The sequence below is a fragment of the Primulina tabacum genome, chromosome 4 (assembly GCF_025594145.1).
Source record: "Primulina tabacum isolate GXHZ01 chromosome 4, ASM2559414v2, whole genome shotgun sequence".
Taxonomy (NCBI): domain Eukaryota; kingdom Viridiplantae; phylum Streptophyta; class Magnoliopsida; order Lamiales; family Gesneriaceae; genus Primulina; species Primulina tabacum.
In genome coordinates, this window is record NC_134553.1 from 49,346,174 (window position 1) to 49,634,531 (window position 288,358).

Here is a 288,358-nt window from a genome sequence, read left to right on the forward strand (position 1 = left end):
TAAAAATGTATTAATAATAATTATTAAATTAATAGATGAAAAACAATTATTAAATGAATATATAAAAAACAAACAAAAAATAAACATGCATTAATGATTATTATTGAATGAAGATAAGGGCATTTATATAAATTCACAATTCAAATCCATATATTTATATTTAAAGATATATTTTTTTAAAAAAAATAGATTGTAAATTTCATTACAAAAAATGATGACTAAATTATATTTTCTTCAATTTATTTTATAATACATTAATCGCTGATAACAAACAAACAAAAAACATGTATATTTTAATAAACTCCAATTTTTAGTAAGTTTTAAATTTTATTAATTAATAGATGAAAACCAGTATGTTTTAAATTCTATAGATTAATAGATGAAAAGCAAACAAAAAATAAACATGTATATTTTAAATTCCATTAATTAATAGATGAAAAGCAAACAAAAAATTAAAAATGTATTAATGATTATTATTAAATGAATAGATGAAAAACAATTATTAAATGAATAGATGAAAAACAAACAAAAAATAAACATGTATTAATGATTATTATTGAATGAAAATAAGGACATTTATATAAATTCACAATTCAAATCCATATATTTATATTAGTATTGATTGATATAGATAGATTTAGATAGATAGATAAAAAGTCATAATTAATAAAGATGTCAAAGTAAATTCACAATTAAAGTGACATATTTATTGAAGTGACATAGTGACATATTTATATATAATAAAGTCATAATTAATAAGGGTGTCAAAGTAAATTCACAATTGGAAAGGTGACATATTTATATAGATAATAAATTTAATTAAAGATATATATTTTTTTAGAAAAATAATAGAGTGTAAATTTCATTCCAAAAAATGGTGACTAAATTATATTTTTTTCAATTTATTTTATAATACATTAATCGCTGATAACAAAAAAACAAAATACATGTATATTTTATCAAACTCTAATTTTTAGTAGGTTTTAAAATCTATAAATTAATAGATGAAAAACAAACAGCAGGTTTCAAATTCTAGATTAATAGATGAAAAGCAAACAAAAAAATAAACATGTATATTTTAAATTCTATTAATTAATAGATGAAAAGTAAACAAAAAATAAAAATATATTAATGATTATTATAAAATGAATAGATGAAAAACAAACAAAAAATAAACATGTATTAATGAATATTATTGAATGAAGATAATGACATTTATATAAATTCACAATTCAAATCCATATATTTATATTAGTATATAGAGTAGATAGATAGATAAAAAGTCATAATTAATAATGTTGTCGAAGTAAATTCACAATTGAAATGACATATTTATTGAAGTGACATAGTGATATATTTATATATAATAAAGTCATAATTAATAAGGGTGTCAAAGTAAATTCACAATTGAAATGACATATTTATATTTCAATTTTTTTAAAATATATTAAATAATAGATGGAAAAAACAAACAAGCGAAGAGAAATATATTAATTATTATTATTTACGTTATTCATATATGTTAATTTATTTAAGTTTAAAATAAAATTGACACAGAAACTCCTATGAGATTGTTTCACGAGTGAATTTTGTGAAACATGTCTCATATCCAACTTGAATCATTAAAAAAATTATTTTTCACTCCGGAAATGACTGGATCAGCCCCTCTCAAGACTATATAACAATGAAACTGTTTTACATAAAACCTACTAAAAATTGGAGAACTATAAAATTTTGAACAATAGTGTAAACTTCATTTTTATTCGATATAATTTTTTTAAAAAAATGATATGTAAATTTCATTCTAAAAAATGAAGGCTTAATTTAAATTTCATTCTAAAAACTGGTGGTTAAATTTTATTTTTCTTCAATTTATTTTAAAATATATTAAATAATAGATGGAAAAAAACAAACAAGCTAAGAGAAATATAGTAATTATTATTATTTACGTTATTCATATATTTTAATTTATTTAAGTTAAAAATAAAATTGACACAGAAACTCTTATGAAATTGATTCATTCACTCCAAAAATGACTGGGTCAGTCCTTCTCAGGACTATATAACAAAAAAATGATGTGTAAATTTCATTCTAAAAAATAAATGCTTAATTTAAATTTCTGGTGGTTAAATTTTATTTTTCTTCAATTTATTTTAAAATATATTAAATAATAGATGGAAAAAAACAAACAAGCTAAGAGAAATATATTAATTATTATTATTTACGTTATTCATATATTTTAATTTATTTAAGTTAAAAATAAAATTGACACAGAAACTCTTATGAAATTGATTCATTCACTCCAAAAATGACTGGGTCAGTCCTTCTCAGGACTATATAACAGAAAAATGATGTGTAAATTCATTCTAAAAAATAAATGCTTAATTTAAATTTCATTCTAAAAACTGGTGGTTAAATTTTATTTTTCTTTAATTTATTTTAAAATATATTAAATAATAGATGGAAAAAAACAAACAAGCCAAGAGAAATATATTAATTATTATTATTTACGTTATTCATATATTTTAATTTATTTAAGTTAAAAATAAAATTGACACAGAAACTCTTATGAAATTGATTCATTCACTCCGAAAATGACTGGGTCAGCCCTTCTCAGGACTATATAACAATGAAACTGTTTCACATAAAACCTACTAAAATTGGAGAACTATAAAATTTTGAACAATAGTATAAACTTCATTTTTATTCGATATATTTTAAAATTCATTAATTAATAAAAAAATAGAAATCAAACAAAAATTCAAATTTCATTATTCTTTTATTTAATTTAAATTTCATTAAAAATGTATATATATATATATATATTTAAAAAATAGAGTATAAATTTTATTACAAAAAATGATGACTAAATTATATTTTCTTCAATTTATTTTATAATACATTAATCGATGATAGCTAAACAAACAAAAAACATGTATATTCTAACACACTCCAATTTTTAGTAGGTTTTAAATTATATAGATTAATAGATGAAAAGCAAACAGTAGGTTTTAAATTCTATAGATTAATAGCTGAAAAGCAAACAAAAAATAAAATGTATATTTTAAATTTCATTAATTAATAGATGAAAAGCAAACAAAAAAATAAAAATGTATTAATGATTATTATTAAATGAATAGATGAAAAACAATTATTAAATGAATAGATGAAAGACAAACAAAAAATAAACATGTATTAATGATTATTATTGAATGAAAATAATGACATTTATATAAATTCACAATTCAAATCCATATATTTATATTAGTATAGAGTTGATAGTTAGATAGATAAAAAATCATAATTAATAAAGGTGTCAAAGTAAATTCACAATTGAAGTGACATATTTATTGAGGTGACATATTTATATATAATAAACTCATAATTAATAAGGGTGTCCAAGTATTTACAATTCAAATCCATATATTTATATTAGTATTGAGTTGATAGTTAGATAGATAAAAAATCATATAATTAATAAAAGTGTCAAATAAATTCACAATTGAAGTGACATATTTATTGAGGTAATATATTTATATATAATAAAGTCATAATTAATAAGGGTGTCCAAGTAAATTGAAGTGACATATTTATTGAGGTGACATATTTATATATAATAAAGTCATAATTAATAAGGATGTTCAAGTAAATTCACAATTAAAGTGACATATTTATATATATAATAGATATATATAGTTGTTTGATATGTTGTCTACCTATCTTGCTCACAGTGTTGAGGATAGTCGTCGAATTTGGGGCTTTATAATTGGTATCAGAGCTGACCTCTCCGAGTACGGTGCGGTATGAGGACGAACCAAGCGGAAGCTGATGGGCATGTGAGGCCCGGGGCCGAAGAGGGCGGGAGATGATCGCCAGTGCCATGAGGTTGCACGGACAATGAGCGGCTCCTGGCAGGCTTCTAGGCGGAGGAACATCAATGAACCGATCTTACACAGGAAAGGAGAGGGATTCTGAAACTGTTCAGATATGAGACTAAGCAGTTGACTAAAAGACTGAATTGGAAATGTTTGGGACTAAATTAGCTTATTAAATTTATTCGAGACTGAACTAGGAGTGACCTCAACAAATGAGATCGAATCAGGAATTTTCCTCCAAACACGGTCCGAAATTTATGAAACTATTGCATCATTGTTGCAATAGCCATTTAATCTCTTACATTCAAGATCATATTATTTATCTAAAATACTTTTTTGAAATTATTATAAAATTTTAAATATAATTGTATAGTAGTTAATATGCAAAAGAATTTTATGGTATCTTATACAAGAAAATTTACGAAAGGTTTAATCCATTATATTAACAAAATAATGTGTCAAGACATTTATATTGGATGTTAATACTATTGAAATAATTTACATAATCAACTTTGATATCAACCAATCAAGCTGAATGTGTAAAACCACACACAACACAAGATGGTATTATTAAATTCAGAAGGAAAGTTTAATGCAAGAACTGGACAATGAAGGAAATCGACAACGTTAGACCGATTCTCTGTGTTGCTCAGCAGCAGCAGCACCAGCACCATTCAAAGCCGGCAGTTGCTTAATCAAACATAAAAAATGTGTGGTCTGCAAGAACATTTCAAACTTATTTTCCTATGCTATCGTAATGCTTTCTTCAAACCAAGCTAAGCTCACTTATGTTTCATATTTATTATCCCCAAATAATCATCATTTACTCAACTACATCTCTTCTTGTTGTGATGGCCATCTCTTTTCATATCATTCCCAGCTTCTCCATAACACTTTCCATTTTCTCCATCTTTTCTGTACTTCCCCTTTCTCTTTCTCAACCTGCAGTGTGCAACGGCGTCTTGGTTACTTACCGTTACGAAACCGGGAGTGAAATCTCTCCCATCCTATACCCATCTGACCCCACCCACCAGCCGTATCGCTTCATATCCACCTTGTTTGTCCGCAACAACGGGCCCAACAAACTCAAGAACTGGCGAGTTTTTGTGGGCTTCCAGCACAATGAAATCTTGGTATCTGCTAATGGTGGGGTGCTTGCTGATGGCACAGCCCTGCCGGCCAACGTTGGCAATGGTACCATTTTGTCGGGTTCTTCCGTGACTGATCTCAATTCAGCCATTCAAACTGCAGGAGATGTTACACAAATGGAAGTGCGGATCGATTTGGTCGGCACTCAGTTTGGAGTGAGGGCTCCAGCTGTTCCCATGCCCCATAGTATTAGTCTTGCTAATGATGGCTATTCTTGCTTAAATCCTTCTACTCGAGGTTTCAACTTATTAATACGATCTTTTTCTTATTAATGGTGAAAGTGTTCAATCTGATTAAGCTGCAGTATGTTGTTTTGCAGGCAACGAGACTGATATTTGCTGTATCCCCTACTTGAACTCAAACCAAAACAGCACATTCGACCAAGATTTCTCGCAACTGCAAAATGGTGATCTCTCAATCATGTACGATGTGACGAGTACTTATGAATCATACTACTGGGTACAAGTCACAATATCAAACCAAAACCCCTTTGGTCGGCTCGACAACTGGAACCTGAAGTGGGATTGGATGGAAGGGGAATTCATCAATTCCATGAGGGGGGCTTATCCTAAAGTTATTGATGCTGGTGACTGTATATTTGGTGATCAGGGCAACTTTTACAAGAATTTCGATTTCTCCAAGGTTTTGAGCTGTGACCGAACCCCTACAATCATGGATCTCCCTCTTTCTAGGACTAACGACACGAATTTTGGATTGATTCCTTTCTGTTGTCGAGACGGGACCATTCTTTCGCCTTTTATGGACTTGAGAAGATCCAAATCGGCCTTTCAGATGCAAGTCTACAAGATGCCACCAAATCTCAATAGCACTCACCTCACACCTCCACGGAACTGGAAAATCAACAGCACGGTCGGGCCTGATTACCAGTGCGGGCAGCCAATCCGGGTCATCCCCAACCATTTCCCCGACCCGAGTGGATTACCCTCCACAACATCAACCGTCGCCAGCTGGCAAGTCACCTGCAACATCACCAGGCTAAATTCAAAGAAGCCGAAGTGTTGCGTGTCATTCTCTTCCTTTTTCAACGATTCCATCATTCCATGCAACACTTGCGCCTGTGGCTGCGGAAACAACAATGCTAGCAACTCCAACAACGTCTGCAGCGCCACTGAGCCGCCACTCCTCCTCCCATCAGAAGCCCTTTTAGTCCCATTTGATAACAGAACTAGGATGGCCAAAGAATTTGCGAGTTTGAAAAGCCGGGACGTCCCAAATCCATTGCCTTGTGGAGATAATTGTGGAGTCAGCATAAACTGGCACTTGCTCAGCGATTTCAGAGATGGATGGACTTCTAGAATCACGCTTTTTAACTGGGGGGAAAGCGATATCGCAGATTGGTATGCCGCAGCTGAACTGGATAAAGCCATGCCTGGATTTGAAAAGGTTTACTCCATAGATGGAAAAGCCCTTCCTAATGCCAACACCACGCTGTTTCTACAGGGGCTCCCGGGAAAAAACTACTTGATTGCCGAGAGAAACGGATCGAACCCGAGAAAAGATCCGCCTGTTCCGGGCACTCAACAATCGGTGATATCTTTTACCAAGAAACAGACACAGGGTATTGAAGTAAGCCAAGGAGATGGCTTCCCCACAAAAGTTTACTTCAATGGGGAGGAATGCTCGCTGCCAACAATGCTTCCCAGCGATTCTTATAAAATTGATTCATCCTCGTTTATACTCATCGCCATTTTTTCAATGTTATTTTGTTTGTAGTTATCAGTGATTAGGTTCGATTCTTTATCATTGTATTATACATATTTTGTTGCCACATATATCACTTAGATATACAAAATTCATAATGAAGCACCTCAGTCACTTTATTGTGCTTTTGTTGCCCAGGGATTGCTATTATGTTTTAGTTTGAAGTATTTTTTGGGAGCAAATTAATTCAAAACCCGAGTTAGATCATATTTATTTTACCAGCAATCCTCCAAATAATGTTCCAGATATTATCTAAAAAAGTAAAATCATTTTATATTTGTTAATACAAGTAAAGATTCACTGTTAAATGGTTTTTGTGATGCTCGATCCTTTGAAGAGATTATTGCAGTGTAGGAACCGAAGTTTTAGTCAAATGATTATTGTTTTATCTTATAATTTGTATCGGAATCAATATTACATGTTTAATTGTCATTAATTGTGAAATTATTATGTTATATACGCTAATTGTATTTATTTTACTATAATACATTAATATACGATTGGAATGTCCAAAATGATAGAATAAATTGATGCACATAAGTTCGATTCTCTGAACAATTTCTTCTTGGAACCCAATACGGTTGCAGTGAGCTTGGGATTTAGAGTAGGTTTCATGTGAAACGGTCTCACGAATTTTTATCCGTGAGACATGTTAACTCTACAGATATTCACAATAAAAAGTAATACTCTAGCATAAAAACTAATATTTTTCATGGATGACCCAAATAAGATATCCGTCTCACAAAATACGACTCGTGAGATCGTCTCACACAAGTTTTTACCCGAGATTTACTCGATACTCACCCAGTTCGGGTTCCGTTTTATTTTTTTATTTTTATTAAAAAAAACATTAATATTTGTGTTGCTTTCGTGGGCGGTGAAGAAAAAAAAGTAGTGGTAGTTGACTATAACTACGCGGCAGTCCACGGGTATTCGGATCCACCCGAACATAGATCGGGTCCCTTCTATCGCAATATCACCTGCGTGGACTTGCCTTGCATATAAACACAGGAGAAATCCAAAACCCTACCTTACATGTTCAACTCCCTCTTGTTGTTTCCCTACTAGCGTTACATTTTATACCTGAATTAAAATACCAAATGGGTGATCGATTTTATGATGATTTACTGACTGCGCTTTCGTCTTGTGCCAGACATGATTTTGGTCTGTTTGCTCTCACTCGTGTATGCTGGTTCTGATGCATCCCCTTAGTTTTCTGATTTTTTTTTAATTCTGTGATCGTCTTGATAGATAACCATAGTGATGGGCAAGAGACGGAAGGAGATTACGAGGATGAGGAAGTCAACGAAGGAAAATCAGATGAATTGGCTTGCCCATTTTGCACCGACGATTTTGATGTTCTTGGTTTGTGCTGCCATATTGACGCCGACCACCGATTGGAGGTTAAACCCGGGGTATTTTCCTTTTCCAGCTTTATTGTTTTTTTCAATATATATGCGCTACGGTTTTGATGAATCGGAGCAAAAATCCCTTTAGAAAACGATAGCAGACGCCTGATAATTAAGAAGCTAGTGAAGTAAGTTTAAATGGTGGGAGTGAGAATTAGTGTATATTTGAGGTTTTGAGCTGAACTTTTCTTAGCGTGGCTCTCTCCCATTGATCAATCGTATTATTGTTGCATTTGATTGGCGACAGAACCGGAAAGGATAGTCGAGTGAAACTGTTTAGTGAGGATATTGCTCATATGAATGTCTGGTTACATGGAAACTATTTTGTATTTTAATCATAGTTACATCTGATGCAGATCTGTCCTGTATGTGCTTCGAAGGTGACCATAAACATGGCCTCACATGTAATCGTGCAGCATGAGAATGTTTTAAAGATATCCTTTGTAAAATCCTTACATTAAAGAGCTATTTTCTGTTTTGATTAAGGTCGCCAGTCGCCACAGTTATATTTATGTTGTTTATGAAGCAAACATCATATTAGTGGTATGCAGTTTGTGAAACTTTAAACAAAACATTTTAAATATAAGATTTGTAGTGATCATGGTAGTACATATGTTGTCTATTAGTACATAAACTATCGATATAGACATATAGTTATCATGAACGTGACGTGTGCTTACTGTTTTCCTTGACCTATTTGTACGCTCTCTGTAATAAGAAACATGGCAGTGGCCGCTCTCGTACAGCAGTTTTCTTGTTGAGGAAAGAATTACAAGAGAAACATTTGTGTTTTATTAAGGAGTCCCCTTGTGTCGTTCCATCCTCTGAGGCGGCAGCTGATTCTATGCTATTGTCATTTGTCAATAATTCACACACTGATTATCGACCTCAAACAGCTCATGCCAGTTCTTCGACTGAGACGAGCTTATTAGCGAAGGAAAGCTCTGATAATGATTCTTCAGAAAGGTACTTAGCCATGGCTTTTAATCAGATTTTCATTGTATGCTCTCAGTTCAAATTGGAGTACTGTGGAGACTATCCTTTTCTTTAGTCGAATCAAGATTTTATGTGAGCAATTATTTTACTAAATTTGTTTATAGTGATGCGTCAAATTCCATTTAGCTATATATCATGGTTGCTTCAAATTTTCTTGACACCCTTCCCATCCATCTTTGTTGCAGAATTCAGCCATCAGACAGGAAGGATGGGAGGGTGAGTTGTGATTTCATACAAGGATTAGTATTGTCCACCATTCTTGATGACTTATGAATAGTTCATTATTGACATAAAAAACCGACCGGGCAAGTTATATACAAACAACATTAGCTTATGTTTTAGACACACGTGTATAAAATATTGATGATGTGAATGACTATGTAGTTAATGTAAGCTTAGATAGGTAACTGTTTATTTCTATGTGTGTAAACCTTTTGTTATCCTCTCTGAGTTTTTTAGTGTAGTCATTAATCTTTGAGTTTTTGTTTCATGAATGTGAGGTGACGGTTGATTGTATTTTTCGAAAAATATGTTCTAGAAATGTATTTTTACAAGCCGAATTGGAAAATGTCATGGACGTTGATTGTATTTTTGGGTAAGTCATCTTATCTTGTAGATGACACGTAATGTTAGAGCTTGAACAGTTATTATTATTTTTGTTTTAAATAATTTTTTGTTTAAAATGATAAAAGTTGAATAAATTATAATGGTCATATAGGTAGAGGTGAATATGTAATGGGAAGTGTTCATATAAAAATAATGTGGTCGTGTGTTGACTTGTTTATACCGTTTGTTTGTTTGCTTTAAAGAAGTCCAAGTTCCAAAATATAACATCGATAAGTAATATATGTGTTATATCATTGATTGATTGATAAAATCATTAAATTAGATATTAATTAATTTTCTTGCAAATAAATGCTTAGCAAATGATGTTAGAATTGTTGTTTTTATTTAATCTAATCTAGTGAATGATGTAATCATGTTGGGGCACCTTTTGAATGATATTTATTATATAAGTGTTTGAGCTAAAATTGCGCAAGTCCAATTAATTGTTCAAGCTCGGGAATTTAAATTAATATCTAGAGACAAAGAAACATGTCACTTTGAATAAGTCGGCCAAGTAGGAGAAGATCGTGGAGAGATTGTGGCAAGATCATGGTTAGTGAGGGGAGTGGGAAGAACCGCTCAAGATCAGAAGAAAAGAGGAAGATCAGCAGAAATCAAGGGGACAACTTAACTCAATAGCACAAAAATATGCAGAAATAAAGGGAACAACTCAACAATCTGCAGATTATCTCAGCAAAATTTCAATCTTCATTTATATGCTTTCCTAGAATTTTATTATGATTTCCAGTTTTCACAATCGTTTTATTTTTAAAAGTTAGATATTTATTGTTTCACACACACAAATAGGTGCTTTTAGCATCTGACATGTACGAAACATCGAAAAAATTTGCAAACAAAATTGACACGTCTGGTGGGACACAAAATATGCTGCCAAAGATCAGAAGAAATGCTGACGAGGGAGTTGAGGAGTCTCAAATCAAGTAAGAGCAACCTCATATTTGAGGAAGTTGCACAAGAGATTTATGTTCAACTCATAGTTGAACAAATTGAAGGTTAACAACATAACCATATTGCGTTTAAAAAAACTCAAGAGCCTCAAAGGCATGCACTAGAAAATAATGCCGTAGATGTGTAAAAAGCCTCAAAGCTTTTGGTTGATAATATCTTGACTTATGTGAAGGCAGTGGTCAGTCAAACGATCAAACATGTGAACGCAAGTAAGAGGAGTAACCAACCCAAGCAGGTATAACAAAGTCAGGGAGTTCCAAGGCAGGTGACATTCAAAGCCCAATCTCAATACTCCCTAGTTGTCATAAGAGTACACATCGTCACAGAGAATATAATGAGGTTGGCCAGATGAATCAATCAAGGGTACGTGCAAATGAAAATGAAGAACAACCAGTAAATCACGTTGTTATGACTGGTTATATCCATGAACCTGGATCATACAAGGGTGTGGCTGATAGTGGCTTTCACATAGTGTATATTGAAATAAACTCTCGAGGGGCACAACCATATGAGGAGTTGAAAGACGGAGATCACTGTAAACATCATAGTTCATGTAATCATGCCACTATATATTGTTGTGCTTTCAAATATTTTGTATGATATCAAGTACCCCCCCTCCCCCTCCACCAAAAGAAAGCAATGGTCATCTATGAAAGTCCATATCTCACAATGGTCTTTGTGGTTGTGGATGTGAATGCCACAAATTTGAGGGCTTTGTTGGATAAAAAAGAAAAAAAGAAAAGGGAATCAGGTTACTCCAAAGAAAAAAAAAAGTTATTGGATTCCTAGAGGAGAAATATTTGAGATGAAAAGAAGAGTTGATCATGCTTATGGTGTCAAGGAAGATAAATATGAATCATAACAAAGAGAGTCAATTCAGAGATGTGGGAGAGTCAACGGCTTTTGGGCCAAGAAACCAACACATCTCAAGATAATGATTTCAAAGCCAAGGGGACAAGATGTTTTTGTAAGATTTTCTTACCAGACCAAGGGGAGTCAACACTACCAAGGAAGCAATTCAAGAAGAGTACATAACAATAAACTCCACGAAGATGGTTCAGGTGTAGTAATCGAAGAAGAACACCTAAATATGCTTAAAAAGAGTGATTATTGAAAAGTTTCCCATCAGAAATGACAAAACACATTGATGCCCCATAATGTCCCGGGTTATGGATGACCCGGGAGATGGATATAGAATGGTGCCCGAATCAGGGGGGATGGGTTACTCCCGGGTCGTACGGATAACCCGGGAGTTGGGATAAACGGATTATCAAGTCCCACAAAGGAGCCTAGGGAAAGCCGGGATATTCGATGCCCGGGCTGTGGGACAGACAGGTCGTCAAGGAAAATCTGCAGGGAGGATTCGTCAGGAGCAGGGAAGGCGAATATCTGAGGCGTCCGATCGTCAGGCTGTTAGGGGTCCGGTTTCCTATGATATTTCTCGGGAAGCATTCCACCCGGGCCACCTCGATATGAGGAAAGCATTTAATACCGCCGATAAACAGAATGTACGTAGCCGACCTATCTCTGACATCAGTGCAAGTGGTTGGTAAAATCAAGAAAGCTGGATGTGACTACTATGCGATTTGACATGTCAGAAAAATAGGGTATAATCAGCCGCCCTATAATAATTAATGCTCAAACACAAAAAACGAGGTCATCATTGCATCCTCTACTATAAATACCAGGTTCTTTACTTGCATTTACTCTCGATTCAGATATTGAATACACACATTAAGTACTCTCATTTATTGCTCATTTACCCCCACTCTCCATATCAATCTCACAGCCATCACTTGGCTACATTGGTATTATTGTTTGAGTACCCTGCTGACTTAAGCATCAGGAGTGGTCACGTCGGACACCCCTCCGGCGCCCATTCACGTGGTTACTTTCTTGTTCGCAGATATCTCAAATCTCAGGAAGGAAAGAAGTTCAGTCCAGACGCTCGACTCATATTTCCTTTAATTTGATAGCAAATCCGGCAGAGTATCTGACCCGACTCATCTATTTCGCCCGGGTTGCATCATTAGTGCCGTCTGTGGGAAAAGTGAGTTCTAAGGCGTTGATATGGCACATACTAGAAGAGCCAATCAGGACACTTCCCGAGTTCAGGAAGACAACAACACCCGTCTCTCTGGTGCAGGTGGCCCCCCACCTAATGGCCCTTAGCCTACCATCCATTTAACACCCGAGGAGTTGAATAAGATTATAACTGATGTTGTTAAGACAGCCATGGCAAAGAAGGCCACCACTCATCATTCCAGTCATCCCGAGAAGCAACGTGAGCAGCCGCAGGAAGAAGAGAGAAGGAGGAGGAGAGGGAGTCAAGTGCAAGTTCTAAATCTCCCACTGTTGCGGAAGAATTAGAGGAGTTGAGGAAGAAAGTGAAGGTATTGGAGGGACATGTTGGTTCTAAGGACAATGTTCAAGTTGTAAAGGGTTGCCCGTTCTCAGATATCATTGTCCGGGAACCATTACCCGGGCATTTCAAGTCAGCCAAAATCAAGGACTATGACGGGAGTTCTGATCCCGAGGAGCACCTTGCTCATTTCGAAAACATGGCCATGTTGCATTGCTATGGGGACCAAATTAAGTGCAAAGTGTTCCTAACCACCTTGGTCGACTCTGCACAAAGATGGTTTGAAGGGTTGGCACCACAAAGCATTCATTGCTTTGAAGATTTCCAAAAAAGTATTCTTGCATCAATATAGCAGCGGTAAGAAGTACAAGAAGACTGCTTTCAGCTTGTTTGAGGTAAAGCAGGGACAAGATGAAACCCTAAGGGCATATATCAAAAGGTTCAACCGAGTGGCCCTGGATGTGCCGGCCTGTGCACCCGAGACGAAGACTACTGCGTTCATGCAAGGACTGTGGGAAGGGGATTTTTTCCGATCCTTAACTAAGAAACTGCCCGGGAACTTCGAAGATCTCTTATCCCGGCAGAGAAATACATTAATATGGAAGAAGCGCAAAACCAGAAGAGAGAGGCTTTGAAGAGGTCAAGAGGAGACCGGGCTGTCAGGCCTGAAGAAAGAGCTCCCAAGAAAAATGGCCCGGGACATTTCTCTCATGTACCTTTGAGAATTGCCCGGGACCGAGAGATTCAAGAATGCAGCTCGGATGTAGCCCCGCTTCCCAGTTCAGTGGCGAGGACATCAAGGCCAGAGCAGAGAGGGTACTGCGCCCTTCATAAAGAGTGTTCTCACAACACTAATGAATGCCGGACCCTGAGGAAGGAATCCAATAAGCATCCTATGCCAGCATCCCATCCCCCTCGAGACAAGTCTAGACAACCACCTTGGTTGTCTAGACGTCCCCGACCGAATATTCCTCCAAAGTTAACAGACATCCCGAGCGGAAGCAGAAGAGGAGAAGCGAGTCCTCGGGAAGAAAGGGGCAGACCAGCAGAGAGGAAAGACCCTTCCCCAAGCCGAGGATTAATCAAAATGATTTCGGGGGGGGGGGTCCACCGATGGTGATTCCAACCGGGCTCGGAAAGCAAGAATCAGGAGGGAGTGCTTGGAGGTGGACGAGAGGAGGAGAGACGAGCCAGTCATAAGCTTTGGACCAGAGGACCTTAGAGGAGTTAGTCTATCCCACAATGACGCTCTTGTCATTCAGGCCCGAGTGGCTAACTATGATGTGTTAAGAGTATTCGTTGACAATGGCAGCTCTGTCAATGTCATCTTTAAGGAAGCCCTGGTCCAAATGGATTTACATGAGTATCAATTAGAGGCGGTTGAGACTGCCTTGTTTGGTTTTGCTGGACATGCTGTGTATCCTGAGGGGGAAATCACCCTGTCCCTGACCTTGGGAACTGGAAACTTGAGGAAGACCGTGATGACTGTTTTTACAGTGGTGAATGCCCCGTCCTCGTACAATATCATATTGGGGAGGCCAGCTATGAATGAGATGAGAGCTGTGGCCTCCACTTATAATCAGAAAATCAAATTTCCAGTTCGAGGACGAGTCGGAGAAGTCAAGGGAGACCAACCCTCATCTCGGAGATGTTATGGAGAGACTGTTCGGGTAGACCAGAAGAAGGAAATGAGGGAAAGGAAGAAGAAGGAATGTCAGGAAGAAGGGGCCAAGGAGAGAAGTGCATTTTGTTGCTGAAGAAGAGCAAGAAGTGGTGGAAATTGAGCCAGGAAAGCACGTCCGGGTGGCCCGAGACATCAGCACGTCCACCCGGGTAAATCTCTTACAATGTTTAAAAACTAACCTAAGTGTTTTCGCCTGGTCTCAACAGGAGCTAACCGGGATCTCGCCCCAAGTAGCCGAGCATAAATTGAATATCCTCCCGGGATCCCGGCCCGTGAAGCAAAAGAAGAGGCATTTTGGCCCTGAAAAAGATAAAGTAATTGAAGAGCAAGTGGGAGAGTTGCTGAGGGCCGGGCATATCAGGGAAGTCCAATTTCCTATCTGGCTATCAAATGTGGTCCTCGTCCCAAAATCCACTGGGAAGTGGAGAATGTGTGTTGATTTCAGGGACCTGAATAAAGCCTGCCCCAAGGACTGCTATCCACTCCCCCGGATTGATCAGCTGGTAGCTTCCACTTCTGGATGCGAGTTATTAAGGCTTCCTGGATGCATATCAGGGGTATCACCAAATCCCCTTAGCACTGGAAGATCAAGATACAGCCAGTTTTATCACCTCCGGGGGCATCTTCTGCTATGTTGTTATGCCTTTTGGATTAAAGAATGCAGGGGCTACATACCAACGCCTGATGAATCTTGTCTTCCAAAAGCAAATAGGTCGGAATATTGAGGTGTATGTGGACGACATTTTAATCAAGACCCGGGAAATCTCCCACTTTGTTGATGATCTAGCTGAAACATTCACCACTTTGAAGCAATACGGAATAAAGCTCAACCCGGGCAAATGTGTGTTCGGGGTCAGAAGTGGTAAATTCTTGGGTTTCTTGGTAACTGACGGGGGAATCGAAGTCAACCCTGAAAAAATCAAAGCAATAATGGACATGCCTTCTCCTCAATCTGTCCGAGATGTGCAAAAGTTAACCGGGAGGATTGCTGCCCTGTCACGCTTCATCTCCCGATATGCCCATCGGGGTTATCCTGTTTTTCCAAGTCCTGAGAAAAGCGCAAAAATTCGGTTGAGACGACAAATGCGATACAGGCTTTTCAAGACTTGAAGAAACATCTGGCTGAATTGCCTGTTCTGGCCAAGCCCGAGCCCGGGGAAAAATTATGGGTCCACCTCTCCGCCACTGAATTTGCTGTTAGTTCTGTGCTTGTCCGGGAAGAAGAAGCCGATCAGAAACCGATATATTATGTCAGTCACGCCCTTCGAGGAGCATAATTAAAATACAGTGAGTTGGAAAAAATAGAATTGGCCCTAGTAATGACTGCTCGGAAGTTGAGGCCTTATTTTCTCTCACATCCCATTGTGGTCCTCACTAATTCCCCACTCTAGAGGATCATGACCCATGCCGAGGTCTCCGGAAGAATGGTTAAATGGACTGTGGAACTCGGGGAATATGACATTGAATACAAACCCCGAGCTGCTATAAAAGCCCAAGCATTGACAGATTTTTTAATAGAAATGACTCAACCAGTAGAAGAAGAGGTCTGGAGGGTGTTTGTTGATGGTGCATCAAATTTAGCAGGATGTGGAGTGGGGGTGGTCCTGGTTTCCCCATCAGAAGAGAAAATCAAGCTGGATTTGAGGATCGATTCCAGGGTCACAAATAACGAAGCGGAGTATGAGGCTGTTTTAGCTGGGTTGCAGGCTGCTCGGGAAGTCGGTGCTTCCCGGGTCATTATTTATTCTGACTCTTAGCTGGTCACGCAACAAATCAAAGGAGTGTATGAGGCCAGGAACGAAAAAATTCTCAAATATTCGAGGCTCATCACTGCCCAGGCAGCGTCTCTGACTGACTGGAGTATCGAGCAAATTCCTAGGGAGGAAAATGCGGAAGCTGACACCTTAGCCAAATTGGCTGCTTCCATGACAGATATAAGCACCCAGGAAAATTCTCTGTTTCACCCGGCTAGTGCTGTCTATTGATGAAGAAGTACCCCCATTCCAAAAAAGCTCGTGGATGACTCATATCGTTGAATATATAGTCCATGGCAAGCTCCCGAGAAGAACGGGCCCGGGCAACAAGAATTAAAAAAAAAGCGCCCAGGTTCGTCTTTTTGAATGATGTTTTATACAGACGATCATATCAAGGCCTATTACTCAAATGCTTACAGAAGATGAGGTGGAGTATGTCCTCCGGGAAATACACGAAGGATGCTGTCGTGAACACCTCGGTGGGACTTCTCTGTCTCGAAAAGCTATCTTGGCCGGATTCTGGTGGCCCCAAATGAATCAGGATGCTGCCCGATTTGTTCAAAAATGCCAGGGTTGTCAACACTATTCCAATTTTCATCATCGCCCAGCTGCTAGTATGCAACCAATCTCCGTATCATGCCCTTTTGACCAATGGGGTTTGGATATTGTGGGTCCCTTCCCCATAGCCCGGGCACAGAAAAAGTTCCTTCTTGTGGCTGTGGATTATTTCTCCAAGTGGATAGAGGCTGAGCCCTTAGCCAAGATTACTGAGGATGAAGTCATGAAATTTCTTTGGAAGAATATCGTTTGCAGATTTGGCATCCCGAGAAAATTGATTTCAGACAATGGGAGACAATTCCAGGGAAAGAAAATCACTTCATGGTGTCAAGAAATGAAGATTATTCAATCTTTCACCTCAGTAGCATACCCTCAAGCTAATGGCCAAACTGAAGTAATTAATAGAATCATTGTGCAAGCATTAAAAGCCCGGCTCCATGGGAAGGGTAAAGATTGGGTGGAAGAACTGCCGAGTATATTATGGGGGTATCGAACTACACCACGAACAACTACTCGGGAAACTCCCTACAGTCTGGTTTATGGTTCAGAAGCAGTCCTACCTGTGGAGATTGGGCAATCTTCTACTCGGGTGGAATCTTACCCGAGCAACAATGATCAATCCCGGGCCATTGAACTTGATCTGTTTGAAGAAAAGAGAGATAGAACAGCCATTCGAATGGAAGCTTATCGTAGCCGGGTAATAAAATCTTACAACAAGCATGTTCGATCACGAGATTTTCAAGTAGGGGACCTGGTCATGAAGAAGGTCAAACCAGTGGGTGATGTAGGGAAATTGGAAGCAAGGTGGGAAGGACCCTTCAAAATAATTCGAAGAGTCAGCTCGGGGGCAGCTTATTATCTCGAAGATTCTCAGGGACAAACTTTTAAAAGGCCATGGAATGCTTTTCATTTGAAGAAATATTATGTTTAAAAAAACTTGTATCCACTGTTTCCACATCAAATAAAGAAATTGTTCAAGGAAATGTCTACTAAGTCCAGGGACCCGCACCCTGGTTATTTACTAAGTCCAGGGACCCGTGTGTGGGACCCTTAGCTCCTAATCGTTATTACAACACAATCTGATTATGGTTAATTAATTACAGCGGAAAACGAGTTTAAATTTTCTTTACAATGAGCCCAAAATATTTCTTCTATAATTTGAATACTAAAAATAGTATTTTATCTCATATCATAAAACTCGCCCACACATAATCAAAACCAATCATATACAAACAACTCATATCCTCGGGACATGCCCCGGTATATAGATACATATATATACTAGGAACAAAACATAAAACCTCAGCCCAAACTGTGACTCCCTCCAGAAGTACCCTCTCCGGCCTCCTGATATCATGGAGTACCTACCATTGTCCGCACACAAAGACAACAACAGCCCCCCTTGGGGGTGAGCAAAGCTCCGTATGGAACAACTATCATATATACCACAAGTATCTAAACAATGATATATGGTATGCAATGCATGTATGTCGTGGAGGTATCAGGTCAAATGCCCATCCACTGAGCACATGTCAGAATTAAACGAATCGCTATCAAATCAATGCTCGAGCTGGCACACCGGCCTCAATAAGGAATACTCGTATGATAGCGTCGACAAAGCGCCATCAAATCCCAAATCTCAATCAATCATCGGGGCCACTAATGTCTATGCTTTAAGGGTCATGTAATACCAAACATAGCATTGTGTTCACAAACCCCAGAATCAATCAAATCATATCAGGGTATCCAAGGATCATAGCTCAACGTGCATGTCATGTATCGATGTATGCATCAAACGATGTGTGTTAACAAAACATTTATTTTATACATCGATATTCAAATCACAATGTCATGTATGCCACATAAACTCAACAAATAAGGCATGTAGACATGTATTCTCATTCCAATCAATCAAACCAATCCAACATATATCATATAATACAGATACCTGTCTTATGTTATCCGGTCGCAATATACCTCAATTCTTCGTTCCAGTTGATGTAGCTTGAAGATATCAGTATAATAATCTATCTACATCAATAATATATTCATTTCAATCAATAACATGATCCAAAATCAATAATATAAGTTCCAAATATCTTTTGAAACTTTAAAAATTCATATCAAATCGATATCATAACATAATTCAATTCCGACTTCGAATATGAGTTTCTTGTCGGTTATTCTACTACATATAAGAATCTCAATTTCAAATACATGCTATTCCATCACTTTGGTATTTAGAGCTGCTGGAACTGGAAGAAACTTACCTCAATAGGAAGCTCTCGACGCGAAGATTCCGAAAATATAATTTGTTCCAAGTTTGGGCAACGTTTCGAGGTGATTTCGGACGATATAAATCAGTTTTCTTTTCTCTTTCTCGAAGGTTACTGAATGGAAAATGAAATATCTGAAGAGAGAAATTCATTCTTATCACAACCGCACTCTCGCTCGGGCGGTAGAATTCTTGCGCCCGAGCGCGAAACATTCTGTCCCCGAGTGACTTACACCGCGCTCGGGCAGTAAAATTCTCGCGCCCGAGCGCGAGATGTTCTGCCCCTGAGTGCACTTGCACCGGGCTCGGGCGGTCAAAAACTACCGCTCGGGCGCGAAGAGTTCTGTCCGAGCACATTCTTATTCTACACTGGCGCTTGGGCGGTCATTTTCTACCGCTCGAGCGCCGCACGTTCTGTACAGAATGTTAGTTTTGTATTGTGTCGGCGTCCGACTTTTCCACTCGAGCTCTTACAACTTCAATTTCGTTAATTAATCAATATCTAATACAATATTTCATTAACAACGCTTATATTCTCATTTTTCATTGTCATGATATACCTCATATACATAATCACATGACAATTTCAGAAATTATCGATAATCAACATAGGATTTACGATAATACGATACACGATCCTTACATTTCTCCCCCTACTTAAAAGATTTCGTTCTCGAAATCTCAAACATCTCTATATACATAACATTGGCAAACATATATATGTCACCAGTTATAGTACATATCAAAACTAAAATCAGTAAACGGATTAGTATACATTGAATACAATGGAACAGATGGAAGAGAATCAAACAAATGCGGATATGAATCTCGCATCTTTCTCTCCAATTCCCACGTCGACTCTTCCACACCATGCCGTGTCCATTGTACTCGAACTAGCGGAATCGATTTATTTCGCAATATCTTTTCCTTTCGATCCATAATGCGAACAGGTTGTTCAACATAGGAAAGAGAAGCATCAAGTTCAACCTCATCATGGTGCAAGTACATGTGATGGATCTGGTTCATATTTCCTCAGCATAGAAACATGAAATACATCGTGAATGGCATATAGAGCTGGTGGCAATGCCAATCGATAAGCAAGATCACCAACACGATCAAGGATCTCATATGGACCAACATATCGAGGAGATAATTTCCCTCGTATGCCGAATTTAACAGTACCTCTAAAGGGAGATATTTTCAAAAACACTTTGTCACCTTTCTGGAATTCCAAGGGTCGTCTTCGTTTGTTCGCATAACTCGTTTGACGATCCTGAGCAGCTTTCATTCGCTGTCGAATCAACTGAACCTTATCATTCATTTCTTGTATCATTTCAGGTCCAATCAATTGTCTCTCACCAATTTCATCTCAGAATAACGGTGATCTACATCGTCTCCCATATAGAGCTTCAAACGGTGCCATACCAATACTCGTTTGAATAAATATTATTATAAGCATCTTGTCCATCCCATTCTGAAATCCATCACAATAACACGTAACATATCTTCCAACGTTTGAATTGTACGCTCAGTCTGGCCATCGGTTTGAGGATGATAAGCAGTACTCGTAGCCAAACGCGCCATCGCTTCCTGGAAACTACCCCAGAATTTAGAAGCAAATCTGGGATCACGATCAGATATAATCAAGACTGGCACACCGTGCAGTCTCACAATACTCTCGATGTATAAACGGGCCATTCTCTTATAAGGATAAGTCCGCTCATACGGAATGAAATGTGCAGATCTTGAAAGCCGATCAATAATAACCCAAATAGCATCACAGTCCTTGGGCGAACGAGGTAAATGAGTCACAAAATCCATAGCAATAAGTTCCCAATTCCATTTCGGGATTTCAAGACTATGGAGCAATCCTCCAGGTTTCATTCTCTCGGCTTTCACTTGCTGGCAGACAAGACATTTCGAAATAAACTCAGCAATGTCGTTCTTCATACGTTTCCACCAGAATTGAGGTCTCAATGTCAAATACATTTTTCGACCTCCAGAGTGAATACTGTATTTGCTACAACGTGCTTCTCGAAGAAGGGCAGATTTCAAATCAGAATCATTAGGGACTACCAGGCGACCATTAAGTCGTAAAGAACTATCAGAAAAAATCTGGAATCCAGACTGATGTCCTGCAGATACAAGTTTTTTCGACTTTTGGATCTGAGCATCGCTTTGTTGGGCCTTTCGTATTTTCGATATCAAGTTCGGCTCAATTTGCAATGCTGAGACAGTGACAGAATTCCAATTCGAGTGAAAAGTCCAACCAGAAGTACATATATCTTCATGTACCTTGGCGACAAACAGATGCTTAAAACAGAATCATAAACTTTCCGACTAAGGGCATCCACAGTAACATTCACCGATCCAGGGTGATATTAAATCTCACAATCAAAATCCTTCAGGAGATCCATCCACCTGCGTTGCCTCATATTCAAATCAGATTGACAAAAGAGATATTTCAGACTCTTATGATCTGAATATATAACAAACTTTTCTCCGTACAAATAATGGCGGCAGATCTTCCAAGCAAACACAATGGCAACCAATTCAATGTCATGAACAGGATAACGTGTTTCATGAGATTTCAATTGACGAGACGCATAAGCAACCACTTTGCCGTGTTGCATCACAACACAGCCCAAATCTTTACCAGATGCATCTGTGCACACAACAAATCCTCCGGTACCTGAGGGAATAGTAAGCACAGGTGCTGTGGTCAATCTCGTCTTCAATTCAAGAAAACTATCTTCACATTCATCTGACCAAATGAATCGCTGATTCTTCTGTGTCAGTTGAGTAATAGGTTTAGCTATCTTCGAAAACCCTTCAATAAAACGACGATAATATCCAGCTAAACCCATGAAGCTACGGATCTCAGGAACATTCGTAGGTCTTGGCCAATTCAATACAGCTTCGACCTTCGCAGGATCAACATATATGCCATGTCTCGAAATGACGTGGCCCAAAAATATCACTTTGTCCATCCTAGAATTCACATTTGGACAATTTAGCATATTAATGAATAGTACGAAGAGTTTGAAGTACCAGTCTCAGATGTTCAGTATGCTCCTTTTTCGATTTCGAATATACAAGAATATCATCAATAAATACAATAACGAATCGATCAAGATAATCTCGCAAGACGCGATTCATTAGATCCATAAAAACAGCAGGAGCATTCGTGAGACCAAAATGCATAACCAAAAACTCATAGTGGCCATACCTCAGTACGAAAAGCAGTTTTGGGCACATCTTCATCTCGAACTCGTACTTGATGATATCCAGAACGAAGATCAATCTTAGAGTAAACAGAAGTACCCTGAAGCTGATCAAATAAATCATCAATACGAGGAAGTGGGTACTTGTTTTTCACAGTAGCCCGATTCAATTGCCTATAATCGATACACATTCGCATAGTACCATCTTTCTTTCGAACAAATAAAACTGGAGCTCCCCAAGGTGATACACTCGGTCGAATATATCCCTTATCGAGAAGATCCTGTAATTGTTCTTTCAATTCCAATGGTGCCATGCGATAAAGAGCTTTAGATATGGGAGCAGTCCCCGGCAAAAGATCAATACTAAACTCAACTTCTCGATGAGGAGGAAAATCAGGAATCTCATCGGGAAATATATCTGGAAACTCTTTCGCAACTAGGAATCTCAGATAAAGAAGGTTCCTTCTTAGAGACATCAATAGCGTAGATAAGATAACCCTCATCTCCGCTAGTCAAAAGTCGAGACATTTCCAAAGAGGATACTAATGAATTTTGGCTTGGGATCCTTTGCCATAAAAATTCCACTTGAGTCTATCAACAGGTCGAAATCGAACCACTCCATGAAAACAATTAAGAGTAGCTCGATTTGTCGTCAAGATATCCATGCCAACAATACAATCAAAGTCGTACATTGGAAGGACAATCAAATTCAGAAATATCACATTGTCCTCATATATCAATACACAATTATGCACAACTTGCTCAGACAAAATAATCTTTCCTGCTGGCGTGACTATCGATAATGTATCATACAATGGGGTACACTCAATACCGTGAGATGCAACAAATGCATGAGATATGAATGAATGAGATACTCATGTATCAAATAAAATACGTGCAGGATAATCGCAAAGCATGCAAATACCTGCAATCACACCACCAGGAGCTTCTTTCGCCTGATCCTCAGTCATAGCATACACTCGAACTTGAGGAGGAACCTGGGCAGTCTGATCACCTGGTCCTCGATATCGTGGAACAGTTGACTGCTGAAAAGAGAGAACAGGAACAGCAGGTCTCATCATACTGAGGCCACCTCTAATCCTGGCTGGGGTTGAGACGAAGACGTACCACTGTTCGGACATACTCGAGAGAAATGGCCTTCCTGCCCACACTGACAACAAATGCCAAACATACCTCGACACTGCTCGATAGTATGTTTACCCCCACAATGACTACAATAAGGAGCAATCACAGGACTCCCTCTCTGGGATCCACTCGAACTCGAAGAAGACGAAGAAACAGTACCAGTCTTCTTGAACTTTTTACCTCTCGGGCGCAATGTAGGCTGCTGAGCTGACACTGGTGGTGGAGGAGTATACTGTGGACCTCTTCGCCTGAGTCCAGCCTCGGCTGCCTTGGCTCGTTCAACCGCCTCTGCGTAGCTGATAGGCAATCCAGAAACAACAAAAGTATATAAAGCAGGTTGCAATCCATTCACAAATCTGTTATATTTCGCTTTTGCATTCCCAGCTACGTGAGGTGCATACTTCAACAGAGTAGAAAACTTCGAAGCAGACTCAGCAACAGTCATCGTTCCCTGCTGCAGACTATTAAATTCATTCTCCTGAGCAGTATAATAGGTGAAAGGGATCGATTTTAAGTGCCCGAATGCGAAACGGAAGGTACAAAATTTTCGGTTTTTGCAAGAGAAAAATCGAGCACCTTTGTACTAGTGTGTAACATATACTAAACACCTTTGTCATACATAGGGTGTTGAGAAATCGTTACCTATCAATCACAAGGATTGATTATGGCTCCAACTTAGTTGTCAAACAACTAAGCTCTTCAAAGGATGACAATCTACAAGCTTCCCCTTGTTCTTGAATCTTTCTTTCAAAATTAGGTCCACCACCAACAAGCTAGAACCACTCTAATTTTGCACTAGAAAAATTAGAGTATTTTTCATTGAGAAGTGTATGCTTTCCTCAACAATTGAAGAAGCAAAAAAAATGGGAGAGAAAATGCCACGAAAATTTCGGCCATCTTGTGGAGAGGAGAGAGGGATGTGAGTTTTCTTGGTTGTGGAAAAAGTAGAATCAAGCATGTTAGACACAAGCCTTGTTATTTGAAAAAGTTGCCTCCCAACTCTTCACCTCCATTGCATGCTTTTTTGAGTGGGCTTGTAACATTTACAAAGCCCATGGACTTTATTTAAATGTCTCAAACACATTTGAGTCCATTTAAAACTTTACTTGATTTTACTCAAGCCCACTAGTTTAATAATTATTTCTAATTGGGCTCTACAAGGCCCAATGTTAATTAATTCAACACTTGAATTAATTCAATTATTTGGACTCTACTAGGCCCACTAGTGTTTAATTAATTCAACACTTGAATTAATTTAATTTAGTCCATAATAATGTTTATGAAAATCACAATTTTCAAATACATTATTTACTTGGCCAACTTTTAATTTAGGAACACATTCATAAATTAAAAGTTACATTTCTCTCATAGAAGTCATACTTCTATTTTTCTTTATGCGTATAAACTCATTTATAAGCCGTTCAACACTTTGAACTATTTTACTTCTCAACGGGATCTAGAAAGTTAGTACTTGTGTGACCCTCAATGGTTCATTGATACAACTAGCCGTGGGTTCACATCTCCATGTGATTCGACTAAACATGTCCTTATACGAGCATACCCCAATTGCTCCATTCTTACTTATCAACTCCTTGATAACAAGAACGTCAGAACTCAATTCTGATAGTACCCAACCAATCATGTTAAACGCCTAGCAGCATCGCTTACATGATTCCCTAGGTATCAAATGATAGTGCCTGCAAGAACTATTCAATTATGATTAGCGTACAGTACGGTCCCTTCAACTCATATATCCCGACCGATTCGACAACCATTGGTTTATCGAGAGTTGTCAATGAATCGATACTATGTGTCATGTCGTAGTTGCATCGATGGTGTAATCTATGAAAAACACCTTTCATAATTACCACCATACTCTGATCAGAGATTTCAACCTACATACACATGAGAACACATAGGATATCCATACCCGAAGGTAAGCGGTGAATCCCCGACTACAATGCATCGACTCCTATATGTTTCGACAGAACACCCAACCTTGCCACCTGATGACCCCATGAGAGTCGGTAAACAAGTCAAAGTGTAATTTTAGCACATAGAGTCTCAATGTTGTCCCGGGTCATAAGGACTAATGGTGTACAACCATAAACTAGGACGTTTCCACTCGATAAGTGAGAACCACTTGGAAAGTCCTTTATGGAGGGTTGTTCAGTGCACTCTACCAGGAGCACCTATCTGCATGCTCGGACATCACGATGTCCCCTACCAATGAAACATGGTACTCACATCGCAGATACTAGTCTCGAACTCGAGCAGCCTATATCCTTTTTAGCGACGGCTGAATCGACTAGGAACTGTTTAGAATATACAGTATTCCAAATATGAGTTTCATGATACTCATCATATGAGCATCTCATATTCTTTCTACTATTTGTATATTCAAGAGCTTTATCTATGCAACTAGCATGGGTATTCAGATAAAGATGTGCCAAGAATAATTTCAAATATTATTAAAATAAAGATTGTTTATACATAGAGTTTCATTGTGAACACTCGGCCAACACTTGGCTCGACGGGCACCTACTCTAACAATCTCCCACTAGCACTAGAGCCAACTACCCATATGCTTCAAACCCATCAATTCGCGATGCTACTCGAATAATGGTCCAGGTAAAGGCTTAGTTAGTGGATCAACGGCATTATCTGCGGAGCCGACTTTGTCAATCGAGACATCTCCTCTTTCCACGATCTCTCGGAGGATGTGGTACTTTCTCAATACATGTTTGGACTTCTGATGTGACCTTGGCTCCTTTGCTTGAGCTAAAGCTCCCGTGTTGTCACACAACACCGGGACAGGAGCAACTCCATTAGGAATGACATCCAACTCTTGGACGAAATTCCTTATCCAAACAGCCTCCTTTGCTGCATCTGATACAGCAATGTATTCGGCCTCAGTGGTGGAATCCGTAGTACTGTCTTGCATGGAACCCTTCCAAGAGACAGCAGCACCATTGAGCATGAATACAAAACCAGATGTTGACTTCAAGTCATCGATATCGCTTTGGAAGCTAGAGTCGGTATAGTCTTCCAATTTTAGTTCTCCACCCCCATAGACCAAGAACAACTTATTGGTCCTTCTCAAATACTTGAGGATGTCTTTCACAGCTTTCCAGTGTGGAAGACCAGGGTTCGATTGATATCTACTCACTACACTTAGTGCAAAAACCACGTCAGGACGTGTAGATATCATCCCATACATGATGCTACCAATCGCAGATGCATAAGGAATGCTTGTCATTGCCGCTATCTCTGCATCAGTCTTGGGAGACATAGACTTGGATAGGGACACGCCATGACACATTGATAGATGTACTCTCTTGGACTCATCCATCGAGAACCGCTTCACGATGGTATCAATGTATGTGGACTGGGTGAGACCAAGCAATCTTCTTGATCTATCTCTATAGATCTGTATTCCCAATACAAAAGATGCTTCACCCAAGTCCTGCATCGAGAACTTACTCGCTAACCATATCTTAGTTGATTGCAACATCCCTACATCATTCTCAATGAGTAGAATGTCATCAACATAAAGCACAAGGAATGTCACAGCACTCTCACTGACCTTCTTATACACACAGGGTTCCTCAGGATTCTTAGTAAAACCAAACTCTTTGATTGTACTGTCGTATCTAAGGTTCCAACTCCTAGATGCCTGCTTTAGACCATAAATAGATCTTTGAAGTTTGCATACCATATGCTCACTTCCGATAGATGTAAACCCTTCAGGTTGAGACATGTAAATTTCTTACTTAATATCCCCATTAAGAAAGGCTGTCTTGACATCCATCTGCCATATCTCATAGTCATACCATGCAGCTATGGCTAGCAATATCCTTATCGACTTGAACAATTGCAATTGGAGAAAATGTTTCCTCAAAGTCAACTCCTTGTCTTTGAGTATATCCTTTTGCCACCAATCGCGCCTTGAAGGTCAATACCTTCCCATCCGCCCCAAGTTTCCTCTTGTAAATCCATTTACACCCTATGGGAACAATTCCCTCAGGTGGATCCACGAGATTTCACACTTGGTTCGAATGCATGGAATTCATCTCAGATCCCATTGCTTCAAGTCACTTGGATGAATCGGCATCAGATAACGCTTTCTTGAAGGTCCTTGGATCACATCCATGGTTAGGCTCATCATGGCCCTCTTCAAGAAGCAGACCATACCTCATAGGTGGTCTCGAGACTCTCTCGGATCTTCTAGGAGCTTGTATCTCCTCTCTTGGCTCTTCGGGTGTGGGTTCTATAATTGTGGGTGTCTCTCGAACCTCTTCGAGTTCTATCATCTCCCCTTTTCTATCCAATAGAAACTTTTTTTTCCAAAAAGGTTGCATTCCTAGAAACAAACACCTTTGTTTCTTGGGGATGATAGAAATTATATCCAACTGAATTCCTTAGATATCCCACAAAGTAGCATAAAATGGATCGACTTTCCAATTTATCTTCCACTGCCTGCTTCATATAAGTAGGGCACCCCCATATTCTAAGATAAGAATACTTGGGAGGCTTACTCATCCATATCTCATATGGTGTCTGCCTTTGAATGGACATTTAGTGGAATATCTTTCAATTTTAAGTTATAGAGATCGTTTTCAAGTTCACCAGTACCAATCAAACATTCATTCTTGTAAATATTGCAAACACATTTGCTAAATAAACAAGAATATCCATTTTTATCAGCATAGAAATGGAAACAATGTTTTTCACAAAATTAGGTACAAACAAAACATCTCATAAAATTAACTTAAAACTATTGTTCAACAATAAGTAAACATCTTCAACAGCCTTGGCAGCAACTCTTGCTCCATTGCCCATTCTCAAGAAGGTCACACCTTCCCTAAGCTTCCTACTTCTTCCCATCACCTGTAACTCATTACAGAGATGTGAGCCACAACCGGTATCTAATACCCAAGAAGTAGAGTTAATTGAAATGTTTACTTCAATTTAGAACATACCGTTTCCAGAACTCTTCTGGGCAAGATATTCCCTGCAGTTACGCCTCCAATGTCCAGGCTTCTTGTAGTGATTACATACATCAGCAATCTTGTCAGCCTTAACTGGTGTGGCTGCCTCAAAGGGATTCGGAGATTGCCTCATCAAGGGCACATTCTTCTTGGGATGTTGGAAAGAACGCTTCTTTCCCTTCCCATGTGGATCAATCTTCGTACCAGAGATGAAGAACCCACATAAAGAACCAACTTCTCTTTCTTGATGGTTGATTCAAACGTAACAAGCATATTCACCAACTCCTCAAGGGTCGGCTCCATCTTGTTCATGTTGAAGTTCACCATAAAAGGATCAAATGAGCTAGGCAATGATAACAGCAACACGTCGGTGGTCAACTCCGAAGGCAAGATCAGATCCATGCCAACGAGCTTGTCCACGAGCCCAATCAACTTCAGGCCATGCTCATGGACCGAGGCCCCATCTCGCATGCGCAAAGTGATCAGCTCCTTGACGGTAGCATGCCTAAGAGGCCGAGTCTGCTCACCAAAGAGCTCCTTGAGGTTCAAATGAATGTCAGCAGCATTCTTTGCATCCTCAAAACGCCTCTGCAGCTCATCATTCATAGAAGCTTGCATATAACACCTGGCTTTCAAGTCATGGTCACACCATTTCTTGTAAGTCTGCAATTCCTCAGGAGTGCAGTCAGTCGGAGCCTCAACAGGGGGCGACTCAGTCAGTGTATATGCTATCCTTTCCGAATTTTAAGACAATTTTTAGGTCTCTTAGCCAAGTGAGGTAATTAGGTCCAGTTAACACGTGTTTTTCGAGTATTGCGGATAGCGGATTGCGAATCGAAGACATTGTCAAATTTTGCACTGAAAAGTATAACAGATAAATGTTAATCACTATTTTAAAATATTTAGTAAGATATAAAGTATGGACTTTTACTTAATAAATGTTTACTCTCACTGTTTTGACATCTTTCACTACCCTCTAGTGAAAACTGGGAAACTCCTTTCCTCAGTAGGTACGTAAGGTCCAATTAGCAAATTATGATCCCGAATAATATCAGTCAATCACAATTCCTAAAAGGTAGTTTTCAATTGCATCTTCATGCAACCCTCTACGTAAACTTTTGTCTCACGTTTGATTAGGACCCAATAATATGACGTCGTTCATCTATACGTGTCAAGCCTTACCCATTGATGTTGAACCTTAATGGACGGTCGCCATGAGTTCCCTCAATAATATGAGCCGAAATCATGGGAGTTCCACGTAGTTCACATCACCATGTCAATGGATGTCACAGCTTTCCGGCACCCAGGGCCCCTCCAATAATATGAGCCGAGCCCCGAGCACAGGTAGCGTTCATCATGCACCCATTGTAGATGGAAGACATGGAAATTATAAACAAATTTATAATTCCCCTTTTCGGGCTTGATATTAATTTTGAATCTTATTCAAAATGAGGGTTTTTTTTTATTTTGAAAGGTCTCATCATTAATTTTATTTAAAAGCTCGCCATGTTTGATCGTATGTTTGCCGGATTCATGCAACTTTGTTATTATCATAATAATAACGCACATACTCATTATTTATAACATATCATGCATATATTATAAACAGTAAACAAACAAGGATGATCAAACGCCCCAATACTAATGGCCCGTGTGAGCTAAACACGGGCCTAGGTCCAATCCTAGGGTAATGCAAGGGATGCAAATTCAACTATTACATTAGCTTCCATTATTTACATCTTCATAATCATCATTGCCACCATCTTCCAATCTTGATCATCCACTATACTAATATTTACAAATAAATATCCATGGCAAATAGGGATACATCTCATGGGGATGGGAACGGGCCATAAACCAAGCCCACTTTAAATTTGATAATTATTACAATCATTCAACACAAAATATCCTAGTATACACCTAGCAAATTGGGCTTGGGCTTTTGATCATCTTTCATGCATAATATCACATATCATACACCATCAATTAATTATCACTATAATTAAATGATCCAATATTATATATCTTGATCCAATCACTAACCGCCATGATTATAAACTAAATTAACAAAGTATACAAACTCTTTTGTCTACTTTCTAATTAATTTATTTATAACCGAATTTTTTGTAAATCACAATTTACTATAAATAATTAAAGTCCAACTTCAATTATTTATTTTATGAGAAAAATTTGCAACTTTTGTACTTTTAAACTTAAAGGCTCAAAAACTCATTTTTCACCAAAAACATGTTGGCTCATTTAAAATTCACAAATATATTAGCCATCCAATGACCCAACAACTCAAGGCCCATGACACTTTGATATTTCAAAACACCTTTTGAAAACCCTAGTCGTCATTACCGTCGTTGGAGCTCCGTCGCCGGATTCCGGCCAACATGCCAAAAATATTTTTTTTTATTTTTAAAAGGGGGGGATTCGGGCTGCCCGAGCTACCCGAAATGGGCAGCAAGTTGCTGCCCGAAAAATCCCTTGCATTGCCTTGATTTTTGTTGCAAATTTTCATCTCAATCGGTTAGAAATTGCCCTCAATATAATATTATGTATATGCTACACAAAAACTAGTACCCTTAGCTCTGATACCATTTGAAAGGGATCGATTTTAAGTGCCCGAATGCGCAACGGAAGGTACAAAATTATCGGTTTTTGTAAGAGAAAAATCGAGCACATTTGTACTAGTGTGTAACATATACTAAACACCTTTGTCATACATAGGGTGTTGAGAAATCGTTACCTATCAATCACAAGGATTGATTATGGCTCCAACTTAGTTGTCAAACAACTAAGCTCTTCAAAGGATGACAATCTACAAGCTTCCCCTTGTTCTTGAATCTTTCCTTCAAAATTAGGTCCACCACCAACAAGCTAGAACCACTCTAATTTTGCACTAGAAAAATTAGAGCATTTTTCATTGAGAAGTGTATGCTTTCCTCAACAATTGAAGAAGCAAAAAAAATTGGAGAGAAAATGCCATGAAAATTTCGGCCATCTTGTGGAGAGGAGAGAGGGATGTGAGTTTTCTTGGTTGTGGAAAAAGTAGAATCAATCATGTTAGACACAAGCCTTGTTATTTGAAAAAGTTGCCTCCCAACTCTTCACCTCCACTGCATGCTTTTTTGAGTGGGCTTGTAACATTTACAAAGCACATTGACTTTATTTAAATGTCTCAAACACATTTGAGTCCATTTAAAACTTTACTTGATTTTACTCAAGCCCACTAGTTTAATAATTATTTCTAATTGGGCTCTACAAGGCCCAATGTTAATTAATTCAACACTTGAATTAATTCAATTATTTGGACTCTACTAGGCCCACTAGTGTTTAATTAATTCAATACTTGAATTAATTTAATTTAGTCCATAATAATGTTTATGAAAATCACAATTTTCAAATACATTATTTACTTGGCCAACTTTTAATTTAGGAATACATTCATAAATTAAAAGTTACATTTCTCTCATAGAAGTCATACTTCTATTTTTCTTTATGCCTATAAACTCATTTATTAGCCGTTCAACACTTTGAACTATTTTACTTCTCAACGGGATCTAGAAAGTTAGCACTTGTGTGACCTTCAATGGTTCATTGATACAACTAGCCGTGGGTTCACATCTCCATGTGATTCGGACTAAACATGTCCTTATACGAGCATACCCCAATTGCTCCATTCTTACTTATCAACTCCTTGATAACAAGAACGTCAGAACTCAATTCTGATAGTACCCAACCAATCATGTTAAACGCCTAGCAGCATCGCTTACATGATTCCCTAGGTATCAAATGATAGTGCCTGCAAGAACCATTCAATTATGATTAGCGTACAGTACGGTCCCTTCAACTCATATATCCCGACCGATTCGACAACCATTGGTTTATCGAGAGTTGTCAATGAATCGATACTATGTGTCATGTCGTAGTTGCATCGATGGTGTAATCTATGAAACCCCTTTCATAATTACCACCATACTCTGATCAGAGATTTCAACCTACATACACATGAGAACACATAGGATATCCATACCCGAAGGTAAGCGGTGAATCCCCGACTACAATGCATCGACTCCTATATGTTTCGACAGAACACCCAACCTTGCCACCTGATGACCCCATGAGAGTCGGTAAACAAGTCAAAGTGTAATTCTAGCACATAGAGTCTCAATGTTGTCCCGGGTCATAAGGACTAATGGTGTACAACCATAAACTAGGACGTTTCCACTCGATAAGTGAGAACCACTTGGAAAGTCCTTCATGGAGGGTTGTTCAGTGCACTCTACCAGGAGCACCTATCTGCATGCTCGGACATCACGATGTCCCCTACCAATGAAACATGGTACTCACATCGCAGATACTAGTCTCGAACTCGAGCGGCCTATATCCTTCTTAGCGGCGGCTGAATCGACTAGGAACTGTTTAGAATATACAGTATTCCAAATATGAGTTTCATGATACTCATCATATGAGCATCTCATATTCTTTCTATTATTTGTATATTCAAGGGCTTTATCTATGCAACTAGCATGGGTATTCAGATAAAGATGTGCCAATAATAATTTCAAATATTATTAAAATAAAGATTGTTTATACATAGAGTTTCATTGTGAACACTCGGCCAACACTTGGCTCGACGGACACCTACTCTAACAATAGGAAGGAGGGAAATACTGCTCCAAAAACTGGGCCTTGAAGACATCCCAATCTCAGCGGCTTCTCACCAAGATTTTGCTCGGTCTTTCAACTGATAGAGAGCAAGTTTTAGTCTTCAAGCCTTGGAATATTCAACAATATTAAACAAATGATCGATATCTTTAAACCAAGCCTCTGCTCTTTCTGCACTCTCAGTGCCAAAGAACCTCGGTGGTTTCAGATCCTGAAATCGAGCCATCACTATATCCATGGACAATCCTTCAAATTGCCCAACTATCCTCTCAGTACTGCTACTCGCAGTTTCATTTTTGTGATCCATCTACAAATCAAGGATGAATATCACAAATCAATATCAATTCCACATCATCATCTCATATCATCAATCTCATCAATAACTTACTCAAACTAAATCAAGTAGGAGCAAGTAATACAAATAAATCAAACACATACGCACAATTCATTTGTGCCTATTCACGTCTACACAAGATCAATCGAGCATTCCCAGCTATGCTCTGATACCATACAATGTGAGGCCCTTAGCTCTTAATCGTTATTACAACACAATCTAATTAGGGTTAATTAATTACAGCGGAAAACGAGTTTAAATTTTCTTTAAAATGAGCCCAAAATATTTCTTCTATAATTTTAATACTAAAAATAGTATTTTATCTCATATCATAAAACTCGCCCACACATAATCAAAACCAATCATATACAAACAACTCATATCCTCGGGACATGCCCCGGTATATAGATACATATATATACTGGGAACAAAACATAAAACCTCAGCCCAAACTGTGACTCCCTCCATAAGTACCATCTCCGGCCTCCTGATATCCTGGAGTACCTGCCATTGTCCGCACACAAAGACAACAACAGCCCCCTTTGGGGGTGAGCAAAGCTCCGTATGGAACAACCATCATATATACCACAAGTATCTAAACAATGATATATGGTATGGAATGCATGTATGTTGTGGAGGTATCAGGTCAAATGCCCATCCACTGAGCACATGTCAGAATCAAACGAATCGCTATCAAATCAATGCAAGAGCTGGCACACCGGCCTCAATAAGGGATACTCGTATGATAGCGTCGAAAAAAGCGCCATCAAATCCCAAATCTCAATCAATCATCGGGGCCACTAATGTCTATGCTTTAAGGGTCATGTAATACCAAACATAGCATTGTGTTCACAAACCCCAGAATCCAATCAAATCATATCAGGGTATCCAAGGATCATAGCTCAACGTGCATGTCATGTATCGATGTATGCATCAAACGATGTGTGTTAACAAAACATTTATTTTATACATCGATATTCAAATCACAATGTCATGTATGCCACATAAACTCAACAAATAAGGCATGTAGACATGTATTCTCATTCCAATCAATCAAACCAATCCAACATATATCATATAATACATATACATGTCGTATGTTACCCGGTCGCAACATACCTTAATTCTTCGTTCCAGTTGATGTAGCTTGAAGATATCAGTATAATAGTCTATCTACATCAATAATATATTCATTTCAATCAATAACATGATCCAAAATCAATAATATAAGTTCCAAATATCTTTTGAAACTTTAAAAATTCATATCAAATCAATATCATAACATAATTCAATTCCGACTTCGAATATGAGTTTCTTGGCCGTTATTATACTACATATAAGAATCTCGATTTCAAATACATGTTATTCCAGCACTTTGTTATTTAGAGCTACTGGAACTGGAAGAAACTTACCTCAATAGAAGCTCTCGACGCGAAGATTCCGAATATATAATTTGTTCCAAGTTTGGGCAACGTTTCGAGATGATTTCGGACGATAGAAATCAGTTTTCTTTTCTCTTTCTCGAAGGTTACTGAATGGAAAATGAAATATCTGAAGAGAGAAATTCATTCTTATCACAACCGCACTCGCGCTCGGGCGGTATAATTCTCGCGCCCGAGCGCGAGACATTCTGTCCCCGAGTGACTTACACCGCGCTCGGGCGGTAGAATTCTCGCGCCTGAGCGCGAGATGTTCTGCCTCCGAGTGCACTTGCACTGCGCTCGGGCGGTCAAAAACTACCGCTCGGGCACGGAGAGTTCTGTCCGAGCACATTCTTATTCTACACTGGCGCTCGGGCGGTCATTTTCTACCGCTTGGGCGCCACACGTTCTGTACAGAATGTTAGTTTTGTATTGTGTCGGCGTCCGACTTCCCCACTCGAGCTCTTACAACTTCAATTTCGTTAATTAATCAATATCTAATACAATATTTCATTATCAACGCTTATATTCTCATTTTCCATTGTCATGATATACCTCATATACATAATCACATGACAATTTCATAAATTATCGATAATCAACATAGGATTTACGATAATACGATACACGGTCCTTACACGTACCCTGGCCCAGAGACCCGCACCCATGTTATCTATTAAGTCCTTGGCCCGGAGACCCATACCTCGGTCATCTACTAAGACCGAGGACCCGCACCCCGGTCATCTCAAATCCAAGGACTTGTACCTTGGCCCGGAGACTCGCACCCTGATCATTCTTCAAAGATCAAGGATTATATCCCGATTTAAAAAGTGTTTGGAGAAGATTGATTAAAATCTACAAGGGTATTTAAAGCGAAGTATTCACTCAAAATTATCAAACACAAGGAATATGGAGAAGAATATTTTCATTAACGGGAAGAAATTTACAAGGTGCCCGAAAACCCGGGAAATATAAAAAAAAGGGAGAGAAACCTAAGTCCTAATCTATTTTGGGGTCTTGACCCTGGTCCTTCTCCTCTTCCTCATCCGGGAGGGATGCAGCGGCCTTCTCCAAGTATGGAAAGTCCTCCCGGTCCGCTGGGACAAGACCCCCTCTTCAAACTGCTCCAGGCATTTGTTAAAGCCCTGTTTGAAGTAGGGGAAGACTTTATCAACCACCATCTTCTTGAACTCTGAGGACTTCAGAAAATTGGTCATTTGTTCTTCCTGGGCAGTCTTCATGAGGCTTATTGCAGCCTGGAAATCCTCAGCCCGGACGCGGGAGGACTCAGCTTCTGCCTTTGCTGCTTTCGCCTCCGCCCGGGCCTCAGCAAGCTCCACTTGGGCCAGGTCCATTTGCTGTTTCCAGCAGGCCTTCTCCCGAGCCAAGACATGCTCATGGAGGTCCTTCAGTCGGTTCACTTCCTCCTGAAGCTTATCATGCATTTCCCGGGAAGAGGTGGCCTGTGTGTGGGCCTTTTTAGCAGCTTGAGCCACTCGCTCAAAGGAGGCCATGAGTATCTGCAAACCCTGTAAACATGGAAAGTTAGGAAAAAATTAATATGATAAAATCAAATGATGACAAGTAGAGATACTTACAGAGAAGGACCGGGCTACTCCTTCGCATAGCATCTCGTTAGGGTGGAGCCCTTGTAAATGCCCCACCTCATCAGGGTGCAGAGGGCCCCGAATCATCTTCACGAGATCCGAGCTGACATCGTCCCCGAAGATGTTGGGAAGATTCCAGGGCCTTCCACCGAATGGTCCAGCAGACGACCCGGTGAGTGGAGGAGACCGGATGATCTCCTCGGGTACATCTTCCAAGGCCACCGTCTCGATGACCGGCTCCATAGCAGCTTTCCTCTTTCGATAATTAAGAGGCGCCTGGTCTTCCTCAATGACCGGGGATATGGGCTCCTCCCGGATGGGGATCGCTTTCTCCCGGGCTTCCGTCTCTGCCCGAACCCGGTTCTCCTCCATCTCCCGGGCCCCAGCCTCGGCCCGGGCACGACGCCCTTCCTGCTCTTGAATTTCCCGGGCCCTCTTCTCCGCCCGGGCCTTCTTCTGCTCGGCCTTTCTCTTGGCAGTAGCCTCCTGAAAACTCGTCTTGATCATTTTCTTCGGCTGCATCATAAATCGACATGTCAGACAGTTAAGCATGCAAAAGATACATAAACCAAGAAAAGTATTTTACCAGCCTGCGACCCGGGATGATCAAACTCATCTATCATCTGGTCTACAGGGTCTTCAGACCGGGACCCAATCCCGTAATGAACCAGATTATTTCCCCCGATCAATACAGAGGATAAGAAGGACTGCTTCTCCAAAGCATCCCAGACTTGGGTAAAGGGAGGAAGAAGTTTGAAGTCTCGGGGGAGCTCAGGTTGAGTGGGCAGAGCGGATAGAAAGCCCAGAGCACAGGTTGGAAGGGTTGGAAGTTGTAAAAAGAAAAATTTTGTCTTCCACCCCTTCAAAGAAGAAGAGATATCAGTTAAAAACCGATAATGCATCCGGGCCATGAAAGAAAAGACCCCGTCGTTAAATCGGCAAGAATAAAAATAATGGAAAATAGAGGAGTTGATCAGAAGGGATTTCATGCGAAACAAAACAAAAGTGGCTGCCATTATCCTAAAGGCATTGGGGTGGAGGTGATTGATGGGAAGATCAAAATACCGAGCGATGCTTTCGAAAAAATGGTGAATCGGGAAACGGAGCCCGCTCTTAAGTTGTTCTAGGAAAAAGGTATGGAAGCCGGGAGGAGGGGTGTCCGGGTTGTCGTTTGGCCCGGGGATTTTGATTTTATAGGTGGATGGGATAGAACCCAGAGACCTAATCTCTTCTATACTACCCGAGCGAAGGGTAGAAGTTACAGTAGAAAACCACAAGGGCCCTGCTACTTGTTCTGTTCCCTTGCCCGAGGTCCCGGCAGGTCGGGAGGAAGACACTTTGGCCTGTTTTTTAGGAAGGGGTCGGGAGGAAATAATGTGTATACCTATTGGGATGTGAACGGATGTTTCAGAAGGGGTCGGGGAGTTATCCTCCGATCGACCCCTGACGTTCTTACCGGATGTGGATGAGGTGGAATTGGACATGATGAAGAAACGAAGTAGGGAAGAGGGGACTTACTAAGAACGGTGGTGGAGAGTTGGTAGTGGAAATCGCCGGAAAACAAGAGTGGACGTCGGAATAGCTTGAGGAGAAAATTTGGCAGAGCCTTCGCTACAAGTTTCGATTTGCAAGTGATTTTTCAAAAATCGGTCATCTACTATATATAGGGGGAGGAGAGTGATCGTCACCGTTGACCTGAAACAAATCGGACGGACCAAATGAGCCTCGGAAATTGAGCGGCATAATTAGGCGAGATATTTGAAAAGACAGGCGCATAAATCGAGGCTTCATGATCATTTATCTGCTCAGAATACGTACAGATTCTGACAACTTTTCAGTATGGGACTGCGTCATTATGACATCGCATTAACTGCCGGGGGAAACCAAACGACAAAATACTATAAGCCCGGATGGTGAGAGAGCCCGGCATCTTATCTATAAGCCCGGGTGGTGAGAGAGCCCGGCATCTTATCTATAAGTCCAGGTTATGCGAGAGCTCGGCATCTTATCTATGAGCTCGGATGGTGTGAGTACCCGATATCTTATTTTGAGCCCGAGAGATATAAGTCCCCGACACTTTATTTTAAGCTCAGGAGACATTAGGTCCTGACATCCCAATTTCACTTGTCGGTTATATATTATCCAGTTTGCATTGATTCATTTGCAGAAGATTAAAGAAACAAAGTACGATAATTGAAATTTTATTAAGGAAATTGTCGATGTCGTATTACATCCGCCATTCTCGAAGCTACATAATCTTGCCACTCAGTTATCCAATCAGTCAATTCCTGAATGCGAAGATTGGTGAAGGACTCGGCGGTTGAGATCTTGTTCAGCTGATGCCATTCATTCCACAGCATCGCATGCAACAGAACTTGGTCGTTGGCTAGATCTGCAACTCGATCTACTTCAAGCTCTCGCCTATATTTCCTCGCCACTGCTCTTTGTGCACGAGTAAGGACCAAACCATTCTAGTGCATGTTATTGAGATCTTGAATCTTATACCAGGTGGACATGACCTTTACCCAGATATACTCTTCGATAGTCCTCTTCAGATCCTCCAGATAAGGATGCATTTCGTTTGATACTTGACCGTGCGTACTACTGCAAGCACTGGAATCACTTGAACTCGACATATTAAACTAATATTCTCACACTTCATTCCTACTGTCTTATTTATAGACAAGTGACATTTAATATTAAGGAAGTCGGAAGGTCTCAAACCAATCGAAACGCCTTCTCATTTATTCAGGAGGAGGGAGCTAATCACAGCCGTTGATCTATGAACACATGAACGTTCAGGATTAATTTTGGAAGTTGAGCCGAGCAGACGAAAGGACGTGCACGAATATCAATGTGTCTCGGATTCTCGGAATATGAAACGATTTTCGGCAATATAAATGCTAAAAGCATGCGTCATAATGACACTCCGTGGACTACCCGAGAACCCTAACCGACGAGAAATCTAAGCCCGGGAAATATAAAGCCCCGACATCTTATTCTAAGCCCAGGCGATATGAGGCCCCGACATCTTATTCTGAGCCCGGGCGATGTGAGGCCCCGACACCTTATTCTAAGCCCAGGATATAAGAGGTCCCAATATTTCGATTTGTCGTTTATCCGTTATTTATCTTCGACTAATGTCAGTTAGCTTTGTCAGTTATTCAATTCATGATATACGCATCCACTGATGAAATTTAAATATACTGGGAAAATAAACTACAGAGACGAACTAGAAGAAATATTTTTCATATTATCCACTTAACAGAAATTAGCACGGATTACATCAAAATATTCATCTTCTACAGCAGCCTCCCATTTTCTCAACCAACCGGTTAAGGCTCCGGTGGAAGTATTGAGGAAGCTGTCTGAATCAGCAATCTGATGGAGGATTTTCCTTTCCTTCCGAAGCATTAGTTGGTAGACATGTCCATCAGTAAAGATGTCCGATCCCTCAGCTATGTGCAAGTGGTCCCGAAATTTCTTCATCTTTGCCACCAGTCTGGAAGTGGTAGCTTCTCCAGTTTCATAAAGAAACTTCACCCCCTGAAGCTTTTCCCAATAGCAAAGAATTTTATGGGAGACTTCATCTTCCATAGCAGCTTTTCGAGCCTCCAAAGCAGATTCCTTGCAAGCCTCAGCCATATCAGGAGTCCTTGAGCTACTTGCGTCGGCCATTATACTGCTTGGTTAATAATTTGCTAATATGATTGAAAAATAGATGGGTTACTATGTATAGGAGGAAGGAATTGATCACAGCTGTTGATCTTTGAATGCATGAACGGTCAGGATGGACATTGGAAGTTGTACCAGATAGCCGAAAAGACGTGCACATATATCGAGATATCACAATGATTATCCTTGGGATACGAAACGATTTGGATAAGTTGGAATTTTAGGGCTTACGACAGCATCAGTGATTGTGACGGCATCTTTATCGTCTCGGGAGGTTAAGCGACAAATTGCTTTGCCTGACCGGGCACACATGATTAATCGGGACAACGAGTAAGACTCTGACCCGACTATTTAAGGAGGGAGTGATGATGCCCCATAATGTCCCGGGTTATGGATGACCTGGGACATGGATATAGAATGGTGCCCGAATCAGGGGGGATGGTTAACTCCCGGGTCGTACGGATAAACCGGGAGTCGGGATAAACGGATTATCAAGTCCCACAAAGGAGCCTAGGGAAAGCCGTGACATTCGATGCCCGGGCAGTGGGATAGACAGGTCGTCAAGGAGAATCTGCAGGGAGGATTCGTCAGGAGCCTGGAAGGCGAATATCTGAGGCGTCCGATCGTCAGGCTGTTAGGGGTCCGGTTTCCTATGATATTTGCCGGGAAGCATTCCACCCAGGCCACCTCGATATGAGGAAAGCATTTAATACCGCCGATAAACAGAATGTATGTAGCCGACCTATCTCTGACATCAGTGCAAGTGGTTGGTAAAATCAAGAAGGCTGGATGTGACTACTATGCGATTTGACATGTCAGAAAAATAGGGTATAATCAGCCGCCCTACAATAATTAATGCTCAAACACAAAAAATGAGGTCATCATTGCATCCTCTACTATAAATACCAGGTTCTTTACTTGCATTTACTCTCGATTCAGATATTGAATACACACATTAAGTACTCTCATTTATTGCTCATTTACCCCCACTCTCCATAACAATCTCACAGCCATCACTTGGCTACATTGATATTATTGTTTGAGTACCCTGCTGACTTAAGCATCGGAGTGGTCACGCCGGACACCCCTCCGACGCCCATTCACGTGGTTACTTTCTTGTTCGCAGATCTCTCAAATCTCAGGAAGGAAAGAAGTTCAGTCCAGATGCTCGACTCATATTTCCTTCAATTTGATAGCAAATCCGACAGAGTATCTGACCCGACTCATCCATTTAGCCTGGGTTGCATCACACATGATATTACATTTGCACATGTGTTATTTGTATTGCATAGGGAGTTGAGCAAAGCCTCATGCAAAGTCGGCTTTAGGACTACCTTTGTTATTATATTGCATCTGTGCAGTAACGATTTACGGGATGAGCCTTCGGGCTATCCAAATGAGACTAGCATAATGATGTTGTCAACTATGTAGTATGGAGATCGAGTTGGAATCCAGTGTACAAATCTAAAGAAAAATGACAGTAAGATTCGAAAATTATAGGGATTCGTTCTCGGTTTCTTAAGCTTCATTCTACATAAGTAGGCCTTGAATCACTGTGGTATACACTGAATTTTATGTTCGAAGATTTGGTGTAAAATATTTCAGGCCCCGAGACGGGGGTTAGTTGACACCGGCGTTGTTTTACAACCACACAATTGAAAACAACAAGCCTCGTAGTACAGTATAAACCAAAAACCAGTTTATTACTCATAATCAATCAAAATATTGTCTTTACAACGTAGATTCTTAAAATGATAAAAATAATATGCGGAAGCTTTTACAACTTACTAAGCCAAAACTAAAATAAACTTCTTGAATCATCTTATTATCAGCCCCAAAACTGGTCTTGCTCATCCTCCTCGATTTTCTTTTCTGATTTATCTGGGGAGAGTAGAGTAAGGGGTGAGTATTTTGGGAAATACTCAGCAAGTGGGGGCCGTTCGAGAACAATATAACAACATGTATAATTTCGAAAATCACATGACTTGCACTTACATAACATCATTCATATCACATGAATAACATTTACCAGCACTGAGATTCATCCACTTTCAATGGTTTACTGATCTCAGTCCCTAATTTTTACTCCTCTAAGGGGACGAGGCCGTATAGCGGTTATATCCCCCACCGTGTAAGGGTACGTCATGGTTGGGATTCCACCCATATACAGTCGACTCCTCACAGTGCTTAAAACAGTATGACAATTCGACACAAGAAAAGGAGTAGAAAAGAACGTACTCGACCGTATTTTCAAAAAACGAAATAAATATGCATAAACGAAAGTTTAATCTTTAAAACAAGCCCACTTACCTTAGACCGGAAGAAAACGTGAAGAACTCTGAAACTATAGAAGAATCATGCAACCAACCCCTCGAAGACGCAGCAGCACATCTACCGGAAAATAAACCGTCTTTAAAAATTCACTGCGCCTTATTTCACCGTTGGATCGGACTCAAAATTTTACAGTACGTTCATAAGTACGTTAAATATATTATGAATGGTAGAGATCGGGTTTGGAAGACGTTTATGTCTGTTCATACAGAAAAACCGTATGTATGCTGAATTCCCGCCTAAAATCTGAGCAGTTTTCTTTCAAAGGCTATAAACAAAAAACTAACCGTTGGATTTTGCTTAAATTAGGATATGTTATGCGAAACATACCGAAGCATATTCTGAACTAGTGGAGATTGGATTCTGAATACTCGAGCAAAAGAAACGAATTTCTAAACTTTGAAAGAATTTTGACGACTCGTGCAGAATTTTTGGGAGGAATTTCGAAAATTGAATAGCAAAATTTCGAAATTTGCTTGCTAGAATGAGGGGTGAATTTTGAATGAGAGTGTCTTCTTATTTATAGGGGTGAGATGAAAATCTTACCATAATTCGATTGATACTCTTTCTAAAATTTGGAGATGCTCATTCCATAAATATTGATATGCTTCTTTGTTGGGAAAAGCTGCCTTGTATGTAATATTTCCTTCCAATTTGATTGATGTCCTAGCCTTATTTCGAAATTAATACATGATTTGCACTGGAATTTGAATTTCATGTATTTATTGGCTTGGAATCTCCAATACCATGTATTATTTAATATTTTCGAATTTATTATAAATCGAAAATAAAGTCTTATATATGTCTATATTTCATTAATTGCATGTCCAAAAATTTGGGTTCTCACATCCCTCCCTCCTTATTAGAAGTTTCGTCCTCGAAACTTGAGTCGGCTTGACTTTCTAAATGGTAGGGATATTGCTTGCACATTTTCTCTTCAAACTCCGAAATAGTTTTCTCATTCTGTGTGTTTGACCATTGCACCTTGACATAGGGAATGATACATCATCTCGGTACTTGGTCTTTTTGTCCACAATATAAATAGAGACATCTTCATATTTCAGCTCTTTCCCCATGTTACCTTTGATCATGAGCGGTTCAATTTCCATAACATGGCCTGGGCTCGAGGTGTATTTCCTTAGTTTGGACTTCTGAAATACATTATGAATTCTAGACATATGTGATGGCAATGCTATTCTGTAAGCCAACGTGCCAATCTATCCAGAATTTTGAATGGTCCTACGTATCGAGGATTCACTTTTACAGCTTTACTAAATCTAAGGATTCCTTGCATTGATGAGACCTTTATATAAGCATTTTCAGTCACTGTGAATTCCACTTGTCTTCTTTTAAGATCAGACTAACTCTTTTGCTGGTCCTATGCAGCCTTGAGTATGTCTTTGATAATGGCCAATTTTTCCATTGTCGTTTGGAATAGTTCTGGCATGTCATGGATGTCTCCTTTATTTTGTCCTAATACAGTGGTGATCGACACTTCCGTCCGTAAAGGCTTCAAATGGAGTCATCCCAATATTGACGTGATAATTGTTATTGTAGGCGAATTCTATCAGGGGTATATGTTCACTTCAATTACTACTGAAGTCTATGATACATGCCCTTATCAAACCATCTAGGATTTGAATCATTCTCTCTGTTTGACCATCATTTTAAGGGCGATCAGCCGTATTAAGAGTGACTTTTGTTCTCATGGCTTCTTGAAAGCTCTACCACAAACGTGACACAAATCTTGGATATCTATCCGACATTATGATTGTTGGCACTCCATGTAGCTGCATAATGTTATCCAAGTATAGAGTAGTCAACTTGTCAATATTATAATTCCTTCGAACATGTGGAAAGTACGTAGATTTTGTGAGTCTATCTACGATTATCCATATCACGTCTTGACTTTGTATTGACTTGGAAATTCTACTACGAAATCCATGGAAATATGTTCTCATTTCCATTCTGGAATTCTAACTGTTGCAGTAATTCTCCATGTCGCTGATGATCGACTTTCACTTGTTGGCATACTTGTCACTTAAATATAAACTCGGCGACATCTATTTTTATTCTGTTTTGCCAGAAACTTTTTTTCAAATCTCTATACATCTTTGTACTGATGGTATAGATCTGAAATGTTGACTTATGCGCCTTTAACATCACTTCTTATCGAAGATTGTCGATGTCTGGCTCACACAATCGTCCTCTCATCCCCAAGATTATGTCTGGGCCCACTTGAAAATCTGACGACTTTATTTCCTTGGCTTGTTCTTTGAACTTCTCTAGTGTCATGTCTCGACTCTGATTTAGCTTGACTGCTTCTAGAAGACATGATTGCACAGAGAGTGATGCTAGGGTTATCTTACCCATGTTTGACTCAAAGTATTGTCTACCTTATTTGCCTTGCTGGCGTGATAGCTTATTGTCAAGTCACATTCTTTGAGTAACTTTATCCACCGTCCTTGTCCCATTTTTAATTCTTTTTGAATGAACAAATATTCGAGACTTTGTGGCCAGTGAGTGAATATTTCACACTTGGCACCGTAGAGATAGTGTCTCCAAATTTTCAAAGTAAAATCACTGCTGCCAACTAGAGATCGTGAGTAGGGTAGTTTTGCTCATGCGGCTTTAGTTGACTAGCTTGTCTTTCATGAGTACGCTTCTGAGATCTTCCTTTAATACTTCGCTGTAGATGGTAAAATCCTTGTCCTCAGTAGATAATACCAACATTGGTGTAGATGCTAGCTTCTCCTTTAATGTTTGAAAGCTCTTTCACATCTTTATCTTCGGTTGAATTCATAGTTCTTTTGTGCGAGTCTCATTGGTGATACGACTACTGAAGAGAAGCCCTCGACAAATTTCAGCTAATAGCCTAGTAATCCAAAGAAGCTTCTAATTTTGGTTGCATTCTTATGTTTCGGATAATCTAGAATTGCCTCTACTTTCTTAGTTCCACCGATGACCTTATTTTGAATGCTGACATTGGGGTGTCTTCTGTTCTGACCTTTAGCTGATTATAGCTTGACCTCAGGTCGAGTTTGGAGAAGACTGTAGCTCATTTAAATTGATCAAAAAGACCGTCTATTATTGGAAGAATATATTTATCTTGATTGTGATCTTATAGAGTTCTCTATAATCTATACACAATCTCATACTTTAATAATGCTTCTTTACAAATAGGACCGGGGCTCCCCAAAGAGATGCATTTGGCCTAATCCATTTTTCTTTGTCTAACAACTATTGGATTTATTATTTTAGCTCATTGAGTTCATCTGGAGCCATTCGGTACAGTTTATTGGAGATTAATGCATCACTGGTACCAAATTTATCTCGAACTCTACTTCTTAGTCCGAGAACATTCCAAGAAGCCTTTCTGGAAAAACGTCTGAAAATTTTCGTATTACTTGAATATCTTCCAATTTCAGCTTATCTCATTCTTTCACTTTGTTCACCATTTCTAGGTAAACTTCTTCTCCCGATATTATGGCTTTCCAATTCTGGGTAACAGAAAAAAATGCATTTCTGTTCCTTGGCATCGCCATGGTATCTGATTTCTTCTTGGTTTGGGGTTCAGAGTTTGACATTTTTACTCTGGCCATCTACTATCGCACGGCTCTTAGCTAATCAGTTCATCCTTAGGATGGCGTCGAAATCTACCGAAGTGAGTTGAATTAAGTCGGCACTGAATATATGCGAATTGATACTAATTTTATCTTATCTTGAAATTACCCCAATTATTATCTCAAAACTTAAAACCCATATAGAATATTGAAACTTAACTCAGTATTGATCTATAACTTATTGACTTAAATCCCGAAAATTATAACCTAGTTGTTACCTCAAATAATTATTCTTTTACTAAATTTTATTTTCATCAAGATCACGAGCCTATCACGCTCTAAAACAAAGGAGTTCATTGAATGTCATTCTCTTTGAATCATTCTTAGTACCATAAAAGTCAAAACTTATTGTACTATACTTTCCTTGATACCCATCAATATCTCATAACTTACTTTTTTTTTTTACGTAAGGTCGTAGCCTACTTGTTATCCCAAAATAATATAAATTCCTTAATCTGATGATATTTTCTCACAAGATATTCCAATGTTCTACATATTTAAAGTTAGCGCTTAATATTCTTAATAACCCAAACATATTGCTCACACAATTAACTATCGACACAAAATCAACTTCTATAGTACAGTACCCAAAACTTATGATATAATCCTTATATCAACTTTTCTCATATTAATTTTCATAAATAACTTATCATCCTCAATTCAAATTTTTTTTTCCTTAAATCAGAAGCTTAAGTCAACTTATCTCTGATAGATATATTCCCAAAATAAATACAAATACTAATTGTCCTCATAATAAAATTTCAAAAAAATCGACAAGTAGTTCAAGAAACACGTTGAACGAGATTTTCGAGAAAGTTTCCAAAAGTAGAAAGTTTGGACATTGATCCATGGATAGAAAGAATACGTCGAGAGGATTCTAGAACAGTCGACGGAATTAAATTCTGAGTTTCCTATGAAAAGTAAGGAATTCTACGAAACTTTCCTAAAATAGCAAAAAACGCGATTTCGGAGGTCTAAACGAAAGATTTTCTTGTTTCGGACCATACCCCACATCAAAGTTGTGAATAATACTTGTTGGGAGTTTCGAAAGGGACTGCATCAGCCTTTTGCCATAACCTGACAAATTTTTCTTCCCAACTGGATTATGAACCTGACGGCTCTGATACCACTTAAATGTCACGCCCCGAGACCGGAGTTAGTTGACATCGGCGTTGTTTTACAACCACACAATTGAAAACAACAAGCCTCGTAGTACAGTATAAATCAAAAACCAGTTTATTACTCATAATCAATCAAAAGATTGTCTTTACAACGTAGATTCTTAAAATGATAAAAATAATATGCGGAAACTTTTACAACTTACTAAGCCAAAACTAAAATAAACTTCTTGAATCATCTTATTATCAGCCCCAAAACTGGTCTTGCTCATCTTCCTCGATTTTCTTTTCTGATTTATCCGGGGAGAGTAGAGTAAGGGGTGAGTATTTTGGGAAATACTCAGCAAGTGGGGGCCGTTCGAGCACAATATAACAACATGTATAGTTTCGAAAATCACATGACTTGCACTTACATAACATCATTCATATCACATGCATAACATTTACCAGCACTGAGATTCATCCACTTTCTATGGTTTACTGATCTCAGTCCCTAATTTTTACTCCTCTAAGGGGGCGAGGCCGTATAGCGGTTATATCCCCCACCGCGTAAAGGTACGTCATGGTTGGGATTCTCACCCATATACAGTCGACTCCTCACAGTGCTAAAAACAGTATGACAATTCGACACAAGAAAAGAGTAGAAAAGAACGTACTCGACCGTATTTTCAAAAAACGAAATAAATATGCATAAACGAAAGTTTAATCTTTAAAACAAACCCACTTACCTTAGACTGGAAGAAAACGTGAAGAACTCTGAAACTATAGAAGAATCATGCAACCAACCCCTCGAAGACGCAGCAGCACATCTACCGGAAAATCAACCGTCTTGAAAAAATTCACTACACCTTATTTCACCGTTGGATGGGACTCAAAATTTTACAGTACGTTCACAAGTACGTTAAATATATTATGAACGGTGAAGATCGGGTTTGGAAGACGTTAGGTCTGTTCATACAGAAAAACCGTAGGTATGCTGAATTCCCTCCTAAAATCTGAGCAGTTTTATTTCAAAGGCTATAAACAAAAACCTAACCGTTGGATTTTGCTGAAATTTGGATATGTTATGCGAAACATACCGAAGCATATTCTGAACAGGTGAGATCGGATTCTGAGTACTTGAGCAAGAGAAACGAATTTCTGAACTTTGAAAGAATTTTGACGACTCGTGCAGAAGTTTTGGGCAGGAATTTCGAAAATTGAATAGCAAAATTTCGAAATTTGCTTGCTAGAATGAGGGCTGAATTTTGAATGAGAGTGTCTTCTTATTTATAGGGGTGAGATGAAAATCTTACCATAATTCGATTGATACTATTTCCAAAATTTGGAGATGCTCCTTCCATAAATATTGATATGCTTCCTTGTTGGGAAAAGCTGCCTTGTATGTAGTATTTCCTTCCAATTTGATTGATGTCCAGCCTTATTTCGAAATTAATACATGATTTGCACTGGAATTTGAATTTCATGTATTTATTGGCTTGGAATCTCCAATACCATGTATTATTTAATATTTTTGAATTTATTATAAATTGAAAATAAAGTCTTATACATGTCTATATTTAATTAATTGCATGTCCAAAAATTTGGGTTATCACAAAATAGGTCATGTTTGAAGATTTGATGTAAAATAGGCCATTCAAGTAGAATGTTTTTTGATTCATTATGAAATAAATTAAAGAAATATTTGCAATCGAGGAGTTTTAGGCCAACTTATGGCTTTTACTAAAAATGAAAGAGATTGGTTGGGTTAATTGTTTCAAGATACAAAAACCGTCAGAATAATTCTTTTCCAACATCCAACGCTATACACATATCCATCATTACTCCCCAAAAACATTCAACAATAATAGTACTAGAAAGAACAATCACATACACAATATATAAAGCGGAGCTATCGCATGCAAACCTAATATGAGGGAGTGTGACCCAAGTGATATGCAACACACAAAAAATATATTAGAATTACCATTTGGCTGCCGATTCATGGTCATATCATCGAATACTCATTAAAGTCACCAATTTTTAGCCATGTACCATTGGGGAGTGTGGGCCAACACATGACCTATAGTTGTCATAGACAAAACCCTCAAGTGTAATATACAAAGAAAGATGCATGCACACAAATGGCTGTTTGGGAAGAGGGATGTGACCCTGTTCAAATGCGGCATGGAAGTTTAAATATGAAGAGGACACAACCTGTGTTAAAGATGCATTGGATTGTGATGAAGCTGTCATGGGGGAGTTTGGCCAAAATATGGCATGTCAACACTAGTCTTAGTAATACATGCCACCAACAAAAATCGCCATCAAACCACTATAATTATGTCAACCTTTTCAGCCCATTTGCAGCAACCAAAGGAGCTCTTAGATTCATGGGTTGGTCAACATTTGACGAGGTTGGGAGCAAGGAAAAACACATAAAAAGTACCTCAAATATCAACAAGAGATATCAAAGTAAGTTCACAATCAAACATTAAAGACCACCAGAGCTACAACATAACAAATTTATGCATAATGAATACAATATATTGATAAAGGCCAAGAGAGTAAGCCTACAATACCGAGGAGAAATTTATTTACATGTAAGTTATAGAGGCTAACTAATGGCTTAAGCAGTTATCGAGGTGAGGGACAAAAGCACCTGATGAAGATAAAAAGAAATGAAAATGAAGACCTTACCTATTTAGTGGCCAAAACCATAGATACCGGCGATGGATTTTGGGAAGTCGTCGATGAAGGGACGAAGGCAACAATGATCAAATTGGGATAGTTGCAAAACGGTGAAACCACATCAAAACAGTGAAAGAATCTAAAAGAGGATATCCAACTAACCCTCAATTTATAAAAGGCCAACCAATGGTTGAACTCTCATAAGTGCAACTCCCAATTGTAAATGTCAGTATCACATAAGAACAACAAACATGTACAGGAGTCTACACTGACAAATTGATGAAAAAGCTGTGTCTAGACTATCTTCAAACCAAGATCAAAAGCACGAGTCATAGTTGCAACAAATACAGTAATGCATCAAACTCCCCCGTCGAGCAAATGTTAAGTACCAATACGAAAAGGCCAACTGATGGCAGACAATGCCCACATACATTAACTTACACAAAGTAAACAAGCTAATGATGCCAAAGATGTACCTTGTATAGTAGGCGCAAGAGACTGAACAAGTGGGGTGGTTAAGAAAGAGGCAAGCATGGACATGGTGATGCCATATGAACTGGTATGAATTGGGGTAGCCATGGACAGCCACTTCCAATGGTAGAGTTGGTAAAGCCGAAGTGAATGGAGATAGGAAAATCACCTATAAATCGAAAAATTAGAGATATGGCCAAGAGTGAAGCAATTCTCCACCAAAAAAAATAAAAAAAAATGGAGGAGCATAGAGTTCATACATGTTCTCTATAATGTACAAAGGACAGCGTCGTTGGAAACCTCAGAGTCAGTGGATTGGCTGTGATTAGAAACAACTGCAGAGACACAAAAATTACACCAAGAATTCGGAGGCTAGCAGATACCCTAAATACATGTAACAAGGCTAACCAGCAGCCACCTCACCACAACCATGATAGCGAAGGCTAACTAATGGCCATAATGTGAAAAATCGTCTGACTCCCAAAAAGACCTCAATATAAGAAAAGAAACAAAAAGCGATGGCATATAACAATCACAAGGTTACCAGAGCAACACAAGTGAACCAGGCTACACTACAAATTTCTGGAAAGAAACCAGGATTAATATTGACATATAGTGGGAACTCCCTGAAGAGGCAAAGAAAGGCGAGAACAAAGTGGAAAATGATTCTACTCTAGGCCTAAACCATAGTTAAGAATATTGAAGAAAAGAAACAGAAGCGTTATCAATAGCCACATAAGACAAAGAACACATATGGGCATCAAATTTAGCATTGATTCTCACATACATATCATGACCGCAACTCGAAGCATGTTAAGAAATGCCCACGAGAGCAAGGATGAAAGATCCTTTCAGTTACGACAATAACCAAATTTCAGGTAACAATGCTACTTCCACAAGAACTTAATTAATTCAATGTATGAATCTCTATACAGATAAATTGAGCACAAGTACACAAGATTACATAAAGAAAACAAGAAGATTACTCGTGGTCGGAGAAGATGAAGTGGCCATGGGGAGTCGCTAGGGTTGTGAGCATAACAACAATAGGGGCATTAACTGGATCGAAAATCAGAACAAGTTTGTGGATGGAAAATGTTTGTGGATTTCATTTGGGCAAATCGACAAACATCATTAAGGTGCAAGGTTGAACAAGAAGATGTTGAGGAGTGAACAACGAAAATAGATCGAGTCTCAGCAGATAGAGAAACGGCCGAGCATGGTTGTGAATTGTGATGGGAAGCACAACCATAGTAAGGGAAAAAGAATACAGTCACATAAACTCTCCCTCATATTAGCACGAACACAAATTCCGTAGATTGCGCATCCCAGCTGCATTGCTTCCAAATTGAGCAGTAAGTCATTCATCTTCGTTATGTTTTTTACTAGGGTTGTTGTTAGCATGGTTCTTTGTAAAATTGGCCAGTAAATCTTTCTCTCCTGGCAAAGAAGGTGATCGATAACAATTATAACTGGTGTTCCATTGATTTCTCGCAGGTGTATTTCACAATTTATGAGCAACTAAAAAGTTTTCTTGGTGCTGATGGTGAGTTCATAGTTGGTTTTTATTTTATATCATGTTACTTCTATAATGGATGCCAATTTTTCCCTTGTGTGGTGGTGTTGGGTGTACCTTAACTTTATGTTTCTGGAATTATAGATGTAAGTCATCATCTCTCGGTTGGTGCTAATATGTTGGCTGCTTCTGATGCTGGAGCTGCCACTACGATTGCAACAAACCCTCTCTGGGTGTTCAAGACAAGATTTCAAGTATGCAATTTGTGACATCCCATCCTTTGGATGTAGCATATTATATAAATTATTTTGTGGGTATTGGTAATGTGGTTAGCATGTGTGACTAAGTGACCCAGTTGTGGCTTCTGGCCTGAACCAAGGAAATAATAGACGTGTTTTTTGTTTTGGTTGTGATTTATATAGAAACATGGTGTGTACATGTATGAAGTACGTTGGAATTCGAATATGTGAATGAAATTATGAAATGTTCGGTTCGGCGTTGTGGCCACGGTGATGGCCTCCTTTGCAGAACTTATTGGAATTTGAATTGGTTGGTTCAGTTTAATTTTGGATCTTTTAAACTTATCGTCTCAAATTTGTGACGACATGAGATTTTATTGAACTTAAAAAATCTTAATTCGAATGAATTTTGTAATTCATTTGTGTGGTAATTTACCGTTGAATTCCTTTCTAGTTTTTTTTACTAAAGCTTATCTAATGATATTAAAATCCAATAGGTTCAAACTTCGAACATTATGAACACAATTATCCTAGTCAAAATAAAAATATTTGGTGTCCATGCATGGTGTCAATTTTTTATTTTTCAAAATTAGATTGGGTTCAATCATTTCTAGTTTCGCTTTTGCGGACACAAAAAAGGCAAAAACTTGTGTGTGAGACAGATATCTTATTTGGGTCATCCATGAAAAAATATTACTTTTTATACTAAGAGTATTACTTTTTATCGTGAATATCGGGTTACCCGTCTCATAAATAAAGATTCGTGAGACCGTCTCACAGGATACCTACTCCATAAGAAATGAGAAGACGTGTGGTGCTATATAGGAGAATACTGTCTGCCTTGCGAATAATTGCACATGAGAAGGGTATTCGAGGATGACACAGGTTAGTTAATCCTTTCACAGAATCTCATGGATGATTCTGCTATATTAATTTTTTTTAAATATAATTCACTTCATAATGTCAATTTTTTTATATTTCTTAATTTGATTGGTTTCAATCATTTCTAATTTCGCTTTTGCAGACTCAAGAAATGAGGAGGTCACTGTTATATTAATTTCTTTTAAATATATTTCACTTCATAATGTCGTGAATGTATCGTGTGCAGTGGGGTCTTGTGCCAGCTTTGGCTGGTATTAGTCACGTACGTTGCAAATTCAATTTCCAACATATGAGAAGGTAAAATATTACTTGGCTGATCGTGTTACTCAAGAGTCCCAAATTCTCTCTTCAGAACAACGCCCATTTTATATTTCTTTTCTTTAATTTATTCTGATGACAGGTAGATAATACGACGATGGATAAACTTAGCGTGGGCGACGTCACAGTGGCTTCATCGGTTTCTAGAATATTTGCTTTCAACTTTATGAGAATTTAACTAGCACAACTTTGAATCTTGAAGAAATTCCTGAAATGAATCATCATTACTGAATGCAGGTCGTGGGGTCGAGGCTTCAGGAGCAAGGGCATCACTCTGAAAAGCAGTATTCTGGTGTTGTTGACTGCATCAAGAAAGTCTTCCTGCAAGATGGAATACCTGGTTTTTATCGAGGTTGTTCTACAAACCTCCTCAGTACCACACCAGCAGCTGTAATCACGTTCACCAGTTTTGAAACGATTCACCGCTTCCTTGTTAATTTATTTTCTCCTGATCCAAAATCGTTGGGAAATTACAGCTCTCCAAATTGAATTCCAACATTCATGATCGTCGTTTTAACTCATAAGTTACAAGTGTTTCTTGATCGATTCTGTACTCTTTAACAGTTTGTTCTGAGAGAAAATATTCCGACTTCAATGACAATGATGATAAAATGGAATCACAGATATACATATGTGCAAGTTCAGGTATCTTTTATATCGTTGAAAGACGTGGTAGCTGATGACAAGTTTTGCCATTTGCAGTCATTTTTTGTTTGTCTATCATATTCAAACCTTGGGAGTAGCTCTTAATTGCGGCTAAATAAATTCTGGAATCCCATGAAATACGTCCCTTCATCTTTATCAGTTGTAAAGTCAATCTAGTTGTATTGTACATCACATATAATTATGGATAAAAAAAAAATGTAATGGAGAATATGCTCCTCAACGAGGTTCATTCTCCACCCCAAAAAAAAAGAAAAGGAGTGTAGCAGTAGTTTTAATTTTGATTCTTTTGTAACTGGTCGGGTCCTTGTTTGTTAAAAAGGATACACATGTTGAGGAAACCCGATGCATAACTGAGCCTGCTTTCTTAGTTCCAACCTTGAAACAACAAATTAGAGGAGTGATATGTCCAACACACATATATATAGGGATCAGACAGAATGATAGTTTAGCAGCAAATTAAGGTATGATTAAATTATTCTTTCGAGTCCATCATAGATTGATAGGCTGTAAACGTTAAAAGTTCCCCCGAAAGATAATTGCAAGAGAATGCAAGTGCTTTCATGATGTGCACGCGAGTAGGCCACCTTCTTTCATTCCTACCATGCATCATTACAAGAATATCTATGTTAATATATGGAATAATACCACATGATCTCATTGTGGTGTATCCTGTCATTCAGAATCAAATATAACATTTTTTTAAACTTTATATTCAACGGTAATTAAAACTTTTTATTGTGCATTTGGATAATTATTTAAAAAAAAAAAGAAAGAAAACAAAAACAAAAGAAAGTCCAAACCGCCGAACCTCGAAAACTCAGTCAAATACAAAAATGACACGAGAGCATTTATTTAGTTGCAGCTGGTCGCAGGAGATTACAACCCTTTCCCTATACGCTCTTTATGGGACCGACCTGAGGCTCGGTGCCGAACCAGTGATTTGAAAAATTCGAACGTTGGTTGAAATTCATGGACGAGAACACCCTTTGATTTTAATTTCGGTGGTTGTGCTTGTGCCCCTCTGTTCATTTATAATTCGATTCATTATATTCATCGTCGTTTAAATTCTTTTTTTTTATCCTAATTTTTAGGTTCATCGTAGCTCATTATTGTCTTTTCTTTTCTGATGATATGTTGTTATTCAGCAACATGATCAAAATCAATTTTACCCCGAATAGTAAGTAATACTTTGATTCTAAGAAAGTCAAAAACAAAAAAAATGAGACTTAGAAACCAAAGGTGTATGTAATTAGTTTGTTGCATTGTTGTCATTGAAAACGACTTATTGCCTGCCTGCAACTGATTCACTTTAAAAATCTTAGAAACTAAAATAATGCGTGAATCAATCGGCAAAGGTTGATTTTGACTACTAAGTAGCTAATGTAACTAAAATAATGCTCCATCAGGATCTGGCTCATTAACGGTTTTAAATTTTAATGACAAAAATATACCGTTTTTATTTCATCGAATGTTATAATACTTTCAGTGTCCGGCCTCTTTTGAGGACATGATGGCTGCTCATGCCCTGTTTTATGACAATCCCACAACTGACACCCCATATTGCATCTGGTACCGTCACATCAACCTTGTGTGTGCTGAATGATATGCCAATGATTTCAAAGCATGACTTCCCATACTTATTGGCCCAGGATTGACATTTGTCTCAGAGTGACCGGACAATGATCTCTATGTGAGGCCGTGAATCAGACCCCTGATCTCTTTAATTCTTATTATATTGTCTAGGATAGGCTGAGAGCTCGGGCTTATTCAAGCGTAGTTCGGTCTAATTATCCTCCCTGATTTTTGTAGTTGCGGGGATGGTACCCGAGATGGTTCTTATTCCGGATTGAGTTATAGGATAATCAGGGTACTTCCCGATGTATCATCACTCACTTCTTAAATAGTCGGCTAAAGTCTTACTCGTTGGCCCGAATTATCAAATTGGATTCAGGGGGAAATTAGTTGATGTTTTCAAATTTGAGCTGTCTAGGGCTGATGTCCGCATGCCGCGAGCCTCAGTAGTCGAAAAGACAGGTGTCATTTCGCATTCCGAGCTCATCTTTTTGACTACCATGCACAACATCCGATGTGTGTCTCGTTCGTCCATCTACTTTGAGATCAATTTTGCTACTCTAATATAGAAATGATCTTTTATGTCAAATATAGATTAAAATATTTAAAACTCGTGAATTTTGTAACAATAAAACTAATTTTTTTTTAAATGAATTATTTAGTAGTGTTTATCTTTCTAATTTCTATATACAATTTTCAAATATTTTATTGGCGTGATGCGTGGAAATACTTAAAATTATATATTACAAAAATACATTAAAATAAAAAATATACAACCAATGTGTATAACATATACAATAAATGAAACTTAAAACTAATAAATATAAAAAAATAAACATAATAAATCGAGGGTAGATTTTCTTAAAATCCCAAAACTCAAACTCTTACATTCAATACCTATTAGAAAAAATAAGTGTTTGAACTCCCTGATCTACAAAAAAATATCTTTATACTCACTGAGCCCACATGTTTTTATCCGAGTGAAAATCAGTACAAAATTTAAAAATAATGTGTAAATATATGACATTTGAGCACTAAATAGTTTAAATCCGGTACAAAAGATAAGGTTTTGAGTATAATTTTTGAACAATTATATTAATATTAACACTTGCAATACATGTTTGGGTTCTCAAAAATCATATATTGGTACTAGACCTAAAAATATTTGTACTCAGATATCATATATAGTACCATATTTTCAATGTTTTGTATCGATTATCATCCAAAAAAGACAAATGTGTCATTAATATCAATATCTGCATACATGTTTGAGTACTAAAAAATAATATACCATATGTGAAATAATTTATGTTCAAATTTCATATATTAATACCATATTTTCAATGTTTTGTACCGATTTTCATCCAACAAAGATAAATGTGCCATTAATATCAATACTAACATACATGTTTGAGTACTCAAATAACTTACCATATGGATACACTGGAAACACAAATTTAACAAACACAAATTAAATACCAATTTAATACAATAAATTAAACACAAAGACCAATTGGATAATACACAATTGAAGGTATAGAATATTAGATAAATAACATTATATAACATGTTGCATTATGTGTTCGATCGTCATTTTTGAAAATAATATGGCTGAGAATGTTAGAAATTTTGTTTTGTACATGTCAGGAATCAAGATTTGATATATATACAATTATATGGTCATATCCGATTATTATGTATGATAAGAGAGTGACCACGAATTAAAGTTCATTTTACTTTTTTTTTTTAATAATGAATTAAAGTTCATTTTACTTTCGGAAAAATGAATCTTTAATTGTTATTTCAACAATTTATTTGTAAATTGTTAAAAGAAAAAGTCCCTTCCGAGGCTATAGGTTCGGATAGAGGTCCGTGTACTTTACTTTACGCATTCATTCAAAAAGTAACATAGCATACATACACTGTCTTTTCCAGAGAGAGAGAGAGAGAGAGAGAGGGGAAAAAAAGCCAATGGAGGGAGAAAAGAGTTGCTTCAATATCCATTAACAACACAACGTCCTTTTTTGGTTTGAAGAATTTGGATTCAATTTCGCATTTGAGGAATATATAATATAATTCATTTTTGGAGGATGGCGTCCGCTATCTCTTTCTCTGTGGCGTCAGTCGTGGAAGATGTTCTGCAACAGCATGGTCACCGATCTCGTGTTCTCGATTTGGATGCTCGCAGAGCGGAAGAAGCTGGTAAATTTTCAACTTATGGGGGATTTTTTTGTTTTCTGGTGCAATTCTGCTTTTTTTGTTTTACCCGGAAATTATGTTGCATCTGTAATTTGCGAGAACTCGAGACCTTGATGAAGTTTAATTCTCTGTTTTTCGATCAGATTCAAAATTTTACGTACTCTATAGTCTGAACAAGGAATGAATTTGTGATTGTGCGTTGTGTTCTACTTTTTTCTTTCCCCGTTTTGTAAACATACGATCTTTATATATATCTGTAGATTCATTTGTTTCGGATGATGATTTGTAGTGTAGAGTAAACCTGACTCTTCAGTGTCTTAAATCGAGTTTAAACGCTTAAAGATACCTATTAGTATATTGATTTTTTTTAATAAATTTTAAAAGGGATCAACCGCAGGTAATGAATCTCTGTCTGTGCAGCAATAAGAAGATATGAAGCAGCTGCGTGGCTACGAAAAGTGGTTGGAGTAGTGGGTGCGAAAGATTTACCCTCAGAACCTTCAGAAGAAGAATTTAGGCTTGGTTTAAGAAGTGGAATACTTCTCTGCACAGCACTAAATAAACTTCAGCCTGGAGCAGTGCAAAAGGTAATCACCATTAGCTCTATATATATATATATATATATATATATATATATATATATATAGCAGCCTTTAATTATCAACATATCACACCTTCTTCATGTGCATCATTGCAGCCTTTAATTATCATAAAGAATCAATCTTGATAATTTGGTTTCAGGTTGTTGAAAGTCCATGTGACCCTGCTCTTATACCAGATGGTGCTGCATTGTCTGCTTACCAGTATTTTGAAAACGTAAGGAACTTTCTTGTAGCGGTGCAAGAGATGGGGATGCCTACTTTTGAGGCCTCTGATCTCGAGCAGGTAAATGTGGATGCTAATGTTGAATTTCTGACGAATATAAGGAAAAGGGACAGCAGTTACTTCCTTATTGAATTAGAAGAAGGAAGGTTTCATGTGTCCATAATAATTTGCTACCAAATTTAAATTTATGTGAGTAGGATATAATTAATTATTGAAAAGCTACGATATTGACAATATGAGAATATTCTGAATTTTCAGGGAGGAAAATCGTCAAGAATCGTGAATTGTGTGTTGGCACTGAAGTCCTATAGTGAATGGAAGCTGACAGGAGGAAGTGGGGTTTGGAAGTTCAGTGGAAATGTTAAACCTACTGCATCTGGAAAGCAACTTGTTCGCAAAAACTCCGAGCCATTCACAAGCTCTCTATCAAGGTGCATGTCAACAAATGAGAAATCCTTGAATGGTGTAGGTAGTGATGCAGAAGTAAATAGAATTGTAAGTACGCTGTTGTTGAAGAGGATATTTTATCCCGAGTAACTAAACATGATTTTCGTGTTTTCTCCATTTTTATCTTGCAGCCTAGTTCTTCCTTGGGTATTCTCGTTCGAGCAATTTTATTGGATAAGAAGCCTGAAGAAGTTCCAAATGTGAGTGCAAATATGCAAGTTTATAGCGAACTGTAATATATTCCACAACCTAAAAATTATATTTCCATTAGAGGTTCCAAAAAGTTGGAACTTGGACAAATTCAGTCATCATGTTTTGTTTCTCGTGTTTTATGTAATCGGAAAAACTATCATGTAAATCGCGATTATTTGTTTATATAATTTTCTAAATTCTATGTTACTTTTTCTATTTGAATTTTGAGATACTGAGGTAATAATTTATAATGTTATTAATACCTTATTCTAAGAAGTGATTATTTTATTTTTTGATTTTGCAGCTTGTTGAATCCGTATTAAGTAAGGTTGTGGAGGAGTTCGAGCATCATATTGCAAGCCAAATTGAATTGGTATAGGCTTATTTTCTTTATAGTGCCTTAGTCACTTACACATTGTTATGATTTACAATTAATTTACTTGGTAAATTAATTTATTCACATTCTGTAAGTGATAATTATTTGAAATTATTGCATCTTGAAACACACAAATATTGCTTTAGAGGATCTCACTTCTGTCTGTCTCTTGTATGTTTGTGTTTCTATCAGAAGAAGGTTAACCTTAAAGACTGCACTATTTCTTATGGCGATAAATCTGTACTAAAAAATACTCCATCCAGTATGAAGGTAGTTTGTTACCCTTTCTCCCGTAAAAACTGTTTCTTGTATTTTTGCTCTACTGATACATTTTTTACTATTTAACTCATAAGATGGAACATAAGAAACCAACATCGCTAAAGAAAGATGATATGCCACAAATTAACAAAATTCACGGTAAGGAATCTGAAAGTAAATTTGCAAAGCAGAAAGTGATTGTTGACCAGCAGCAAAAGGACATTAAGGTAAAGAACTATGGAAGTTGACATACCTCTTATTATCTCCTGCGTATCTTTTTTGAAATATAAAGGTTGTCATGTTCATTTTTTTCCTCTCTTTAGACGCTGAAGCAAAATCTTTCTACTACAAAAGCTGGTATGCAGTTTATGCAGATGAAATTCCATGAAGAAATGCAAAATCTTGGTGAGAATTTGGAAACTTCTGGTTTCTTGATATGTTTATATATTTCATTTTGGGGAATATAGGGATGAGAAATTGGAGGAGGTTTTATCTATCTTTTCTGAGATTTTTCATTTTGCGTGAATCAAAGGCCTTCATATTCATGGGTTAGCTCAAGCTGCTTCTGGTTATCATAGAGTCCTTGAGGAAAACCAGAAGCTCTATAATCAAGTCCAGGACCTAAAGGGTATGGTAATTTTCTCAAAGTCCTGTCTTTTGAATTTATCTTTATGTTAATGTTGAAAATTCAAACTCTATCAGGAAATATTAGAGTATATTGTCGTGTGAGACCGTTTTTGCCGGGCCAGTTCAACTCGTTGAGTAGTGTGGAACAAATAGAAGAAGGAAGTATTACAGTGAACTCTTTAGCAAAGAATGGAAAAGGGCGAAAATCGTTCCTCTTCAACAAAGTATTTGGTCCATCTGCAACTCAAGGTTCGTCAGTCAGTTACTGTAACACTTTATGTAAGTTCCATTTTAAGTATTAAAGAACATCTTCACAATTTTCTTTCTGTTCTGCAGAGCAAGTTTTTTCAGACACGCAACAACTAATAAGATCAGTACTTGATGGTTACAACGTTTGCATTTTTGCCTATGGACAAACTGGGTCTGGAAAAACATATACTATGGTCAGAGATAAAAGCAAATTATTTGTTAAAATATCGAGTTACTGCAACCTGTTTTTGCTCAAAATTCAATACACCCAACGATTATTTCTCGTGCTTTAACAGAGTGGACCCAAGGATCTCACAGAGCATGATCAAGGAGTGAATTACAGGGCTTTAAATGATTTGTTCCTACTTGCAGAACAAAGAAAGGATACTTTCTGCTATAATGTGTCTGTTCAGATGATTGAGATATACAATGAGCAAGTTAGAGATTTACTCACTGAAAGCCTAAGCAAAAGATATCCTTTTCAAAACCTTTTATTTAGTATTGTGATTGGAAGAATTTTCAAACTTTATTTAATGCGAGAACATCATGGACTAGAGTTTCAATATTGTGGTGGTGATGTACGTGACTTTCAGTTCTATCTTGAGAAACTCTCTCAACCTTGCTGTACAAGGATTCCTCAACTAAGCATACATTAGAAATTCGTAACAATTCTCAAACTGGATTTAGTGTGCCAGATGCCAGCTTAGTTCGTGTCTCATCAAAATTTGATGTTATTGATCTGATGACCACTGGACAAAGAAATCGTGCAGTTGGTGCAACTGCACTCAACGACCGTAGCAGTCGTTCTCACAGGTGACAAATTGAAACCAAAATCATGCTATTTAAGTGAGTTTTAATCTAACAAACTTATGCTATTTAAATGAGTTTTAATCTAACATTTTACTATTGCAGCTGTTTGACGGTTCATGTTCAAGGAAAAGATTTGACTTCTGGAACTATTCTTCGCGGTTGCATGCATCTAGTTGATTTGGCTGGCAGTGAGAGAGTTGATAAATCAGAAGTAACCGGGGATAGACTCAGAGAGGCACAACATATTAATAAATCTCTTTCTGCGTTAGGCGATGTGATTTCCTCTCTTGCCCAGAAGAATGTGCATGTCCCCTATAGAAACAGCAAACTCACTCAATTGCTTCAAGATTCACTTGGTAAGTACCAAGTATAAATCCATCGATCTTACAAATTTTCACCTTTCTCTTTTCTTCAATTAATGACTTCATTCTATACAGGAGGGCAAGCAAAGACCCTAATGTTTGTTCACATAAGTCCTGAACCTGACGCTATTGGAGAGACCGTTAGTACACTCAAATTTGCCGAGCGTGTTGCTACTGTTGAGCTTGGTGCCGCTAGAGTAAATAAAGATTCTGTAGATGCTAAAGAGTTAAAGGAACAGGTCGTTACTCTAATTATCCACTTTCTTTCCCTTCTGTTAGCTTCTTGAGTTTTCAAACTATTGAAAAGTCAATAGCTAAAAACAATATTTTTGTGATAGATTGCCAACTTGAAAGCTGTCTTGGCAAGGAAAGAAGGAGAACCAGTTTCAATGCAGCAAAAGCTACCTGGTGGCAGTCCATGTGGCATGCAGCCATCATCCTTTCAACCAAATTTTGTTAGCATGCAGTCGCCAAATGGCCTTGGGAGACTAATGGAAGATGTGGGCAATATAACGGTAACTAAACGAATATACTTTTGTTAGTATTCTAACTTTGCTATGGCAAGGTTTTGTTATTTAACCTAAAAAATCTCCATTAAACGCTAATAGAGCATCTTACCGCTACAGAGAATGCATTTTGCAGAATACACTTTTTCAAAATCTGTTGTTCTGGTTTTAATAATCAAAATCTGCTGAATGGACAGGTCCGGGGCAATTCTTCACCGAGGCAAAAAAGGCAAAGCCTGGACTTAGATGAACTGCTTGGAAATTCTCCTCCCTGGCCTCCAGTCTGCAGCCCTCACCAAAACAATGGGGAAGATGATAGAGAATTGGAATCTGGTGAGTGGGTGGACAAACTCATGGTAAACAGGCTAGATCCTAATAATGGAGCTGAAGAAATCACTGGACGTTGGGAAACCAACAGTGTTAACATGTCTGATGTCTTGTATTCTTCCAAATTTTACCCTGGGAAACAACACGATCTATTCTCGTCCAAAAACCAGTTTGTTGTCAATACTGCTGATGAATTGGAAGTGGTTGACACTGCAAGAAGTGATTCATCTGAGCCAGATTTGCTCTGGCAGTTCAATCATTCTAAACTCAGTAGCTTCAGTAATGGCATTGATTCAAGAGTTCAGAAACCTGATAAAAAACAAGTCATAAATCCAGAAATCAGGTAATCATCATCATATCGACATCTTGGATACTTGATACTTCTCCGTGGTTTATCTGTTCAAAATTGTGATAAATTTAATTTTCTTAACTGTCTATCAGGACCATGATACAAAAATCAGGACCATCACCATCTGGAAAAACTGTTAATGGAGCCCGTCAAGGTCATTATCTTCCCAGGAAAGGAGGGCAGACTCTTGAAACACACCGTAAGACAGGAATTAGAAAGTGAAAGAGTCACAGCTGGACTTTCTCCTGCCTTTCCTCCAATCTCTCATTTTTTTTACTTTTACTTCACTGAGAAGTATACATATAGTTCCTTATTGGTTGCTTGGCGTCATTTTTTCGTGTATATACCACAGCAATTATTTCAGTTGCTCACTATTCTGTACGATGTGGTCATTTACCTTTTCGATGATATTTTTTTTTCTTGTGTCAAAATAGGATGTGAGTTTTTACTTTTAATTTTTGAGAAAAGGCTGTGAGTTTTAATCCTGTCTTGTGAAGTATAATGTTTAAATAACGTGCAATAAAGCAAGAAAATTCTGCACTCTTTTTATCTTGGAAACTTCGTTAATTTTCCTTGCATTTTTTGTCCCACTGTTTTATTATATTATGCTCTATTTTTATATTTGTCATGCATAAATGCCTAAAAACTGTCACTTGTGCATATATATCCGTGACACTGCATCAATAAAATAACCAGTTATATATTAAGTTGACGATCTTGTTTATTTTTTATCAACAAGTAATGCACAAACACTATCCCTGGTGCTGTTCGTTCGTTTTATCGTATTTCATACTAAAAACTATCAGCTTTCACTTTCCAATGGACGACAAAATAATCTTGAATTTAAAGTCGTCACTTCGATTTTTTAAAACTTGACACGAATATTGCACATGAAACTGCATGAAAAAACTTTAGCACATCATAACGATGACACCTGATAAGTGATAAGTATTCCACTGGGAAGACATTTTAAGAAAATATAAACAATCCAGGGTGATAGTGTTTGGATACAAGGGATCAATCAATTCATTCTACTTTTTAGGACATTCTCTGTTTCTGTGGAATGCACAAAACATTACATCATAAAAAAATGAATGTTTCCTATTGGTCGGCCATTGAATAACTCCATACAGACCATTGGATTTTCTCATTAACTGCTGAAATGAATATTAATTAGTATTAACAAAGTTTGTGAAATTTATGCTCAATTCTATTACACTAATTAAAAACAATCAATCAATCCTCACTAGTTTAAAATTGGGGTCTTCCCTTTTGATCAATCACCTAGTTATTCCAGTCTTTTGAGGTGGACGCCATGCAATGTCCCATTTGGAATATGAGTAAGACAAATAAGTGACGCCAACTCGAAGAAGGAGATTCTATAAGTATTTAAAAATTGAAAATGTACAATTTATTGCATATTCTAACACCACATAATCCCCAATCACACCACCTTTTTTCAACACAATTTAGAATCGCTCTTGCAGCAATCTTGAGTTTAAGAATTTACAATGTAAATGAAATGACTAATAAACACAAAACAATGAAAAACATGTATCTGTGTCGTTACATTCTACCAAAACTCTTCTTACACGTGAATGAAGAAACCGACTCTGCACATAGAATAAGAATCTGATCTGACTTTGGTTTTTGCCCATCTTGCGTATTTCTCAGAAGATTATACAACATAGTCGGCAGAAGAAATGCTGTTTGATTTTACAGATTAATGAATGAATAGTTTATGATTCGGCCAGGCTCTGTTACAAGACTGCTACTTGACTAGTTGGATATGAGTGCAGGAAGAAACAATCCGAGGATGAATTGGAAAACGGGCTTTGGAGTTCTGTACAAGGTTCAGGTGATACATTAATAGATGAGCCAATGACATTGGAGCACAACCACCGCAAAGATGGATCAACGGAAGTGAATGAAAATGAAACATTTGACAGACATATAGAAGTGAATGGAGATTCATCAATTCCTGAAAAATTACCAAGTGTAGTAACATTTACACCAACAATGTCCTTAAATGAGATTTCCCTAACCACTGGAAGAGCATCCGGATCAAATTTTTTGTCTGGGTGAGAATCATAATGACCTGTAGCTTGTATTCCTTCCTTTAAATTTTCCATGAAAACATCTGATATTTGTATGTTTTTTATATAACCACCCCTTCCTCTCGCCGTCTTTAGCTGAATGCCGGATAATGAATCAACTATATGAAGGTGCTCGACTAGGATATTCAAAATGCCACCAGACATTTCACTACCAAATGCTATTCCTGAGCCTGAAGAAGATGTCAGGAAAACTTCTCGAATGTGAACTTTGGTGGTTGGTTTGCCGTATGCAATGCCATACTCGTCCCAACCGCTTTTAAGAGCAATTGCATCATACATATCCCATGCTAATGTTGCAGTTCTCAATGCAAATATGCTTGGAAGAATCTGAATTTACAAGATTTTGCATCAACCCCTGAACCAGTTAATGCATGTGATTAACTAAAAGGGATCTGGATATCTACGAACCTGGAACTATTCCGCTAGTATATGGAGAGTCAGGTGGAGAATACATAGTTATGTTCTGAACTCGCAAGTGGCTTCATCAAAGAAACAGAACAAAAACAAAACAGACTTTGGAATAAAAGTGATCTAGAGGTCATATGTTTAATGTAATATTTATAATAAAACAAATGGTTCAGGTGCAAAAATTCAGCAATCTACCTGCAATAAGTTGGGTGTATGTTCGAAGCAGGTGCATTCAAGAAGGTTAAGTTTGATATGAAAACATTGGTGGGAGCCAATTAATTCTATTAAATGTGGTCGACTGTGATTTGAGGACTGTTCATTCACTTGTTCCCACCAAACCAAACCCTGACCATCAATAGTTCCATTATTGCCTGTATATATCATAGATGGTACAGTGAACAAATAAATCACGTCAAAATCAGAATACTGTCATGGTAATTAATAATATTCGACGAACTGCGAAAATCAGGCTAAAAGGGTTACCAGTTATAACCACATCAGTTAAATTCTGACCAGTGATCAAGCTGCGATATCTACCAGGTACCTCAAGGCCTCCACCATAAGAAGGCAGCGGTCCAACGACACTCCAGTGACTGTAATCCTGCATAAACAACATATAAAAAGAAAGACTTCAGCGTAGAATAATTCACATTCTGATAGATTATGAAAACTTGTGCTCCCCAAATAAAAGAAATAGTTTTTTTTAATAATGAAAAATATAATAACGAGATTTAGATAATTTTTAAAATCGTTTGAATAACATCTTGTTTATGAGAATTTATTAATCTAAATATATTAAAACACAATAAATAAAAATAAACCATGACGATAAATCAAATATATTCACTTATTTATATAACATTTTTCAATTTGCATGATTATAACATAATGACAGCTCTCTCAAATTAACAAAGATATTTTTTATCCAAATATCATTCACAATGAAAAACAATATAAATAAAATTAAGAGAATAATAAATTTTACTAAAACCAAAATCACAATATATTTAAATGGAGTGCATATAGTGATTGTCAAATAAAATTCTCTTAATTAACTAAATTGTCATAATGATGTTAAAATAAAACCTCTAAACTTGTTATTAAATTAAATATCAATTGTGTTTTTGCTAACTTTTAACTCCTTACAAATTTTGTTTAACTTTTTACTTTTATAGAATAGATATTACACATCAACTCAAATATTTTAAACGATATAGTAGCTCAATCATCATGATTCGATCGATGTATCCAACAAGGACAATTATTGCACTCCAATAATTACACTAATTGCAATATATGAGAATCGATCTCATGACTTTGACTCTTATATATACCAATTGTAAGATCATGCATTTGTCGATTTACCAAAAGTTATAACCGGGGTAACAATGCAACATTAATTAAAATCGTAAAACAACTCAAACGTCACATTTGGATTGTTATATCTTACATAAACAATTATTGCACCTAACAGATATGATATAGTTATTATTTTACATTTTAGAAATTATTTTTCTAAATCAAATTTATTCTCACTAATAAAATAATTTCATCGAACACAAAGTAATTTTAATTAATAATAATAATTTAAACACAAATATTAATTGTTAGGGTGACCATTCTATGTCATCACTTATGCTTCATTAAGTTGCAATCATAGGAATAATGCACAATGAATTGGTAAACATAACTTAGTTAATTTAATAAGTGAGTAATATTAAATAACAATTTTATTATTTTGAAATGTGAAAAATAGTTTTTATATATATAAATTCATCATATATAATGATAAATTAATTAATATGTAGAAAAGAGAAAAAACGGTTTTTTATGTATGCGATTTCATCATATATAATTAGAAATTAATTAATAGGTTAAAAAGAACAAACAAGATAACAAATCAATATATTATATACGATGATTTCGTAATAAAATAATGCTAATATAACCATACTTTGTATTATGTTTAGAACGCAATTGAAAATTGATAATAAAATATATAATAATAGAAACTTTAATCTTAAAAACATTATTATCTAAAATATTATCATAATATATAATAAATCATAAATGAAATCACTAAATTATTGAGTAACTATTTATTTAATTATTACTTAAATCAATTTATAAAATAAAAAAAATAAGATATAAATATTAAATATTCCTTAGTAACCATGAAGAAATACATTAATTTTAGTAACAAATTTTAGTTAGCAACAAAAAAAATTATGGGTAAATTGATAAATTCAATATGCATTAATATCCAAAGACATTTAAGATAGACAATAAATTATAAAAGAACCCATCAAAAAAATTATTGATTTAATTTGCTTCATTAAATGAATAAGGATATATTGGAAAATTCACAATTAGAAGTCATATATTTACATGTACGATAGATTGATGACCTGAGAACCAAGAATGACAGCATCGTTTTCAAGGAATAGGGTAAGATGGCTAGTAAGATTGATGCATCCGATAATCCACCTGCCTGCCGGAACATATAGCTGCGCACCACCCTTGTCCACGAAGGACTTGAGATAGAAAATGGCATTCTGAAATGCTATAGTGTTCAAAGTTCTCCCATCTCCAACTGCCCCAAATTCAGAAACAGAAACGCTGTGATGTCTGGGAGTTAATGGCCAGGCAGTCTTGCATTCTCCATTGTACTCTACAGCATAACTCGATACCAGGAGAAAAAGAAGTACTGCCTGAGAAGAAATGAGTAATAAAGAAACACAGAAAGAGCATTACATTGTACATTACCCTGAAGCACATCTAGTTGAATTCGCAAGAGTAAGGCTTCCATATCTTATTGAACAAAAGTACTTTCTCAAGTACAGACAATTGGACAAGTTGAGAAAGGAAACCCAAAAATGCAACTTGTGTTAAGGGCAGTAACCAACATAAAAAAACAGATCACTTGTCAGAAATTGCAGAAGCTATGATCCAATGGAAACCTAAATGCTAGGTAATAACCCAGAAACAGCTCAAAATTTGATCTAAATCACTACCAATACCCGTCAAATTAGCACACGATAACTTACAGCCAATGTAGACATATTAACTGCTCAAAAACGGCGAAGATCTCATCAAATTAACCAACACTGACCCGAATAAAAAGCCACTTCCATCTACAGTAACTAAAACAGAAACACTTTTTCTCAAAAGAAAGACCATTAAAAAAAAAACACACAGCAGGGGTCAAAGATTACGGAAATAGCACGAATAACAGAAACCCAGAAAGGAAGAACATCCACACACGATCACATAAAGCTCTATATATTAAAAAAAAACCATAATCGAGAAAGTAAAGCAGCTACATTTATGAATTACCAAAAAAAGAAACAACGAACATACTTACAAGCCTCTTCATGTCTCTCTTCTTCGAGTCCTCACCTCGTTCAAAGACCTTGAACTGCAATTAATAGGGAGAAGATCATACAAACAAATAACGTGTGCCAAGCTGAAAAAAAAGACAGCCAGTTCTAAATGAATAAATAGGCACATGTTATATCAAGCAATTTGACCAACATTATTTTAAAAATAAAAAGGAATATCATCAGATAATTGGATTCGAGCGGCGTAATATGGAGTCAAATGTAGAAGGAGACAATTTGAATTAATATTTGTGAGGCGTAGGCACGTGCATTGTTTCCACCAAGGGACCCACACCCCGATCATACTGATTTTTGCTAGCCTGGCCCTGCCCACCTAAGCCTATTCATACAAGGTTTTTTTTTTTTTGGAAAGATAAAATATATATTTATTTATGATATGAGTTTATATATATTTAAAATAAAAAATTATAAATATCTTATTTGAAATGGTAACTTACAATAAATTTCTATCAGTATACTCAATTTTCTCTTTATTTTCTAATCCCCTCAAATCTATATTTTAACTCCCCAATTTTTTAAAAAATTTCAAATTTATCCTTACTTTTCATAATTATGGTACGTGACATTTTATACATATCAAACATGTTCTTAAAGACGTATAGCCCCAAGACATACAGCTACGCAAGGTTTCCAGCCTATATACCACATTTAGATGATCGATTTTTTATATATATAAATGACGCATCATGCTTCCGTATAATAAATTGAACAGTTTATCTCTTTCACTGAAGTGTCATCGGGTTATATCCACTGTATTTTACAGACTGCTCCTCACAGCTTAATCACACAGTCGCAACAGATGGTTCCTGACGCAGATTCGTTCAATAGCACTTAGCAATACCATGTTTCGTTTCCTACCTCAGGGTGTATAGTAAAAGCTCAATTTGAAAATAGCTGAAGTTAAAACACATATAAAATAGAAAGAGAAGATATTACAATGGTTTGAAAGAAAATAAGATGTTGAATGATGCTTTCATCTTCCTTCTGCCTTTGTATTTATATAAGTCCTTTGAGGATATGAATTTCAGACTTCAAAACTTGTCTTAGCTTTTCTTTAATGACTTCCAGCTGTGTTTGGTATTATCTCTTGAGTGTGTTGAGTTGGTGGTTGAATGATCCCTCCACTTTTTCTTGAATTGTCTTTTTCTAGATCATTAATCTAGAAATAGCTTGTTCTTTCATTTTTATCTACTGACATAACCATTAGATATGTGTTTGGATCATATCAGCTCAAAATCTCATTCCTTGCTTCTTTTAACAGTTTGTACAGATCTTTGAAAATTACCAGCTGCTTTCTTATCACCTTAATCCGTCTTTTGGAAACCTTGAAATATGTATAATACATATTTTTTTTGTTCCAAACTTCGTTTTAATTCTTGTGTGATTTTCTTGTTCTATTTACTTTATATTTATAGGTGTATTTGGGTCCAAGCCTTTTAGTTAGTAGGCAAATTACATGCCTACTTGCTTTTGTTGGAGAATCTTTATCTTTTATTATCTCCATAGAAAAGTGATTTTGGTCACATGTCCACTTATTTTTGTCGGAGAATCTTAAACTTTTGGTGACCCCGAGGAAAACGTGGTTGTGGACCTTCACCACTTGGTCATGTCTCTGCAAGATGCTTTCTGTCTGACCGAGATCTGAAGCCCTTGCCAAATTCTGGCTTCTTTTGATTTGGACATTTTAGGCAGATCTATTTTGACAATCTTCCCACATGAGCAATGTTGCAGAATTTCCGACGAGTTTCTTTACTCCCCGGCAGCTTGCTATTCAACAAAAGATTTCTTTTCTTTTCAAATAAATCTTCTGCAAAACTTGTTGTTTTTCATGTCATAGTATTTAACAAGAATGATCTGTTTACCAAATTATGATAAAATTTAAATAGAAACTTGATTTTGTCCATCTCGGTTAGACAGACCCAAAGACCCCATGCTCTTCTGGTGGAAATGTCATCTTCAGTTATTAAAGCAACAAGGGGTGTTTCTTCTATCGGAAGATTTTTTATGAATTTTTAAACATTAATATTTGGCCTCCTTAACTTGATGAAATGAAAGGCTCCGTGAAAGTCTTTTCCTGTTGGTTCTGATGTTGTACTAAAGAAGTATATCTCCAAATATCTCATCTGGACAAATAATCGTTATTTGCCCATGTTTCATGAACCGCTTCCTGAATTCATTTAGGTAGTTCTGAAATTTTGGGGAAGTTAGGTGATGTAGTATAAACTGAGGCAAGAGCCCTGAATTCATACCAGACTTTTACTTCTTTTGGAAATGAATTTGGTTTGATCCACACCATATGATATTTTCCTGAAACATCAACCCTGGTTGTGGCGGGGTTAATGCCTACTCTTGTTTATAATTTCTCCCACATTTGTTGAAAAATATGCGAGAATATTTTCATGAGATTTAATAATTACAATATCAAAAATATTATTTTGACATGACGCTTGACATCTTAATAATCTGGCTTTCTCGGGTTTAGATTCTATTCTACTCATCAAGAAAGCTTTTACATGTCTGTTATCAACTTTTAAAGTAAATTTCTTTGCAAGAGAAAATAATGGTCATTTTTTAAAAGTCATTTTTACTGCATAGAATTCTTGTTCGTTGATATGTCATCTTATGGCTTCTGTATCTGAGAAAAGTCAACTGCAATATCTGCATGTCTGTTCTCCTTCTGGTGTGAACTTGGTTAAAACTGCCACCCACCAATAATCACTGGCATCTGTAGATAATACCAGATCATATTCATCCTGGGGAATAACCATTTTGGAAGATTTTTTCAAATCTCTTGAGTTGGCTAAGTCCCTGGGTGTGTTCTTTCGTCCATATAAATTTCGCATCTTTTTTCAATAATGGACTGAACACTTTCCTTTGTTTTGCTATGCTTTTAATAAACATCCCAGCAAAATTAACAAATCCAAGAAAACTTTGAAGTTGTTTCTTTTTTTAGCTCGTTTGGAAAAAAATTCACTTTTTCTAATACATGATCCTGCAAAATTATTTCAGACTCATCAATTTCTATCCCGATGAATTCAATATTTCTTGTGGCAATGACTGCTTTCTTCTCAGATAGAACCAGTCCTTCCTTTTTTACAAACATTAGAGAAAATCTCTAAATGCTTAATATGTTCTTCCATATTTTTAGATGCAATTAAAATATCATCAATATAGACAAACATAAATTTAAAATAATCTTTAAAGAGATTATCCATTTTTCTTTTAAATATCTGGGGTGAATTAGCCAATCCTATTGGTAATACTTCTCAAATATAGCTGTCCTTGTGGTGTGGAGAAAGCTGTGAATTTCTTTCTTTCTTCCTGCATATGAATTTGGTAAAACCCAGATTTACAATCAAATTTAGAGAATATATTTGCATTGTGTATGCAACTAATTAGATGTTCTCTACTAGGTATAAAATATCCATCAAACTCCATAATCGTATTAATTTCTTGATAATTAATAACTAGTATGAGTTTGTTCTTTTTTATCTCACCGTGATTTCTTACAAGAAATCCCGGACTTCTGTATGGTGAAATTCTTAGTTTAATTAAACCAAAGTCTAGATGTTCCTTGATTATAATCCGCATATCCTTTTGATCAATTATGTTAGTTGGGATAGGCTTGCATAAGACAAATTCATATTCTTTTCATTCCTTGATTTTAAGGGAGGCTTTGAGTTTATTTAATCCTACAATGCTAAGGGATCTTCGTTGTAATTTTCTTTAATCTTCTTCTTGACATCTTCTAATGATATACTTGATTCAAACTCTACATCATTATGATGTATAGCTATCTTGAGGTATTCCATTTCTTCTGGTTGGTGTTGTTTATCTGCTCTTAATTGGAGCATTGTTTCTCCAAACCGTCTAGAATCCTTCATTATTGGGTTCAGAAGTTTTCCTTTATTACCACGCTTCCTGCAAAACTGAATTGACTATTTTCTGTAAAATGCCTCTCTTAGTCTTTGGACTATGATTTTGTGATCACAAGTTATTGTGAACCCGAAGCGTCTAGTCTCATTTTCTTGCGTGTATGACTTAAACATTTGTACGAAATTATTTCCGAACAGAATGTCAGCTCTTGTATCATGAAAATAAATTGATGGTGTTTTTACCTTATACCAAGGTGTTTGTCCAGCACCTCTAATCACGATTTCTGTCATTTTAATCCCTTTACATAACATTAAAATCCTTTTAGAGAAATCTCTTACATCAATTTTAGGTAAATCTTCTTCCAAATAATTTGGAAAAACTCCTCTTTTTGCTGTACAAATTCTAGCGCCTGAATCAATATAAGCAGCAAAATATTCTGCCTTATATTTTTCGTATAACATTCCTACAGGAATGTATATCAATAATGAACTTGTGGTCATTGAATTTTCCACATTTTATCCTCGTCATAAACTCAATTCCATATTCTATATGTTTTCAATGTTTATGATCCTCAAGAAACTCTAGCCCAAGAACTAATCGATCTGGTTCTTTTCCTGAAATTCCTTTGATATGAACTTCCAATTCTTCGATATTGATCATTCCTTGGTAAGTTTCTATCATAGGTTGTTCTAAATAGTATATGGTATTACAAGGAAATTGGTTCATTTGTTTCGTATTATCAAATACTATTTCTACTTCATTCCACCCTTCATGACATTTAAGCTTTCCTATTGTCGAAAAGCTTTTTAGTGCCTGTTGGGTTTCTTGGACATGTGTTTTTTCCCACCTGTAGCTCATAATTTTATCTCCTTGAAAAGATAGTCTTCTTGATTCCAATATAAGACTTTGATTCCTCTGTAGAATCGGTTTGTCTTGTATTTGGATTTCTGTTTCCTGTATTAAGGGAAACTCAACTCTTTCTGGATAAATTGCTTGAGCCACTTTTCCAAATATCTCAGGTATTTCAATAAACTCATTTACAATAAACAATTCTGAATTATATGTATTAGATAGAGCATATGAAATTTGATAGGTAATAGAATACGGTCTATTACCCTCTTTCATCAGCATTTTTCTTTGAAATTCTGATGCAACGTCAAAGCTCGGATGAAATCTCGATCTGCCAGGTTGTAGACAATTTTTGGATAAATTACTCCTACAATTTTTCTTGCACAAAGATTTCCTGATATTGTTCATAGTACTGAATTTTAAAGGTTACCCATTCGTTTATCGCATATAGCGATATCAATGAGTGAATTCATTCCTTTTTTAAAAATAACTTTTATCATAATTTGGATTGCTCCGATATGGTTCATGCTACTTCTATCTTGAATTTTTGTAATTCCTCCTTAATTTTTTCGGAAGGAATTAGTTGGATCTTCATTCTATTTCCTATAAGTTCCATCGAAATTACCATTTTCCTTCTGGAAACTTTACAAATTAGATGATACTTTCTATTTCTTAGGTCAAGACTTTCTAAAACTTTTTCTACATGTCCTGCAAAAAATCCTTGATACCTCTGAAAACTAGGATTTTCTCTCATGATCTTTTGGATCATTTATGGGATATTGTTGTCTGACTAAAGAAACCAGACAAATCTTCATGTGTTTTGTGTCGAAACACCTCGTCTTCAGTCAGATTCTGATTCTTATACATCATATCCTTCCTGACTTAAAACTTCATCTTCTTCATATATATTTTCGTCTGAGGAATTATTCTCAAATCGGTATAATTGAATAAGATCTTGATAATAAATTGCTTCTTCAATATCCGGGATTGGATCGAAGCGTTTAATATCCTCTTTTTTCATTTTCTGGACAGTTGGTTGAGATATGACATCTTGCTCCACATATCCAGCAGTTACAATCCTTAAAACTTTCATTAGTTCGAGTGTGAGCTCTTCTGAAAGTTTTCTTTGTAGGTGTTCTTCCTGTGCTTCGAGATGTACTCGATACTTGATATGATATCCTACTTCTTTGCCCAGATTTGTAAGATTTGGTCTTTTTTTAGACCAAACTGTTCCAAGAATTTCTTATCTGGCATAAGGATGAGTTCTAAAACTTTTCCTCTTCTGCCTTTGTGGTTTACTTCTAATAATTGTTGGAAGATCATTTTCTTTACAACACAAAGGAGTACGTTTTTTAATACCCTTTAATATTTGTAATGTTGCCAGATGACACCATTCTGCCAATTTTCCTTTGAGAAAAGAGGTTCTTCATGTCAATGTATCTGGATTGCCAATGACATATTCCCTTATCAGCATTTCTCTCCAGGGACTTGGCATTTTGGCGAAGAAAAGTTGCATTACTATATCTTCTTCGATCCCTGAATTACATCTATATTTAGTGAATAACATAATATATTCTTCCATTAAACATATGTCATGTAATTCAAGACTATACAGAGCTTGAGTATATTTCTTTTTCTTCTTTGTATCTTGATTATTAAAATAATCTACCCCTATAAAGTGTGCTTTAAAAAGGGTAGCAATTCTTTTGGCTATCTCGCTAAGAGATTCTTCGATTAGGACTGATTCTTTGGTTTCTACGGAAGTCATGTCCCAATCAATTTTAACTTATCCCATAAGACTCATTTCTAAAAGTTTAATAAATCATTCTCTTTTGAGATCAAGTATACCTGCTGCTATTCTCATAGCGGATGTCGAATCATTTATGAGATCTTCTCTGTTTTTGAAGTCTAAAACATCTAGGTTAAGCATAACTCCATAAGGATGTATAAGTTCTAAAACAGATTTCTCATAGGGTGGGTGCAAAGGAATTTGTTTCTTCCTCGACTTCGTTCCTGCTGGGTGTGATTTTTCTAAGTGTAAAAGTCTAGTTGAGATTCTCTCATATTTATATTATGAGATCTCACACTTTCTCTTGGTGGTTCATGTGAATATGACCAGGTTATGATGGGTTGTTCACCCCCAGTTGTGTTCATCTTTAGATCTACAAACTTGAGATTTGCAAAAGATTCTGCAAGGTTTTAGAGATCCTCTAGACCAATATTTTCTAAAGTTGTCATCAGATTAATTTCTTTTCTGATACTGTTTTGATTAGATTGATCATTTTTTCTTCTTCAGTTAAAGGTTTTGGCATCAATTTGGCATTTTCTCTTTGATGTAATAAGGGTTCAGTACCAAATGATGGTAGTGGCATTCCTTCTAAAGTCCTTCTACTAGAACTTGGTTGATGTTCTAGGTTTTGAATTCTTGTTCGAATATCCTTTAATATTCCAAGAATTTCTTCCTGGTTTTAAAGGGTTTTCTCCATATTTTGTTGTACATAATACATCATATTGCCATAATTATGTACTGTCTTTTGAATTTTTCTAAGATCTCCGGAAAGTTTAGAGGAATCCGGTACTATTTCTAGGAACTTGTTATTTTGAATCATAAGTTTACCTTAGGACTCTGATAAGTTCCCATGTTTTCTTGATATCTAACCTTGGGTAGATCTTCCTGCTTCAAATATTCCAAAGACTTGAAATAAATCCTGTAAATAATTAATCTCGAATCTGGGTTCGGATTCATGTTATTTGAGTAAATTATTCTCCTCAAACATTTAATTACATAATAACAATAATAAATGTGTATATTTGAAATAAATATACCTCGGCTCTGATTTCATTTTCTCCCAGGAAAATAAATTATTAACATTATAAGGGTATTAAGGGTACTTTTGTCTTTTTAATGTTTTAGGGAGTGAAAACAAAGTTTTTTAGGCGTATGGAGTTATGATAAAGTTGAGTGGGTTTAGGGATTTATCTCCAATTTACCCTATTTGGAGCTCGAGGTATTTAGTTATTCTTAGAAGCCAACAGTAATTATAACTTTCAGACCAAGATGCCATCGCAACATTCCCAAAAAAGTGTCAATTTTTCCCACCTATTCACTTTTGTGACCAATGCAAACATTAATCCATTATTAATTCATCACTCCAACATTACTAAATGCTATATTTTTGTCTCAAATAACTATGAGAAGAAAACAAAATTTAGTTCTATTCATCAACTTTTCTTCTTGTTCATACTTCCTTTTCTTTTGATAGTTTGAACCCATTACTTTACAAAAACTACCTTAGTTATAGAATTTATACAAACTAAAATCATATTAATAATTGCAACTAAAAATAGTCTCGAGATGTCGGGAATGAAATAGGACTGTAAAAATCATTTTTTTCATAATTTAGTCGGTGTGAGAACCCGAATTTCCAGCATTTTAGCAGCAATGCAAAACTCCAACAGAAGTTAATATTTCCAGCAGCTAGCAATATTCAGTAGCAAAGGAAAATTCCAGCAGAAGCTAACAATTCAAGCATCAGCTAATATTTCAGAAGTTGATATTTTCCAGCAGATAGAATCCAGCAGCAGAAAAACGAGATTCCAGCAGACAGTTACTAATTCAACTCATGACTTGTAACTGAAGCAATTAAAATGGAATAAAGGCTGTTAAATGCATATTATGGCCATTAATAGGGAGTCTAACAGGCAGATTTTGGCCTATAAATAACACCCTTAAGTCTCTGAATTGGTGTTACACAAATCTTGAGATTATTACTTAAATTTTCGAGCTAAGAGAGTGCCTTGTTCGAGCTGTAAAATCCAGTAGCGAGAGCAACCAGATTTCCAGTAGACTTCAACCGAAACTCTAGCAAATTACTGTAAGTGGGCTTATGTATAAATATCTTGAAATCAGTTTGATTCTGTTTTAAAGCACATTTTCTGAATGTTTAATTTCTGATATATGATTTTGAAGCACTGAAACTCCCTAGTGAACTAATGGTAGGAATATATATTATGAACATTTCTGAATTCTGATTCTGATTCTGGCCTCACCCTTAGAGGAGAGAATATATAGGGGGCTGATATCAGTTTAGCCATGAAATTCACTAACGTGCTCAGTGCTTACTAATTCTGATTTCTGTTATGAAACTTGTGATTTTTGAATTCTGATTTCTGTTCTGAAAATAAGAGTTTCTATATATTCTTGTATTACTGTTTCTGTTGAAAACGATTTCGAAAACTGAGAGTTATTCTCGTCCCTGCTTACTGACTGACAACCATATCACTCACCCACCAAACCCATCTCAGATAAGAACGAGGAAGAAAAGTTAGAAGAAGAAGAGCATATTCAATCCTGGGGCTGGTGAAGAAGGTCGTTGCTTATCAGTTCTAGTTTATGTTTATTCCGCTGCATCTGTTAAGATACTGTTATATTTGGTTTTACATTTTCGCTGTAAAACATTTGGCATTGAGTTTGTATCAGACATTGAAATATTCAGTATTTATGAATAAAAAGACTGGTTTCTGAATTCTGTACTTCTGAGGCTTGTTGTTTTCGAATGTAAATTTGAGAGCAACGCCGGTGTCAACCAACCCCCGTCCCGGGGCGTGACATTGAAGTGGTATCAGAGCAAACCAGGTTTCATAATCTGGGGAGGAGGAACTAGAAATAATAAGTTCTGATAGACTTCTGAAAATAAGTCATGAAAGTTACTGAGATAAACTACTGTAATAGACTACTGAAAATAAGCTACTGTAATTGACTTCTGAAAATTAACTACTGTAATAGTCTATTGAAAATATAGACTAACTACGTACAGTTGGGAAAAATCAGTAAGGGAAACAAATTAGAATACAGTAGAGCTCTGAGTGTTTCAGCAGCATGTCTGAAATAAGCAGCATGTCCGAAATGAGTAGAAAAAAAAATTTCAGTAGACCCAAAACTAGTAGCTCGAAACCAAAACCAGTAGATGGAAACCAGTATAACTGAATGCAGAAGACTGAGTCAGTAGACTCGAAATGCAGCAGTCTGGTTCTAACAGTGCTGGAAAGCAGCAGACAGTTCATTCCAGTAATTGTCTATAGTTCGACTTGTACTCTTGAGATCATTTCTGAACCATCACTCTCATGTTTTGGACGTAGGATATGGTTGACCAGAGTAGCTACATTAAGAGCTTAGAGAGGAAGCTAGAGAAACTAAAAGAACATAACTACTGTCTAGAGCTGGACAAAGATGAATTAGAGCGTCGAACAGAACACTTAAGAGGTGATGTTCAACGTTATGCTCATTATCTGCATGAGACAGAAGAGAAGAATAGGAGAACTCAAGAAGAGTTCGAAACCTCACAAGAGACTGTTGCAGAGTTCATCGAGTTACGTGATACATTAGTTGAGAAGATCCAAGTACTTAAGGATCAAAATCACCAACTCGTGCACAAGCATAATCAGTATAGTGAACAGACTGATGCTCAGATTCAAGAAGCTGCAGGACACTGTTGAAGTTCTTAGCAACCAGAATGCAGTTCTGCATGTTCATATTGAACATCTTGAAACAGTGATAGCCAACCATCAAGACGAACCTGAGGAGGATCCCGAAGAAGATGAAGAAGTCGAAGAGGATCCTATGGATTTGGGATTAGGAGAAGTGATAGATTAGACATTAAGTAGTAGCTTTTTGTAATAGCACTTGTTCTATTTGCATTTTGTTAGCATTTTCAAAGGTTATTTGTAATTGCACTTTCTTGGGAAATCAATAAAATTATTTTTCTATCCATTGGTTTCATATTTAAACTTTGGAGAAATTACTCAATCATTTTGCTTTCTTCGTTTGGTCTCTATTCTGCCATCAACCTTAGAACTTTCATAATTATAGAAATTGGACGGACGACCTGTGAGAAACAACCGTAATCCTCGTTACTGCAACCGCAACAACAATCGCAATGATGAGGATGCACAACAACCACAACCAGTTGGCCTCAGTCAGGTGGACTTGATGACTATAGCCACGATTGTGGCAACCACGCTACAAGGGTTAGTGAACCCTAATGCTAATCAGCCACCACCACCACCTCCAGCTCAGAATGGGATGAAACAGCACTATGAGGCTCTCCAAAGAGCAAGAGACCCAAACTTCGATGGAAGCTCCGATCCTGAGGTCGGACAAAACTGGATGAAAGACGTGGAGAATCATCTTCGACTACTTGAGGTTCCACAAGGGATCAAGGTAGATGTGATTACACCTTTTCTTGTGGATAAAGCAGCCAAATGGTGGGAAGGAGTCTCACCAGCTATGGTAAGGACGGGACCTATCACTTGGCAAAGGTTCCGAGAGGCATTTCTGAAGCAGTACTTCCCGACAGCAGTTCGAGTGCAGAAGCTGTCAGAATTTGAAAGCTTGGTTCAAGAACCAAATATGACACTGGTGGAGTATTCGTCTAAGTTCCACTCATTGGGAACTTACTCCCCAACCATCATGGGAGACGAGGCCTTGAAGATGCATCGCTTCAAGAAGGGATTGAACAGCCGTATTCAATCTGCCCTTGCCGTTATGGAGCCCAATAGTTTTGATGAATTGATGGGAGCCGCCATCAGGGCTGAGAATGACATCAAGAGGCGTGAAGGTGAGAACAAACTCAAGCGTCCTCAGTCAAGCCAATACCAACCGGGCCAACAATTCAAGAGGCCTAGATTTTCAAGCAATCAATTCACCAGTGTTCCAGCTAAAGGAACCACGTCTTTTCAATCAAGCAAAGAGGGAGTCAAGTGCCAAACTTGTGGATTCGCTCACACTGGTGAATGTCGTAGGAATTCTGGAGCTTGTTTCCGTTGCGGAAAGATGGACCATCGCATTGCTCAATGCCCTCTTCCAGATCCAAGGAATGGTCCAGCAGGAGGAACAACTCCAAACAAGCCTAAGGAAAACAAGACAAATGCTCGAGTTTATGCTCTTACTCAAGAAGATGCTGACAACTCAAATGATGTCGTAGCAGGTACCATTATAATCAATGATATGCCTGCGTATGTCTTATTTGATTCTGGTGCTACACATTCATTCATGTATAAGAGATTTGTCAAGAAGTTAGGAGCTAAGACTGATAACTTAGAAGATCCATATAGAGTAGCAACTCCTGCAAACCGAATTTTAGAAACTCGCACTCTATATCGGGATATTAGTGTTCTCATAGAAGAGCAGAATTTCAAGGCAAACCTAATTCAACTAAACATGGTGGAATTCGACGTAATTCTTGGAATGGATTGGTTAGCCAAGAATCATGCTTTAGTAGACTGTCATGGAAAAATGGTAACCATCCAAGCTCCACACCAAGAGAAACTTTTATTTCATGGTAAGACAAAAGAACGAAAGACTCTTCTTTCTGCTTCTCAAACTTGGAAAGCCATGAAAAGTGGAGAAGAAGTTTACCTAGCTATGTTAAGCGATGTAAAGAAAGAAACCACACTTATGCTAGAAGAGATTCCGGTAGTACAAGAATTTCCGGATGTCTTTCCTGAAGAACTCCCTGGCGAACTTCCCGACCGCGAGGTGGAATTTGAGATTAATTTAGTGCCCAATGCTACACCAATCTCAAAAGCACCGTACTGAATGGCTCCGGAAGAGTTGAAAGAACTCAAAGAGCAACTTCAAGAATTGTTGGATAAGAAGCAATTCCGACCAAGCGCATCTCCGTGGGGAGCTCCTGTCTTATTTGTAAAGAAGAAGGACGGAAGCATGAGAATGTGTATTGATTACAGAGAGCTGAATAAGATCACAATCAAAAACAAGTATCCGCTTCCAAGGATAGATGACCTGTTTGACCAACTCAAAGGAGCTTCAGTCTTTTCCAAGCTCGACTTAAGGTCAGGCTACAACCAACTCAAGGTCAAGAAAGACGATATTCCGAAGACAGCCTTCAGAACAAGGTATGGACACTATGAGGTCATGGTAATACCATTCGGGTTAACAAACGCTCCGGCAGTATTCATGGATCTCATGAACAGGGTGTTCAAACCATTTTTTGACAAGTTTGTTGTGGTATTCATCGACGATATTCTGGTATACTCGTCAAGTGAGGAAGACCACAAAGAACATCTTCGTCTCACCCTCCAGAAGCTGAGAGAAAAGGAATTGTACGCTAAGTTCAAGAAATACGAATTCTGGCTAGAGAGCGTCGCATTCTTGGGACACATAATATCAGCAGCAGGAGTATCTGTGGACCCTAAGAAAGTTGAAGCAATCTCAGATTGGCCTAGACCAAAGATGGTGACAGAAATTCGAAGCTTCTTGGGACTAGCAGGCTATTATCAAAAATTTGTTGAAGGATTCTCTTCAATAGCCATACCCCTCACCAAGCTCACACAGAAGAACTCTAAGTTTCAATGGAGTGAAAAATGTGAGCAAAGCTTCTAGACTTTGAAGAAGAAGCTTACCTCCACTCCGGTGTTGGTATTGCCAACTGAAGGTAAAGACTTCACCATCTATAGTGATGCATCTAAAGGAGGTTTAGGATGTGTACTCATGCAAGAGGGAAGGGTGATTGCATACGCATCAAGGCAGTTGAAGCCGTATGAACAGAATTACCCAACGCACGACCTCGAACTAGCTGCAGTGGTATTCACACTAAAAATTTGGAGATATTATCTTTATGGAGTCAAGTGCGAGATTTTCACCGATCATCAAAGTCTCAAGTATTTGTTCACTCAAAAAGAACTAAATATGAGACAAAGACGGTGGATTGAACTCATGAAGGATTACGACTTGACGATAAGCTACCATCCAAGCAAAGGCAACAGGGTAGCAGATGCTTTAAGTCGAAAGAATATGAGTAAGGTGATCCTGACATCACTTTCAGCTTAACCATGTCTTCGAGATAATCAAGGTAAGTCAAGATAGAGATTCTGTTTTGGTGAAACTAAAAGAGCAAGTTAAAGAAGGGAAATCACCAGATTTCGAGACGAATAACAAAGGAATCTTGTGAATGAAAGGACGATTATGCGTACCAGACATCGATAACCTTCGACAAGAAGTGATGTCTGAGGCACATAAGTCAAAATTTTCAGTCCATCCTGGCAGTACCAAGATGTACAGAGATTTGAAGAAAAATTTCTGGTGGAGTGGAATGAAGAAAGACGTGGCAATGTTTGTTTCTAAATGTCACATGTGCCAACAAGTCAAAGCAGAGCACCTGAGACCTGGTGGAATTCTTCAACCATTAGAAATCCCGGAATGGAAATGAGAACATATTTCCATGGATTTTGTAGTTGGTTTACCCAAGTCGAGACAAGGTCATGATGGAATATAGGTAATCGTAGATAGACTCACGAAATCTGCGCATTTCTTACCTGTTCGCATGAACTATGATTTGGACAAGCTAGCTACACTGTACATGAATGAGATCGTACGACTACATGGAGTTCCAGCTAGCATACTATCAGACAGAGATCCGAGGTTTACATCCCGTTTTTGGAAGAGCTTTCAACAAGCTATGGGGACCAAAATTACTCTTAGTACAGCCTATCATCCTCAGACCGATGGCCAAACAGAGAGGACAATTCAAACTCTAGAAGATATGCTGAGAGCATGTGCTATAGACTTCAGTGGTAATTGGAGCGAACATCTGCCCTTAATTGAGTTCACGTACAATAATAGTTACCACATCAGTATTGAAATGACACCATACGAAGCTCTGTATGGACGAAAGTTCGATCACCACTGTATTGGGATGAGGTAGGGGAAAAAGCCATTGTTGGACCCGAAATGATCCAAGAAACAGTGGATAAAGTCGCTTTGATCAAGGAGAGATTAAAAGCTGCACAAGATCGACAGAAAAGCTGGGCTGACCTGAAAAGAAGGCCCATGTAATTCGAAGTTGGAGAAAAAGCGTATGTGAAAGTGTCACCCATGAAAGGTATAATCCGATTCAATAAGGCTGGGAAATTGAATCCTAGATACGTTGGACCCTTTGAAATTCTTGAGAAAGTGGGAACACTTGCTTATAGATTAGCACTTCCACCCGACGTGTCAAAAATTCACAATGTATTCCACGTTTCAGCAGCTGAGGAGATATATTTCCGTTCCTAGTCATATTCTTGAAGCTGGACCACTGTTGGTTGAGGGAAATTTAAATGAAGGGCTAAAATATGAAGAGATTCCAATTCGAATTGTGGATAAAAAAGACCAAGTACTGAGGAGACGAACTATTCTATATGTCAAAGTACAATGGTCTAACCACACCGAAAGAGAAGCTAATTGGGAGTTGGAAGAAAAGATGCGAGGGCAATACCCTTATCTCTTTGAGGATCATGAATAGCCAAGTTTCGAGGACGAAAATTCTCATAAGGAGGGAGGGATATGAGAACCCGAATTTCCAGCATTTCAGCAGCAATGCAAAACTCCAGCAGAAGTTAATATTTCCAGCAGCTAGCAATTTTCAGTAGCAAAGGAAAATTCCAGCAGAAGCTAACAATTCTAACATCAGCTAATATTTCAGAAGTTGATATTTCCCAGCAGATAGAATTCCAGCAGATAGAATCAACCAGCAGAAGAACGAGATTCCAGCAGACAGTTACTAATTCAACTCACGACTTGTAACTGAAGCATTTAAAATAGAATAAAGGCTTTTAAATGCATATTATGGCCATTAATAGGGAGTCAACATGCAGATTTTGGCCTATAAATAACACCCTCAAGTATCTGAATTGGTGTTACACAAATCTTGAGATTATTACTTAAATTTTCGAGTTAAGAGAGTGCCTTGTTCGAGCTGTAAAATCCAGTAGCGAGAGCAACCAGATTTCCAGTAGACTTCAACCGAAACTCTAGCAAATTACTGTAAGTGGGCTTATGTATAAATATCTTGAAATCAGTTTGATTCTGTTTTAAAGCACAGTTTCTGAATATTTAATTTCTGATATATGATTTTGAAGCACTGAAACTCCCTAGTGAACTAATGGTAGGAATATATATTCTGAACATTTCTGAATTCTGATTCTGTTTCTGGCCTCACCCCTTAGAGGAGAGAATATATAGGGGGCTGATATCAGTTTAGCCATGAAATTCACTAACGTGCTCAGTGCTTACTAATTCTGATTTCTGTTATGAAACTTGTGATTTTTGAATTCTGATTTCTGTTCTGAAAATAAGAGTTTCTATATATTCTTGTATTACTGTTTCTGTTGAAAACGATTTCGAAAACTGGGAGTTATTCCCGTCCCTGCTTACTGAGTGACAACCATATCACTCACCCACCAAACCCATTTCAGATAAGAACGAGGAAGAAAAGTTAGAAGAAGAAGAGCATATTCAATTCTGGGGCTGGTGAAGAAGGCCGTTGCTTATCAGTTCTAGTTTATGTTTATTCCGCTGCATCTGTTAAGATACTGTTATATTTGGTTTTACATTTCCGCTGTAAAATATTTGACATTGAGTTTGTATCAGACATTGAAATATTCAGTAGTTATGAATAAAAAGACTGGTTTCTGAATTCTGTACTTCTGAGGCTTGTTGTTTTCGAATGTAAATTTGAGAGCAACGCCGATGTCAACCAACCCCCGTCCCGGGGCGTAACAGTCGGGGAACTACTTTGCCTTGACGAAAAACTGTCAAGAGTAAATTTTGAAAATTTTCAAGCGATATTTGTGACAATTATTTATAAACCAACTACGTTTTTCCTAGTGATCGTACCCAATATTGTTCATTGCATTTGTTGGATTAGAGGTATCATCGGATCATGTAAATCTCTTGTATTTTAATAAAGTTTACATTATGCACTAATGATGTAGAGACAACCAAAGAAACATTCCAAATAGAAAAACCTTGAAGGTTACCACTTAGATTGGACGAGTTTGCATAAAATGGTCTTTCAGACGTGCATAATTTCATTTTACATTTCTCCAATTTGATTGATCGCAAAACTTATTTGCAGTCGAAATATTAAAATATAAGATTCTTTTTTTTAAAATTAATTATATGTTATAAATTAAAATTACATATTAAAAAATGTATCAATTGACAACGATAATTGATAACGATAATAAATTGTATTTGAAAAATCATTTTTGCAATGTACACAAAATAATCGATGTGTATCTAACTTCGTACCACAATTTTAACTACCAATCAACTCATAATGGTCTTGCTTTTCCTTTCCCCCCAGATGGACAAACATTTAGATCACTTCAACAAAGTACTTCCGGAACAATAAATATGAAGTGAGAATCGATAATTGTATCAGGGGTTCCATAGTTTCATAGGTTTAACACTAAAAATTCATAAATCAATGGTGTCTGTGGGACTTGAGAGGCTGAGGTGAAGAAAGCTGTTATCTGAACTTGAAATTGACATGGACCACATACCGCATCTTAATCTGCTCCACACTGTAAACTATATATTCATTATACAACAAACTTGCCTGGCAAAAAAAACATGTGTTACTGAGTATGGTTCTTGTAGCAATGTAAACCACAAAGATTGTAAGTAAATTAAGGAAAGTTGGAAGGAAGAATCTAAAAAATGACAATTAATAGGAAAGACCTTTGGTCCTGGTTGCTTTTTTGGTTTTCCTAACGGAACAACAACACCATCGTCAAGCGTTTGAGCCTCTCCAATATCTGGAGCAGTACCACCGACCCCTTTTGTGCTGTAGAATGATCCAGTATATCATTAATTCCAACATTTAGTGGTATCAGGACTAAGGCGTCAAAGAAGTGAGATTACAGACCTTAGCTTGCCAGGAGGTAATCTGTTAGCATCATAGTTTGCCGCCAGCAGCTCAGCCATGTCTCCCAAAGCAACCTAGGTGGAAAGCATTTGCAATACATACGTAATGAACACCATGATGATTCATTGATTATGAGCTTGTCGAATTCAATACTCCATGGCAAAAGGGTAAACTTTATAAGATAAATTGTAGTTCCAGCGTCTCATATATTCCAAGAAAAAACTCGTGTTAGTAATCCAAAAGGCATTTCCAATCACCTCACATAGAAGCAGCACACCAGAGGGGGAACTACTATATGCACAGCAATAGTTTGCACTTTTGGAGAACATGTCGGCAAAATAGACACCTTTCCCAAACATATAACCTGTTGAAGGAGCTTCTGGAGGAGCAATGCGTAGACCTAGCAATTTTTTCAAATCAAAGAACCTAATCAAATATAGCAAGAACAATTCCACTTAAATTACATTTTTATTTTCTTAAGGCAAATACCTTGGGACAAAATCCCAGTCCAGTTTGTGAGTCGGGAACCATGCCATAGAAGCATTCTGTTTTTTGTCTCAGCAAACTGTATATCAGAATTTAATGAACTCTGTCATGCTTAAAGCCTAAAGGCAGATATGGCCTAAAGAAAGAATAAGTTTTTTACACCACATCTTTCTTTTGTATAAAAGAGAACTCAAATTTAGATTCACTAAGCACCTTTTTGAACCTTTCAGCTTCACCCTCTCTCGATACCCTAAATATCTGAACGATATCAATAGCATAATTCTCGTGTGTCTTTGCATGAGTGTTCACCGTGTACTTTTCAATCTGTGACATAAAGAGATATATTTAATCAGCAGGATCTCAGAGAGCACATAAGTAAAAGTTAACAATGTAACACCGATAAATGAACTACACTATCAACGTTGTAAATTTCCATGACAACAGAAGCACAAGTTCTATTTGAAGGAAATCTTATAGGCCAAATGAACAAGAAAACAAAGGAAAAAAAATAAAGATATTACCATGGCGTACTCTTCAGAGTTCACTTCAAGTGGAGTCAGTTCACAGTGAAGCCGCCTGTATTGAGAATCCAAGGGATCCTGCAAGCCAGAGGCAGAATAACAAGAGTTAAAACTGATAATCATGGAGGGAGACAATATAAAAACAAAGAAGCAGCTAGACTCTGACAAGAATCTAAATGATGAGACTCTTAGTGTTATCAAGAATACAAAGGAGATGCATCTGTGCATGGTTATATATAACTAATATATTATGCCGGATCAAGATTCGTATTGCAAGGACAAGGAGAAAACATAAAAATTTTCAATCAAGAGTAACAGAGTTGATGGGCCATACCTCCACATCAATGTCATCCTTCAGCAATTTTGTTGCTACCTCAATTTCACCCAGTGCTTCTACCTGTACGTTTTAGCAAGAATCAGTAAACTATAGACACTTAATACGTGGGATATTACTAGATATGAAACCAGAAGTTCTATCTTGATTTATTTTGCCAAGACACTCGTATAATCAACTACATAATTCATTAACAAACACCAGCCAGGATTCCAGGTCATAAAACTTCATTATACAACACGTGCTGATAAAGGGATCAATCGTATAGGGAACAAGGAATTACCATTTCCAATTTGGTTTTGATCTTTTGAGGAGTATCAATGATAAACAAACCTGCCATCACATTCAGCAATAGAACCACTTAAAAAGCAAACAAATTTTTCACAAGCTTTCAGGAGATGATAATAAACCAGTTCACATGCATATATAATACAGACAGCTACATAAATTATAAAGAAACCGATTACAAGGAAAGCTCTAAAAGAATCGTGTAAGAGGGGAGAGAACTCACTCATATTTTTGAAACCAAAATCATGCGGAATAACAGAGTAAAATTCCCTGTCATTAAATAAAAAGGCCTAATTAGGACAAAACAGTCGCGAGTTGAATCAAGTTATCTTAAAATAGAAGGGTTGCAAGATTGTGGTTTGTTTGCATTTGTAAACATGTAAGGAAAATGTAAAAGATAAAAATGTGATATGGACTGAACACTTACCCGCTTAACTGCTCAAGTGTTTTCCTATCTGCTCGACCAATTACATCAGCAATTCTTTTTAAGACATCATAACCCTGTATGCATTAAATTTAAGCTGCAGAGGCTTTACTGAGTTGACGGAGATATTGAATGAGTTTTTCTGTTTCCATAAACAACTTTAATGGCAAAACATGCGATGAAGAGGAACGTCAGTTCAGTGTTCAGAAAATTGAACAACATTCATCAGACCGGGCTTAACAAAGTTTCAAATTATATCACTAGCAGTGCACAAGAAAATTCATATTTTTCCATACTTATATGAGTCTACAACTAAAATTTTCAAGGATAGAGATTTAAAATTGAAAACTCAAGGGTATGGAAGAGCAAGAAGTGAAAACCCTTTGAAAAGCCGCAAAATAATTCAAGGTATCATATACGGTGTCATTTGGATTGCTATCTAACTAGTTTCTACTCACTACGATACAGTCACATATAGCCTTGAAGCTACAAGAACTCACATGCAGATTCAGGACAAACCAGAGTAAGTTTCGCACATTGTACAAGTCATGCAACTCACCTTTATTATGGTCGATTTGCTCAATTTACCCAATGGTAGTTTTTCAGCATTGTATCCTAGAATAAGATGAAACAGAAATTAAAATGCAACGTAATCAAAAGTTTCTGTAATTTATGACAGTTACATGTCAAAGTTCACCACGAATGCTTCACAACAAGCTTTTATAAAGTTTGCTATTTGCCTGAAAAATCTGACTATGCGAGGGAGAAGCCATAAAAAATATGAGAGAGGAAAAGCACTGGGGTCATGAAAGAAACAATATAATGCTCGAAAAGAATATAGAAGTATGGGTGCCATCAATTTTTTGTAGAAAATGTAAAAGCCAAAAACTTGATGTTACTGACCTATTTCCATCATCTGTTGCTTCATCATGTCAGTGTTGCAAATAAGAGAGATGAATTTTGCTACACGAGGCTCAAGTTTTGACTCTCGAGTTTCAGTTTTTGATGTAGATTCCTGTTTTTGTTGAACCTATAGATGATTCTTAAGGATTTCAGATCCCTAAGATTTGATAAACAACGTAAAAAAAAATTGAATGACAAGCCAAGATTAAGAACACAAAAACATTTTATACGAAGCAGGTTGATGATCTATGTGCAAATGCAAATAAAATTTCTCACGCTTGATCGATACAATCGCATGTTAATAATTTGAAACAACGCACCACTGTTTCATTCTCAGTTTTACTATAATCCATTTCCAACCAAGTATAGCACTTTGGATGATGCACAAAGTCTCTGCGATTGGACCAATAATTCTTCGTCTTGTCAAAGAACTTTTTCTCGAACTCGGAAATGGCAGTGTGTTGGGAGTTGTAGGGGCCACTTAATTTATCCTGCCCCTTCACACCAACTCTTCCCCATCTACTGTAGACCATGAATTGGACAGCAGCATCAGATTCTGCAATTAGAAGTTTGGCCATGAAAGTGAAATTTATCCTATGATAGGTAGAGGACAATAAAGTAGTACAGCTGCAACTATTATTGCCTGATGTGCTTGAGTTCTAAGTTATATAACAGACCTTAAATACTTTAAATCACGAAGAAAAATGCATTAAACCATAACATGCTGGTTAGTATCAAATATCTCTCTTATCCATAATAAAATTCTAGAGTTAAATGGAATTGTGCGCCAGACACTAAGAATATAGGCGTACCAAGAACTTGAATAACATAAAATTTGTTATTGTTGTCGCCGACATTGGTTTGATTCAGCATGGCATCATAAATTTCCTCACCCTGCATGAAAAATAAAGTCACGACAGGCACTGTGAATTGAATCACGGTCTATTTGGATAAGGCAACACTTATTTTCTTACAACTTGCAAAACATGAAACTGGGCCTTAAAATGGTCTGGCAACCACTTATCCAATACGGCAGAGCCTTTCTTCACAGCTGTTTCCATTTTAGTTTCCTTGCTATCCTCCGGTGCTGCCAAAATCCAATGATACCGCAAACGAGCGAAAATGATAGCTTCACGAAATCATGATGACGAATAGAATAACACCAAAAGAAACAGTAAAATATTACCTTGGTCATTGCCGCTTGGATTGTCATCCGCGCAAAGCTTCTGGAGAAGCTGTCTTTTAGTTCCGGTAGCAGAAATCCCTCGAAACTCGGCCTCATCGCGAAGCTGCTTGACACTCATACTTGCCAACTCATCAGTGGTCTTGATTTTGCGCTGACCGTCGGAATCAGCATCCTTAACATCGGAATCCATCGGCCTCTTGCGCTTATTGCTTGAATCCCCATCTGTATCCGCAGATTTCTTGCGGTCTTCTTGTATAGCCGCATCCAATCTCTTAACCTTGAAAGGAAAAAAAAAAGGTGACAAAAGATTTCAGGGAAAAAAGAAGCAGCAATTTCAACCGACCAGAGTAGACTTAGTTCCGGTGGTGCTGAGACCGCGTTTGGCTAGTAGGTCTCTGAGTTGGTCCACTTTGAGATCCATCGTATGTTGTAATTCAATTGTAGTTGTAAATAAATATAATCTCGAGCTTGCGAGGGAAGCAGCAAGCTGATCGCACTTGGATATATTTAATATAGATGTATACGAATGTTTCGTGTCCAAATCCCATGTAGTAGCGACCGACTTCAATTTTTTATGTTGCCACAAATCATTTAATCCAAATGTTATCGTAGAGGAGAGAAACAAAACAAAACAAATATATATATATAATTTCTTTATACCTATCTATTATCTATTATTATTATAAATATATGAGTTTGAATTGTGAGCTTACATTTTTATTTTTTTATTTATTTTATAATTTGTCATGTTCATTTGGTTATTTAAGTAATTTTCTATGTTAATTTAATATATTAATTAATAGTGTACTTAATTTTCATTTGTGAATTTTTTTTTACCCTTTCATTTGTTTTATATTTTGTCATGTTAATGAGGTTCTTTAAGTCATTTTTCATGTTAGTTTAATATGATAATTAATAGTGTACTTAATTCAATCAAAATAATTATTATTTTGATTTCACTTATAAATTTATCATAATGTTATGCATTTAAAAAATATTGTTAATATTACTAACATCTATTTTATTTTATTTTATTATTATAAATATATGACTTTTATTTGTAACTTACTATTTTACCGTTTTGTTTATTGTTATTTTTCATATTATTTTAATATGATAATTAGTAGTGTACTTAACTCAATCAAATTAATTATTATTTTGATTTTACTTTGTAAACTTACTATTTTATCTTTTTTTGTTTTATAATTTGTATAATGTTCATGATATTCTTTAATAAAATTTTCTACATTAGTTTAATAGGATTATTAATAGAGCACTTAACTCAATCAAGCTACTTATTATTTTAATTTTACTTTTACTTTTATTTTTAAATTTAAATTTAATTACTTTAATTTATACAATGACATCAAATTAATAGAAAATCACTATCATAATGTTATACATTAAAAAATTATTAATATTACGAACATTAAAGTAATAATATGAAGACGAATGGAATTGAGTGACATTGAAAATAACTAAATAATTAAAAAATATTAAGGTCATATAAAACATCTTCTTTCTATTTACAATAGAGATATTTTAAGACTACTTATGTATCAACAAATATATGTGATTGATGAGTTTGAATTGTGAGCTTACATTTTTACCCTTTGATTTATTTTATAATTTGTCATGTTCATTTGATTATTTAAGTAATTTTCTATGTTAGTTAATATGTTAATTAATAGTGTACTTAATTTTCATTTGTGAATTTTTTTTACCCTTTCATTTGTTTTATATTTTGTCATGTTAATGGGGTTTTTTAAGTCATTTTTCATATTAGTTTAATATGATAATTAATAGTGTACTTAACTCAATCAAATTAATTATTATTTTGATTTCACTTATAAATTTATCATAATGTTATACATTTAAAAAATATTGTTAATATTACTAATATCTATTTTATTTTATTTTATTATTATAAATATATGACTTTTATTTGTAACTTACTATTTTACCGTTTTGTTTATTATCATTTTTCATATTATTTTAATATGATAATTAATAGTGTACTTAACTCAATCAAATTAATTATTATTTTGATTTTACTTTGTAAACTTACTATTTTATCTTTTTTGTTTTATAATTTATATAATGTTCATGATATTCTTTAATAAAATTTTCTACGTTAGTTTAATAGGATTATTAATAGAGCACTTAACTCAATCAAGCTACTTATTATTTTAATTTTACTTTTACTTTTATTTTTAAATTTAAATTTAATTACTTTAATTTATACAATGACATCAAATTAATAGAAAATCACTATCATAATGTTATACATTAAAAAATTATTAATATTACGAACATTAAAGTAATAATATGAAGACGAATGGAAATGAGTGACATTGAAAATAACTAAATAATTAAAAATTATTAAGGTCATATAAAACATCTTCTTCCTATTTACAATAGAGATATTTTAAAACTACTTATGTATCAACAAATATATGTGATTGAGAGAAAATATCTGTATGTTAGGTGATTTCAATATAAACATTTAAGCTATTTAGTCAATTTTTGATATATGATTTTAAATAAATATTATCTATTAAATATATGATTTTCATTTGTAACTTTACCATTTTTATTTAAGTCATTTTTTATGTTAGTTTAATAAGATCATTAATAATGTACTTACCTCAATCAAACTAATTATTGTTTTAATTTACTTTTAAATTTAATTTTAATTACTAAATTTATACATTTTCGTCAAATTCATGAAAAACATCTACCATATTGATAAAATGTAATAATGGGCAGATGAAGGGAGAGGAGTCGGATTGAATAAAAATAAATTATTAATAAATATTAAGGTTATATAAAAATTCTTTATCCCATTTAGAATAAAATATTTTCAAACTCTTTATGTGTCAATAGAGATACATGGTTGAGAGAAATATTTGTATGTAAGTTATTCCAAACACTGTTTTTAAGCTATTTAGTCAATTTTTTATATATGCTGCTAAATAAATATTACTAAATAATATGCTTCATTTGATCATTTTGTGATCTTGCAATGAGATGAGTTTTTTTAACATAACATTACATGTTTTGGTATTATATGTCGTTTGTATTGATCATGTTGTGTTTAGATTATTTATGTGATTTGTTTGTTCACCAAAAAAAATATAAAACAAAACCATGTATCCCACAAAAATGATTATTTTTAATTTTTTTCCTTGAGATATTTTGTTAATTCTTAAACACACAATGCATGTTTTCAGTTTGCTTAGATTGCTTAGTTTGAAGCGACTTAAAAATATTAAAAATGATGAAATGTTTTTTCGTTTTTAGCTTATATATCAGAATATAAATAGATAATATTTTTTTATTTATTGGGACAAATGTATTTTCAGACTTCTGTCTATAAATTAGTATTCAAAATTTTTACAACATTATTATATTCTCTATTCAAAATTTTTTCTTTAAATTGATCGAAGGTATTTGAATTTGAGTTTTTATGTGCTTTATTATATTATTTTTGTAGTATCATTTATTGTGAAATTAATAGGTAGACTAAAAAAATTAGTGGATCTATGAGTCATCTGGTGGACGACAAACATGGATAAATTGTTAAAAGAGATAATATCAAGTAAATTTTAGCATACGATTTTGTTCTAATCAAATGATTATGCATGATTCTAAATTTTAATTGTATCACAAGTTAAAGTATGTTTTGTCGTTGCCAGATATATTTTGTCAATGGTCTAATATTTTTCTTTGATTTAAGAAAAATTGTATGACTTCGTATTATATTTTTATTTTCAAGGTTTTATTAAAGGATTTTTCATGATGATTTTGAGGCACCATTTTTTCCGTTGTGTGTTTTTTTAAAAAAGTAAAATATTTATGAAACCATGACGTTAATAAGGCGCCTTCTCTTTATTTGAAAAAAATATTGAAAAATTTATAAAAATTTTGAATAATATGAGTTAGTTTTTAATTTGAGAGTGATTTATGCTTTTTGTTGCTCGTATATAGTTCAATTTCTTTGTTATTGTAGTAAATAAATTATTTTTGAACTTTGAGTTATCATTTTTTTATGGAGGTTGTTTGTGTCATGAATTTTTTTAATTCATTTTGTTTAGTATTGTTGGCGGCAATTGATTTTTCTCATATTCTATTATTTGTCATGTTGTTTATATGAAAATATGTGTGAGAGTACATCAATCAAAGCCACATATTTTGGGTCTTATGTTTACGAAGAGGGTAATAAATGATTTCTGTGAATTATATAATTTATTGGTTCTTCATCTTATTTAAAAATGATACAATCTTCTTACAGATTTCAACATATCTTGATCCTAAAGTTAACTTGTATTCAAAAAATTGATTCTTTCCAAGTTTAGCGGGAAATTAAACCTGTAAAAAAAAAATAAAACAAACAAAAAAATTATTAGTTATATAAATTTAAAACAAAACAAAGATTATTAATTATAAAAAATTAAAATTAATGGATTGTGTCACGACCCATCCCCATCGTGAAGAGGTCGTGAAGTCACGACCCTGGGTCGTGAAGCACTTGTCTTCACGACCTTCTCGACCCACCACACAACCCAGGGTCGTGAAAGCCTTGGCTTCACGACCCATGGTCGTGGCTTCACGACCCGTGGCTTCACAACCCAGGGTGAAGTTCTTCATCCTGGGTCGTGAACACTGACGAGATACAATAAATTTCATATTTCAAAATAAATTTCTTATCAATACGTGGTTTTCTTGTTGGATTTGTTGCAGAGCAATAACTTGTAGACTCGTGGTTAATTGTTAGCCAAAAAATGAAAGGATGGAAGGTAGAGAAGAAAAAGATTTTTTGTGAAGATAAAAAATGAAATGAGATCTAGGGTTGAGTCGGGAAAGATGGAAAAATTGAGTCAAGTAAGTTTTTTTATTTAATTAAATTATAAATTTTATTATATATAAAATTAAAATACACTAATGAAAAAATTAGTTTTTAAACAAATTTTAAACAAAGGATAAAAAAGTAAATTATATTCAATCCCTTTTTTTTAATAAACTCTTCCGTGACTCCCGTTTTCCTCGTTTTCCTCATTTTCCGTCCTCAGACCTCAGCACATACATTTTGGAGAGATTGAAATGTGCAGCAGCCCAAAAATGGATCCACAGCCCTCTCAAGAAGATTCATACCCCCTCGTTCCCGTAGTCCTCCATCTCACTCTCCTTTTCCACTCTTTTTCCTTCCCATCTTCCTCTCCCCACCCAAACAAATCACCTCCATTTTCAGTCCAACTAACAATCTTAGAATCCCTTCTCAGATTTCGTCTCTTTCAATCTCCTCTGCTCTCTCCCCCTCACCTACCAAACCCTTCTACAAATCCACCATTTCAGCCTATCCCCTTCAAAACCCGCTCACTTTCGACCCCCTACGCCCTTCCAATCCCTCTGGCGCCGCCGCACTCCGGCGCGCTTCAGTCGTCTGGTTCCGAAATGACCTCCGCGTCCACGACAACGAGTGCCTCGCCGCCGCCAACAACAACTCCATGTCTGTTCTGCCTGTTTACTGCTTCGACCCGCGGGACTACGGAAAATCCACTTCCGGGTTCAACAAAACGGGCCCGTATCGAGCTACGTTTCTCATAGAGTCGGTTTCGGATTTGCGGAAGAATCTTCAGTCTCGAGGGTCGGATCTTGTGGTCCGGATTGGGAGGCCAGAGACCGTCCTTCTGGAGCTGGTTAAAGCTGTTGGCGCAGAGGCCGTCTACGTCCATAAAGAGGTTTCCAACGATGAAGTCAAAGCTGAGGAGAAAATAGAGGAGGTGATGAAGGACGAGGGAGTGGAATTGAACTCCTTTTGGGGAAGCACATTGTACCATTTGGATGATCTCCCTTTTAAATTGGAGGAAATGCCAACCAACTATGGAGGATTTAAAGATAAAGTCAAAGGTTTGAAGGTGAGGAAGACCATTGAAGCTTTGGATCGCTTGGTAGGGTTACCTACGAGAGGGAATGTGGAACCAGGTGAAATTCCATCTTTGGTGGTGTGGGACCCGGACGCTAATCATCTTCTTAATCATCTTTAGGAATAATTCAAACAATGATAATAAACAGGGTCTAAATTTTTTTTTTAAAATACAAAGCGGAAACGTAATGTAATTCAATTCAAATTACATATTAAACATAAACATACAAATCTTGTATTGTCTACAAGAATTCAACTAGGTTCAACTATATGACAGTGTTGAATCCTAAGTTGCCTCAGAGCCCGGATCTCCACGCTATCTAGTCCAACCTTGTTCTTTTCTTGACCCTGATCCTATCCCACCTGTTTTCATGCACACATACAAACAAGACAACAGTCGGATAACTCCGGTGAGAATTACATTCTCAGTATAAATCATGTATACATGCAATCATAAAAACAATATAAAAGCATATAACAGATATTTCTAACATGTATCCAAATCAGAATATAAATTCCATATCAAGAATAAATCATATTCTAAACATGTACCATCATCAGGAACATAATTCATCATGTACCATATTCAGGAACATAATCAACATAACTCAATATAAACTGTCAATTAGACTCATGACTCCACATTTTAGACTAGACTCAATCCTAGTCTTGGGATCCCGGTTTCCAGATGTGGGTATTCCCATATCGACCAACAGTAATAGAAAAGACTCCAGTTCTATCCACGTCGATATGCTATCGATCACCAGTAATAGAAGAAGCTCGGATTCTATCCACATCGGTATAGTATCGATCACCAGTAATAGAAGGAACTCCGATTCTATCCACATCGATATGATATCGATCATCAGTAATAGGAGAAGTTATTATTATATCCACATCGATACGGTACCGATCACCAGTAATAGAAGAAGCTACAATTCTATCCACATCGATAGCCAAACATCTGGTGACAGACTTTGGCACTATCGCCAATACACTATCTTGTGACATCGTGCAATGTGCTCGTGGCGATCCCACCACTATCAGACACTTCTGTCACAAGATTACTCGTCTAATACCTGCTATCTATAAATCAAGAGAACAAGTACATTAATCAAATCAATGCAATAAGGTAAAGTATGTGATTTAGGGAAACTCGAGCCAAACCTCACTCGAGTTGTGCGATCCCAACTCAACATTAATTTATACCTTTATCTTCTCGGTCCGACGAAGACGAAGTCCCGAATTCAACTCTGTCCATACCCAATCTGATAATGACAATCGAATAGATACAATATCAGTACATAACTCAGTTCAAAACCTGTTCTGATCAATATCAATCAACTGATGTTTCGACGGCATAATAATACAATCTCGATAACCCCGTCAATTTCAACATCACAGATATAATACCAGAACTCATAATTAATATCGGTAGAAATCAGAATCTCAACGATGATATGAATCTGATATCGATTCTCAATTAAATCGACTCCAAAATTCATAACAATTACATAAACAGTCTGTTCTTCATTCTGACTTCAAATATACGATGTCTACTGTATCAGAAACACCATATATGATTCCTATTCAATTCTGACAACATCATAATTTCAAATCGTATCTAAACGTAACAAAACTTACGTCCAGTTGTAGCCTGCGTTGATAGGAACAGAGTACTGAAGTCGGATTACAATTCAGACGGGCGGATCTTTCACAAAAGGCGTAAGGATTTTCAACGCATTTACAGAAACTTTTCTCGACTCCTATTTCTTTTTCCTTCTTCTGAAATGCAAACTTATTTCTTATATATATATATATATATATATATACATGTACACGTTGCCAGGTTATGGCAAGTGGCTTGTTCTTGTTTTGCATGCCGCGCGCATATGCGCGCACAAAGCCGAGCATATGCGCCGGAGGTTCGGCCCGGCACCTTCCGCATTTATCTTCTCGCGCATATGCGCGACATAGCTCACGCATATGCGCGAGATGTTCTGTCTCGCACATCCCTTCACTCGCGCATATGCGCGCCTCCAGTCGCGCATATGCGCCCAAGGTTCTGGACGTTCCGCGCATGTGCGCGCATTCAAGCCGCGCATGTGCGCGCATGGTTCTGCCTTCCTCGCGCATGTGCGCCCATACATGTCGTGCATGTGCGCGGGGACTCTTCTTGCACCTCATGTCAAATCTTCTTTCGGCTCTTCCGGTCTAATCCGTTCCGTCTATAATCATATTAATTATCAACAATAGCTTATAATAAATAATCATCGCCAAATCCTTTCAAATTAACAGGATAAATTTCTTGGGCCTTACAGGTAGATTTGGGACTTAACCCAAATGCAACCATGGGTCAGGTAATTGGCTTTTTTAACTGTTTTTAAGTTTTCGAACCTTAATGCAAAAATTTTGCATCTTGGACTGACTGATTTGAATTATCAATCAATCATTCACCGCAGATAACCATTGCCTTAGGGTCTTTGTTAAATTTTTATGCATATGATTTCTAGAATTTGGGTACATGGTCTATATTTATGCTGCCAAGCATGGTGAGATTACCCAAAAAATGAGTTATGTTATATAAACTCCCAGCTTTGAGGTTGGTTTATGATGTGTGTCTGTGGTTCATCCCCTCCCCTTCTTTCATCTCTATTCGCACATTATGAGAGAAATTCAAGAAAATCATGATATCTCTTTCACTATAAGAAATGTTTGAAAGTTAACGTGGAAAAGTGTGTGTCTTCGAACTATGATTTCTGTGAAGATGAGTGTGAGGGCTCGTGCTCTTAATTAATATTTAATTACCAAACAACAATGATTAATTGGTATAACAAGTTTAAAATATTCATTTGAGCCTCCAGAAATTTCGACATGACTTTCCCGTAAGTAGGACATCACAAAAATTTCAAAACACCACAACATCAATATACGCTCGAAAATAACATCAAGTTCACAATCAATCAAACAAATATCCTACAGCGGCACTGACCAGGACTAGATACAACATACCACAAATAAAATCCAAAACAATATAAAAACATCACCATATAGTTACACAGGGGATCTCCCCGGCAAATGTATCAAACTAGTATAATATATAGATATCTGGGAACTCTGACATAAACCAACTCTAATACTGGGTACCACTCGTTGACGCTCCACCAGACACATCAAATTCCCTGGAATTACATGTTATGACATCAAAAACAACCACAACATAAAAATAAAATAGAGCTCGGACCCTAGTACGACAAACCAGTAAAATTACGACGTATATAAGGGATATGTAATAATACCAAGTAAATGCAATGATATGCGATGCATGAATGGTAACAATGGAATAACGGATACCAAACGCAGTTCAAACGTCATCAGCAGTAACAGTGGCCACCCGTGCCAGGAATACAGCATCGAATCGCCGCTCGTCCATGCACGTAGCATCGGGAATGCGAGTAGCTAAGTCGCTCGTCCCTAACTGCCATATGAGAATGTGGCTAACCCTAACCCACTCGTCTCTCTGATGACTCAATATATCTCAACAGAATCAACATAAATCGCCGTCAAAGGAGTCCAGGCTCAATATGTTATTCTGATACAATTTATGCATGAATGCATCAGAATAAACATTCAAGGCACATAATAGCAAACAACATTCACTGAATATTCTTACACGCCAATATAAGCGTCATAATGATATATGTTTGAGCGTACATCAACTATAACTTACCATACCACAATAATTTCTTAAGGACTTTTTGATGAAATCGTCCAACGATATAACCTACAATATAAATTCACAATATACTGCATCCCAACTGACTAAAACAATCTAAATCGGAGCGGTTAAAAATCGAATTCTGGGCAGCCTATAAACCCATTCAAAATAAGAAATTTCAAGCTTAATACCTCAAGAATCGAGGCTAAAAGTACAACGGTGATCTCGTAGAGGTGGCTCGCCGGAAATACTGTTCACGGTTAGAAAAAAAGCTGAATAACAGGGAAAAACTTAATACTTCACTTATATAAACTAATCCACCGAAAAAAACCAAGAATCGAAGCCAAAACCTTATCTAAAACTAGATCAAAGCTCACACGCAAAGTTGCTGGAAAACAAGCCAATCGAGCTCATCATCTTCCGATTCATGGCAGGAAAGAAGCTAATAGACTGGAGGAAGAAGAATGCTAGCTGTTGTACTATTCCTCCGGCTACTGGCGGCGCGATGCGAGGGCTGTAGAAACAGAAAGAAAAAGGCAACGGGGTGCAAGGCAGGGGAAGAGCTTTTCTGAATTGAGCGATCTGCTATCTCTTGTATCAAATGGGTTGGGTTAATTAATAAAGTGAAATAAATTGGGCCCAAAATGGGTATTGAGCTCTCACATTCTCCCCCACCAAGAAAAGATTTCGTCCTTGAAATCTAACGTACACAACACTGATAACCAAAATATAACGACTGATAATACATAGAAAATTCAAAATACATCGCATAATTCATTACATTTTCAAACAAATGAGGCCATTCTTGTCGCATCTTTGCCTCTAATTCCCATGTAGATTCTTCTCTTCCATGTCTACTCCACTGTACCGAAATCAGTGGAATCGTCTTGCTCCTGAGTTGTTTTTCCTTGCTGTCCAAAATTTGCACTGGATGTTCAACATAGCTAAGAGAACTGTCCAACTCCACATCCTCAACATTCAATATATGAGACGGATCTGGCTCATACTTCCGTAACATAGATACATGAAACACATTATGTATCAAAGACAAACTCGGTGGCAAGTCTAATCGATATGCCAATGTGCCAATCCTCTCAACAATCACATACAGACCAATATAACGCGGAGCTAACTTCTCTTTATGTCCAAATCTCATAGTACCTCAGAATGGTGATACTTTCAAGAAAACAAAATCGCCCACTTGGAACTCTAAAGGCCTAGCCTTTTATTAGTATAACTAGCTTGACGATCCTGGGCTGCTTTCATCATTTTCTTGATCAATTCAACTTTATCTTTTATTCTTGAATAAATTCTGGTTTTGACATCTGTCTTTCTCCTACATCTTCCCAACATATCGGCAATCTGCACTTTCTTCCATACAAAGCTTCAAATGGTGCCATATCGATTGTTTCCAGAAAACTATTATTGTTAGATAATTCAACCAAAGACAATCCAACCACCTTTGAATTCCATCACTACTGCCCGTAACCCATCTTCAAGCGTTTGAATGGTTCTTTTTGACTGATCATCTGTATGTGGGTGATAAACGGTGCTCATAGCCAACTTTGAACCCAAAGCTGATTTCAAACCTCCCCAAAACTTTGAAGCAAACCTTGGATCACCATCGGCTACCATGGTTACTGGCACACCATGCAATCTTACTATATGATTTGTTATGAAATGTCTAACAAGTTTGATATTACAAAGAAACCAATCCAAGATCACAAACAGCAACGATTTCACAACTCCAGTAACCAAGCACAAGAAATAAAAGAAGAACAGAGCAATTACGTGGTTCGATCACAAGTGATCTACGTACACGGGAAGAAGAAAACAATTTTATTGATGAATCAGAGAATATTCACAGGTTACAACTCAACTCTTTCTATTCTTTTCTCTCTATCACAAACCCAATACCCGAGAATCCCAAGAAATTTAGAGCCCTGAGTTTTCCCAGTAACTATTCTCCCTTGTAGCTTGTGTAGGTGGATCAATGGAGTATTTCAGCTCGCCTGGACTCAATCTCAGCTGGAGGTTTCGAAACTATCTATTCTTCTTTTTCTACTTGAACATAACCGTGAATCAAGAAGAAAAACAGAATTCATTCCCAACTGTATTGACGTCTCCACTGATATACCCGTTGGCCTTGACTTCCTTATTGGGCCCCCATCTTGACAATCGATTTAATAGGCCCAAACATTTCAAGTCAATTTAACAATTCTCCACCTTGACTTGCAAATGGCTCCATTAACACAGATGTTCCCCCTTCCAACCAGCCCCTGTGGGCTTCATGCTTTTCGCATATTGACTAGGTTCAGGCAATGCCTAAACTTAGCTGTAGGTAGAGATTTGGTAAGTGCATCTGCTGGATTTTCTTTTGTAGGTATCTTTATTACCTTCACACATCCTTTGCTGATAACATCTCTCACAAAATGTAATTTCACATCAATATGCTTGGACCTTTCGTGAAAAACTTGGTGTTTGGTTAAGTGTATAGTGCTTTGATTATCACAATATACCTTAACACAACTTTGTTCGATTCCCAATTCTGCAACCATCCCTTGTAGCCACATTACTTCCTTCATGGCTTCTGAAACAGCAATGTATACTGCTTCTGTAGTAGAAAGAGCTACAACCGACTGTAGATTTGATTTCCAACTCACTGCTGTACCAAACATAGTGAATATATATCCTGTCAGAGATTTCCTTGTATCAATACTTCCAGCAAAATCTGCATCCACATATCCTATTAGAGCATTCTCCTTTGTTTCCTGTTGCTTGAACATTAATCCCAGATCAGCTGAGCCTCTGATGTATCTTAGGGACCATTTCAATGCCTCCCAATGGCTTCGACCTGGATCTGACATGAACCTGCTAATGAGACTCACAGCATGTGCCAAATCTGGCCTACTACACACCATACCGTACATGATACTCCCAACACCACTTGCATAAGGCACAGTTGCCATATCTGCTCTTTCTTGTTCACTTTCTGGTGATTGGTCTGCTGAGAGTCTAAAATGGTGTCCAAGTGGAGTAGTTACAGCTTTTGACTTATGCATATTAAATCTATGCAAAACTTTTTCAAGATACTGCCCTTGTGTAAGAAATAGAGTCCTATCCTTTCTGTTTCTTATTATTTCCATGCCTAGAATTCTCTTGGCACTTCCCAAGTCCTTCATTTCGAATTCTTTACTCAGTACAACTTTGATTCCTTGAACTTCTGATTTACTATGACTTGCCACTAACATGTCATCTACGTACAAGAGTAAATAGGCCATGATCCTATCATTTTCTCTTTTTATGTAAACACAACTATCGTGGTTGCATCTAGTAAAATCATTCTTTAAAATAAAATCATCAAAGCGTTTGTACCACTGCCTTGGACTTTGCTTAAGTCCATACAAGGATTTTTTCAGTAGGCATACTTTGTTTTCATTTCCAGCCATAGTATATCCATCCGGTTGGCTCATATAAATTGTTTCTTCTAACTCACCGTGTAGGAAAGCTGTTTTAACGTCCAATTGTTCCAGCTCAAGGTCAAAATGAGCAACCAAAGCAAGAACTAATCTTATGGAGGTGTGTTTAACCACTGGTGAAAAAATTTCATTGAAATCAACTCCTTCCACTTGTGAGAACCTTTTGGCTACTAATCTAGCCTTATACCTTTCCTTTTCAGTTCCTGGGATTCCTTGTTTTATCTTGTAAATCCATTTGCATCCCACAATCCTTTGGTTTTTGGGTCGATTCACAAGTATCCAGGTTCTGTTTTTGGTTAGTAATCTCATTTCCTCATCCATGGCAGCTTTCCAGAGCTTTCTTTCCTTGCTGTTTAAAACATCCTTGTAAGTTTTAGGTTCCTCATACACAATGTCCTCTGCCACATTGAATGCGTAGGAAATAAGATCAGCATGTCCATATCTCAATGGTGGATTAATAACTCTTCTTTTCCTGTCTCTTGCAAGAGCATAAGTCTTGATTTCATCAGTTCGCACATCAGCCTCATGTTCTTGTAATTCCTCTTCTTGAGCTTCAGTTTCTGTTCCACTATTGTGATTATTTTCCTGTGGATTTAAATCTTGAAGCTCCACCTCAATTTGAGATTCCCTTGAATCTGTCTCATTTATGGGATTTTGCTTCTGGTTATGTGTTGGATATCCCATCTTAGTTTCATCAAATATCACATCTCTACTTATGAAACATTTTTGTTCACTTGGTTCTAAACACCATAGTTTATAACCCTTGACACCTTGAGGATAACCAATAAAAATGCACCTCTTTGCCCTAGCATCAAGTTTCCCCTGTCTTGTATGAGAGTATGCCCTGCATCCAAACACTTTTAAGTGGTTGTAGTCTACTGGTTTACCACACCACAGCTCCATTGGTGTCTTACAATTTATAGCTACAGAGGGGCATCGATTCAGCAGGTAACCTGCTGTTACAGCAGCTTCACCCCAAAAGGATTTTGGTAATCCAGCATTCAATAGCATGCACCTCACCCTTTCCAATAGAGTTATATTCATCCTCTCAGCTAGGCCATTTTGTTGGGGTGTGTAGGGGACTGTTTTATGCCTGGTTATACCTAATTTTCTGCAGAACTCATTGAACTCATCCGAGACAAACTCTAAGCCATTATCCGTCCTTAGGTGTTTTAGCTTAGATCCAAGTTTGTTTTCATTCATTTTGTGCCACTCCTTAAATTTTCCAAAGGTTTCTGTCTTATTTTTCAAGATAATGACCCACACTCTTCTTGAGAAATCATCTACAATGCTCATAAAATATTTCCCTCCACCATGAGTTTGTGTTGAGCAGGCCCCCACAGATCAGCATGAACATATTCAAATGGTTTGGTTGTTTTGTGAGTTCCTGTTGTGAATTTGACTCTTTTGGCTTTTCCCAAGATACATAATTCACAAAATTCTAAACCATTCACTTTGTCACCACACAAGAGGTTTTGTTTTGACAATTCAACTAATCCTCTTTCACTAACATGGCCAAGCCTCATGTGCCAAAGTCTTGCGATTCCAGTTTCTGAATTTTGTATGGTGGCTGCATTTCCTACCACTGTACTTCCCAGTAATGAGTACAACCCATTTTTCCTTATTCCTTTCATGATGGTCAGGGATCCTTTCATGACCTTTAACAGACCATTTTCTGCTTTAAATGTATGACCATTCATTTCTAATATGCCAAGTGAGATGAGATTTCTCTTGAGTTCAGGAATGTACTTGACTTGTTGAAGCAATTTTTCAGTGCCATCATGCAGTTTCAATCGGATGTTACCTATTCCAATTATTTTACAACCTTTGTTATTTCCCAGCAATACTAATCCACCATCCCCTGGTTCCAAAACTTCAAACCAGTCCTTGTTAGGACACATGTGAAAACTACAACCCGAATCAAGAATCCATTCCTTGTTTGTCATCACTTTCACCATCCTCCTTTCTATCATGATCTTTCTTCCTATCAGGGCAGTCCCTTTTAAAATGACCTTTCTTGTGGCAATGATAGCATTTAAAAGGTGTCTTGGAATTCTTATTACTGCTTGTTCTTGATGAGTTTGATCTTGATCTGGACTTAGCCTTCTTGTGCCATTTTTGTTCACGCTTTTCTGGCCTACCTCGCACAAATAGGCCATCAGCACCATTTGATTCTTTTCCTTCAATTTTCTTCTCCAGTTCTTTAGCCTTCACGGCAGATTGAACTTCATCAAGGGATATGGTTTGTTCCCTTCCATAGAGCATAGCATCCTTAAAATGATCACAGCTCTTTGGAATCGAATTCAGCAATAGCAGGGCTTTATCTTCATCTTCCAGTTTTACATCAATATTCACAAGATCATCAATGATCTTGTTAAACTCATCAATCTGCTCTGAGATGGTCTTATCTTCTGTCATCTTGAAAGAATAGAGCCTCTGTTTTAGATAGAGTCTGTTGGCTAGAGATCTTGTCATGTAGAGAGACTCAAGCTTTGTCCATATTGCACTAGCAGATTCTTCCCTTGCCACTTCCATAAGGACTTTATCCCCTAGGCTCAAGATTATGGAGCTGTGCGCTTTATCAAGGATTTCTGCTTTCTCCTTTTCATTTAGAGATTTTGAAAGAGCTGCTTCTCCCTTTAATGCTTCGACAACTCCTTGTTGAACCAACATGGCCCTCATCTTTACCCTCCATAATCCAAAATCATTTAGCCCTGTGAATCGTTCAATATCAAATCTTGTAGACCCCATCAATATGGTTTATTTTCCCACAGACGGCGCCACTTGTTATGAAATGTCTAACAAGTTTGATATTACAAAGAAACCAATCCAAGATCACAAACAGCAACGATTTCACAACTCCAGTAACCAAGCACAAGAAATAAAAGAAGAACAGAACAATTACGTGGTTCGATCACAAGTGATCTACGTCCAGGGGAAGAAGAAAACAATTTTATTGATGAATCAGAGAATATTCATAGGTTACAACTCAACTCTTTCTATTCTTTTCTCTATATCACAAACCCAATACCCGAGAATCCCAAGAAATTTAGAGCCCTGAGTTTTCCCAGTAACTATTCTCCCTTGCAGCTTGTGTAGGTGGATCAATGGAGTATTTCAGCTCGCCTGGACTCAATCTCAGCTGGAGGTTTCGAAACTATCTCTTCTTCTTTCTCTACTTGAATGTAACCGTGAATCAAGAAGAAAAACAGAATTCATTCCCAACTGTATTGACGTCTCCACTGATATACCCGTTGGCCTTGACTTCCTTATTGGGCCCCCATCTTGACAATCGATTTATTAGGCCCAAACATTTCAAGTCAATTTAACATGATTAATATACAGTTTCGTCATTTTCATATAAGTACAAGTACGATCATACGAAATAAAATGAGCTGATTTAGACAATCTATCAACAATCACCCAAATCGCATCACAACCACGGTTAGAACGAGGTAGATGAGTCACAAAATCCATAGCAATGTGCTCCCAGTTCCATTGCGGCACTTCAAGACTATGTAACATTCCACCAGGTCTCATTCTTCCGACTTTAACTTGTTGACACATTAAACATTTAGCCACATAATGAGAAATATCTTTCTTCATACCTTCCCACAAGTAATAAGCTCTCAAGGTATGATACATCTTTCGAATTCCTGGATGAATACTGTGTCGACTACAATGTGCTTCCCGTAGTATAACTTCTTTCAAATCTATTAAATTAGGAACCACAATTCTACCATTAAAGCGCAAACTACCATCTGAGACAACACTAAACTTTTCTGTCTGACCTGTTCGAGACAATTCTTTTAATCTATTAATGTGTGGATCGGTCCTCTGTGCTGCTTTGATGCTGGATAAAATATGTGGCTCAACTTGAATAGATGGCACTATAAAGTAGTCTCCACTGATCTGATAAGTCCATCCTGAAGTTCCCAAGTGCTCGTGAACTTTAGAGATAGTCAGAGATGTCAGCATAACATTCTGAACTTTCCTGCTGAGGGCATCTGCAACAAGATTTATTCGCCCTGATTGATACTGAATCTCACAATCAAAGTCTTTAAGCAACTCCATCCATCGACGTTGTCTCATGTTCAAGTTAGGCTATGTGAAAAGATATTTAAGACTCTTGTGAATCGAATAAATCACAAACTGCTCGTCGTACAGATAATGATGCCATAACTTCAACGCAAACACAATGACTGCCAACTCTAAGTCATGGACTGGATATCGGGTCTCATGCGGCTTCAACTGACGAGAAGCATATGCATTCACTCACCCATTTTGCATTAAAACACAACCAAGTCCATTTAGAGATGCATCTGAACAAACAACATATCCACCTGAGCCTGATGACAAAGCTAACACTGGAGCTGTTGTCAATCTATTGAATTCAGCTTCCTTGGCCGAATAATACGAAGGCGGTGAATATTCTCGAGCAAACCGAGCGCAAAGTACATCCCGAGTAACTCTTTCACCTGATTCTTTCATAGCTTCCTCAGTAGTTTCCCATCATAAATGAGCTCGGTCTTTTAATTGACAAATAGCCAACTTAAGCTGCAAATCAAGAGTGTACTTCAACATATTAAACAAGCGTTTCGTACTTTTTAACAATGCTACAGCTTTCTCACCATCTTCATTTCCAAAGAATCGAGGAGGACGCATATTCTAAAATCGAGATATCACTAATTCCATTTCACCCATTCCTCTAGTCAACTGATCCACTTCATGCTCAACGTTAACATTTCGTGCTTCACCATGAAGACGACGACCTCGTCTTCCCCATTCAGTCTCGTTAAGTCCTCTCACATTAGGAGCTTCAGATTCCTGAACAACTTCCTTTCCTTTTCTGTCTTTACGTCCAGGTGCCATCTACAAGACACAAGGATTTAATCCACTGGCAGAAACAAAATAATCGGCTTAGTATAAGAGCATAAACATTTAAACTAATAGGCAATTTCTAAACTAAATGTCAAAACTTAATCAACTATACGCTCTAGTCATGCTGATTCAATTGACTCAAAACATAGAAACAAATAAGAGCAAATAATCAAACACATGCACAATCATTTTATTTGTGTCTAAACTCGAGTGTCCTAGACTCTAATTCGAGCGTATCTCAGTTATGCTCTGATACCAAACTGTGAGGGCCCGTGTTCTTAGTTAATATTTAATTACCAAACAACAAGGATTAATTGCTTGTAAACAGCGAAAGCGCGTTTAAAAGATTCATTTGGGCCTCCAGAAATTTCGGCAAGCCTCTCCGTAAGTAGGGCATCCCAAAAATTTCATAAAACCACAACATCAATATAAGCTCAAAAATAACATCAAGTTCACAATCAACCAAAAAAATATTCTACCTACAGGCGCACTGGCCAGGACTACACACAACATAACACAAATAAAATCCAAAACAATATAAAAACATCACTATACAGCTACACAGGGCATTTTCCGACAAATGTATCAAACCAATATAATATATAGATATCTGGGAACTCTGACACAAATCAACTCCAGTACGGGGTACCACTCGCTGACGCTTCACCAGACGCGTCAAATCCCCTGGAATGACCTGTTATGACATCAAAAACAACCACAACATAAAAAGAAAACAAGGGTCGGACACCAATACGACAAACCAGTAAAATTACGACGTATATAAAAGACATGTAATAATACCAAGAAAATGCAATGATATGTGATGCATGAATGATAACAATGGAATAACGGATACCAACCGGAGTCCAAACGAATAACATCATCAGTAGTAACAGTGGCCACCCGTGCCAGGAATGCAGCATCAAATCGCCGCTCGTCCATGCACGTAGCATCGGGAATGCGAGTAGCTAAGTTGCTCGTCCCTAGCTGTCATTTGGGAATGTGGCTAATCCTAACCCACTCTCAACAGTATCAACATAAATTGCAGTTAAAAGAGTCAAGGTTCAATATGTTATTCCAATACAATTTATGCATGAATGCATCAGAATAAACATTCAAGGCACATAATAGCAAACATCTTTGAATGAATATTCTTACAAGCCAATATAAGCGTCATAATGATATAGGTTTGAGCGTATTTCAACTATAACTTACAATACCACAATAATTTCTTAAGGACTTTATGATGAACTCACCCAACGATATAACCTACAATATAAATTCACGATATACTTCAATATACTGCATCCCAACTGACTAAAACAATCTAAATCGGAGCGGTTAAAAATCGAATTCTCGGCAGCCTATAAACCCGTTCAAAATCTGAAATTTCAAGCTTAATACCTGAAGAATCGAGGCTAAAGGTACAACGGTGATATCGCAGAGGTGGCTCGCCGGAAAAGTTGGCGGAAATACTGTTCACGGTTAGAAAACAAGCTGAATATCAGGGAAAAACTTAATACTTCACTTATATTAACTAATCCACCAAGAACAACCAAGAATCGAAGCCAAAACCTTACCTAAAACCGGATCAAAGCTCACATGCACAGTTGCTGGAAAACAAGCCGATCGAGCTCATCACCTTCCGATTCATGGCAGGAAAGAAGCTAATAGACTGGAGGAAGAAGAAAGCTAGCTGTTGTACTATTCCTCCGGCTACCGGCGGCGCGACGCGAGGGCTGCAGAAACAGAAAGAAAGGGGCGACGAGGTGCAAGGCAGGGGAAGAGCTTTTCTGGATTGAGCGATCTGCTATCTCTTATATCAAATGGGTTGGGTTAATTAATAAAGTGAAATGGGTTGGGCCCAAAATGGGTATTGAGCTCTCACAATTAGATTCAAGAAGGTTCTTTGCATCTTATTGTCACTCTGAATACTGATTTTTGTTGGTGAGAGGATTTGTCTGCGATAGTAGTATGTTTTCTTATGACGATCAGCATAGCAGATCTTTTTAATTAAATTAAATACAATAAAATAATGCGATGGTATCTTGATAATTGATGAGTTTTAATGCTGTCTTTCATGTTGTAAGAGTTACTGCTGCTCTCATAGACTCATACATTATGGCGCCCTTCTTGTCTTCTTTTTGTAAGAGTTACTAATTACTATACGTTCATTTGTATGAATCTTTACTCAACAATCCCTATAACAGCATGTGTTGCTAGTCAATAGTCACTGTATCAACTTTGTTGCATCCTGATGCTAAATTAATCTGGTGTCTATGTGTTCATAATGTGGTGTGCTGTTGAAAATTTGTTGACCATGAGAGAGAGGGAAGTGTGGGAATATCGTTATTCTATGGTCTTGATTGGATTGATGTTGTGTTTATTTGAAGAACGGAAAAACGACTGCTGATGCTTCTCTTGTGGGAGGTGAGACTGAAGCATTGCAAAGACTCAAAAATTTTGCAACTGAATGCAAGGAAAAACCACACAATGGAGTGAAAGATGCGACCAACAGCAGCATATATGGTGCAAATTTCTCAGTGCAAAATAACCCCCTGGCTTGCCATGGGTTGCCTTTCTCCTCGCTCCATGTTCGATGAGCTGAAGAAGTCTGCTTCAAGGTTGGTTGCCATTATTAATTTGGTCAATATTTTATTTTCATTTTTCAATGTTTTCTGTGACATTTTTGGAACCTTGTATTTGCAGCATGATTTCTGCTGTCACTAACAAGAAAGATAGTGGCAGTGGCAGCTCTTCGGATACTGGAATGAACTGGTTAATGTATGAATTGTTATGGAGGGATTTTTTCAGGTAACGTCATCCGTAGCTAAGTTGTTCAACACTCGCGTCTAGAAAGTTTTATTGAGAAATCTAACAACAGTTTGTTTTCCCAGATTCATTACCCGTAAATACAGCTCTGTGAAGAAACACAGGGATGCGCCAGTGACAGCTTGTACAGGGGCCGCTGCCTAAGGATGAACATCAAATTGTCTGTGAGAAGCATCACCTTAGGTTTGATCAACTCGAGTTCCTCGTATAATTTGTGTTTTGATCGAGGACTGAATGCCTTGGCATTGAGGAGGAGGGTGTCATTCAGTTCCAGTTTCCTCTCATTTTATCATTCAAAACGAACAGATGCTGTTACTTTAAAGTTCTCATTTGATGATTTCGTGGCGTCGCTTTATTTTCTTATTGCTTGTCCAATTTGAATCGTACGAACCATCAATCACTTCCTTATCCGTTTTAAATTTAAAAATGTATTTTTTTAAAAAAAATATTATAAGACGAAAACTTATCTGAGACGTTATCATTGAATGAGTAGTATTTTGTGAGACATATTTTTTATTTGGGTTATCCATGAAAAAATTATATTTTTTATGCTAAGAGTATTATTTTTTATTATGAATATCAGTAGGATTGATTCGTCTCACAGATAAAAATTCGTGAGATTGTCTCACAAGAGACTTATTTTTACTATAAAGTGGGAGCAAACTATGATATTATTTCTTAGAAAACCAGTAGTTTGTGTATTCATCGTTAGTTCTGGAAATTTCAGGACAAAAATATGACATTACTTGTATCGTTTTTTTAAAATTATTTTACTTAAATATTTTCGTCTAATATTTGTATATTTTAAATAACTTGGTAGATTTATTAATTTATTCTCTCAAATGCAAGCAACTATTTTGATTTAGATTTTACATATTTTCAAAAGTAAAAAAGAAATTTGGACAACTATTATTGGTTTTAAAAAAAAATTTAAAAGAGGAACCCGTTGTTTTATAACATTTCTTTAAAGTTTTTATATAATTTATTTATTTAAAAATCCCGGTCTTTTCCTACTCCTATAGTCCTATCCTATTCTAAAATATGTCGCGGGGTTCAAACAAAAAAAGATTTGTTTTTGGAGTTTTCTTTGCTAGGGTTCAGGATTATTTGCAATAAAAAGCAAAACCCTTGTCCCCTAATCGTCCGCCGTCGTGCCAATCTATTCCGGGACTGTGGAGCGTTACAAATCAGAAAAACCATAAGGTCAATTTGCCCTCGAGCAGAGATGGCTCGTTTCCGCAATGTAAGCAACATTTTTGTCGAAAATTCCTTTGCTTGTATAAGTTTCTTCAGGTATCTAATTTGACTATTAGTTGCTCTATTTTGGTTATTTATCTCCGTGTTTTATTCTAATTATTCAGAAGAAGAGAATTCCCTTCGTAAATCCGATTCGTAAGAAACAGCCGACTGTAGATCATGTTACAGGAGATAAAATTCCCACGAGTTTTGTTTTTTCCCGTGGGAAATTACCTGGCCCACTTCGACAACTGCAAATGGATTTAAGAAAATTGATGCTTCCTTTCACTGCTCTAAAGCTCAAGGTAGGTGTTGATTTATGTTTTAGAAATCTGCATTTTCTTTGTGATTCGTGTGTGTGTTCATATTGAGGATGAGAATCCGATTTTCTTGTTAGATATGTTTCAATGAGCTGCGAATTTTTGAGGTTGTGCATTTGGTTTTCGGAAATTGAAGCAACAATTAAGGTACTTTCAAATGTGTCTTTCTGGTCAATTGCGACCATGTGTTACATGCAAGGCTTGGTAGTTTTATCTTCTATACCTTCAAATGTGCCTTTCTGGTCATTTTAAAGAAATGTTGTTTAGGTCTTGTAAAATACATGAAAATTTGGTTGTTCAAAATGTAAGCTACCATGTTATAAAGCTGATCATTGAGCACCAGAAGTCTAAAAGCCTTTTGTGAAACAAATTGTGGGTTTCATTCAAATAGTTTTTAGCCCAATGATAAGTTATGCAGAAATTGGTTGCATCTAGATCTAGTTTAGTTTCTGGTTATATTGATCTCATTTGGTTGTCTTATATGGGATATAAAGTTCTTTGAGTCAGCTAGTAGTTTGCTCGTTGTCATTCCTTTTCAGGAAAAAAAGCGGAATAATCTCAAAGACTTCTTGAATGTTGCGGGGCCCATGGGTGTTACACATTTTCTCATCTTGTCTAAAACTGAATCCGCTCCATTCTTGCGGATTGCAAGGACGCCGCAAGGCCCAACTCTAACATTTAAGATACATGAATACTCACTAGCTACTGATATTGCTCAATCTCAATTGCGTCCTAGATGCCCTAAAGATCTGTTTAAAAACCCACCCCTGGTATTATCATATTTTTTTCTGAATTAACTTAACTATAGTTTGTTTAGTGTTTTATGGTATACTGAGGTATTTGATTGAATTCTCTAGATAGTACTCTCTGGTTTCGGGACAGGGGAGCAACATCTAAAGCTTACCACTATAATGTTTCAGAACATTTTTCCTGCCATCGATATACATACTGTAAGTTTTGTGAGCTGTCACCCAGATTTAATAGCAGCTCGAGCATTGACTTCCATCTCATCATTTTATGTGATTTAGGTCAAACTTTCGTTGTGCCAAAGGATTGTGTTACTTAATTATAATAAAGACACAAAGCTTATCGATTTCCGGCAATACTCCATCAAGTTGCAGCCTGTAGATGTTTCCCGGAGAATTAGGAAGTTTGTGCAGAACCATCAGGTTCCAGATTTGAGAAGTTTTCAGGATGTGAGTGATTTTGTGACAAAGTACGACCTCTTCGTCTCTCTCACTCATACACACTGACACACACAACCCCTTTTCCTTACTTGTGTGATGGACCTAGGTCACAGGTTTATGGTAAATGTTAAAAGTAGTCAGGATGTACTTTTTACATCTTCATTTATGTAGATTGAGTTATACTTTGTCGCTGTGGAGTTTAGATCCTGATAGGTTTTTGGATCATTTAAAATTGTGTTAATTGGTTTTAGATGTGGTCCAGTTTTGGGATTTGGTTCTGCCAGTCTTTTAAATGAAGATATCAATCGAATTCATAGCCTGAGTATTATTAAAAAAACTTGGTTTTATGCTTGAATCTCAATAGCCTATTACATCCTATCTACAACTTGAACGTACTGTACTCTATGCATTTTACTGTGTCTCTCGGGGACTTGGAGATGTTAAGTAGGGAGAAGACGAATTGTGATCGGGAAAGAAGCCCCTGCTTTTGAAATTTATCTTTGAGTTCGAAAAATTTGCTGCCGAGTTTAAGGTGATAATTTTTTAATTTAAAAGCTAGTTACCATAATACATTGCATTCTAATTGATTCACACTGGTGTAATCCATATCGTTTTTCAAACTAATGCAGGTGTTTCCTAAATGTATTTCTTTTCTTCTTGCTCATCTTCTTTGCTTTCTTTAAGGTTTGGTTATGGATCAGAAAGCGAAGTGGATGACGAAGCAGCCACTGTAAGTCTTCCGACAGACATTGGTAGGGTTAACAGAGCTTCAAACAAAAGTGCTGTTAAACTTCAAGAAGTCGGACCTAGGATGACACTTCAACTCACGAAAGTTGAGGAAGGATTGTGTTCGGGTGGAGTCATATTCAGTGAATGTGGTACATTTTTCCCATCTGAAACTTCGTGTATTCTGTTCAGTAATATTCATGCATTTTTAATGGTTTGGTTCATGCGAAGAGGATCTTGACCGTGTGCTTCATTTTGAGTAATCCGAAGCAAGTGGGACAATTTATTCAATCGAAATTGGAGACTTGCCCTTGTTAAGCCAATCATACACATTCTTGTATCTTTTATCTCAGGTAACAGTGAATCGAATATTCGCAAAACTTATGAACATGTCCCAGAAAGTGAGGGAGAACAAGATGAGAAAGCCATGTTGATAGATGAAGATTAGATGACTTGATGATTCACTTGTTGCACATTTTTTCCGCTCTCATGTATCATTAATGTGGGTGAGAGAACCTGCGAACAAAATCATTTTTTGTACTTGGACCTTTTCTCTGAACGATAATTCTGAAATTTACTCATGTTTTGTTTTTGACACAAGCAAATATAAGTGCCTGTCTGAAACTAAACTTTATCCGTAGGGAATCCTGTTAACCACAGTTACTAAATCACAAGTGCTTTATATTGTCTCAAGTGATGATTGATATCTCTTAGTTCGAAGTTTAAGATTTGTTCCATCGACTAAAAGCACGTAGATGAATGATAAGCTATAATAGATTTACCTTTTAATTTTTAGAAATAGAAATAATTTGTCTTTTCAACAATATATGGAACAAAAACAGATTCACATTCAATGTGGAAGACTTTGAACTTCCTCCAAAAGAGAAATATGGACGTGAGAAGCAGATAAAAAACAATTCATATGAAACAAAATTTGTTTCCTCAATTTATGGGATGCGTCATGCCACCATTTTGATGGTAAAATGCAAGTAAAAGTACCAGAGGTCAACCAGAGAGAGACAGATCCCTCAACGAGACATGTCATATAGTGAGTATTTTTCACATTCCAGACCCTAAACAACAATTAAATAGGAATTAAATATTCACTAGTAAAGCATTTCACTATGATATTCAGATACTGTCCATTTCAACAGCTTCAACATGTGAAACAAAAGTGAGCAGCCAACAGAAAGTGAGATGGGACTCATTATGCACCAACGATCTGCACATTAGCTATCTTAGGGCGTCAACCAATCTCAAATAATGTTTTTTCCACCTGCCTCGGTGATGTGTTTTCTGCAGGGAGTTCTCACCCACCCTCTCCAAATGGGAAGCATTATCTGGAGTAACAAGGAAAACATAGCAAAACTATTGGTTCAATGAAGCCTCGCATACAACCCCATTTGGAAACATGTTACTCCCCCCCTGTACTTAACATCAAGATGTAATCAATAGCAAGTTGCAAATTTAGAACCATATGTCCAAAGATCTTAAGCTAATCACAATCCAGCACTATCCCCCAACTTCCTGTAACTTAGGAAAAACAATGCAGATTGAAAATTCGATGACAAAACAAGAAAAGATGGTTCAGCAGTGTATCAATCAGTTCAAAGATGAAGATTTCGTATGCAATCTCGTCTATCAAAAATACAACACTCTGGTGTCCGAAGAGTAGGCTTGAGGCATAAGGCATGAGTAAGTTTGAGACACACAGCTTAGCTTAGATATGAAGAATGCACAAAACTATGGTTGACTAGAATCTAACAATAAGAATATGTACAATTAACTAATCTCCCTCCACCACGACCATCCCAATTCTTAAATGTCACAAAGATTTAGACAAGTGAAATAATGTAGCAATATACAGTTTCTCAAGTTGATTAAATTGTTGAATTAACTGATAAAAATACATGCGTACCTCCAAAATCTTTTCCCCAGAACAATAGCCGCGGATCATCCTCTTCCTCTTCAACCTAATCACCATATCCAAGCTCTACATCACCTCGGTACCCGGTCACTCCCATATCATGATTCATTCCTCAGACCATCAAAATTCCCAATTAATTGTCCATCCCTTTCTCCAACCACATTGCCTTCTCTCTCTCTCCTCGAATTCCTTGCTACCTCGCTCACATCGGATGCCCAATTCACTTCCCCGCCTCCATTAACAAACAGATCTCCGCTGGAATCCGTCCCCGCAGCAATCGGGAAGTCCGAGCAAGTTCCATTCGCCGCGGACGCCCCAACAGAGCAGCACCGCCTATCGGAGCTGCGACCCGATACGAACCTTGATCCTCCACGGCGGAGACGCTTCCGCGCAAACCAGCGCTTGTGGGTGGCTGCCAGCGGCTTATCATCATCAAAAAGAGTGAGCTTGGACATACCGAGAATGGCGTCGATGGAAAAGTAGGTGGCTCGGTCGGAGCGGCAGGGGCGCTTGCTGTGAGGTACAGTTTCAAGTGAATCGCAATCCAACTGAAAGGGCCTCCACTTCTGGAGGTGGAAGGTACACGACTCAATGCTTTGTGCTTGGTCGTTTAGGATTGTTTGACGCTCGAGCTCGATTCGAGCTTCTATTATCAGGCTCAGCTCGGTTTGTATTGAAAGTTACTAAGCTCGAAAAAAGCTCGAGCTCGGCTCGTTAAAAGCTCGTTTATCATGTTAATCAAGCCGGGCTCGAGATTGATTCATTAATAGCTTGTTTATCATGTTTGACAAGCTTGGCTTGAGCTCGGCTCGTTTTCGAGCTCGTAAAGCATAGAATTGAGCTCGAGTTTGAGCTTGATTTGAGCTTGTTAAAAATTAAATATATCTATGAACTAATTTTAAATCAGACATAAAAATATAAATTCATTCATAAATAATCAAAACGACAAAAAGAACCACTAAAAAAACATAAACTCATTATATTATTGAACATCCCAAAACAATACATCAAACATCCAGATAACAAATATTCGTTATACGTTGATATCACCATATAAATAACATTGCAATAATTTCACTCTTTTAATACTTCATTCGCTGTTTTCCAAATAAATTTTATTTTTTAATCAATATAAATTCATTATATTCAATTTAATATAATATATTAGGACAATAATTTTTAAAGTTACTCAACGTGTATATGACTTGGTGATGTAAATTTTTTGGGGAAAAAAAGAATAAGTTGATGTATTTCTGTTAATTTATTATGTTTTAAATAACATTTTAGTATAATAATATGCAAGTAATATAAAAAATGTAATTGTGACTATGTGGTGTAAATTAATTTTTTTCAACTATGTTTTGTGTTCAATTCCTTCCATTAACATTAGTACTAATATTTTTATTTGTCAACTCAACAAATGAGCCAAGTTCGAGCTGACGAGCCACCTAAACGAGTCGAGCTCGAGTTTACGAGCCACCTAAACAAATCGAGCTCGAGCTCGCTAGCCTATTATCAAATATGTTTGCGAGCTCACGAGCCTAATATCCTTAGGCTTGAGCTTGGTTTGATTAATTTTTTGAGCTCGAAATCGAGCTTGAGTTTGGCTTTATATGATTAACAAAAAAATTCAAACGAGTTTTTTATCGAGCCGAGCTTCGAATAGCTCGCAAACGGTTTGGTTCATTTACATCCCTAGACATAACACAACTCTAGGGAAATACAGGGAATATGACTCTAATGTGACTTATTTTAAAAAAAATTCATACGTCAATTTATATAAATATCTTTATGTTTTAAGTTTAAATACACGCTTAAATTTTATTAAAATTCTTCTCCACAAATTTGATTAAAACCCTATCAGTCGACCGATAAACCCTACACAAATCTTTTTTCCTTCCTTTCCGTCGACACATATCGATTTTTATTCCCGAAAATTTCTTTCCTTCGAGCGACGCAAACTCAATCGAAGGAATGTATAACCAAAATATGGTAATTTTCACGTTTATTTCGATTTATTGCTTCTGCGTGCGTCGTGTTGAAGAAGAAATGGTCGACCAAAAAAAAAAGTGGGTCAACCCACGCTTGGTCGACCAACGCTTGGGTCGACCAAATTGTGGGTCGACCCACTTTTTTTTGGTCGACCAAAGAACATTGGGTCGACCCACGCTTGGGTCGACTCGACTCAAGCTTCGGTCGACCCACCCAAATTCTCCATTTATTTTCCTAACGCATTTATTTGTATCTGTTTAACATGTCTATTTGCCGAGAAAACTAGGGAGGGATGCAATTTTTCGATGCAAATTGAGACTTCAATCCAGATATAAAGAGATTGCGGAGAAGATTCATCATTATTTGAACAACGACGAGAGAACCCTTTTTTTCGAGCCTTTTGGTAATTTGATTAGGTATTATAATAGAGATTTTAACATTTCTAGTCAAATTATATGGTATTTAATGAGTAATCAGATAATTGATACTAGTAGTGATGATTTGTGGATGGTTGTGGGCAAGAGGCATGTTAGATTTTGGCACCATATAGAGGCAAAGATTAGTGTCCAGATAGAGGTATCTTTGGCACCAAACACTTTGCCGGTAAGTCTGAGATTGTTTTGAGCGATTTGGAGGCAATTAGTGTCCAAGTGCAGAATGAGACTGATATAGATGTGAAGAAGATAAAGATGGGTAGTCTTTACTTCTGTTGTGCCGTCTTCGGTAAGGCAACTAGGAAAAAGATGACGAAGATCGACCCTAAATACTTGAGGCTTGTAGATTTGGATAGGTTTAACACTTATCCCTGGGGTAGAGTAGCCTATCGGGATGCGGTATGATGTTTGAAAAAGGACCTTTTAGGGCGATATAGTTACCTCACCGAGGCACATGGTCGGAAAGAAGTTGATGGCAGCTTCCTTGTCAGTGGTTTTGTGCTGCCTCTGCAGGTATATTATTTTTTGAATGTTAAAGTGGATTTATCTTTATTTCTACTAATAACATTGTTTGAAATTTATGTTACAGATCCTCGTTTATGAATATTATCCGAGCGTGGCACAAAAGTTTGCAAAGAGAAGAGATGTGGACGGTTTGTTGTTGCCCAGGATGTTTCAGTGGGTGACTAACACGTGGCCGTCAAACCGTGCCCCATCTGCTGTTGATGTCATTGCAGCCTTTGGTGACTGTGCTATAGATGTAAGTAACATGAATTGATTTGATATAATAAATGTGGGCATAATTTTTAATTAATCTGATATGTTATTAATTAAATGTAGGATTGTCTTGGATGTTTTACTCCTACTCCTGAGGAGCTCGTTTCACCGTATTATATGACTGGGGATTTTGTTTATTATGCGCCCGATGCGGTCATCACTTGGGTACTCGAGCTCTGGAGGCAGGGTCAAACAGTCATATGTAGCGAGCACCTTCTGGAGTCTCCCTAAGTCCAGCACACGCCTTTATCTCCGGATGGTTCCAACACCCGTTCTGCGCATTCATCTCCGGATGTTTCCAGCACCCGTTCTGGTAGTGTCAGTAGATCCAGCTCTAGCACCAGTTGTCCCATGCGTACGGGTCCTAGAGTCCACTTTGGACTCAATCCTTCCCGCCTCCCATTGGAGGATCGTTTCGAGAGGCGTTTGATGGCATTGGAGGATTCCGTTACGTCTATGTGTCTTGAGATGACAGCAGAATGTATTGAGACCAGGGTGTGTATCAGGAATATAAATCTCGCTTTCGATGACTTGAGATAGAGTTTGACTGAACAAATTAGAGCTGGTTTTGCTGAGATGAGGTCTCACATGCTAGGTGTTGCTGAGATCAGGTCTCCGACGCAAGTGCATCAAGAGAGATATTATAGCATAGCCTATAGCAGAGGGCGGAAGAGGAAATCATCCGAGACAGATTTTGGTGAGTTAATTTTATTAATTATATTTATGTTTACGTAATAGATTGATTTATTAGCATTGTCATTCTAATTTTAATTTGTTTGATGTATGATGTTAGGTGTGGATGATAATATAGCTAGGAAAATTGGCAGTAGTAGCCAAACATACCCACAACAGATATTTGAGCGTAGCCTTCCAATCATAACAGAGGAATCCTCCGAAGGTGAGGTAATGCACTTTTTTGATTTTATATTTATGTATAGTACATTAAACAATAAACTTTTTGTTTTTAGATATTCAAGTGACTCCTAATGCGGTTATGTCAGGTGGCGAGCCGACCACGTCGAGAGGTTAGTAACTTTGAAGGTAAACAACTCCCTGGCGCGAGTTAGGCATCGATGCTCATCCGTTCTCCGAGTAGAATTCCAGGTTTTTATGACGAATATGAGAAGTCGTCCTACGGGCCCATGGCGATCACGAACTCGCATGCCATTCTCTCTGTCAGCATTTACAACTCGTGTATATTTGTAGAGCACTTATTTTTAAACTTTGAAAACCTTTTCTTCTGTCAAATTCAGCACATCGGCGAAGCTCTCCGTGGATTGCTTGAGATGCAGATCCAACATCCTGAAGTGATGTCACCAGATGTGTCGTTGATGGATATACATTTCTACACTTCGATGTCAGTATTAGTCGAATTTCGTTTAAAAAAAATTGTTGCTTTTTGGGTCGAACATGATTGTGGGTCGATATGCTTGCTTTTGGGTCGATCTTTTTCATTTTTGTGGGTCGACCATGATTGTGGATCGATATGCTTGATCTGGGTCGACCATGTTCATTTGTGGGTCGACCAATGTTATTTTGGGTCGACCCTGTTGAATTAGGGTTTAGGTTTAGGGTTTAAAGTTTTTTAACATATGAATCTCAATTTCACAATTATATTACTTTTTTTAATATATGAATCATAATTTCACAATTATGTTACATTTTTTAACATAAGAATCTCAATTTCACAATTATGTTACATGTTTTAACATATGAATCACAATTTCACAACTATGTTACCATTTTTTATGAATTTCACAACTATGTTACATTTTTTAGCATATGAATCATAATTTCACAATTATGTTACATTTTTTCATATATGAATCATAATTTCACAATTATGTTTCAATTTTTTACATAAGAATCTCAATTTTTATGTTACATATTTTAACATATGAATCACAATTTCACAATTATGTTACGTTTTTTATTAATTTCACAATTATGTTATATTTTTTAATATATGAATCATAATTTCACAATTATGTTACTTTTTTTAACATATGAATCACAATTTCACAATTATTTTATATGTTTTAACATATGAATCACAATTTCACAACTATGTTACGTTTTTTTATGAATTTCACAATTATGTTATATTTTTTTAACATATCAATCATAATTTCAAAATTATGTTACATTTTTTACATAATAATCTCAATTTCACAGTTATATGACATGTTTTAACATTTGAATCACAATTTCACAACTATGTTACGTTTTTTATGAATTTCACAGTTATGTTACATTTTTTAAAATATGAATCATAATTTCACAGTTATGTTACAATTTTTAATATATGAATCATAATTTCACAATTGAAGTAGCCAACAAAGGTCGACCAAGTTGATCCCGCCATTGGGTCGACCTTTTAAATTTTGGGTCGACCCAAAGACTGTAACTTTTGGGTCGACCCTTGTTGTTTGTTTTTGGGTCGGCACATTTTACTTTGGGTCGACCCAAATGATGAATCTGCTTTTATCTATTGCTGAATTCACCAATCGAAGGAAATCTCTTCTGTTTTCTTCTGCCAAGTATATTCTCTAATTCTCTAACAAATGAGGCAATACCACTGAAAAATTAATGTTGTGTGGCCATTCACTTTCATCGGGAACTGGATACACAGTCTTTGAATAAGCCATGCACAATGTCATCGTAGAATAGTACTCTAAACACAAATCATATAAATCAATCTTGGCTATTCAACTGTCTGCAATGGCATGAGCACATGGGATTCTATCAATATCAAAAACTCAACATGTGCATCTTTTTGATTCCAGGTCCACAATGACCGAATGTACGCGGCTCCTAACGTCAAACTCAAGATGTTCTAATTCAAAAACTTGCATTCCCTGGGCATCAGTGAACCTGCTACGAAGAATCCTCTTGATGGTAAGGGTCAGAATAATGTTAGTGTAGGATCGAGCGCTTGCCGCTTTACCAAAAGCTATAGCTAGTAGCAATGGTGCAACTCAAATCTTTTAAACCACACAGCAGCTCAAGCATCACGATTCGATCGCTCTACCAAGCAGGGACAATCATTGCATCCAACAATCTCCCTCCCAATAATTGCACTCCTTGCAATCAATGAGAATCGAACCCGTGACCTTGACTCTGATACCAATTATAGGATCGAGCTCTTGCCGCTTTACCAAAAGCTATAGTTAGTAGTAATGGTGCAACTCAAATCTTTTAAACCGCACAGCAGCTCAAGCACCACGATTCGATTGCTTTACCAAGCACGGACAATTATTGCACCCAACAGTTAGCTTCAATTGATGCGTGGCGATATCGGACAAACCAAGACGAGGCCAGTTTCTGCAAATAATTTAAAAGTGCAATGATTGGAAGCTTCCTCTCTTCAAGTAGTCTATCATTTATCGACTCAATCTTGTTTGTCGTCATAATATTGTAACGGGTCTTTGGACAATATGCTCGAGTCCATCGATCAACTGAATCTCTCTCGTCAAAAAACTGTGCGGCCTCATGATATCTATTCCTAAATCATTGTATGCAATATCAAACTCGACATGCTTATAAATTTTTGCAATCTGCAGAAACATTTCGGTTGCACCCTTCTTTTTGCACCTAGTTTTCAAGTTTTGAGATAAATACCACATGCAATGACCATGATGCGCATTTCTATAGACACTAGAAATCGCATTAATGATTCCCTGATGTCTGTCTGAAATTATCACCAGTTCATCATTGTCTGGTACTATTTCTAACAACTTCGTTAAAAACCAACTCCACGAAGAAGTACACTCGACATCTACTATTCCTCACGCCAAAGGATATTGGTGATAATTTCCATATTGTGCCGATGCCACGAGTAAAACACCATTGTACTTGCCCTTCAACCATGTACCATCAATTGATACAACTTTCCGCATACTTCGATATCCCCTGACGCATGCACCAAAGGCAAGAAACATATACTTGAATCGATTTTCCTGGTCGACACATATGTTTGTTATGTTTCCTCGATTCATCTTCTCAACCATGTGCAAATAACAAGGCAATACAGTAAAACTCTTCGTAGGATCACCTTTCAAAACATTGTCTGCTAGTTCTTTTCTTCTCCAAGCCTTGTAATATGATATATCAGCATTCATACTATTGCGCATCATCACCATCACCGCTTTTGGTACAATTGACACTGTATGACCTTGGAAAATATCCACCAACATATCACGAACAACAGCCGAACTTGCTCCGCGGATTCTCTTGCATCTCCCTATCAAACCACATGTGTGTGTGTTGCAATATGTCCGAACGAAGAATGCATGTGAATCGTTCTTAATCTTTGAGGTCCAGATTCTCCACTTACAATCAGACACCATACGTTTTACGGTGTACACTTTTTGGTTACTTTTTACAGTCTCAAATTCAAAGCAAGCTTCTAAACTGATTCTATTTAACTCCTTTTCACCGCTTCTCTGTTTGAAAATTCTTGACCAAAAAACAACTTTGAATCATCCTTGAATGAAAATGTGTCATTACCAATATCCACATCTGCAACCACATTTGCTTCATTACTTGCAAACACATTTTCCTCGACCTCAACGTCATGGATGACATTCACATCACGTGCTTCATCGTATATCTCAGCCGTGTTACTACAATTCACATGGATGACATCCATATTATTTGCTTCGTCGAAAAACTCACTGCTATTATTACGATCCAAAGAAACAATATTCAAGTGAAAATAATCATCAAAATGTCTATGTTCGTTAAAATTACTATTGTATTCATCAATATCAACTATGTGCTTATTATCAGAAACATCAAAAGAAGCAATATGTTCAATTTCAACTTGAAGCACTTGCCTAGTTTTCGGACAACCAAACTACAAATATGCTTTCAGATCATGGTCATTCTCAATATAAATCGATTGAATGTTGCACGGAAACTCTAGAAGTTAACTCAACCTCAAGTTAGCAGTATCATCTAATTTTCCAGCTCTATATAATTAACTTTTTAAATTTTCAAAATAACAAATATCATCATCTACTGGAATAACACAAACTTTGCATTGGACCCTGGATTCCATTTATATACCAGCTCTTCACTCACTTCTCATTTACTATCGATATGAACAACAATAATTGTAGGCATACCCTACAAAATTCACTAAGGATAATTAGAATGAACAAAAATTTAAATTAAAAAAAACATAAATAAGCATGGTCACACCAGGTCGACCAAGAAAAATTCTTCTTGGTCAACCCAAAATTTGTTGGTCGACCCAAATTAAATTGGTCGACCAAGAAGAATTTTTGTTGGTCGACCAACTTAATTTTGGTCGAGCAATTCAATTGTTTTAGGTCGACAATTTTTTTCTGGGTACCAACAGCAACCAGGTCAATTAAAAATTTGAATTGATTGAATGAATAAATGAAGAAAACAATGAAATGAGGTCCAAGGAAAATGGAGAAAACTTACTTGTGCTGGACTTTTTTTCTTCAAATACAGAGGCGATTTCAAATACAGAATAATCGGGCAAGATTTAGAGGCGATTTCAAATATAGAGGAATCAGGCAAGATTTGGAGTAGATTTAGATCTAGATCTAAGGAATGAGCAAGAAGAGTACACGGAAGGGAGCTTGTGAAGTTGAATTTAATCTAATGCGGAAGCAGTTGAGGGGTAGATGATTGTTTTAATGGTTTTTTTTATTTTTGTGACACCTCTGACCGGTTTTAATAAAATAACAGCGGAATTTAAAATTTTCTTGAAGAAGGAAGGGTAAAAGTTCTTGACATAAAAATCTTTACAAACAAAGTAAATACATGATCAATGAAATGATAAAACCAAAATCCAAAATATCATTTTTATGATCATGTCCAAAATGCCATCAAAATATCTTCTTCCTTCCATCTTTGGTATGCATATGACTCCGGCCCACAATCAACGTCCCGGCCCGTCGCTCTTATCTGCATCACGTGAAATAACTGAAATGAGTATAAAACTCAGCAAGTGGAACTCTTACATAGCAATGATACATAGCATACTCTGAAAAACATGACTTTGAAATCAATAAATACCATCAACTCTAGAAACATGAATAACATAGCAATAACATAACAATAAGATGGTATTTCTCTTTTCTCTGTTGGATTGATATCTATATAGTATCTCTGGCTCTGTACCTATATCCCATCGATATAAATCGATAACTCTGAGGGATATAAGCCTATGGTCGTTGATCAACTAATTGCATGCAATCTCTGACTATGTATCTATCAATCCATAAAACATTTGAACTCTCTCTTGCGCATTTTAACAAATACTTTGCATACTCTATCTCTTGTATTCCCTTTTACACAATTGAGACATTCAATTGCCTCCAATATATATAACAAGGTATATCTATACATAATATGAATCAAATGGAATAGAATAACATGTTAAAACATTGTAACACAATACATATATTATCATGTGAGCACAAGGAAATGAATTCCACTTACTACCAACAAGAACACCTTCAATCTAAACCCTTGGTTGAATTCCTACAACAATAAACCATATATAATACCATCAATATCTCAATAATCAAAAACCCATATCAATTAATCCATAAACCAACACCATCAACAAACCCATATCATCTCCAACACTAAAAACTAAGAATAAACTAGACCAAAAGCTTACCTTAGCTTCCTTGAACCCAAAACTATCTTGATCTCACTTCAATAATCCAACAAAATGCTTGAATCAAGGAAGGAAATGAAAGGAAAAGGAACCCTAGCTTCCTTGCTCTGAAGAAACCGAGAAAATGGGAAAGAAATGAGAGAAAAGTGAAGTCTCCACCTATTTTATACCTTAAAACACCAAAAACACGACTTTACTGTTCACAGACCGCGGGTGCGCTAGCCCATGCACCGCGGGTGCGCTATGCCTTCGGCAACTCATCCAAAAATTTGAAACAGTAGACCGCGGGTGCGGTCATCTTTTAGAGCGCGGGTGCGCTCTCCACTCTGCGCACAGCTTCTCCAAAGATCGCCTCCGAAACGTCTCTTCCCTTCATAATTTGGAAAAATGGTAAACTACAAAGTTGTAGCTCTATGTCTTTTCTTGAACCTCTCAAAATTTCAGATCATTTGGAGGTCTGAGTAAAAAGTTATGCGAAATCTCCCAACATGTGTCACTGGAGGAACGTCGAAACACACGACACACTTCGGGGTACTTTTGGCTTACCTTCCACAATGATTTGAACAAAACTCAAAATAAGAAAGTTACACCTCTATGTCTTATCTAACCACTCCAATTGGCCTCATACCAATTGGCTCAACATACGAATTATCATGAATTTAATCGTAATGACGCTACAATCAAACTACACAACATCTATCATCAACAATACTATAAATCATAAATCGTCATCCTTAACATCAAAACTATACTTAAACTTACCCAAATAGCCAATAATCATACGAAATCTTAAACCATACCGTTCACCAGGCTTGGCTATTACAATTTTGGTAACCTAATTTTAAACGGAAAATGTGGGTCGACAGAGAAGAAAGAGAAGATGTGAGAAGAAAGGAAGATGAAAATTTATTAATTAAGTTAAAGTTAATTACAGTTAATGTAATAATCAAGAGTCAACTCCTTGTTTATTAAAAAAAAGTCAGAGTCTTTGTTTTTTAAATATTTTGTCTCTCGCTCCTATTTTTAATTGGCCCCACAACTCTGCTTTGGGAGCGGAACCCAACCAGGCAATGCAGAGTTTTATTTATTTATTTATTTATAATACTTTGATTTAATAAATAATTCAATATATTTCATGTAATAATAAAAAAATTATTTTCATCGTTAATATTATATATGTCGGGTCAAGTTCAATGAGCAAGACCAAATTGATTTCCATTGATATATGGCATATTTACTTTTGACACCACATCCAATTTTTTATTAATCACTTAAATATCACATCATCTCCGACAAAATATTTAAGAAAGATCAAACCCCTTTCACCCGATAAATGCATAATCTACTTCCTCTATCGCTTGTTTCTCCATACACTATCAATAGGCCAACTTCCAACTATCAACTAATATTTATTGTTTATTGCTGTCGGAGTAAAGTCCTGTAATTGCCATATTGAATGTCTGTGGGAAGATGTAATTTAAAAACATAGGAAACTGATTTTGAAACCAATAGCGACCTTTTGACGGTCACCACATCAAACAACTCCCCAAAGCTTGACTCGTCAAATGGAAATGATTCTTTAAGAAAGAAGAAACTCTTTCTGCCCATTGGTTCGACCTGATTTAGTTTGCATCAAATGTTTATGTTCATCCCATGTTCACTATCGAGTCTAGGAAACCATAACGCACACTTGACTTAATTCATTCCAAGGGACTTCACTACCCCCTGCTTTGAAAAGGATAGTCTCATATGGGTTGCTAATTCCACACAAAATGTTGGTCACCTTCAGAGATGGATGTAGAATGGAAGGATTTGTCTGAGATGTTGTGGAAATTATACGGGGAGCATCACTATACTGAGAAGAAAAATGAGATCTATATAATCCAATCTCCTTGTCTAGTCCTATCTCCTTGCCTAATCCAATCTCCACCACTTCTTGCTCCACCACCACCACAAAATGAACCTCTCCCTTGTCTACTATCCTCTGCGCCTCCTCCCCACCACTTGCTCTTTTCTCCTCTCTCTGAGCCTTTTTCTGGTCTACCCAGACCGCCTCTACATAGCATTTCCGGGAAGAGGGTTGATCTCCCCGAACCGCTCTCACTTGATCTCCCACTGGGAACTTTATCTTTTGATGGTAGGTGGATGCCACGGCCCTCAACTCATTCATGGCCGGCCGCCCCAAGATGATATTATATGATGACGGCGCATCCACCACAGTGAAAGTGGTCATCACAGTCTTCTTCAACTCCCGAGTCCCCAAAGTTAAGGGCAGGACAATCTCCCCCCTCCAGATAGACAGCGTGGCCAGCAAAGCCAAAAAGTGTTGTCTCCACTGTCTCCAGCTAGTACCCCTGCAAATCCATCTGTTCGAGGGCCTCCTTGAAAATGACATTCACAGAGCTTCCCGAGTCAACAAAGACCCTCATGATGTCATAATTTGCTACCCTGTCTTGAATGATCAGGGCATCGTTATGGGGAAGATTGACGCCCTTAAGATCCTTCGGGCCAAAGCTAATGACTGTCCTCACTTCTCCTTACTCCCTCCACTTCCATGCACTCTCTCCTACTCATGGACTTCCGAGCCCGATTGGAGTCTCCATCAGTAGATCATCCGGAAATCATTTTAATTACCCCCAAGACAAGGGGTGAAGACTTCTTCCTTTCGGGCTCCAGATTTCTTCTCCTTCTCGGGGTACTTCTCGAATCTTCCCTGGCACTGGGACTGGGCTGCCGAGATTGCCACCTCGAGCTGCCCAAGGTGGCAATCTCGGCTTCTTACTTGGTTGATTATGTCCCTGGACTGGATGGACATAATATCTCTTCAACGTTTTGCAGTCCTCTGTGTTGTGGTAATACACTTTGTGTACAAAATCCCTTCTCGGGCCTTGTAAATTGTTGTGGTGGGGGCACGTCCTTGCTACACTCTTGAACATCCCGATCCCGGGAAATTTTCAAAGGCACATGAGGAGAAAAATGCGCCGGATTAGCCCTCCTCTGCCTTCTCTCCTCGGGTCTAGATGCCCGGTCTCCCCTCTCTCTTCACCGTCTCTCTCTTCTGTTTTTGCGCTTCGTCCATATTAATATACTTTTCTGCTCAGGCTAGCAGATCTTCAAAATCCTCGGACGTCTTCTTTGTCAGTGATCGAAAAAATTCACTTTCCCTCAGCCCCTGGGTAAATGCATTAGTCTTGGTCTCGAGGACACAAGAGGGGACATCTAAAGCAACTCTGTTGAATCGCCGGATGTAGGCCCTCAGACTCTCTTCGGGGCTCTGCTTGACTTCAAAAAGACTAAATGCAGTCTTTTTGCATTTCTTGCTGCTATTAAAATGGTGCAGAAATGCCTTCTGGAAATCCTCAAAAGCATTTATACACTGAGGGGCCAATCCCTCAAACTACTTCTAGGCTAAGTCAACCAGAGTGGTCAAGAATACCTTGCACTTTACTCTGTCAGCATAACAGTGCAGCATGACCATGTTTTCAAACCTGGCCAAATGTTCCTTTGGGTCAGTGCTGCCATCGTAATCCTTGACTTTAGCAGACTTAAAGTTCCCGGGAAGAGGTTCCCGGACAATAGCATCAGCAAATGGGCATCATTTGACAATTACCCAAGAATGACTCTGACCCTCCATCTGCCTCTCCAAAACTCTCATCTTTTGCCTCAATTCTTGCAACTCCTCCGCCACAGTCGGGGACTTGGAACCGGCACTAGGTTCCCATTCTTCCATCCTCGCTCCCTCACTTCCTACCTCCTCCTCCCTCTCCTGCTCTCCTCCCGGCTGTGTAGCATGATGAGAAGGATCTCTCCGGGCTACGGCTTTTTCTACGGCATTAGATATTATCCGAGCCAACTCTTCCGGGGATAAAATAATGACAGGTGGAGGTCCGTTGGGCGGAGTACCACCTTGTCCAGAGGTAAGTGCATTATCTCCCAGAACCCGGGAGATGTCTTGATTTGTCCTTTTTGTAAGGGCCATATCTACGTCTTGAGCTCAAGTTCCCACAGAGGACGCCAATGATGTAATCCGGGTGAATCGAGTGAGCTGGGTCGGGGCAATCCACCGGGAGTTTTTTTTAGGAAAAATGAGCAAGGAATATGGCGTCAACTTATAACCTGCAAATAAGGGAAAGAACTCGTGAATATGCGTCGGAGGGTGTCCACCGTGGCCACTCCGATGCTTAAGTCAGCAGGTTGAAGGTGAAGTATAATGACAATATATGTGAAGATATATGTAAATGCCAAGAGCTTAGAAATAAGAATGTCTCTTCTTTAAATGAAATACATTCCTGCTATTTATAGGAAAGCAGGTGGTAAGTACTTTGTTTTCAGTGCCTACTTGCCATTTGTAATCCTAAATGTTGACTTACTGTCACACCGTCCTACTTTTTCACTATGTCACATCAGTAGGATCTTGTCAGGAACGCTTAAGGAGGTAAGATTTTACCTACTGTCGCACTCGAGTGTGGTACTGTTATCGATGTACCCGAGTAGAAATCATCAGGGAGCTTCATAAGAGGCAGAAAATGTCTCGAACATCTCCATGCCCGACTAGTGAAGAAAACACTCTGCACATTGACTCTGATTTGAACTACCCATTTAATATCTCGAGTCATCCATGACCCGGACTTTTATGATAGTATCATGTAACATGATAGGAGTTGGTGAAGTTTTTGAATCATGACAGAAAGAAAAATACGCAAGATGAAAATTAAAATATTTGATTAAAGTATCATATAAATTATCAACATTGATGGTAAGATACACAATTATCATATTAACTAATTTTTTTTAAAATCGAAGACTTGCAATGCACATGCACATTTTTAATATTAATAATTAATAAAAACACTAGTAGATAAATAGAAGTCCCTTCACATACTTTCATTACTACTTAATGGGCAAGCACAAAAACACAGTCCGCCCAATATTTCAGTTTCCAATTTACAAAACAAAAACTACACCAAAAGCTTCTATTCATTCACCAAATGACTATTACAGAGAAGCAGCCAAATTTAGAAACTCGAGTTCCATAATCTTTATGTCCTCTTCAACTTTTTGCAACTTAGACTGCAAAGGCGCAATTATGCTTTCCTCCTTTTCTCGGACAGATGCTGCCACTGAAAGCTTTTCTTGCAACATTAATATCTGCCTCCTCATCTCACCTATCTCTTCATCGATCTTTTGTTTTTCAAGATTGTGATGGCTAATTTGGGAACCAATTCCCTTAACTTCTTCTCTAAGTTCTTCTTGCTTGTGTTTCACCTCGAGCATTTGACCTACACAGTCTTCCACAACCTTAACATCAAACCCAAACTTTTCTAATTCTTCTAGTGTTTCCAAAATTTCATCCGTAATGCTTTTAGGATCATTAATTTGCAAGCTGGAAGCCTTTTCCACCACCCTGGAAAAGGTTACCATATAACCAATAGCCAAGCCTTCCCGTGAACTCTCTTTCAAGTGTATCAAAGGCCGGAAATGTGGCCTCTGTGGTATTCGTTGCAAGATGTCCATGGAATTGATTGTTTTCCAAAGAACAACATTTTTTGCAAAAGGCAAGTCTTCCTGCTCACTTGCCACTGTTGCACATGTATCATCACATGCACGAGGTTGGACACCACTTTTCTTTTGCTTCTCACTGCCATCTATAGACACTGCATTATCATTTGTTTCCACACATTCCTCCACAGGACTTACAGGCAACACTCCTGAATAGAACTAAGCATCATCAGCCAAACAATAAACTGGGTAGAGAGTGGAGGGGCGGCAGAATATCCATTAGCTTACCCGAGTACTTGATAGTTGCTGGAGTCTGCATCACTTCAATCCACTTTGAAAGTGGCTCATCTAACTCATCAAAAGGTACTTCATCAACATTCTCGAGTGCTACTGTCAAACAGTTCAATTCTATTGTTTTACCCAGGGATTGATCAATTGAATCTGCTAACAAATGCATTCCATTGGTGAAAAACAGACACCAGCGACTGACAGCCAATAAGGTTCTTTGTGAACAGGCATACCTGAGTCCTTGACGATTGGAGTCCGTATTCCTTCAATCCACTTTGAAAGCGGCTCATCTAACTCAAGGCAAGGCACTTCATCAATGCTCTCGAGTGTTTCTGGCAGAGAGTTTGATTCCATTGTTTTTCCTAAAACAAATTGATTGAATTACAGATTAGTCAATTGATCTACTAATGATTCGCCCCATAAAGAACTGAGAGAATTAATTGCATGGGTGAAAAACAGAAAGCATCGACCGGCAGCAAACTTAGTTATTTCTACACAGGCATACCCGAGTCATTCCTGGTTGGAGTCTGCATCACTTCAATCCACTTTGAAAGTTGCTCATCTGAAACATTGCAAGGTATTTCATCAATGACTTTCTCAAGTGCTCCTGTCAAACAGTTCGCTTCTATTGTTTTCCCTACGAATTAATCAATTCAATCTACTATGAAAATCACATAAAACTCTCAGAAAATCACTTGCATGGGTTAAAAACAGAAACTATCGACCGGCAGCAAATTAAATTATTTGCGAACAGACACGCGAAGAGATGGTAAAGCAACTAAGAACCACAAATAGAACACTAGCCTTCAACTCTGTGTCTCCCCCCTCTTTTTGAAGGACTTTTTGCCAGCTTCATTGATTCTTTCATAGCTTGTTCATTATGCACTCCGGACAAAGTTCTCTTTGTGCTTTTGTTACTATTTTTGGGGTCAGACCCATCAGCCAGCTCGTCATTGGGCTCATTGAATGCCAAGTTGTTATCAGTCATCACAACTTCATTATGTAAATCACCATCTTTTCTGCAAATGTAACTTGAAGCAACACTTCCATTTTTAGCATTTCCTAGAAAAAGACCAATTCTATAAGAGCAGAATTTTGCCATATTTTTCTACATGGGACTGGGAGGAGACAAGAACGAGTGAAGCATAATGTACCAGTCACCAGAACATGAGGATTGTTGATCAGCTCCTTCCGTGGCCTTCCCCTCTTTCTTTTATGACTGAAGTCTCCAGTTTCTATTTGTTTACTATTCTACATATAGCATAGCAACAGTATTTGGCACAATTATGCTTACGAAAGATCAGTAGAGGGACTGTTCAAGAAATGACACGGTTTTTGTCTTAGATTTGTTTTTTTCTAGTGTTTCAATCCCAGTAGTGCTGAAGGTAAAAAAGAGCAAAAGGATCGCGGGAAGCTCATACACATAAGAGAGACAAATAAAAATGCCCCCATACATAATACTCATTTTTTTCTCATTGAACTTGGTAGCGCCATGCTCTGATATTTTATTGGGCGAGTGGGTTACAAAGGTATAAATTCCAACAAAACCAGAAGACCCTGATTATTAGCATGAAAATCATACATTTAAATGCAATTCTACTCATTAATTTACCTTCGTGTCTTCTATTGCTGAAACAATTGAATGCCGAATCTGGTCGCTTCTAGGTCTCCAAATCTTCTTGCTGCTGGAACGATAACCACCTCTCTTGCCTCTTGATATTCCTAATCCAGGGGTGTCAATTTCTGCACATGGCAGACCTAGGATGATAGGCAATTCAGTTTCTTTTTCCGCATGCTTGTTTAGGGCATTTTCTGCAGCATTTCCTACTGCATCTTGCTCCATTCCAGTAAAATTGATTCCCAGACTTCTAACTGAGAGAAATTATAAAAATGAATGCATAGAACAATAAAATTATTGACCAAACAACACATACCTCCACAATCAGGCTCTGAACTTTCAAGCAGTAATGTTGGTGTTCTGCTCTTCTCCGAAATTCCGGAAGTGGAATAATCCTTTCCAAAAAGATTTTGTGGCTTTCTCAGCTGCACGCAACAGTTATCAACACCAACATCAACCCTTACAGCTATCATACTAAAAGCAACGAAAATAGACTTAGAGCATAAACTAAAATGGACTGATTAACCACAACTGCTTGTAGTATGCAATAAAAATTTTTTTTACTTCAATTTCACAGCAATTGAACAGGTAAAGAGAACAATATTTTCAACAAACCTATTAGCTAATGGCTGGGAATCAACAATCGCATACAAGTTGTTAAGAATGCCATCTTAATGGGTGGAAACAAATTTTTACGAATTCCATCTTAAGTAAAATTACATCAATAAGTTGATGGAACAACAACACAAACTAGCAGCAATCAATATGAGCATATATAATCCAGTAGTTAGTCTTTAAACATTGACTAGCGTGACAACTTTAAAGTTAGACCCAACTCCAATGGCCTCACAACTTGTAGCTTGTCAAAGAGAATACATAACAGCTTCCATCAATTATAAACATGCATAAGTCAGAAAATATTCAGATACTTTGTATTTCTTGTAAAAAAATGCGTCAATTCTTTTTCCTTTCATTGTGAAGTTTGTCAGCTGGCTAAACATACATCTCTTTTTCTCCAAAACAATATAAACCAACCACTCCATTCTCCTTAATTCATAATGATATTTTGGAACTCTCGCCGATTACCACCTCCCATGGAAAAAGATGGCTTCTTAAGTTCGTTGACGTTAGGGGCGAACAAAACATTGGTTTAACAGAAAAAACTGATCGAACCGAAATTTTTCACAAAATCGGTTTGGGCTGAAGTCCGGTTTTCGTTTAAAAAAATATTGGTTATTTTAATCAGTTCGGTTAGGTTATGGAACTTAAAAATCGATTAAACAGATTTATTTATTTTTTAAAAAAAAATTAGGGCTCAACTTATGTAAATAATGTGTTGGGTGTGTATTTTAAATATATTCATATTGGGCCAAGATTTTGTGAAAAATGAGGCATCGATGTTCACAGGTAGTCCCATTATTTCGCCTCTAAAATATCAAGGCTTTACAAGGTTTGATTTTATTCTATTTCATTTTTAAATGGGACAAAAGGAAGTTTTGATTTTCCTGAATTGCAAATTCATTCTCTTACAACAAAATAAAATGTCGTTAGAGCAGAGGGAAAAAAACATATTGTAAAGCCTTTTTAATTTTTTTATCAGTTTCATTGTTATTTAGAGCGCAAGACGCACTAAAGCGCTAGGGTATCCTGGAGCCTGAAGTGCAAGGCGCAAAGCGAATCGCAAGCTTTATCAAATAAAGCGCATTTGGCATAAATTTTAAAATTCTATTTCTATATATATAAAGGGATTTATATTATAAATCTATGATATTACATAAATTAAATATTTTTCACAAAGATCGCAAACATTATAAATAAAATTTCATTAATAGATAAAGTAGCGTAGATCATAACCAGAAAAAATTTTAATCATCTAAAATTCATTAGTAAGTCATCAATTTATAGTATATTAAGGAAAAAAATCCAAATATCTAAATAATCAAATTCATCTTCATCTTCCTCGACTATATCATCGTCATCATCTTCTTCTAAAACTATGGTGAGTCATGAATGTGGAAGATATCAAAGTAAAAGTTTGCATAGAGAATTACGTAATCATCTAAATCATCAAATTCTCATCATCATCATCATAAAGAGAAGATGATAGTAAAAGTTAAAAGTTTGCATAGAAGTCATTCTGAACTTTCTGATAAAAAGTCTTGCATAAATGAGTGACAACATGGTTCTTTTATCATTAAATAGCCATGAGCTTTACTACTTGGGCTTCAAATTGGTTGGGCTCGAGTTATTGTTATTTATTTACTAAATATCAGCCGACTTCTTTAAAGCGCACACTTCTGCGCCTCTCGGATGCCTCGAGCCTAAGCAGAGGTGCACGCTTTAAGTGCGCTTGTTTCAAGTGCTGCATCTGCGCACGCTTAAAAGTGTTGCGCCTAGGTTACGTGCGCCTGGCTGGGCCTGCCGCCTAGGCGCACACTTTTAATAACTATTATCAGTTCAGTTTTAATTGTATAAATCGATATATTCGGTAGGTCAAACAAAGTTCGGTAGGTTCGGTTCTGACCGAATGCTCCGCCCTCATTGATGATCACACACATGTTATATAGGTTCGTTCATCTTCTTAATGACAAATCTAAACCAAAAAAATTCAACGCCTTCCATAAAATTATTCAAATCCAATTCACATCAGTATCCAAATTCTTAGAACCAATAATGATTGGAAATATATCAAAATAATTTTAGGCATGACTATTTCTTGGACAATGGGATTCTCCACCAAAGCTCATGTGTCGACACTCCACAACAAAATGGTTTATTCGAAAGGAAAAATAGTAGATACATCATTTGTTGAAAGTAGTACGTGCTCCTAGGTTTACAATGAATGTTCCATAAAAGATGAAGCTTGTTGCTCTTAGAATACCCTTCCTCTACACGGTGTTGGTTTGGACACAGGTGTTCCTATGTCTGATTCTAGTCAACTCAGCCCTCAAATAAGTGAAACTCATGATCCCGATCAAGTAAATGTATTGGAAAGAAGGAGATATTCAAAAAGAAAGAATTCTCAAGTAAATAAAGAAGTTGTGAACCCCATAATTATTTAAGGCGAAGTTGTGAAGTTACGAACCCCATAATTATTTTCAGGCGCACGTGTCATGGAAGCTAAGGAGTAAGGTGCAAGGTGAGGCATGCGTTATATCGAAGAAAGTTGGAATTCATATATTCAAATTGAAGTGAATTTTACGAAAATATTACATAAACAAGAATATATTGGCCCAGGCTTTTGAGACTTTAATATCGAACATCATCACGCCTAAGACGCAACATGTGCCCCATCAAAAGCAGGGCGTCAATACAGAGGACTCTCACACGCATGGGCAACAACTGGCTATGCCCAGAGCGAGGCATAGCTAGGCGCACGGTTTTAATTCTTACCCGCAGGAAAGAAGATGACCAATAGTAGAATCCTCAAGCAAGTTAGGTATTTTTATTGATCTTGACATGCCAATAGCAGTAAATGTCAAGCCCCAGGGAAAGGGTTGGTCGATACCGACGTTGCTCTCAAATTTACATTCGAAAACAACGAGCATCAGAAGTACAAAATTCAGAAACCAGTCTTTTTATTCATAATACTGAATATTTCATTGTCTGATACAAACTCAAATAACTAATGTTTTACAGCGGAAATGTAAAAACCAGACATAACGTCTTAACAGATGCAGCGGAAAATCATAAATTAGAACTGAGAGACAACAGTTTTCTTCACCAGCCCCAGAACTGATTCTGCTCTTCTTCTTTTAACATTTCTTCCTTGTTCTTATCTGAGATAGGTTTGGTGAGTGAGTGATATGGTCGTCACTCAATAAGCGGGGGCGGGCATAACTCCCAGTTTTCAAAACCATTTTCAACAGAAACAGTAATATAAATAATATACAGAAACTCTTACTTTCAGAACAGGAATCGGTATTCAGGAATAACATGTTTCAGAACAGAAATCAGAACTTAAAATTTAGCAAGCAAGCACTGAGCACGTTTGTGAATTTCATGGCTAAATTGATATCAGTCCCCTATATGTTCTCTCCTCTAAGGGGTAAGGCCAGTAATCAGTAATCAGAATTCAGTAATCAGGAATGTTTCAGAATATATATTCCTACCACTAGTTCACTAGGTTTCAGTGCTTCAAAAATCAGATATTACAAATAAAAAATACATATACTTTGCTTCAAAACAGAAATTATCAAACTGGCTTCAAGACCCACTTATCGTAATTTGCTAGAACGTTTTGGTTGAAGTCTGGAATCTGCTTGCTCTCGCTACTGGATTTTTCTGCTCGAAAAAGGCACTCTCTTAGCTAGAATTTCAAGTGATAACTCAAGATTTGTGTAACACCAATTCAGAGATTTGAGGGTGTTATTTACAGGCAAAAATTCTGACTGTTAGCCTTTCAATTAATGGCCATAATCTGTCATTATGTGCCATTAACAGCTTTTATTCCATGTTAAATGCTTCAGTTACAAGTCATAAGTAGAATCAGTAGCTGTCTGCTGGAATCTCGCGCTACTGAACTCTTCTGCTGCTGGAATTGTTAGCTGCTGCTGAATATTGCTAGCTGCTGCAAAATGCTAGCTGCTGCTGGAAATTCAGGTTCTCACAAGAAAGGTGTTCGATCTTGTATCCAACATCTCATTTGCAACGTTAGATCTTATTCTTATCGACCCCCCACATTTTGTGCTTTCACCACAAAATTTTCTAGTGAAATAGTTCTCAAATCTATCATGGATGCATTAGTTATTCCTGAGTAAAGAGTTGTTTTGAGAAAATGCATGCTTTAAAACAACATAAAACTTGGAAGTTAGTGAAGTTACCATAAGAGATGAGTGTTTTTGGTTGCAAATGGGTTTTAATGAACTAGTACAAGGCTAATGGTTCAATTGCAAGGCACAAAGCACGTCTAGTGGCCGAAGGTTTTTTTATATATAAGAAACGATATTTTATTAATAATTTAAAAATGTTAATTACAATAAGTGGACTAATGATCCATTACAAACAAAAACTACATAAGATCGTTGTCCTATCCATGATACACATAAGTCCAATCTCTCAATACATCTAAGATCGACGCATTCTTAAATTCTTCATGAGTGCCAATCCACGTAGCAATTTTGATCTTGATTTTATCCCAGCACTCAACTATGTTGTCTTCCATATTTTCAAAAAATTTCTATTTCTCTTTGGTCACATTGACCAACATATGCCATGAACCACCCAAACCAAATCCAATTCTTTCAAAGCTCTAGCCCACAAGCCGTTTGAGAATGCCCAATGAATGAGCATACGATCTTGAGTTTCTATATCATTCCGACACAACACACTCCAATTTGGGTACATAGCAATTGAGGGTCACTTCTTTTGCATCATCTCCGAGGTCGGCAACTTACCCAGAATCGTTGTCCACGAGAATATCTGGATCTTTGGTGGAACTGGAACCTTACAAATAACATAGAAATATGGAAAAACAAGAAAGCTAATTTTGGGAAAAAATGACGCAAAGAAAGATTTGTTGAGAAAAGAGTAGAACGATCCCCACTCCATGTTCGGATATCATCTACCCCTTCAATCAACCTTATCCTATCTAACTCACCTAATAACTCAGTCAACTCTAATAACTCCTCATCTCTTACAACCCTTCAAAAAATGAAGATCCCATGTATGGGAAGACGATGAATTGTCAAAGTGAATAAAATATGATATAGGCATATTATGAACCGCAAAAAGCTGAAATAAAGACGGGTAAAGATCTTTAAAGGAAGAATCACCCCATCATCTATCTTTAGGGATGGCAACTTTCCCCGCGGGTTTGGGGCCCCGCGGGGAAAACCCGAAACGGGGATGGAGATCCCTGATTTTTTCGGGTTTGGGTTCGGGTTCGGGTTCAGGGTTTTTTTAAATCCCCGATGTAATTCGGGACGGGTATGGGATTACTATCCTCATCCCCGAAATCCCCGAACCCACCCCGAAAATAATATCAATAATAAAATAATAGTATTATTAATATTAATAATATTAATATTTTTTTAAAATATTAATAATCTTATTATTATTAATATTGATATTGATATTAATATTAATATTATCTCTAATAATAACAGATAATAATAAGTTTTGGTTTGAGAAAATCTCCGAATTCGTTATCGTCTTGCAATATTAATATTTTTGAAATGGGGATGGGGGCGGGGATGGGAAGTTGATCCCCGAAGTTTCGGGTTTGGGGATTCCCCGAACCCGAAAAAACGGGGATTGGGGCGGGTATGGGGGTGGGGATGGAATTCGGGGATGGGGATGGGAAAGGCAAACCCGCCCCCGCCTCGGCCCCGGCCCATTGCCATCCCTATCTGTCTTCCCAAAACCTAGCCTTGTTACCTCCTCTAACTTTTATCCTCATTAATTGTTGAAAAGTTGGGTAAGATCGGGAAATAAACTTCCATGGGCATCTGAAGGTCACATTTCTTGCTAAACCCGCATCCCAACCATTCTCTTGTAACCCGTATTTACTCAGTATTTGTTAAACACTATCACATAGGAAAGATAAACATTCTTGTAGTGTATGTTGATATCATCATTGTCACTAGAGATAGTAAAAAGAAGGAAATCAATATAATAATGGCACAAGAATTTGCATTAAAAGATCTTGGAACGTCGAGGTATTTTCTAAAAATGGATATTGGAAGGAACAAAAAGAGTATTCTAGCCTCTCAAAGCGAATACGCTTTAGATCCATTGGAGGAAAAGGGTGTGTTGAGATGTAAGCTAAGTTAAACATCAGTTAGGGAAATAAGGAAAAAATGATTGATAACGTTTGACATAGAACCTATAGGTAAAGGAAGCTATCAACGCTTTGTGGGAAAACTCGTGTATCTTTCACATACATGCCAGACATTGCCTTTGCAGTGAACTTAGTCAACACATGCACACACAATGTCGATGTCATCTAAATGCAGTGTATAGAATCATGAGATGCTTAAAACATACCCCTTCGGAAGGTTTATTTTTGCAAAGACTAATTATCGAGGAGTAAGTGCATACGACGATGTAGATTGGGCTGGATTTATTTTTTTTATAAGAAACATATCAATATTATTAATATTAGAATTTTACATTACAAGAAGTGGACTAGTGGTCCACTGCCACGAAATAGTAGCTCATTAATTTTTAACAATACGCAAACGACCAATCTCGTAGAATATCAAATGTAGACAATCCCTGAAAGTGCTTATCTGCTCCGATCCAGTTTTCTATTGTGAGCTTGATTTTTTCCCCAACAATCTTCCGTGGTTTCTTCCAATTCTTCAAAAATTCTCTTATTTCTCTCTAACCAAACTGCCCAACTAATTCCATGGATCATCGCTGTCCAGAAAATTTTACCTCTTTTGCCGAGCATATGCCCAAGATCCGTTCTAAACAAATCATGAGTTGTTTTCGACACAACCCAAACCAGTCTCATCTCTTCCAAAGCCTTAGCCCACAATGCATGAGTGAACTTGCAATGAATTAACAAATGATCTTGTGTTTCCACATCCTTACGACACAACACACACCAGTTGGGACAAAGAGCACAATTAGTATATCTCTTTTGCATCATCTCGGATGTCGGTAATTTTGCAAGGATTGCCGTCCACGAGAATATTTGAATCTTTGACAGAATAGGTATTTTCCAAATGATATCGAAAAAATTGAAATCTAGTGCACCATTACTATCCGTAAAGAATGATTGGAAAAAAGATTTGACTGTGAATTTCCCGGATGGATCCCCCTCCCACTGAAGAAAATCATCAATCCCTTCAACCAATCTCACCCCCTCCAAAACGCTTAAAAGCGAAGATAACTGGATTTATCAATGACAAAAAAACTCAATTTCTGGGTATTTTATGTAGGTATACGGCAAATTAGTGACACGGTGCAGCAACAAAAAATAATATGTGGTTGCAAATAGTACTGAAGAAGAATATAGAGCTATGGCTAATGGAGTGTGAACTCATCTGGTAAAAAGAGTGATAAAAAAAACTTCAAATTTCAGTTTGAAGGTCCTATGTTACTCTACTATGATAATAAATTAGATATCAGTATAGCCCATAAAACTATTCATCATGACGGGACTACAAAAGTAAAAGTTGAATCATAATTTCATTAAAAGAGAGGTGGTTGAAGACAGCATAGCTATTTAATATGTTCCCAAATCTCACCAAGTTGATCTCCTTACAAAAGGACAATTTGAACAAGCTCGTGAGTTTCTTGTTGACAAGCTTGGACTAATCCGCGTCTATACCCAAGTTTGAGGGGAGTGGAGAATATTCAGATTTTTTGTATTTCTTGTACAATATTGTATAGAATGAATCATGGATACTTGATAGAATAAAATCAGTTAGAAGGATTTAAAAGAAGAATGTATTAAGGTAGGCTAGTTTTTTCCCTTTATTTGTTATTCTCAAATTACTACAAAATTGTGTCCTAGTTCGTCAATGAAATATAAAGAAATCCTTTCTTCTCTCTTTAGTTTATATCAGCCACAACTTAAGTCACAAAAAAATCTGCAAAGAGGTTTGAAATACAATTATTACCTCCCTCTGGGGAATATTTTCGGAGGACTGATCCATTGTACTCGGTTGTGTTGTAAAGACGGTAATATCATTCCCAGAACTGCATAAAAATTCTTCAGCAGATCTATCAGGTGCAACCTTTTCGCACCCTTCAGGTATATTTCCTTTCTTGAGCTTCTTTACAGGCCGTGAGAGCACTCTATGCGCCTCAGACAAACGCCATCTTCGTTTCGAACGTAATTTAGCAGGATGTGAAGATTTTTTATTGGTAAAAACTAAAGGCTCTATCTGATTCTCACTCAAGTCCAATAAACAGGGAGTTTTCTGATCAGAGCCTACTTTATTTCCTGGATTGCTAGCTGCAACTGCCAATATGTTGCCACTAGCATTTTGACAAGACTGGTGTGGAAGCTTTTCAAGTGAATATTTCTCATTACTACCAATTAATGGCTCTATCTGATTCTCACTCAAATTCAATAAACAGTGTGTTCTTTTAACACAATCATTATTCCCCAAACCGCTCTGCAGAACTGCCACTGCGTTTGCACCAGTATTTTCTGATGCATGGGGTGAAAGTTTTTCATCTTCTGAAGATCGGAGAAGAAAATCCTCACATAACTGCCAAAATAAAACTTTTAACAATCATCAGCTGCGTGGACCATAGTGCATGATAAGCACAGAACTCTCCAGGTAGAAAAGCTAAAAAAAACTAGAACATGGGTCCTGGAAATAGAACAATTTGACAACCAGGAAAATAAAACACAGCTCCATATGACACCAGGAAACATAATAAATACACATATTGGAGAAATCGTGATGCACAATTATTGTACCAAGATACTGCTACAACAGAAAAACATACAAGTAATGTCTACTTCTCATGTAGCCTAAGTGGTATAAATTGTCATATTTAAGAAATTACTAATAAATGATATTTAGCATGGAATTAGCATGGAAAGTTTGATAAAACAAAAAAGAGCAATCCATCTAAATAAACTAATAGCTGATCTGTTTGTTTGATGTTTCTCCATTGTTAACATGAGGATAACAATTACATTACAAACATGCCTCACAATTCACCAATCTCTGGGAGGAAACAAAAATATAACTAAATCAACCAGTTACCAATTCAGGTTCTTCTTAAACAAAGTACAACTTGCCTTGTGCCACATGCACATCAGACCTACCAACGAAAAAAATCAGTTTCCAAATTAAAAGCAGGATTCAACTTCGAAGATCATAAAATATTAGGGAATGCGTATATCCATAATCTTATACAACAAAACATCATTTTTAAAAAATTAAGGATTGATACTGTGAAAAGACTTGGAAAAACCTGGGAAGAAGAAGTGAACCATTTGCTCTCTTTCCAATCCATATGAGGTCTTAATTCTGACTGGTGGAATTCCTTCTCTTCGTTTTTTTGCTTGAAAAAGACAACATATCTACAATCCTCAAGCACTTTCGTGATCACGCCATTCCACCAGCCAAAATTAAAGAAGCAATCAACTTTTTCCAACAAAACATAACTTTTATCCTTGAGGAAAGGAGGGCAAGGTCTGACATGGAGATAGTCAACTGTTGCTTTAAGAAACTGATCTTCATTACTAATATTTGAACTATGGTACTCAACCAAATAAGTTCCATTTGTCAATACTGTATCTATAGTGGAGGGAAACCATGCGCCCAGAAAATCTTCCACGTCAAATGACACTTCTACCTTCCTCCCAACTTCAAACATCAAACCTGTTATACCCTTCCAAAAGTTCACGAGAACCAGGGAAACGAAAAATAAGAGATGACATCATAGAGAGGCGTCTAAATTATAATGTTAATGAGGCTTCTATCAAAATTAAAGCACTCCAAGCATAAAGAACAATTTGATTTTACAATACAATCATCATAGATGTCATGAAGATGGAGTGCACAGAGTCACTACATGAGATACATTAAATATAGAGTAAATAGTTAAAACAAGTCTTGAGCTTAGACACTGAATCCAAATTGCTAGTGAAGCAAGAGTCAGACATATGATACTGTCAACAAATTAAGAAGGCAAAGCTCAAGGTGGCATGCCATAAATCCTGCCTAATAAAGTGAACACGGCAATTATCCATATGGTGGTCTGATGACTCTTAGCTTATGTCACCCCTTTGGGTGCTCTGGCACTCAACAATCGCAGGACTTATGATTCAGAAGAAGAGTCCAACTCAAAATAACTAGCACCAATAAAAATTTCCAGCAACAAAATGCGCTCATAGTAGAAGAAAATTCACGAAATCAATTATACGGAAATAGAAACATAGGTATTCGCAATGCATGCGGATCTCGAAGCAAGTGAATAATTTAACACATTAGATTACGATGTATAGGGACGCAAGCAAATATAACAGGGGGAAAAAAAAAGAAACGCCGAAAACCATTTATCTAAACGGAGACTGAACAACATTTGCATGGCTTTCTAAGGAAAAATACCTGCTTTTCGGGTCTGAACCAACTTCCGTCACACCAATCCCAGTGGACCCTAAGTTCGGAGAGCCCGAACTCGAGCTCGTCCGGCGGGTTCTGAAACGTCACGATGAATCTTCCTCCTTCCAGAACTCGCGCGATGATACCAGTCCACCAGCCATCTTTATAGAACGCATCGACGGAGTCATTTAGTCCAAAACCCTCGAAATCCTCCTGTGGTGGCGGAGCGGGTCTGACGAACGAGACATCCACGCTTTCTCTTAAACGGTCCGACCCATTTTCACTGGCCAAGAGATTCTGGTATTCCACGTGGATTTTTTTGAAACTCTTTCTACCGTTTTTTCTCTTGGGGAGCGGAGTAGAGGGAACCACAGTGGCTACAAAAAAGACCCCCTTGAAGCCTTCTTCGTCGGTCTTGACCTCAACTAAGGAGCCCAATGGGAAGAGCTCTTGCTGTTGCTCTACCGCAGCACCGCCCATTTTTAGGCTGGAGGGCTTAATCGTCCATAGCGAGTGTGCCTTTCCTTTCTTTAGGGTTTCTGGAAGTTTCCATTTCGTTTTCCACTTTTCCTTATATTATTATTATTATAAAATCGAAGCATTAAATAATTGTTCGTTCATTATCCAAGACGGTAGCACTCGGGCTTCCCAACCACAACTTGGAAAAACATGTTGAATTATTATATCAGAAATTTATGCTGTTTGTTAATGTCATGCCATAATAAACAAAATAATTTTTAAAGAAAGTGTCCAATTTTAAATGAAACTAGTATTTATCCAGTGCATCATATTATTAAAAATAGAAAAAAATTAATAGATATTTAAATTGAAAAAATAATATAATTATAAAAAATAAAAATAAAAACTTTTTTCCGCTAATTTTTTTAAAAAAATTAAATACAACGCACGTCGATTAATTTTTTTGGCTAATAATCACTATCATATATCAAAATTGTAGATTGTGTTAGCCTAAAACAATGACATGATGCTTATCGTGTTTAGTGTATTAATGTCGGCCACCAACCTTAATACATATTTAATTCTTTAATTTTCGAGAAGCTATATATTATTATTTTTTAATATGTGATAAAAAAATATTTTTAAATCATATTCAATAAAATTAATGAGAAATAATTTTTAAAAAATTCAGTATTTTCGTCTAAATCCACATTCACAAATATTTTTGTAACATAACACGTGTTTGATACATTTGAATGATAATAATAATTGTTTCATCAATATCTTTATTCAAATGGGTTGTGATTTTATTTATAAAATCATAATATACAAAACAACCTATTATTCCGAAAGAAAAATGTAACATGTGATCATAAGTAAATTATGTATAAATCAGAAAATTTATTTAATTAACATTTATTATGTGTATTCCAAAACAATGTCTAAATTTTATAAGGTGTCTTATAATAAGATGCTTACTTTCTTTAGAATTGGTTTAATAATTTCCATTACGGGAAAATTTTATAATATCATGTATCTATGAACTTTGTAATATAGAAGAAAATTATCACATTAGTAATATGTAATAATTAAAATTTTATACGAATAGAAGAATAATAATTTTAAATTTTCGATCATGAAAGACAGATTTCAAACTTAATGTCTCGTTGTTTTTATATGTATGTAGTTCATAACAACGAACAAATCTAAATTTAAACGAACATTACATCTTGGAAGGATTCAACTCATATATGGTGCTGAAAAGAGGAGTCATTTCAGAATTCAATTTTGGAGTAGATAAATTTAGTAAGATAAATAGAATAAAATTTGTTTATACTATAATATGCAATATTGCATTATTTATAATTTAAAATTCAAATAAGATATCCCAATGGACAAAAATTATACATTGGATGCTTTTGACAGAATTATAACATACATTAACTCTTTCAAATTATGAAAATCTCAAATTGCATGCATTGGGTGTCAGACATTTCTGATTATTGAGGGTAATATACATGTTTATTGATAGTAATTTAATGTCCATTTGAAACTCTTTTGAATCTATCTTTTTTAATTTTTTTTGTGCTCTCTTATTTGAATTTTTAATAAGACAATTCAAGATATACAATATACATATGGTTTTGGAAGAAAACTACAACACATTAATTCTTTCAATTAAGGTAATTTCGAAATAATAATTTGGGATAAAAAAAATTTATGATTATTAAATGGTAAATTAATGTTCATTGAAAAACCTTGTTATAGTGATAACTTTTAACACTCAACAAATTTTATTTTTAAAAAAAATTAAATATCGTATTTCTTTTTTAGCAAGTAATCTGGGCAGGAAATTACATAAAATAGAAAAATTTATTTTTGAATGATTTACCTCATGAGTGACACTGAACATTGCAATCATTTGTATTTTAAATTTATTTATACAGTTTTTAATTAAACTGATTGATATAATTAATAGCAAAATTTTTAATATAATTTATGTTTTCAATAGAGTTTAGTTTTAATTTGAGCAAAAAATAAAAAACATAAATTACATTTGAATTAATATAAAAATTAATTAAATTCAAAATTGAATTAAATGAATTGATATAATCAATGCAAACAATAATTGAAGTGATCATTTATTGCAGTACACATATGTCAATATTTATGATAAATCTTTCTTTTTTTAGAAATGACATTTGGCGGGAAATTAATATTTTTGGCAAAAACTCTGCTTTTATATATATAGATATTACAAAATAATCTAAAATTTTCTTATTAAATAATAATTATATTACATAAAAAACAAGTTTATTGTGCTAAGAATTACTGTCTGGTCTTCTTTTTTTATTTTGAACAAGAAACTTGGGGCTGATTTGAATAGTCATTTTATAATTAATAATAATAATATAATAATAATAATAATATTATTATTATTATTATTAGCAGCAAACGATAATGACGTCCTTGAGGCTGACTTGCACTCTCAGATCATAATCTCTAAATCCTTTGTTTGACCAAACTCCATAATTCAATCATCATTTTCACCGCTCTCTCTCAAATTCAAATTCAAATTCAAATTCAGGTTCTCGACAAAATCAGCCAAGAGATTTTAGCTCAACGCAGAAAACGTGGACAAGGTTCTCATCGATGTTCGCCCCTACCTCATCGCAGACGGTGGTAACATCGATGTTGTATCCGTTGATGATGGCATCGTTTCGCTCAAGCTTCGAGGTGCCTTTTTCTTTTCTTTTGTTCTCGATTATATATCATCTCATCTGTTTAATGGAAGAGGGTCTTGTGGAAGCTGTCATAGCTCCACCACCACCATGAAAATGGGCGTTGGAAGGGTTCTCAAGGAAAATTTTGGGGACGCCATCAAGGATATTTCCCAAGTAGACGGATCCCAGGGCAAGGCGACCTCCGTAACCGTAGATGTCAGTTTGTTTATTGGTTTGTATAAATCTTCGAATTAATTTGTTGTTTGATCGACGAGTTCGGTCCTTTGCAGTCGGTGAACGCTCATCTGGACATTCTGAGGCCGGCTATCAACAACCATGGGGGAAGTGTACAAATAATATACATTGTCGATGGGCACTGTATTGTCAAGTATGTTGCACACCCCCCTCCCCAACCATTGGATCTGGAATTCAAGCTGCCATCAAAGAGAGATTTCCAGACATTCTCAATGTTCGTTACACCACCTAGTTTCATTCGGTGTCATTATTCTAACAATAAATATAATACATTTTCCTACATATGTCTGGTAGTATCAGACTACATTTTTTGGTGCTGCCTCCCCGCCAATTATGCACTCATCATCAAAAGCCCGCTGTTGTCCCCCCAATCATCATCCTGCAACTACCAAATATAAATACACTTAGAAAAAGATACAAATAAACATTGTACTCACGCATACATCAAACTGATAGTTATGTAAACATAACTATAGATAATGGTCCAGTGAATGACTCACATTTACATATACTATTAATCTGAGGCCTTGAACTTCCTTGGCCTTTTGGATTGAGCAGGTGATGATGGAGCTTCAGCTAATCGCCCAGACCCCTTCAGATTACAAAATAAATAAATGCCAGTATCACCAACTTTGCTACCGATTTGTGAAGAGACAAAAACGAATGACAAAAACCGTAAAAAAAAAAAGTATACCTTACGCTTTTGATCCCTTTTGCCAAATCTTTCACCTAAAATTAACCAAATCCAAAGTTAGAAACGTACCATGATCATTAAAACATGGAGGCAACAACACACACCACAAAAATCAAACAGTTAGACGACGAAATAGGGGTGGAATTTTAAAGTTCACTATATGTTAATATTACCTACAAAACTTGTAGGATCAGGTGCAAAGGTTCTATCAAGCTCCGCAGCTCGCTGTGAACGCTGTTTATGTTATAACATTACGTCATTGCTTGGTCATTGTCAGAAGTAGAAAGGAAAGGTAAATTACATATACAGAGCAAATGAGTTTAAATTCCAACCTTAGGTGGTGTACCAGGAGTTTCAGCATATGCACCATCACGATATGATGACCCTTCTGCTTCCTTGTACTGCAACTGATAATTGGAAAAGATGGAAGGTTATGAAAAAGTATAGTGCCAACATATAATTAAATTAAGATGACCAATGTCAAAAGACATGGGAAGAACTTCTTCAATGATGGAGCAAGATTTTGCAACTTCGAACCAAAAACATGAGCATCTGTTAAGAATTTTTCTAAAGAAATCCATCCACAACCTGTCCATGCTTGAATGTTATTTAAGTTTTGCACCTCTGAGAACAAACAATGATGTGAAACTACGACCAGCTGTTGTCACAAGAGACACCTCCAGGCAAACATTTTTGCAAAATGTTCGACAATGATTTTTATCGCATCCCCTAATCACATAAATATTATGTAACGGTTTGGAAGAGCAGAAAATCCATAATCCACATCAGTATTCTAAAAAACGGTAGGTGGGCGGCCACCCACCCACCGCCTACCGCCTAAGCGATTTTTTTATACCTAAATATCTAATGTTTCTTGTTTATATCTGTATTTCTCCAATAATTCATCTATATCGGATTCAAACTCAAAATCAATGACATATTCTTCCTTTTTATACGATACAAATTGATTGAAAAATATATCAAACAATAATTTTTAAGAAATTAAAAAACAAAAAAATTCTATATATTATATTAGATGGTCGCCCAGGCAGCTTCTAAAAATCGAGGCGGTGAGCAACCGCGCTGCCTTTTAGGACACTGCCTTTTAGAACACTGATCCACGTGAAACTATCTAGACAGAAAATAACTTGACCAAAGAATAAGACACCAAAATGAATACATCCTATATCATGGTAATATTGGGCAGATGTGATATTATATCAGACATGATATGCTTAAGTGAGCAAACAAAATTTAAAACCCACAAAAGATACATGTAAACGATGGGAAAACTAATAACCTGTTTCTGAATATTCAATAGAGTCAATATTTCCTTTCTTAGTTCGAGATGCTCTGAGCACACCGCCTTTGTGGGAACCCTCGGTTTTAAATTCACCTAGAAAGGAACAGATGATTCAACCATACAGTGGAATAAATACAGTTAGCAGGAACTGTTAAAATTAGTCAACATATATATTTTTTAAGAAATTAATCGTTATTATCATTCCAAATTTCATGTAAAAGAATGAACAATCAAAGTCCATATCACTGACAATTTTAAGACAGAAAATTGAATGGGTCTATTAACGTACAAATAGAATTTGAACCTTCCACATATCATTTCCCCTTAAAAAGTAAATAAGCTCTTCGATCACAGATCTTCACGTATAACATTTTGTTAGAATTACTATTATTTTTTTCTAGTCAGATTTGTATTTAGGATTTTATTTATTCATTCTATATTAGGATTTTATTTATTCTATAATAGGAAAAGGTGCTAAATCCGAAATCCGGATTCTAAGCCTAATAGAAATAGGATTAGTAGAATCTTTTATTTTAATTAGAGATTTGGTAGTGATCTATACCATCTTTCTAATTACCGATTATTCTTGTATAAATACCATGTTTGAGGAATAAAATATTCATTCAGCCAAATTCACAAAATTCACATGGTATCAGAGCTATAATCGATCCGATACTTTAAACCTTTCTTCTTTTCCGATTGCTCTTCTATTATGAGCTACCCGGAATTTTTCTTTGGAAGCTTTATGGCTGAGTCATCTTCCCCGAACACTACAATTGATGGTGAATCTACCACAAAACCCACTGGTGGAGGCCACTCTTCCACCAATCTTAACCAGAATGAAATTTCCACCAATTTTTTGATCACTACCCATAAGCTTAATGGTACCAACTTTCTGCAGTGGTCCCAATCGGTCACCTTGTTCATCAAAGGACGAGGAAAAATTGGCCACCTCAATGGTACCACGACTGAACCTGCCAAAACCGACCCGTCCTACAATGCCTGGGAGATTGAGAATTCCATGGTATGTCGTGGTTGATCAATTCCATGGAGCCCTCTATTGGTCGCTCCTATTTGTTTCTACCTTCAGCACGAGCTTTGTGGGACGCTGTCAAGGATACGTATTCAGATGTTGGGAACTCGGCTCAACTCTATGAGGTGACTACTAAGATGCGGGATGCTAAGCAAGGATCCAAATCTGCCACTCAATATTTCAACGATCTCATGGCCTTGTAGATGGAATGCGATCTGTACTATGACTTTGAATGGAAGTGCTCTGCGGATCATGCTCGGTTCCTCAAATTGATCGAGAAACACCGTGTCTTTCAATTCCTTGCTGGCCTTAATAAGGATCTCGATGAGGTTCGTGGTAGGATACTTGGCCGGGATCCTATCCCGACTCCGCGGGAGGTCTTCCCCGAGGTTCGTCGTGAAGAAAGCCGCCGTACGGTCATGCTCGGCTCCGAAGTCGCCTCTTTCGAGCCCTCTGCCATGGCCACCCAGGCCCCTGCCCCAGCCAAAGTTCGAACCAATGACTCCTGGAAATCGGGCAAATCTGACTATTTTGAGTGTGATTACTGTCATAAACCGTGGCACACTCGGGAGAAGTGTTGGGCCCTACATGGCAAGCCCCCAAAGTTACCATCGAGCTCGAAGACTGCCGGAAAAGGTGTCGCTGTGGCTACTACAACCTCTCCAAGGTCTTCTGCCCCTGCTCCTACGATTTTTTCCGCTGATCAAATTCATCAATTGCTGAGTCTCCTCAAGCCTACTCCTGCTTCCTCATCGACTTCCCATGTTCGTCAAGGTAACATCCCTCGAGCTTTAGCTTCGCTCTTACACCATCGGCCATGGTTTATAGACTCCGGTGCCACCGATCACATGACGGGATGTTCCTAGTTGTTTTCTTCTTATACTCCCTGTTCGGGTCGGGATAAAGTCAAGGTTGCAGATGGCTCTTTTTCTTCCATTGCTGGCAAAGGCTCCATTACTATCTCACTCACCTTAACCCTTACCTCTGTTTTACATGTCCCTAATTTACATTGCAATTTACTATCCGTCAGTAAATTAACCGCTGATCTAGATTGCTCCTTACACTTTTCCCCTAATGTCTGTGTTTTTCAGGACCGTCGTTCGGGGAGGATGATTGGCAATGCTAGACGAGTGGATGACCTCTACATCTTTCACCAAGAAGACGGCGCTGGTCCCATTAAAAATCGGCCTTTACACTTAGGCTTTTTTTCTTTTTCTAATATTTGTCCAATTAAACTTTTACATTTTCGATTAGGTCATCCGAGCTTTCATTATTTAAAACATTTGTACCCTTCTTTGTTTACAAATAAAAATCCGTCTTCTTTTCAATGTGATATATGTCAATTGGCAAAGCACCATCGTGTTCACTATCCCCCACATCCATATACACCTTCTGCTCCATTTTCCCTTATACACAGTGATTTATGGGGTCCATCTCGGGTCCCGAGTTATACCAATAAAAGATGGTTTTTAACATTAATTGATGATCATACTCGATTTTGCTGGGTATTTATTCTTAAAGATAAATCTGAGGCAGCCCTCACATTTAAAAATTTCCACTCCTTTGTCAAAACTCAATTTCATACCGATATTCAAGTCCTACGGACTGATAACGGTCGTGAATACTTTAATTCCATCCTGGGGGAATACCTTATCTCTCACGGAATTCTTCACCACAGCTCTTGTCCCGATACCCCCCAACAAAATGGTGTCGCAGAGAGGAAAAATCGCCATTTACTTGAGGTTGCCCGCTCCCTCATGTTCCAATCTAAAGTTCCTACTCGTTTTTGGAACGATGCCGTGTTAACCGCTGCCTATTTGATTAATCGGCTACCATCCAAAGTCCTTCGCTTTAAAACTCCTTTTACATTATTTCAATCCTACTTCCCGCTAGAACCGCTCTTTTACCTCCGTCGACCCTAAAGTTTTCGGTTGTACTGCCTTTGTCCATAATACATCCCCCACTCGCTCCAAGTTCGATCCAAGAGCAATAAAATGCATTTTTTTAGGTTATGCTCCTACGCAAAAGGGCTATCGATGTTATAATCCCATCACTAACAAATCTTTTGTTAGCATGGATGTTTCGTTCTTTGAAAACATTCCTTACTATGACTCGGTTACATCTCAGGGGGAGTGTGACCTTCCCGACCCTATTACCATACCATTACCCACTCCCCTCGTAACTCCACCTTCTTCGGTGTCGCCCCTGCCCTCTGACCAGGCCCCGGTTCTTCAGGTCTATTCCCGGCGCCGCCCTCCTGCCGATCCTTCAGGTCATGCCACTCCTCTACCACTGCCTGATTCCACTTCGACCGACGATCCAGGTAATACATCTTCTCCCTTACCTAACCCGGTCTTTACTGATTTGGATGTTCCGATTGCTCTGCGAAAACCGACGCGGGCTTGTACCAGGACACCTTTATACCCCATGAATAATTTTATTTCCTTTGCTCACCTTTCCACTTCCTATCGAGCCTTTGCCTCTGCTATACAGACTACCCGTGTCCCTACCTCTATCGATGAGGCCATGGAGGATCCGAAATGCAAGGAGGCTGTTATGTCGGAGATGGATGCCTTGACTACTAATCATACGTGGGAAGTGGGTGTGTTACCCGCGGGGGGCGTGCGGTTGGCTGCCGCTGGATTTTTACAATCAAATATCATTCCGACGGTTCAATAGAGCGCTTCAAGGCTCGGTTAGTTGCCAAAGGTTATACCCAAACTTATGGGGTGGATTACGAGGAGACCTTTGCCCCGGTGGCTAAGCTTAACACTGTCCGTGTTCTACTCTCACTTGCCGTTAACCTTGATTGGCCTCTTTATCAGCTTGATGTCAAGAATGCTTTCCTAAACGGTGAGCTTGAAGAAGAAGTTTATATGAAGCTCCCTCCGGGCTTCCTTGCAGACTCTCCTCCGGGTCATGTTTGTCGCCTTCGTAAGGCTATTTATGGCCTTAAACAGTCTCCTCGGGCTTGGTTTGGGAAGTTTACATCAGTCATCACTACCCATGGTTATTCTCAGGCTCAATCGGACCACACCATGTTTTTTAAGCACTCTTCTCAGGGTCTGGTTTCGATTTTGATTGTGTATGTCGATGATATTGTTCTTACCGGCAGTGATCTTCCGGAGTTAGCAAGGCTTAAAGGAATTCTCAGTTCTACCTTTGTTATGAAGGACTTGGGACCGCTACGTTATTTTTTGGGAATGGAGGTCGCACGCTCATCTGAAGGGATTGCTCTGTCCCAAACCAAGTATGTTCTCGACTTACTTCGCGACACAGGTCTCCTACATTGCAAACCTGTTACTGTTCCAATGGATCCTAATGAGAAATCGTGCGACGTTCCTAACGCTGTTCCCGTGGACAAGTCTCGGTACCAACATTTGGTAGGCCGCCTCATTTACCTTGCACATACTCGCCCCGATATTGCTCACGCCGTGAATGTAGTCAGTCAATTCATGCATGACCCTTATGAACACCATCTTCAGGCTGTTTTTCGCATTCTCCATTACCTTAAGGGTACTCCGGGTTCGGGCCTTCATTTTCGCAAGAATTCCTCTTGGAATGTGTCGGCCTATACTGATGCGGACTGGGCAGGTTCGGTTCATGATTGCCACTCCACGTCGGGTTACTGCACTTTTGTTTGGGGAAATTTGGTCACCTGGAAGAGCAAGAAACAATCTGTTGTTGCCCGCAGTAGCGCGGAGGCAGAATATCGAGCTATGACTAACAGTGTGTGTGAACTATTGTGGCTACAGATTCTACTTCAGGAGTTGCATCTGTCCTTCACTACTCCTCTCCGGTTATTCTGTGATAATAAGGCTGCTATCAGCATTGCTCATAATCCAGTCCAACATGACCGGACTAAACATATCGAGATTGATCGTCATTTTATCAAAGAAAAGATTGACACCGGGGAAATTTGTATTCCGTACGTCCCGTCCGATGGTCAACTTGCTGACATTCTTACGAAAAATCTTCATCGACCTCAGTTTGACTCATTTAAATCCAAGTTGCGCATGATCGACATCTATGCATCAACTTGAGGGGGAGTGTTAGAATTACTATTATTTTTTCCTAGTCAGATTTGTATTTAGGATTTTATTTTATTCATTCTATATTAGGATTTTATTTATTCATTCTATATTAGGATTTTATGTATTCTATAATAGGAAAAGGTGCTAAATCCGAAATCCGGATTCTGAGCCTAATAGAAATAGGATTAGTAAAATCTTTTATTTTAATTAGAGATTTGGTAGTGATCTCTACCATCTTTCTAATTACCGATTATTTTTGTATAAATACCATGTTTGAGGAATAAAATATTCATTCAGCCAAATTCACAAAATTCACACATTTAGTCATAAAAAACTCAGAAATCTTGCCCTTTAACAAGTTAAAAGGTATGTTCTTCCAGAGAATGTTTTCCAACTTGTGAGCAAATAACAAAAAAGATAAGCCCATATCACATGTCCACTACCTAAAACATTTACAACAAACTATAACAGAAAAAGCGCATAGAAATGTGCTAGTGTCCAAGAAGAAGAAAGCAAACCCCAAGATCCTGCAAAGTCTGCTCGACCCGCTTAATAGTCCTAAGTCCTGCCGATGAACTTGCAGCTTGAACCATTTGCTCATGTGCATATGATCTTAAGTACACACGCATCTGCATATTTTATTAATCGGTAAAACTAGAAGAAAAAAAATCTTCCTAAGGGATGGCATCCAAATGTAAAAGAACAACCGTGAACCTAAAAAATCCAGGATAATTGCAGGGAGAAACTAATTAAAGATCCCCAGCCAGAAATCAAAATAACAAGAAAACTAAAAGAAAAAATGAAAATCCCAATAATCCCCTTGCATTAGAAACTGTTGTCCAGTGCTATGTCACGAAATAGAAAAAAGAGAGAAAGAATTCCAGCATTCATGAGTGAATTATGGTCTCATGGGCACCTATCTTACAAGTACCGATCAACCAGGTAAACAACTAACATGAAAAGCGAGACCAGAGCGCTACCACAACAATTTTGGATCAGAAAAAAACGTGGAGCAGGAAAAGTTATAGGCATCAATAACTTAAGCAGCTAAAAGAATGCCACCAAAAAGATAACAACAGGAAGATGATAATGAACTTTAATCTTATTCAAGCATACCAAGCGAAGAGAAGAGATAACTGTAGCGATTTCTGCCACTGGATTTGTGACCACAGAAGAGGGAAACAGGGGATCCATAGAAGGGGAAATGTTATCAGCAGCAGCAGTAGCCATATCAGTACCAACCAGTCCAGTATCTGAAATAACTGGCAATTCTGGCTCTCTGGAAGCCTGAAGAACAAGAATGAAATCACCTAAAATATAGTAAATAACAAATAAAGGATGGGAAAGGCAGGCAATTCGAATGGCTAATAATTGGTAGATCTGATCCCGGAGTTCTGTGGCTGATTTACATTAAAACTTATGAAGGCTTAAGATCAATCGAACAAATGATGATGATGATTTCGTACAAAACTTACATGGAATCCTACTATCCTTAATATTTAATATTTGTGATTTAGATATTCTTCTGTAAATGAGGGGGTGAGGGTCTAACCTTTATTGTCTTCCGTGCCTCAGATATTCTCTTCGCTTCAGCAAGAACCTAAAGATGCCAAAAGCTGAGAGCAAGCACTCGGAAAAGATAAACTAATACTTGTAGGATCATTACTTTGTCACCGAGATATAAAACCAAAATTCACCTCAACATCTCTCCGCTCTTGCTGCTTCGTGTGAGAGAGTACCAAAGACAATGCACGCTTCCGCTCAATTTCTTGGGACTTGTTGTAAGGCTCCTATCATTGGAAAGGCCGACGTTTCACGCAGAGCATGATACAAGTGTTAACTATGAGCCTAAAATGCTAAACATGCACTTACTCTAACAATGAAAACCCAACAAAACAAATGTTGGATGATCATACATTTACACAAAGCAAGAGAGTGGTAGAGTAACTCTGTAATAGGGGTGCAGGGATACAAGAAAGGCTATAGACCTTAACAAGAGAATGCCCCGCAACATCACCAAGAGATGGAGCCCTAGCAATCATAATAGCTCGAGATACTGTACGAATGAAATGCAAGATAAGCATCAGAAACTTGTTAAAGATCATATGATTAAAAAGCAAAATGATCAGTTGCTCCATATTTAAATGCTCCCTTCAGGTTATCCAACAGTGATATCAATTATGTAAAACAGTAAAATACCACTGTAATATCGATTCTTCAATTCCTCCACAGTCTTTGATGAAGGGAACCTATCAGCTATCACAATGAAGCGAAGATCAAACCGCTCACACATATCAAATAATTGGTCTGTCTCTTCCTTAGTCCAAGCCTAATGCAACGTAAAGTAAGATAACAAGAAGCTGCATTTGAGTCACCTCATTACAACAAAAGCTCAAGTACCGATCATATTTAATCTCATTCTTTCAGTAACACCAAATAGTTAGGGCCATTAGTTAATTGAATATTCAAAAACACCTACCTTCAACGTGAGGTCCAAACAGAATGAGTATGCCTCATTCTAGATTGTAGGCAAAAGAATGTATATTTAATGTTATTGATAATTAATTTATTACTACCTCCCAAATTGAGTCAGTTTACTGCTTTGGTTCTCCACAAACGAAGTTAATTTCTAAACAAATATTTTTTTAAAAATTATCCATACCCGAAAGGTATGATGCTGCAATTAAATATCAACGACCGCACCTACTGTATCTGAGGGTACAGTTGTACAAATCAAAAACTTTCCGCCCATTTAAATTAGAACTTTCAATACTGGGTGGATGAACCGAAGGAGTATTATATTCTTAATATAGCAGAGTATTGCATACTCAGTTAATCTTACAAAAAATACCTTGAACAACATTACACATGCTACTTATATTGAAATTTTCATATCAAAAAGTGAAACTATGTTATCGGAATCACAAATAATCAGTGAGTTTCCTAACTAATCGGTGTAGTTTCTCAGAATAGCTTAAATATATTATGATTTTCACAAACTGAATCAAAAGAGGTAGGTCGACAATAATTACAAATTGATTCATTGATCTAAAATCTGAACCAAATACAAAAGAGCAGCCATTTGGTCCATAATTAAAGAACCATAATATTATGCAGTTTATGAATTATTGAAAAAGATGAACACGTGAAAAGTCAAATCTAAATCCTTACAGGATCGGTCAAGCACTTCTCGTACTCCTCATCAGTGTACTTTATTACATCAACCGACTGGGAGACATCACAGTTCGGAAAAGTCAGTTGATGAATATATGAACAGAGAGTCAGAGGCCAAATTTATCTGTTGGGAGATGTTTATCATGTGGAAAATAGAATGTTTTGGCGTACCTTATTGAACTTTGAAAATGAATAATCACCCGTTGGTGGGACACCATTCACAACTCTAACCTATGAATAAAAAACAGCAAATACTACAACAGTCCCGCAAGTAGTAAAATTCCGAAAGTCGATCCTACTATCAAGTGAAACACACCCAATGATAGAGCGGCAAGTTGTCTTTTCTGGCAGAATTCGTAAAAGGAAGCCATTGCCATGTGATCTGAAGAAAACTAAAAGCATATAAATAAATTTAAAAAACTAAGAAACTTATGTCTAGAACAGAACACACGTGAACCTTCTCGTTTTCGGATTGCGCTTTTCTTTTCAATTGATTAAAATCAACTGCGGGCATCAAAGGCGCCAGCCCCCCTGTAAGAGCGTAAACCTACGGCATTGCATTCCATTCCATTCAACAGCTGAAAACACATAACATTCCAGTGTAAGAAGAAAACAAAAATCGAAAGAAACCTCGCGCGAAATGCCATCAGGCTTTCTCTGAGATTCTCTGGGAGCCTTGGACTTCTTTTCTTGTGATGGCAATGCACTCTTGGACAACCCCAAGATGTCTTTGGCATCCATCGCTTGAAACCCACGAGTTTCTTGGAATTGGACTCGACACTGATGAAGAACGCGAGACCTAAACTGAACCCTGCCCAATAACCCGCTGATTTTATCCCTCGTAAGTCGTAACCATTGTGAACATGAAATTCAGCGGAATCGGGCAAAACATGACAAAAGTAAAAAATTTAAGTTAAAAGGAGAAACTTTGGGGACCGTACCTCTCCATTTTTTGCTGCTTAAGTAATTTTTCAAGTTTTCCAAATCTTTCTTAATTGGTTCCTGTCGTTATGTTGACTTCAAAATTAACGCTGACCCACATCATGTGCATCTCACGTGATCTATTCTTTTTAAAGGCAGTCGATTACTCCCCAAATCATTTTACTGGCAGCCCCTACGACAACCCTAAATCCCCAAATCAAAGAATTCAGCCCCTACGAAACCCACGGCGAACTGGAAGAAAATTTAGCAATTCCAGATTCAATCTACTACAACATCTGCCATGGTAAAGGCTTTTAATTATTTTCCATGATTTTGCTGTAGGTTCTCGATTAGTATGTTCGTAGCATTCTTATTTTATATATATATATATATATACATTTTGGAGTATAAATTTCGAAGGTGGTTTAGCACTATTTTTCTAATTTGTTAGGCACATCTTGGTAGCATAATTATAATGCTTGGATTTATTTTATTTGGTGTAGTTTTTTGGAATTATCCTACTTAGTTAAATTTAATTTTTGAATTTTGATAAATTTTTCAACAGATTACTAGCATTATTATTTTATTACTAATTTAGTGTGTATTTTGTAACTTTCCCTGAGTTTTTGTATGAATTTTTTGTTGAAATTTGAAAATTCTTATTTAATGTAGAGGAAAACATATGTCGTATTTGTTGGACGAAAACCCGGTGTTTACGACAATTGGGCGGAGGCTCAAGTGCAAGTGAGTAAATACAGTGGAGCTTCTCACAAATCCTATTGGACTAGAGAAGAGGCATTGAAATCATTCGATGATTATATGAAGAAACAATATGTTGGAGCTGCTACTTATAACTGTAACGAGGCAAAATGTTCAAGTTCAACATGTGATGCAAGTTCGAGTAAAAAACCAATAGAGTATGAAAGAATAGCCCACTTAGTAGATGCTCAAATGGAATTGGAACGTGAGAGTCGCAAAAATGCACTGAAAATGGAAGAGTTATCTAAAGAGATCAAAGAAATACTAGAGTCTCTACACCTTGGTGAAGATAAATAGAGTAGTTATTGCTTCTGTTGGTGGCGCAGCTAATGAGGCACATCTAAGTGAGGAAACGAAAGAAGAGGAGGAGAGTGATGATGCATGTGTTTCTATCATTTTCAATTATGTTGCACTTGTGTTGAAACTAAGTTTGTTTTTTGGATTATGGGATTTGAATTAAGAATGCAACAATTAGTCTTTGACAATGACTTGAGTAAGATGTTTAATATTCATCTTGTGTTTGCAACTTTGATTGGCCATTCTTTGTGTCCAATTTTTTATTTGCATTATTTTTTCATGAAGACAAGCATAATTTACTGGAAGCTTAATATTCATCTTTGTGTCCAATGTTTAATATTGTTTAATACTGGAAGCTTCAAGAAGACTAGAATCATTCTTTGTGTCCAATGTTTAATATTGATCTTGGAAGCTTAGCATAATTTACCAGTGGCCAATCTTAAGAAAAGTAGAGAAACATTCCATGAAAAAAAAGAAGAAGAAGATTCGTACCATTCCAAGAAAAAAAAATGTCCACAACCACTAATTTCAGGGATAAAAAAGAAAAACAACTCAATGATTCCGTAAAGCTACTAATTTCATAACCACAACATTCACTTCCATAACCATTAAAATTCAACAAAAAATAAATATGTCCACAACCACTACTTCCATAAAATTTAGAATCCAACAAAACAATAACATGTGTTTTTTTTTTCTGTGATCATATCCACAACCACTACTTTCATCAACATTTACTTCATCAACCACTAGTTCCACTTGATTCTATCGTTGTTTATTTTCTTTGATCATCCAATGAGGCTCTCAAATTTGATACAGTTACGTAGTTCATTCCTCTTTTCACAATGACATGCGTTTGTTTGTTTAGTACTTTATGGACCTGAGAAAAAGATTAAAAAATTGAAACATTTCCAACTCAAAAAAATAAATGTAACATGTTTAGTTGCACTTACATTCACAGATGAGATTGTGTTGGAGCTGCCACTAATTGTTACTCCAGTTGCTCGTTGTCGTATTACCTGAAAATAATCATTTAAATCGAATAACTTGTAAAAAAATTATTTTCACTTAAAACAAACATAAATACACAACAAATTGTTGATAACCTGCAATTTTTTTCTTTTTTTGAATGCTGCTTCAGCACGTTCTGCGATTTTATTGGATATGAATCTTTCGCTTTCATCTGACATTGAGTCGCCTTGTGTAGTCGCACCAAGCTCGGCTTCATTGCATGTTTGTGGTGCAGATTCTATGTCACCTATTAAATGCTAAATATTATCATGCTAAAAATTAAAATAAGAATCTTAAATAACACAAAAGTAACTCCTCAACATCACCTATATCCATTTCATTGTAATTTTGTGGTGTTTCAGTTTCACCTCTGTCCATTTCATTGTTCTCTTGTGTTGCCCTATCTAAACCACTTGCTTTAGATATGTTGCAACTCCTTTGATTGTGTCCAAACCCACCACATGTCCGACATTTGTTGTTTCGTTTCACACCTTTCAGCTTTGATTGTCTTGAAGCTGGAACTTCATTAGGTTGTCGCCATCTCAGCTTTAATGGCCTACCAACTTTTTCCTTATAAATTGGTGGTAATGGAGGGATTAATTGGCATTCAGGCCACAGGGCTGGTCCATTAATGTAGAGCCCAAAATCAGTATACTTGAAACCCGTGCATTTATTTAATTTGTTAAATTAATTATTTAAGTTTAAAATGATTTTAGAGATGCATGATTTATGAAATTGCATTATTTTAATTATTTATGATTATTTGATGCACGTTAAAATATTTTCTCGAGTTTATGTTTCAGGCGAATATTCGATGCGGGATCGAGGGAAAGAGACCCGAGACGATTTTTGGCAATTTTAAAATGTGGTATTTTATTTCAAGTCAAGAAAATGGCACTTTTAAATGATTTATGAAGTTTTAACATTTTTAAAGCCTAATTTAAATATTAGGTGATTTTAATATTTAAACTTTTAAAGTTTATCAATTGTGGATTTTATTTTAATTAGAGGATTTTAGTAAATTTATTATGGGATTAGAATTTTATTAACTTGATAATTGGTTTAACATTTTAATTGGCATGATTAATTAATTAATTAAAACACCCCACACCCCACACACATATATTCACGTATACACACACCACACACATAAACATTACTTGGTCAATTCCTTTACTCTATTATGGTAAGAGGAGAAGAGAAGTTTTCTTGAAACTCTCTTTCAGCAGCCTCCATATCACCATCTTCCTCTCCAAATTTCTTTCAATAATCCTTCGTTGATTTAGCAGCAAAAATCGTGCCTCAAGTCGCCCGGATCATTTCCCGCACCGTGTCGCTTCGATATTCACCGTATCGTGAGTTTTATAGATCAAAGGTATGTATATTTTTTCGTTTTATGCATCGATCTTGTCATAGTAGATATTTTGATGTATGTTATGCGTGAAAGTTTGATTATTATGAGCAAAGTTTGAGCGATTATGCATTGAATCGATTTCTGAAACATTTTAGATCTCAAAAGACGTTTTTGCTGTCATTTAGGTTCCTGTGTAATTTCGGTTCGTTTTCTGAAATTATTTTCAACATAAAAAACGTAGATCTTTTTGATACCTTCGATTTGATATAAAATTCGTAATTTTTGGACAAAAAACGAGTGAGTGATGGTTGTTTTTGTGTGATTGCTCAAACCTGCGATCTTATGAAAATGATGTTCTTCATGTTTTGAAGTTTTTGAGTTGTAGGCTTCGTTGGGCACCGCCGGGATTGTGTTACTGCATTTAGATATGTTATGGGATGTGTTTAGGTGTTATTTGGTGGTTAGTTTGGGTCGGGATTGGCTTGGGATGTAATAGAAGTCGTAGGAAGCGAAACAATGTCGAATTACGGGTTATTGTGGTATTGAAGTTGCTTGTCGATGCTTGGGGACGTTTGGGGTGTTTGTACGGGTTTTAATCAAGGTAATAGCATCTTAGAATGAGTCTTGAGGTGTTGATTCATGGTCCTTAGGCTTGGGTTGGAAGAATGAATCATTAAGTTAGTGAATTTTCGTGAATTTCCATGTCCAGCATGTACCCGGACCCCTTCCCAAACCTCGACACGGATTCCATGTCCTTTTTCCTTCAAAAATACGAAATTTTCGTGCCTACCCGGACCCCTACACGGGGTTCGTGTACCCCCTTTTATAAATATATATATATATATATATATATATATATATTTTTTTTTTTAAATATGAATATAAAATATATGATTTGTTTTGTGGTTATGAATGTAAAATAGAGGATTTATTTTGGGGTTCTATGTCATGGTTTAGTACGATAATTAAACGAGGTCAAGTCCCGATTGATCTAGAATGTCATAAGCTATTTATTTAATTCGGTGGTGAGCATGAATACCTACGTCTAAGCTATGAAAGATAAGTGTTTGAACTCATGTTAGTATGTGCAGCAGTGGCCCCAAGCGAAATCCAACGAATCCCTCAACGCCAAGTAAGTATGTTCGACGTGCAAAAGAAAATACTTTTAAGTTTTTGAGGTATGCTAAATGTCTTGTGACCAAATTATGAACGAGTTTGGATGTTGGCGAACGTGGTCGAGGACCTCTCCACCCCGGTAAAGTATGACCGGGTTTAGATCAGGATTGAAAAGCGGTAAAGCATGAACAGAGACCAATCCACCCAGTAAAGCATGACTGGGGATCTCATGTATGTGGCAGTGGATTCTCCCTGTCAGCCCAGTACTGTGGTTTAGTCTGATCAGGCACATTTATGTATGGGTCACTTGCTTTGAAACATATCTCTACGCAAAAATGATGTATGCATGTTCAAGTATGTATGATGCAATTATGTTTATGAAAAGTTTTATGATATGATGGCACGTCAATTTTATGTATGTAAGATTAAGTTTCAAGTATGTACGCTCTATTTTAAAGATGCATGTGGTTATATTACGTATTACTTGTTACTTTCAGTTTATACATGTTGAGTCTGTAGACTCACTAGACTTAATCGATGCAGGTGAGGATGATGTCGAGGAGATGAGGGGTGAGGACCAATGAGCTGACTTGGGCTGCGCAAGAGGCTAAACCCGAGGACCGCCCATGTTTTAAGATTTTATGCATGTTCAATTATTCTGATTTTAAGGAGTGATGTTTTCAATGTTTTAAACGTTTACTTCTCGCAACTGTTATTAGTTGTTTTATTCCAAATATTTTAGACGAGCAAATATTTATTAACAAAGTTTGATAATTTATACTTATTTAAGAAAATTTTTATTTTTCCGCAAATTTAAAGTAGTTAAAAATTACGGTTCGTGACAGTTGGTATTAGAGCGGTGTTCTTGTAAAGGGTTATGCCTTCTGCCAGTTGCGAGAAGCTCACGAAGTCACACCTCAAGTATGTAAATTTTAAAGTTTTAAATTCTTTCATGTAGTAAGCATCAAGTCACGATTTCAACATGTACATGTTTTAAGTTCAAATTTTGTGCATCCTACGACACTGATATTAGGTTATTGTATGCTGGGTTATGTGTTGGATAAATTTTAGAACGGTATGCCTCCTAGACGTTTGGTTGCCAGTGCAGCAAGGGATGAGGACAGAGAGGCTTGTGATGGGGAGAGGGCCACTCCTCCTCGCCCACCGCCAGATATGCAGGCATAGATGTTTGCAGGTATGACTCAGTTCTTCGCACAGTTTGCAGGGAACAATGCTGCAGTGGACACAGAGGCGAGGCCCAAACCAGAGGCAGTGTATGAGAGGGTTTAGGAGGATGGATCCGAAAGAGTTCTCGGGGACTACTGACCCGATGATAGCTGAGGGATGGATTAAATCCATCGAGGTGATTTTTGATTTCATGGAGCTGCAGGATGCAGATAGGGTCAGGTGTGCCACATTCCTTCTGTCAGGAGACGCCATGCTTTGGTGGGAAAGTGTATCAGTGTCAGTGAACTTGCAAACACTGACGTGGAATGGGTTCAAAGAAGTTTTCTTGTGGGGACCCGGACGCTAATTCATTTCTTAATCGTCTGTGGGAATAATTAAATCAATTATAATAAACAGGGTCTAATTTTTTTTTTTTAACATACAAGTGTCAAATGCGGAACGTAATGGAATTCATTCGAATATATACATCGAAACAAAGTACAAGTCTTGTACCGTATACAGTCATTTAAAAGTAAGGGTTAACAACTACATATCAAGTGTTCAAACCCTATCTAAAATCCAAGTCCGTAGTCTCCACTCTAATCACGATCTCTCTTCATCTCCTCGACCCTGATCCTGTCCCACCTGTTGCCATGCACACATACAAACACGACAACAGCCGGATAACCCCGGTGAGAATCACATCCCAGTATAAATCAACGATACATGCAATCATATAATCAATATAAAGCATGGAACAAATATCAGTAATATATATCAAAATCTGAAAACATAATTCAATATAAATCTGTTAATCAACTCCTGACTCTATATCTCATACTAGACTCATTCCTAGTCTAGGGATCCCGGTTTCCAGATGTTGGCATACTATATCGAATTTCAGTAAAAGAAGTAAATCCACCTCTAATCAAACATCGATATAAACCAAACATCCAGTGTCTTGACCTATCAGTCACAAACTTTGGCAACCTCCGCCAATCACTATTCGGTGACAATGTGCAATGGGTCAGTGACGATTCCATCACCATTTGACCCTTCTGTCACAAGACCAATCGTCTAATACATGCTTCCTATAAATCAATAGAACAAGCATATTAGTCCAAATCAATGTACACAATCACAATCAGTATGTTGTTTAGGGAAACTCAAGTATTTCACACTCGAGTCATTCTCCCGGTTCGACATTGACTTATACCTTTCTTTAGTTGCAGTTCTGACAACGTTCAAGTCTGGAATTCGAAGTCTGTCAATACTCAATCTGGCAATGACAATATCAAGAAGTACAATATCAATATACTGCTTAATTCAATACCGAATCTGATCAATCTGAATCTAACTTAAAATCAACGGCATAACGGAACAATCTGAATATCTCTGTCAATACAATATCAACAGATATCAATTACCACAACTCATAATCGACACAACACAAATCTGATATCAATCTCAATCAAATAAACTCTAAAAATAATAACAATTCCATACTGTATCTGTTCTTCAATCCGGTTTCGATTATACGATGTCTAACATGTCGAGAACACCATATATGAATCATATCCGATTCTGACAGTATCATAATTTCAAATCATATCAAAACGTAATAAAACTTACGTCCAGTTGAAGCTCTCATCGATAAAAACATGGTACTGAAGTCGGATTAAAAATCAGACGGACAGATCGAAATATAAAGGCTTAAGGATTTTCTTCTACTTTCCTGAAGCTTTTCTCGTTCCTTACCTTTCTTCTTTTCTGAAGAATGACATATATATGTATATATATATATCCTACTTGCATGTTCAAGAAACGTGTCTTATTTTCACACCTTTCAGGCGGCGCTCGGGCGGTCGAGAATTACCGTCCGGGCGCGGAATGTTCTGCCCGATCACTTGTCTTGATATGCATTGGCGCTCGGACGGTCACAAACTACCGCTCGGGCACCAGACTTTCTGTCCGAACATGTTCCTGTTGAACATTGGCGCTCGGGCGGCTCTTTTCTACCGCTCGGGCGCCAACAGTTCTGTACAAAATATTCATAAATCACATGCTTCACCCAATCTGGTCTCGGAATGGTCCATCTTTAAACACAGCAGTTCAAAATCGATAATCTCAGATTAATAGAATGCAAATCTCGGGCATTACATTTCTACTCCAAGTACTTCACTGATGAAGTACGATCCAGACTGACCAGGGAGTTCATGACGCTGCGACATGGAGACAACAGCTTAGCAGAGTTTGTGTGGAAGTTCGAGAGGGGGTGTCACTTCGTGCCCCTAATTGCAAATGATGCTCGGGAGAAGCTTAGGCATTTTATTGATGGGTTACGACCGATCTTGCGCAGTGATGTGAGGGTCGCTGGTCCGACTTCCTATTCCGTTGTCGTATCTAGAGCCTTGATGGCAGAGCAGGACCAAAGAGACATCGAGAATGATAGATAGGGCAAGCGGCCCTATCAGGCACCTCAACAGCAGCAACAGCAGCGACCCCAGTTTAAGAGACCTTTCCAGGGACAGCAGGGGAAGAGGTCATTTCAGGGACCGCCGAAGGGCAAGTGTCCTATCCCTCAGCAGAAGGCTCCTCAAAGGCCTGGTAATTTCCCGATGTGCTCGAAGTGCAATCGCCAACATCCGGGACAGTGTTTGTGGGGATCGGGCAAATGCTTTAAATGTGGAGCCAGTGACCACATGTTGAAGGACTGCCCACAGTGGATGCAGCCGACCCAGGAAAGGGTGACTCAGGGAAGGGTGTTCGCCATATATGCTCAGGAGGCGGACCCAGTCACGACCTTGTTGACTGGTAACTTATTTAATTCAGCACAGTCTTAGTTTTGCCATGCATGTTTCGTACTGATTTGGGATTATTAGTGTGCTATTTAGTACATTTGGTGTCTTTCATTACTTGAGGTTAAGGTTAGAATTTTGGGATATAAGTTTTGTATTGTGCTAACGCATCTCAGGAAATATTTTCATAAAGAGATTGGCCACGAAGGCCCTAATATATTTATGTGCCACTCACTCCTTTATCTCGGAGATGTTCGCTAATCATTTGGACATCAAGTCCATTGGGCTCGACGTGAATTATTATGTGACAGTCCCATCAGGGGAAGAGTTATCAGCTACTAGTGTGGTCAGAGACATCGATCTTGAACTACATGGCCACCTAGTGTATGCCGACTTGATTGTGTTGCCGATGCCAGAATTCGATATTATTTTGGGAATGGACTGGATAACAAAGAACAGAGTTCTTATTGACTTCCAGAAAAGGTCAGTGTTAGTAAGACCGTTGGGCATGGAGAAGTTTCTTTTTGAGCCAGACAGATGGAGAAGTTTCCCTCGCATGATCTCTTGCATGCAGGCACAGAGACTTATTCACAAGGGATGTCAGGCTTTCTTGGCCAGTATTATTTCCGCACCTGACGTACCCACTCCGTCGATATCTGATGTGCCAATAGTAAGAGATTTTCCTGACGTTTTTCCAGATGACGTCACAGGCCTTCCACCAGAGAGAGAGATGGAGTTTGCCATTGATCTTGCGCCAGGCACCGTGCCAATCTCTAAGGCACCGTATCATCTAACTCCAGCTGAGATGTTAGAGCTCAAACAGCAGATTCAGGAGTTTCTTGACAAGGAATTTATTCGCCCTAGTTTCTCACCATGGGGCACACCGGTGCTCTTTGTGAAGAAAAAAGATGGGAGCATGAGACTGTGCATCGATTACCGAGAGTTGAACAAGGTAACGATCAAGAATAAATACCAACTACCAAGAATCGAGGACCTATTCGATCAGTTGCAGGGAGCTACAATGTTCTCTAAGATAGATCTTCGATCAGGGTATCACCAGCTGAAGGTAAAGTATGCAGATGTTCATAAGACAGCCTTCAGAACCAGATATGGGCATTACGAGTTCTTGGTGATGCCGTTTGGACTGACGAATGCTCCAGAAATTTTTATGGACCTCATGAATCGAGTATTTCAACCCTACTTAGATCAGTTCGTCATAGTGTTCATTGACGACATTCTTATATACTCGAAGAGCCATGAGGAGCACAGTCAGCATTTGAGAATAGTGTTGCACGTTTTGCAGAGCCACAAGTTGTATGCAAAATTCAGTAAGTGTGAATTTTGGTTGGATAAAATAGCATTTTTGGGTCATATAGTATCTAGCAGTGGTATTGAGGTGGATCCAGCAAAGGTGGAAGCCGTTAAAAATTGGGTTGAGCCGAAGAATGCATCAGAGATCCGCAGTTTCCTAGGCTTAGCAGGTTACTACAGAAAGTTTATTCAAGGATTTTCTTCGATAGCAGTGCCACTCACCTCATTGACCAATAAGAATGCCAAATTCGTATGGAGTGAAGAGTGTCAGAAGAGACTCGATACCTTGAAGCAAGCTCTTATTTCGGCGTCAGTTTTAGCCATGCCATCAGGGCAAGGAAAATTTGTGCTGTACACCGATGCATCTAAGCTCGGATTAGGCACAGTGTTGATACAACATGGTCGGGTTATAGCTTATGCTTCCAGACAATTAAAAGTACATGAAAAGAATTATCCGACTCATGATCTAGACTTAGCTGCCGTGGTCTTTGCGTTGAAGATTTGGAGACATTATTTGTACGGCGAGAAATGCCAGATATTCACTGATCACAAGAGTCTCAAGTATTTTCTTCACGCAGAAAGAACTTAACATGAGACAAAGACGGTGGTTGGAGTTGGTAAAAGACTACGATTGTGAAATTAGCTACCATCCAGGGAAAGCTATTGTTGTGGCAGATGCTTTGAGCAGAAATGTAGCAATCTTAGCACAACTGTCAGTGCAGAGACCTCTTCAGTCAGAGATTCAGAGGTTTGGCTTAGAAGTTTAACCTAAGGATCGAGCTCCCAAGCTGTCTAATCTGACAGTCCAATCTTCTTTGTTAGACCGAATCCGTAAAGGACAGCCTTCAGATGAGCAATTATAGAAATGGAGTTTGAAGGATCAGACCAAGGACAGTGTACTTTACACAGTGTCTGATGATATTGTGAGGTACAGAGGGAGAATGTGTGTGCCTAGTGTTGATTCGATCAGAGAAGATATTTTGTCAGAGGTACATACATCTTCGTATTCCATCCATCCAGAAGGTACCAAGATGTACAAGGATTTGCAGATGCTGTATTGGTGGCCAGGTATGAAGCGAGACATCCGCCGATTTGTGTCTGAATGTCTCACTTGTCAACAGGTGAAGGCAGAGCATCAGAAGCCAGCAGGGATGCTTAAGCCACTTCCTATTCCCGAGTGGAAATGGGAGAATATCACCATGGATTTCGTGGTTGGTTTGCCGAGGTCAGTCAAAGGATCCAATGCCATCTGGGTTATAATGGATCGACTAACTAAGTCGGCACATTTCTTATCGATGAAGATGATTTTCTCCATGACTCAGTATGCAGAGCTCTATATCCGGGAGATAGTTCATTTGCACGGGATTCCAGTTTCTATTGTGTCCGACAGGGACCCGAGATTAACAACGTCCTTTTGGAAGAGTTTACACGTAGCCATGGGGACGAAGTTGTTATTCAGTACTGCACTCCACCCTCAGACAGATGGTCAGTCTGAGCAAGTGATTCAGATATTGGAAGATCTGTTGCGAGCCTGTGTGATAGATTTCCATGGGAATTGGGAATCGAAGCTACCTCTAGTGGAGTTTACCTACAACAACAGTTTTCAATCCTCTATAAGTATGGCTCCCTACGAGGCATTGTATGGGAGGAAGTGCAGATCGCCGATTCATTGGGATGAAGTCGGTGAGAGATCAGAACTTGGTCCAGAGATTGTTCAGCAGACTGCGGATGTGGTGGTCAAGATCCGAGACAGGATGAAGACCGCACAGAGTCGTCAAAAGAGTTATGCTGACAAGAGGAGGAGAGATCTTGAGTTTGCCTTAGGAGACCACGTATTCGTAAAGATAGCACCTATGAAAGGTGTTATGAGGTTTGGGAAGAGAGGCAAGCTGAGTCCGAGATTTATTGGACCGTTTGAAATTCTTGACAGAGTTGGGACACTAGCTTATCGTGTAGCCCTACCGTCGAATATGGCTAGAGTGCACAATGTGTTCCATGTCTCGATGCTGAGGAAGTATATAGCAAATCATTCGCATGTTTTGAGTTTTGAGCCGTTGCAGTTGGCTCCAGATATGTCGTATGAGGAAAGACCTGTCCAAATTCTAGACAGACAAGAGCGGAGACTTCGGAACAAAGTGACCAAGTTGGTCAAAGTCCGGTGGCTGAATCAATCAGTAGAGGAGGCCACTTGGGCGACCGAAGCAGATATGAAAAGTCGCTATCCGGAACTGTTTGGTAAAATTTAATTTCGAGGACGAAATTTATTTAAGTGGGGGAGAAACTGTAGAGCCCAAAATCAGTATACGTGAAACCCGTGCATTTATTTAATTTGTTAAATTAATTATTTAAGTTTAAAATGATTTTAGATATGCATGATTTATGAAATTGCATTATTTTAATTATTTATGATTATTTGATGCACGTTAAAATGTTTTCTCGAGTTTATGTTTCAGGCGAATATTCGATGCGGGATCGGGGGAAAGAGACCCAAGACGATTTTTGGCAATTTTAAAATGTGGTATTTTATTTCAAGTCAAGAAAATGACACTTTTAAATGATTTATGAAGTTTTAACATTTTTAAAGCCTAATTTAAATATTAGGTGATTTTAAGATTTTAAACTTTTAAAGTTTATCAATTGTGGATTTTATTTTAATTAGGGGATTTTAGTAAATTTATTATGGGATTAGAATTTTATTAACTTGATAATTGGTTTAACATTTTAATTGGCATGATTAATTAATTAATTAAAACACCCCACACCCCACACACATATAGTCACGTATACACACACCACACACATAAACATTACTTGGTCAATTCCTTTACTCTATTATGGTAAGAGGACAAGAGAAGTTTTCTTGAAACTCTCTTTCAGCAGCCTCTATATCACCATCTTCCTCTCCAAATTTCCTTCAATAATCCTTCGTTGATTTAGCAGCAAAAATCGTGCCTCAAGTCGCCCGGATCATTTCCCGCACCATGTCGCTTCGATATTCACCGTATCGTGAGTTTTATAGATCAAAGGTATGTATATTTTTTCGTTTTATGCATCGATCTTGTCATAGTAGATATTTTGATGTATGTTATGCGTGAAAGTTTGATTATTATGAGCAAAGTTTGAGCGATTATGCATTGAATCGATTTCTGAAACATTTTAGATCTCAAAAGACGTTTTTGCTGTCATTTAGGTTCCTGTGTAATTTCGGTTCGTTTTCTGAAATTATTTTCAACATAAAAACGTAGATCTTTTTGATACCTTCTATTTGATATAAAATTCGTAATTTTTGGACAAAAAACGAGTGAGTTATGGTTGTTTTGTGTGACTGCTCAAACCTGCGATCTTATGAAAATGATGTTCATCATGTTTTGAAGTTTTTGAGTTGTAGGCTTTGTTGGGCACTGCCGGACTTGTGTTACTGCATTTAGATATGTTATGGGATGTGTTTAGGTGTTATTTGATGGTTCGTTTGGGTCGGGATTGGCTTGGGATGTAGTAGAAGTCGTAGGAAACGAAACGATGTCGAATTACGGGTTATTGTGGTATTGAAGTTGCTTGTCGATGCTTGGGGATGTTTGGGGTGTTTGTACAGGTTTGAATCAAGGTAATAGCATCCTAGGATGAGTCTCGAGGTGTTTATTCATGGTCCTTAGGCTTGGGTTGAAAGAATGAATCATTAAGTTAGTGAATTTTCGTGAATTTCCATGTCCAGCATGTACTCGGACCCCTTCCCGGACCTCGACACGGAGTCCGTGACCTTTTTCCTTCAAAAATACGAAATTTTCGTGCCTACCCGGACCCCTACACGGGGTTCGTGTACCCCTTTTATAAAAATATATATATATATATATATATTTTAAATATGAATATAAAATATATGATTTGTTTTGTGGTTATGAATATAAAATAGAGGATTTATTTTGGGGTTCTATGTCATGGTTTAGTACGATAATTAAACGAGGTCAAGTCCCGAGTGATCTAGAATGTCATAAGCTATTTATTTAATTCTGTGGTGAGCATGAATACCTACGTCTAAGCTATGAAAGATAAGTGTTTGAACTCATGTTAGTATGTGCAGCAGTGGCCCCAAGCGAGATCCAACGAATCCCTCAACACCAAGTAAGTATGTTTGACGTGCAAAAGAAAATACTTTTAAGTTTTTGAGGTATGCTAAATGTCTTGTGGCCAAATTATGAACGGGTTTGGAAGTTGGCGAACGTGGTCGAGGACCTCTCCACCCCGGTAAAGCATGACCGGGTTTAGATCAGGATTGAAAAGCTGTAAAGCATGAACAGAGACCAATCCACCCAGTAAAGCATGACTGGGGATCTCATGTATGTGGCAGTGGATTCTCCCTGTCAGCCCAGTACTGTGGTTTAGTCTGATCAGGCACATTTATGTATGGGTCACTTGCTTTGAAACATATCTCTACGCAAAAATGATGTATGCATGTTCAAGTATGTATGATGCAAGTATGTTTATGAAAAGTTTTATGATATGATGGCACGTCAATTTTATGTATGTAAGATTAAGTTTCAAGTATGTACGCTCTATTTTAAAGATGCATGGGGTTATATTACGTATTACTTGTTACTTTCAGTTTATACATGTTGAGTCTGTAGACTCACTAGACTTAATCGATGCAGGTGAGGATGATGTTGAGGAGATGAGGGGTGAGGACCAATGAGCTGACTTGGGCTGCGCAAGAGGCTAAACCCGAGGACCGCCCATGTTTTAAGATTTTATGCATGTTCAATTATTCTGATTTTAAGGAGTGGTGTTTTCAATGTTTTAAACGTTTACTTCTCGCAACTGTTATTAGTTGTTTTATTCCAAATATTTTAGACGAGCAAATATTTATTAACAAAGTTTGATAATTTATACTTATTTAAGAAAATTTTTATTTTTCCGCAAATTTAAAGTAGTTAAAAATTACGGTCGTGACAATTAATGGGCATGATGGATCGCGAGTAACACTGCTTGTATTTCAAAACACTGTTTCTTATTGTTTCGAACATTGAAATGATTGGTTTTTCTCTTGCATCTAAAATCATGCTGTTGAAACACTCACACATGTTGTTAAGAAGTATATCACATTTTGGAATTGTTCTAAATTATGCCTTGGACCAGTGTTGTTCAGGTTTTTTTGCCAACCAGATATAGGCATCATGATTAATCTTCTTCAATTCTTCCATCCGCCTTTTGAACTCTTCAACTATTGTCGCCCTACCCGCAGCCCAAAGAGCATTTTTTTTATCGCCACACCTCTGAATCCATCATATTTCATGTTGGTGTATAGATGCCTAACACAAAATCTATTTTCGGCATTTGGAAACAAAGTCTCAAATGCAGGAATCAAGCCTTTTTGCTTATCAGACATGAAGGTCCAACCATCTTGATTCTCAAAGCCAATATCATTATCCAACAACCGCAGAAACCACATCCAACTATCCTTTGTCTCTCCTTCCACCAATGCATAAGCAATAGGAAAAATGTTATTTGGATCTATCCCAACTGCTGTCAACAACTGCCCACCACTATTGGTTTTCAAAAAACATCCATCAACTCCAACCACAGGTCTACAAGACTCTTTAAAACCTTGTTTACATGCCGAAAAGCACACACACAACCTCTGAAATCTTGGCCCAGCATCTTCATCAGTCAGTTTTAGAATCACAGAAGCACCTTCATCGGACCTTTTCAGTTCAGCACAATAATTTCTTATTCGGCTAAATTGTTCCGCTATGCTACCATCAACTAGCTTCAATACTTTTTTGCGACCCAAATAAGCTTGTTTATATGTGAGGGCTACATTGAAAGTAGATTTAACCTCTTCTCTAAACTCTCTGGTACCTAACTTAGGATTTGATTTCAGTTTATTCACAAAAGTTTCACCTAACCAGCTTGACTTGATGTTTTTGTTCTTAACATTCCAATAACAGTTTTTGTGCTCAGATACAAATGTCTTTATCTGCCAGCAACTGTCCTTATTCATTGGTGACACATGAATAACCCACAAAATCAAAGAATTCAGTACTCCCACCTTTTTACATTTTTGTCTTCCGATCGGTTTCCATTGAACCATTGTAGTACAATTTAATTGTAACAAGAGTGGGTTCTCGCATCCAACCTAAAAAACAAAATATTAACATCCCGTAAATGTGATAAATCTCGATAAATTTATCCAAACAGTCATCAAATTAAAAAAGGAAACATTGCCATAATTCGGGGTGAATTCAATTGAAAATTTACTTCTTTTAGCCATTACCGCCTTCCACTTTAGCAAATATACCAATCTTTAATTTCGAAAAAAAAAACTGTGACACAAAAATTTGAGTCAACAACTGCAATAAATTAATCAAGGAAAGCTTGCTTACTTCTTACGAGCTGAATTCTTTCATTTCGGGCTAAAAGCTTGCCATTACCGTCTTAGGGGCTGAAAGCTTGCCATTACCGTCTGCAACCATTCGCACTTCCCTTTCCTGCCATCGTTTGATTTGGGGAGTTAGGGTTGTCGTAGGGGCTGAATTATTTGATTTGGGGATTTATGGTTGTCGTAGGGGCTGCCAGTAAAATGATTTGGGGAGTAATCGACTGCCTTCAAAAAGAATAGATCACGTGAGAGGCACATGATGTGGGTCAATGTTAATCTTAACATCAACATAACGACAGGGACCAATTAGGGAAGATTTTGAAAAATTGAAGGATTACTTAAGCAGTCAAAAATGAAGAGGTACTGAAATGGGAAAAGCGGTTAACAATAAGGACGAAAATGGGTATTATCCCAGAAATTTGTAAACAATCTCTTTTTTCAAACTCAACTTCCTTCTTTCTCCTTACTCATCTAGAATTTTATTTTAACTCTCCAATTTTTTAAAATTTTCAAAACATCCTTATTTGTTATGATTTTTGGTACGTGGCATTATTATACCTATCGAGCTTGTTCTTGAAGATATATAGCCCAAAGACATACAACTACGCAAGGTTTCCAGCCTATATACCATTATTAAATGATCAATTTTTTTTAAATGACCAATCATGCTTCCGTATAATAAATCGAACTATTTACCTCTTTGACCAAAGTGTCGTCGGGTTGTATCCACCGATTTTTACAGACTGGTCCTCACAGCCTAACCACGAAGTCGCAACAGATGGTTCCTGACACAGATTCCTTCAACAGCACCTAGCACAACCCTGTTTCGTTTCCTACCTCATGGTGTATAGTAAAGTAGTTCAATCTGAAACTAATACATGAGAGAGGGAAAAGCCTTGGTTATTTTATTCAAACATACCAAATATTATTACATAGTAACCTCCTGTAGAGGAGGAGAAACTTGTTTAACTACTTATAGTAGCCGAAGTGAAAACACACATAAACTCGAAAAAAATTCCAATGTTTGAAAGAAAATGAAGATGTTGAATGATGTCTTCATCTTCCTTCTGCCTTCTTATTTATAGAAACCCTTCAGATTTGATTTTCGGACTTCAAATTCTTGCCATAGCTTTTTTTTATTGTCATCCAGCTGTGTTTGGCATTAACTCGTTCTCAGCTGATTAGATAATGCCAAATGTGTTTGTATCATTATCTCTCGGCTGATATGATACAAACACATATCTAGAAGGGAACGAGATCTCAGCTGATATGATCTCAGGATCTCAGCTGATATGATACAAACACATATCTATTCATATCAGCTGAGATCTCGTTTCCTTCTTCTTTTAACAGTTTGTAGAGATCTTTAAAATTCATTAGTTGCTTTTTTAATGCTTTAATCCGTCTTTTAGAAACCTTAAGATATTTAGCATACATTTTCTTTGGTTCTAAATTTTGGGTTAAATCTTGTGTGATTTTCTTGTTCTCATTTATTCTTTATTTATAGTTGTTTGGGTCCAAGTTTTCTTGGTCATTTAGTAGGTTTATCACATGCCCAATATCTCTTGTCAAGGAATCTTTTAACTTTTGTAATCCCAAAGGAAAAGTGATGGTATTCACATGTCCACTTATTTTTGTCGATGAATCTTAAACTTTTGATGTTCACGAGAAAAATGTGGTTGTGGTCCTTCACCACTTGATCATATCTCTGCAAGATGCTTTCTATCTGACCGAGGTCTGAAACCCTTGCAAAATTCTGACTCCTTTTGATTTTGGCATTCTGGCAGATTTGTTCTGACCATCTTCCCACATGAGCCATATTGCAGAATTTCCGACGAGTTTCTTTACACCTCGGCAGCTTGTTGTTCCACAAAAGATTTCTTTTCTTTAGCTTCATTAGTATCAACCTTAGATTTACCCTTGTCGGTATTAGGTCTAAGGATGATCTTTCCCTCTTCAATCCCTGAGGTGAAGGGTTGACTTAAAGACTCGAGATAAGGATCCGGAGTCTCAATTTTGTTTCAGCTGACTCATCTGGAGATGATCCCGACTTAACACTTGTGCTAGGGGTATTTAAATCCCCTGCTTCGGGTATAGAGTCATGTACTCGAAAACTCTCCATTTGGGAAACCAGTGGCTTCTTAATGCCTTGGAGGAGAGGCCTTTGTATTACAGAACATAACTGAGTATAAGCCTGTAAACATCATGTGATTTGATCAGAGACAATTTTCTTATCGGCTTGTTGTAACCTTCCCGCAACTTCTGCATTTAAGACCAGCTTGTTGAACTCGTTTTAAAAGTATTTCAAGGTATTCCCTTAAAAGCCTCTGCATTTTTATGATGACATCGATATAACCGCTGTCCATCTCTTGTTAAGAAATCTGCAAGAATATTTTCATAAGATTTTATAATCACAATATCAAAAATATAATTTGACATAACGCTTGCCATCTTAATAATCTGACTTTCTCAGGTTTAGACTCTATTATATTCCTCAAGAAAGCTTTCATACCTGTGTATTATCAACTTTTAAAGTGAATTTCCTTGCAAATAAAAAAAATATTCATTTTTCAAAAGTCCTTTTACTGCATAAAATTCTTTTTCGTTGATAAGCCATCTTATGGCCTCCGCATCTGAGAAAAATCAACTACAATATCTGCATGGCTGCTCTCCTTCTGGTGTGAGCTTGGTTAAAATTGCTGCCCACCAATGATCACTGGCTCCGTATATAATACCAGATCATCTTCATCCTGTGGAATACATATTTTCGAAAGATTTTTACAAATCTCCTTTAGTTGACTAAGTCAATGTGTATGTTCTTTCATCCATGTAAATTTTGCATCTTTTTTCAGCAATGGACTAAAAAATTTCCCGTGTTTTGCTAGATTTTTAATAAACATTCCAGCAAAATTAACAATTCATAGAAAACTTTGAAGTTGTTTATTTTCTTTTAGCTCGTTTGGAAAAATTTGCACATTTTCTACTATATATCCTACAAAATTATTCCAGACTCATCGATTTCTATTCCGATAAATTCAATCTTTCTTGTGGCAATAACTACTTTCTTTTCTGATAGAACCAGCCCTTCCTGTTTTACAAACATCAGAGAAAATCTCTAAATGCTTAATATGTTATTTCATATTTTAAGATGCGATTAAAACATAATCAATATAGACAAACATAAATTTAAAATAATCTTTAAATGGATTATCCATTTTTTTTTGAAATATATGAGGTGAATTAGAAAATCTCATTGGTAATACTTCCCAGATATAATGTCCTTGTGGTGTGGAGAAAGCTGTGAATTTCTTGCTTTCTTCCTGCATCTGAATCTAGTAAAACCCAGACTCAACTAATCAGATGTTCTCTACTAGATATAAAATATCCATCAAACTCCAGAATTTTATTACTTTCTTGATAATTAATAACTAATCTGGGTTTGATCCTTTTTATTTCACCATGATTTCTATTTCTTACCAGAAATCCTGGGCTACTGTAGGGTGAAATTCCTGATTTGATTAAACCAATGTACAAATGTTCCCTGATTATAATCTGCATATCCTTTGATCCATTATGTTCATTGAGATAGGTTTGCAATAGACAAATTCATACTCTTTACCTTCCTTAATTTTAATGCAAGCTTTGAGTTGATTTTTATTCCACCATGCCAAGGGATTTTCATTGTAATTTTCTTTGATCCTTTTCTTGACATCCTCTAATGTTACCTTTGATTCAAACCCTACCTCATTCTGATGTAGAGATATCTTAAAGTATTCTATTTCTTCTGGTTGGAGAGGTTTATCTGCTCTTAATTGGTTCATTGTTTCTCCAAACCTTCTAGAATCCTTAATTTTTAGGTTTAGAAGTTTTCCTTCATCACCACGCTTGCTGCGAAACTGAATTGACAATTTTCTGTAATATGCCTCTCGTAGTCGCTGGACTACGATTTTATGATCACAAGGTGTTGTAAACACTAATCTTCTAGTCTCATTTTCTTGAGTAAATGACTTAAACATTTGTGAGAAATTATTTCCTAGCCAAATGTCAGCTCTTGTATCATGAAAATAAATCAGTGGTGTTTTTACCTTATACCAAAGCGTTTGTCCAGCACCTTCGATCACGATTTCAGTCATCTTAATCTCTTTACATAAGATTAAGATTCTTCTGGAGAAATCTCTTCCAGCAATATTTGGTAATTCTTCCTACAAATTATTTGGAAAACTCATCTTTTTGTTGTACAGATTCCAGCACCTGAGTCAATATAATCAGCAAAGTATTCTATTTTATATTGTTCATATAACATCCCTACTGGAATGAATATCGAGAATGGACTTGTGGTTATTGGATTTTTCACATCATATCTTCCGCCATAAACTTTATTCCATATTCTAGACATTTCCAAGGTTTATGTTTCAAGAGAAACTATAGTCCAAGAACCAATCGATTTGGTTCTTTCCTTGAAATTACTTTGATATGAACTTCCAATTCTCCGATATTGATCATTCTTTGGTAAGTTCCTATCATAGGTTGTTCTAAATAGTATATGGTATTACAAGGAAATTGATTCCTTTGTTTCGTAATATCAAATACTATTTCTATTTTCTTCCAGTCTTCTGAGCATATGAGTTTTCCTATTGTGGAAAAGCTTTTTAGCTCCTGTTGGGTTTTTTGGACATGTGATTTTCCCCACATGTAACTTGTAATTCTATCTCCCTGAAAAGATAGTCTTCTTGATTCCAATCTAAGACTTTGATTCCTCTGTAGAATTGGTTTGTCTTGTATTTGGATGTTTGTTTCATGTATTAAAGGAAACTCAAGTCTTTCTAGATACATTGCCTAAGAAACTTTTACAAATATCTCAGGTATTTCAATGAACTCATTTCTAGTAAACAATTCTGAATGATGTGTATTAGAAAGAACATATGAAATTTGATAGGTAGTCGAATATGGCCTATTACCTTCTTTCATCAGCCTTTTTCCTTGAAATTTTGATGTAATGTCAAAAATCGGCTGAAATCTCGATCTGCCAGGTTGTAGGCTATTCTTGGATAGATTACTCCTACAATCTTTCCTGCACAGAGATTTCCTGAGATAGTTTCCAGTACTGAGCTTTGAAGGTTTCCCATTCTTTTATCGCATATAGAAATATCAATGGGTGAATCTATTCATTCTTTGAAAGTAGCTTTTATCCTAATTTGGATTCCTCCAATATGAATCTAGGGCATGGTCCATGCCACTTCTATCTTGAGTTTTTGTAATTCCTTCTTAATTTCTTCAGAAGGAATTAGTTGCATCTCCATTCTATTTCTTGTAAGTTCCATTGGAATTTCCATTTTTCTTCTGGAAACTTTATAGATTAGATGATACTTTCTGTTTCTTAGGCCAATACTTCCTAAGAATTTTTCTACATAGTCCTGCAGAGAATCCCTGATATCTTTGAAGACTAGGATTTTCTCTCATAATCCTTTGGACCATGTTATGATATATTGTTGACTGGCTAACGAAACCAGACAAATCTTCATGTGTTTCGTGTCGAAACATCTCGTCTTCAGTCAGATTCCGATTCGGTTCCATAAGATTCTTCCTGACTCAAAACTTCTTCTTCATATATACTTTCGTTTGAGGCAATATCCTCAAACTAGCATACTTGAATAAGATCTTTGTAATAAACTGCTTCTTCAATATTCGGGGTTGGATCGAAGCGTTTAATATCTCTATTTTCATTTTCTGGACAGTTGGTTTAGATATGACCTCTTGCTCCACATGTCCAGCAATTGCAATCTTTAAAACTTTCATTAGCTCGAATATGAGCTCTTCTGAAAGTTTTCCTTGTAGGTATTTTCCTATGCTTCAAGATGTACTCGCTGCTTGGGATGATATCCTACTTCTTGATGGTCAAATTCTTTGTCCAGATTTGTAAGATCTGGCTTTCTGTCTAGACCATACTATTCTTGGTTTCCAAGAACTTCTTCGACTCTTGAATTCCATCTATATTTAGTGAATAACATAATGTATTCAACCACTAAACATATATCATGTCTTTCAAGACTATACATAGCTTGAGTATATTTCTTTTTCTTCTCTGTATCTTGACTGTTAAAATAGTTTACCCACATAAATTGTGCTTTAAAAAGGGTAGCCATTCTTTTGGCTATCTTGCTAAGAGATTCTCCGGCTAGAACTGATTCTTTGGTTTTCACCGATGTCATGTCCCAAGCAATTTTAATTGATCTCATAAGACTCATTTCCAGAAGCTTAAAGAATCCTTTTCTGTTGAGATCAAGTGTTCCTGCTGCGATTCTCATAGCAGATGTCCAATCATCTATGAGATCTTCTCTGTTTTTGAAATCTAATACATCTAGGTTAAGCATAACCCCATAAGGATGTATATGTTCTAAAACAGATTTCCCATAGGGTGTTTGGTGCAAAGGAATTTGATTCTTCCTTGATCTTGTTCCCGCTGGGTGCGATTCTCCACCAGTATAAAAATCTGGTTGGGATTATCTCATATTTATATTCCGAGATCCCACACTTTCTCTTTGTGGTTCCTGCGAAGATGTAATGCCCGGTTACTAATAAAAATGATAATAATGCGTTTATGTCATTTATTATGTAGTTATTTAGCTCATTATATTTTACATATTGATTGAGATATCGATATTGAGATTGAATATGATTTCTAGATTTCCAAGAGTATATTAAGCATGCATATGTGTTTAAATAGTGATAGTAAGATGTGTAGGTAAAAGTAGTGTAATGGAAGTTGGTAGGAAATGAGATGAAAATATGGTAGTTTTTACGGGTTTTAGCATAATGATTTCAATATTTATCCAAATTATGTGAGGCTACAACCATTAGAAAGCTAAGATATATGCTACAACTTTCATGTTTTGAGTTTTTTCCAAATCATTGTGAAAGACAAGCCAAAAGTGTCTCGAAGTGTGTCGTGTGTATTGTCATTCCATCACTAACACATGTTGGGAGAATAAGTATAACGTTTTACTCAGACATTCAAATGATATGAAACCAATTGGAGATGCAAGACAAGACATAGAGCTACAACTTTCATGTTTACCACTTTTTCATATTATGAAAGGAAGAAATGTTTCTGGAGCGATCTTTGATGAAACAGTGTGCAGGTCCGAATGCTATGCGCCCGGGCGGAAGAGAATGACCGCCCGAGCGCCCCTATGTAATATTTTTCCCAAAAGTACCTCACCCAGGCGGAAGAGAATGACCGCCCTAGCGCCAGTACATGAAATTTTTAAAGTTTGGGTCAAAGGTTACACGTCCGGGCGGAAGAGAGTGACCTTTGAGCGCCGCCTGGTATATAAAAAGACACTTCCTCCCAAAATCTCCTTTCTTCATTTCCTTCATCATTTTGAAGTTAGAATTAAGTTCTCCATCACAAGAACTTCCTAAGGGTGTAAGTTTTCATCTCTTTTGGTTGCTATAAATGTAGAGGAGTAGCTTTCACCTCGTATAGACATAGTAACTGAACTATTGATATATTTGACAGTATAGGAACGAGAAACATCGTCTCAAACAAGTATTCGTACACTTGGACTGTAAGTTGGCATGTTCTTGAAGTAATACATGAGTAATATTATGAATTTCAAATGCTTCCCATTGTTTATTGATATATGTTATTTGTTAGTATGTTTATTGATGAAAACATAACACCATATTCCATTGTTATGTATTAAATATGAAAGAAACTCATGAATATTGAAGATATGTGCTATGTCATGTACATGAACATTTACATAAAAGGAAAAGGACTGATTTTATATGATATAGAGCTTGTTGACATCATGGGTGATTTTAAGTCCACCAAACCTATTGGCAAATATATGTTCATAGGGTGTGGGGTTGTCAAAGGTGCTCCCTGACGTCCAATACAGTAGTAGCTATATAATAAAACAAGCACAATAGTACATGTCAACTAATGAGGCTCAAGTACAAAAATGAACATGAATATATGGTATGGTATGACATGATTTAAAGATTCATTGTTGATCACGACTTGATATGTATGTTCTTTGTATGCATATTGATACGTATAAGTACCAACTTATAGAGTTTTATAAACTCACGTAGCTCATGTATTACAGGATCAGGTAATGAAGATACATAGGATGCCGGTTCGCCAAGGGATGCTTGTGACGTGTCTTACCTCGACAAGAACCTGGACGTCTTATTGTATAGCTTCCGCATATGTATTATAATGAATGCAATGTCAGGGTTTTAAACAAATTTTAAAATGTTATGTCTATGTGTATAATGATATCGAGTATGTTTGTTTATAAGAATACAATTATATGTACGTATTTTTGTTGTTTCTTGAGTTATTGGTGTTTACAAAATATAGGGACATCATGACAAAATTTTTATAAACCGTCAAATTAATGCCCCTTGTCTGAATTGTTTCATAATATAGATATATCATTCAAATTCGATTTTGATTATGGTAATCATGTCAAGTATAAAGAAAGGGTGTGACATTTTAGTTGGTATCAGAGCCCACGGTTCTTCGAGAGGGAAGACATTTCACTTCATCCACACATGGGGAACTCGGCAAGTAAGTATCTCTGTATCTCATAGTTTATACTAAGTTATGTGCTTCTACGTGTCCCACATGTAAGATAAACGACGATGCCATCTAAACGTAAGGTACATGAAGGAGAGTCATACAAGGGCAAGGCCCCAGCAGCCGAAGGTGAAGGCAGTACGCCACGACCTATAGACGATTTTGCTCTGCTGCTCCAACAACAAGCGAAAGTTCATGGGGAGCAGATACAACAATTACTTGAAATGCAGCGTACAAAACATGAACAGGCACAAGTACAAGCCATGCTACCCAGACAAGGGTCTGTTCAAACTGATGTGTATGATTGCTTTCGATGTCTGAATCCTCTTGAATTTATGGGAAACACCGATCCGAGAGTAACCGAAGAATGAATTAAATCATTGGAATCCATCTTCTCCTACCTACACATGGAAGATGCCGACAAAGTAACTTGTGCCATCTTTTTATTAACGAAACATGCAATAATATGGTGGGGGAGTGAAAAAGTGGCATTACCTGCGAGACGATTGACATGGGAGACTTTTAAAACCACGTTCTACAACAAATATTTCAGTAAAGATGTACGAGCCAAGAAAGCCAGTGATTTCCTTAATATGAAGCAAGGAACCATGTCAATGACTGAATATATACAACAATTCGAGGCTGGAGTCCAATATGTACCATATATTGCACATGATGACACAAGTAAGGGCGAACACTTCATGCGGTGACTTCGCTATGAAATTAAACGAGATGTACGAATGTCGAAAGTTGTTACATATGGGGAGATAGTGGAAAGAGCACTTATGGCAGAACATGATGAACATGACGTTGATAGAGACATGCAACAACGAAGACAGCAGTACTTTCAAAGAAGCCAAGGAACAGAACAAGGTAAAAGATCGATAGCAAAGGTACTCGACCAGAGGAACCTCGTGGCAAGGGTTCCCTTCCACGTAAAGAACAAGACAGAACACCTTGTCCTAAATGTGGCAAACCCCATGGCGGTGAATGTATGCAAGGTTCCGATGTTTGTTATCATTGCAAAAAGTCAGGGCATCTCGCCAAAAATTGTCCTTGAAGTTATGAGAAAGTACAGGGACGCCTTTTCTCGATGACCAAAGAGGAAGTGGATGCGGATACATCAATGATCACTAGTATGTTCTTTATTTCTGGTATCACTGCTATTGTTTTACTAGATTCAGGAGCCCCGCATTCCTTTATTTCATAATCGTTTGTAAGGAGATTGGGCATTACAGCAAGTACAAAAGAGACACAAATCGCCATAGCTTTACCTTACGGGTAAGAATTACAAACATATCAGATTATGCGAGGGTGTCCAATATATGTCCAAGGCCATCAGATGTATGCTAATTTGATAGTTCTGAAAATGATCGATTTTGATGTGATACTGGGAATGGATTGGCTCTCAAAGTATACAGTTACCATTGACTGTGGCATGAAAATGATCAAGTTTGCGCTAATAGAAGCTGAATCATTCATAGTAGCAAGTGCAAGTATATCCTTACCTCTTCAGATAATTTCTTGTATGAAAGCTTGTAAATTACTACAGAAGGGGTGTCAAGGATACTTAGTATCTGTTTTAACTATTGATCCACATGTTTGTGAATTAAGAGATACAGATATTGTTTGTGAATTTTCAGAGGTATTTCCCGATGATATAACAGGCTTACCCCCAGATACAGAGATCGAATTCATGATTGATGTTGTGGTAGGAACTCACCCGATCTCAAAAACTCCTTATCGATTAGCTCATACAGAAATGAAAGAATTGAAAGAACAGTTACAGGAGTTACTTGATAAAAGGGTTTATTAGACCGAGCTTTTCACCGTGTGGTACACCTGTTTTATTTGTGAAGAAGAAAGACGTTACTCTTCGTCTATGTATTGATTATAGGGAATTGAATAAAGTGACAATGAAAAATAGATATCCACTCTCCAGAATTGATGATTTTTTTGATCAATTACAAGGAGCTGCTATCTTTTCGAAGATTGATTTACGATCAGGCTATCATCAACTAAAAGTTAAGTCAGATGATATTTCAAAGACTGCTTTCCGAACCAGGTATGAATATTATGAATTTCTTGTAATGCCATTTGGACGAACGAATGCACTAGCTGCTTTTATGGATTTAATGAGCATAATTTTCAAGCCACGTTTAGTCAAGTTCGTGATTGTATTTATAGATGATATTCTCATCAACTCACGAACCGTGGAGGACCATCGAGAACATCTGAGATTAATTTTGCAAACTTTGAAGGATAAACATTTATATGCCAAATGGAAGAAATGCGAATTTTGGCTTGAACAAGTAGCATTCTTAGACCATATCATCTCAAAAGAAGGCATATCTGTGGATCCAAGCAAGATTGAAGCTGTTAATAACTGGCTACGACCAGCTTCTGTTACTGAGGTACGTAGTTTTCTTGGGTTAGCTGGTTATTACCGTCGTTTTATAGCGGGATTTTCCAAGATAGCATTGCCTTTGACTGCATTAGCGCGAAAGAATGTGAAATTTGTATGGAATGAAGCATGTGATAATAGTTTCCAAGAGTTAAAGATAAAATTGACATTAGCACCAGTCCTTGCTATTCCAGAAGGACGAGGAGGTTTTGTGGTATACAATGATGCTTCAAAACAAGGTTTAGGAGCAGTTTTAATGCAACACGGAAAGGTGATTTCTTATGCATCAAGACAATTGAAGGAATACGAAAAGAACTATCCCGCACATGATTTAGAACTGGCAGCAGTGGTATTTCCGTTGAAAATATGGCACCATTATCTGTATGGTGAGCGGTGTGAAATATACACGGACCACAAGAGTTTGAAATATTTATTCACGCAAAAAGAATTGAATATGCGACAAGGACGTTGGTTGGAATTAGTGAAAGATTATGATTGTGTTATTAATTATCATCCAGGTAAAGCCAATGTTGTTGCAGATGCGTTAAGTCGAAAGTTCAGTTCTATATCCGCAATGCAAGTACAAGAACAAATCTTATGGGATTTACAAAACTTGAAGATTGATGTTTTCCAAAGGGAGCTGCAATCCAGTTATCATCCCTCATTGTTCAACCAACACTTGCAGACAGACTCATGGCCGTCCAAAGTTCAGATAATGAATTGCAACATTTGAGACAGCGAGATGAGGAAAAAAGAAATTTGAAATTTGAATTGAATGGAGAAAGAATGTGGACATATCGAGGTAGATTGTGTGTGCCAAAACAAGGAACAATAAGAATCGACATTCTTATAGATGCTCATGCTACACCCTATTCGATTCATCCAGGAGGCACAAAAATGTACAAAAATTTAAAGCCATTATTTTCGTGGCCAGATATGAAAAAAGACATTGCTCAATGTGTTGCACAATGTCTAACTTGTCAACAGGTCAAGACTGAGCATCAAAGACCATCAGGACTCTTGAAACCATTGCCTATTCTTGAATGTAAATAAGAACACATTACAATGGATTTCATCCTTTGTTTGCCAAGAACACAAAGAGGATTCGATGCTATATGGGTTATTGTTGATCGGCTCACAAAATCAGCTCACTTTCTTCCGATGAAGACCACATACACGATGAATCAATATGCTGAAGAATACATCAAAGAGATAGTGAGGCTTCATGGCATCCCAGTGTCCATTGTATCTTATAGAGATCCAAAATTTACGTCTGCATTTTGGAAGAGTTTACATCATGCTATGGGAACTCGATTGGCATTCAGTACAACATTCCACCCTCAAACTGACGGACAATCAGAACGTGTGAATCAGATCTTAGAAGATATGTTGAGGGTTTGTACTATTGATTTTCCAGGTAGTTGGACAGTAAAATACCTTTGGCTGAGTTTACATATAACAATAGTTATCATGCAAGCATTGGAATGGCACCATATACTGCATTATATGGTAGAAAATGTCGATCTCCAGTACATTGGGATGAAATAGGGGAAAGAAAATTATTAGGCCCTGAATTGGTACAACAGACAGCCGAATTGGTAACCAAGATCAGAGAAAGAATGCACACTACCCAGAGTCGACAGAAAAGTTATGCTGATGTGCGACGTCGTCCATTGGAATTCCATGTTGGTGACCATGTATTTGTGAAAATATCACCATTGAACGGAGTTTTGCGTTTTGGTAAGAAGGGAAAATTAGGTCCAAAATATATCGATCCATTTGAAATCTTAGAAAGAATAGGAGACAGAGCATACCGAGTTGCTTTACCACCGAATTTGTCAAATGTTCATAATGTTTTTCACATTTCCTTGCTACGGAAGTATTTGGCCAATCCTTCTCACGTTCTTCATTATGAACCATTGGAGCTTGCATCGAATCTCTCGTATGAAGAATGGCCGGTCCAAATCCTCGACAGGAAATCAAAAGTGTTACGAGGCAAGGAAATACCCTTAGTGAAACTATTATGGCGCAATCATGCAATCGAAGAAGTAACTTGAGAGCGAGAAGACGAAATTCAACAGAGATATCCTGAACTATATGGTACGTCAAATTTCGGGGACGAAATTCTTTGAAGGAGGGGAGAATTGTAATGCCCGGTTACTCGTACAAATGATAATAATGTGTTTATGTCATTTATTATATAGTTATTTAGCTCATTATGTTTTACATATTCATTGAGATATCGATATTGAGATTAAATATGATTTCTAGATTTTCAATAGTATATTGAGAATGCATATGTGTCTAAATAGTGATAGTAAGATGTGCAGGTAAAAGTAGTGTAATGGAAGTTAGTAGGAAATGAGATGAAAATATGGTAGTTTTTACGGGTTTTAGCATAATGATTTCAATATTTATCCAAATTGAGGCCATAACCATTAGAAAGTTAAGATATAATGCTACAACTTTCAGGTTTTGGGTTTTCCAAATCATTGTGGAAGACAAGCCAAAAGTGCCCCGAAGTGTGTCGTGTGTATTGTCATTCCTTCACTGACACATGTTGGGAGAATAAGTATAACGTTTTACTCAGACCTTCAAATGACATGAAACCAATTGTAGATGTAAGCCAAGACATAGGGCCGAATGCTACACGCCGGGCGGAAGATAATGACCGCACGAGCGCCCCTATGCAATATTTTTCCCGAAAGTACCTCGCCCGGGCAGAAGAGAATTACCGCCCGAGCGCCAGTATATGAAATTTTTAAAGTTTGAGCCGAAGGTTGCGCGCCCGGGTGGAAGAGAATGACCGCATGAGCGCTTCCTGGTATATAAAAAGATAAGCTTCGACTTTTCTAAGCATTTTCCACCATTTCTCACCTTCTTTAGCAGCAAGAACTCGAAAGGAACAAGAACCCTTCCTCCCAAAAGCTCCTTACTTCCTTTCCTTCATCAATTTGAAGTTAGAATTAAGTTCTCCATCACAAGAACTTCCTAAGGGTGTAAGTTTTCATCTCTTTTGGTTGTTATACATGTAGAGGAGTAGCTTTCACCTAGTATAGACATAGTAACTGAACTATTGATATATTTGACAGTATAGGAATGAGAAACATCGTCTCAAACTAGTATTCATACACTTGGACTGTAAGTTGGCATGTTCTTGAAGTAATACGTGAGTAATATTATGAATTTCAAATGCTTCCCATTGTTTATTGATATATGTATATTGTTAGTATGTTTATTGATGAAAACACAACACCATATTCCATTGTTATGTATTAAATATGAAAGAAACCCATGAATATTGAAGATATGTGCTATGTCATGTACATGAACATGAACATGAAAGAAAAATGACTTATTTTATATGATATAGAGCTTGTTGACATCATGGGTGGTTTTAAGTCCACCAAACCTATTGGCCAATATATGTTCATGGGGTGTGGGGTTGTCAAAGGTGCTCCCTGACGTCCAACACAGTAGTAGCTATATAATAAAGCAAGCACAGTAGTACAGGTCAACTAATGAGGCTCAAGTACACAAATGAACATGAATATATGGTATGATAAGACATGGTTTAAAGATTCATTGTTGATCACGACTTGATATGTATGTTCTTTGTATGCATATTGATACGTTTAAGTGCCAACTTATTGAGTTTTATAAACTCACGTAGCTCATTAATTACAGGATCGGGTAATGAAGATACATAGGATTCTGGTTCGCCAATGGATGCTTGTGACGTGCCTTTCCTCGACAAGAACCTGGACGTCTTATTGTATAGCTTCCGCATATGTATTATAGTGAATTCAATGTCAGGGTTTGAAACAAATTTTACAATGTTATGTCTATGTGTATCATGATACCGACTATGGTTGTTTATAAGAATACGATTATATGTACGTATTTTTTTTGTTGCTTGAGTTATTGGTGTTTACAAAATATAGGGACATCATGCCAAAAATTTTATAAACCGTCAAATTGACGCCCCTTGTTTAAATTGTTTCATAATATAGATATATCATTCAAATCCTATTTTGATTATGGTAATCATGTCAAGTATAAAGAAAAGGTGTGACAGAAGATGACCATGTTATGGTAGGTTGTTCACCCCCAGTTGTATTTTGCTCAGTACCCAACCCATAGCTCCACGCTAAAGGAGATGGGCGATTATGTGATCATTCGAAGGGTGACACACAAAAGGGTACCTATCAGTTTGCTAACCTCAAATTCTTTTTAAGAGCCTAGGTCAACGCTTACGGAGAGTCGCGCTGCATGTTAGATCACATGATAGAGGTTCGGGGTTCTTTATAAGCTCTGATATCATTTTCGCCCAGGAAAATCAATCATTATAACTATGAAGGTGTTTTTGTCAATTTTATTTTTTTAGGGAGTTTGGGCAAAGTTTTTTAGGTGTAAGGAGTTATGATAAATATAAGTTTGGGTTTGAAGATTTAAAACCAATTTAATCTTAAGTTAATTTTTAGTTGATATTTGAGATTTTTTTTTTCAAAGTTAAATTTTAAATATTTAAAAAAAACTCTAAAGACTCCAAAATTTTATTTAATGGTAGTTCTTGATAGTAATTTCTTTTTGAAGATTTATATATTTATTTAAAATTTTGTATATACTATTGATTAATTTTATATGATTAAAATTATAATAAAATTAAAAAAAATTCACTTTTAATCGCATATTAAACTCATTTAAGTTTTAAAGCTTGAAGTTTGACATAAACTATTCTTTGCGTATTTTAGAACCTTACAATATTTTTATTATATTAAAACTCCATTAAATTAAAATCGCTATTTCCCCTAAAGTGTATATATATATATATAATAATAATAATAATAACATTATTATTATTAAGAAACACGTGTGTTGCACATGAGAAATGAAACTAATAGAAATGAATTTATATTTCAAAATTATAGTAAATTGTTACATTTATGTATTTTATAAATATTAACTTAGATATGAATTTGATATATAGTTTGTTTTTCAATGTACTTATTTAAAGTTTTTCTTTTATAATTTTGATCTTTCCCTTCATTTTTTTTATAACGTACCGAAAATTTGAAGGTCCACGTATACCACATGCATACAAGTTATTAAATTTCCTAGGTATTTTATTAAATTTCTTTAAAGCATTAAATGCATGTTTATTTCATTAATTTGTGTTTTAGTTCATGATTTATTTAAAGTTTCATGCATTAGGATTTTTAGTTGCATTTCGCGCTTGAACGAGGAACGGAGACCGGTGATATTCAGGAAAAATATTTTTACTGGATAATTAATTTTTAGTATTTAATATGAGGTATTTTTAAGTATGATTTTTGAAATGGGCATTGGTTGGGTATTTTTACCCGTAAGGTTATATTTTTAATTAGTACGCGAATTTTATCGAATCGGGGGATTTTTTGAGGGCTCGGGTGATAATTTTAAAAACGTACCTAAACGAAATATTTTTCGGCAGTACTTTTGGGCTTAATGGGCTTGTTTTAAAAATTATTTAATTTTCCTAAAAATGCCGGAGTTCGAATTATTTTACGAGTCAAGCTCGATTTTTCCTGGGAAGCCGGTGTTGAGCAAACAAAGAGTTTTAAAAGATAAAAAATATTATTTTATTGAAACTTATTTTATAAAATTCTACTATGTAATTAATTAAGGGTTATTGGGCCCAATTTAATTAATTTAAGTAAGCCCAATTACCCTTAAGCTTGCAAACCCAAAACCTAAAGCCCATTTAACTTGAAATTAATTCTAGAAATAACTAAACCTAGTGTTTAAACACCACAATCAAACCCCATCAGCAGCCGTAAATCACACCAAGCACACACCAATAATTTCGAAATAAGGAGGAAAGAAAAAGGCTTGTGTTCTTCGTCGTCCGGTCGTCTAACGTCGCACCCTCGCCAACGTCGTATATTCAAGCGTTATAAATGCAAAGACACGTTTTTCTAAACCCTTTTAACATCATACAAATCATAATATGCTTGATTTAATTGTTTATGCATGAAAAATATGATTGTTGGATTATTTTTACGGTAGATCGTATATTTTCAAAAACACGACGATTTTACGTTTATACGAAAAACTCTATGAATCCAACGAACACGCTGCCAATTAAGGTTGATTTTTTAATCAAAACATGATAATTTTTTAAGGGAAATTCATGCTAGAAACCGTGGGTTATCAAAAGGAGTGGACCGAGGAGTTTTTGAGTGCAATTCATGCATGGCTTGGTTCAAGAGGGTTGGTTACTGTGCATGGGGGCTGGGGATCGGCCAGGGCTGGTTGGGGCTTGGCTAGGGTCGTGGTTATTTCCTAGAAAGAGTCTTAAGAGGGCTATGGTTCGAGCCTTGGGCTGGGGAAGAGTACACGTGAAGTGGGACTTTCCCCCAAAGCACTCGCAGAAGCTGTTCGGGAATGAAGAGTGGCTTGTGTTTGGCCTGGGCACTAGCCAGGCTGGTCCATCAGGGTCAAGGGAGGTTGGACAAGGGTTGGGTCATGGGTTGGTACAGGGTGGCTTGATGTGGCTCGAGCCAAACGCAGAGAAACGTGAGAGAAGCACCAAGGGCTGTGTTGGAACATTTCATGTTCGTAATCTTGATTTTGATGTTAACAAAATTTGTTACTTTGTTTCTAATGATTTATCTTAGTGCGCAGGAAGCTGGAACTGATCAGGCTTCGAATTGATCAGTTAAACGAACCAAAACTGAAGCTATCGAGATGCAAACTTAAAACATCAACTGATCGACCAAACTGAATCAGCTCAAATGATATCTTAAAAGACGGTTCAACTTATTGTCCAGCTGATATGTGATTTAGAAGAAGATCTTCAGAAGCCCAGCCAGCTGATAAAGAGTTTACCAGCCCAATTGAAGATCAGTTCAAATGACCAGTTAGGAACATCAGTTAGAAATCAAATAGTTGCAGATCAAGACAAGCTTATCTACGTGGATTCCAGCTACGCACAAAGATACGAAAGCATCTGTATGATTAAAGGTACAATAATGGACATTTCAGCAAAGATTAAAGCCGAGAGAATCCTGAAGGCATGTCAGAAAAGTCAAGACACATATACCAAGGAACGCATTCAAGCTGCAACGATCACATGTGATGAGTCTTGGTGTACGGTCATCGTGATGCTATATATACAGACCAAGACCATCAGCAATATGTGTGAGTGAATGAGAAAAACAACAAGTGTGTGAAGATACACAAAAGGGCACGCATATTGCATATCAGCTTACAAAAATCAATCAGCCCATATGGAACACATCATCGTGTTATCAGCTTATATTAGAAGCATATTTCCCTCAGTGTGTGAGAACACTTTCGGGTAGTTTTCATTGATCAGTTCTCACACATACACACACACACACCACCACTCAGATACAATCTTGCACGAAGACATTAAACTTGTGTATGTAGTTTTTGACACACAGACGTTAAACAAGTGTTGGCTGGAAGGTGCTGCCTTCAGTCTAATTTAGGAGTTCAGTTAGGCAGTGGGCAAGTCGTATGCTGGGTAGGTTTGTACAAGTAGTTGTATAAATTTAATCTTCTAGTGGTACCTACCCGAGGAGGTAGAAGGGGTGACGTAGGAGCAGTTGAAGTCTCCGAACATCAATAAACATATCTTGTGTCTTTTCTGTTTAACTGCTCATTTTGTTCTTAACTGATTTGATCAGTTCAGCTGATATCAGTTCAGTTCTGTCCATAACTGAACTGATATAAACCATAACTGATTACTAATAATTTTCAGTCATTCAGTTACACAAGATATAAAATATATCAGTGTTTCTTAATGAAGGATTATTTTGAGTGTTTTTCGCTTGGTTTTATACCAAACTCGGTCTAATTCATCGATGTATATTTTTTTAGAACACGAGCTATGTCAGCTCTTGGAGAATATTTTGTTTGAAGCACCTCTAGGTACCCAACAATCGATCCTACAATTGTTATCAGAGCTAGCTGTTCTAAGAAGAAAATTTGAAAACTGATATTTTAAAATATGTTTCAAAATGTTATTTAAAATGGATTTCAAAATACTCTTAAATATTTTATGCGTTTGCCATGAGAAGAGAAAAGGTTCTTGGCTCTGCAACTAACATTGTAGCTACTTCTCTTGACTCATTAACGTTGTTGTTTTAAGTGGCTTGCAGGATTTTGAGTTCAGTTGACAGCAGTTCAGCTAAAACTGCTCTATAGACAAGATTTCAGTTGCAAGCCTACCAGTTCAACTGATCAACAGACGAAACCCAACTACCAGCTGAAACTGATGAGTTAAGTGGAGCTTAATAATCAGAAGTGCCGCCGCTTCATTGCCATATCAGATCAATATAGATGATCAATGCAGTTCAGCACCAGTTGAGTCCAGTTCGAGTCAGCTCGACCAGTTAGCCAGCACAGAAATCAAGTCCAAGGCAAATTAGCTGATCCTCTGACAAAAGAGACTCATAAATCATGCATCATTCAAAGCATTCAAGATGACCAGTTGTTAGTATATTCAGTTCTATTATGTGTAAAGTAACTGATGTTTGATGTTATTTAAAGTCTGCTAGTAGAGTAGCATTTTCCCTTACAGTTGTTGATGTGCGTAAATGTACAATACAAGGGACACTTATTCGTTTAAATAAACATCTTGTTCATCCAGTTAGCCTTCACATAACTGAACTGCTATTTTAAGATTAGTTGCCTAAAGCGCTTGATTGATACTAAAACTTCATTCGCGTAATTTATTATTTTTTTAAGGGGAGTTTTTAATTCAGTTTCTGAGGGGGAGTTCTGTTTAGAACTACTTTTCAAACTGAAAAACTGTTTTCAAATTATTTCATTCAGTTGTTGAGGGGGAGCTTTTATTTTTGCTACTCCTCGAACTGAAAAACTCCTATTAAAAAGTTTTTATTTATTTTTATTTATTCTCACAAAGGGGGAGAATCATTTTTTAAAATTGATTAAAACTGCTTAAGTTTTGTGATCATCAAAAAGTGGGAGATTGTTGGAACATTTCATGTTCGCAATAGTGATTTTGATGTTAACAAAACTTGTTACTTTGTTTCTAATGATTTACCTTAGTGCGCAGGAAGCTGGAACTGATCAGGCTTAATTTATGTATTTCTATGTAATAATGACTTTAATAAAGGTTAGTGTCATTTAGTGGATAAGTTAAATTAAATTATTTACTATGTTTTCATCTCTATTGCTTCGTTGCAATAATGGTTTAGTGGCATTTCCATTGTCGCAGATCATCGTAGTTGTGTGACACATATAATTTTCTTATTTCATTAGAGTATTATATTTTTTTTTTGTAAATATGAAGTATGTAAAATATTTCATAGTTGATATGAATCTGATCATGTGTGGCGTGCTGATAGTTGGACGAAGGTTTAAGGAGAGTCGTTGTCTACTTATCGATTATTTTGCTATCAATTGCTATCTGCTTATTGTTATAATTATTGTTTACTAACTTCTAGGTTTTGGCATCACCACAAAGGGGAAAATTGTTAGACCTAATTTAATTGTGGTGATTAGAGAATTTAATTGTGGTGATGAGAGTCAAAACCAGTAGGTCGCGATAGCTATAATCAGAAGACATTATAAAAGCAGAAGCTCTCGTATCGCATTAATAAAAACAGTACTCTTCGAGTACTTAAACGGCTTAAAAAATCAGAAGCAGCACATAACTTTAAAAACAGAACTTAGCTTAAGCAGAAGTAACTTAACATCTTTTACTTGACCGTTACAATCTTAAATGTTACCGTTACTTTACCTAGTACTAGAATTAATTTCACAATTAATGCTGTACCAAGACATTTAACGATCCTTACTAGTTTTGGTATGTAAGAAGACTGATTACTCTGAAGCTTTCTGCAGGACCTTTTTTAGGTATTAAAGCTGAGTTTACTCAAGAGTCACATAAGCTGTTTTTTATTATAGACGTTGGACTCAAAGGTATTCGAGCCAATGTCACGGGTTCGATTCCCATTGATTGCAAGGAATGCAATTATTGGGAGGGAGATTGTTAGGTGCAATAATTGTCCCTGCTGGAAGAGCGATTGAACCGTGGTACTTGAGCTGCTGTGCAGTTTAAAATATTTGAGTTGCACCGTCAGCACCTGCTATAGCTTTTGGTAAAGCGGCAAGCACTCGGTCCTACAGTACTTTTTAGATAATAAATTCAATTTAATTTCATTTGTAATTTTATATTTTTAAGCTCTAACGATTTGTAAGTAAAATTTTTCTAATATTGATATTATTTTTATATTTAAATGTGGTTTTGATTATGCTCTTACTTAGTTATACATATGATATTTGCATAAATTGTAATTAACGATTGAATTTTAGTTTTTCAAGTGTTTATTTATGTTTTATCAATTGTTCAATAGTGAGCTTATTTGAATATTCAATTTGCTTCTCTATTCACATGTAGTTCATTTTCTTTTTGTTGTTATTGATTTTCAATCTGTTGATGTTCATGTTTAATATCATTTTGAAATACATTTAAATTATTAGTTGCAATCAATTTTTAATAACTTAATTTATTTTCAATTTCGGTATTTAAAATTTTAATTGAAAAAATTTTCACTTAAATTTTAAGCATGTAAATTTATTTATGTATTTGTATGTAATAATGACTTCAATAAAGATTAGTGTCATTTAGTGGATAATTAAATTAAATTATTTACTATGTTTTCATCTCTATTGCTTCATTGCAATAATGGTTTAGTGGCATTTCCATTGTCGCTGATCATCATAGCTGTGTGACACATATAATTTTCTTATTTCATTAGAGTATTATATTTTTTTTTGTAAATATGAAGTATGTAAAATATTTCATAGTTGATACGAATCTGATCATGTGTGGCGTGCTGATAGTTGGACGAAGGTTTAAGGAGAGTCGTTGTCGCGGATTTTCAAGCGTGATAATGATTAGTGATGGGGAGTCAAGCATATTCAAGCCATTGATTGAGTTCGAAGAAGAATATAAGGAAGGAATGCCGAGCGTCACATTATGGTCCAAGAAGAAAAATTGCCGAGCTCCTCACGCCCGGGCGGTAATAGCCCGGGCGGACATAAATTACCGCCCGAGCGAGAGCCGCTAGCTGCGAGAAATAAAATTGCCGAACACCTTGCTGCCCGGACGGACACAACTTACCGCCCGAGCGAGAGCCGGTTGCGAGAAAATCTTGAGTTTCCTAGTTTAGGGTTTTAATGAGTTTGATAACTAGATTTGATATCCTTTTTTATATGTAAGCATAATTGGACGAAAAATTTTGAATTTTTCAGATTATCATTGAGTTTATACAAAAAAACTTTTGAGTTTTGTCTCGAAAACGTTTCAAGGCTTTTGCTTTGTATTCATCGAAATCAAACTTATCAAGGATTCGTTCTTGTGGCGTTTGTCGATTGATATCATACGGATTGTCAAGGACAAGTTCTTTGAAGGTTCGTCTGATTCTTCAATTGTTTCAGTCGTGATTATTTGTTGCTAAGTTTTATAGCTTAGAGGTGAATATCATAAATTCATACTTGTTTCAAAAGATCGGGACAACATCGATCCTTGTTCGTTATTGAATCGAGGACGCGATTCCAATTAATCGTGTTTGCTATTCGTTCGTACGAGGATTCATATCAATAGTTCTAATTATTACTTAGATAAAACGTTGATCTCATGTTGCAAAATGCTACAATTGCATTATTGTTTTCTTCCATTTCCAATAAACTCCTATCATTTTGTGCAATGTCTTCCCATAAAATTAGTGACATTGTCCCTAGTCTGCTTTATAAATTTTATATTAAATTAATTATCAATTTTGAATAATTCAAATTCTTTTTTGAAACTTACTGTGAATTGATGAGCACAATTTCTCTTCTAAAAACATGTCTTTTTTCTTTCTTTGAGAAACAAATTACGTGGTTGACCTTCTTCACAATTCCAATGATATATGTTTATGTAAATTTTGACATTTGTTCCATATGACGCAAAATATTTAGAAAATACTTAACAAATCTTACCAATATCTTTGTTTTTGTTTAATTCATCACCCACTTCTGCAAATTTTTTGAAGTTAAATTTGCATATAAAATTCTTGGTGTCTGAATTTAATTATGTAATTGTAACGATCATGGGCCATTAAGCTGAACCAACATGAGTCTCGGCCTATATCCATGCATGGGCATGGGCTACGGCTCATGCTGGACCATCCTAACACGACCCATGACTAGTATTGGTGCATAGGTATGAGCCGATGCTCATGTTGGTTCAGCCTAATAGCTAGGGATGTCAATGGGGCCGGGTAAAACCCAGACCCGCAATGGACCCTCCCCGTCTGGGCGGGTTTGGGCATACTAAATGGGTCATCGGGCGGGTCTCGGGTCTAAATTTTCAGACCCTTCTGGGTATGGGGCGGTTCATGGATCCTATAATATCCACCCCATACCCGCCCCATATATGTAGATATAAATATTCTAGGGTTTTAGTTTTATTACTTTTTATTTTTTAATTGAATTTTTTATTGTGCTTGGCTTTAGTTTATTATCCAAATAGTTAGACCAATTATAAATAAAACCCTATACCTGTATACAACCATAACTATATGCGAAATTCCAACTCCAAAACCCTTAACCGGCATTTGAGAAAAGTTGAGAAGAAAATTCATTTGTCGTCTATCTATCTAGTTTGACCGCTAGTGCTTCAAGGTATCTCTCAAATTATTGTGTTGTTAAATGTTATATTGAATAATTGTGATAATTTGGAGTTACGAAACTGTTTTTGAAAGGACATCATACCGATTGCTGCTATGTCATATGCTTCTGCTGCGAAATTAGTCACGGCGTTTAGGCCACGAAATTTGATTGCTGCTATGTCATATGCTTCTGCTGCTTCCTCTTGTGTGCCTTTATAAGAAATCAAGATATCAAGAACAATATAATGTCATTACTTCAGAGAAAATTAATGAAAATCAATAACCAAAAAATTAGATTTGAATTTAAATTAAAGTGTAGTATGGTTAGATTTATTTTTCGTAATTCTGAAAAATGTTTCATGTGCACCGACTCACCAAGTAGTATATTTTTTTAAAAAATTATACAATTATTTTAAAATTTAATATAATATGCACATCTTATGTACTGCATCTCATAATTATAAACTGTTCGAGTGATTAAAATTAGAGTTTTAACTAATAACTATATGATGCTACATATTCTAGCCTAGTCATGTTCTTCATTTCCTCCACTTCTTTCTCGTAGTTGCTAATCTGAATTAATATTTTGGAGGTAGTAAATTATTATGAGAAATACGTAAGTACGAACAATATCAAAATTTAGGTAATGTGTTGTATTAAAAATTGGTGTATTACATATGGAATCTCAAGATGAAGATAATTTTCTATCTTCTACAAATCTTCATGAGAGCAATACAGTGATTCCTTCTCAAGAGAATAATGAAGGTGAAGGTATTGAAGGGAATAAAAACAGTGATTTTAACATGGAAGCTGAGGAGATTTCAGAAATTAATGGTAAGAGAAAACGTACATCGGACACTTGGAATCATTTTAGAAGAGTAATGGTGGATCAAATATAGTATGCTGAGTGTAATTATTGCAAAACTCGTTTGAAAGCTTCTCCGACTTATGGTACTAATCATTTGAGAAAACATTACGATAAGGCTTGTAAAAAAAGACCTAGAAAAATGGATATTCGTCAAAATTTTCTACTTTCTAGCACGAAAGTTAATGGTAGCCAAGAATTGTCGACACATATTTTTAACAAAGAAGAATCAAGGAATGAGTTAGCTAAAATGGTCATCTTACATGACTATTGTCTTAGTATTGTTGGACATATTTGATTTCGAAAATTTGTTGCTAGTCTTCAACCTTGCTTTAATATGATTTCAAAAAACACACTTAAAAATGATGTTTTGAAAATTTATCATGTTCAAAAGAGTAAGTGTTATAAGGCTTTGGACAAGCTTAATTCCAGAGTTGCTATCACTACTGATATGTGGACATCAAGCAATAATAAGAAAGGTTTCATGGCAATAACCGGACATTATATTGATGATTCATGGATTCTTCACAGTTGCATTTTGAGGTATGTGCAATTTTATATTGCCAATCATTTATGTTCTTAGAAAGAAAAAATTATGACATTTATTTATTTATTGTAGGTTTATGTATGTTCCAGCTCCACATACGTCCGATGTGTTGTCTGATCTATTGGTTGAATCATTTATGGAGTGGAATATTGATCGTAAATTGTCAACAATCACAGTGGATAATTGCACCACCAATGATTCTGATACCCCATGGATGAGCCCATTACCCCTGGCCCATCCCTAGCCCAAATGGAAGACAGGCCCATTAAGGGCCCAGGTATTCTCTTATAAATACCAGGTTTGATTGTTAATTCATGGGATATTGTTTTCAGCAGCACCCTTAGCTGCTCTCCCCCATATATCCTCAGTCACTGACTTGAGCGTCGGAGGGGCTACGCCAGGACACCCTCCTGGCCCCCTCCTAACGATCTTATTTGTGATTTCAAGCTCAGGGTAATTTCAAAGCCTACGTCTGTACTAGTGACACTTTCTGGAATCGGACCCTAAATTTCCCGTGAGTATCACTTGGCGCCGTCTGTGGGAACATTTGAGTTGAGACGTATAGATGGTAGGGAAGAGAGGGAGTAGAAGAGCTACCTCAGCATCATCGCGTCCTCAGAGGGGACCCGAACAGTCTCATGCTGAGGCAAGGCAGGAACAACCCCATCAGGAGGCGAGAACAGAACAGCCTCGTCAAGAGAACAGGGTCGAGCAACCCCGTCCTAATGAGGCTATGAAGAGGAACCAAGAATCTATGTTTGCTGAAGAGCAAGCCACTCGCCAAGAGCAAGAGGAAAATGCTGAGGGCCACCAGAGCAGGGTTGAAGAGACGCAGCCCCACCAAAGTGGGGAGATTGGTGAGATGAGAGAAATGTGGAAGGAAATACAGATGTTGAGGCAGCAGTTGGGAAGCAGAGCGCCGGCACCCAAGAGAGAAAGTCCCTTTTCACTAGCCATTTTAGAATAAGGACTTCCTCCAAATTTTCGACAGTCGAATGTAGGAGAGTACGATGGACATACTGACCCCGAGGAACACTTGGGGAGGTTTGAGAATGTGGCTCTGTTGCACCAATATTCGGATGGAGTCAGGTGCAGGGTGTTTCTGGGCACGTTGGTGAGGTCAGCCCAGCAGTGGTTTAACACTTTGCAGCCCAGCTCTATATGTTCTTTTGAGGACTTCTCAGCTGCCTTCTTGCACCGATTTGCTAGCAGCAAGAGGCACCAGAAAAATTATTTGAGCCTGTTCGTGATGAAACAGCAAGTGAATGAAACTTTGCGAGAATTTGTCCAGCGTTTCAACAGTGTAGCGCTGGAAATACCAGCGGCTACCCCTGACATCATGATAAGTGCCTTCACACAAGGACTGAGGGGAGGGGAGTTTTTCAAGTCGCTGGTCAAGAAGCCTCCGTTGAGCTATGATGATCTGTTGGCTCGAGCTGAGAAATATGTAAACTTGGAAGATGCCCAACGGTACAGAAGGACGGAGAGCCGGCCCGGAGGAAGTAGAGTTGAGGGAGCGGAGAAAGGAGGAAGGAAGAGGGGTGCGGGGGAAAGAAAGGAAGACAGAACTAGTAGTAGAAGACAATTCTCATCCCATGTTCCCCTAGATAGGAGTCGGGACGAGGTGATGGAGGTGAGGGAGCCCGTGGGGAGGTGGGAGAAGTCGCGAAGGGTTGGGTGCAGTGCTAGATTGCCTTCACGGGATAGACGAGAAGGATCCTCATTCAGGAGTCGACAAAGGTCTCGCTCGCCCCCTAGGCGTGGTCAAGGCCCTCCATGGATAAATCAGAGGATCGGAGAGCAGAGAGGGGAAGGTCGATGTCAAGATGTCCCTCAGGAGCTCGTCGAACCAAGGAGGGGAATGAATGAGGATAACCACCCTACGAGAGGAATGATTCATATGATCTCAGGGGGTGCTACTGACGGAGACTCTGGGCGAGATCAGAAGGCACATGGGAGAAGGCTGGAGAACTTTGAGATACATAGGGGTGCAGACTTACCACAAGACCCCGTCATCAGCTTTGGGCCGGAAGACCTCAGAGGCGTTGTGACTCCACATAACGATGCCTTGGTGGTAACGACCACCATTGCCAATTATGATGTGGCAAGAATATTTATTGATAATGGAAGCTCCGTGAATGTCTTGTTCAAGAGCACGTTGGATCAAATGAAGATGGGAGGATTTGAGTTTGAACCGGTATCCACCCCGCTGTATGGGTTTGCAGAACACGTCATCTTGCCTTTGGGTCAGATTGTTCTTCCCCTATCCTTGGGGACTGATCCTCAGCGGGTAACAAAGATGATAGCCTTCACTATAGTAGATACCCCGTCAGCGTATAATGGAATTCTAGGACGACCATCCCTGAAGGATTTTAGAGCAGTAGCTTCCAGTTATCATCAGAAGCTTAAGTTTCCTGTGGGAAAAGGAGTTGGAGTCCTGTGCGAGGACCAAAAAGTCGCACGTCGTTTTTATGAAAGAATCGTGAAGGAAGAAGAAAAGAGAGGTCACGAGCATTCGCATGGAAGCTTAAGCTCAGTCTTGCAGTTGTAGAGTCATTCGGAGAAGCTTCGAAGTGGGTAACTTTGTCCTGTGGAGATACAAGAGGAGCAGAGAGGAAAGTTGGAGAATGCGCTGGGTAAGGCTCTAAAGAGGCATGGGAACGCTTACCACCTTAGAGAATATCTTTACTTCATTTTTGATGTATTTCGTTCCTGAATTTGTCTTACGTTATCAGTTGATATTTAATAAAGCCAAGTTCTTATATTAAGTTCGTGGTTGTTCTTGTATTATGAGGATTATATGAATTAATTTTACCTACTTAGGCTGCGCCTAGTAGAGGAGAAGAGTTGGGGGGAGAAAAGTTAAATTTTTCCTGCTAAGGCATCGCCTAGCAGAGGAGCAGAGTGGAGGTGGAGAATATTTATTTTCCTGCTAAGGCATCGCCTAGCAGAGAAGCAGAGTTGGGGAGAATAAAAATTTTATTTTCCTGCTAAGGTGTCGCCTAGCAGAGGAGTTTGAGGGTGAGGGTGGAGAATATTTATTTTCCTGCTAAGGCATCGCCTGACAGAGGAGTTAGAGGATGACGAGGTGGAATCTTTATTTTCCTGCTAAGGCATCGCCTAGCAGAGGAGCAGAGTTAGGGTGGAGGTGTTGAATTTTATTTTCCTGCTAAGGTATCACCTAGCAGAGGAGTTAGAGGGTGGAGGTGTTGAATTTTTATTTTCCTGCTAAGGCCCGGCTTAGCAGAGAAGTTAGAGGGTGGACGTGTTGAATTTTTATTTTCCTTCGAAGGCCTGGCTTAGAAGAGGAGTTAGAGGGTGGAGGTGTTGATTTTATTTTCCTGCTAAGGCATCGCCTAGCAGAGGAGTTAGAGGTTGGGCGCGTTGAATTTTATTTTCCTGCTAAGGCCCGGCTTGGCAGAGGAGTTAGAGGGTGGAGGTGTTGATTTTATTTTTCTGCTAAGGCCCGGCTTAGCAGAGGAGTTATGAGATGATAAGGTGAGAGTTTGATTTTTCCTGCTAAGGCCCGGCTTAGCAGAGGAGTTAGAGGGTGAGGGCGTTGAATTTTATTTTCCTGCTAAGGCATCGCCTAGCAGAGGAGTTAGAGGGTGAGCGCGTTGAATTTTATTTTCCTGCTAAGGCATCGCCTAGCAGAGGAGTTAGAGGATGGAGGTGTTGATTTTATTTTCCTGCTAAGGTATCACCTAGCAGAGGAGTTAGATGGAGGAGTTGAATTTTATTTTCCTGCTAAGGCATCGCCTAGCAGAGGAGTTAGAGGGTTGGGGCGTTGAATTTTATTTTCCTGCTAAGGTATCACCTAGCAGAGGAGTTAGATGGAGGAGTTGAATTTTATTTTCCTGTTAAGGCATCGCCTAGCAGAGGAGTTAGAGGGTGGGGGCGTTGAATTTTATTTTCCTGCTAAGATATCGCCTAGCAGAGGAGTTAGAGGGTGGAGGTGTTAAATTTTATCTTCATGCCATGGCGTCACCTAGCAGAGGAGTTAGAGGGTGGAGGTGTTGAATTTTATTTTCCTGCTATGAACTATTTTAGCAGAGGAGTCAAGGGCACGGGGAAGTGGAAACTATTTCCCTTCAAAAGCTTGGTAGAGGACCTTGACGATGGGGGCGACGAGGGCATACTGTGTTAGAAAAATTTATTTCGTTTGTCGTTAACGAACAATGTTTGCCGCTGCGAAAATTACGGGGATCGACGTACTGGACGAGCGCTCGGGCGAGCGTGCGCTCGGCAGGTCGACTTGACGAGGGGATGGGGCGAGCAGGTGAAGGGATCGGGGCGAGCACGCAGCAGGTGTGATGGGCGAGCGTGGGGCGAGCTTGGGCGAGCGTGCGCTGGTTGGGCGAGCGTGCGAGAGCGAAGAAGGTCCTTGGGCGTGAATGCGGCGTGATGGCAGGCGAGCGTCGAGAGGGCGAGGGTAAAGCGCGGCAGGCGAGGGCGAGAGCGGAAGGCGGGCGAGCGTGGCGCTTGGGCGAGCAGGAGGTGCGCCGGGCGAGCTGGGGTGAAGCTCGAGCGAGCAGGATGCGCGGCGCGGGGCGAGCTTGGGCGAGCATGGCACCGGGCGAGCGTCTGCGCGCGGTGCTGGGCGACCGCTGTGCCGAGAGCGGGTGAGCTGGGGTGAAGCATGGGCGAGCGTGGCGCTTGGGCGAGCAGGAGGTGCGCCGGGCGAGCGGGGGCGAAGCTTTGGGCGAGCGTGGCGCTTGGGCGAGCAGGAGGTACGCCGGGCGAGCGGGGGTGAAGCTTTGGGCGAGCAGGAAGTGCGCCGGGTGAGGCGATGGTGGAGCGGTAGCTTGGGCGAGGCGGGGCCGGGTGCGCGGGGTGAAGCGGTAGCTCGGGTGATGGCGAGGTGATGATGAAGCGGTGCTAGGATTACGATTTGATTTGTTTCCAAATTTTTGGGGACTGACGAACGACTGGAAGATAATGCACAACTCGCACCCGGTAACCCGAGGACAGCATGACTAATCGAACTTCGAACCTGCGATTCAGTTCGACTCGGAAGGGGGAGACTGGTGATACCCCATGGATGAGCCCATTACCCCTGGCCCATCCCTAGCCCAAATGGAAGACAGGCCCATCAAGGGCCCAGGTATTCTCTTATAAATACCAGGTTTGATTGTTAATTCATGGGATATTGTTTTCAGCAGCACCCTTAGCTGCTCCCCCCCATATATCCTCAGTCACTGACTTGAGCGTCGGAGGGGCTACGCCAGGACACCCTCCTGGCCCCCTTCTAACGATCTTATTTGTGATTTCAGGCTCAGGGTAATTTCAAAGCCTGCGTCTGGACTAGTGACACTTTCTGGAATCGGACCCTAAATTTCCCGTGAGTATCAGATTCCATGATTCATCTTCTCGTGGACAAGCTTTCGAATCGTGATTTGTTATTGAATGGAAAGGTACTTCATATGCGTTGTTGTGCTCATATTCTGAACTTGATTGTGAAAGATGGTATAGAAGTAATTAGTGGTGCAATTGAAAGAATACGTGATAGTGTTATCTTTTGGAGTGCTTCACCTGCTAGAATAGAAAAATTTGAGGATGCTGCTCGTTAGTTGCACATTGAATGTAGTAAAAATTATCTCTTGATTGTAAAACTCGTTGAAATTCAACTTATTTGATGTTAGAAACTGCTATACAATACAAATACGTGTTCCCAAGGGTTAAATATCGAGAGAGATACTACAAAAATGTGCCAACTGATGAAGATTGGGTGAATGCAATTGATATATGTGGAAAACTGAAAACTTTTTATCAAGTGACTAAGATGTTTTCTGGAACACTTTACCCCACATATAACTTTTACTTTCCAAAGATTTGTGATATCAAATTAAAGTTATATGAGTGGTTGAAGAGTCCAAATCCAATTATTCGAGGTGTGTCACAAAAGATGTTGGAAAAATATGATAAATATTGGGATAATTGTCATATTATGATGGGGGTTGCTGCTGTATTGGATCCTAGATATAAGATGAAGCTTGTTGAATTTTATTTTTCCCTAATTTATGGTGAAAGATCACAATCTAAAGTTGATGAAGTTCGACATAATTGTTGTGATTTGTTGGTTGATTACCAATCCAGGACAACAAAATTATTGGGAAATAGTGGTGGTTCAGAGATTGCTGGGACTTCATGTGTTTCTAATATTGATGCATTTGATAGTGATATTTTAGATAGATAAATTCGTGGCTTCAAGTTCAAGCCAAGATGCGTCAAAATCCCTAACCGAGTTGGATATGTATTTGGAAGAAATTGTCTTGCCAAGAACTCAACATTTTGATATTCTTAGTTGGTGGAAGACGAATGTGGTCAAATATCCAAATTTACAGAAAATGGCAAAGGATATTTTAGCTATTCCTGTGTCAACTGTTTCATCTGAATTCGCTTTTAGCAATAGTGGAAGAATAGTTGGTCCTCATCGTAGTAGGCTTAATCCAACGACTTTGGAGGCATTGATGTGCTCGCGAAGATGGTAGTGGAGTGAGGTGGAAGGTAAATAAATCATATTTTTATTTTGTTATTGTACTTTCATTTTAATTTTGTTACTGTACTTTCTCTCTTTAAATTACATTTTTTACCGTTTTAAATTACAGTTTTATTTTTTCAATATAATTTCTCTCTTTAATTTTTTATGTATGTTCCAGCTTCACATACGTCCGAGGTGTTGTCTGATCTATTGGTTGAATCATTTATGGAGTGGAATATTGATCGTAAATTGTCAACAATCACAGTGGATAATTGCACCACCAATGATTCCATGATTCATCTTCTCGTGGACAAGCTTTCGAATTGTGATTTGTTATTGAATGGAAAGGTACTTCATATGCGTTGTTGTGCTCATATTCTGAACTTGATTGTGAAAGATTGTATAGAAGTAATTAGTGGTGAAATTGAAAAGAATACGTGATAGTGTTATCTTTTGGAGTGCTTCACCTGCTAGAATAGAAAAATTTGAGGATGCTGCTCGTCAGTTGCACATTGAATGTAGTAAAAAATTATCTCTTGATTGTAAAACTCGTTGGAATTCAACTTACTTGATGTTAGAAACTGCTATACAATACAGATACGTGTTCCCAAGGGTTAAATATCGAGAGGGATACTAGGAAAATGTGCCAACTGATGAAGATTGGGTGAATGCAATTGATATATGTGGAAAACTGAAAACTTTTTATCAAGTGACTGAGATGTTTTCTGGAACACTTTACCCCACATATAACTTTTACTTTCCAAAGATTTGTGATATCAAATTAAAGTTAGATGAGTGGTTGAAGAGTCCAAATCCAATTATTCGAGGTATGACACAAAAGATGTTGGAAAAATATGATAAATATTGGGATAATTGTCATATTATGATGGGGGTTGCTGCTGTATTGGATCCTAGATATAAGATGAAGCTTGTTGAATTTTATTTTCCCCTAATTTATGGTGAAAGATCACAATCTAAAGTTGATGAAGTTCGACATAATTGTTGTGATTTGTTGGTTGATTACCAATCCAGGACAACAAAATTATTGGGAAATAGTGGTGGTTCAGAGATTGCTGGGACTTCATGTGTTTCTAATATTGATGCATTTGATAGTGATATTTTAGATAGATAAATTCGTGGCTTCAAGTTCAAGCCAAGATGCGTCAAAATCCCTAACCGAGTTGGATATGTATTTGGAAGAAATTGTCTTGCCAAGAACTCAACATTTTGATATTCTTAGTTGGTGGAAGATGAATGTGATAAAATATCCAAATTTACAGAAAATGGCAAAGGATATTTTAGCTATTAATGTGTCAACTGTTTCATCTGAATCTGCTTTTAGAAATAGTGGAAGAATAGTTGGTCCTCATCGTAGTAGGCTTAATCCAACGACTTTGGAGGCATTGATGTGCTCGCGAAGATGGTAGTGGAGTGAGGTGGAAGGTAAATAAATAATATTTTTATTTTGTTATTGTACTTTCATTTTAATTTTGTTACTGTACTTTCTCTCTTTAAATTACATTTTTTATCTATTTAAATTACAATTTTATTTTTCAATATAATTTCTCTCTTTAATTTTGTAGGTAATTCTTCAAGTAGTTTACCAACTTGTCCCACCATTCTTGATGAAGAGGAAGATGATCCTGAAGAATGTGTCTGAAGTATTTCCTACTCGCTGATTTTATATTGATCTGTTTAAGTTCTGTTATGACTTATTTTTGGGGATTTCAAGATTTTTTTTAGAGAGCTAGCAACTCTTTTTTTTATGTAATTCATTATGTCGTAAAAATATTTTGTTTGTTATTATTAAGTGTGGTAGAAGACATTATTAGTTTTCTATTGTGTTGTATTTAGAGGGTTGTTTGTTTCATAATTCAGTCATGTGACAAATAAGATTACTATTTTCATTTTAAAAAAATCCGGGTCTCACGTGTCTCACGGGTCTAACCGGCCCCGTTTCGTATTCGGGGTGGGGTGGGTCCAAAAAATATTTAACCGGGATGGGGCGGGTAATGGGTCGAAGTTTTCTTCATGGGACGGGTCTTGGGTTTAGCCATACCAGCCCCATACCCGCCCCATTGACATCTCTACTAATAGCACATGATCGTTACAGTAATCATTGTATCGTATGAATGACTAATTCAACGTCTTTATGATATTTGGGTAATCTTATTTATCTTTTTCATATTTACTTCAAATATTTGATATCTGTTGTTGCTGAGCAATTGATTTTCGAATTGGTCGATTATGTTCGAAAATAGAAGACGATGTGTTATTTCTCCCTATATACACATAAAACATTCATGTATCAATTTAATGTTTTCAATTATTGAAGTAAATCATATGATTTTTTTTATCTATGTAAAGTTATGGTTCTTACCTTATCATGAGCTATAATGTGTTTCCAAATAAATTTTGAATTTTGTCTTGCGCCAATGGGATTTCTTTGTCGAAGTATGATTACATGTATCTTTACATTCTTTTGACTTTCTTTCCACAAACTTATTTGTTGGGTTGAGAAACACAAACTTATTATTGCTAGCTCAAGTTAGAAACTGAAACTCGAATTTAGCCAAACTGAAAATATGTTAAGCATCAATGTTTTGATGATATATCACAGCTCGGTAATACAAATGACAAACCGTCAATACCACTGAAAAAAAAAAACTCAATTTGGGGCAAGCTGTACTTCATATCAATTGGGATAAATCAGCTATTGTCTAGGCAAACTGATGATTGAAAGACCAAACTAATTGCACGAAAACAACAATCAGTTGGACATAGCAGTTGCGATATTTTGGTCAGCATGATCAGCTCGATACTCCAAATTAAACGATTCTGATAAATGACAAAGAAGACACGAGTTCTAGGCTTGTTGAAATTAGAAATGCTGATTTCAAAGACAAGTGGTCAATTGGTTCAGTTTAGCAGACGAGTCAAACTGAATGATCAGTTTAGCATGTTCAGTTGAACAGATGAGCAAAATTTAATGACCAGTTGAGCAGGTTTATTTGAGCAGACGAGCAAAACTCGATAAAAACATCAAAATCAGTCAGGCTCGAGAAAAATAGCCAGCAAAGCGGAAATGATTGTTTTAATATAAAAAACAATACAAAAACTTTCAAACGATCACGTTCTTGTGTTTAACGTATATTTCATTCTTGGAGCCTCTAAATACAACACTTTGAAGATCAAATACAAGATTTGGAAGGGGGTTGAAAGCATGAGCATCTTAGATAAACAAATTAGCTAGAATAAGAGATGTGTGATGATATATTTGAGAGATGAATACACTGTAAAGAATTAAATTCTCACACACGATCACTCACACATATACATGAGAGTTGAATTTCAAAGTTTAATTGAGTGAGTCTTCACACAAAGACATTAAAAATCGTGTTTGTAGTCTTGGCATGAGAGACGTCAAATATTATGCGGATTATGAGATTGCGGCATACAATCGAGAGTGTGCTAGGAGTTTCAATTATGCAAGAGATACGTCCTAAGTTGAAATGGATTTTTACAATGAGTTATATAAATCAAAGTTTTCTAATAGATCGATTCCAAGGGGAAGAATGTATGACGTAGGAGTTGTTAATATCCGAACATCTATAAACAAATTCGTGTCTATTTATTTATTAGATTTAATTATTTTTATTATTTTAAGATGAATTGTTGAATCATCTATGTGTTCTTCAAATACCCAAAATATTGCATACCAAATGTTTGATAAAATATTTCAACCAAAATGTTTTTACTCATTCAACTTGCATATCTTTAAATGATTTACAAAATATGTAATCGGTTTCTACGAAGGATTATTTTGAGTGTCTTCCATTTGGTTTGAAATTCAAACTCGATTTAATTTATCGATGTTCGATATTTCAAGAACTGAATTATTGTAGCTCAACAATTATCCCCAAATCGATCCTATCATTATTGGTATATAATTGTCTTTCTCGATGATTAATACATATTTGAGCTTGAAAATGAAGATTTAGATGATAATGAATTTGAAGTTGGTGTAAAAATTTACAAATTGTTGGTATATTTATATAGAAAATATCTGATTGTATGACATTTAATGAACATTGATTTCCGTTTAGTTACCTGATTAGAGGTTGATATTTTTGCTTTCTTAAATGATTAAATTAAACTTAATGATTAATCAATATAAGTTATGTATTTTGTGTTGGTCAATTATTTTATTTGTCGTTTACTTTTTCCTTTAGTGGAATTTTATCGTTTGATACCTTTTTGGACATGATTTTATACGGGTAATTCAGGTTAAGCAGGCTACTTTGGGTTTGAGTTCCTTATTTTCAAGTTGGTTCAGTAATTCTGTAACACCATCAACTCCGTAACCAAGTAATTTCTTCTCCAATGTGATCAAATATTTGATACCACCTTTCACAACGGAATAGGGCTCATGAAGCCTACCTAATGGTCATAATCATTCCTCAATTCTTTTTTTCTTTCTCATTGACACCGTCAAAACAAATATGACTATACTAAACATTCCAATGGAGACATTTTACGCCGCTTGATCTCGTACTTTAATGGCTCTTTCCCTTTACCATCGACAATAGATGTTTCCCTCACAATATACATCCATTTATCAATGACGAACCGATGACAAACCGTGAATTTGACTGTTTCAATATGGTTCTGCTAGTTCGGTTTATCGGGCAGACAACTTCATTCGAATAATTGTTTTTCGAACCATGGTCAACATTTTTTCCCATGGCTAGATCGATAGAATTCAATTCCAAATGAAAGATCAACAATATTTAAATAATAAACTTATGATCCACCGAAAAGCCCAACACAATACATGAAATAAATTGGAATAGCAAATGTGATCATTAATTTCTCTGACATTTATTTGATAATTGTCATCTTTATTAATCCCACATTGCTTAGTTGATATTATTTAGACACAAACTCCAAAAAACACTGAACATATGCAGAATATCAAATGATATCTTTAATGACAAAAACATGAAACAAAAAATAAATAAATTGGAATACCAAATGAAAAATTAATTCCAACGACATTTATCTGATCTCACATTACTCATTAAACGTTTTGCTATTTTTGGAGAAATAAATAATGTTTTATTATAAGCTTCTCATTGTTTAGATACAAAAAAAAAACGTTGTCTTGTTATTATATATACCATAATTTAGTGTCAACCATTAGACGATAAGTGCAAAATAAAATATTGAATATATAAAGCATATCAAATGTATTTTAAATAGGGAAGACGAAACAACACACGGGATACCATGATGCCTTTCAATGCGGAAGACCAAACAAGGATAAGAACACCACAAAACCAGGAAACCTAATAAAGAAATAGAAAAATTCAGGAGCCATGCATTACCAAGGGTTTTGAGGTAAAAACAAAATCAAGATAAAGACTTAAAGAGATAAGAAAAAATCGAGAAATATACAGACCCTAAAGTGAAAACGTATTTGTGATTTTTATTCATGCTTTTATATAGAAAAATGTTAGATAACCAAAGTATTCAGACTTTGCAGACAAAATCCCAAAGGAGGAAAAGCATGTTCATCCCAATCTAAATCTAGATGCGATCGTAGTCTATACACGTGAAGTTAAATCTAGAGAAGGTAATAGCTATGAATGAAGATTTTAGTTGAAGCATAAAGGGGGCAATTTTTTTAAAAAGCCCTATTGTGTGTGTGTTTTTCTAAAGAAATAATCATCACACACAATCAGTCCAGGAGGAAAACCGACATTTTGCCCTTCAGATCGATTAAAAAAGAAAAGAAAACTGAAGGTTTCCAGTGCTGGAATTTATGTAATTTGTCCAGACATTACCAAGGGAGTAATGATGCATTAGGTTTTTTTTTTTTTTTTTTCCGAAACAAGTTTTGCGAAAAATGTGTATAAATTTTGTTCACAGAATTCGTCAATTAGCACTGTGCAAGAATGTGATTATATGATATCTGTCTTCATTGTGATAATTATAAACCGATTCCTTCTTTCTCTCCTAGTTGGTGATTTGGAAACTTAAATCCCCACTAAAACTAATCATACAATATTCAAATTAGCAAAGCAACAAAGTCAAGAAGTAGCATACGCGAGTAAAACCAAACATGAACAACGTTAAGAGAGACAGACTCATGTGGGTGAGGCAATGTTAAGCAGATGCGGAGGAGGGGAACATTTCCGCCCTCCCTCCGGACATTCTTTCAGCCATCAATCCCCGTTCACCTGAAAAACAAACAAAAATTATAATTCCTTTTCTTTCTAGCAAAGAGAGAACTCGTAATTCCTTAACTGATACTAAAACTGAACATGCAGATTTCTTTAAATATTCAAATTCAATGTATTATATACATTATTAGACCAAGTAACATTTCGGAAAAAATCATTTCAAACAATTAGTAGTTATAAGATAGACTGAATGCTTCACAAAGTATTACTGGAGCAATGACATAGCAAATCACAAGGAACATCAAAAACAAAAATGGAAGAAATTAAGATACTGATGAAGAATACATATAATATAGGAAGATATATTTAAGAAACAAAAAAAGACATCATAGAGATGAAAATTGATTACTCTGATAGGCATAGCCCGGACCTGAGGTGACGTCCAAGAGGCGACGACCCATCAGGCTCGATTTTGAGAGGAGTAAAAAAAATTATTATTTAGCAATAAAAGGATTAGACTTGCGAATTCAATGCAATTTGTACAACCACTGACACTTACAAAGAAAAAAGTGAAGAAATTTTCTGAATTTTGATTAATACTCATTATTTATCTTTTATATTTAAGTATATACTCAACACGCTTAGTTTTTGAAAACTATCATTAATTAAAAATAATAAATTAAATACGACAGACACAATTTTTTAAGATCGACTCCGTACACTCAAGACTCAAAATCTCAGACACGGCTTTACTGATAGGCTCTTGCTAAATTAAATGTACAGTAAGAATACGGACAGATACATCCATATAAAAACCAACAGAATGTTGAAGCTCACATACCAGTGCGAACTCTAATTACGTCTGATACTGGAACCACTGCACCCACAATCAATAACACAATTTGAAAATTAAGCAATTGTGCACCATGGGAGTTGGAAAAAGAGGCAGAACGATGACCACTTTCACTTTTCTATGAAATTGATGGGTAGAAACTAGGTAGATACTTGCAGAAGATTAAACAACCCACAAGCAATCTCTCATGATCCCCTCTCTTTTAAAGCTAAATAGACACAACCACACGAGGCCAGCCAAAATACAAAAATATGGAAATTATATCATGATTTTTTCAAATAGACATTATGTACGCTCTAAAATCACTGAAGCATGGAAGACACAAATAGAAAAAGGAAAAATCATACGATCAAATTTGTAACATCGATTAATTTGAATCACACATCAGTATGCATCAATAGAACCCCACATTGTTCAATTAAAGACGAAAAAAACCACATCTAACGAACTATTTCTTGTACTCAGTTTAAGCTCGTAAAAGTTTAGTTCACGGGAACTCTAATTTCCTAATTTGAATGAATATCTTTTCATAAGGATAAAGCTAAGGTAAGCCTAAGCTATAAACAAAATTAAAGTACTCACCTATTTTACTTCTCAGTAAAAAGCCATAAATGAGTGCTCTTGAAAAAGATATATAGAAGTGACAAATAAGTAGCATCATTTATAGCGAGAAACTGTGACTAAAAACGAAGAATAAAGGAGAATAACAAAAAATTCTTTAGTCTATTGTAGCGATAATATATTATGAGATATAGCACAAAACATATAAGTGAAACATCCACAAGGAAACTGCCGCATAATGGCAGGGGCCTCAAGTTTGTGAAAAAAGGTTACACTAACCAAAACAAGTTTATCAATTGAGTCATTGACAACAGAGGTAATTTCTTATCTTACAGAAAATCTTGCCATCACCAATCTCTCCTGTCCTAGCCTCCTCCATTATCTTTTCAATTACCGCTTCAACCTAAGCAATCAGGAGGAGTCATTATTAGAATGAACAAACTAGTATATCATCCATGCGATGCACAATGTGTTATTATGTAATTAATGATTAATTTTAGTAAATATGAGCGTTTGAATAGTTATTTAAATTTTTGATATAATGTAATCAATATATTTAAATACTACTATAAAAAATTATTATAACAAAAATGTTTATACCATTGAGATAACGCTCAAAGGAAGATAACAATCTACTACCGTCATTTTTCTGTTTAACAATTCAAAACTTTAAAATTTTTGTAACCTCATAAACTAACAACATACTTAAACCAATTAAATTTATAAATTACAAAAAAATGAATACATTTGATTAAAGTAGACAAATCATTTGTCGTCGCCTATGTTAAATCCCTATCATTAAAAATAGGCTTCATCATTAAATCTTATACAATCTTAAATATAAATATAAATAATATGAAATATAAATTAATAATATTAGTAACAATTAGAATTACATATCTAATTATATTTATCATAAAAATATAATATAAGTTAATTAAAGAAAGACCGGTAAAAATAATTTTTTTAAAAATATAAAAAAATTTAATGACAATAAATAAGTTACTGAAACAAAAATAAGCTAAAATAATAATGATAATAATAAACAGAAGATAGTCACGGAAACAATTATGTGACACGAGAATAATATCATTCCCAACGATAATAAAATACATATTATTATTAATATTATAAAAAACAACACCAACGACAAAAAATAAAAAAGTTAGTATAATTATCTATTGCTATTTATCTTTTTAAAGGTATAATTCATGCAAAAACCGAGTCGTCTGCTATCAAATTTTTTTGGGAATCTGTTTTCAAGATTTACATACATTAAAGTGTAAATTTAACACCTGTGCACGTAGAATACTATGTAGGCTTATTTCCATACATATTTTTGGAAATTAGATAGTATTCACTTTTAGAGTTGTAAACCATTCTCTCTCATATCCAACATATATGATTTCTTCATTCAATATGAGATCTTTTTGCTTCTAATATGGTATCAGAGTGCTAACGGAGTGGTGTGATTATGATTTTTTTCAATGGCGAAGGGAAATGAAGTGCCTACTCAAGCTTCAACCAGTCAGAGTAATCAAGTCAATTTTGAAGACTCGAGTAGTCCTTTTACCTCCCAAATGGAAATCATCCCGGTCTTGAATTGGTTTCTCATCAGCTTACTTGATCTAATTACAATACGTGTAGTTGAGCTGTAACGGTGGCGTTAACTGCCAAAAACACACAAGACTTTGTTGATCGCACAATTGATCAAGCAACATCTCGTGATTTCCTGTATGAGGAGCTTAGATGCACTGCAATAGCATGGTAATTTCATGGATTTTGAATTCGGTTTCCCGAAACATTGCAAATAGCCTAATGTATATACCTATGGCTTGTGAGATGTGGATCGATTTGCGAGATCAATTTCATAAGAACAATTCTCCACAAAATTTTCAAATTAAGAAGCTATTAACTGTTTTGCATCAAGGTTTGACGGATGTAAGTGTCTATTACACTCGATTGAGGACATTTTGGGATGAACTAAAGCATTCTTAGCCTATGAGTGTGTGTACATGTGGATCTATGAAATAGTGGATGCATTTGTTAAGGCTCTACTCTTGTGTCTCACCGAACAAAATTTTCACCTTGAGTTGTTAAATCAGTTTTTCTTGGTTATCCATCACGCTAAAAAGGTTATAAATTACTAGATTTTGACAATAATGAGGTTTACATATCAAGGAATGAGGTATTCCATGAAATATCTTTCCTTTCAAAGAAAATCCACTCCATTCGACTATTCGAGCAATAATGATACATTTTCTAAGTGTTTTTCCAGCTTATAAAATTTCAGTCCCAAATGCAATTGATTCATCCCATGATGGCGCCTTTGTGTGTCCAAAATCTGTAGATCACAGAGTGCACATATAAAGCCTGCTTGCTTACGTGACTATCAGTGTTATGCCATTAATTCTATGCTCAAATCTTCTACTGCACATTCACTTACCACAATCCTAAGCTCTAACAAATTGTCTAATTCATATAAAGCCTTTGTTCATCATGTTTTCTCTGTTTTAAACCACAACATTACTCTCAAGTTGCCGCAATACCTAAGTGGCAACAGGTCATCACAGAGGAGTTGCGAGCTTTGGAAAGGAATGTACGTGGAGTACTGTGTCTTTGCCACCGGGAGAGACACCAATGGGATGTAAATGGGTTTATAAAGGTAAACATTTGGTTATTTGGAACATTGCATCATTATAAGCACAACCAGTAGCTAATGGTTATACACAACAAGAATCAACAAAATCTTAATTGAAAGCAATTTTGCAGCCGGGGGAGACTACAATGGGATGTAAATCAGTAAATGGGTTTATAAAGCTAAACTTTTGGCTGATGCAACATTGCATCGTTATAAGCACAACCAGTAGCTAACGGTTATACACAACAAGAAGGGTTGGATTATTAGCATAAATATAGTTAGTTTGGTTATTACTGAGTCAAATGTTAGTGGGTCTCTGTAGCTAATTCTTAGTTAGTCTCAGATTTTTTTCTTTGTTTGTTAGGAATTTGTTAAGAGAATCAAGCAACGTGCATCTCCTTGTATGCCTATAAAAGGTAGAGAAATTCCACCCAACGAATTATCCCAAATAAAGTTGTTTTCTCTCCACTTATTTTGCATCGTGCCACTTTTATTTTTCAATATTGTGGTATCAAGAGCCAGGCAATTGCTGGCTACAAACTTATTTTCTTTAAATTTTTATTGGCAAGATGAGCGATCTTCAAGTTCTTGGTGACACCAAGAAGCTCAACAATCAAAGTTACAATATTTGGTCTACCTATACGATGTCTTACATGCAAGGCCAAGACTTGAAGGAGGTTGTCAACGGAAGAGAAGTTACGCAACCAGAAGCAGAGGATGCACATGGTACATTGAGAAAGTGCAAGATAAAAGCAGACAAGACAATGTTTTAAGACTATGGTCGAAGAAGATGTATTAGAGCATATTAAGGATGCCATAACTCCCAAAGAAGCTTGGGATTCGCCACTCTATTCTCCAAGAAAAATGATGTGAGAACCCGAATTTCCAGCATTTCCAGCATTCCAGCAGCAATGCAAAATTCCAGCAGAAGCTAATATTTCAGAAGCTGGTATTTTTCCAGCAGATTAGAATCCAGCAGCAGACAACAGATAAAATCCAGCAGCAGCACGAAATTCCAGCAGACAGTTACTAATTCAGCCCATGACTTGTAACTGAAGCATTTAACACGGAATAAAGATTGTTAATGGCAGATTATGGCCATTAATTGGGAGGCTAAGAGTCAGAATTTTGCCTATATATAACACCCTCAAACCTCTGAATTGGTGTTACACAAATCTTGAGTTATCACTTGAAATATTTGAGATAAGAGAGTGCTTATTTTCGGGCAGTAGAAACCAGTAGCGAGAGCAAGCCTATTTCCAGACTTCAACCGAAACTCTCCAGCAAATTAGTGTAAGTGGGCTTATGTATAAGTATCTTGAATCCAGTTTGATGATTTATGTTTTAAAGCAAAGTTTCTGTATGATCGATTTCTGATATCTGAATTTTGAAGCACTGAAACCTAGTGAACTAATGGTAGGAATATATATTCTGAACATTACTGATTACTGATTACTGGCCTCACCCCTTAGAGGAGAGAACATATAGGGGACTGATATCAGTTTAGCCATGAAATTCACGAACGTGATGCGTGCTTGCTTGTTAAACTTCTGATTTCTGATTACTGAATACTGATTACTGAATACTGAATATTGATTTCTGATTTCTGTTATGAAAATAAGAATTTCTGTATATTATTCGTATTACTGTTTCTGTATGAAACTGATTTCGAAAACTGGGAGTTATTCCCGCCCCCGCTTACTGAGTGACAATCATATCACTCACCCACCAAACCCATCTCATATAAGAGCGAGGAAGAGTTGTTAGAAGAAGAGGAGCAACTTCAGTTTTTGGGCTGGTGATGAAGATCGTTGTTCGTAGTTCTGATTTATATTTTATATTGCGCTGCATATGTTCAGACATCGTATTTTCTGGTTTTACATTTCCGCTGTAAAACATTTGTATCAGACAACGATTATTATGAATAAAAGACTGGTTTCTGAATTTTGTACTTCTGAGGCTTGTTGTTTTCGAATGTAAATTTGAGAGCAACGTCGGTGTCAACCAACCCCCGTCCCGGGGCGTGACATTGAAGTGGTATCAGAGCAAAACCGGGTTTCATAATCTGGGGAGGAGGAACTAGAAATAATAAGTTCTGATAGACTTCTGAAAATAAGTTCTGAAAGTTACCGAGATAGACTACTGAAAATAAGTTACGGTAATAGACTACTGAAAAATAAGCTACTGTAATAGACTACTGAAATGAGTAGAAAAAAAAATAAAAAATTCAGTAGGCCAAAAATCAGTAGACCAAAACCAGTAGCCCGAAATCAGAACCAGTAGATCTGAATGCAGAAGATTGGGTCAGTAGACTCGGAATGCAGCAGACTGGTTCTAACAGTGCTGGAAAAGCAGCAGACTGATTGCAGTAGTATCAGAGTTGCAGTAGATAGGGAATTATGAGACATAAAATTTTTGAGCTATTTCTTCGATTAAATGCATAGACAGTACTGATTTTGTTCATTCCAGTATTCGTCTATAACTTGACCTGTGTTTTTGAGATCACTTCTGAACATTCTCTTCCATGTTTTGGATGTAGGAAATGGCTGACCAGAGTAGCTACATTAAAAGCTTAGAGAGGAAGTTAGAGAAACTAAAAGAACACAACTACTGCCTAGAGCTGGACAAAGATGAATTAGAGCGTCGAGCAGAACACTTGAGAGGTGATGTTCAACGTTATGCTCATTATCTGCATGAAGCAGAAGAGAGGAGTCAGGCTACAAGAAGAGTTTGAAACCTCCCAAGAGACTGTGGCAGAATTCATCGAGTTACGTGATACACTAGTTGAGAAGATCCAAATACTCAAGGATCAAAATCACCAACTCGTGTACCAGCATAATCAGTATAGTGAACAGACTGATGCACAGATTCATGAGTTGCAAAGTACTGTTGAAGTTCTTAGTGACCAGAATGCGGTTCTGCATGGTCATATTGAACACCTACAAGCGATAATAGCCAACCAAGACGAACCTGAGGAGGATCAAGAAGAAGAAGAAGAAATCGAAGAGGATCCTATGGATTTGGGATTAGGAGAAGTGATAGATTAGAACATCAGTAGTGGTTTTCTTTGTAATATCATTTGTTCCTCGCAATTCTGTTTTCAATTTCGATGTTTCGTTGTAATTGCATTTTCTTGGGAAATCAATAAAAATTTATTTCTATCCATTGGTTTCATATTTAATTTTTGGAGCAATTACTCAATCATTTTGCTTCCTTTGTTTAGTCTCTATTCTGCCATCAACCTTAGAACTTTCATAATTGTAGGAAATGGACGGAAGACCAGCGAGAAACAACCGCAACCCTCGTTACAACAACCGTAACAACAACCGTAATGATGAAGATGCATAACAACCCCCACAGCAACCACTAGCTGTTGGCCTCAGTCAAGTGGACTTGATGGCTATAGCCACGATTGTGGCAACCACGCTACAAGGGTTGGTCAACCCTAATGCTAATCAGCCACCGCCACCACCTCCAGCTCAGAATGGGACGAAACAGCATTATGAGGCTCTCCGAAGAGCAAAAGTCCCAAACTTCGATGGAAGCTCCGATCCTGAGGTTGGACAGAATTGGATGAAAGAGGTGGAGAATCTTCGACTACTTGAGGTTCCACAAGGGATTAAGGTAGATGTGATTACACCTTTTCTTGTGGATAAAGCAGCCAAATAGTGGGAAGGAGTATCACCAGCTATGGTAAGGGCGGGACCTATCACTTGGCAAAGGTTCCGAGAGGCATTTCTGAAGCAGTACTTCCCGACAGCAGTTCGAGTGCAGAAGCTGTCAGAATTTGAAAGCTTGATTCAAGAACCAAACATGACAGTGGTGGAGTATTCGTCTACGTTCCATTCATTGGGAACTTACTCCCCAACCATCATGGGAGACGAGGCCTTGAAGATGCATCGCTTCAAGAAGGGATTGAACAGCCGTATTCAATCTGCTCTTGCCGTTATCGAGCCCAACAGTTTTGATGAATTGATGGGAGCCGCCATCAGGGCTGAGAATGACATCAAGAGGCGTGAAGGTGAGAACAAACTCAAACGTCCTCAGTCAAGTCAATACCATCTAGGCCAACAATTCAAGAGGCCTAGGTTTTCAAGCAATCAATTCACCAGTACTCCAGCTAAAGGAACCACTTCTTCTCCATCAAGCAAAGAAGGAGTCAAGTGCCAAAATTGTGGATTCAATCACACTGGTGAATGCCGCAAGAATTCTGGAGCTTGTTTCCGTTGTGGAAAGATGGGCCACCGCATTGCTCAATGCCCTTTTCCGGATCCAAGGGATGGTCCAACAGGAGGAACAACTCCAAACAAGCCTAAGGAGAACAAGCCAAATGCTCGAGTCTATGCTATCACTCAAGAAGAGGCCGACAACTCAAATGATGTCGTAGCCTGGTACCATTCTAATCAATAATATACCTGCTTATGTGTTATTTGGTTGTGGTGCTACGCATTCATTCATGTCTAAGAGATTTGCCAAGAAGTTAGAAGCTAAGCATGATAACTTATAAGAACCATATAGAGTAGCAACTCCCGCAAATCGAATTTTAGAAACTCGTACTCTATATCGGGATATTGATGTTCTCATAGATAATCAGAATTTCAAGGCAAACCTGATTCAACTAAACATGAGGGAATTCGACGTAATTCTTGGAATGGATTGGTTAGCCAAGAATCATGCTTTAGTAGACTGTCATGGAAAGACGGTAACTATCCAAGCTCCACGCCAAGAGAAACTTTTATTTCATGGCAAGACAAAAGAACGAAAGACTCTTCTTTCTGCTTCTCAAACTTGGAAAGCCATGAAAATTGGAGAAGAAGTTTACCTAGCTATGTTAAGCGAGGTAAAGAAAGAAACCACACTTACGCTAGAAGAGATTCCGGTAGTACAAGAGTTTCCGGATGTATTTCCTGAAGAACTCCCTAGCGAACTTCCCGACCGCGAAGTGGAATTTGAGATTAATTTAGTGCCCAATGCTACACCCATCTCAAAAGCACCATACCGAATGGCTCCGGCAGAGTTGAAAGAACTCAAAGAGCAACTACAAGAATTGTTGGATAAGAAGCAAATCCGACCAAGCGCATCTCCGTGGGGAGCTCCTGTCCTATTTGTAAAGAAGAAGGACGGAAGCATGAGAATGTGTATTGATTACAGAAAACTGAATAAGATCAATATCAAAAACATGTATCCGCTTCCAAGAATAGATGACTTGTTTGACCAACTCAAGGGAGCTACGGTCTTTTCCAAGCTCGACTTAAGGTCAGGCTACCACCAACTCAAGGTCAAGACGTACGATATTCCGAAGACAGCCTTCTGAACAAGGTATGGACATTATGAGTTCATGGTAATGCCGTTCGGATTGACAAATGCTCCGGCAGTATTCATGGATCTCATGAATAGGGTGTTTAAACCATTTTTTGACAAGTTTGTTGTGGTATTCATCGATGACATTCTAGTGTATTCATCAAGTGAAGAAGACCACAAAGAATATCTTCGTCTCACCCTCCAGACGCTGAGAGAAAAAGAACTATACGCCAAGTTCAAGAAATGCGAATTTTGGCTAGAGAGCGTCACATTCTTGGGACACATAATATCAGCAGCAGGAGTATCTGTGGACCCTAAGAAAGTAGAGGCAATCTCAGATTGGCCTAGACCAAAGAATGTGACAGAAATTCGAAGCTTCTTGGGACTAGCAGGCTATTGTCGAAAATTTGTTGAAGGATTCTCTTCAATAGCCATACCCCTCACTAAGCTCACGCAGAAGAACTCTAAGTTTCAATGGAGTGAAAAATGTGAGCAAAGCTTCGAGACTTTGAAGAAGAAGCTTACATCCACACCAGTGCTGGTATTACCTATGGAAGGTAAGGACTACATCGTCTACAGTGATGCATCTAAAGAAGGTTTAGGATGTGTACTCATGCAAGAGAGAAGGGTGATAGCATACGCGTCAAGACAGTTGAAGCCGTATGAACAGAACTACCCAACGCACGACCTCGAACTAGCTGCAGTGGTATTCGCACTAAAAATTTGGAGACATTATCTTTATGGAGCCAAATATGAGGTTTTCACTGATCATCAAAGTCTCAAATATTTGTTCACTCAAAAGGAACTAAATATGAGACAAAGACGATGGATCGAACTCATGAAGGATTACGACTTGACGATAAGCTACCATCCAGGCAAAGCCAACAAGGTAGCAGATGCTTTAAGTCGAAAGAATATGAGTAAGGTGATCCTGACATCACTTTCAGCACAACCATGTCTTCAAGAGATAATCAAGATGAGTCAAGATAGAGATTCCGCTTTGATGAAATTGAAAGAGCAAACTAAAGAAGGGAAATCACCAGATTTTGAGATCAATAACAAATGAATCTTGTGGATGAAAGGACGATTGTGTGTACCAGACATCGATAACCTTCGACAGGAAGTAATGTCTGAAGCACATAAGTCAAAATTTTCAGTTCATCCTGGCAATACCAAGATGTATAGAGATTTGAAGAAAAATTTCTGGTGAATGGAATGAAGAAAGACGTGGCAATGTTTGTTTCCAAGTGTCACGTGTGCCAGCAAGTCAAGGCAAAACACCAAAGACCTGGAGGACTTCTTCAACCATTAGAAATCCCGGAATGAAAATGGGAACATATTTCCATGGATTTTGTAGCTGGTTTACCCAAGTCAAAACAAGGTCATGATGGAATATGGGTAATCGTAGATAGACTCACAAAATCTGCACATTTCTTACCTGTCCGCATGAATTATAATTTGGACAAGCTAGCCACATTGTACATGAATGAGATCGTGCGATTACATGGAGTACCAGCTAGCATACTATCAGACAGAGATCCTAGATTTACATCTCGATTTTGGAAGAGCTTTCAACAAGCTATGGGGACTAAGGTTACTCTTAGTACGGCATATCACCCTCAGACCGATGGCCAAACAGAGAGGACAATTCAAACTCTAGAAGATATGCTGAGAGCATTTGCTCTAGATTTCAGTGGTAATTGGAGCGAACATCTGCCCTTAATTGAGTTTGCGTACAATAATAGTTACCACAGCAGTATTGAAATGGCACTATACGAAGCTCTGTATGGACGAAAGTGTCGATCGCCACTATATTGGGATGAGGTAGGGGAAAAAGCCATTGTTGGACCCGAAATGATCCAAGAAACAGTGGATAAAGTTGCTGTGATCAAGGAGAGATTAAAATCTGCACAAGATCGACAGAAAAGCTGGGCTGACCTTAAAAGAAGACCCGTAGAATTCGAAGTTGGAGAGAAGGCACATGTGAAAGTGTCACCCATGAAGGGTGTTATCCGATTCAATAAGGCTGGGAAACTGAATCCTAGATTACGTCGGACCATTTGAAATCCTCGAGAAAGTGGGAACACTTGCTTATAGATTAGCACTTCCACCCGACATGTCAAGAACTCAGAATGTATTCTACGTTTCGCAGCTGAGGAGATATATTTCCGATCCTAGTCATATTCTTGAAGCTGGACCACTGTTGGTTGAGGGAAATTTAAACGAAGAGCTGAAATATGAAGAGATTCCGATTCGAATTGTGGATAACAAAGACCAAGTACTGAGAAGACGAACTATTCCATATGTCAAAGTACAATGGTCCAATCACACCGAAAGAGAAGCTACTTGGGAGTTGGAAGAAAATATGCGAGAACAATACCCTTACCTCTTTGAGGATCATGTATAGCCAAGTTTCGAGGACGAAACTTTTCATAAGGAGGGAGGGATGTGAGAACCCGAATTTCCAGCATTTCCAGCATTCCAGCAGCAATGCAAAATTCCAGCAGAAGCAAATATTTCAGAAGCTGGTATTTTTCCAGCAGATTAGAATCCAGCAGCAGACAACAGATAAAATCCAGCAGCAGCAGCAGCAGCACGAAATTCCAGCAGACAGTTACTAATTCAGCACATGACTTGTAACTGAAGCATTTAACACGGAATAAAGATTGTTAATGGCAGATTATGGCCATTAATTGGGAGGCTAACAGTCAGAATTTTGCCTATATATATAACACCCTCAAACCTCTGAATTGGTGTTACACAAATCTTGAGTTATCACTTGAAATATTTGAGATAAGAGAGTGCTTATTTTCGGGCAATAGAAACCAGTAGCGAGAGCAAGCCTATTTCCAGACTTCAACCGAAACTCTCCAGCAAATTACTGTAAGTGGGCTTATGTATAAGTATCTTGAATCCAATTTGATGATTTAAGTTTTAAAGCAAAGTTTCTGTATGATCGATTTCTGATATCTGAATTTTGAAGCACTGAAACCCAGTGAACTAATGGTAGGAATATATATTCTGAACATTACTGATTACTAATTACTGATTACTGGCATCACCCCTTAGAGGAGAGAACATATAGGGGACTGATATCAGTTTAGCCATGAAATTCACGAACGTGCTCAGTGCTTGCTTGTTAAACTTCTGATTTCTGATTACTGAATACTGATTACTGATTACTGAATATTGAATACTGATTTCTGTTATGAAAATAAGAATTTCTGTATATTATTCGTATTACTGTTTCTGTATGAAAATGATTTCGAAAACTGGGAGTTATTCCCGCCCCCGCTTACTGAGTGACAATCATATCACTCAACCACCAAACCCATCTCAGATAAGAGCGAGGAAGAGTTGCTAGAAGAAGAGGAGCAATTTCAGTTTTGGGGCTGGTGATGAAGATCGTTGTTCGTAGTTCTGATTTATATTTTATATTCCGCTGCATCTGTTCAGACATCGTATTTTCTGGTTTTACATTTCCACTGTAAAACATTTGTATCAGACAACGATTATTATGAATAAAAGACTGATTTCTGAATTTTGTACTTCTGAGGCTTGTTGTTTTCGAATGTAAATTTGAGAGCAACGCCGGTGTCAACCAACCCCCGTCCCGGGGCGTGACAAATGACACGAGGCTTCAACTTCTTGAGAGTTAATTTTTGTCGGTAGCGCAACGCGACATGGCAATCTTTCAGTACTTCCACAAGGTGAAGACTTTATGCCGGGAAATTTCCGAGTTGGACCCAAGAGATTCTATTGGAGAAACCAGGATGAAAAGAATAATTATCCACGGTTTGAGACCTTAATACAGGGGCTTTGTTGCTGCAATACAAGGATGGAAAAATCAACAATCACTTGTTGAGTTTGAAAATTTGTTTGCTGGACAAGAAGCACTGGCTAAGCAAATGAGAGGAGTTCTGCCCCGGTAAACACAAAGGGAACTCCAATCAACACACAATTGGTTGGTCTAAAAAGAATACTGACAAGGTAAAAGATAATCAAGGCAAAGGAAGTACTAGTTCATGGGGAGCTTCGAAAAATCTCAGCTATGGCAATAAGTTTGAAGCGACGTGCTACAATTGCGGAGAGAAAGGTCATATGGTGAAAACTTCTCCTTTGAAGAAAAATTTGGTGGAGAGTAATGCTGCTGCTTCCAAAAGTGAAGATGAATGGGATGGAGAGGCATTATATGCTGCACAGGAAGAGGAGCTGGCTCTCACGACAACTTTGGAACATATTGATTATGAAAAAGATTGCATTGTTGACTCTGGATGTTCAAATCATATGACAGTTGATGAAGACAAATTGCAAAATTTGTCAGAATATGAAGGAAGCCGAGTGGAGGTGATAGCCAACAATCAAAGTTCCATAGCTCACATCGGTAATACGACAGTCTCTCCTCAAAATAGTGCAAATGAGGTCCCACTTCAAAATGTCTACCACATTTCAGGTATGACAAAAAACCTCATATCAGTATCACAATTAACATCTACAACTCATTGTGTATTGTTTGGTCCACAAGATGTAAAGGTCTACCATAACCTTGAGATTATAGATGAGCTGGTGATGAATGGACGAATATTTTATTTTTATGTGATGTCTGCAGAAACTGCATTGGTAAAGAAAACAAGAAAGAACGAGACAACATATTTATGGCACACGCGGCTAAGTCGTGTTAGTTACTTTAAGCTAAATGAGATGATGAAAAGATCAATGGTGAAGGGGTTGACCAAACTTGAAGCAAAAACAAACACAATATGCACAGGATGTCAATATGGAAAAGCTCGTCAATTGTCAAATGAAGATTCCAAATTTAAAGTGAAGGAACCATTAGAATTAATTCACTCAGATGTGTTTGGACCCATCAAGCAGGCCTCTACTGGTGGGATGAAATTCATGGTAACTTGTATGGATGATTTTTCCAGGTACTTGTGGGTATATGTCATGAAGGAAAATCTGAAACTTTTTCAAAGTTTAAAGAATTCAAGAAAGTGGCCGAAACAGAAATTGGTAAAAGAATTCATTGTTTCCGCACCAATAATGGTGGTGAATTTACTTCACATGAGTTCTGCGATTTTCTTCGAGAATGTCAAATATATCATCAATTCACATGTCTGATCACTCCGCAGCAAAACGGAGTACCATACAGGAAGAATAGGCACCTGGCTGAAGTATGTCGAAGTATGCTTCATGCAAGGAATATTGCCAAGCGGTTTTGGGCAGAGGCAGTGAGGACTGCATCATTTGTAATCAATATCTTCCTCAACAAAGGTTAAGTTTTCATTCATCTTTTGAATTACTGTGGAAAATGAAGCCTATTAGCTATTTTCAAGTGTGGTTGTGTTCACTATGTTTTTATACCTGATCATTTACGTATCAAAATGGACAAGAAGGAAGTTAAGTGTATTTTTGTAGAATGACAATCAAAGAAAAGGGTGGAGGTGTTGTAATCCTACAACTGGAAAGTGCTATACATCTCGAAATGTGGTGTTTGATGAAGCGTCTTCGTGGTGGCTGTTAGAAAATGACATGCGAGCAGATTCAAATGTCATTAAAGGTGATTTTCAATCTTCCCAAATCCAACTGGGCTTAGATAAAAATGATGATACAGATTTTGGTGATGATTTCCAAGAAGCCATAACACAAAGTCCTTGGAGGACAGGTATGTATGAAAAACTAATCATAGAAGGCGAATCTCGTGGAGTAGAAACATCATCTTCTCTCAGGAGATCAACAAGATTCAGAAGGCCAAATGCTAAATATGCCAATGCTGCCATAATAGAAGAAGCTAATAAAAAAGAACCGGAGACATTTGATGAAGCGTTTCAGAATCTGAAATGGCAAAAAGCAATGGACGAGGAGATTGTTGCATTAAGAGGAAATCAAACTTGAGAGTTCATACCAAAGCCTAAAGATGTCAAGCCTATTTCTTGCAAATGAGTATAAAATAAAACGTCGCTCAGCAAGTTCAATTGAGAGGCACAAGACTCGTCTTGTTGCTCGAGGTTTTTCTCAACAATATGGATTAGACTATGATGAAACATTTAGTCCAGTTGCAAAGTTTACAAATGCTCGGCTTTTACTTGGACTTGCAGCCAATCAAGTTTGGAACTTATGGCAAATGGATGTGAAAAATGCGTTTTTACATGGCGAATTGGATTTAGAGATCTACATGAATCAACCTTTGGGTTTCCAGAGTCAAGTTCATCCCAAATATGTGTGTAACCTACAAAAGGTGCTTTATGGGTTAAAGAAAACTCCAAGGGTTTGGTACGGTAAGATTGCCAAATTTCTAATTCATAATGGTTATTCAATGACATCTGCAGATTCTAGTTTGTTTGTCAAAAATAATGGAAGGCAGCTAACTATTGTGCTAGTATATATGGATGATCTAATCATAACAGGAAATTGTGAAGACGAAATTCTTCAAACAAAGAAGAATTTATCAGTTCGTTTTCAAATGAACGAAATGAACGAACTTGGACAACTCAAACACTCCTCGGTCTAGAAATTGATGGTAATCAAGATGGAATATTTCTCTGTCAGCAAAATATTTAAGAGAATTATTGAAGAAATTTGGGATGTTTGAGTGCAATTTTTTTTAATATAAGAAACGATATTTTATTAAATTTGGTGTCTTGTATAAGAAAGATGGAAATTGCAAGTTGGTTGGTTAATGTGACGCCAATTATGGAGGTGACCATGATACTCGACGCTCAACTACATGGTATGTTTTTATGCTCGGATTAGGACCAATTTCTTGGTCTAGCAAAAGACAACCCACTGTGTCTTTATCAACAACGGAAGCAGAGTATTGAGTTGCAGCTTTGGCAGCTCAAGAGAGCACTTGGCTTATGCAATTGTTGAAGGATTTGTGTCAACCAACAGATTGTGCGATTCCTCTGTATCGTGAAAACCAGTCGGCGATACATTTGGCAGAGAATCCAATATTTCACGCAAGAACTAAACACGTGTAGGTGCACTATCATTTTATCATGGAAAAACTTATGCAAGAGGAAATTGTTTTGAAGCATATTAACACAGAAAATCAATTTGCAGACTTATTCACCAAAGGCTTGAGAGTGGCACAAGTTCGAAAGCTTCCGCCAGCAGCTTGGGATAATAGAAAGAAAGGGAGCTGGTGCTGAGGGGGAATGTTAAAATACAACACCAGCACATGTCGGTTAATGAATAAATTTATTTATTTAATTGTTAAGTTTAAGTAATAGTTAGTTTGGTTATTACTGAGTAAAACGTTAGTGGGTCAAAGTTTGTAGCTAATTCTCAGTTAGTCTCTGATTATTTTCTTAGTTCGTTAGGAATTTGTTGAGAAAATCAAGCAACGTGCTTCTCCTTGTATTGCTATAAAAGGTAGAGCAATTCTACCAAATGGATTATCCCAAATAAAGCTGTTTTTTCTTCACTTATTTTGCATCGTGCAGCTTTTATGTTTCAACATGAATTATCTTGAAACATTTTCCCCGGGTGAAAAATTGCTTTCGGTTAAGATTTTGTTGGCTCTAAGTGCGACATATAACTGGGCATTGATACAACATTACAACTCAATGTGAATGATACATTTTTACATGGTGATTTGAACGAGGAGGTATACATGTCATTGCCTTCAATATTGTGGAAAAAGAGAGATTTTACCACAAAATGCCGTTGTAAATCACGCTAGTCTATGTATGGCCTTAAACAGACATCTAGGCAATGGTTTTCGAAATTTTCATAATGGTTTCTTTCAATATCAGGTTGATAATTCATTGTTCATTTGTCCTCATGGTCTTTTTTCTTGCCTTGTTAGTGTATGTAGATGACAATGGAGTGGCTAGAAATGATACTAAGGAGGCAGAGGTGAGAGGAGTTAAAAGTTTTCCTTCACACTCAGTTTGCTCTATATGATTTGGGAATCTGAAGTATTTATTGAGCATCGAGTTTGCTTGTTCGTCGCGAGGTATCTCTATTTCTCAACATCATTATGCATTTCAGTTTTTTTTTTTGATAGGAAACAATACTTTTATATAATAATAATGGTCGTGTTACATAAAAAGCGGATGAGCAATCCGCGAATTCAAAGAAACTAATACACTATCGCATTATGCACTTCAGTTACTTACTGATGCGGGATTCCTTGGCTGTAAGCCATGATCCGCTCTTATGGATGTTAACTTGAAGCTTCGTCAAGATGATGGTGAGCCACTTTCAGATCCTTCTATGTACAGGAGGTTGATTGAGAGATTATTATATCTTACAATTACTCGTCCTCACTTGTCTTATTTGGTGAACAAGCTAAGTCAGTTCGTTTCCAAGCCACATACCCAATATTTGAAGGCTGCACATTCTATGCTTCAATATATCAAAGGCACAGTTGGTCAAGGGTTGTTCTATAGTTCTTCGTCGGAGACTGAATTATTTCTCAGACTCTGGCTGTGCGTCTTGCTTGGATACATGGAGGTCCATCAGTGGTTTTGGTGTTTTTCTTGTTTCCTCCATGGTTTCATGGAAACCGAAGAAGCAAACATAATGTCTAGATCTTCTACTGAGGCCGAATATCGATCCATGGCAAACGCTACTTGTTAAGTGGTGTTCGTAGTATCTTTCTTAAAGGACTGTTATTCACATTACTTCTAATTCAGTGTTCATGAATGAAAGTAGCAGATAGAACTTGATTGTTATCTTGTTAGGGAAAAGTTGCTAGCTCGAGTCATCAAAATTCATCATGTTTTCTCAAGTAATCAACTAGCTGATTTGTTTACCAAACCTTTGCATCCTGCTTGGTTACGAATTTTATTACCCAAGATGAGTGCGCACAACATTCGCTCCACATCTTGAGGAGTATTAGAATGAATAAATGTATTCTATGTGTACATGTACGATGACGTGTCTATAACACACGTGAACATAGAACACTATATAAGCTTATTTCCATACATATTTTTGTAATTAGATTTCACTTTTAGAGTTGTAAACCGCTCTCTCTCTTATTCAATAGATATGGTTTCTTCATTCAATATGAGATCTTTTTGCTTCTAACAGCGATTTAAATTAAGCTTCATATAGATAAATAACAGATGATTAAAGTTTATATAAATTGTAAATTGAAATAAAGAAATAAATTTATTAAACCTTCTCCAACTGAAGATACCTGATCTTTGCTAACAACAATCTCCATCTTAACTTTTGCAACAAAATTATCTTCACAAAATTCAGAGCCTAGAGATGGGAAAATATTAGAAGGTTGAGAAATTTAGAGTAACAAACAATACAAAAGCGATAGGATGTAAAAGCATATATTCGGTGTGTGGCATGTGCAACCATTCAATATACACACACACTTCTAATCGAATGTAAGAATAGCATGCCTCATTCAGGACTGAGACGTGATCCATCTCCAACACAAGTACATGGGAAGCAACAATAACAACAATAAAATCCTAACAATATAATTTACCTGCCTGCCTCTCAGTTGAGCCACCTTGAGCTCCAAAACCTCGAACATCAGAAACCGTAACACCACGAATACCCATTTTCAATAGTGCCTTCATTCAAAATTCAGGAGCAATACTTAGGAAAACAAATAAATTTCGATCAACAAAGCAATGACTGACATTGTAAGCTAAGTAAAATTCTTACAGAAGACACCTGTGGGATCCTCCAAGGTCTGAATCCAAAGTTTACCAAAAGATCATGGTGCAATGATGATCAAAAGAGTAGAAAGCAGATAATCTTGATAAGGAATAGAAACATACAGAAGCAACGCTCAAAAAATTATCAAGAACAATGAAGTAGGCTACTGCTTCACGAAAAGAAATAAATAGACCTTAGAATTGCCTCGACTTTATAAAATTGGGCATCAGGGACGTCATCTGCGGAGCAAACACCATTGGACAAACAGTCGGTGACAAAGAAATAAATAAAATATTTAAAAGTTATAGAAAAAGTAGGAACCTGCGGCAATATGGGCTCTGATAATATGATGCATAGAAGGAGAATTATGACGGCGCTTGAGAGAGAGAGTGAGAGTGAGAGTGGGCTGAATAAGGCAAAATGGTTGCCTGAGAATGGGAGTGGGAGCTACTGAGATGCCCGGAAGGAGAGTAGAGTGAAGATAGTTTAAGGTGGCGCTGAATTGGGTAGCCATCGCACTCTGGGACAGCCGAGTGAGCAACAGGATTTTTTGTTTGTGATTCACTCACTCTGATTACCAATTATATCCCTCCCATCAGCACACGAAAATATTAAAATTCTAATGATTAATAGTTCCTACAAAACTATGAAATTTTATATAATGATATATTCATGGTTTTTTATTTAATATTTATATACATGTACTTATAAAATCATATTCATTTTTTGAGGCTGGGAAAGAATCAAAGTGAATTTGATACTTGGGCGTTTACCAAATTTTTTCTTAGTGGCTTTCGCAAACATGGAGGTTATTGGTTTCCAGCCTATATACCATCTTCAACTCATACTAAGCTAAGAAAAGGAAAAATTTAAATTTCAGAATAATAATGAATATAAGGTTCTTATTGGAACTTTTACAAAATATAAAAAGATTTATTAAAGATATACCAAAAAAATTAAACAGAGGATTTTACCGAGGTCCCATAGAAACATAAATTCATAAAAATCATCCATAAACGTCATCTCTCGGCAAAGCAGGCTGAAGGGCTACAACATGAATTTATTATTTCCTGGATAAACTTGAACCTTGTGTTTACCATTTCTTGGTTCATCTTTTTACCTTATGTTCTAACCAACCAACCCTTATATTACATTAAATTCTAAAATTTAAATAGATCTTTTATTATCTCATTTTAATTCCAAGTCACAAATAAATATAGATCATGTCATAGTAAGATAATAATTTAGCACGAATACTTTAGCCTGTCATTCAGGCTAATCTTATGAAATATAAAAATTTAAAACAGTAAATAAAAACAGAAAATAAAACAATAATAAACTTACAGAATTGTGTTCGGAATTTGAAACTTTTATTGATAAACTTAAGAAGAGTTGTTTACAAGAGAGAATAGAGGGGGGCAAACTCGACCGTGTCCTCTAAGAACACAGATTAAACCTATAAATAGATAGAAGAGCCGGACATGAAACCTCGGATTCCAACTAAAAATATAAACAGTACAGTGCTTTATTAAAGCAACTAGTAACATCGTTACAAAATTCAAAAATTCAAAAGGTCTACAGTGATATGCCACCCACTTTTGTCACGATATATCATGCTGTGATATTCCACCAACTCTGAATAGTGAAATTCTACTTCCAACAATTTTAATCATCTTTAATATTGTCCTTTATGGAATTCTTCAAATTTTAAAAAATATCATTTATTTGAGAGAATTGAGGAATATCATCTTCTGGATCTTGTGCATCTTGCATCTGCATGAGATGAATGAATTGATTTTCGCTGGATTCAGACGCCATAGATTTATCCGATTTTGAATCAAAACATCCAATATTCTGAAAAAATCCTTCTTCATTTCTTCAATATAAACTTCAATCATTTTTTCTTTTGAATAAATATCAAAATATTTCTAAGTGAGAATTTTAAATGAACTCATAGAGGCTTTCTCCCTTTCTTGTTGATTATGAAATTCTTTCTGATATAACGAAATTTTCTCCTCCATTTGATGAATAGTGTCATAACCATAATTCTTTCCAGTTTCTGGATCATCTCGCAATAATTTGTCCCAAAATTTAGTGGAACTAACTTGCCATATGCAAGGGATACCTTCATCAGTGTATCCAAATTCTGGTTGTCATTTCCAGATCCATGGTATTCCAAATTCATGAAGAATAAACATAAAGTTTTGCCATCTATCCAATGTTCAGAAAATGATTTTTTAATAATTGGAAAAATATTTAACCAAGTATTCATAGGTTTTATAAAAACCTCTGGCAAAATCTTTGCAGATGGACCGAATATCTTCCACCAGATTAAAAATCAATTTGGAACAGATTGATGAAAAACATTTTCACAAATCTTTAGAAACCATGTATGTTTCTTCTTTTCATTTTCATATAGTAGAGTTTTGTTAAAACTTTCAATATAATCCCAAAAATTGAATTTAAAACTCATTTTATGATTTTCAGAATAAAATTCTTTTTCAACCAATGGAGATATACCTCATTCTTCAATAGATATTATCTTTTTGATAATGAACTTAGAGAAGTTATAACTTTCTTTTGTTGGGTATTACTGAAAAAGTGAGTTATATCAACACTTGTTGTAGATAAAAAAAGATTTTCATAAAATCCTCTTTGTTTGTAAGAACCATATACATATGATGTATTGGTTAAGTATCTTTCCATGATAGTCCATGGAGTTTTCTCCCATTGAGTATCTTTTTCTTCTATAAGAAGAATTAATTCATGATGTTTTGTCTCTGTATATAGAGCAGAATCATTATCAGCTTCTTTCATGATATTAGCATATGATGCTGGAGCTTGAGAATATGTATTATTTCGCTGCTTTTGTTTCAAGAATTCTTGAAATTCATTATATAACTCATTATTCTGCTCAGTATTACTGATTGAACTAGATAAGTTTTGGGCTATTAGTCTCTGCTTACCATGGTGTGCTATAATATTAGGGGGTTTTCCCCTACCACCTCGTCCTCTATAAGAGGACTCTCCTCTGCCTCGAGAATTCATATCTGTAAATAAAGATATTAAGATAAATATTCTCGAGTTAAGAAATCAGGTAGATGATTATCTTTTCCTTTTTTATAAATGATTTCAAAATCAAAAGGGGCTAAATGGGCCTGCCATCTTGCAAACATTTGCTTAGAAACATTATGTTTAAAATCTTTATTAAACATAAATTTTGCAGATTTGCAATCATTTTTATAATAAACTTTTGATTATATAAATCCTCAGAGAGGTCAATTGTAGAGCCCAAAATCAGTACACGTAAAACCCATGCATTTATTTAATTGTTAAATCATTTATTTAAGTTTAAATTGATTTCTTAGCGATGCATGATTTATTCAAATGCATTATTTTAAATTAATTATGCTTATGTGATGCACGTTACATGTTTTCTTAACGTTTCATGTTTCAGACGATTATTCGATGCGGGATTGAGGAAAAGAGACTGGTGATGATTGTTGGCACTTTTAAAATGTGGTATTTTATTTTAAGTTAAGAATGAGGCATTTTAAATGATTTATTAAGTTTTAGCATTTTTAAAGCCTAATTTAATTATTAGATGATTTTAATATTTTAAAACTTTTAAAGTTTAGCAATGATGCATTTTATTTTAAATTAGATGACTTTGTTTTATTGGTGGGAATTAACATTTTTATTAGCATTTTTAATTTTGTAATTTAATTTTTATATGAGGTTATTAATATAGGAATAGTGGGTTAGAATTTTAATTAGTTGATAATTATTAATTAAACAAATTCTACCCCCTAATTTATTAAATACACTCACACACACTTTTTCACACACACTTTTTCACACACACTCACACATTTACCTTTGAAGGAGAGTAAGGTTATTGAGTTCTCATTTTCAGCAGCCTCCATATCACCATTCCCCTACAGATTCTGAGATTTCACGTTGGTTTATTGGAAAAAAATAGTGCCACGTTTGTCCCGGATCGTCTCTCGCATCCTTCCCGCTTCGGTGTCGTCGTTTCGATAACGTTAATTATCAAAAGGAATATATATTCTTTCGTTCTTGCATTGATCTTGTCATAATAATGATTTTTATGTTTATTGTATGAAAAACATGTGTATGTTATGAAGAAGTTTGAACAAATATGGTTGGATCACTTTTGAAACTGTTTTTGTATCTCAAAACACGAATTTGCTGTCATTTTAATTACTGCGATTTTTCGATCGGTTTTCTGAAAAAACTTTCAACATATAAAACGTAGAACTTTTCGATATCTTCGATTTGACAGTAAATACGAAATATTTGGATAAAAATGATGATCGTTTTCGTGGGACTGCTCAAACTGCGTTTTCTGAAAATGCGTTCTTAATGTGTTCTTGAAGTTTTATTGTTGCAAGCTTCATTGGGAACCGCCTGGCTTGTGCTACTGCATTTATATATGTTATGGGATGTATTTAGTTGTTATTTGGTGGTTCTTTTGGGTCGAGAATGGCTTGGGATGTAATAGAAGTCGTAGGAAGCTAAATGATGTCGAATTACGGGTTATTGTTGTATTGAAGTTCTTGTCGATGCTTGGGGACCTTTGGTGTGTTTGTACGGGTTTGAATCAATGTAATAGCATCCTAGGATGAGTCTCGAGGTGTTAGTTCATGGTCCCTAGGTTTGGATTGGAAGAATGAATCAATAAGTTAATGAATTTTCGCGAGTTTGCAAATCCAGAGTGTATCCGAACCCTTTCCTGGACCCCAGCACGGAGTTCGTGTCCATTTTTCCTTCAAAATGTGATTTTTCAGTATCTACACGGACCCCGACACGAAGTCCGTGTCCCTTTAAAAAAATTTTTTTAATTTTTTTTTGGATTGTTTCGGGGTTTTATGTTATGATTTAGTTACAATGATTAAATGAGTCAAGTCCCGAGAGATTTAGAATGTTTTGTCATTTTTGGGTGTGAGCATGACTATACGTCTAAGTTATGCAAGATAAGGATTCGAATTCATGTTAGTATGGGCAGCAGTGGCCCCATGCGGGATTTAACGAATCCCTCAACGCCAAGTAAGTATGTTCGACGTGCAAAAGAAAATATTTTAAGTTTTTGAGGTATGCTAAATTTCTTGTGACCAAATTATGAATGGGTTTGGAAGTCAGTGAACGTGGTCGATGACCTCTATACCCCGGTAAAGTATGACCGAGTTTAGATCAGGATTGGAAAGCGGTAAAGTATGATCAGAGACCAATCCACCCGTTAAATTATGTATGTGGTAGTGGACTTTTCCTGCCAGCCTAGTACTGTGGTTTAGTCTGATCAGACATATTTATGTGTGGGTCACTTGCTTTAAAACATATCTTTACGCAGAATGATGTTATGTATGCTCAAGTATGCATGATGCAAGTATGTTTAATAAAATTCTTATGATGATGGCACGTCTACGTTTATGCTACTATGTTCATGTTTCAAGTACGTTTATGCTATTACGTTCAAGTTTCAAGTATGTACGTCTTATTTTAAAGGTGCATGTGGGTTTATTATGTATTACTTGTTATTTCTAGTTTATGCATGTTGAGTCTTTAGACTCACTAGACTTGATCGATGCAGGTGAGGATGAATTTGAGGAGACGAGAGGTGAGGACCAGTGAGCTGGCTTGGACTGAACGGGAGGATAAACCCGAGGACCGCCCATGTTTTTAATTTTTTATGCAATGCTTCAACTACTCTAATTTTATATTTTGGTTTATGATGTTTAAACAAGTATTTTTCTCTAGAAAACTTTATATGTGATCTATCTTATTGCAAATACTTTTGGTTGGACAGTTTATTTATGATCACAATTTGAAAGTTTATTTTATATTTAAGAAAATTTTTATTTTTCTGCAAATTTCATGTAGTTCAAAATACGGTACGTTACAATTAGTATCAGAGCGGTGTTCTTGTAAAAGGTTATGTCTACTGCCAATTGCGAGAAGCTCATGAAGCCACACCTCAAGTCTGTAAGTTTTAAGGTTTTGAATTATTCCATGTATTAAGCATTAAGTCATGATTTCAGCATGTCCATGTTTCAAGTTCAAATTACGTGCATCTTATGCTATTAATATTATATTCATGCACATTGGGTTTACGTGTTGGGTAAATTGTTGGATCAGTATGCCTCCTAGACGCATGATTAACCGGGAAGAAAGGAATGAGGACAGAGAGGCTCGAAAGGAGGGGAGAGACGCTCCTCCTCCTCCACCGCCAGATATGCAGGCACAGATGCTTGCAGGAATGACTCAGTTCTTCGCACAATTTGCGGAGAATCAGGCTGCAATGGATACAGGGGCGAGGCCCAGACTAGAGGCTATGTACGAAAGGTTTAGGAGGATGGATCCTAAGGATTTCTCGGGGACTACTGACCCGATGATAGCTGAAGGATGGATTAAGTCTATTGAGGTGATTTTCGCTTTCATGGAGCTGTAGGATGCAGACAGAGTTAGGTGTCCCACCTTTTTTTGACAAGGGACGTCAAGCTATGGTGAGAAAGTTCATCTGTGTCGGTTAATTTGCAGACTTTGACTTGAAACGATTTCAAGGAGGTCTTTTACTCCAAATACTTCACTGAGGAAGTACGCTCGAGATTGATTAGGGAGTTCATGACGCTGCGACAGGGAGACAACAGCGCGGCAAACTTCGTCAGGAAGTTCGGAAGGGGGTGTCACATTGTGCCCCTGATAGCTAATGATGCCCAGGGGAAGCTGAGGTATTTCATGGATGGTTTGTGGTCGATCTTGTGCTATAATGTCAGGGTTGCTGGTCCTACTACTTATGCCGTTGCCGTATCTAGAGCCTTGGCGGCAGAGCATGACCAAAGGGATATCGAGAGTGATATGCAGTGAAAGAGACCCTATCAGGCACCTCAGCAGCAGCAGCAGAGAACCCAGTTTAAGAGGCCTTTCCAGGGACAGCAGGGGAAGAGGCCATTTCAAGGACCGCCGAAAGGCAAGGGTCCTATTCCTCAACAGAAGGCTCCTCAGAGGCCCGAAGTGCAATCGCCAGCATCCGAGACAGTGTTTATATGGATCGGGCAAGTGCTTCAAGTTCGGAGCCAGCGATCATATGTTGAAGGACTGCCCACAGTGGAGGCATCCGACCCAGGGTAGAGTGTTCGCCATGCAGGAAGAGGAGGCGAACCCAGACACGACTCTGCTGACTGGTAACAAATTTAATTCAGCACCGCATTATTCTTGCTATGCATGTTTTGAATTTGATTTTGGGATTATTAGTGTGCTAGTTAGTAATTCTAGTGACTGGGTGTAAAGATTTCTACTGTGATTGAGGTTAAGATTAAAATTTTGGGAATATAAGTTGTGTGTTGTGCTAACATCTCTCAGGAAATATTTTCATAAAGAGAGTAGCCACGAAGGCCTTAATAGATTCAGAGGCCACTCACTCTTTTATCTCGGATACGTTCGCTAGCCATTTGGACATCAAGTCTCTTGGGATCGACGTGAGTTACTCAGTGACAGTCCCATCAGGGGAAGAACTATCAGCTACTAGCGTGGTCAGAGACATCGATCTCGAGCTGCAAGGCCACCTAGTGTATGCCGATCTAATCGTGTTGCCGATGCCAGAATTTGATATCATCTTGGGAATGGACTGGCTGACGAAGAACAGAGTTCTCATTGACTTTCAGAAAAGGTCAGTATTGGTAAGACCTTTGGGCATGAAGCAGTTTGTCTTTGAGCCAGCTAGATGGAAGAGTTTACCTCGCATGATCTCTTACATGCAAGCGCGGAGATTATGCACAAGGGTTGTCAGGCTTTCTTGGCCAGTATTGTGTCTGCACCTGACGTAGCCACTCCGTCATTATCTGATGTACCAGTAGTCAGAGATTTTCCTGACGTCTTTCTAGATGACGTCACAGGCCTTCCACCAGAGAGAGAGGTGGAGTTCGCCATTGATCTTATGCCAGGCACCGTACCGGTTAGCTCCAGCTGAAAAGTTAGAACTCAAACAACAGATTCAGGAGCTCCTAGATAAAGAATTTATCCTCTCTAGTTTCTCACCATGGGGCGCACCAGTGCTCTTCGTAAAGAAGAAAAATGGGAGCATGAGGCTGTGTATCGATTACCGAGAACTGAACAAGGTAACGATCAAGAATAAATACCCACTTCCAAAGATCGAGGACTTGTTCGATCAATTGCAGGGAGCCACAGTGTACTCTAAGATAGATCTTCGATCGAGATATCACCAACTGAAGGTGAAAGATGCAGATGTTCATAAGACAGCCTTCAGAACCAGGTATAGGCATTACGAGTTCTTAGTGATGTCGTTTGGACTGACAAATTCTCCAGCGATTTTCATGGACCGCATGAATCGAGTATTTCAGCCCTACCTAGACCAGTTCGTCATAGTTTTCATTGACGACATTATCATTTACTCGAAGAGCCATGAGGAGCATGTTCATAATTTGAGTACAGTGTTGCAGGTTTTGCAGAGACACAAGTTGTTTTCAAAATTCAGTAAGTGTGAATTTTGGTTGGAGAATGTAGCATTTTTGGGTCATATAATATCTAACAGTGGTATTGAGGTGGATCGAGCTAAGGTAGCAGCAGTTAAGAAATGGGTTGAACTGAAGAATGCTTCAGAAATCCGTAGTTTCCTAGGCCTAGCAGGCTACTACAGGAAATTTATTCAGGGATTTTCTTCAATAGCAGTACCACTCATTTCATTGACTAAGAAGAATGCTAAATTCATTTGGAGTGACGAGTGCCAGAAAAGCTTTGACACTTTGAAGCAAGCTCTTATTACAGCGCCAGTGTTAACCATGCTAGCAGTTCAAGGCAATTTCGTGTTGTACACAGATGCATCTATGCTCGGGTTAGGCGCAGTGTTGATGCAGCATAGTCGGGTTATAGCTTATGCTTCGAGGCAGTTGAAAGTGCATGAGAAGAAATACCCGACTCATGATCTTGAGTTAGCTGCAGTTGTCTTTGCGTTTAAGTTATGGAGACACTATCTGTATGGTGAGAAATGCCAAATATTTCCCGATCACAAGAGTCTCAAATATTTCCTCACGCAGAAAGATTTGAACATGAGACAAAGACGGTGGTTGGAGTTGGTAAAAGACTAAGATTGTGAAATTAGCTACCATCCGGGGAGAGCTAATGTTGTGGCAGATGCCTTGAGCTGTAAAGTTGCAGTAGTAGCACAATTGTCAGTACAGAGACCTCTTCAGTCAGAGATTCAGAGATTTGGGTTAGAGGTTTATCCTAAGGGCAGAGCTCCTAAGCTGTCTAATATGACATTTCAGTCTTCGTTGCTTGACCGAATCCGTGCAGGTCAGTCTTCAGATGAGCAGTTGCAGAAATGGAGACTGAAGGATGAAGCCAAGTGCAGTGTACTCTACACAGTGTCCGATGGTATTGTGAGGTACAGAGGAAGGATGTGGGTGCCTAGTGTTAATTCGATCAGAGATGATATTCTGTCAGAGGCACATGCATCTCCGTACTCCATTCACCCAGAAGGTACCAAGATGTACAAGGATTTGCAGATCCTGTATTGGTGGCCAGGTATGAAGCAGGACATCCGCCGATTTGTGTCTGAATGCCTCACTTGTCAACATGTGAAGGCAGAGCATCAGAGGCCAGCAGGGATGCTTAAGCCACTCCTTATCCCTGATCTGAAGTGGGAGAATATCATCACGGACTTCGTTGTTGGTTTGCCGAGGTCAGTCAGAGGATCCAATGCCATTTGGGTTATAGTGGATCGACTTACTAAGTCGGCACACTTCTTGCCAGTGAAGATAACTTTCTCCATGACGCAGTATGCGGAGCTCTATATCAGGGAGATAGTTCGATTGCACGGGATCCCAATTTCTATTGTGTCCGACAGGGACCCGAGATTTACATCGTCCTTTTGGAAGAGTTTACATGCAGCCATGGGGACGAAGTTGCTATTCAGTACAGCTTTCCACCCTCAGACAGATGGTCAGTCGGAGCGAGTAATTCAGATGTTGGAGGATTTGTTGAAAGCCTGTATAATTGATTTCCATGGGAATTGGTAATCGAAGCTACCTCTTGTGGAGTTTACATATAACAACAGTTTTCAATCATCTATTGGTATGGCTCCCTACGAGGCATTATATGGGAGGAGTGCAAGTCGCCGATTCATTGGGATGAATTCGGTGAGAGGTCAGAGCTTGGTCCAGAGATTGTTTAGCAGACTGTAAACGTATTAGTCAAGATCTGAGACAGGATGAAGACCGTCCAGAGTCGTCAAAAGAGTTATGCTGACAAGAGGAGAAGGGATATAGAGTTTGCCGTAGGTGATCACGTTTTTTTGAAGATAGCACCCATGAAGGGTGTTAAGAGATTTGGGAAGAGATGCAAACTTAGTCCGAGGTTTATTGGACCATTTGAAATTCTTGACAGAGTTGGGACACTAGCTTATCTTGTTGCTCTCTCGCCGAATCTAGCCGGGGTACACAATGTGTTCCATGTCTCGATGCTGAGGAAGTACCTAGCAAATTCTTCACATGTTTTGAGTTGTGAACCGTTACAGTTGGCTCCAGATCTGTCATATGAGGAAAGACCCGTCCAAATCCTAGACAGACAAGAGCGGAGACTTCGAAACAAGGTGACCAAGTTGGTTAAAGTCCGGTGGCTGAATCAATCAGTAGAGGAGTCCACTTGGGAGATCGAGGCTGTAACGCCCCAGATTTGACGACTGTCCTCACTGTACCAAGATGAGTCTTTCCAGCGTGCTTATGTCCTCACTCACACACACCCTAGAAAACTTCCCAGGAGGTCACTCATCCCAAAATTTCCCCAAGTCAAGCACACTTAACTTTGGAGTCTTTATGTGATGAGCTACCGAAAAGAAGATGCACCTTGGTGATATGAGTAGTACAAATCAAATCTTTTAAGCCCTCTTCAACTGCACAGTCCATTACATTGAACAGACTCGGAATCCCTCTCATTCCGGTGTGGGATCGGTTCATTCATGTTCCCTCCACCTAGAAGCCTGCCAGGAGCCGCTCATTGTCCGTGCAACCTCATGGCACCGGCGATCACCTGGTGACTTACGACCGGTTTACGATTATGTATGGGTACGGATATCCAGTCCAAGGGCTGTGATGATCACTATCGCCCAGTATACTGTGGTTTAGTCTGATCAGACGATTCATGTTATGTTATGTTACGTTATGGGCCACTTGCGTAGAACATTATCTCAACAGAAAATTATGATATGCTATTTTATGAAAGGGCTGTATCGAGCAAACCTTTTACGTACGATTATCAGTTATGCACGTATTTATAATTATTCATAGCACGATTTTCACGTTACGCTTTACGATATATATCTTTACATGGCATGAAATTTTATGATATATTTTACTTGTTATTCACGATATATGCATGCTGAGTCTTTGGACTCAATAGACTTGATTGTTGTAGGTACTGACGATGCAGAGGCTGAGGGCGGGTACCAGTGAGTTAACTCGGATCGGCGGTAGTACGAACTCGAAGACCTCACGTTTAGTTATTCAATTTTATGTTCAAACTCTTGTTATAACTTTTATATATTTTAAGTTATTGTTTAAAATATTATTCAGTTTCCGCTGCTATGTTTATGTTAAACCGTTGGGTTATTTTACGAAAGTTTTTATACGTCGCAAGTTTATTTATTTAAAGTGAAAATTTTTAATAATCCGCAAAATTATGAATACGAAATTAGGGTTCTCACAGAGGCAGATATGAGGAACCACTACCCAGAACTGTTTGGTAAGATTTAATTTCGAGGACGAAATTTATATAAGTGAGAGAGGAACTGTAGAGCCCAAAATCGGTACACGTAAAACTCATGCATTTATTTAATTGTTAAATAATTTATTTAAGTTTAAATTGATTTCTTCGCGATGCATGATTTATTCAAATGCATTATTTTAAATTAATTATGCTTATGTGATGTACGTTACATGTTTTCTCGAGTTTCATGTTTCAAATGATTATTCGATGCGAGATTGAGGAAAAGAGATCGGCAACGATTGTTGGCACTTTTAAAATGTGGTATTTTATTTTAAGTTAAGAACTGTGCATTTTAAATGATTTATTAAGTTTTAGCATTTTTAAAGCCTAATTTAATTATTATATGATTTTAAGATTTTAAAACTATTAAATTTTAGCAATAGCGCATTTTATTTTAAATTAGAGGACTTTGTTTAATTGGTGGGAATTAACATTTTTATTAACATTTTTAATTTTGTAATTTAATTTTTATATGGGGTTATTAGTATAGTAATAGTGGGTTAGAATTTTAATTAGTTGATAATTATTAATTAAACAAATTCTACCCCCTAATTTATTAAAACACACGCACACACACTTTTTCACACACTTACAAGTTCACCTTTGAAGGAGAGTAGGGTTCTTGAGTTCTCATTTTCAGCAGTCTCCATATCACCCTTCCCCTACAGATTCTGAGATTTCACGTTGGTTTATTGAAAAAAAAATAGCACCACGTTCGTCCCGGATCGTCTCTCGCATCCTTCCCGCGTCGGTGTCGTCGTTTCGGTAACGTTAATTATCAAAAGGCATGTATATTCTTTCTTTCTTGCATTGATCTTTTCATAGTAATGATTTTTATGTTTATTGTATGAAAAACATGTGTATGTTATGAAGAAGTTTGAGCAAATATGGTTCGATCACTTTTGAAACTGTTTTTGGATCTCAAAACACGAATTTGCTGTCATTTTATTTATTGCGATTTTTCGGTCAATTTTCTGGAAAACTTTCAACTCATAAAACGTAGAAATTTTTGATACCTTTGATTTGACAGTAAATTCGAAATATTTGGATAAGAAATGAGTGAGTTATAATCGTTTTCGTGGGACTGCTCAAACTGCGTTTTCTGAAAATGCGTTCTTGATGTGTTCTTGAAGTTTTATTGTTGCAATCTTCGTTGGACACCGCCTGGCTTGTGCTATTGCATTTAGATATGTTATGGGATGTATTTAGGTGTTATTTGATGGTTCGTTTGGGTCGATAATGGCTTGGGATGTAATAGAAGTCGTAGGAAGCTAAATGATGTCGAATTACGGGTGATTGTTGTATTGAAGTGCTTGTCGATGCTTGGGGACATTTGGGGTGTTTGTACGGGTTTGAATCAATGTAATAGAATCCTAGGATGAGTCTCGAGGTGTTAGTTCATTGTCCCTAGGTTTGGATTGGAAGAATGAATTAATAAGTTAATGAATTTTCGCGAGTTTGTACGTCCAGAGGGTACTCGGACCCTTTCCCGGTTTCCGGCACGGAGTCCGTGTCCATTTTTCCTTCAAAATGCGATTTTCCAGTATCTACCCGGACCCTTACACGGGGTCCGTGTCCCTTTAAAATTTTTTTTTTAAAAAAAATTTATTTTTATTTTTATTTTTTTTGGGATTGTTTTGGGGTTTGATGTTATGATTTAGTACAATGATTAAACGAGGTCAAGTCCCGAGAGATTTAGAATGTTTTGTCATTTTTGGGTGTGAGCATGACTATACGTTTAAGTTATGCAAGATAAGTGTTGGAACTTTTCAAGTTCGCAATCTTGATTTTGATGTTAACAAAACTTGTTATTGTGTTTCTAACATATTTACTCAAGTGTGAAGTTGCAAACACAAGAAGCAAGCTGAAACTGAATTTTGCACAAACTGAATTTCTGGCGAGCTTCGGTATTTTGATGATATCTCTCAACTGGATTATCCAAATGACAATCCGCTAACTGGACTGATTAGAAAACTCAATTTGGAACAAATCGTATATCACGTCAGTTGGGCAAAATCGGATGTTATCATGATCTAACTGATCGCTCAATTACCGAACCGATCACACGAAAACAAGCAATCAGTTGAGTTTGAGCAGCTGCGGTATTTTGGTCATATCTCTCAGCTCCGTTATCGAAATGAAGCGATTCAGTATGCGTTGGAAACATAAGACGATGATCTACAAATCATCTTCAGAAGTCAAAGTCTGAATCAAAGCTTAAGATGCTGATAAATGACGATGAAGTTACTGGTTCTGCACAAGCTGAAATCAGCTATTTCAGCACACCAGCTGAAACTGAACCAACTGCTGACCAGCTGACCAACCAACTGAACTGAACCAGGTGCTGACCAACTGAAATTGAACCAGACTAGCTAAAGACCTTTTGAACCAGACCAGCTGAACTGAACCAGCTGAAACTGAACCAGACCAGCTGAAGACCAGTTGAACCAGTCCAACTGAACCAGTTGAACTGAACCAGACCAACTGAACCAGTTGAACTGATTGACCAGTTGACCAGAGTTGAGCAGTCGAGAAAATGTCCAGCAAGACGAATTTGACCGTTGCAATTCCAGAAACAGTACAGAAACTTTCCAACGGTCATATTCCTGTGTCTAACGTATATATCAGTGTTGGAGCCTATAAATACAACATATTGAAGATCAAACAACAGATTTTGAAGTGGATTCAAAGCATGGGCAATTAGCATGAAGATATCAGCTAGTTGAGAGCACAAGCCCTTGTGTGAGGATACATTTGAGATATACACTGTAAATGATAAATTCTTCACACACAATCACTCACACATATACAAGAGAGTTGAACTTCAAAGATTAGTTGAGTGAGTCTTGCACAAAGACAATAAACTTGTGTATGTAGTCTTTGCATATGAGACATTAAACAATATGCTGATTGTGAGGTGTTGCCTACAATTTTGAGTGCTAGGAGTTCTAGTTGGGTGCTGCCCTTCTGGAATGGGTTTGTGCAAGTAGTTGTATAAATCAAAGTCTTCTAGTAGATCCTTCCCAAGGGGAAGATGGGGTGACGTAGGAGTGTTTGAAATCTCCGAACATCCATAAACAAATTCGTGTCTATTTGTTTATTGCATTTGCTTATCATTTTCACTGTTTTTAAAAATGCATTGTTGAAGCATTTTATGTGTTCTTCAAATATCAAAATATTGTATACCAAGTGTTTGATAAAATGCTTCAACTGAATATTTTTACTCATTCAACTTGCATATATTTTAAATGGTTTACAAAATATTTAATCGGTTTCTACGAAGGATTATTTCGAGTATCTTCCGCTTGGTTTTTAACCAAACTCGATTTAATTCATCCGTGTTCAATATTTCAAGAACCGAGCTATTGTAGCTCAACGATTACCCCCTTATCGATCCCATCAATAAGGATTTGAATTCATGTTAGTATGTGCACCAGTGGCCCCAAGCGAGATCCAACGAATCCCTCAACGCCAAGTAAGTATGTTCGACGTGCAAAAGAAAATAATTTATGTTTTTGAGGTATGTTAAATGTCTTGTGACCAAATTAATAATGGGTTTGGAAGTCGGTGAATGTGGCCGAGGACCTCTCCACCCCGGTAAAATATGACTGGATTTAGATCAGGATTGAAAAGCGGTAAAGTATGACCAGGGACCAATCCACCCGTTAAATTATGAACGGGGATCTCTTGTATGTGGTAGTGGACTTTCCCTGCCAGTCCAGTACTGTGGTTTAGTATGATCAGGCGTATTTATGTATGGGTCACTTGCTTTGAAACATATCACTACGCAAAATGATATTATGTATGCTCAAGTATGCATGATGCAAGTATGTTTAAGAAAATTCTTATGATGATGGCACGTCTACGTTTATGCTATTACGTTCATGTTTCAAGTACGTTTATGCTATTACGTTCAAGTTTCAAGTATGTACGTTTTATTTTAAAGGTGCATGTGGTTTTATTACGTATTACTTGTTATTTCCAGTTTATGCATGTTGAGTCTTTAGACTCACTAGACTTGATCGATGCAGGTGAGGATGAATTTGAGGAGACGAGAGGTGAGGACCAGTGAGTTGAATTGGACTGAGCGGGAGGATAAACCCGAGGGCCGCCCATGTTTTTAAGTTTTTATGCAATGCTTCAACTACTCTGATTTTATGTTTTGGTTTATGATGTTTAAACAAGTATTTTTCTCTAGCAAACTTTATATGTGATCTATCTTATTGCAAATACTTTTGGTTGGACAGTTTATTTATGATCACAATTTGAAAGTTTATTTTATATTTAAGAAAATTTTTATTTTTCCGCAAATTTCAAGTAGTTCAAAATACGGTACTTTACATCAATCTTTAGTGCTTTCAAACTTAAAGCAATATTAGACAGTTCCATAATTTACTCTCTTATGTTGCCTTTACCATTGTGCCTCATTGAAACGAGGCTTGCCAAAAGTGTACCGACTTCATACTTTTAACTTTTCGCAAATCTCTTTTCAAGGTCCTGAAAGAAAGCCTTAGCTGTAGCAATGTCACTAGACATTTTGTCACTGAATGTTTCTGGAATGACTCTCTTCATAATCATCATACACATGCGATTCGATCTTTCCCATTTTCAAACTCCCTATTTTCATTAGATGTATTCTTATCTGTATTGGTGGGAGGAGAGTCGACCATAATCGTAAGGTCCAAATCCATGATTCTGATAACTATAAATAAATTTTCTTGCCACGATTTAAAATTGGAGTCATTTAGCATGAGAATAGAATTAATGTTGAAGTGAATATTTGCGTGAGTCAAATCTGAATAGAGAATAAAAACCAAATATATATGTTCAACCAAATATCCAAATAAAATAATCAATAAATTCAAATAATATAAACCTTATAAGCAGGATATCGAACACTCCATTAATGTTTTATCTTTGGACAAAAGATTAGCTTATAAGTTATATCCCGACGCATCAGTCAAACACTGATAATAACTATCATGTCAAATAACAACTTTCCTTTGTGCCGATTTATTATTCAAATGAAAGTCGTACAACTATCACATGTTTACCACTACAAATGCATATATAAATATATTAAATATTAACATTCTATTGGGCCGATCACTATCAATATAGATCATATATACCAAAATCCTTTTGTATTTCAAAATAAAAGTAATTTCCATAAAAGAGACTACTTTGGTGACATTTTATTTCAATCTATTTATTTTAAAATACATATAACCTTATCATTATTTGAATAATTGAATATTTAAGCTCGAACCAAATAAACCTGAACCAAAATTTTTTTTTATCTGTTCATGCGTAGGGACACCCTGATATTGCGTCCCAACGCGGCTGCTGCTGTCTAGAACATCATGGGCATTGGGATACTCCGAAACTGCGTGCCTGTGACTGTCCTGGACTGTCTTAGGTCGATTTTTGGTGAAATTTGTTTTTACCCAAATTTTCGATTTTCCTCTAAATTTTTTTTGTTGAACAAAAACTGAACGAAAAATCGATGTCTAACAAAATTATCTTTACCAAACCAGAAACTTTAATAGATTTGTTTTCAACCAAAATGTTTTCTAGATCTGAAGCCACATAAAAAATTTGCAAACAAGATTTTCTTTTCCAGATCTAGAACCAAATTAAATAATACCTAAAACTTTAAACAAAAAATCTCAATGATTTAAAAATGAGTGTCTCTAATAGCACCTGTTGGGGAAAATCCACATAAACCTCAGAATTTATCGTGCTAAATCATTAAGAATTTGACTGTAAAATTAAGTAGAAACATATTTAAGCTATAATATCAAATTTTTTAGAACTTGTCATGATCTACATATCCATGCACTCTTTTCCTTGATAATCATTTGGTTTTCTTTTATAAACTATTTTCTTAATTTTGGAGAAATGAACTCGACTAGAATTTAATAGCCTAAACAACATATATAGTTGTTGCACGACTCGAGGATTAGAGTGGTGTATTGAAGTTTCGGTGCTTTGATAGGCATATCGTTAAATTATATCGATAATAAGTTTTTAATTGTTATGTAATTAAGGACGATTCTTCCCTAAATTGAATGAAGATCACTGATATATATACATGCATGAAATACTAGTCTAAATAAATGAATAGTTTATATATATACACACATACGAGCAGCCTCGAGTATCGTTTGGATGCGGGTTGGATAAAATCATACTGAACTTGGACGTGATTATTCAAATAGCTATAAGAAATTTGATTGAATGTCGTTGGACGCTCCGATCGAGGTTCACAAAGACATTGTGGGAATTGACAATGACAACCAATAAATAACTAAACTCAATGGTAATGACATACATACACACGCTTTCTTTTAGTTACTGTCGTTGTACCATTCCACAGTAAAATTAAAATAAAATTGAGAAAATAAGATGAACATAAAAAATAATTTCGATATTTTAAATGAAAAATCTTAAAAAAATTTAGTTTTTGTAGTTTTTATTCATACATATATATACACACATAAATATAGATACATATAGTTTTTTTAGTTGTTATTCATACATACATACTCACACACACACACACACACACACACACACACACACACATATATATATATATATATATATATATTAAAAGTTAGGTGAGATTGAAGTAGTCGAAACATGTTGACATGTTCTACTTCCACCCTCCTTAGGAAAAAAAAACTTATCAAAATCATAAATGATGCAATGTTGAATTTTATTGTTGCTTTGACTAAGTTTTGTGAATAAGTGCATGCCAACAGCTGGGTACAAATAAGTTGGATTTTTTTATTTGAATGTCCCACCAATGGTGTTGAATTAGTTGTCCTTTTCCTATATTTATATGAAGTTTGACTCAACATATTGCCATTATATTATATTTGCCTGTAATATTCTGGTAAATGATTGATCCTAGTTTCACACCTACATTTTCTACCTTTTCTGCGGGTAGGTAACCAAGTGATAATACATTATACCCATATATCCTATAATTACCTAGCATCATTAGATGGTTAATATATATACATATGTATGTGAATACAAAATTGATCAATCATATGTATGGAGCTCAGCTACCCATTATCACCTCAGTTCTTGAATTCATTGATTGAACAACACCATAAGTTTGACATTTTTTTGTTAATGCTCCGGCCATGCACATTTTTCTGTTAATTAAATATTTAAAACTTGGATTCAAGCTAAGATAAATAGTATAAAGAAAAGGTCAACCAGCTAGATGAATAAGAATAGAAATTATTTACAGCACATTATATATCTTAATTCAGACAGAAAATGTCAGAATTAAATTTCATTGTTAGCGTGGTTTAGGGGAAAAAAAATATTTATTGTCGAGGATCACGAAATGGTCTTCAAATATTATACTTAAAGAACGCGGCATGTCACTCGAAATGGTTACTATGTCAATAATCGCGTTAGGTAAATACTAATTTTTTTTTATCTGGTTTGAGTTGGTGGACACAATATTATATTGCGTACACAAAACATGAATTTTGCGAATCCTTAGACCGTTGAAATGTAAGCAATAATTATGATGGTGATCTTAATTGGACCGAACCAACGTAACCCAACTCAACCTACTTTTTTGTTTGAAAGTTGAAACACTCAACCAACTTACTTACAAAATTATATACCAAATATATATATGGCTTCCCGTTCCTAAATCTTACATCAGGCTAGCTACTTCTGAGTTCATCTCTTCTCCATCGTTAAATCTGCACCAGCTACTTTACATGATTCTATTTATTTCTTGATCGTATATCGAAACACACAGATTGTCATTAATAACTTGCTGTACGTAGTTACACGATCGAATGGCAGCAGAGGAAGAGGCTTTGGCATCGAGCGGCCAAAATCTTGATGATGAGAGCAGTTCAGGAGGGCATGGGACCGTTTCATTTTACAAGCTTTTCAGCTTTTCTGATGCTTGGGATAAATTACTGATAGTAGTTGGCACTATTGCAGCCATCGGGCATGGACTAAACCCGGCCCTTATGGCATTGCTCTTTGGCGAATTGGCCGATGCATTCGGTGGCAACCAATCTGGTAAAATACTTCCGGTTGTTAGCAAGGTACACACATATATATGCAATTCATTTTTTGTTGTTTTCATTTGTTTGTTTCATGATGAAATATATAGAAGCTAAGTACATGTAATTCTTTTGGACTAATTAATAATTCTTATGGAATAATTTTTGTATATATAGGTATCGCTGAAGCTAGTGTATGTGGCTTTGGGGTGCGGTGTTGCTGCATTCCTCCGTAATTACTTCTCACCTGCAACAAATTAAACATGTATTTCAAAATAAATTTCTTGTCTAATCTAATTAATTAAAAATCATGAACTTTGAATTTGTAGAGGTGGCATGTTGGATGATCACTGGAGACAGACAGGCTGCACGAATTAGAACTCTTTATCTAAAAACTATTTTGCAGCAGGACATTGCTTTCTTTGATAAAGAAGTACATACTGGGGAAGTTATTGGAAGAATGTCCGGCGACACGGTTCTTATTCAAGAAGCCATGGGGGAAAAGGTATTAATAAATAATATATATCTGTATAATTACATATATATATATATATATATATATATATATATATATATATTATACTGATCACCATGATAATTACACCATTAACGGTACTGCAGGTAGGGAAGTTTATACAATTAATGTCGACATTTTTTGGAGGCTTTGTCATTGCCTTCAGTAAACAGTGGCTCCTTACACTTGTCATGCTATCATGTATTCCTCCACTCATGATATCTGGTGGAGTTATGTCACATATGGTAGCCAAGATGGCGTCCCGTGCTCAAAATGCGTATGCTAGTGCAGCAGTCGTGGTTGAACAAACAATTGGCGCAATTAGAATGGTTCGTATTCAATCTTACCTCGAGGTTTGGGTGTATATATATATATATATATATATATATATAGCCAGTTTCTTTTTGAGCAAAGGCAACAACGTATACAATTAATATATCCAGGTTGCCTCCTATACCGGGGAGAAGCAAGCCGTGTCTGACTATAGCAATTCCCTGGAAAAGGCATACAAATCAGGTGTGCATGAAGGGCTGGCCACCGGACTAGGTCTTGGATCCGTAATGTTTATGATGTTCTGCAGTTACGCTTTAGCTGTTTGGTATGGTGGAAAGATAATCCTGGAAAAGGATTACAACGGAGGTGACGTCTTTACTGCAATTGTCGCAGTATTAATGGGTTCTATGTGAGTGTTGTTTGATATATTTATGCACATACAAAATTATTAATCCCAACATTTTGGGCAGTTGGTATATAACTCTGGTTAATTATATATATGTATATATTTCAGGTCTCTAGGACAAGCATCCCCATGCATTGCCGCATTTGCAGCGGGACGAGCTGCGGCATTCAAGATGTTTGAAATTATAGACAGAAAACCGGAGATAGATTCGTTTGATGATACGGGAATGATATTTGGTGACATTCGAGGAAATATAGAACTGAAAGATGTTTATTTTAGCTATCCAGCCAGACCCACTGAGGAAATATTCCGAGGTTTCTCTTTATCTATCCCTTACGGCACAACCGCGGCATTAGTTGGGCAGAGTGGTAGCGGCAAGTCAACTGTGATTAGCTTGATTGAAAGATTTTATGATCCAAGTGATGGTGAAGTTCTAATTGATGGAATCAATATTAAAGAATTCCAGCTCAAGTGGTTGAGATCGAAAATTGGTCTCGTTAGTCAAGAACCTGTACTCTTCATGGGTAGCATCAAAGATAATATTGCCTATGGAAAAGACGGTGCAACTAACGAAGAAATTCGAGCAGCCGCTGAACTAGCAAATGCGGCTAAGTTTATTGATAAACTTCCCCAGGTGCTAACAAAGTTCATCTAATGCTGACAATTAATTAGCTTGTAGCATGGGATCTTGTGAATTTTTCTGCATTTACACCTTCTAAATTGTACTGTTAAATGTTAAAATCTTGATATTTACAGGGCTTAGATTCTATGGTTGGTGAGCATGGGGCTCAGCTCTCTGGAGGACAAAAACAAAGAATAGCTATAGCCAGAGCAATTATAAAAGATCCAAGAATATTACTTTTAGACGAGGCAACAAGTGCACTGGATGCAGAATCAGAGAGAATTGTTCAAGAAGCTCTTGACAGGATTATGATCAATAGAACAACTGTCATCGTTGCACATCGTTTGACCACAGTTAGAAATGCTAACATTATTGCTGTCATTCACAAAGGAAAGATGATTGAAAAAGGTAGTCACATTATGCTGTCATACCGTCCTACTTTTATGTTTTTCTTGTAGAAAGCAATTTTCAAACATATGTAATTGAATACTTACTTATGTATATAATCAGGTACACATTCTGAACTATTAGAAGATCCTGAAGGAGCATATTCTCAGCTCATCCGCTTGCAAGAAGCACACAAGGATGCAGAGGTAGTTGACGAACAAGACAAAGCTAGTTTAAGTATGGAATATTATGGTAGGCAACCGAGTCAGAGAGCGTCACTTCACCGTTTAATGAGTCGGAGATCTTCCAGGCTAAGAAGTATCAGTAGTCGTCACTCAATGTCAATCACATTTGACCTGTCCAGGGGACTTAGTGTTTCCAGAACTGAAATAGATGATTTTGAGCTTGCCTGTTACGATGAAATGAACAAGCATCCAAAAGTTCCAATCAGCCGATTGGTGGCTCTTAACAAGCCTGAGTTGCCAATGTTAATTGTGGGATCTCTTTCAGCCATACTCAATGGAGCAATAGTTCCCTATTTTGGCATACTGCTTTCGTATGTTATTAAATCATACTATGAACCGCCACATAAGTTACGACAGGATTCAAGGTTTTGGGCACTCATGTTTGTGGTTCTCGGAGCAGTGTCATTAGTTGCATATCCACTGAGGACGTTTTTCTTTGGCCTGGCTGGTTGTCGATTGATAAGGAGAATCAGGCTTATGTGTTTTGAAAAGGTTGTCAACATGGAAGTTGCGTGGTTTGATGAACCTGAAAACTCAAGTGGCGTGATTGGTGCGAGGCTCTCTGCTGATGCTGCTACAATTCGTGCTATAGTAGGTGATGCACTTGCACAGTTGGTTCAGGATCTATCCTCAGCTGCAGTGGGATTGGTTATAGCTTTCATAGCAAACTGGCAGCTGGCACTTATAGTCGTTGGAATAGTACCTCTCATTGGTTTAAATGGATATGTGCAGCTCAAATTCATGATGGGGTTTAGCGCAGATGCAAAGGTTTGTATCAAATCTTGATTGCCATTACGAGCTTTTTTTAATGGTATAGTTACAAGATGTGGATTGTTTATGACTATCTTAAACTTGTGTCTTTATAGTTGATGTATGAAGAAGCAAGTCAAGTGGCCAATGATGCTGTGGGAACTATAAGAACAGTTGCTTCATATTGCGCAGAAGAAAAGGTGATTGAGCTATACAGGCAAAAATGTGAAGGCCCGGTAAGGATGGGGATAAAACGAGGATTAATGAGTGGAATTGGCTTTGGCCTATCTTTAGGTTTGGTATTTGCTTCCTACGCTTTGGCTTTCTATGCTGGAGCTCGGCTCGTTGATGCTGGAAAAACAACATTCTCCGATGTGTTTCGTGTACGTAAGCTACTTACACTTGATCAAAAAAAATGCAAAAAAGATCATTATTAACATTCAAAACTCCAAATACCGGCTACAGTAGTAATGTTATTAATTAATGCCATGGCTGCAGGTTTTCTTTGCTCTAAACATGGCAGCGGTTGCAATATCCCAGTCAAGTACATTTGCCCCCGATTCAAGCAAGGCTACGAATGCTACCGCTTCTATATTTGCCATTCTTGACAGAAAATCAAACATTGATCCAAGTGATGGATCTGGCACAATGCTGGAAAATCTCAAGGGAGAAATTGAATTAAAACATATCAGTTTCAAGTATCCAACCAGACCTGATTTTAGAATTTTTCGAGATCTATCACTGAAAATACACAGCGGCAAGGTATGGCTGGTCCTCCATTTCTCTTTTGGACTTAGATAGTGTTTATGCATTTGTATATCGATAATAATGTGTCTAATTAAAATTTTAGACGGTGGCTCTTGTTGGAGAGAGTGGAAGTGGGAAGTCTACGGTGATTTCTTTATTGCAAAGATTTTATGATCCCCATTCAGGCGTTATCACAATTGATGGAGTCGACATTCAGAAGTTCCAGCTGAAATGGCTAAGACAGCAGATGGGACTGGTAAGCCAAGAGCCGATCTTGTTCAATGAAACAATTCGAGCCAACATCGCATACGGCAAGGGAGGAAATGCGACAGAGGCAGAAATTATAGCTGCGGCTGAGCTAGCAAATGCCCATAAATTCATCAGTGGATTGCAGCAGGTAACATTTCTTTAGTATCCCATGATTGGACGTAAAAACTCCTAACCGAAACTGCAACGGCTGACATGGAACAAATTAATAATGGTTTTGCAGGGTTATGATACAATGGTGGGAGAACGGGGAGCTCAATTGTCAGGTGGACAAAAGCAACGAATCGCCATAGCTCGTGCCATGATAAAAAATCCCAAGATAGTACTATTGGACGAGGCTACAAGTGCACTGGATGCGGAATCCGAAAGGGTTGTTCAAGATGCTCTCGATAGAGTGATGATGAATAGAACTACTGTGGTCGTGGCTCATAGATTATCAACCATTAAAGGAGCAGACATTATTGCTGTTGTTAAAAACGGAGTAATAGTAGAGAAAGGGAAGCACGATAACCTCATCAAGATCAGTGATGGTTTCTATGCGTCGTTGGTGGCGCTACATACAAGTGCTTCATCTTAGACGTTATTTATTTATTTATTAAATTAAATTTTAGAAGGAAACTTTTCAAGGATATATTTTTGTTTAAATTTTCTGATTGTAATAAAAGTCGACTAGCGGCTATATATTTGAACAATTGTATATAAGAGACCGTTGTGAGTCCTTATCCGCATCTCGATTCCATTGTCACTAAGAAACTAAAAGGGATATTTGATTTTGAAAGCCTTATGTTAACCAGTAACCACTATGAGTTACACAAAAGAAATAATGGACAAAATAAAATCGAAGGGAAGTACGATTATGAAAATTAGTGAGAAGAGCCGACAAAGTGTCGCTCATGCAAATGAGAGTCCAAATGGTGCGCTCAAACCAAATGATGCAGAAGACTCTCGTGGAAATTCCCAAACTGGTTATAATGGTGGCTTGGTGAATCTCAACTAAGGCAAGGGATGTGACCGATGCACTTTTTATTACTAGCATGATGCACGTATTGCACGTAATATCAATTATATTATAAAAATTAAAAAAATTTGATTTTCTAAAAAACAATTTGAATCATTTTGTTATTATATAACTTACTTTCAAAATTATTTCCCAAATTAAAATTCAATCAGTTGATTTTATGTTATAATAAATTGTAATGAACATAATATATAGAATAAAATGAACTGAAACAAATTTTTTTTTAAAAATTATATATTCAAACATCACGTATAAAATATAATAACCTAAAAATCAATCAAATTATGGATTTTATCAATGTATAAATTATTATCTACAAAAGCGAAGCATATTAAAGATAAATAATTATCAATTTAAAATCACTGTGACTAACTCATAAAAACAATATTAAAACAAATGAAATAGTAATATTGATAGTAAAATATAACTCATAATATTTAATTTAACCTCCTAAAGAATTTTTTTACTTTTTATTTTTACAGTTCTATATAATTGATAATAAATTCTATATATCGATCTTTCGTAGACTAACATTGATTACTATTATTTTCTTAAATAAGTTTTAAAATAATAAATAAATCAACATATGTAAAGAAATACACATTCAAACAAGATTATATGATAAATATCAAATAAAATCATATAATAGTTATTAAATATAGATTTTAAATTATTGTTATAATTTTCACCATTAAAATTTGAAATATAACAAAATAAATAAATTTTCATATACTTTTTCGTGATACTATAATTTATTAACTAATTAGAAATTGCACTAAAAATATAATTACAAAATTACAATAAAACCATTGGAAAAAATGTAGAGAGAAATTTGAAAGGATAAAACATTTAAACGTAGTATAAAGATGAGTTATTTGATAAAATTAATATAAGAGTTACATTTTATTCTTGAAGTGTGTATAGAAGGTTAATTTTGTCATTACACAATTGAAAAACAATACTCTTTATCAACACTTTTATAGGCACTAGCAAGAAGCATGTGCGATGCACGTAAATATTAATTATTTAATAAAAATTAAAATTTGATTTTTTAAAAACTAATTTGAATCATTTTTTAATTTATTTGGGTTTATTCTTTTGTCATATTAGACGTATAAATTAATTAAGAACTTATATACCTTATTTTCAAAAAATTTTTCAAATTAAAATTCAAAATGTTGATTTTATATTATATAATAAATTATAATGAACATAATATATATAACGAATTGAACTGAAACAAATTTTGAAAATATATATCTAAGCACAACGTATAAGGTATAATAATCTAAAAATTAACCAAATTATAGATTTTATAAATGCATAAATCATAATTTATATAAGTGAAGCACACAAATAACAAATAATTATTAATTTAAATTATTTGCGACTAACTCATCAAAATATTATCAAAACTAATGAAATAATAAAAACGATAATAAAATATAACCTACAATATTAAATTTAAATATTATTTCACTTCCTGCTAGAACTTTTTTACCTTTTGTTTCTAGAATTATATATCATAGATAAATTAATTTTCATATACATTAGTTAATGAATATTTTTTTAAAAAGTATATAATTTATATTTTTCAATAAAACTTCAATTACGAATTATTGTTATATATATATATATATATATATATATATATTTGTATGTGTTTAGTGATTGTATATTGTTGGGATTGAGAAAGAGTTTAGAGGGGGGTTAATAAACCCTTTAAAAAATATTTTCTTTTAAAATTTATTTCAATCGTTTTTAGGTCGTTGAAAGATTTTCTCAAACGGTTACAAATATGAACCACATGAAAAGTGCGGAAGACAGTTCAATATTTCAAATGATATTTTCAAACGGTTGGCAATCTAAACAACAAGATATAGTTTGAAATGCAAATAATTGTGAAAAGTAAAGACACGAGAATTTTATGGATTTTCGGAAAAATACTCATACGTCATCTCTTCTTCCTCTGTAGGAAGGATTCCACTAAAAGATTTTGGCTTTACAAAACTTTTTGCAACAACCCACTCCAATCAGAACTTATCACACTGTCTGTTTTGGAACTCTTAATGATCACTTTATACTTCTGGATTTTAAAAACCCTCAGTTCACCAGGCATCATTATTAATCAAATAACCAAAATGTTATTAATGTAAGTAAACAATCTGTTTTAGTAGCACGAATTTGATCATTGAATGATCAGATAACTTTCTGTTGAGTGCGTGCTTGATGAGCGTTGACGTATATGATCTTTGATTGCGCTCAAATTCTTTAAGTATGCAGGCTTGAAGATACTCACACTGTTGAAAGTTTGATGATTATGTATGTGTTTAGTGATTGTATATTGTTGGGATCGGGAAAGAGTTTAGAGTGGGGTTAATAAACTCTTTAAAAAATATTTGCTTTTAAAATTTATTTCAATCATTTTTAGGTCGTTGAAAAATTTTCTCAAACGGTTATAAATATGAACCACGTGAAAAGTCCGGAAGACGGTTCAATATTCTAATGATATTTTCAACCGGTTGGCAATCTAAACAACAGTATATAGTTTGAAATGTTAATACTTGTGAAAAGTAAAGACACGAGAATTTTATGGTTTTCGAAGAAAAACACTCCTACGTCACCTCTTCTTCCCTTGTAGGAAGGATTCCACTATTTTTGGCTTTACAAAATTTTTTGCAACAACCCACTCCAATCAGGACTTATCACACTGCCTGTTTTGGAACTCTTAGTGAACACTTTACACTTCTAGATTTTAAGAACCCTCAGTTCACCAGGCACCACTATTAATCAAATAACCAAAATGTTATTAATGTAAGTAAACAATCTGTTTTAGTAGCACGAATTTGATCATTGAATGATCAGATAACTTTCTGTTTAGTGCGTGCTTGATGAGCGATAATGTATATGATCTTTGATTGCGCTCAAATTCTTTAAGTATGCAGGATTGAAGATAATCACACTGTTGAAAACTTGATGATTATGTACGTGTTTAGTGATTGTATATTGTTGGGATCGAGAAAGAGTTTAGAGGGGGGTTAATAAACTCTTTAAAAAATATTTGCTTTTAAAATTAATTTCAATCGTTTTTAGGCCGTTGAAAGATTTTCTCAAACGGTTACAAATATGAACCACGTGAAAAGTGCGGAAGACGGTTCCATATTTTTAACGATATTTTCAATCGGTTGGAAATCTAAACAACAAGATATAGTTTGAAATGTAAATACTTGTGAAAAGTAAAGACACGAGAATTTTATGGATGTTCGGAGAAAAAGACTCCTACGTCACAGCTTCTTCCTTTGTAGGAAAGATTGCACTAAAAGATTTTGGTTTTAAAAAACTTTTTGCAACAACACACTCCAATCAAGACTTACCTCACTGCCTGTTTTGGAACTCTTAGTGATCACTTTACACTTCTGGATTTTTAGAACCCTCAGTTCATCAGGCACCACTATTAATCAAATAACCAAAATGTTATTAATGTAAGTAAACATTCTGTTTTAATAGCACAAATTTGATCATTGAATGATCAGATAACTTTCGGTTGAGTGCGTGCTTGATGAGCGATAACGTGTATGATTTTTGATTGCGCTCAAATTCTTTAAGTATGTAGGCTTGAAGATAATCACACTGTTGAAAGCTTGATGATTATGTATCGCGTTGTTGTTTTTCTTGCATACTTCAAGCTCTTCTTATATAAGCTTTCATTCCAAAGGTCGGAAAGAGATGATTAACGTTAACCTCAATACTTCCAGCTTTTTTATATAAGCTCTTCTTATTTTTATGTGCTTAGTGATTATATATGTATGTACATTGGACATTTCAAATTATATGTTTTCTATTAACCATTTTTAATATCAAATAGGTCATAGTATTGAACATTTGAAATCATTTTTTTTTAAGTTTTACAGTTGTATCATAGTCAAATTATATGCAATATTTCTTTCACTTCTTTGGTTGTTGATATTTTTCTTAAAATTTCATAAATAGTAATATATATATATATATATATATATATATATATATATATATATATATATGTTGGGGATCGATAAGGAGTTTAGAGGGGGTTGTGAATAAATCTTTCCTTTGTTGGACAATTTTGCAAAAGGTGCTAGAATACTGTTAGAGATTATAGCTGGTCTTGTTCGAATGTAAATCCAGCAGATCACAATAATAAGTGCAAAAACGATCCAATGGAGTACGATGAGAAATAATAAAACAGTAGGCAGTTGAACAGTGGTTGTTTCTGAAATTTCGAAGACAAAATCTTCTATGTCTCCCCTTCTTCTGTTTCCAGAAAAAAGTATCACTAAAAGACTTGGATATTACAGTAAAACACTTGTACACACCCACTTCAGTAGGGCTTACCCTTAGCCTACTGAAACTCTTAGTTACACAACTCAGTAAAACACAACAAAGTTCTGGAAAAGACTCTTTCCCAGATTACAAACTTTTCTCAATAAGATATAGTAAAGCTGTTTAGCCTGAAGAGATTTCGAAACAACATCAGCAACAAATGATCTCAGAAGATCGGATATAGATAATAAAGCGTGTGCTGCTTTTCTGTTTGTTGAGCTTGAAGTTAAGTAGTTGATGATAACTCAAAACTCACGTTGGAATAATCGTTGCGTTGATAATGATAATAATGTTGTTTTCTATAAAGGATTGACCTCTGTATATATAGAAACCTTTGAGTCCAATGTCTATAATCAAATACAGCATCTGTGACTCCTGAGTAAAATCAGCTTTAATACCTAAAAAAGGTCCACCGAAAGCTTCAGAGTAATCATTCTTGTTACATACCAAAACTAGAAAGGAGCGTTAAATGTCTTTGTACAACATTAATGGTGCAATTAATGCTAGTAGTAGGTAAAGTAACGGTAACATTTAAGATTGTAACGATCAAGTAAAAGACGTTAAGTTTCTTCTGCTTAAGCTAAGTTCTGCTTTTAAAGCTATGTGCTGCTTCTGATTTTCTCAGTCGTTTAAGTACTCGAAGAGTACTGCTTTTATGAATACGATACGAGAGCTTCTGCTTTTATACTGTCTTCAGATTATAGCTATCACGACCTACTGATTTTGACTCTTATCACCACAATTAAATTAAGTCTAACAATATATTTATATCAAAAATTATAAATCAAAAGATCACATAATACCAAATTTTATGTATTGAAATAAATTTGTCTGAGATATAATTTTTTTAAAAATTGATTCTATTATCCATTTTTAAATATCAAATAAAATTGTCACAAAATATGTGAGACGATGCAACTAATTGTTTAACATTTTTGGCATAAATTTATATATTATGAGAGCTGATTTTAGAACTGAAGCAAAGAAAAGATTTTAATTCTGATTTTGGTTTCGGGTTTAGGGTTTCGGGTTTAGGGTTTAGGGTTTAGGGTTTAGGTTTAGGGTTTAGGGTTTAGGTTTAGGTTTGGGTTTGGGGTTTGGGGTTTGGGGTTAGGGGTTTAGGGTTTAGGGTTTAGGGTTTGGGGTTTGGGGTTAGGGGTTTAGGGGTTTAGGGTTTAGGGTTTAGGGTTTTTTTTTTTTTTTTTTTTTTCGGAAAATCACCGCCGGATGCGGGGGGGTTAGGCAGACCCCTACCTGTATATATCCACAAAATAAACAGTAACAAAATACAGAATACAGAAAAAAAACCTAAAAGAGGAGGTGGATAAAACCATAACCTCCTCAAAAAAGCTAAAGCAGTATAAACATAAATACAAAGCAACCTAGGGAAGGAATTACAAAAGCAAAACGAACCCTAGAAGACTACCAAATAAGCGGCAACAACTAATCACAAAGGAGAAGCGCTATGAACCACATGCTGAGGAAGACAAAATGATAATGGCGAGATGATCGCAGAGTCCATGCAAAAGCTCTCATCCCGGAGCTATCATCCTGGAGAATCCAATAATGGCGATCACAGAGTAATATATAGATCGCAATCCCGCCAGAACAAAAGATATCTAGCATCTGAATCAAAAGAGCAGAGATCTCGATCCCATGAAGTAGGAGTCCGACGAACATGTCATAAGAAGCAGAGGATCCTTTAGAAAGCACCCCATGAATCCACCATGACATCCAGCAAACACCTCTACAATAACTGATACGGCGGCCAAGGAGAACCAGCAGTAAACGCCCTCCAGGAACCATGAATGTGCCAAAGGAAAGCACCAACAGAAATAGGGCAGAGACCCACTCAGAACAAACAAGAATACACACATCATGTGCAAGTGTCTGGACCCACTTGCACAGACCATACGGAAGTGAAAAGCAACCTCCAAGTACACTAACCTGCCAATAATATATATATATATATATATATATGTATATAGATATAAATAGATATAGAGCCAGAGACCATAAAGAAAGAGATCCAAAAAAGAAGAAGGGGCTGCAAATGGCTAAGAGGATCTGTTTCTGAGGTATGGAAGCCCAGAATGATCAGATCTAGCAAGGGTGGAGATGTCTGGAGGTAGGGAAGGACCTAACTCTAAGGTGTACTGCCTAAAAGTATGAGCCCTCGCCGCCAAGGCATCCGCCACAGAATTCCCTTCCCGGTAAATATGCGATAAATGAACAGATCGCCCCCTCATCAACAAAAGAATCCGTGTAACAAAATGTTCAAGATCCCAGCAGCACCGACGAGAACGAAGTAAAAGAATGGAAATCCAAGAGTCAGTCTCAATCCAAAGAGGGAAGAGATGAAGATCAGAAGAAATGAGAAGACCCCTCCAAATAGCCCATAATTCTGCCCGGACATTGGTCCCAACTCCAATGAACTCACTGAAAGAAACCACCACATGCCCAGAAGAGTCACGAACAACCCCACCAACAGTAGAGTCCCCAGGACTACCTCTCGAACTCCCATCTACATTCAATTTAAAACACCCGAACGGCGGCCGCAACCAACGAACAATCGTCAGTTTACGAGCCCTACGCAACTGAACAAAAATCCCCATAGCCCTCGCAGCCTGCAAAACACTCCGCCAGTGCATGGGCTTAACAGTAGACGCAGCGTGAGCGAGGCGCAAATAAGACAAAATCTGAGACTTAACAGTCTCCGCGGAAATGCGCAAATGACGGTGTTTCGCATCGTTACGAGCCGTCCAGAGAAACCATAAAACAATGAAAGGCAAAAACTCCTTCACGTGGCCCCTAGCAGTCCACCCCGGATGCCTCTTCCAAGCACTGAGGAAGAGTCTGAAATCACTGGTAAGGGGAATACATGAAAAACAGCCCCAAAGTAATGCCATACAGACCTGGCAAGAGGGCTATCAATGAAAATGTGCGTGAATGTCTCAGGCATCTCACAACACTGACATTTAGACGCCAGCTCGAAACCACGACGCTGGAGCACATCGTCAACTGGAAGCCATTGATGCCAAAACCTCCAGAGGAAGAAAGACATAGTAGGCCTCAGCCAACTGCCCCAGCAAGGAGTGAAGATATCAGAAACTTGGTCTCTCAAGCGGACAAGCTCCCATGCGGATTTCAGCGAAAAAACACCGTCAGAACTATGCACCCAAATAGCCGAATCGGGCTCCCCCGATGCAATAGGGATCAGAGTAATAGTCTCAGCAACAGAGGGTGGGACAACTGAGCAGAGGAGGTCAAAATCCCAAGCCCCATCTGAAAGAAAGTGAGAAACACGGACACCCCGATCCCCCCTAAGCAGGACCTGACTAGACAAGGGAACATCCCCACACCAGATGTCATCCCAAAAAGCAACATCTCCCACCCCAATTCTCCATCGAATGCCAGATTCAGCACGAGCCCTAATCTTAAGCAAACGACGCCAAGTGGGAGAAATGAACCCAGCAGATGAAACATAAGCTGGATGCACCAACTGGCAGTATTTTCTCATCATGAATTTGGCCCATAGGGATGAACCTTGACGAAAACGAAACCATAATTTAATGGAGAAGCTATCCACAATATCTTTGAGCCTGCGAAATCCAAGACCCCCTTCAGAGACAGGAAGACATGCACGAGACCACCTCGCCCAATGCCATTTCTTATCCAAGGATCTGGATCCCCACAGGAAACCATTGAAAACATTCTCAAGCCTCTCCATAACTGCCAGAGGTGGCTGGACTACCTGGAACATGTAAATGGGAACCGAAAGGAGGACACTCCTAAGGAGAGTCATACGGCTCCCCGGGGAAAGAGTTTTAAGCTCCCAACCCTCCAACTTCTTACTCACCATCTGCACAAGGGGATCAAAAAGAGAGCAAACTCTATTCCCACGAAACAAAGGAACTCCGAGGTATTTGATAGGAAAACAACCCTCCCCAAACCCAGTGATACGAAGGAGACGGGAACGAGTACGACCAGAACACCTCGGAGGCAAAATAATGACACTCTTAACTGCATTCACCAACTGCCCCGAGCAGTTTTCATAGTGATGCAAAAAATCCATGAGACTGTTCATCTCACGAGTCCCACCATTGGCAAAAATAATGATATCATCAGCATAGGCCAGGTGGGAAAGAAGGAGATCACAACCAGATCGGTACCTAATCGCAGGATACTGACGATAAAGACGATCAAGACCACGCGAAAGGTACTCTGCCCCCAAAATGAAAAGAAGTGGGGACAAAGGGTCGCCCTGCCGGAGACCCCTAGTGGATCCAAAGAATCCAGTGAGTGAACCATTGATATTAACTGAAAATTGGCAATGAGAAATGCAGGCAGATATCATCGACACTACCTGCTCTGAAAAGCCATAATGCCTCAAGACATCCAACAGAAAAGACCATTGGACCCTATCATAAGCTTTAGCCATATCCAGTTTCAAAATAACATTGCCACCACGGGTGGGGAGAGAAAGACTATGAGTGAGCTCTTGAGCAAGGAGGATATTATCCGAAATCACCCGCCCTGGAACAAAGCCACTCTGATTCCACGAAACCAGCCTCTCCGCCACCTCCTTCAGCCGAGAATATAAAAGTTTGGAAATTATCTTATTAGTCACATTACACAAGCTGATAGGACGAAAGTCCGACCAAGCCTGAGCACCCATGACTTTGGGAATCAATGTGATCGTGGTGGCAGTAAACCCCTGTGGCAAGGGACTACCCCGAAAGAAATCCAGGACCGCATCAAAAACATCCTGATGGACAATCTCCCAGCAATGCTGAAAGAAGGCCGAAGAGAATCCATCAGGCCCCGCCACACTATCACGGTGAATGGAGAAAACAGTCGCCCGCACCTCCTCCAAAGAAGGAGGGGCAGCAATATTTGCGTTCTCCAAATCCGAGATCACCAAGGGGAAATCAGAAAAATCTGGGCAAGAAAGCACAAAAGGATCCCCAGTAAGCAGGTTTTGAAAAAAGGCGGCCCCAGACTGCTGAATAAGCTCAGGGGAAGTAATGCAAGAGCCATTATCCCAATACGAAAGATTTTATTAGCCACCCTTTTTTTCTTGACCATATTGTGGAAGAGTTTGGTGTTCCTCTCACCATCCTCTAACCACCTACAAGCGGCTTTTTGCCGCCAAAAATCCGCCTCCATGGCGGTAACCCTAGCAAGATCTGCATTGCAATTGGACAAACTAGTCCAATGCAAATCCGAAGGAGCAGCCTCGCAATCTGCCTCAGCAATCCGGACAGCCTGCTCCGCCTCAGCAAGTTTGGCAAAAAGATCACCAAAAACACTCTTATTCCACCACTTCAGATGGCTTTTGAGGCGCTTCAATTCACAAAAAGACGGGGCATACCGTTCAAATGACACGGTAAATTCCAATTAAGCCTCACCGTCTGCAAAAAACCATGGTGCCTGAGCCACATGGGTTTAGGGTTTAGGGTTTAGGGTTTAGGGTTTAGGGTTTTTTTTTTTTTTTAAGATAAAACACCGCTGGAAGCGGGGGGGTTAGGCAGACCCCTACCTGTATATATCATCAAAACAAAAATACATCATAAAACCTAACGAGAGGGGGACTATACCAAGACCTCTCGAAAAGCTACCACACAACACACAGAAAACAAAATCTAGGGTGGCAAATATGTGAGCCAAAAACTAATCCCTAGGTAAGGAGCATAATAGAAATGAACGTCCATAAGCGACGCTAAATACATGAAAATAAATCGAAACCTATCTAAACAGTAGAAATCCGGCTCAGAAGTAGGTGCAAAAGGCCACCGATGGTACCCATCTCTGAGCCATCTGCCAGTGTGATGCCAAACTGAAAAATACATCCTAATCCGAGATCGGTCCACTGTACACGATCTGGCAATCAAAATATTATGCAGCTGGAAAGTCACTGTGCTAAAACGGTCGAAACACAAAAGAAGGACCGTAATCCAGCGAAAGTCAGAAAAGCTCCAAGACCCAAGGAGAGGGGGAAAACTGACGGAGCTCATAAAATCAGAAATCCAAGCATGACTGTAACTCTGAAAGAAGATGCAACCAATAGAGAACAACCAGAGCCACCAAATCACGGAACGAAAGTAGAAACCATATAAATCCCGACATGAATGAGACTCCGGGCCAGAGAGACCATAGAAAAAGATCATCCAGAGCCACCATAACAATCGGCCAGAGAGCATAAAAGTAATAAAGCGGCGGGCAAGGAGAAGCCTGCAGTGAGCGCCGGCCGGATAACAAGAATGATCCAAAGAAAAGCACCAACGCGGAGAGTGCTGGGACCCACCCAAATCCAAAAGAACAAAACAAGGAGAGTGCAAGTGTCTGGGCCAACTTGCACATCTCAAATGAGATATAAAAAACAACCTCCAAGGACAAAAGACCTGCAAGAAAAATAAATACATATATATATAAAAAGAAAGAGAGCCAAAAGGAAGAGTGGGCTGCAAATGGCTAAGAATATCTGGATCTGAGGTATGGAAGCCCTGAACGATCAGAACGGGCAAGGATGGAGATGTGGCTAGGGTAAGGAAGGACCTATCTCTAAGGAAAACTGCCTAAGGTCATGGGCCCTAACCGCCAAAGCATCCGCCACCGAGTTACCCTCCCGGTATATATGCGAGATATGAACCATCCGCCCCCTCAAGAGAACCAAAATCCTAGACACAATGTGATCCAATCCCCAACGACACTGACGAGAGCGGAGGATCTGAATAGAAATCTGGGAATCAACCTCAATCCAAAGAGGGAAAAGAGAAAGATCAGAACAAATAAGGAGACCCCTCCAGACTGCCCAAAGTTCTGCTCGGCTAGTGGATCCAGCTCCAATGAACTCACTGAACGATAACAAGACCCGCCCAGAATGATCACGAACAACGCCACCAACTGTAGAATCCCCTGGATTCCCTCTCGAGCTCCCATCCACATTAAGCTTAAAACAACCGGACGGCGGCTTAAGCCAACGAACAATCGCCGTCCGATGATATCTGTGTAAGCAAACCGAAATCCCCAGTAAGTGCGCCACGTGGAAGAAACCCATCCAATGCTTGGGTTTGATAGTACGCGCAGAATGGGCGAGGCGCAGGTAAGATAAAATCTGGAACTTCACCGTCTCCCCAGATATGGAGAGCTGGCGATGCTTCGCATCATTCCGAGCAGTCCAGAGAAACCACAAAATAATGAAAGGGAGAAACTCCCTCACATGGCCCCCTGGAGCCCAGACCAGATTCCTCTTCCACGCACTAAGGAATAACCTGAAATCCTCAGTGTCAGGGATACGAACCCCAAAGACCGTACCAAAAAAATGCCAAACAGGCCTAGCCACCGGGCTGCGAATAAACACATGCGTGAATGTCTCAGACATATCACAACACTGACAACGAGACGCTAACGCAAAGCCACGGCGCTGAAGCACCTCATCAACTGGGAGCCACTGATGCCAAAATCTCCAAAGAAAGAATGACATCGTAGGCCTCAACCAGCTACCCCAACAGGCGCGATTAATACAGAGATCGGGGCGCGCAAACGGATCAACTCCCAAGCGGACTTGACAGAAAAAGCACCATCGGAGCTATGAATCCAACGAGCCGAATCCAACTCTCCCAAGAGAATCGGGACCAACACAATCTGCTCCGCAATAGAAGGAGCAACTACTGAACAGAGGAGGTCAAAATCCCAGGTTCCCTCCGAAAGAAAATGGGAAACCCGAGAACCACGATCCCCACAGACTTCAGTCTGACTGGACAGAGGAACATCCCTGAACCAACAATCATCCCAAAAAGAAACATCTCCATGGCCGACACGCCAGCGAATACCACTCTCCGCACGAGGCCTGATCTGGAGCAAACGCCGCCAAGTGGGAGAGATAAAACCACGAGAAGAGACACAAGCTGGGTGCGCCAAGAGACAATATTTCCTCATCAAAAATTTGGCCCAGAGGGAAGATCCCTGCCTGAACCGAAACCACAGTTTTATGGAGAAGCTATCCACGAGATCTTTCAATCTGCGGAAGCCAAGACCCCCCTCTTCCACGGGGAGGCAAGCCCAAGACCAACGAGCCCAATGCCATTTCTTCTCCAAGGGCCTAGACCCCCAAAGAAAGGCATTAAAGACTCGCTCAAGATTTTCCATGACAGCCAACGGATGCTGAACAACCTGAAACAAATATATGGGCATCGAGAGGAGCACACTACGAATGAGGGTCATGCGGCTCCCCGGAGAAAGAGTACGAATCTCCCAACCCTCCAGCCGCCTCCTAACAGACTGTAAGAGGGGCTCAAAAAGGGAACACGTCCTATTACCCCGAAATAAGGGAACTCCGAGGTACATGATCGGCAGATGACCCTCCGCAAAGCCAGTGATACGCAAAAGTCTAGAGCGAAGGCGCTCTGAGCATCGCGAAGGTAAAATCAGGGAACTCTTGAAAGCATTCACCAGCTGTCCCGAACAGTTCTCATAGTGATGTAGAAAGTCTAAAAGACGCTGCATCCCACGAGACCCACCATTGGCAAAAATAATGATATCATCCGCATAGGCCAGGTGGGAAGTCAAAAGATCACAACTAGAATGATACCTAATAGCAGGATGACGCAAGTAGAGTCTGTCAAGGCCACGCGAAAGATACTCCGCCCCTAAAATGAAGAGAAGGGGGGACAATGGGTCTCCCTGCCTGAGGCCCCTGGTAGAACCAAAGAACCCCGAAAGAGAACCATTGATATTAACGGAGAAATGACAATGAGAGATACAGGCCGAGACCAACGCCACAACCTGCTCAGAGAAACCAAAATGGCGCAAAATAGCAAAAAGGAAAGGCCATTGGACCCTATCATAGGCCTTAGCCATATCCAACTTCAAAATAACATTACCACCACGAGTGGGAAGATTGAGACTATGAGTGAGCTCCTGAGCAAGTAGGATGTTATCAGAAATCATCCTGTCCCTGAACAAAACCACTCTGATTCAAAGAAATAAGTCTCTCCGCCACAAGCCCGCAAACGAGAGTATAACAACTTAGAAATGATTTTGTTCGTGACATTACACAGGCTGATCGGACGGAAATCCGACCAAGCCCGAGCACCCTCGACTTTTGGGATCAAAGTAATCGTGGTGGCAGTAAAGCTCTGAGGCAGGGGAGAGCCTCGGAAAAAATCCAAAACCGCATCCAACACATCCTGATGAACTATCTCCCAGCAATGCTGAAAAAACGCCGAAGAGAAGCCATCAGGGCCAGCCACACTGTCAGGAGAAATGGAGAAAACAGTCGCACGCACCTCCTCTAAGGAGGGGGTAGCAGTAATCCCATAATTCTCCTCATCAGAAATCACCGAAGGAAACCCCGAAAAATCAGGACAATCAAGCACAAAGGGATCCCCAGTGAGTAAGTGCTGAAAAAATGAGGCACCCGACTGCTGAATCATCTCAGGAGACGTCAGGCAAATCCCTTCATCCCATATGCGGAATATCTTATTCGCCACACGCTTCTTCTTAACCATGTTATGAAAGAGTTTGGTGTTCCGCTCACCATCCTCAAGCCAGTTGCATGCAGCTTTTTGTTTCCAAAAATCCGCCTCCATGGCGGTGACACGAGCCAGATCCTCATTACGATCGGACAGAGTAGTCCAATTCGAATCAGAAGGATCGGCCTCACAGGCAGTCTCAGCAGAACGAACCGCACTCTCAGCCTCAGTGATTTTATCAAAGATGTTACCAAAAACATCCCGATTCCACCACATGAGGTGATTCTTAAGACGCTTCAACTTGGCAAAAAGACGCGGCATGCCAACCAGACTGCAAGGCAAATTCCAATTGAGCCTCACAGTCTGCAAAAAACCATGATGCCGAAGCCACATACGCTGAAAGCGAAACGAACTCGGCCCACGGGCAAAAACTGGAGCGGTAACCAAAAGCGGACAGTGATCAGAAACAGTACGGGCAAGATGTTCAACTCGAATAGAGCTGAAATGATCCCCCCAATCAACGGAAACCATAACCCTGTCCAACCGCTTCCAAATGGTCTTATTCGTCCAAGTGAACGAAGACCCCTCATAGCCAGCATCAACCAGACCAGAATCCAAAATGAAAGTGTTGAACTCCTCCATGGGTAGAAGCCTACCACCACGGGTGCCCAAACACTCAGAAGCATCTCTGACGACATTAAAATCGCCCCCAACCAGCCATGGACCCAGAGCAGGCTTAACCTGAAGAAGGGAAGCCCAAAGATTTCTACGCTCAATGTAGTCGCAGCTGGCATAAACAAAAGAGCAGAAAAACTCAGTCGGCAAAAAAGGAGCAGAGACCTTGATGTGCAGAAACTGAGCATGATCAAAAACACACTCAGCCCTCACATCAGCAGTAAAAAACGCCCAGATATGACCAGAAAGATTCGAAATGACTCTAGAAAAGCCCAAACGGCGAATCATGAATCTCTGGTCCAACTCAATCATCGGCTCCAAAATATCCAGAACCTTAACCTGTTTCTCTTTCACAAAGGCATGCAGCCTCTGCTGGGACTCCGAATTCCGAAGTCCCCTGATATTCCAGATCATGAAATTCATAAAGAATGGGCATCAGGATCACCCTGTCGCCTCTTGGACGAATCCTCAAGATCGTCCACCTTCCTCTTCTTCACCTCAGACATGCCAATGTCTGGAACACCAGACGCGGAGTGTCGATCAAACCCTGTGCCGGGGTCCTCCTCAGACACCTGTCTGGCAACGAATTCAGAAACAGGGGGCCCCTGTCTAGCAAACAGTTCCTCCACCATGGAGGAAACCTCCGGAGAAGCAGGAAGGGAAGGAATCAAATGGCTACTATGATTCTCGAAACAGATAACAGAATCAGCAAACAACGTAGCCACCCCAACTTTCGGAGAGCCCAGCTCATCCGTACAATTCTGAAAAGGAATAGACTCCTCATCTTCAAAGACCTGATCAGTAGACTGAGCAGGCACACCAACCGAGCCCGAAGGGAGAATCTCAAAGGTGGATGTGCCCGAACAAACAAGACCAACATCCACTGGAGAAATCTGCTCCAAGGGAGCATCACCAGGTAAAGCAGCATCCACATCCCCTAAGGGAATAACAACATCAGGACTGTCTCCAACAACCATGTAATCACTACCTCGCTCCGCCTCCGCCTGCCAAGGTGACAAGACATCAAAAGCGTTCGAAGTGCCCACCGGGACTACATGCCCAGCAGGAGGAGCCCTCACAGAAGGGACACGAGGAGCAGCCCGCCTCCTCCTCCTACGCCTGGGGCCAACAAACTGCTCAGGATTCGGGGCCTGAGGACCCTGAACAACCTCAGTGGCCACACCCTCCTGGTGTGTCTTGCCCACAGTATCTGCCTGAGTCGGAGGAACAGTACCAGCAGGCCTGGTCCGGACTGGACGGGGATTCTTTCCATGTGAATAACAAACAGTGGTCGCATGCCCCAACATCTTGCAATCAGTACAATAAGCTGGGATCTTCTCATATACGACCTCTATCTCCTGTAAATGATCACCCCAGGACACCCAGATGGATTGGACAGGGGGCTCCAATACATTGATCTCCACACAAATGCGAGCAAAGGCCCCCCGAGTCCCATCGGCTGTATGATCATCAATCTTAATGGGAGTGCCCAAAAGCTTCGCAAGAGCACAAAGGCTCTTCTTGTCATAAAGATGGAGTGGTAACTCCGGAAGTCGGACCCAAACCGGGGCAAGTGGAGACTCCGCCTGGAAATTGAACTCCGGGGTCCACTTGGAGAGTCTGATACCCAATGGACCAATAAACAGACTGCCTCTAATCCAGAGACAGGCATAGTCCTCCTCACGAGAGAGTACAATCACAAGGAATCCCCGTGGCAAGAATTTCAAGGTATACGGTCTCGTAAACCCGAAATTGGCAAAAGCCGTAGATATCGCATGATTGGGCACAATCGATCGGTTGCCAGAAATTTTACCGACCAAAGCAAACTTAAATGGTGCAGATAAAGATGAGATGATCTCATCCGAGAAGTGAATGCCCGGCTTACCGTCCTTAAATGACGGTGCGGGCATCTCATCCATCGACCCAAGAACATCTTCGAAACTGTTCTTGGTCGTCCGAGAGGACGACGGGGCCAAAACTTCACGAAATGACAGTGGAGGGGTAACTGTAGCAAAAGGACCAGAAAAACCCGAAGATGTACCTGGAATAGTAGATCTGACTGGCCGAGCTCGCGGGTTTGACTTCGAAATGTTGACTGTTGACTTTCCGGTTGACTTTCCTACCAAAGTACCACCGTGAAACGGCGCCGGCGTGATGAACACAGAACCGGTACCAGCCGGAGCAGAACCGGACGGCGGAGGGGTCAAATCAGAGGGAACAGTAGCCGGAAATTGAGACGAAATCGAAATTTGGGCGTTTCCGGCGACGATGGAATTATCACAAATTGAGACTACAGATGTCTTACCCATGGCTGGACGAAGAACACTGGAAGTTTGATTGACAAAAGACGCCGGGACGGCGCCGGAATTAGAAAACGAAGATGACGCGTGCAAGCCGTCCGCCAGAACATTCTTAGATCTGAAATTGCCGACGGATGCGAACACCATTGGAGCGGATTCCTGTGCCATTGTCTTCGTCTCAGAGTGGGGATTCCAGATCGGGAGTCCTTTATCACAGAGGTGGCCGGAGTCGGCCGGAATTTGAGAAAAACACTGCGCCTGGGCAGTGAACAGTGCCGGCGAAGATGAAAACGGAGAAATCTCTTCACCGGCGGAGGAAGGAAGTCGCGGAGGTGTGGCAAAAGCTTCACCAGGAAGAGGCGAGTCTATTGGACTATGTCTGACGCCGAGAGGAGTGACGGCCGGCGCCGACGAAGCAAGAACAATCAAATGTGTTTTTTCAGTCGCGAAAATGAGCGGGCTGCCGGAATCCGTTTGAGCTAAGATTTTGCTGGTAGGGTCGCCGGAGGATGGTGGTTCAAGTGAGGGAGATGGCCGGCCGGGATCCGGCGGCGGTAGCATGGTGGCAATTGGACGTGAATAGTAACAAAGGTGGTGTGTTTTTTCTCACGCTTTTAGTGTGTGTTTTTTGAGAGCATTTATGGGGTCTGGTCGGTTTTGGTTTAGGGTTTAGGGTTTAGGGTTTAGGGTTTAGGGCTTAGGGCTTAGGGCTTAGGGCTTAGGGTTTAGGGTTTAGGGTTTAGGGTTTTTTTTTTTTTTTTTTCCGGAAAACACCGCCGGATGCGGGGGGGTTAGGGTTTAGGGTTTAGGGTTTAGGGTTTAGGGTTTTGGGTTTTTGGGGTTTTTGGGGTTTAGGGTTTAGGGTTTAGGGTTTAGGGTTTTTTTTTTTTTTTTTTTTTTTTTTTTCCGGAAAACACCGCCGGATGCGGGGGGGTTAGGCAGACCCCTACCTGTATATATCCACAAAATAAACAGTAACAAAATACAGAATACAGGAAAAAAACCTAAAAGAAGAGGTGGATAAAACCATAACCTCCTCAAAAAGGCTAAAGCAGTAGAAACATAAATACAAAGCAACCTAGGGAAGGAATTACAAAAGCAAAACGAACCCTAGAAGACTACCAAATAAGCGGCAACAACTAATCAAAAAGGAGAAGCGCTATGAACCGCTTGCTGAGGAAGACAAAATGATAATGGCGAGATGATCGCAGAGTCCATGCAAAAGCTCTCATCCCGGAGCTATCATCCTGGAGAGTCCAATATGTCATAAGAAGCAGAGGATCCTTTAGAAAGCACCCCATGAATCCACCATGACATCCAGCAAACACCTCTGCAATAACTGATACGGCGGCCAAGGAGAACCAGCAGTAAACGCCCTCCAGGAACCATGAATGTGCCAAAGGAAAGCACCAACAGAAATAGGGCAGAAACCCACTCAGAACAAACAAGAATACACACATCATGTGCAAGTGTCTGGACCCACTTGCACAGACCATACGGAAGTGAAAAACAACCTCCAAGTACACTAACCTGCAATAAAATATATAAATATATATATATATATAGGTATATAGATATAAATAGATATAGAGCCAGAGACCATAAAGAAAGAGATCCAAAAAAGAAGAAGGGGCTGCAAATGGCTAAGAGGATCTGTTTCTGAGGTATGGAAGCCCAGAGTGATCAGATCTAGCAAGGGTGGAGATGTCTGGAGGTAGGGAAGGACCTAACTCTAAGGTGTACTGCCTAAAAGTATGAGCCCTCGCCGCCAAGGCATCCGCCACAGAATTCCCTTCCCGGTAAATATGCGATAAATGAACAGATCGCCCCCTCATCAACAAAAGAATCCGAGTAACAAAATGTTCAAGATCCCAGCAGCACCGACGAGAACGAAGTAAAAGAATGGAAATCCAAGAGTCAGTCTCAATCCAAAGAGGGAAGAGATGAAGATCAGAAGAAATGAGAAGACCCCTCCAAATAGCCCATCTGCCCGGACATTGGTCCCAACTCCAATGAACTCACTGAAAGAAACCACCACATGCCCAGAAGAGTCACGAACAACCCCACCAACAGTAGAGGCCCCAGGACTACCTCTCGAACTCCCATCTACATTCAATTTAAAACACCCGAACGGCGGCCGCAACCAACGAACAATCGTCAGTTTACGAGCCCTACGCAACTGAACAAAAATCCCCATAGCCCTCGCAGCCTGCAAAACACCCCGCCAGTGCATGGGCTTAACAGTAGACGCAGCGTGAGCTAGGCGCAAATAAGACAAAATCTGAGACTTAACAGTCTCCGCGGAAATGTGCAAGCGACGGTGTTTCGCATCGTTACGAGCCGTCCAGAGAAACCATAAAACAATGAAAGGCAAAAACTCCTTCACGTGGCCCCTAGGAGTCCACCCCGGATGCCTCTTCCAAGCACTGAGGAAGAGTCTGAAATCACTGGTAAGGGGAATACGGACATGAAAAACAGCCCCAAAGTAATGCCATACAGACCTGGCAAGAGGGCTATCAATGAAAATGTGCGTGAATGTCTCAGGCATCTCACAACACTGACATTTAGACGCCAGCTCGAAACCACGACGCTGGAGCACATCGTCAACTGGAAGCCATTGATGCCAAAACCTCCAGAGGAAGAAAGACATAGTAGGCCTCAGCCAACTGCCCCAGCAAGGAGTGAAGATATCAGAAACTTGGTCTCTCAAGCGGACAAGCTCCCATGCGGATTTCAGCGAAAAAAACACCGTCAGAACTATGCACCCAAATAGCCGAATCGGGCTCCCCCGATGCAATAGGGATCAGAGTAATAGTCTCAGCAACAGAGGGTGGGACAACTGAGCAGAGGAGGTCAAAATCCCAAGCCCCATCTGAAAGAAAGTGAGAAACACGGACACCCCGATCCCCCCTAAGCAGGACCTGACTAGACAAGGGAACATCCCCACACCAGATGTCATCCCAAAAAGCAACATCTCCCACCCCAATTCTCCATCGAATGCCAGATTCAGCACGAGCCCTAATCTTAAGCAAACGACGCCAAGTGGGAGAAATGAACCCAGCAGATGAAACATAAGCTGGATGCACCAACTGGCAGTATTTTCTCATCATGAATTTGGCCCATAGGGATGAACCTTGACGAAAACGAAACCATAATTTAATGGAGAAGCTATTCACAATATCTTTGAGCCTGCGAAATCCAAGACCCCCTTCAGAGACAGGAAGACATGCACGAGACCACCTCGCCCAATGCCATTTCTTATCCAAGGATCTGGATCCCCACAGGAAACCATTGAAAACATTCTCAAGCCTCTCCATAACTGCCAGAGGTGGCTGGACTACCTGGAACATGTAAATGGGAACCGAAAGGAGGACACTCCTAAGGAGAGTCATACGGCTCCCCGGGGAAAGAGTTTTAAGCTCCCAACCCTCCAACTTCTTACTCACCATCTGCACAAGGGGATCAAAAAGAGAGCAAACTCTATTCCCACGAAACAAAGGAACTCCGAGGTATTTGATAGGAAAACAACCCTCCCCAAACCCAGTGATACGAAGGAGACGGGAACGAGTACGACCAGAACACCTCGGAGGCAAAATAATGACACTCTTAACTGCATTCACCAACTGCCCCGAGCAGTTTTCATAGTGATGCAAAAAATCCATGAGACTGTTCATCTCACGAGTCCCACCATTGGCAAAAATAATGATATCATCAGCATAGGCCAGGTGGGAAAGAAGGAGATCACAACCAGATCGGTACCTAATCGCAGGATACTGACGATAAAGACGATCAAGACCACGCGAAAGGTACTCTGCCCCCAAAATGAAAAGAAGTGGGGACAAAGGGTCGCCCTGCCGGAGACCCCTAGTGGATCCAAAGAATCCAGTGAGTGAACCATTGATATTAACTGAAAATTGGCAATGAGAAATGCAGGCAGATATCATCGACACTACCTGCTCTGAAAAGCCATAATGCCTCAAGACATCCAACAGAAAAGACCATTGGACCCTATCATAAGCTTTAGCCATATCCAGTTTCAAAATAACATTGCCACCACGGGTGGGGAGAGAAAGACTATGAGTGAGCTCTTGAGCAAGGAGGATATTATCCGAAATCACCCGCCCTGGAACAAAGCCACTCTGATTCCACGAAACCAGCCTCTCCGCCACCTCCTTCAGCCGAGAATATAAAAGTTTGGAAATTATCTTATTAGTCACATTACACAAGCTGATAGGACGAAAGTCCGACCAAGCCTGAGCACCCATGACTTTGGGAATCAATGTGATCGTGGTGGCAGTAAACCCCTGTGGAAAGGGACTACCCCGAAAGAAATCCAGGACCGCATCAAAAACATCCTGATGGACAATCTCCCAGCAATGCTGAAAGAAGGCCGAAGAGAATCCATCAGGCCCCGCCACACTATCACGATGAATGGAGAAAACAGTCGCCCGCACCTCCTCCAAAGAAGGAGGGGCAGCAATATTTGCGTTCTCCAAATCCGAGATCACCAAGGGGAAATCAGAAAAATCTGGGCAAGAAAGCACAAAAGGATCCCCAGTAAGATGGTTTTGAAAAAAGGCGGCCCCAGACTGCTGAATAAGCTCAGGGGAAGTAATGCAAGAGCCATTATCCCAAATACGAAAGATTTTATTAGCCACCCTTTTTTTCTTGACCATATTGTGGAAGAGTTTGGTGTTCCTCTCACCATCCTCTAACCACCTACAAGCGGCTTTTTGCCGCCAAAAATCCGCCTCCATGGCGGTAACCCTAGCAAGATCGGCATTGCAATTGGACAAACTAGTCCAATGAAAATCCGAAGGAGCAGCCTCGCAATCTGCCTCAGCAATCCGAACAGCCTGCTCCGCCTCAGCAAGTTTGGCAAAAAGATCACCAAAAACACTCTTATTCCACCACTTCAGATGGCTTTTGAGGCGCTTCAATTTCACAAAAAGACGGGGCATACCGTTCAAATGACACGGTAAATTCCAATTAAGCCTCACCGTCTGCAAAAAACCATGGTGCCTGAGCCACATGCTCTGAAAGCGAAAAGAACTCGGCCCACTAGCAAAGACCGGGACTGACACAAAAAGAGGACAATGGTCAGAGACCGTACGAATGAGGTGCTCCACACGAATAGAATGAAAATGGTCACCCCAATGAACAGACACAAAAACCCGATCAAGACGCTTCCAAATGGTCTTGTTCGTCCACGTGAACGAAGACCCCTCAAAACCAGCATCTACTAACCCAGAATCCAAAATAAAGTGATTAAATTCTTCCATGGGAAGCAACCGCCCACCAGAAGAACCCAAACACTCCGACGAATTCCTGACTACATTAAAGTCGCCACCAACAAGCCAAGGACCCTGAGCAGGCTTAACCTGAAGCAAAGAATTCCAAAGCTGTCTGCGCTCAATGTAGTCACACTTAGCATAAACAAAGGAACAAAAGACAGTGGTCGGCAAAAAAGTAGCAGAAACCCGGAAGTGAAGGAATTGAGTGTGATCAAAAAGACACTCAACCATGACATCCTCAGCAAAAAAAACCCAGATATGACCCGAGGAGTTCGATATAACTCGAGAAAAACCAAAACGACGAGTCATAAAACGAACATCCAGATCAATCATGGGTTCCAAAATAGCCAAGATCTTGACTCTCTTATCTTTAACGTGGGCATGTAGCCTTTGTTGAGACTCCGAGCTCCGGAGCCCCCTGACATTCCATATGAGAAAATTCATGGAGAATGGGCACCAGAACCACCCTGTCGCTTTTTACGCGACCTATGAAAAGCATTCTCCTTCCTTTTCTTAATATCCCCCATATCAGCATCCAGAATACGACCTTCAGACCTACAGCCATCACCCGACTCAGAATGCCGATCGAATTCCTGATCAGTATCTCCAGCAGATTCCAGCCGGAAGACCAGCTCACTGACAGAAGGACCCTGCCTAGCAACCAATTCCTCTACCGTAGAGGAGGCATCATAAGGAGACAAAGGAACAGAGGGGATGGAATGACTACTGTGATTCAAAGTACAAGGCCCCAGAGAGCCAAACACAGGCAACTCACTAGTAGACGGGACCCCAATACCATCCACACAATCATCCAACTGTAACCCTCCATCAATAACCTCATCACTGAGGATCACACCCTCAACAAGAACAGACTCCAAAGGATCCTTTCCAGAAGACCCAACACCGGCATCCTCCAGATGACCACATGGAGGGTCCATATCAACACAATCTAATCCAACAGGATCAGGCTCCGCGTCCTGCCCATGCGAGAGCACCTCAAAAGGATTCAACTCAAGAGGATTCTTTCTTGGAAGAACCTGCCGAACTGGCCTCTTTCTCCCTCTACGTCTGGGACCCGTGCCAGTTTTCTGAAGCTGAGGCTGGGTCCCCAAATTAAAACCAGAATTAACACCCCCTGGAGGGGCAGACTCTGTAGATGGGGAAGACTGGCCAGAAGCACGGTCAGCAGGCTTAGGACGAACAGGTTTGGGATTTTTTCCATGGGAATAACAAACACTGGTCGAATGACCCAGCATTTTGCAATCCATGCAGTACCCGGGGATTCGCTCATAAATGACTTCAATTTCTTGAGCATGATCACCCCAACCCACCCAAATCTCTTTGACTGGCGGTTCGAGCACATTAATTTCAACACAGACGCGAGCAAAAGCGCCTCGAGAAGAATCTGCAGTATGATCATCCATCTTCACCGGTTTCCCCACAATTTTGGCCAAAGCAAAGAGACTTTGCTTAGAAAACAAATGAAGGGGAAGACCCGGGAAGCGGATCCAAACTGGGGCAATGGGTGACTCCTCCTGAAGATTAAACTCTGGCGTCCACTTAGAGAAGCGGACCGACAGAGGTCCAACCTGCATAACCCCCTTGGTCCAAAAGAACGCATAGTCTTCTTCACAAGCAAGAGTGAGAACAAGAAAACCCCGAGGCATGAACTTTAAGTCAAAAGATCTAACTAGCCCCAATTTAGCAAAAGCCGCAGAAATACCAGAATTTGGAACTAGAGATCGATTCCCTGAAATTTTTCCAACCAAAGCAAATTTGAAAGGTTCTGCGAGGGTAGAAATAACCTCATCCGGGAAGAGAATACCCGGTTTTCCATTTCGAAGAGTCGGCACAGGCATGTCATTCATAGAGTTGTGCAACTCATCAAAGCTTTTTTTGGCCGTCCGAGGGGATGGTGGAGTCAGGATATCACGAAATGAGACAGTAAGCGGAATAGGAACACGCGTACCTGGTTTGACCGTTTCAGCACAATGGTTGACTGTCGAGTCAACTCGTCCTTCACGGTGATTCGACTCGACCGAGTTGACTCGTGAGTCACCTACCGGAGCACCACCATGGACCGGCGACGGTGAGGGGAGTCCAGAACCGGGACCAATTCGTGCAGACTCGGGCATTGGAGGGTCCGATTTAACCAAAGGATGTGAAGAAGCTCGATTTTGCCCTAGAAATTGGGCGTTTCCGACCGGTGGCCGGAAACCAGAAATTGAAGATGGCAAAATGCGACCCATACCTGGACGATCAACCCCTAAAGAGGAATTGAAGAAAGAAGCCGGAATAGTGCCTGAAATCGGCGGTGAGAAAGACGGCAGTGAGGCGTCGAACGGCGTGTTCTTAGATCTAAAATTCACGGCTGATTTGAACTCCGATTGGAGTGATTCCTGAACCATTGGAATCGTCTGGACGAGAGGGTCACAGATCGGGGTCGGGATGGAACATTGGATGTCGGAGTTGGCCGGAATCGACGAAACAAGCGACGGCTGCGCAGTGAACAGTGACTGCGGAGCTTTGAACGGAGATGACGCCGGAACGGGGTAACTGGACGGTCGCGCAGGTGCCGGAAATGAAAGGGGAGGGTGAGGCGAAGAGAATGATGTATGGCCCGTACCAGGAGGAGCGACGGTTGCCGGCGCCGACGACGGGGAAGAAACCGCCGCGATTTTGACCGGAGAAATGAGTGGGTAATCGGACTCCATTTGAGCTGAAATTTTGTAGGGAGGGTCGTCGTGAGGTGGCGGTTCAGATGGTGTGGTTGGCCGGCCGGGATCCGGCGGCGGTGGCATGGCGGTGGGTAGGGCGTGAATAGTGACGGGTTTAGTGTGTTTTTTCTCACCTTTTACTGTGTGTTTTTTCAGAGAAAATTTTTTTGGGGGCAAATGGTTTTTTTGGTTTAGGGTTTAGGGTTTAGGGTTTAGGGTTTTTTTTTTTTTTTTTTTTTCCGGAAAACACCGCCGGATGCGGGGGGGTTAGGCAGACCCCTACCTGTATATATCCACAAAATAAACAGTAACAAAATACAGAATACAGGAAAAAAACCTAAAAGAAGAGGTGGATAAAACCATAACCTCCTCAAAAAGGCTAAAGCAGTAGAAACATAAATACAAAGCAACCTAGGGAAGGAATTACAAAAGCAAAACGAACCCTAGAAGACTACCAAATAAGCGGCAACAACTAATCAAAAAGGAGAAGCGCTATGAACCGCATGCTGAGGAAGACAAAATGATAATGGCGAGATGATCGCAGAGTCCATGCAAAAGCTCTCATCCCGGAGCTATCATCCTGGAGAGTCCAATATGTCATAAGAAGCAGAGGATCCTTTAGAAAGCACCCCATGAATCCACCATGACATCCAGCAAACACCTCTGCAATAACTGATACGGCGGCCAAGGAGAACCAGCAGTAAACGCCCTCCAGGAACCATGAATGTGCCAAAGGAAAGCACCAACAGAAATAGGGCAGAAACCCACTCAGAACAAACAAGAATACACACATCATGTGCAAGTGTCTGGACCCACTTGCACAGACCATACGGAAGTGAAAAACAACCTCCAAGTACACTAACCTGCAATAAAATATATATATATATATATATATATATATATATATATATAGGTATATAGATATAAATAGATATAGAGCCAGAGACCATAAAGAAAGAGATCCAAAAAAGAAGAAGGGGCTGCAAATGGCTAAGAGGATCTGTTTCTGAGGTATGGAAGCCCAGAATGATCAGATCTAGCAAGGGTGGAGATGTCTGGAGGTAGGGAAGGACCTAACTCTAAGGTGTACTGCCTAAAAGTATGAGCCCTCGCCGCCAAGGCATCCGCCACAGAATTCCCTTCCCGGTAAATATGCGATAAATGAACAGATCGCCCCCTCATCAACAAAAGAATCCGAGTAACAAAATGTTCAAGATCCCAGCAGCACCGACGAGAACGAAGTAAAAGAATGGAAATCCAAGAGTCAGTCTCAATCCAAAGAGGGAAGAGATGAAGATCAGAAGAAATGAGAAGACCCCTCCAAATAGCCCATAATTCTGCCCGGACATTGGTCCCAACTCCAATGAACTCACTGAAAGAAACCACCACATGCCCAGAAGAGTCACGAACAACCCCACCAACAGTAGAGGCCCCAGGACTACCTCTCGAACTCCCATCTACATTCAATTTAAAACACCCGAACGGCGGCCGCAACCAACGAACAATCGTCAGTTTACGAGCCCTACGCAACTGAACAAAAATCCCCATAGCCCTCGCAGCCTGCAAAACACCCCGCCAGTGCATGGGCTTAACAGTAGACGCAACGTGAGCGAGGCGCAAATAAGACAAAATCTGAGACTTAACAGTCTCCGCGGAAATGCGCAAATGACGGTGTTTCGCATCGTTACGAGCCGTCCAGAGAAACCATAAAACAATGAAAGGCAAAAACTCCTTCACGTGGCCCCTAGCAGTCCACCCCGGATGCCTCTTCCAAGCACTGAGGAAGAGTCTGAAATCACTGGTAAGGGGAATACGGACATGAAAAACAGCCCCAAAGTAATGCCATACAGACCTGGCAAGAGGGCTATCAATGAAAATGTGCGTGAATGTCTCAGGCATCTCACAACACTGACATTTAGACGCCAGCTCGAAACCACGACGCTGGAGCACATCGTCAACTGGAAGCCATTGATGCCAAAACCTCCAGAGGAAGAAAGACATAGTAGGCCTCAGCCAACTGCCCCAGCAAGGAGTGAAGATATCAGAAACTTGGTCTCTCAAGCGGACAAGCTCCCATGCGGATTTCAGCGAAAAAACACCGTCAGAACTATGCACCCAAATAGCCGAATCGGGCTCCCCCGATGCAATAGGGATCAGAGTAATAGTCTCAGCAACAGAGGGTGGGACAACTGAGCAGAGGAGGTCAAAATCCCAAGCCCCATCTGAAAGAAAGTGAAAAACACGGACACCCCGATCCCCCCTAAGCAGGACCTGACTAGACAAGGGAACATCCCCACACCAGATGTCATCCCAAAAAGCAACATCTCCCACCCCAATTCTCCATCGAATGCCAGATTCAGCACGAGCCCTAATCTTAAGCAAACAACGCCAAGTGGGAGAAATGAACCCAGCAGATGAAACATAAGCTGGATGCACCAACTGGCAGTATTTTCTCATCATGAATTTGGCCCATAGGGATGAACCTTGACGAAAACGAAACCATAATTTAATGGAGAAGCTATCCACAATATCTTTGAGCCTGCGAAATCCAAGACCCCCTTCAGAGACAGGAAGACATGCACGAGACCACCTCGCCCAATGCCATTTCTTATCCAAGGATCTGGATCCCCACAGGAAACCATTGAAAACATTCTCAAGCCTCTCCATAACTGCCAGAGGTGGCTGGACTACCTGGAACATGTAAATGGGAACCGAAAGGAGGACACTCCTAAGGAGAGTCATACGGCTCCCCGGGGAAAGAGTTTTAAGCTCCCAACCCTCCAACTTCTTACTCACCATCTGCACAAGGGGATCAAAAAGAGAGCAAACTCTATTCCCACGAAACAAAGGAACTCCGAGGTATTTGATAGGAAAACAACCCTCCCCAAACCCAGTGATACGAAGGAGACGGGAACGAGTACGACCAGAACACCTCGGAGGCAAAATAATGACACTCTTAACTGCATTCACCAACTGCCCCGAGCAGTTTTCATAGTGATGCAAAAAATCCATGAGACTGTTCATCTCACGAGTCCCACCATTGGCAAAAATAATGATATCATCAGCATAGGCCAGGTGGGAAAGAAGGAGATCACAACCAGATCGGTACCTAATCGCAGGATACTGACGATAAAGACGATCAAGACCACGCGAAAGGTACTCTGCCCCCAAAATGAAAAGAAGTGGGGACAAAGGGTCGCCCTGCCGGAGACCCCTAGTGGATCCAAAGAATCCAGTGAGTGAACCATTGATATTAACTGAAAATTGGCAATGAGAAATGCAGGCAGATATCATCGACACTACCTGCTCTGAAAAGCCATAATGCCTCAAGACATCCAACAGAAAAGACCATTGGACCCTATCATAAGCTTTAGCCATATCCAGTTTCAAAATAACATTGCCACCACGGGTGGGGAGAGAAAGACTATGAGTGAGCTCTTGAGCAAGGAGGATATTATCCGAAATCACCCGCCCTGGAACAAAGCCACTCTGATTCCACGAAACCAGCCTCTCCGCCACCTCCTTCAGCCGAGAATATAAAAGTTTGGAAATTATCTTATTAGTCACATTACACAAGCTGATAGGACGAAAGTCCGACCAAGCCTGAGCACCCATGACTTTGGGAATCAATGTGATCGTGGTGGCAGTAAACCCCTGTGGAAAGGGACTACCCCGAAAGAAATCCAGGACCGCATCAAAAACATCCTGATGGACAATCTCCCAGCAATGCTGAAAGAAGGCCGAAGAGAATCCATCAGGCCCCGCCACACTATCATGATGAATGGAGAAAACAGTCGCCCGCACCTCCTCCAAAGAAGGAGGGGCAGCAATATTTGCGTTCTCCAAATCCGAGATCACCAAGGGGAAATCAGAAAAATCTGGGCAAGAAAGCACAAAAGGATCCCCAGTAAGCAGGTTTTGAAAAAAGGCGGCCCCAGACTGCTGAATAAGCTCAGGGGAAGTAATGCAAGAGCCATTATCCCAAATACGAAAGATTTTATTAGCCACCCTTTTTTTCTTGACCATATTGTGGAAGAGTTTGGTGTTCCTCTCACCATCCTCTAACCACCTACAAGCGGCTTTTTGCCGCCAAAAATCCGCCTCCATGGCGGTAACCCTAGCAAGATCGGCATTGCAATTGGACAAACTAGTCCAATGCAAATCCGAAGGAGCAGCCTCGCAATCTGCCTCAGCAATCCGAACAGCCTGCTCCGCCTCAGCAAGTTTGGCAAAAAGATCACCAAAAACACTCTTATTCCACCACTTCAGATGGCTTTTGAGGCGCTTCAATTTCACAAAAAGACGGGGCATACCGTTCAAATGACACGGTAAATTCCAATTAAGCCTCACCGTCTGCAAAAAACCATGGTGCCTGAGCCACATGCTCTGAAAGCGAAAAGAACTCGGCCCACTAGCAAAGACCGGGACTGACACAAAAAGAGGACAATGGTCAGAGACCGTACGAATGAGGTGCTCCACACGAATAGAATGAAAATGGTCACCCCAATGAACAGACACAAAAACCCGATCAAGACGCTTCCAAATGGTCTTGTTCGTCCACGTGAACGAAGACCCCTCAAAACCAGCATCTACTAACCCAGAATCCAAAATAAAGTGATTAAATTCTTCCATGGGAAGCAACCGCCCACCAGAAGAACCCAAACACTCCGACGAATTCCTGACTACATTAAAGTCGCCACCAACAAGCCAAGGACCCTGAGCAGGCTTAACCTGAAGCAAAGAATTCCAAAGCTGTCTGCGCTCAATGTAGTCACACTTAGCATAAACAAAGGAACAAAAGACAGTGGTCGGCAAAAAAGTAGTAGAAACCCGGAAGTGAAGGAATTGAGTGTGATCAAAAAGACACTCAACCATGACATCCTCAGCAAAAAAAAACCCAGATATGACCCGAGGAGTTCGATATAACTCGAGAAAAACCAAAACGACGAGTCATAAAACGAACATCCAGATCAATCATGGGTTCCAAAATAGCCAAGATCTTGACTCTCTTATCTTTAACGTGGGCATGTAGCCTTTGTTGAGACTCCGAGCTCCGGAGCCCCCTGACATTCCATATGAGAAAATTCATGGAGAATGGGCACCAGAACCACCCTGTCGCTTTTTACGCGACCTATGAAAAGCATTCTCCTTCCTTTTCTTAATATCCCCCATATCAGCATCCAGAATACGACCTTCAGACCTACAGCCATCACCCGACTCAGAATGCCGATCGAATTCCTGATCAGTATCTCCAGCAGATTCCAGCCGGAAGACCAGCTCACTGACAGAAGGACCCTGCCTAGCAACCAATTCCTCTACCGTAGAGGAGGCATCATAAGGAGACAAAGGAACAGAGGGGATGGAATGACTACTGTGATTCAAAGTACAAGGCCCCAGAGAGCCAAACACAGGCAACTCACTAGTAGACGGGACCCCAATACCATCCACACAATCATCCAACTGTAACCCTCCATCAATAACCTCATCACTGAGGATCACACCCTCAACAAGAACAGACTCCAAAGGATCCT

The 288,358-nt window shown here is 37.9% G+C and overlaps 11 protein-coding genes, 1 long non-coding RNA gene and 3 pseudogenes across 23 annotated transcripts; 8 read left to right on the top strand and 7 right to left on the bottom strand.

Moving 5' to 3' along the window:
* The first annotated feature begins 4,329 nt into the window (after window positions 1-4,329).
* LOC142543723 (COBRA-like protein 7) lies at window positions 4,330-6,847 on the top strand. The gene is made up of 2 exons (XM_075651125.1): window positions 4,330-5,261; window positions 5,344-6,847. The coding sequence occupies exons 1-2, from the start codon at window positions 4,664-4,666 to the stop codon at window positions 6,756-6,758; spliced, it is 2,013 nt and encodes a 670-aa protein (XP_075507240.1). The 5' UTR covers window positions 4,330-4,663; the 3' UTR covers window positions 6,759-6,847.
* Window positions 6,848-7,640: 793 nt separating this feature from the next.
* Window positions 7,641-9,820, top strand: LOC142543725 (protein DEHYDRATION-INDUCED 19 homolog 7-like). The gene is made up of 5 exons (XM_075651127.1): window positions 7,641-7,910; window positions 7,998-8,161; window positions 8,512-8,589; window positions 8,859-9,121; window positions 9,337-9,820. Exons 1-5 carry the CDS (start codon window positions 7,847-7,849, stop codon window positions 9,422-9,424), a joined length of 657 nt encoding a protein of 218 aa, XP_075507242.1. The 5' UTR covers window positions 7,641-7,846; the 3' UTR covers window positions 9,425-9,820.
* Window positions 9,821-51,464: 41,644 nt separating this feature from the next.
* On the top strand, window positions 51,465-54,281 carry LOC142542095 (nicotinamide adenine dinucleotide transporter 1, chloroplastic-like; annotated as a pseudogene).
* A 3,503-nt stretch (window positions 54,282-57,784) lies between these two features.
* LOC142543726 (kinesin-like protein KIN-14I) lies at window positions 57,785-63,931 on the top strand. The gene is made up of 19 exons (XM_075651128.1): window positions 57,785-58,039; window positions 58,457-58,623; window positions 58,778-58,921; window positions 59,120-59,356; window positions 59,440-59,508; window positions 59,805-59,873; window positions 60,069-60,146; window positions 60,230-60,361; window positions 60,458-60,539; window positions 60,667-60,762; window positions 60,837-61,010; window positions 61,098-61,204; window positions 61,307-61,482; window positions 61,662-61,823; window positions 61,923-62,176; window positions 62,258-62,421; window positions 62,521-62,697; window positions 62,886-63,358; window positions 63,457-63,931. The coding sequence occupies exons 1-19, from the start codon at window positions 57,928-57,930 to the stop codon at window positions 63,584-63,586; spliced, it is 3,003 nt and encodes a 1,000-aa protein (XP_075507243.1). The 5' UTR covers window positions 57,785-57,927; the 3' UTR covers window positions 63,587-63,931.
* Window positions 63,932-64,735: 804 nt separating this feature from the next.
* LOC142543727 (putative polygalacturonase) lies at window positions 64,736-69,488 on the bottom strand (annotated as a pseudogene).
* Window positions 69,489-86,026: 16,538 nt separating this feature from the next.
* LOC142543728 (poly [ADP-ribose] polymerase 2) lies at window positions 86,027-91,376 on the bottom strand. The gene is made up of 18 exons (XM_075651129.1): window positions 91,211-91,376; window positions 90,868-91,144; window positions 90,656-90,768; window positions 90,494-90,575; window positions 90,002-90,237; window positions 89,682-89,808; window positions 89,338-89,393; window positions 88,782-88,855; window positions 88,578-88,624; window positions 88,350-88,399; window positions 88,067-88,129; window positions 87,733-87,810; window positions 87,425-87,535; window positions 87,215-87,290; window positions 86,983-87,125; window positions 86,726-86,799; window positions 86,539-86,644; window positions 86,027-86,416 (listed from the first exon to the last, which is right to left on the bottom strand). Exons 1-18 carry the CDS (start codon window positions 91,286-91,288, stop codon window positions 86,327-86,329), a joined length of 1,881 nt encoding a protein of 626 aa, XP_075507244.1. The 5' UTR covers window positions 91,289-91,376; the 3' UTR covers window positions 86,027-86,326.
* Window positions 91,377-95,969: 4,593 nt separating this feature from the next.
* On the top strand, window positions 95,970-112,066 carry LOC142543729 (blue-light photoreceptor PHR2-like; the record flags this gene model as incomplete). The annotated part of the gene is given in 6 exon segments (XM_075651130.1): window positions 95,970-96,869; window positions 99,115-99,153; window positions 111,265-111,414; window positions 111,416-111,495; window positions 111,581-111,685; window positions 111,769-112,066. Coding segments are annotated over 6 exon segments (1,353 nt in total), but the record flags the coding sequence as incomplete, so codon positions are not given.
* Window positions 112,067-112,758: 692 nt separating this feature from the next.
* LOC142543730 (peter Pan-like protein) lies at window positions 112,759-115,801 on the top strand. Of its 2 annotated transcripts, none has more exons than XM_075651131.1 (7): window positions 112,759-112,946; window positions 113,065-113,244; window positions 113,799-114,029; window positions 114,117-114,209; window positions 114,288-114,475; window positions 115,131-115,324; window positions 115,526-115,801. In XM_075651131.1, the coding sequence occupies exons 1-7, from the start codon at window positions 112,929-112,931 to the stop codon at window positions 115,618-115,620; spliced, it is 999 nt and encodes a 332-aa protein (XP_075507246.1). In that variant the 5' UTR covers window positions 112,759-112,928; the 3' UTR covers window positions 115,621-115,801. The 2 variants fall into 2 exon arrangements, with proteins under 2 accessions (XP_075507246.1, XP_075507248.1); XM_075651133.1 differs by lacking the exon at window positions 112,759-112,946 and adding an exon at window positions 113,337-113,406 and having other exon boundaries at window positions 113,106-113,244.
* Window positions 115,802-116,405: 604 nt separating this feature from the next.
* Window positions 116,406-117,773, bottom strand: LOC142542097 (uncharacterized; annotated as a pseudogene).
* Window positions 117,774-131,825: 14,052 nt separating this feature from the next.
* LOC142543731 (DUF724 domain-containing protein 6-like) lies at window positions 131,826-145,979 on the bottom strand. 7 transcript variants are annotated; one of them, XM_075651136.1, is made up of 11 exons: window positions 145,399-145,979; window positions 144,260-144,679; window positions 142,945-143,541; window positions 134,688-134,796; window positions 134,366-134,625; window positions 133,908-134,004; window positions 133,558-133,815; window positions 133,259-133,315; window positions 132,987-133,115; window positions 132,754-132,852; window positions 131,826-132,674 (listed from the first exon to the last, which is right to left on the bottom strand). In XM_075651136.1, the coding sequence occupies exons 1-11, from the start codon at window positions 145,870-145,872 to the stop codon at window positions 131,962-131,964; spliced, it is 3,213 nt and encodes a 1,070-aa protein (XP_075507251.1). In that variant the 5' UTR covers window positions 145,873-145,979; the 3' UTR covers window positions 131,826-131,961. The 7 variants fall into 7 exon arrangements, with proteins under 7 accessions (XP_075507251.1, XP_075507250.1, XP_075507252.1 ...); XM_075651135.1 differs by having other exon boundaries at window positions 132,754-132,855; XM_075651137.1 differs by having other exon boundaries at window positions 132,754-132,906; window positions 134,366-134,511; window positions 145,399-145,978.
* Window positions 145,980-148,312: 2,333 nt separating this feature from the next.
* Window positions 148,313-149,035, top strand: LOC142543734 (uncharacterized). Of its 2 annotated transcripts, none has more exons than XR_012819819.1 (2): window positions 148,313-148,587; window positions 148,648-149,035. It is a non-coding gene; the product is annotated as an uncharacterized LOC142543734 (long non-coding RNA). The 2 variants fall into 2 exon arrangements; XR_012819818.1 differs by having other exon boundaries at window positions 148,313-148,533.
* Window positions 149,010-159,972, bottom strand: LOC142543732 (SWR1-complex protein 4-like). Of its 4 annotated transcripts, none has more exons than XM_075651143.1 (17): window positions 159,698-159,970; window positions 159,525-159,614; window positions 159,384-159,449; window positions 159,239-159,298; window positions 159,065-159,121; window positions 158,093-158,222; window positions 157,882-157,949; window positions 157,591-157,683; window positions 157,446-157,493; window positions 157,010-157,180; window positions 156,412-156,522; window positions 150,824-150,919; window positions 149,856-149,930; window positions 149,697-149,757; window positions 149,524-149,558; window positions 149,330-149,421; window positions 149,010-149,208 (listed from the first exon to the last, which is right to left on the bottom strand). In XM_075651143.1, the coding sequence occupies exons 1-16, from the start codon at window positions 159,806-159,808 to the stop codon at window positions 149,344-149,346; spliced, it is 1,350 nt and encodes a 449-aa protein (XP_075507258.1). In that variant the 5' UTR covers window positions 159,809-159,970; the 3' UTR covers window positions 149,010-149,208; window positions 149,330-149,343. The 4 variants fall into 4 exon arrangements, with proteins under 4 accessions (XP_075507258.1, XP_075507259.1, XP_075507256.1 ...); XM_075651144.1 differs by having other exon boundaries at window positions 149,010-149,214; XM_075651141.1 differs by having other exon boundaries at window positions 149,330-149,558; window positions 159,698-159,972.
* Window positions 159,973-213,686: 53,714 nt separating this feature from the next.
* Window positions 213,687-233,500, bottom strand: LOC142543735 (uncharacterized). The gene is made up of 8 exons (XM_075651146.1): window positions 233,249-233,500; window positions 233,121-233,166; window positions 232,934-232,961; window positions 232,752-232,839; window positions 232,446-232,513; window positions 215,686-215,755; window positions 214,780-214,815; window positions 213,687-213,995 (listed from the first exon to the last, which is right to left on the bottom strand). Exons 1-8 carry the CDS (start codon window positions 233,439-233,441, stop codon window positions 213,922-213,924), a joined length of 603 nt encoding a protein of 200 aa, XP_075507261.1. The 5' UTR covers window positions 233,442-233,500; the 3' UTR covers window positions 213,687-213,921.
* An 18,827-nt stretch (window positions 233,501-252,327) lies between these two features.
* Window positions 252,328-257,710, top strand: LOC142543736 (ABC transporter B family member 21-like). The gene is made up of 12 exons (XM_075651147.1): window positions 252,328-252,819; window positions 252,955-253,009; window positions 253,107-253,282; window positions 253,399-253,620; window positions 253,735-253,973; window positions 254,079-254,604; window positions 254,727-255,000; window positions 255,103-255,992; window positions 256,091-256,357; window positions 256,473-256,736; window positions 256,825-257,118; window positions 257,212-257,710. The coding sequence occupies exons 1-12, from the start codon at window positions 252,562-252,564 to the stop codon at window positions 257,563-257,565; spliced, it is 3,819 nt and encodes a 1,272-aa protein (XP_075507262.1). The 5' UTR covers window positions 252,328-252,561; the 3' UTR covers window positions 257,566-257,710.
* A 3,061-nt stretch (window positions 257,711-260,771) lies between these two features.
* LOC142542098 (uncharacterized) lies at window positions 260,772-268,728 on the bottom strand. Its single transcript, XM_075648533.1, has 10 exons — window positions 268,444-268,728; window positions 267,483-267,711; window positions 267,233-267,306; window positions 266,897-267,133; window positions 266,732-266,786; window positions 265,281-266,685; window positions 264,806-265,230; window positions 262,698-262,763; window positions 261,381-261,457; window positions 260,772-260,789 (listed from the first exon to the last, which is right to left on the bottom strand). Exons 1-10 carry the CDS (start codon window positions 268,726-268,728, stop codon window positions 260,772-260,774), a joined length of 2,871 nt encoding a protein of 956 aa, XP_075504648.1.
* Window positions 268,729-288,358: the final 19,630 nt, after the last annotated feature.

Excerpts from the sequence above, each read along its gene's own strand:
- LOC142543723 (XM_075651125.1), top strand. The coding sequence starts at position 4,664 with ATGTTTCATATTTATTATCCCCAAATAATCATCATTTACTCAACTACA. Across the intron at positions 5,262-5,343 it reads CTTAAATCCTTCTACTCGAG|GCAACGAGACTGATATTTGC; the intron begins GTTTCAACTTAT and ends GTTGTTTTGCAG.
- LOC142543725 (XM_075651127.1), top strand. The coding sequence starts at position 7,847 with ATGGGTGATCGATTTTATGATGATTTACTGACTGCGCTTTCGTCTTGT. Across the intron at positions 8,590-8,858 it reads AGCATGAGAATGTTTTAAAG|GCTCTCTGTAATAAGAAACA; the intron begins ATATCCTTTGTA and ends ACCTATTTGTAC. Across the intron at positions 9,122-9,336 it reads GATAATGATTCTTCAGAAAG|AATTCAGCCATCAGACAGGA; the intron begins GTACTTAGCCAT and ends TCTTTGTTGCAG.
- LOC142543726 (XM_075651128.1), top strand. The coding sequence starts at position 57,928 with ATGGCGTCCGCTATCTCTTTCTCTGTGGCGTCAGTCGTGGAAGATGTT. Across the intron at positions 58,624-58,777 it reads AGCCTGGAGCAGTGCAAAAG|GTTGTTGAAAGTCCATGTGA; the intron begins GTAATCACCATT and ends ATTTGGTTTCAG. Across the intron at positions 60,147-60,229 it reads ATACTCCATCCAGTATGAAG|ATGGAACATAAGAAACCAAC; the intron begins GTAGTTTGTTAC and ends TTAACTCATAAG.
- LOC142543728 (XM_075651129.1), bottom strand. The coding sequence starts at position 91,288 with ATGGATCTCAAAGTGGACCAACTCAGAGACCTACTAGCCAAACGCGGT. Across the intron at positions 90,238-90,493 it reads TTATGTTATTCAAGTTCTTG|AATCTGATGCTGCTGTCCAA; the intron begins GTACGCCTATAT and ends TTCTAATTGCAG. Across the intron at positions 87,291-87,424 it reads AAGCTGAAAGGTTCAAAAAG|TTTGCTGAGACAAAAAACAG; the intron begins GTGCTTAGTGAA and ends TCTGATATACAG.
- LOC142543730 (XM_075651131.1), top strand. Across the intron at positions 113,245-113,798 it reads TCACTGCTCTAAAGCTCAAG|GAAAAAAAGCGGAATAATCT; the intron begins GTAGGTGTTGAT and ends ATTCCTTTTCAG. Across the intron at positions 114,476-115,130 it reads GTGAGTGATTTTGTGACAAA|GTTTGGTTATGGATCAGAAA; the intron begins GTACGACCTCTT and ends GCTTTCTTTAAG.
- LOC142543731 (XM_075651134.1), bottom strand. The coding sequence starts at position 145,872 with ATGGGCGGTGCTGCGGTAGAGCAACAGCAAGAGCTCTTCCCATTGGGC. Across the intron at positions 132,907-132,986 it reads TCCAATCGTCAAGGACTCAG|ATTCAATTGATCAATCCCTG; the intron begins GTATGCCTGTTC and ends ATTTGTTAGCAG. Across the intron at positions 132,675-132,753 it reads AGCAACTATCAAGTACTCGG|GAGTGTTGCCTGTAAGTCCT; the intron begins GTAAGCTAATGG and ends AGTTCTATTCAG.
- LOC142543732 (XM_075651141.1), bottom strand. The coding sequence starts at position 159,808 with ATGGATGCCAAAGACATCTTGGGGTTGTCCAAGAGTGCATTGCCATCA. Across the intron at positions 149,931-150,823 it reads TATTGAATATTCAGAAACAG|TTGCAGTACAAGGAAGCAGA; the intron begins GTTATTAGTTTT and ends TCCAATTATCAG. Across the intron at positions 149,559-149,696 it reads TGATCCTACAAGTTTTGTAG|GTGAAAGATTTGGCAAAAGG; the intron begins GTAATATTAACA and ends GGTTAATTTTAG.
- LOC142543735 (XM_075651146.1), bottom strand. The coding sequence starts at position 233,441 with ATGGCTACCCAATTCAGCGCCACCTTAAACTATCTTCACTCTACTCTC. Across the intron at positions 232,840-232,933 it reads GGATCCCACAGGTGTCTTCT|GCACTATTGAAAATGGGTAT; the intron begins GTAAGAATTTTA and ends TTTTGAATGAAG. Across the intron at positions 214,816-215,685 it reads TGGTGATGGCAAGATTTTCT|TGGTTCCAGTATCAGACGTA; the intron begins GTAAGATAAGAA and ends TTGTGGGTGCAG.
- LOC142543736 (XM_075651147.1), top strand. The coding sequence starts at position 252,562 with ATGGCAGCAGAGGAAGAGGCTTTGGCATCGAGCGGCCAAAATCTTGAT. Across the intron at positions 253,621-253,734 it reads CAATTGGCGCAATTAGAATG|GTTGCCTCCTATACCGGGGA; the intron begins GTTCGTATTCAA and ends TAATATATCCAG. Across the intron at positions 255,001-255,102 it reads AGGAAAGATGATTGAAAAAG|GTACACATTCTGAACTATTA; the intron begins GTAGTCACATTA and ends GTATATAATCAG.
- LOC142542098 (XM_075648533.1), bottom strand. The coding sequence starts at position 268,728 with ATGTGCAAGTTGGCCCAGACACTTGCACTCTCCTTGTTTTGTTCTTTT. Across the intron at positions 267,307-267,482 it reads TTGTAGGTGGTTAGAGGATG|ATTTTTCTGATTTCCCCTTG; the intron begins GTGAGAGGAACA and ends TTTCTTGCCCAG. Across the intron at positions 262,764-264,805 it reads GCATGTGGTGGTTTCTTTCA|GTATTAAAGCTGATTTTACT; the intron begins GTGAGTTCATTG and ends GACCTTTTTTAG.